This window comes from Mercenaria mercenaria, chromosome 8, assembly GCF_021730395.1.
Source record: "Mercenaria mercenaria strain notata chromosome 8, MADL_Memer_1, whole genome shotgun sequence".
NCBI lineage: Eukaryota > Metazoa > Mollusca > Bivalvia > Venerida > Veneridae > Mercenaria > Mercenaria mercenaria.
The window spans coordinates 39562064-39850421 of NC_069368.1; the positions used below are offsets into that span (position 1 = coordinate 39562064).

A 288358-nucleotide genomic window follows, 5' to 3' on the forward strand; every position below is an offset into this window, starting at 1 on the left:
GACTCTTATCAGCTAACAGAACATAACTCGGACATTTTGGGCAGAGTGGCTAAAATGCAATTTTAGCCGTTTTTAAATGCAAATGGAAGCAAGATGCTATTGAATTACTTTAAATATTTTTATATCATCATTCTCTTTGTTTGTTATACTTTCACGTCATAACAGTGATAAAATTTGTTTCAGAGGAGAAACAGTATTAAATGTCCTTTAAAATTAGCGAAAGACGTGGTTGGCTTGCATTTTATATAGGTTACATAGGGAAATACTATGGTTGATTTCAAATGAAATTGGAAGCAAGAAGAAATAGTTTTACATTAATAAAAAATACACCAGTGGAAAGATAAGAAAATGAATTTTATGGTAGGAACAGTGATAAATTTAAATATCAAAACAGGAAATAAGAATGATCAAAACAAAATTTAATCCTTCTATATTTCAATGTAAATCAGAGGTTTGTCTGATATCAGAAAATCTCTGCGGCGGCTGTTCTCGCACCCCGCTGTGGATAGCTTGATAAGACGCCTAAGAAGAAAAAAGTTGGGTATGTTTTGTCTTACGTCCGTGTCGGTGGTACACCAAAATAAAAATGCATACGTACGAGCGGGTGGAATTTATGAAAAACGTTATTTTCTTGTTTTTTTTCAGGATCCGACCGTGGACAAAAGTCATTTTTATCAATATATAGACTACCATTTCATGTTTCTTCATTGTGTACAGTCATTTTAACATATTTAGGTTTCATACTTGAGGCCTATAGCTATGAATTACAAGAGGGGCGCAGTAGCTGTACAATGAATTAATTGTTTGCTTTAGTGTATAAATTATGACATTAATGCATTGTCACACTATGATACGTCATTTTGATAATGACGCCAACATCTTAAAGTCAGACAGAGATATTTGAATTAAATTTATCTGTATTTGATTTTCAGTCATTTGTCATGTATCTAAGTAAAACCATCAAACTGAACGTGGCTGTGTCGTCCATACTGGACGACATGGAAGGCGTATTCGGTACAGGATGTAAAACATGTACATTTTGATTGCAATTAGATCTACCTAAGAGTGGGGAGGTTGTAGGGGCCCCATCCGTTAGGATGTCCAAATTACAAGTTTTATTTTTAATGTATCATAGACAGTGAACGTTTGTACAAGCATGGACACCGCGTCCTTCTAGAAAATACAAACTGGCAATAAGTAACGTTCATTCGTTTATGAGTGACCCTGTTAAATAGGAGTGACGTCATCATTTTAGTGGTGTTCTTTCTAATGAAATAACATTTAATACATGTATGTATATCAAAATTTTGTAAAATTATAAACGTTTAAAATAGGTCCCCCTTTTTCAGACACCTTTTATCAGATGCAGGACTTCAGTGTATTTGTTTAATTTTGGGTCGTATATATAGTACTTCATTTACTTTTCTCCCAAACGTTGTATTCTTTTCAACCCGGGACTTGGGACGTCAGAGTATTTTAGACACCAGAGATCAGGTATCAGATTCATTAAATCTGAGTCTTCGAACAAGCGATTGGTGAGAGTTACTTGATACTTTGCTTAAATAGGCCGACAGACATCCAAATATGCTTAAAGTTAAAAAAAAAAAAAACGGCAATGCCGTTTTAGAAACGTGCAAACATTTCCGAAATTGAGATATAGTAATATAGTACGTAATACAGTCAATCTAACACGAGCAGAATGCCTGTTTTGGTCAAAACTTGCACAAAAACAGGACAGAAATCCAGAAACAGTCACTTCAAACCAATTTGTCCCTTCAATAGTTTTTGTACTGTCAACTGCACGACCAAAAAACGAATGTGTCGATCTCACCTTACACATGTGGCTATTGGAAGAGTATATCAGCAGTTTGATCAAATGGCAAATAAGCATGTACTTATATGTTGTTTTTTTTTTAAGAAAACCTTCCAGTTTCTTTGTTTACATCGCTATTTCTGCCAAGATGACATTGAATTCTCGCTTAAAAACCCGAGAGACATTATATACGTCCGACCCCCTCTCGACTGAAGATACATGTTGTATCCCAGATAGCAGACATGCGTTGGCCCAACGTTGGGCCAACGGCAGACTTTTCATTGGCCCAACGAAGATTTCCGACGTTGGCCCAACGCCATTTTGCTAATTGGCGCAACGTTGGCCCAACGGTTGGTACACCGTTGGCCCAACGACTGGTATCCTACACTCATCGTTGGCCCTCCATTGGGCCAACAACTGATATCCTACATTCATCGTTGGCCCTCCATTGGGCAACAACATTTTTTCGTCTATCTGTTTCTTTGTTGGCCAAAAATGGATGCCAACGCTAACCCAACGATTACGAAATTGAAAAAAGACTAAAACTAGCATTGTTTAATACATGTTTTATTTTCAAATAGTTGTGATTTTGTTAACATTTAACAAAAAGAAAATCTAACATTTATTTAAAGTTTGTTTGCAATTTTCCTGAAGAAATATAACAGAATATTTCAACACTACAACATGTAAAATATTGTTACCAGTCTTTTATAAATCTAAATATTTTTCTTATTGCAGTCATTAATTAAATCCTACTAAAGTGAATTACTGTCTGTATATTAACTCATTATATATCCAAGTTCTGTTTGTGTTGTTTTCTTTTCTCACTGAAGTTGCAGCTTTTTATATTTTTATTTTTTCCTGTGCACCACAGAGCTAGGCACTCCATTATTACTCCCTTGAACAGCACCCTGTAAAAAACAAAAATCATAATGTTGATTAAACCATCTACGTCAAATTGATAACAATAACTAATGTATGAAATTAATTTTTGTCTGTATTTAACCGAGAAAAATATGTTAGAATTAACAAGAAAATGAGTTATTTTATTTACAGAATTTAATACTCAACACAAATACCATCCGCCAGCTTTAGATATTAGTATTTAATATTTTCAAGTCATATGGATATAACATGCATACAGGACATAAAAAGAAATTCTGTATAAGATGCCATAACTTTATCAAAAACTATTTTTAAAAAAACTTCTACTTACAGTTTATAGCTGGAAGACCGGGTTTTTGTTAAACCTAGACCTATCACATGTATAATAGTTTCCTTTACTTCACATGTCTAAAAAGCTAGAAATCTGGCCTAGAGAGTAAAATTAACCACATTTTCTGGGATTTCTTACATAACTCGGGTTAACGAGAGTTCATGCTCTGGAATATTCAACAGATTTATTGTAAACATTTTATGATTGTATAAAATTAGATATTTGTTAAAGAGTTAGTAAGGGTTTTTTCAATACTTTTTTCACAATTTTTTCAAGGTAGTAGATTTGAAATAGTTCAAAATATCATTACGGCTGCAGATAAGTTTTTAGTTTAATTAGCCCAAATTTAACTGATTACGAATTGGTGCAGAAAAGTTTTTAATAATTAATCAAATATTGCATGTTACAGCTACACAACCTGTGTATACCTGTGGGGGCTTGTGATAAAACAGTGACCTGTAAAATATACAATTATTATATTATTACTTCTAATGGACCAACGTTGGCCCAACGTTGGGCCAACGATGTTTTCTCTATATAAGCCTTTCCCTGAAAATCAATATCGGGCCAATGCAGAGATATCTGTGACTGAAATTTAAAGTTGGTTCAACGTTGGCCCAACAGCTGTATTTACAATACTTATTAATCATTGTTGGGCCAACAGTGGCCCAACAAAGATTATCCTTTGACGGTTTTCCGTCGTTGGCCCAATGACTTCATGTTTACAGGGTAGTTAGTTTATTATCATTTACTTCAAAATATCTACATTACACTTCTTATACACATACATTTCATAAAATGCTATCCAAATGAAATAATTAGACGAGGTCTTATAAAAGTCAAACTATGGTCCTGACAGTATTTTCACATATTAAGCTGCGGTTTAACTGTACTGTAAGTGTACTAATAGTAGATGTAGAATTAATATACATGGACAAACAATAGTCTGGCGTTCGCGAAAGAATACATTACTATTTGGTCATATAAACCTGCTAAATATGTTAAAATGACTGTTTACAATCATGAAAAACATGAAATATTAGTCTATATATTGATAAAAATGACCTTTGTCCACTGTTGGATCCTGAAAAGTCAAGAATATAACGTTTTTCATAAATTCCACCCGCTCGTACGTATGCATTTTTATTTTGGCATACCACCGACTCGGACGTAAGACAAAACCTTCGCCGACGACTGGGTTTTGCCGGGCTAAGTATTTTTGAAACTGCATACAACGGTGACCAATCTGTTAAAGTGGGTATATCGCACAGGTATGATGAAAATACGAGACATTTTAAGAGTAATTTATCCATTTAAAACTAGAAAAACAAAGGGGCGGTAGGCAAATATGTGTTTTTTAGCGAATATTTCTTGAATGTTAGAAAAAAAATACAAATGATATGAAAATTTCGATACATCCCCATCAAAGCGCGTTCATTGTAGGTCATCCTCGGCCAATTCCCAATAACAAAGCTTTAAAAACGAAAAAACTGCGAAGGAAAACGTTAGCTTGACTAGTAAAAACAACCGCAAAAAACGCCCTGCTCGCACGTAATTATACCACCGGTCAACGCTTACGTTGAGACTCGGTGTAGGAGCTATTTATTAGGGACTCCTTTCGATATACCACGGAAGCACATTTTTTGACCGAATTATAGCTATATAACCTAACATAACTTTTATTTGAAGTTGACAAGATGCAACAAAATAAAACCAGAAAAATTGACCATTGCTGCATTGTATTTAAGAAATAATAAATCTGTTCCTATATTTTATCAGTTAATAAAATATGGGCAGGAGTTTGGATGCTTAGTAATTAAATCACGAGTGCGTAGCACGAGTGATTTAATTATTCGCATCCAAACGACTGCCCATGTTTTATTAATTGATAAAATTATTGGAACAGATTTATCATTTCGATTCTAACAACGCAAATAATTCGCATTTTACAGTACTACATTTTCAGCGTAATACGTCATTCGGGTCATATGCTGTTACAATTTACCCCCTATGGTTAGAAAGTGTTGCATAGCCAATGGAACGTATAGATATTTGTTTCTTTTTTATCAGAATTTGGAGAAGTATTTATAAATTAGTAATCTAACAGCTCGCAAACTAATTATGAACAGAATCATCAAATTTGGCGAGTTGACCCTGTGTTACGAATGACGAGCTTAACTTTTATATGACGTCACATCATTATGACGTCATACTTTATGTCATACATTTATGACGTCACCGCTGAATCTTAATTGAGCTAATTGAATTCGCTCGAAGAGATCAGAACGTGTTTTACGGTCCTACACATAAGTCAATATGACTTTTATCATATTTATGTTTTTGAAATACTGTTTTCAACCGTTTGGCCATGAAATAATTCGTATGTAATGGAACTGAAGCAGAATCTCTTATGTCACAATCATAGGGGGTGAAATGTAACAGCCAACCATATTTTATCGTAGATTCATGTATAGGCGATTTCGCTATATGTTTATATAGCAGTTGCTGCGAATCGTGTTAGAATAGAAATTAAACAAGCGTTCAGTTGCATTTTAAATAAATGAAAAAAGAAATATGGACAGAAGGATTTTATGTGGTCTAATTTTCTTTTATTTATAATAAAATCCAGCAATAAAGAGATATCATTGTTCAAATTACACATTATCTATTGTTTATAAAAGGTGCCTGAAAGCATTTTCTTTTATCTTTAATAAAAATCCAGCAATAATGAGATATTATTGAAATAAAACTTGCTTTATAGAAAAATAAAAATACTGTTGTATCTTATCACTTTGTTTGTAAAGTCCTTATTAAATCTGTCTTTCTAAACTCGTTATAAAGGTGTTTGTTTGCTATAAAGGTGAGAAATATCACATGCAATCTTGAGTGTAAGATGTAAAACATGGTAAATATTTCTTTCACAATAGTTGGAAAAATAGACAACGTCATTTACAGAAATAAGTGAATACAGGTATACAATTGCAAATATATCTAGAAATTTAATAAATCCGCCATTTTGTTGAATGTTGCCATGGAAACAAAATGGCCGCCATTTTCATCAAATATTGAAATGTACATAACTTTCTCATTTTAAATTTTGAAATTTTTCACTTCTTCAAGTGATCTAAGAAATCCTAACAGACGTACTTGGCGTAAGACCAGCGTTGCCTAGTCCCTTAAAGAAAATGAGAGAGAACGGCCAGGGGAGGAAAAAGTCTTGGGAGTGGAAAGGAATAGGAGTGAAAGAGCCTCGGAGTGAAAGAACTGATACCCAATGTAATTCTAAAGAAAATTCTCAATTTTCAAGCCAGTTTTCAAAGTTTGTCAGAAGCATTGTTTGTTTGGATACATTTGAGCTACGAAGCTCTGGTGAGCGACATAGGGTCATCATGATCCTCTTGTTTAGCATATTAAGGCGTTTATTGCGAATGTCTCTGGCGCCCTCCTTTATAGGTGAGAATTAGAGGTCAATACACGACAGAGCCGGGCCGGAAGGTGATAATCGGCCCGGAAAATGAATAATGGACCAAGGGCTTGTTAAGGTTATAACACACTAAATAGTTGTTGTTCTTTATTCTATATAAAACTGACCTATTTCCGATGACCGCAGCACACATCAGGACCCATTTTAAATTTCTGTAACTTATATTTTCTTCAAGAATATTGTCAGTGCTAACTAAAAATCAAAAGAAAAGTGGGGGTCATGTTTGATGCAAGAAAAATAATTTCAGTCAAACACACAAACTGCAAAATCAGCTAAAAAATGAGACCCCAAATTATACTGGTGGTGTATGATCTAAGTTTCCATGAAAAATTTTGTCATGTTGTTATTTCATTATGAAAATGCTACCTACATGTCAAGCATACATCTGTCATGTGATTTTAGCAAAAAAAAAATGCAAAGAAAATAAGGAAAATAGCTCTACAGAGCAAAAAAACTAAGGACTATTTGTGTCCGCCATTATTACCATTTTTTTTCGCGCCATTTCTCTATTTAGTGTATGTACGCCTTAAGCCCGGGGGCCATTATGAATTCCGGGCCGATTATCACCTCCCGGCCTGGCTCTGACGTGTATTAGTGTTTTTCGGCGATGCCGTCAAGATTCGTTTTCGTTACCTATGTCACGTGACTTCAGTTTGCAAATCAAACTACTTGATAACGCATTAGAGATAATTTATCAAAATGGAAGATTTATGCAACGCTCTGTCTGATTGGACGAGAGTGTCAATTTCTTTCATTCTGTTGATTGTGCTACGCTGAGTGAAATGTAGCCAAAGCGTTTATCCTAAACGACGCTGATCACAGTTTTAAAGCTATCTTTGGCTCAGTATATTTAGCAAGAATATTGATATATCAAAATGATAAGTAAGTTTAATAAATATGATAAAAACCTGTTCAAATACCAACATATATCAAATTAAAGAAAGAGCTGAATACGGTCTGCGTATCACATGAATAAGGGTGTGATAATAGTCTTTTATGTAGAGAAGTGCTTTTTAAAAGATTTTCCTTGTTACAATTGTCGTCTGTATATGAAAAGGTTTCTTGCTTTTGTGACTTATTCAGATTGCATATTAAAATGAGTACTTGTTTGCTTTGATATATTTGTTATAAATTATTTAACTGATTAATTATATACGAATATTTTTCTTTAGTATGGTATGCAAATATTGAACTCAGTTGAAATCTGTTTTATTATATATATGCTATATAATGACTGAATCTCATTATATTGAAATGAAGGTACGCTGCATACAGTTTATCTATGTGATATGACTACGGTCAAACTTTGCTTATGAAACAGAAATATTGAAATAATAACAATTGTATGTTTTGCTTGACCTTCACATTTTTATAGGTTTGACGTCATTGTCCAAAGATTCATGAATAGCGGATATGCATTTGTTAAAGCGGGATCAGTTGGCCTATTTTAGAAATAAATAAAAATAATAAATAAAAAAATCCTTTAATTGATTTTTTCTCATGTATTCTAATCAAACTTGATTTGTAGCATCTTTATTAGGCCCGCAGCCAACTTCGTTCAGCTAGGACATTTAACCCCTTTTAGGGGCTGCTAGAGCTAAAACTAGAAATGCCTTTATACAGCGTCTCATGAACAGCTTGGTTGATCTTTGTCATACTTGGTCTGGAGCATCATTATAAGGTCCTCTTCCAAATTTATTTATAAAGGAACTTGGGCCCTATTAGGGACCACTATAGCTAAAAGTAGATATGCCTTTCTTCGCATTAACCACTAAAATGTAATGGATTTTTATCAAACTCGATGTGTAACAATATCGTAAGGTCTCCTGCTATTTTGTTACAAATGGGGATAGGGACCAATTTAGCTAAAAATATAAACACGTTTAATGACCTCTTCTCATGAACCGCTTCATGAATCTTCATCAAACTACTGCTGTAATTATTCGTCTAAGGATAAACAAAACAAAATTGCAACCCTACGAAACCTTTGCGAAAAATTAAAAGAGAACCATTTAAATTGTTAAAGTGCGGTGTTTAGTTTTGCAATTTGAAAAATGTTTGATGAAAGATGAATGTTAGATGAAAAATTCATAAACTTCTTTCCTTATTACAATTCGCCGACCATCATTTTTAAAGATATTTCTTGTTATACATATTTTTGGTTGCATTACTCAAGGGGAGTAATTACAACTCCTGACGCTAGTTTTCAGTGGTTAAATAGTTTGGGGGTTACTTTTGTCTCAAAATCTGTGTTTAGGGTCAATATGCGGAAAATATAAGTGAGTGCACTTACTTATTCTTGCACATTTAGACAAATTACAGACGTCCTTGGCGGCAAGGAGCGCAGTAAATTCGTATTTATGTAATGATTCGCCATTCTAAATATGCGGAACAACACATAATTTGAGCCTAATTTGAGCGAATCCATGAAAAAAAACCTGCAGTTTTCTTAGCAATAGATCTATGTTTATGAAAAGCAGTTAATATTTTCACCGAGAAGAAACCTGCAACTTCGTCGAAATTTTTAAATTATAATTATGAGTTTTCGGCCCAGGTCGATAAGTGATAATCAGTGCGTGAAAGCAATAACCTGCTGAAAACACATTTATTTTTTTTAACTATATATAGTAACATATGTATTAATATTTTTTAAACGCTCGCTCAGGAAAAAGAAAAATGGTTGAAAAAAGTGTACATGTTTAACTGTCTGAAAATTCTTGAACAGTTAACAATTTTGCATTCGATTTAAATAAGATAGTTAAGGCATAAGACCCATAGTAGAGTACCTCCTTTTTGAAGAGTATTTAATTCCTGCTATAAACCTACTTTGACTGCAATTTTCAGAGGGCGTAGGTTCAAGCCCCACTGGGACCAAATTTTTTCGCCCTTATTTTCGTTTTTTTAGTAAGTTTTTAGTTCTTTCAGATCTTATTATTGATTTATTGTACAAAAGTGGAAAATTTTCATTTGATAAGCGATTTCTTGCTTTTCAAAGTGAATTTACCTCTGAAACAGAAGGGGTAGAGTTAGAATCTTTAAAAATACTGAGTTACATGCGGTAAAAGTTCTCTTTTTTTGCCTTCACTCTTTAGACCACATATTGTGGAAGAATTGTAGGTAGGTTTTACTTCTGCCCCAAGGTAATTTTTGAATGAAGTGAGCAAAATTCAAAACAGACCTGCAGGATTCGACCTAAAATTTTTCAATGTTGGAGTTAGAATTCTGTCTCATTAAAATCCGTTTACTTGAGGCACCCTAGAAAAAATGATATTGACAGTTTTATTTTGTGTTTTATAATTATTTACCAATAGTTTGATGTTTCTTTTATCAAAATTAATGGTAAAATGAATTCTCTGCAAACGTTTTAGATACTGGCCATCACTTTGAAATTTGTCTCTACTTGAGCTTGAGGAAATACCATAAATTATACAAAATTTATAGAAAACGGCACGGTAAAAGTTGTTTAAAAATTGCAATTCAGTGCGAAACACAGCCAACTTTAAAAACATACCAAGCAAATGCCAGTTTTTAAACATTACTATTAGGGGTCTAATACCTTAATGTCAAAATTGCGTTACATGTAATAACTACAGATACTCCTCAGAACATTTCTACAAAACCTCAACGTTCTTGTCTTTGCTAGCTTTAAATTCCATAATTATGACTAAAGTATAAAATATATATTATACTAAAGACAGTTATTGGCATTTGTCTTGTCAGGTTAATTGTACTATCTCACTATCTAACCTATCTTAATTGTAACTTTATTATTGCAACGAACTGTACAAATCCAATTTCTGGTATTCAATTCATCCTGATCCAAATTCATATTCTTTTGCATGTTTTAAGTACTATAGTTTAATGATTTATTTTTCGATCATCTGAAAAATGTAACATTCGAAAAGATAATGAGACTACATGTCCTAACGTTTACTGATATCCTAGTTCTGTTTCCAGTTTCGACAGGAAATTTATGGTTTCACCTGTGGAATTTCATCATAAACCACAGTAATAACCTTCGGGTGTTGCTTAAATACTTTTCTAGGCCGAATTATTATATAAAAGGTGCTATTGCTGGAAGTTTCAATAAGAAAGTATCGATCATTTATGAATAATCTTTAAGTTTGTATATTACTACCATTTTAAGCCATTCACTATTACTAAATTACGATTTGCTGATCCCAATTTTTTTTAAACAATATTTGGTTAAAATCGACATTTATTCTGTAAAGATTCTTGGTCATTAATCTGTATTGACAATGACCATAATTTTTCATAGACGATGGAAGAAAGTTTATTTGTTGAGTAATAGTAATAATTTTCCTGTTGGCATATTCTTGACTAAAAAGAGATTTTTCTTCAGTATCTATATCACCTCGATGGATTCCATCAGGAATGAGGTGTCGAGAGTGATTAATATAAGCTGTAGAACTTGCTTCAAAACCGACCTAAAATAAATTATGTATAAACTAAAGATATTGACACACAACCTGTCTCACCATAAACCATGTGACTCGTTTAAGTTTTAAAATGTACTTAAGAAAGTTTCACTAAATGTTTTCAATAATGTCATTGTTTCCTGTACCCTATATTTCGGCGTCATATGATAATATCGGCTTAATAGTTTTATTGAAAACGTCAAGTAGAATACCTATCGGTAGGTTTAGACGATTTTGGCTTTCGGATTAGACTATATAAAGCTCTTTGTTGCTTGGGATAAAATATGGGATTTACATTTTAAAAAAGGGACCACTAAATAGGATACCTTTAGAAATATTTGAAATAATTTGTCTGAAGTCATTTACAGAAAAATAATACCTTTGACTTCGAAGTATTATCTGTAAATTTCCACTGGACACAATGTTAAGCATATATATCTAACGCATTTTGTAAACCCGATTTTGCTTCAGATAATATAACAGTATCGTCAGCGTACACCAAAATGAAAATAAAAACGTAACGTAGTTTGTTTGAAAGACCTAGTTTGGAATAACTACAACATTTTCAAACTTTTCTGTATAATAAAGCCATTATGATCATTTAAATGTAGAGAAAATAAAAGAGACGACAAATTCTCTCCCTGTCTATTTCAAATGGTGCTGTTCAGTCAAACAGAGCAAATGGTTGTTACTTTTACCCAATCATAATGCAATTTGGTCATAATGTTTGCCTTAATAGAATCTGATGGATTTTCTGAAGTCCAAAACTTGGACCTTGTGGTATTAGGCCAAATATACTGAACTAAAGTATTTGTCTGAAAAAAAAATTGTAAAAGGTTTTACATTTCAACATTTATATCTCCAAGGTTTGTTTAATAAACGTACTTGTTGGTAAGGCTCTATGGGTAGGGTAGTGTGTGGTATTTATTTCTTAAATAGTACATGATGGCACCATTGACCGGGGGGTTTGAACCTCTATATGCAAGTCGACTGGGAGTACCAGATGCTTTAAGCACTGGTATTGGCAATAGGGGTAAAATGACCTCAAGGGGAGGGGTGCGGTCATGACTGTTTGTTACAATATGTTATTATTGTCATTGTTGATATTGTTGTGATAACTATTATTATTATTATTATTATGTACAACGCCATTGAATATATCGTTGTATAAAAATAGGTTTAATCAAATTATTCAGTTTCAGTTTCAGTTTCTTTTATTTGTGCAATTCTACTTTTTTTCAGAATCAATCGAAAATAGTACAGATTGAAAATATCATCAATATAATAACTGTATATATCTCAGTTAATGATTATAGCCCTAAGGATATCTACATCTATGGCGAAAAATGGCTTTGCTTCGTATTTTGAAATAGATAAAGACACATTAACCTTAATAATTCGATCAGTGTTATTTTTTGAGTTTAGGTGTATGATCAGGATCCTAGTTAAACTTCGGGAAGTTGAATTCACAAAAAATCAACATCTTTCACTGGAATTTATATGACAGAACTAAAGATTCCACTTTAGTTTTATCGTTTGTAGTGTAACGTTATGTTCTTACGGTAAACTAACGTATTTTGAATCGAGAGATATACTATAAGGAACGGAGAGAAACTATCAAGGTACCTGCTTTTTCGTATTATTACATAAACAATATATTATCAGTGCATGAACCACTAGTTGTCATTAACAGCACGAGAGTCATCTGGCATAGGGGATGCTAGATGGGTTTTGTCGGCATGGGTAAAAACACCGGAAACGCCAGTCCGGTGTGCAAGAAAATTTCCAGTTAGAGTATGCTATGTATGTCAGATTCTTTAGTTAAAGGTAAAAGTTAAGCTTTGTTTAAAGACGCATATGATCGACAGCTACGAAGCTCTTGTGTGACAAATATTGTATTCAGTAACAGATTCTTACTTGGACTTATTTTACCTCTTGGTACAACTCTTTAAATACTGATTGCCACGCAAGGGAGCTACCGGCACCATTTTTCACGTCTTTGGTAAAATGCAACCAGGAATCGACCTCCCGCACTCAACGCTGGCACTCTACCACTGAGCTGTTAAGGCAGTGAGATGAAATATAATTGACTTCTAATTTTATCCAAGTAATTTCGCAATCGGTTGAGTTCTGAAACCCTTTGAAATATGTCGATTTTATAAAATAATAGGCCTCAGATATTTAGTGTGTTGGGGCCTTTACATTATTTAGTGTATTTATACCTACGTTTGATTCTCATTATAAGGTGACAATCACGGCTGCACAGGAAGAAACCATAGCGGTTGACAACTCATCGGAATCGATCTATATTTACGTCTAATATTTCTTTGCAACCGGTTTAGAACAAGAAAATTCTAATGGCTGCTAATGGTAGAGGTAACATGCGACCTGCAGGTCGGTCTCCACCCTTCCTTGCTATAGGTTTGTTCGTTGCATTGGTGATTTTAGGCTTCAATTACTGGAGCTTGTCGGCCCGAAATGGCGAACAGTCAAATGAAATCGTTTTACTTGAGAGTGAACTGCGTTTGGTTAATGCAAAGAAAACTTCTGCTGAGAAAAGAAGTGAAGCCATATCAGACAAAGTTACCGAACTTGAAAAGCAGCTGAATGAACAGAAGGAAGTAATTGCCAAAAATCAAGCTGAACTTGCTAATGTTGAGAAAGAAAAGCTAACATTCATAGAGAGAACAAATGAGCTGGAGAATGAAGTGAGAAATATAAGGGACCAACAGCTTGTAAGTATATAGTACGAATTTTATCGTGTTTGTTTAAAACCGCCCCCAGTTTTAACCAGCTGTTTTAACAGGTTAAAACCGCCCCGGTCAATACTCCCTGAAGTGGTCAATACTGGTCGATTGGTCAATACTGGTCAATTATTCAATACTGACTGTTAAGATATTTTGCAACAATTTAAATAATGACTGTTAAGAGCATTTGGGGCTTGATGAAGGTGTTTGCATGCATTATATTTAGTTCAAACAACCAAATGAATACTCCCAAATTAGTTAGAAGTGGTCAATTTGTAACTGAACTTCATTTGTAGAAAGTATTTCATAAACTGTAACAGTTAAGTGTTTGATTCACAAGTGATAAATCTAATTATTTTTACTGGTATATAATTCAATCAAAAATTGCTGCGAACAACTGGACCCATTCATAGAAGTTTAATTGTGTTTTGATAGCAAGTGTCACATTGCCTAACTGACACAATGTCTTACAAATGTCATCGGTAGAGTTAACATCGGTGAAAATTTTAGTGCGAATATAAGACCGATGTTAACTCTACCTATGACATTTGTTTACATTCGCAGGGTTTTTTGTGCCCCCCCCAGATGCGTATTAGCATAATTTACGCTTTGAAATAATTCATATACGCATGTCTGATAATTTTTAAGCGTATAAAAATGTATATGAAATAACAGAAATGCATGCAATTACTTTTTACTTGCGTAAACAAAATCTTATTCATCTTGATGCTTTATGCAACAGAACACGGTAGGCATTCCCCAACATTGAGCGTACACACGCATTGAATTGTATTTGATAGACCAAGGTTAAACTTTATTATACACTTTATGTGTAGTTGGGAATTAATATTGACGGTACAGTATCTAGAGTATTTTAAAGCGGCGTCAATTTAAAATCTCAAGTTCCACTGCGGAGTAAACAACAAAAATGTCTTTTTCTTAGAATGGAAAAGTGAACAAACACTATGAATTCTCTAAACCAACAAAATGATCACAAAAATATAACTAAAGGTAGATCTATATTGAATATTGAACTTTCATATTTTTGGTGAATCAGAAGCCAAAGCAAGCCAAGGGATGGAAAAAGAAGCAAAAACTTGAGTATTGAATTGAAACTGAACTGCAAACAAATTCATGGGTCTTATGTACCCAATAAATATGATAAAAAACTCATTTCTGGTTGTTGTTTTTTTCACATTCATTATAAATTTTCAGTAGTAAAATTACTCTTAGTCATTTTCAGATTTTACAATTTTACTCTTTCACAAAAAATATGATGAGTAAATACTCATTTGCCAAAAAAAATATCTGGAGCCCTGCCCCCGTGAGTGGTGAGAGCATATAGATTTGCTCTTGTCCGTGCGCCTGTGCGTGCATCCGAAGTTTTTGACGCGCCTAGCTCAAAAAGTATTTGATATAAATTGATGAAACCTTGCAGTGTTTATCATGATATGAACTTGCGCACCTCCTATCTTTTGTCTGGCTTCACCCCCTATTTTACGCGCCCGCTTAGCTCAGTAGGTTGAGCATTGGTCTACGGATCACGGGGTCCTGAGTTTGATCCTCGGGCGGGGCGTATGTTCTCCGTGACTATTTGATAAACGACATTGTGTCTGAAATTATTAGTCCTCCACCTCTGATGATTCATGTGGGGAAGTTGGCAGTTACTTGCGGAGAACAGGTTTGTACTGGTTCAGAATCCAGGAACACCTGTTAGGTTAACTGCCTGCCGTAACATGACTGAAATACTGTTGAAAAACGGCGTTAAACCCAAAACAAACAAACAGTCACCCCCTATTTTAAGAGTTTTGGCCCCTGAAATAGTCAAAAATGCACATTTTCAGCTTGTGGCATGCCTAGCTCAAAAGGTATTTGATATAGATTCATGAAACCTTGCATGAGTCTTAATCATGATATGAACTTGTGCACCTCCTATTTTACATCTAGGTTCACCCCTATTTCCAGAGTTATGGCCCCTGAAATAGTCAAAAATGCACATTTTTACCTGGTGATGTGCCTAGCTCACAAAGCATTTAATATAAATTTATTAAACCTTGCAATAGTCTTTATCATGATATGAACTTGCGCACCTCCTATTTTTCGTCTGGCTCGGCCCCCTTTTTTTAGAGTTATGGCCCTTGAAATAGTCAAAAATGCATGTTTTCACCTTGTGACACGCCTAGCTCAAAAAGTATTTGATATAGATTCATGAAACCTTGCATGAGTCTTAATCATGAAATGAACTTGCGCACCTCCTATTTTTCATCTGTGTCCGCCCCCTATTTCCAGAGTTATGGCCCCTGAAATTGTCAACAAATGCACATTTTCACCTGGTGACGTGTCTAGCTCAAAAAGTTAGTATTTAATATAAATTCATAATAATCTACAAAATTGGAACTGCTTTCGAAAAGATTAATAAATAATCAGTTAAATGTATGGATCTGAACAAGTTGATGCAAGAATCAGGCATTATTAAAGCCAGAGAATCGAAACATTTATGAAAATTTTCACGGCGTTACAACTGTGCACCTGATAAATTTATGAGTTTCGGATATGTAAATTTCGGTTATGAATTTAAAGTCTTTAAAGAACTTTTTCAATCGAGAAAATTTTTACTGTATTTAGAATTCATGATGATAATAATGCAATATTCAATTTCCTTTTGTTATGTCAAATAGTTATAAATATGTGTATGAATGCGAAATTTAAAGAAAATAATGACAGGGTTCTCGGAAACGCCGAAATCGGCGTCCCTGTACGCATAATTGGTCCCGGTATACGCGTGTTTATTGCAGCTTGGGAGTCCCCGGACGCACGTTTCTGCAGTAAGACGCAATGAAAATTAATTGATTACGTAAACCTGCGAATACACAAGGTTTGACTCGAAAACAAAATATGTGGGCGGAGTTACTCGCTTGTCACCGATAGCCGCGTATAGCCAATCAGCGTTGCCCGTTTCCACTACACCGCGAGATAGCATGTGTATGATCAACTCGAATATACATGTGATTGTCGGCATGATTGCATAGGTGACAATTTCTAATTGTTTACGACGGATTACGTAGTATTTGAAGTAACTTCGATTGTTTTCTCACGTACTAATTACCAAGCAGTTTTCAAGATGTTTTTTTTTTTTTTAGAAAATGTGATAATTACGCTTAATTATGAATGTCCAAGTAATTTTAAGATGCTGTCGATGTCGGTCTTAGTAACGTGATTATTTTTTTGCAAAATCGCTGATGTTACTGAAGTAGCATTTATCAATATGTTGATCATAGACATACTGTGCATTCTTAATGTATTTTAGACCGAATGTTTTAACGTTATGCTCTTAATAAGCATTAAAATATAAGAATAATTGTTCATATATTTTCTTTTCACTGTATGTTTATATACGTTTCCATTCTGAAATAAAAAGGTTAAGAAAAAGTTATCACGAGGCATTTTGTCCAACTTGATATTTTCACAAGGGGGATTTTGTCCACCTTGATAATTTCACAGGAGGATTTCGTCCAGGAAGACCAAAAACAGCAGGGATGGGGGTGGGGGGGAGGTTGTCCAACATTAATTTTTGACTACATTTTACTTATTTTACCTTTACCTTTTTATCTCATCTTAACAATATTTCGGTGAAGAATTGTGATTACAAAATGTCTGTCGGTCTACATTTAATCTGACAGTACAAATTAGAGGCCTGTGTTTTGACGAAAAGTCTAGTCAGTAGTTGGGACTGCAACTTTTTCAGCTTTGGGAGTCCCAGGACTGCAACTTGAAATTGCTAGTGAAAACCCTGAATGACACTGAATTATTTAATGATTTAGAAAAAAAATGTGACCTTGGTCAGTTTTAGCAAACTTTCTAAATTTAATCTAATTCTTATATTTTCTTCACAACATCACTTTTGTACAATGGAGAAATTTTTTTTTTAGCTCTGTATGAGAATGCATGATATATTTAATAACTTTGGCTTTCATACAAAAATAGTGTTTTTTTTTTTTGTTTTTGAAAATATGTGAATTTTTATCTTGTTTTTATCTATAATTACTGATGGTGAAGAAATTCACAGAAAGGATGAACATACATAAAAAATAGTGAAAAAAATATCAATCCCCACTCTGCTATATAACAAAGGATTTATAGGAGAAATATTTCTTAAAATTGGCCGAGAATTATGATGCTTACAATGCTACATAACTTTTGATTTTGAAAAGATATTTTGATGATTCAGACAGTTCTGAAATATTTCTTCGGTGAAACTTTATTGAAGAAATAACAAAACTTAAGTTTCAAAATATGGTTTGCCTGGGTAATGCTATTTTTACTAACCGATGAAACGCTTTATCAAGTATCCAGTCGTAATGCAGGGTTCTAGCCAGTAGGGCTGTCATCGATAGAAACGATACCGATGTATCAACGATTTTTTTTGTCAATCGATTATTGATTCCCATTTTCAAAAATCGATATTTTACAGGGAGACAAAACTACCCAAATAAACACTCAGACCCTAAAAAACAACTTACGTTCACAAAGTTGTAAATTTGGATGAATGCAAAAAAGGAGTGAAGGCAAAATAAAAATGAAAGATGTTATTAATTTTCATGTATTTCTTTTATTTCATAAATACAAATACAACACAATCAAACAGAAATATGGAAAGTAGGCAATAAAACTTAAAATAGCATTTACAGGAAGGTATATAGTATTATATGAACAAATAGGTCGTTAATCTAACTTAATAATCAATATATCGATGTATCGTCGATATTTGTCTTCTGATATATCGGTATCGTCGATACGCCTAAGACCCAATCAATGACAGCCCTACTAGCCAGGCTATTATCGCCTGTCGCATGCCCCATGCCTTCAGGCTTTGAGTTGTATATTTGACATCCCTTATTTCCCCCGTCATCCCTTAACTGCCAAAGCGACATGTCTTAAACACATTCCAATAAACACCTCGATTAATCTGATAGTGTATTCGAAAGTTTACCACGTGCTCACCCGATAGTTCAGGTAAAGCGATGTTAGTTAAGATATATGATAAACCAATGACAGCTTCCTATGTAGAAACGTGTGACGTAAATTTCATCGTAGCTCCACCTTTAAATCCTTTGACAGAATGTATCTTGGGATGTGTACATGAAAGTGTTTTAAGATTTTTTATGTGATCTGAAATAATGACAGATGACTTTCAACAATTATTGTCCGAATGAACTTTCAACAATTATTGGCCGAATGTTTTTCGCAATCAAGGAAAGACAATGGAAGGTACTAAGTCAAAAAATTTCGCAACACATTAAAGTGATTTTGAACAATTCTCGGTGTAATATTAATGTTTTTCACATGTATGAATTGTGTTTTCTCGGGTGGAATATTGAAAAGACAATGCCAGAATTAATGTTTTCTGTTGTCACTTTCAAAATAGAACTTGTAGAGAAAAGTTTGAAATATTGTGGATCTACATGTATTACTTAATTATTGATGATGCCTGGAAATAAACGTAAATCAGAGAGTGGGACATTGTTAAATATGAACTATTTCAAGAAGCTCCGGAAGGAGAACATGCAGTGTTAGTGACCCAGTAATAGAGGAGACAGTGAGATGTGAAAAGCGAGACGAATCTGTGAATGACATTCTTCCTGGCCTGAGAAAACGGTCACAAATTCAGAATCCCACCCAACCATGCCGGATGGCCAAAGGAAATCAGGCATTGATCCAAAATGGAAACAAGCGTTTCCCTGGATGACAGTCTCAGAGAACGGTAATTTAAATCATTTTTAAGTAATCCCAAAAATACTGAACGGTCTATTGAATGTATCATATCAAATGTATCAAGCGATTGGTGAACGTACTATTTAAAAAAAAGTGCAAACTATCAGTTATTAAACAAATTATAAGAAGATCACATTTTATATTTCAAATCTGATTCCTTTGGGGAAAAAATATTGGACATGCATACTTAGAAAATAAGGAGGAAGAGTTGATGACTAACTAGAAATTAAGTTGTCATGGCTTTACACACAGGGCTATGTTTTATGTGTTTGTCTTTTTTTTACATACAAGTTATTGAAATTCATTAAAAAAACATTCAGATCTCTTATCATAGCAGTGATCCCTTTGGCTATGTAAAAAACAAAATTGTTTTAAATTCTTTACTTCAGGCCAAAGTATGTTGTGTTCAGTATTAGTAAAGCACCAGAGAAGGCCAAAGCAAAGAAGTGTGTTCCTGGTAGAGCCGTGTGGGTACTTCAATAAGGCGATCATCTTTAGTAAATCATAAGGACTCAGACTCACACAAGAAAGCAGTGATATTTGACGTTGCGGAAGCAAAAACAGGTGGTGGGACCGAGGCTTGTTTTGTGAGGGAAGAACATGTGAACCGTGAGGCAATGACAGCATCTATGACACTGCTTTACTTTCCGCGTAAAGAGGAAATTCCCCACACCACCAGACACAAACCTTTTGTTGATGTAGCTAAGATATGAGAAGTGGATGTTCTAAATAGTTTGGAGAAGTGGGGATAACACCAAGTACACAAAATTGATAAGTTTACGTTGTCATTCAGCAGATAAATTCCACAGGAATACAAGACTGAAATTTTAATGTGCAGTGCTAAAATTGTGCTGTTTTATTAGCTCGACTATACGAAGTATAACGAGAGCTATCCTACTCGACCCGGCATCGGCGTCTTTCCGCGTCCCCACCTTGGTTTAAGTTTTTTTTACACTTTCTCTTTTTAGCTCACCTGAGCACAAAGTGCTCAAAGGTGAGCTTTTGTGATCGCCCTGTGTCCGTCGTCCGTCGTCGTCGTCAACAATTTGACTGTTAACACTCTAGAGGTCACATTTTTGGCCCAATCTTAATGAAACTTGGTCAGAATGTTACCCTCAATAAAATCTTGGATGAATTTGATATTGGGTCATCTGGGGTCAAAAACTAGGTCACCAGGTCAAATCAGAGGAAAAGCTTGTTAACACTCTAGAGGTCACAATTTCGGCCCAATCTTAATGAAACTTGGTCAGAATGTTACCCTAAATAAAATCTTGGACGAGTTCGATATTGGGTCATCTGGGGTCAAAAACTAGGTCACCAGGTCAAATCAAAGGAAAAGCTTGTTAACACTCTAGAGGTCACAATTTTGGCCCAATCTTAATGAAACTTGATCAGAGTGTTATTCTTAATAAAGTCTTGGACAAGTTCAATATTGGGTCATCTGGGATCAAAAACTAGGTCACCAGGTCAAATCAAAGGAAAAGCTTGTTAACACTGTAGAGGCCGCATTTATGACTGTATCTTCATGAAACATGGTCAGAATGTTAATATTGATGATCTTCAGGTCCAGTTTGAATCTGGGTCATGTATGATCGAAAACTAGGTCACTATGTCAAATCAAAGGAAAAGCTAGTTTACACTGTAGAGGCCACATTTATGACCATATCTTAATGAAACTTGGTCAAAATGTTAATCTTGATGATCTATAGCTCAAGTTCAAATCTGGGTTAGGTGAGTTTAAAAACAAGGTCACCAGGTCAAATCAAAGGAAAAGCTTGTTAACAATCTAGAGGCCATATTTATGACTATTTCTTCATGAAACTTAGTCAGAATGTTAAACTTGATGATCTTTAGGACAGGTTCAAATCTGGGTCATGTTGGGTCAAAAACTAGGTCACTGGGTCAAATCAAAGGAAAAGCTAGTTAACACTTTAGAGGCCACATTTATGGCCATAACTTAATGAAACTTGGTCAGAATGTTAATCTTGATGATCTTTAGGTCAAGATTAAATCTGGGACAGGTGGGGTCAAAAACTAGGTCACTAGGTCAAATCAAAGGAAAAGCTTGTTAACACTCTAGAGGCCACATTTATGACTGTATCTTCATGAAACTTAGTCAGAATGTTAAACTTGATGATCTTTTGGTCAAGTTCGAATCTGGGTCATGTCGGGTCAAAAACTAGGTCATGGTGTCAAATCAAAGGAATAGCTAGTTAACACTTTAGAGGCCACAATTATGACCATATCTTATGGTCAGAATGTTAATCTTGATGATTTTTAGGTCAATAGGTCAGATGAGCGATACAGGGCCTTCATGGCCCTCTTGTTTCAACTTATCTCTGTAATTATGTCTCCCACCACACAGTGGTGTGGGAGACATATTGATTTACTCCAGTCTGTCTGTGTGCCTGTCACAAAGCTTGTCCGCACTCTAAGTCGAACATTTCTCATCCGATTTTCACCAAACTTGAACAAAATGTGTTTGACCATGAGACCTCGGCCAAGTTCGATAACTAGCCAAATCGGTCCAGGCGTCTTGGAGTTATGGCCCTTGAATTACCAAAAATCGGTCTTTTTACTCTTGTCCGCACTCTAATTGGAGTATTTCTCATCCAATCTTCACCAAACTTAAACAAAACGTGTTTGACCATGAGACCTAGGCCAAGTTCGATAACTAGCCAAATTGGTCCAGGCATTTTGGAGTTATGGCCCTTGAATTATCGAAAAATTGGCCTTTATACTCATGTCAGCACTCTTAGTCAAACATTTCTCAACTGATCTTCACCAAACTTGAACAAAATGTGTTTGACTATGAGACCTCGGCCAAGTTCGATAACTAGCCAAATCGGTCCAGGTGTTTTGTAGTTACGGCCCTTGAATTATCGAAAAATCGGCCTTTTTACTCTTGTCCGCACTCTAGGTCGAACATTTCTCATCCGATCTTGACCATGAGACCTCGGCCAAGCTCGATAACTAGCCAAATCGGTCCAGGGATTTTAGAGTTATGGCCCTTGAATTACCGAAAAAATCCGTCTGTTTACTCTTGTCCGCTCTCTAAGTCGAACATTTCTCATCCGATCTTCACCAAACTTGAACAAAATGTGTTTGGCCATAAGACCTTACCCAGGTTCAATAACTAGCCAAATCCGCCCAGGCACTTTTCATTTATGGCCCTTGAATTACTGATTGGATCCACTCATCTAGACCATCTAATTGGATCCACTCGTCTAAAACATCTAGAGAAACTAACATTTTTCATCATCTAAGGGGCAGTTGTGGGAGACATGCGCTTTTCTCAAAAGCATCTCTAGTTACTTGATGGATTTGATTCAAACTTGAAATAGTTATTCCTCATCATCTGACATAAGGGCCATAACTCTGGTACCAATATCTCATGATTTATCTCCCCTTTTCACTTAGTTTTTAAGGTTAAAGTTTTGATGCACTTTCACTCTATCTCTGTTATTCCTGAATGGATTTGATTCAAACTTAAAATACTTGTTTAACATCATCACCAACATCATATGACACAAGATGCGTAACTCTGGCACACAATTTTAGCTCATCTGATTTTTTGAAAAAAAATGATGAGTTATTGTCATCACTTGAGCGGTTGTCGGCGTCGGCGTCGGCGTTGCCTGGTTAAGTTTTATGTTTAGGTCAGCTTTTCTCCTAAACTATCAAAGCTATTGCTTTGAAACTTGGAAGACTTGTTCACCATCATAAGCTGACCCTGTATAGCAAGAAACATAACTCCATCTTGCTTTTTGCAAGATTTATGGCCCCTTTTGTACTTAGAAAATATCAGATTTCTTGGTTAAGTTTTATGTTTAGGTCAACTTTTCTCCTAAACTATCAAAGCTATTGCTTTGAAACTTGGAATACTTGTTCACCATCATAAGCAGACCCTGTACATCAAGAAACATAACTCCATCTTGCTTTTTGCAAGAATTATTGCCCCTTTTGGACTTAGAAAATCAGATTTCTTGGTTAAGTTTTATGTTTAGGTCAGCTTTTATCCTAAACTATCAAAGCTATTGCTTTAAAACTTGCAACACTTGTTCACCATCATAAGCTGACCCTGTACAGCAAGAAACATAACTCCATCCTGCTTTTTGCAAGATTTATGGCCGCTTATGGACTTAGAAAATATCAGATTTCTTGTTTAAGTTTTATGTTTAGGTCAACTTTTTCTCTTAAACTGTCAAAGCTATTGCTTTGAAACTTGCAACACTTGTTCACCATCATAAGCTGACCCTGTACAGCAAGCAACATAACTCCATCCTGCTTTTTGCAATAATTATTGCCCCTTTTGGACTTAGAAAATCATTTTCTTGGTTGAGTATTATGTTTAAGGCAACTTTTCTCATAAACTATCAAAGCTATTGCTTTAAAACTTGCAACAGTTTTTCACAATCATAAGTGGACACTGTACATCAAGAAACATAACTCTATCCTGCTTTTTGCAAGAATGATGGCCCTTTTTAGACTTAGAAAATCATGGGTAGGACAATATTTCTATTATACAAAAAAAATCAGATGAGCGTCAGCACCCGCAAGGCGGTGCTCTTGTTTATGAATTATTCCCCCTTTTTACTTAGAATTTCAGGTTAAAGTTTTGATGCACTTTCACTCTATCTCAGTTATTACTGAATGGATTTGATTCAGACTTAAAATCTTTGTTCAACATCATCACCGATGCCATATGACACAAGGTGCATAACTCTGGCACCAATATTTCATGAATTATTCCCCCTTTTTACTTAGAATTTCAGGTTAAAGTTTTGATGCACTTTCACTCTATCGGGGCCTCCGTGGCCGAGTGGTTAGAGTCGTTGACTTCAAACCATTTGCCCCTCATCGATGTGGGTTCGAAACCTCATTTGGGGCGTAGAATTCTTCATGTGAGGAAGCCATCCAGCTGGCTTACGGAAGGTCGGTGGTTCTACCCAGGTGCCCGCTCGTGATGAAATTGTGCACGGAGGGGCACCTGGGGTCTTCCTCCACCATTAAAGCTGGAAAGTCGCCATATGACCTAAAATTGTGTCGGTGCGACGTTAAACCCAACAAAATAAATAAAAATAAAACTTTCTCTCTATCACTGTTTTTACTGAATGGATTTGATTCAAACTTAAAATAGTTGTTCAACATCATCACTCACACCATTTGGCACAAGGTGCAAAACTCTGGCACCAATTTTTCATGAATTATTCACCCTTTTTACTAAGAATTTCAGGTTAAAGTTTTGATGCACTTTCACTTTATCTCTGTTATTACTAGATGGATTTGATTCAAACTTAAATTAGTTGTTCAACATCATCACCCACACCATTTAACACAAGGTGCATAACTCTGGCACCAATTTTTCATGAATTATGCCCCCTTTTACTTAGAATTAAAAGTTAATTTTGATGCATTTTTCACTATATCTCATTTATGAAATGCATTTGATTCAAACTTGAAGTAGTTGTTCCACATCATCACCCACATCATATGATACAAGATGCATAACTCTTGCAACAATATTTAATTAATTATGCCCCCTTTTTGCTTAGGCTGTACTTGTATAGTGTTTTGATACACTTTATCTGTACTTCTCTTATTACTTAATATTTTTGACACAGGCTCAGGCTATTGTGCAATATCTTCACCCACCATTGGAGTTAACAAACACTCCAGTGACAGTTCCAGTTTTCTTAGATGTGCCCAGTTTCACTATCCAGCATCGAAATAGTCGAGCACGCTGTCTCCTGTGACAGCTCTTGTGTAAAATAAATAGTGAACATTTTCAGAAACTTAAAATGGATTTATAAGTTTACATTGTCATTCAGCAAATAAACTCCAGAGGAATTTTTTATGACACATTATCTCTACTTCACTCTGAAATGCACCAGAATGCACCAAAATGATTTGTAGTAATACAAAATTTTCTGGGGTGGCCCCCCCCCCCCCCCCATACCCACCCCACAAGCAGGAGTGGGTACCCCTCCTGCACCCACCCCTTTGTAGTCTACACTCTTTTCAAAAATACCCTTCAGCAACATGCCTTCAGAAAATCCTGGCTAGAACCCTGCAATGATCAAAAGTTTTTTGCGGTATGGATTAAAAAACAAGAACACTTCAACAACAATTCAGTTCTGTTCTTTTTAATGATAATATCAAATTCACAGATTTGTATTAATGCATTTACTCATTATATACAAGTACTTTTTGGGGTTGTGAGAAATACAATTTATAACAGTCAGTTCATGCTACAAAAGTGTGGGAGTAAAAACATTGAGCATATCTGAAACCACAAGGGTAATACCATATATAGCATACATGCCATAATTTTTCAGAAAGTTTCCGGGATTCTGAGTTATAATTTCCAGGATTTTTACCTTTTGTCCGGTACATACAACGTGACATTGGTATTCGTTTTTTTTCATGCAAAAATGTCATAATATTACCCGAGATAAACATTGTTCACTCGCTGAGGTGAACAGAATTAGGCTTACTATATACGAAGAATCAACCTATCTAAGGCTACCATATTTGATCTAGATCTTAAATGATTACAACCTTTTAAAATAATTATCGTTTAATTGACCGTTTTCAATAATCTCTTCCATAAAGGCTACATGCAGCTTTACCGCTGACGTGCTAAAAACAAAGAGATTTACGACTTTGTTCCTAATTTAAGTATCATAAATCAGTTATTGATTGCATAATCCTGTCAGTTCTTAATCAGGGTCATCATAATAACTGAGTGTAACTTAATCAGTGTCATCAAAAGATCGTCGCGTGATCAAAGCAGGCTTAATCAACACGTGTCCCGCTCGAGGGCATGAAACTGATTAGGAATAAACAATGTGACACTTCGGACTGTTTATTGTGTAAAAGTCAACAGTTTATAGACAAAAAACAAGTTTTTGGGGGGATTGTTTTTATTTGTTCCTGTATTTTTATTTTTCCGGGACATTTCAACCCTGTCCGGGACACCGGGACGAGTATGTAATTTCCGGGACAATCGCGGACAATCTGGGACGTATCACATGTATGCATATAGATATTTCTGATGGCCTGATTTATTATACCTGTACTGTAGTTCATGAGATGATTTCTTTACAGAAATATATAATATATGTACTAAATCTTAACAAGTTCCAAACATTTATATTTCTATGTGTATCCAAAGTGATAAATCTCTGCCAGAAAAGACTGTCTGCTTTGCAGCGCACAGTTCGGGAAGGGAATTGAACCTTTTTATAGGATTTCTGTTTTATTCTGCTCTTTTTAATTGTCTTTTTATCTTTTATAATATAGTAACACTGAAATAAATTCTACATTCTAAATAAAGTTTAAGAGAGGATATTAACAAGAAACTTCAAGTAGTTTCCACATGGTCTGATGCCCAACCAAAAAAAAAAAGAAAAAAAGTTTGCCTACCTACCTACCCCATTTTTTTCAGAGCCGTTAGCGGAAACAAGTAACTGTTTTTTTTTAGGCCTAAGGATAGTGAAAAGCCTGCAGATGGTTATTCCTACGGTAGTTTTGTATTACAAAACATTCAACTGATATATTTCACCCGATTTCGGAAATGACATGTAATCACATTTTGTCATTGTGTTACAAATATAATGTCAGGTCTGATTTGATGCAAACATGTTAAGCTGATGTGTGACAAACGTCAAGTATTGAATTAATTAAAGGGCAATAAACATGTTTAGTGTGGTAAGAGATTTATACTGTTGTGAAAAATTTGCATGTATATACACGAAACATAGATCAATAATTCTCTAACTGGTTTAGTTGAAAACACTTGGTCAATACTTTTTAGTGTTTCAATATTAATATGTATTTACATCTACATCTGTACAACAAAAAATCGTTTTCCAATTTAAGTATTTAATATATTTTACACCTACGATAACAACTATTCAAAGCTTGGTGTTCGTCCAGGATACCTATTTTTAATATGGGAAAACCGAATGTTTTTCCATCTATAGAGTATAGATAATGTACAGTAATCGAACGATAATTTGATATTTGTAAACAAATGCAGTTGAACGTATTATTTACCAGCTTAGGTAAATCACGTATATACGATATGGATTAGTATCTCAAACTGAGACTCGATAAACGAAGCACTGTAATAGCGCAATGTGTTAGGCCGCTAGGTATCACACCCGAGGTCTGGAGTTCGATACTGAGTTGAAGTAAACTTTTTTTTACCTTTTTTTTTAGCATAGAAACAATACCGGTTTTCCACTGGCTTTGAAAATAATACGGTAATACAGCATACATGGGTTTTTCGTGATTATTCATTTATACAGATGGAATGCAAGTACAGCACCCACACATTATACACTAACATACCATTCCATAGCTCGAAATAAGCTTTTGACGGTGAAAATTCTGTAACGGACACAGCTAACGATTCTATAACAGATACAGCGGACGAGCCGGAAATAAAATAAATTGTATATATATTGATTACATTGATTACTATTTCATATAACAAAAGAAAAAAATAGAAAAAGTAATACACGTAATAAGAAAAAAAATAATAAAAGAGACACAAACTGAGAATCAAACTGAAATAAAAAAAAACGAAGCAGGGCTACATAAAACATTTCCCTAGAAAATAAACTTCTTGCGTGGTTCGAACTCGTGCTATTTTTCGCACTGCATTTGTAAACCGACAGTTTAGCTACCTGAGCTATTTCGCCGTTCAGATAAACACTTATTTTTATTTGACAAGTATCGTAAAAATGCCGTAATTTGTCTTGATAACGGACCAACCTAAAATATCTGTCTTAGACTCGCCTGACATTTTCGCGCCATTTTTATTATCGTTCGCCGACTGTATACATGTATATGTCAGAGTAAAACTATATACTGTTCGACTTGGGAATATTTTCTATACCTTCACCTGTTTGTTGTTGTTTTCTACCTATGATTCCTGGAACTGCTGCTGCAAAGTTCGCAGTAAATAATTTTCAAGACGACATTCTATCAAATAAAATTGCTTACAATCATAAGCAGAGCTACTGGCGCCACATTACTGTTACAGACATGTGAAAAAGAAAACAGATATTGATGTTGAGATCAGTAGGTGAAAGGTCAAGGTCACAGTGACCAGAAACAAACTATTTCCGGATGATAACTTGAGAATGCTTGAGCATTCGATCACGAAACTTGATAGGGATGTTGATTGTGACCAGCAGATGACCCCTATTGATTTTGAGGTCAGTAGGTCAAAGGTCAAGGACATATTGACCCAGAACAGTAGATTTTTTTTTGCCAAATAACTAGAGAATGCTTTTGTCTAAGGTAACATTTGATATAAAGGTCACTTATGACCCATAATGATTGATTTAAGGTCAGTACGTCAAAAGTCCAGTTCAGTGACCAAATAATTTTTTTTCCTTGTGCTGTTACTGCATCAAGGAGGGAGGGGGGCATTTTATGTTCTATGAGCTCTTGTTAATTTTTGAAGACAATTTGAAATCAGATTTTTGTATTTGATATAGATTCATGAAACCTTGCATGAGTCTTAATCATGATATGAACTTGCGCACCTCCTATTTTTCATCTGGCTCCGCCCCCTATTTTCAGAGTTATTGCCCCTGAAATAGTCAAAAATGTACATTTACACCTTGTGACGCACCTAGCTCAAAAAGTATTTAATATAAATGGTTTAAAACTTGCATAAGTCTTTATCATGATATGAACTTGCACACCTCTAATATTTGGCTGGCTCCACTCCCTATTTTTAAAGTTATGGCCCCTGAAATAGTAAAAAAAATGCACTTTTTCACCTAATTATGTGTCAGGCTCAAAAAGTATTAGATGTAAATTCAGGAAACCTTGCTGGAGTCTTTATCGTGATGTGACCTTGTACACTTGGCATTTTTCTTGAGAATCTTAGCTCTTATTATAGAGTTATGGCCCTTGAAATAGCCAAAATAGTGGATTTTTTGTTTGTGATGCTCATTGCTCAAAAAGTATAGTGCCTAGAATAATGAATCCTTTTCATGAAATGTTTGTTGAGGCTACACCCCATTAAGACTGCAAACATTTGAATTATTGCCCCATATTTGTGACAAATGTACCAGTGGGGGCACACCCTGTGTCCTACAGACACATTCTAGTTGATATCTATAATTATGAGTAGAAACTAAAAAGTCACAAAAGTGACGTAAAGCATGGCAATTAAGAAGCTTTATAATAACTGGTCTGATTCATTTGTCATCTGCATTGTTCACACAGAAAATCGTTGGTTATTACATGCCAACAATAGTAAACTGACAGCAGGGTTCCCGCTGTCGGTCGCCAATGGCGCCAAATGCGACAAAATGTAAATTCTGGCGCTAAAAATCTTCAATTGGCGAATTTCATTGGCGCCTACAAGATAATCGTCCATCTTATCTTCTAATCTTTCTCAATGACGCAATAACGGATTATCCGATATTTAACACTACACGAAGACAATACACATCGTGTCAATATCGATTTACACCTCGGGGCATAATTTAAAACTTCACCGAGTCACTAGAGCGTTCCTCCACGCAAGAACGATTATCAGTCAATCTGATTCACCAAATTTAGCCCCGCCTACTTACACGAAAGCAAATGAAACGAAATATTAGCTGCGTGCTTCGTCTAATGCACCACCTTTTTTATGATGCAAAAAACGCGAGATAAATTTACAATTTTTTAATGACAATCCGATTCGCCGAAGTAATTGAGACCGAGAAAATGCCGAAACGTCAAAACGCGATCAAAAGATACATAATTTTATGCTCCGATCGTAAATAGATAATTTCAGTCGCGGTCGTATAAATTCAATCGAAGAATTTTTGAGATACAAATGAACTAAAGCAGTTCTTTTGGTTCTTTTACTGCGCAACATAAAGCATTGATACACGGGATTATTAAAAAGCTCAACCCCAGAGCTTCAAAACAAAGTGCTAATAATACCTGTAGGTGGTATTTTCGCTATACAATAGTATGTATGAATGGAAATCAGTTCAGTTATTTACGTTTAATTACGGTCCATCCGCCCTTTCAGACACAATGAAGCATAGAAATGCCACGTAGAGTATAGACCGCGAACATGCCCCTTATCATGTTCTTAAAGTATGTTTTGGTTCTAATGTAGGGGTATAGATTACCACTCTGCAATTTCCAGAGAGTTTCGGACAGGAAGTATGAATTTAGTAGCCAAATTGAGACTGTAAGTACAGCGGCCAATGAGACCTAATCGTACTCCAGTCAGGATGTTACAGTATGTTTAGGGAATGCAGCTCTCGGACCGGACCGGTCACGCGTTCCTAGCGTAGACAATATAGTAGAAGGAGAAGGCGAAGGCGAGCCGAGCTGTTTTTCGACCAGTGGAGTCTCCCGCAAATCCATGCCACCCATGGAAAAGCAAACGCATCTTGTAGCCACTCCGTGCGTATACGTTGATGGAGCCCTTGTCTTCGGTCTGTGCTGTGTTAACCGGTCTTCACCCTCCCCTCTAAGAGAAGCACGTTGAGCGTACCTTCTCTTTTAAGGCTTGGTCGTTGATTGATGAGGTTCCATCTCTGGCACGGTCTGGAGCGGTTGTTCTTGTCACTTGTAGAAAACACAAAACGTCCCTTCCGGAGCCACTCATTTTTGAATTTTGGAAAATGGTCTAAATTGTATGCCAAATGAGAAAAAGATTTTACTAAAAAAGTTGCCAAAAGTAGAAAGATTTTTTTTTTTTTTTTTTTTTTTTTTTTTTTTTTTTTTTTTTTTAATATATATATGTATATAATTACTTAAAATATGCTAATATGTATTTACAAGATATGAAAAAATCGAAGACAACACAAGTGCTGAGCTTGAAACAAAAATTTAATTGGGTTTGTTTTTGTTCTGAGTCAATAGAGCCTATTTCTAAACTAGCACTGGATGGTAGATTTTCCTTTATTTCATTATGTCATATGTTTTGTAGTGTCAGGGCTATCCCAAATAGTTATAGTGTATAAACCGATTGTAGCACCTGCACTTTTTCTATATTGCCTGTCATTTTTCTTCTTTGCGTTGCAGTTTGGCCAAAAATTTGTAACGACAGGCTGTGTTTGGAAAGCTATATATTTCATAAATGCTGTTATATAGGCTCCATTTTTGATTTTTGTAATACCAGAGTGTTCATCTTACTTAAATTGCTCTTACTATTGTTCTACATTGTTTGGTTTGTTGGTAACAGACATGCATTTTCTTCTTTTTGTTACAAAAATCGTCGAAACATCGTTTCCTGACCTAATTTCTGTAATATTCTACTACTGTCTTTTGATTGGCTGAAAAAATTACTGCCTTAATTTGATTGGTTCTTGCTATTGCTTCAGTACTGTGTGTCTTCTTTGCATTAAATCGTTATTAAATTAAGCTATATACAACATAGGTTTGGCAAGATGATATTCCACTGGGTATTTGTTATGAGTGCCTTTCATTGTATCTTAAAGGGAGCAAACAGTGCACGGTGGGAGCCCAGCTTCATATCATCTATAATGTACAGTCAGTATCCAGCTCATAAGTGGGGTTTTTTAAAGATATGGGCCAGGGTATCACTGTGGCACTTTTCGGATTTGTCCTTCTACTGACTGAACATCTGCTTTACCTGTTTTCTTTTAGTGTAAGAAATATAGTAATTACTCGGTGCAGTCAGACAGGTTAATAGAAATTATATCAAGTTTTCTGGTCGGGAGGTACGCCACATGGTTGGGTTTTGTTGCCATTTTTACTTTATTTGGGTTACCCTGCAGACATATGGAAACCATGTATTGTACCTCCCATCATATGCATCTGGCCTCCAGCTCATAAGGAGACGACCATGGTTCTTTATTTGTTAGGAATTTTTGGTCTGGGCGATATGCTTGGGGTTCTGTGGCATATTAACAGACCTGTCTTTCAGCCAGATGCACACTTGACCTTACTTGGTGTATTACTTATATTATGATAAATATTTGATTTAATCTTTTTGTTCTGTTTTCAGTTTTCTTTTGGATTTCTGAAAATAGTTTAGCTAAGGCCAGAAACCGGCTAGTAATTCTACAAATCGCGACAGAGATGACAAGAGCGCTAAGCCAATCAGCGCTCTTCTCTTATTTGCCGTGTTCGGCTTGAAAATGTAAACAAACTGATAAAATATACTTGTTACTTTGATCGCGTTTTTTGTTGTAGTATATTGATCAATTCCATCAATATTTTATTTCCACAATGTGATAGGACTTTCTTATCGAATAGGTCCTGTAAGTATTATTATCTGTGTTCGGTTATGCCAGACCGATATGCCATTTTCTTCATTTCGTTAGGTGCATTTTTTTTTTTTTTTGTAGACTTACAGTAAGAAGTGAATATTTGTTGTATGGCATCATAACGGTCCATTTTCATGTATTTAAAAACTTTCTGCACCCTTCATATTACTAGACAAATGCATGCTTTCTTATTATTGAATGGTTTTGATGATTAGGCAATCAAAAAATAGGAATTTGGTCGGATGATACTAGGCTAGGTGGGTGTTATTGCCATTATTTGAAGGTGTAGAAGCCTTTAGTCCTTTGGGCCCTTGCTTTGTATCATCCTTGGTATGCATCCAACATCCAGCTCATATATATATTATGATAGGCTAAGGGTATGATAGGCTGTTGGCTATTATGTGGGACCTGTCCTTCAGTTGGATGCATACTTGACCATTCCATCAGTACTATCTTTACTTCTAATTATTAATATTAAAGTTAAGAAAAGAGAATCTAAAATCTATACAGTATGATACTACTGTGTACAGTACACTTATGCGTTGAGCTTAAGCCTAAACTCGGATAGTAAATTTACCAATCACGACATAAGACACTAGAGCTCTCATCCAATGAGAATACTCCGTTCATATGCCGCTTTCGGTTCGATAATGTAAACAATGAATCTAGATTGATATTGTCTAAAATTGGGTATCATTTTGTCGGTCACTATTGGTTTTAGTTTTGCCTTATTCTACTGATAATTCAAATAATCATAGTCTATTTGTTTTTCCACTAGGATCACTTACTAAATAGTGATTCTTACGGCTAATTTAGCCAAACTGATACCTCCTTTTCTTCCTTATGTTCATTATATTGGTATAATCAGAATTAGCCTTTGTCGAAATCCGAAAACACAAAGACTATGTTTCTGCTATACATGTTGCCATATGAGTGCAAAATTTAGCCTTAAAATTATATTAAAGGTATTTGGATGCATATTTTATCATGCCTACAATATTATTTTTACTTCCAATTATTAATATACACATAATTAAGCAAAGAAAAGAGAATTTCAATAATGCATAGTATCGTATGACCCTGCTGTTTAGTGCTTTTAGCTTAAGCTGAAAAACGGATAGTAAATTGACCAATCACGACAGAGGAGACAATAGCTCTCGTCCAATCAGAGAACTGCTTTCATCTGCCGTGTTCGGTATGAAAATGTAAACAATGGAAATGAATCTGGGTATCATTTTATCGGTCATTAATGCTTTTAGTAATTGGTTGATTTCACTAATATTTCAAATATTCGTTGTTTGTATGTTTTTCTACTGGAATCACTTACGAAATAGTGATTCTTAAAGCTAATTTAGCTAAACTGATACCCTTTTTTCTTCGTTATATTCGTTTTTGTGATATATCAGGTGTGAAAAAATTTTTTGCACCTTCATTGTTCTGGTCTAATTGGCAGTAGTTACTCAATTTGTCGGCACGGTATATAATGATATATTTGTTCATGTATTCATTATCTTTTTGATAAACCATGGATCGGGCTCTAGTGAAGTTATTGCGCCATACCGGAAAAGCCGAGGGGTTGATTATTGATACTGAGGGCTTCGTGGCTTTCGACCACATCACTCGTTTACCCCGCTTCAGAGGACTCCAACCATCTGATTTATACAAGATTGTTAGAGACGATAAGAAAGGACGATTGGAGTTACGGGCCCGTCCGTTTCTCCAAGTAAGGGCGGTTCAGGGGCATTCCATGCCGGTTTGCCCCACGATGGAAGTTGTTCACCCCCCCACCATGATTCATGGAACCGACAATCGTGCTTGGTCGATAATCCAACGGGATGGACTTCGCCTTATGGGGAGGCAGCATGTGCACGCTGCCTCTGCACCAACAGCCAGAGCAGGTCTGCGGGCCAGCTCTACCATTTTAGTGTACCTAAATACTCATGCCATGATTTCTTATGGCATGAGGATTGTTAGGTCAGTTAATGGTGTTTTGTTATCACAGGGAGATCATGGACTCATATGTCCATGTTTCTTCCTAAGGGCTGTTGATAGGTATAGTGGCGAAGAACAGAGATTCTGTTGTCGCCATCATGTTGTATAGTGGAATGCCTACAACAAAATAAAACGGCCCTTTTAAGGGCCACCCAAATCGTTCAGAAATAGGGAAATCTTCCTTATATTGTCTTGGTTATAATTGTTGTATTTATTTTTGTGGGGTAATGGCCACTTTGGTCGATCGCATGTTATTACTCGTTAAGAAAAAATAAAAATAAGCATCAGGTTTGGCTGATAAACGGATTGACCTACTTATCACTTTGTTCTGGTCATTCGATTTTCATTGGTTGTTTGTAAAGCAGGTGCGTGCAAGTGCCCCGAGATATATCGGAAAATATAAAATAAGAAGTAATAGGGGTTTTCTGTTTATATCTGATATAACAGTTAATCATGCCTGGTATTGTTATTTTCGGGGACTCGTTTGTTAGACGCTTACGCGATTCACGCTTATCACTGACCGGTCGGTCTGATTTGGCTGAGCATACACCGTTATGGGTTTGCAAAGGCGGGTTACAGATAGCCCAAGTTAACAGCTTCTGGATCGACGCGATTTTACAGCACGGCATTCCCGATATGGTTGTTGTGCATTTAGGTGGTAACGATTTGGACCTTGGAGGGAAGAGCCCTGAAAGAGTATTTGATGACTTGATGCATCTTGTTGGTGTTTTGAAGTCAGCCGGTGTTAGAGACGTTCGAGTCATTGAGCCTCCACTACGCGGTACCACAACTACCACCTATGCACAGGGTCGTAAAGTTTTGATTAAGCTATTGTTGAAAGAAATGAAATCAGATTTCATTTTGTTGCGGTCAGTTAGATATCCGCAGCATTACTTGCGCGATTTAGTGCATTTGAATGCTAAAGGGATGCGGCAATACTATTTTGCCGTATTGCGTTCCTTGCGGATATGATCGCCGATACAAAGGCCCTTTTAAGGGCCATCCATATAACTTCGAAAGAATTTCCAGTGATTGTCTTTATTTTGATTTTCTAGCAGTTGCAATTGTTTATAAATTGGATTGACCTACTTTGAACCTTTTACTCGACGTCTGAATTTCATTGGATGATGAAATTGCAGGTGCGCGCAGGTGCGCGTAAGCGTATTCTTACGTTGTTTCTTAATCAGAAGCCTATTTTTTAACTTAAATATAGTTTCCATTATCTTATGTACATTCAGTTTATTTACGCATTATAATACTGTAGTTTTTGCTATGAAGATAATCCCATATTGTATTGATAGATCCCTCGAAAAGTAGAGATATGATATCCGAATTTCTTGTGTTCGTTAATAGGAGCACCAATTCAGAATTTTGTCTAAAACTGGGTATCATTATATCGATCAATTTAGATTATGTTATTAGATTGATTCCGTCAATATTTCGATTATTTAGTGTTTGTGGGCTTTTCTACTAGTATCACTTACTAAATAGTGATTCTTACGGCTAATTTAGCCAAACTGATACCCTTTTTCCTTCTTTTTGTTCATGTTTCGATGCACAGTTCTAATAAAAGAGTAAGGTTTGGTCGGATAATATTCGGCTAGGTCTGAGTCGTGTTGCCATTATTTGAGAGGTGAGCTGTTCGGGCTTTCGGGGTCCATACCTCATATTATCCATGATATGCATCAAACATCCGGCTCATAAGGGGTATAGGTAGGGATCTTCTTGCTTGTGGGGTTGAGGTGGTTGCTAGATAGTAGACTGTTGGCAGTTTGTATTAGACCTGTCCTTCAGTTTGATGCATACTGACCATTCCTTAAATTATATATTATTATTGCTATGGTTTTATATATATAGTTCCAGGAACAATTTATTCTCTGTACGGTATTAGATGTTTGGAGACCAGAATGACCTACTTTGAATACTTTAATTGACGTTCGATTTTCATTGGTCGCTGGGAAAGCAGGTGCGCGCAAGTGCGCGTTAACTAATAATTCAAGTAAAGTCCTAAATGAAAGCCTAACTTTCAACCCTTATATACTTTTTTTGTGTTCTTAATGCACCCCAACCTTTATTATTCGCTATACTGTAGTTATTTCGGTTCGGAAGAATGGGCGTATGATATTGAGAACGCCTGTGAAAGAATAGATCCTATACCCAAAATTCTTATTTACATTCAGTTGCGCCTGAATGTTCATATTGTCAGTAAGTGAAATTTATCGTGGTCTTTGTTTTTGGCCACTCCCCCATTCCGAAATGTAAGGTTTTCCAGACTAATTTATAAAACACTTGTGCAGATTGACAAGTATGCTTAAAAGAGAAGTAAAAATTGTATGTTTATAATTACAATCTACAAGAGACTCGATTGCTTGTGTTTTGTTCATCTTGGCAGTTGTATGTTAAGTTAAGTATTTCCTATATTGGATTATTATATATCCATATGTAATTTGGGAGGACATTCTCACAAGACCTACACATTGAGATTAGAGTTAATTTTTGTATCATGAGTTATTGTCGTCCTTTATCCTGAGGGTATATTGTTCCTATAGCGTGATATACCAGTGCTGATTGCCTTACATGGTATCCTCCTACTGGGAGGTGCAGATAGGAACTTATCCTTCCTGGTTCTTGACGTTTATCGATAGCTTTTTATAAGAAGTTAAGTTATATTAGGTGGGAGTGAGTTGTGCACGCACCTGCATCATCTCCATCCAGTCCGCGCTTTTGCTGTTATTGCATGTAGGTCAATCCGATTTTGAGCTGAAGCTCCTTTATATACCACCGAAGTAGGTCAATCCGAAAAGTTGCAATTTTTGGGCGCGGACCGGATGGAAACAAGTCAGGTGCTCTTTACAGCTATGATCAGATATATCGTTTTATTTAAGAGTTTCGAAAATTTGAAATTACTGCCCTGAGTTCATTATTGAATATTTTCAAGTGAAATTTTCAACAATGTTTTCTTTGGACCAATATGGTTGTATTGAGATATCAAAGTTTGCCAAAAGTAAAGGGACATCATAGTAATTTGTTTTTATGCGAGGGCTGTTTTTTTTGGACAAATTGATCAAAATAAAGTGTTCTCTAGCGTGTTTTTTTGTTGTTACAAGTAAATGCGAGATCTAGAGCTTTGTATTTCTTTTTGTCATTCTGCTCTATGGTTCAACCTTGTGGAATGTTTACTTAATCTCTTTCCTTCTACTTCTGGTTTTGGTCAGGGCAGTTTTTTTCCTTCAGTGTTGAGTTTGTTTATTTTGTTTGCCGCATTTCCTTATTGGTATGTCCCTATGAGAATTACCTCCCTTTGTTAGGTCGTATATACGGTATTTATATGTAACATATGAGTTATTTATATATGATTTTTTTATATACAACAACATTATATAACAAAACAATGATAACAATAATAGATACTATTTACAACGTATTTGGGAGACTTTCTTGGTGCGGGACTCCTTTTTTAAAGCTATTTGGTGTACTTTGCTCCCATTTATATGAAGGTCCCCACCAATTGTCTTCTCTGTCTGCTATCTCTCCCCTCCTAACTCATTATATGTGTTTTTAAAGAACAGGATTAAGTCAAGATCCGAAACCCAGGCATCTCCGACCAGTGCCAGTAGTTATTCGCATGTTATTACGTATTTGTCAATACCAGCTAACAGGCGATCAAGGCTGAGAGGCAGCCGGACAGCACAGCCTGGCAAAAGGATTCACCCCGTCCTTAAGGGTTCGGGATAGCCATGATTAGCTTTTCCTCCGCCCGACTACACCACCCAACCGCCCCCCCCCCCGTGCGCAGCGCTGCAGTCGGTACATCCGGTAGGATTCACCCCGGTCCTTAAGGGTCCGGGATAGCCAAGATTAGCTTTTCCTCCATCTGATATCGACCCAGTACTACCCATATGCCCCGCTACCCATCAGCTGGTACATTTTTAACCTAACATTTAATTTTCAGTTTACATTTTACTTAAGTACCCAATTCTTTTAATATAATCAAATAGAGCTGTCCTAATCTGACTTGCTTTATCAGTGGGTGGCTCTAATAGAGTGCTTGAGGTAATATTGGTTTGACCTAGCCTTAATAGTTCACTTTCGAGATCGGACCGCTGGGTATTGAATCTGGGACATCGAAATATTACATGTTCGAATGTCTCCGGTGTTAGGCACTGATCACAGTTTTTGTCTATGTTCCACCATAGCTCGCCTTTTAGTCGTGATGAGCTAAGCTTGAGTCTGGTGTACATTTCATCATATTGCCTAATGTGACTGTAAATAGGAAGTTTAGATGGAGGTTTCCTATTGATGTATATATTATTTTCCCTACAATATTCCTGCCATTGATTATGAAATTTCGTTTTGACCCTTTCAGCTATTAAGCTGTTAGTTTCCTGTACACTTAGTTTGATTGGATAGGGCATACCCCTGAGGCTAGCTTCCTTGGCGCACTGATCGGCTGCTTCATTTCCAGGGATTCCTATGTGACTGGGGACCCAGACTATTGTTATGTTAGCTCCCATTTCCTGAATTTTCGTACCGGCTTTAAGAATTTTATCCAAGAGTTCCGGTCTCGATTTTGAGTGACCTGATTGTATTGATTGTATTGAGCTAAGACTATCTGTTAATATTGCAGCTTTAGACAATTTGTGCCGTAATATGATTTCGAGGGAGATTCTAATGGCCGTTAATTCACAAGTATATATGGACAGGTGACCATCTGTTTTGAGTTTATACTCATGAAGTATTGCATTTTGACCTCTGCTCTGATATGCGACCATACCCAGACCAGTGATCTTTTTTTGCGGATCTTTACTGCCATCAGTATAGAACTGCGTGCAATCATAGTAATGCTGTAAAATGTGCAAGTTCGCTGTTATAAGACTGTCTTGCCTGTCATCAGTTTTACTAATTTTCTTTGTAAGACTGATATCTATTGGGATGGGTGTGACCTTTTGTAGTGTGTCGTAGTAGGGTTGTTCAATTTGAATATTGTTCAAATTGTATTCGTTTTTTAACCTTAATATTAGTTGTGCGTATGGTAATTTGAACTTGGGTATTTTATGTGTTCGGTGTTCATAGGCTGGGTCTTCAACCGTATCATTATTGATTGGTAACCTGGTTTTTTGTCTTGATGACCGGACCCAATACTTTAACATGCTTTTTTCCCGTTGTAGATTTAGTGGTAACACCGCTGTTTCTACATGTAGTGGTAATGATGGTGTGCCTTTATAGCATCCTGTGATAAGCCTTAGGGCTGTGTTTTGTATGGTCTGTAATTTTTTTAACCTGGTGTCAGATGCTGAATTGTATATGATACTGCCATAGTTGATTTTACTAAGGATAAGGGCTTGGTAGATTTTTTTTAAACAAGATTTGTCTGTGCCCCAATTTTTACCTCTTATAGCTCTCATTACATTTAGATCCCTTTGACAGCGTGCAATTAAATCTGAAATATGAACCTCCCATGTCAAAAATTTATCAAAAATCATGCCCAGAAACTTGGCTGTTGGTTTATACTGAAGCTGATGGTTGTTAAACGTAAGTTTTGGAAAATCTGCATTGTTTTCAGGTATTACTCTAGATCTTTGTTTGTGTACTAATAGAACCTGCGTTTTTTGCGGATTGACTATAAATCCCCACTCTTTGCTCCATTCACTGATTGCATCAAGAACCAATTGTGTTTTATTAACTGCTTCTTTAGCTGTTCCCGAGATTACCCAAGTGGCGGAATCATCTACGAACTGAGAGATATTAGCATGATTAGTGCTATGTGTGGAATTGAGTTTCTTAATGCAATCATCAAATGTGTTCATCAATAGACTGAAAATTATGGGACTTAATACGCTACCCTGAGGACAGCCGTTAATCGTTTCTACTATTTCTGAAAATGTACCATTAAATTTGACTTTTATTAGTCTGTTTTGTAGGAAGTCCTTAATCCATCTAAGCATTCTACCCCTTATGTTAATTGATTTGAGATATGAGAGGGCCCCTCCATTCCATAATTTATCGAATGCGTTACTTAGATCGAGGAACACTGCTAATAAATATTTGCCTTGAATTTGGGCCCGCTTGCAGTCTGCTTCTAATCTGGTCAAGTTATCTTCACATGAGTGATTGGCCCTGCAACCAGATTGGTAGGGGGAAAGAATGTTTTCTTTTTCTAGGTAGGAACACAGACGTGGTTTTATCATTTTTTGCATTAATTTGGTAAAAGTTGATGTAAGTGATATGGGTCTGTACGAAGCCGGGTCATTTTTATCCTTGTTAGGCTTAAGAAGAGGTATAATGATTGCTTCGCTCCAACTACTGGGTGTTTTACCCTCTTTCCACGATTGGTTAAATAGTTGTAGCAGTGTCACCTTTGATTCCGTTGGGAGATTTTTAAGTATTTTATAGTGAATAAGGTCTTCCCCCGGGGCCCCGGATTTACAGTTAGCTAGTGCTTTTTCTAGTTCAAATAACGTAAAATCAGCATTATAGTGTATCTTTGTAAATTGTGGTTCTTTCTCTATAAGTTTATAGATGACCTTATCTTCAGCTTGTTTTCTATTAATGAAGGTTTGACTATATCCTTCGTTACTACTGGCCTTAGCATATTGCTTGACTAGGGCTTCTGCTTTTTCTTTTGGGTCAGTTATAACCGTGTTATTGATCATGAAAGCAGGGCATGATTTTGGTTCGCTACCTTTGACTTTTCTAATAAAATCCCATAGTTCTTTTGAATTAGTTCTGTGGGTAATTTTACTACAGAATTCTTCCCAAGACTCTCGTTTGGCTATTTTAATAGTATTCTTGGCTTCACGTCGGGCTGTCCTCCATAATTCATATTTAAGGGGGGTTTTGTCTGATTTATAGTTCCGCCTGCATTTTTCCCTATGTTTAATTGCCTGCGTGCAGTCGGGGTTCCACCAAGTTTTCGGTATTTTGGTCTTGAGCGTTTTAGTTTTAGATTTGGGGATAGTTTTGCCTAAGATCTGTTGTAGTTTAGTTAAAAATTCATTAAAATTATCATCTATGGGAATGTCTAGAATGTTATAGCTTAAGTCTGATAAGCAGAGATGCCTGAATTCCGACCATTGGTTGTCCTTCGCCTTATCTACTAGCCATTTTTCAAGTATTATTATATTTTCCGGTTGTACTTTAGCTTTTATTTCAGTAATTATTGGTAGATGGTCACTGCCCAAAGTATTATCTACCACTAGAAATTCAGATTTATGGTGCAAATGCGCTGAAATTATTGATAAATCTAATGCTGAATCTAGTTGATTTGCACTGTCTGTTATTCTTGTTATTTGTCCATCATTTAGGAAGTTTAGATCATTATCATTTATGAAATCTAATAGATCATCCGCCTCAGCATCACTTCTGTAATCACCTTCTGGATTCCAGCAAGTGTGTTTTAAGTTAAAATCTCCCGTTATTATCGTGTTTTCATCTAGATTAGTAAATAGATTTGACATATCGGTATAATTGTTACTTTCACTGTTTTTAGCGTAATAATTGTAAATATGATATTTTTCATTTTTGCCGATAATAGTGATTGCTAGCGTTTCTGCTGATGCTCTATATCTAATAGATTTTTCTTTAAATGAGATACCATTTTTCACGTAAATGCACAGACCTCCTGCTGCTGAGTCTTCTGCGCCCGGACGTAATTTACTAATTGGTTTCTGGTACCCCTTAAAGTTGAAAGGCTTGCTTTTTGTTTTTAATTTTGTTTCCTGGATACATATCACATCTATCGGCGTTTCTAAAGAGTCTAAATAATTTTGTAATTGATTGCATTTCACAGAGTGGTCAGTTTTCATACCCCTAATATTCCAAGACATGATGCTGAGGCGGGATTTGTTGCTTAAGTTTATTTGTCTATTTGCCTCAACATCATTTACCGCCATTATTAATACTTAGTTATAGTGTGCAGTTTATTGATATGAATTTACTATAACAATATTCTAATTATTATTGTAGATTTGTCTTGCCCACTTGCGTTTTTCATTTACCATGAAGGGGTCAGGAAGTAGAATCACCCTGTCTGACTGATAGACAGGTTTAAATCCGTATGGCGGTGGTATAGGTGGAAATTGCTTATTCTTACGCGTATTGTGCCTAACTATCTTTGGTTCAAGTTTGGTTTGTTGTGCCTTATTGGTTGGTTGCGCACTTATTTCAGGCTGATTATCAGATTCATCGACTTGAAGTTCCAAAGATGGTTCATCAGCAGTCACCTGTTGCTGATTGGCCGAATCGGTCGTTTTTGTTATGCTCAAGTTTTTTCTTAAGATGTCTTTGATTTCATTTTCAGATTTGTTTACTAATTTAGGCGCTATTTTGGATATGAAGTCCTCTATGTTGCTATTGGTATTGATCATCCTAGGTGTTGGCTTGTCCTGCTTAATCTTGGACTGGTACTGATCATTTATTTGTGAATTGGTCTTATTAATTTTGAACGTATAATTTCTGTATACTGGACAGTTTTTGCTGTTTGCCCAATGCATTTCTGTACAGTTAACACACTGTTGCATATCCTTATTACATTTTGTGAGATCATGCGGTCCTGAACATTTAACACATTTTGTTTGGTTTTTACATTTACTTTTTATGTGCCCGTGCATTTGGCAGTTTGTGCACCTTACCGGAAATAAGAATGATGGCGATATCTGAATCGATGCCCCACTGATGTTAATTCTGATTGGAGTTTGGGCCTTATGGAAAACTATTGTGACTTGTTTATTGTTTTTATTGTTAATCACAGGTAGAACTTCCTTGACCTCCGAACTAGATAAAAGTAGGGTTTTGAAGTCGAGATATGACATATTTTCTGGTATTTCGGCTCGGCCTCGGGCATTATTGTTAAGTTTAGATTTTGCTTGTTGCCTTTCAGTGATTCTTATTGCGTATTTTCCTGAGTCAAAATTCATGGCCATAAGTTTTCTATTATCTGGGATGGTTACATAAATATTCCCCTTTTCTTCTCTAATGTCCTTGCAAAAAGATTGTCCTAGATGTTTTACAAAAGCCTTCCCTATTTCTTTCATTTTTGTTTTGGCAATGCCCCCACCCATGGCGCTTATTATCATGGTAATCCATACTACCCCCATTACATCTGGTTTATTGGTTCGGTTTCCCGGGCTGACCGGTACTTCCTGTTGTTTACTTTTCCTATTACCCCCCGCTATTTTCCAGTTTCCCGGCTCTTCCGGTACCGCTGGTCCCTTTTCTCCCTCTACTTTCCGGTCCTTGGGCCTCATTTCCGATCTTTTCCATACTTCCGGTAGACTCCCGTCTAGCAAGACAGACTCGTTCACCGTGCCGGTGTGCTGAGTCTCGGTAATTTCATCCTCACTACTAGATACATTAACCAGAGTTGTGGGGTTTTTGTCTAAGGGGGTCTTGTCTAAAGCTATTATTGATATTTCTTGACTCTGTTCAAGAGATATTTCCTCTGAGAGGAAATGGCTCTGCTCCGTTAGCGGACTACCTGTTTTTTTGTTGCCCTTATGTTTTGGTTTTCTACTGGGGCGAGATATTGGCGTGCTCGTTATCGGAGGGTTCATTTTGTATTATAGTCCTAAGAATATTGATTTATATAAAGTACTTTACTGTTAGAGTGATATTTAATCAGTCTATTCCAATATTTAATGAACAATGATGTTTTACTAATGTATTTGTTAAATTAATATAAGAACAGTCTATTTCTCTATTTCCCCATGAACTGATTGTCGCGCACCTGTCAAGTGTATAATTAATTGTATCGGTCCTGTTTTCAGTCGAGATCGGATTGACCTACTTATTTTGTAAACAAAACCTTCAGCCAATCACAGTGAAGCAGTGAAGCAGGTGCGCGTGCCGACAATTCCGAACAGTTTTTATAATCTAAAAGTATTGAAAGGTAGACTATAAATGTCTGTCTATGTATAGACTGATCTTGTGTTAGTAGCTAATCCTATAATTTACCTTGACCTTTTCTTACTTCTTGTCTTGTCTTGTGACCTTTTCCTGTTTTCTTGCACTGACTGCTTTTTAACCTTGTAATCTTAAGTCCTTAACTGTGATAAATTATTAATTAGATACTTCCAAAACACCTTGATTCCTTAGATTTTAAATTAATTAATAATATTCCTATCTCCTTACTCTTAACACTTTGATATATGAATTTAGCATTTAAAATTTCCTATTAATTCCTTTATCTTAATATTAATCTTAAGAGCACGTAAATTTTGGTAGAACCTGCCTATTCAATGAACAAAACACAAGTGAATATGGTATGAATGGAAATAGAAATTTAGTTAAATATATATAATGAAACTTAAGCATTTTAAAAAGCTTTTCAAAAGTTATAAAATAATATAAAACAACACTGTTTTTGATAAATGACCTAAATAAATTTTGAAATAAAAAGTTAAAAGAATAAAGAGATAAATATTCATGTTTTAAAAACATCTATTTAGTGAAAATGACCATTAAAGGGAGATAATTGAAAACAGCAAACTATATAAAGAGATAATTTTATAGATTGAGCAATTACTTTTGTTTAGAAAATGTTCTTGAAAATGGTTGGGAAGATTAAAAACTATTTTTGATTCAATGTGATATTAGGATAAATATTCATGTTTTAAAAACATCTATTTAGTGAAAATATCCTTTAAAGGGAGATAATTAAAAATGGCAAACTAATAAATTAAAGGGATAATTTTATAGATTGAGCAATTACTTTTGTTTAAGAAAATGTTGTTGAAAATGGTTGAGAAGATTAAAAACTATTTTTGATTCAATGTGATATTAGGATAGACTGGTTCAAGAGCAAATTGCATGGTTACTGTAAAGAATCAAATGAAAAAGAGATTGAAAAAGAAAATGGTATGTCGCAAATCACAGACTATTGGCTCCAACTTGAGAGCCACTGGCGCAAACTTTTCCTAATTGGCTAATTTGTTTGCGCAAAGTGAAACTGACCCATTATTGGCATTGTGTATGTTAGATTTCAATATAAATCCAGTACTGGTACAGGGCTCTTCATCTGTTATTGGCCTACTAAATTGAAAAATAATTCATATGTGATTACAGCCTACAGACACTTTTGGAAAAAGTCTGGGATTATATTTCAATTTTAAACTGTGTTTTCAGTTAAGTAATATAACATCTACATAAAATAGAGTTGTCTTTTCTCTGTTTCAGCCAAGTTGTGAAACAGACAAGAAAAATCTTCAACAAGAAGTGGAACAATTACGAGGTAATACTTAAGCTTCATCATTATCATGATGGAAAAAAAACAAGGATAAATATCAAACAGGAAATGCCACATTTGGAAACAAGGCATTAAAGCTTAATGTTATTTTACTATCCCCCGCCGATGAAATCGGGATGGGGTATTGAAATGGCGTTGTCCGTCCGTCACGTCTGTGCGTGTGTCTGTGCGTCTGTCCGCAGCCATTTCTCAGTAACTAGCCTGTAGGATTTCATGTAGTCCTAAATATAAGACCTGACATAACTCATATCACTTTATAAGTTCATTTTAATTGATATTTTACATTTTTTATTTTCCATGTTATGTCAGGTCTTAACGTTGAACTGAAATAACGTACAGCATAAAAATCGCTTCAGATTTGAATTTTGATCTGAAGGTTTTTAAACGACTTTCTGGCAAAAATGACTGAAACTTTCACATTGAGTATGAAGAATAATCATAAATGTGCTTTATGGCAGCAATTAAAAGTTATATTTTACCTTATTTGTTATTAATTAACCGACTAATTAATCCAGTATCCAATCCGTTGAAAGTTTTAAATAGTGGCACTGTAATAAAAGAGAGTGTTCCGAATGTAAACATGATTTGCATATTAGAATCATTTCTTGAACGAAAGTTACCTTTTCTCTTTCTCATACAGAGAAACTATAAATGTCAATAATCTTTCTATTTCCAGAAGAGACATTTAAAATTTATAAGGATAAAAATAGAAAATATACATTTATGATGAAAAAAATCAAAATTATAATGAAAGTATTTGGCGGGAAATATTTTTTCGTCTACCGCCGATCAAATTTAATTGGTACTTATAATTTCGAAACAAGATGTTGGCATGTCAAATATAAACATTCAATGTCAAAAAGATGAAGCGTCGTATCGTGGATAATAATGGATTGTAAATCATTTTAACCTTGCAGAATTGAAGCAAAGGTATTTTTGTTCCTATTTGGTACAAAGTTTACCGACTTTATAATGTTTTAGAAATTGATTTTATGCTACACTTCTTTCATACTTAGCGTTTAGACGTCGAAAAAGGCTTTGATAGTAAAAATGTAAAATGTCAGAATATTGACTGTTGAACATCAAATGACAACTTTTTCACGTCTAATTATGTCTCCCCCAGGAGACATATTGTTTTTGCCCTGTCCGTCCGTCCGTACGTCACACTTCATTTCCGAGCAATAACTGGAGAACCATTTGACCTAGAACCTTTAAACTTCATAGGGTTGTAGGGCTGCTGTAGTAGACGACCCCTATTGATTTTGGGGTCACTCCGTCAAAGGTCAAGGTCACAGGGGCCTGAACATTGAAAACCATTTCCGATCAATTACTAGAGAACCACTTGACCCAGAATGTTGAAACTTCATAGGATGATTGGCCATGAAGAGTAGATGACCCCTTTTGATTTTGGGGTCACTCCGTCAAAGGTCAAGGTCACAGGGGCCTGAACATTGAAAACCATTTCCGATCAATAACTAGAGAACCACTTGACCCAGAATGTTGAAACTTCATAGGATGATTGATCATGAAGAGTAGATGACCCCTATTGATTTTGGGGTCACTCCGTCAAAGGTCAAGGTCACAGGGGCCTGAACATTGAAAACCATTTCCGATCAATTACTAGAGAACCACTTGACCCAGAATGTTGAAACTTCATAGGATGCTTGATAATGAAGAGTAGATGACCCTTATTGATTTTGGGGTCACTCCATCAAAGGTCAAGGTCACAGGGGCCTGAACATGGAAAATCATTTCCGATCAATAACTAGAGAACCACTTAACCCAGAATGTTGAAACTTCATAGGATGATTGTACATGCAAAGTAGATGACCCCTATTGATTTTGGGGGCACTCCATTAAAGGTCAAGGTCACAGGGGCCTGAACATTGAAAACCATTTCCGGTCAGTAACTTGAGAACCACTTGACCCAGAATGTTGAAACTTAATAGGATGATTGCTCATGCAGAGTAGATGACCCCTAACAATTTTGGGGTCACTCTGTGAAAGGTCAAGGTCACAGGGGCCTGAACATTGAAAACCATTTCCGGTCAGTAACTTGAGAACCACTTGACCCAGAATGATGAAACTTCATAGGATGATTGGTCATGCAGAGTAGATGACCCCTACCGATTTAAGGGTGACTCTGTTAAAGGTCAAGGCCACAGGGGCCTGAACATGGAAAACCATTTCCAATCAATAACTTGAGAACCTCTTGACCCAGAATGTTGAAACTTCATAGGATGATTGTTCATGCAGAGTAAATGACCCCTAATGTTTTTGGGGTCACTCCGTTAAAGGTCAAGGTCACAGAGGTCTGAACATTGATAACCAGTTCATATCAATAACTTGAGAACCACTTGACCCAGAATGTTGAAACTTCATAGGATGATTGAACATGCAGAGTAGATGACCCCTATTGATTTTGGGGTCAGTCTATTAAAGGTCAAGGTCACAGTGGCCTGTTCATGTAAAATCATTTTTTTGGAAATAACTTGAGAACCACTTGACCTACAATGTTGAAACTTAATAGGATGATTGGACATGCAGAGTAGATGACCCCTACTTATTTTGAGGTCACTTGATCGAAGGTCAAGGTCACAGGAGCCTGAACAGTGACTTGAGAACCACTAGGCCAAGAGTGTTGAAATTTAGCGGGATGACTGGACATGCCAAGTAGATGATCCCTATTGCAGCCAACCATCAGTGTCTCTTTGACTTTCGCTCCTGACCCCTATTAACTTCTTGCCTATAGGACTTTGCATTGGGGGAGACATGCGCTTTTTTACAAAAGCATTTTCTAGTTATTTGGACTAGATTTCATGAAACTTGAAATAAACATGAACCAACATACTGCAATGATGCCCGTCAAGTCTTTTTTTGATTGGTCAGTTTCCCTTAGAGTTATTATGTCTCCCACCACACACTGGTGTGGGAGACATTGATTTACTCCAGTCTGTGTCTGTGTGTATGTCTGTCACAAAGCTTGTCTGCACTCTAAGTCGAACATTTCTCATCCGATTTTTCACCAAACTTAAACAAAATGTGTTTGACCATAAGACCTCGGCCAAGTTCGATAACTAGCCAAATCGGTCCAGGCATTTTGGAGTTACGGCCCTTGAATTATCGAAAAATTGGCCTTTTTACTCATGTCAGCACTCTTAGTCAAACATTTCTCATCCGATCTTCACCAAACTTGAACAAAATGTGTTTGACCATGAGACCTCGGCCAAGTTTGATAACTAGCCAAATTGGTCCAGGCATTTTGGAGTTACGGCCCTTGAATTATCGAAAAAATTGGCCTTTTTACTCTTGTCCGCACTCTAAGTCGAACATTTCTCATCCGATCTTCACCAAACTTGAACAAAATGTGTTTGACCATGAGACCTCGGCCAAGTTCAATAACTAGCCAAATCGGTCCAGGCATTTTAGAGTTATGGCCCTTGAATTACCGAAAAAATCCGTCTGTTTACTCTTGTCCGCTCTCTAAGTCGAACATTTCTCATCCGATCTTCACCAAACTTGAACAAAATGTGTTTGGCCATAAGACCTTACCCAGGTTCGATAACTAGCCAAATCTGCCCAGGCACTTTTGATTTATGGCCCTTGAATTACTGATTGGATCCACTCATCCAGACCATCTAATTGGATCCACTCGTCTAAAACATCTAGAGAAACTAACTTTTGTCATAGGGGCAGTTGTGGGAGACAGGCGCTTTTCTCAAAAGCATCTCTAGTTGCCCTTGATTTAATGAAAAATGCCCAAAAATGTCTGTCCACAGCCATTTCTCAGTAACTAGCTGGTAGAATTTCATGAAACTTGAAATAAACATGAACCATGAGTTTTTGTTTTTGATTGGTCAATTTCCCTTCAGAGTTATTGCCCTTGATTTAATGAAAAATCCATGTCTGCAGCCATTTCTCAGTAACAAGCCAGTAGAATTTTATGAAACTTGAAATAAATATGAACCAACATACTTAGACGATGCCTGTCATTTTTTTTAATTGGTCAATTTACCTTAGAGTTATTGCCCTTTAATTGTTTTAAGAATCTACAGATTTGTACATAACAAACCAACCAATTGGTAGAATTTCATTAAACTGCTTTCATTATTTTCCATGAACATTCATTATAAACATGTGAAGTTGTGTACCCACATCTGGTCACCACCTTGCCTTGGTCACACCCCCTCTCCCCCCCTCCCAAAAAAAAAATGATTATAATTTTTCATTCCTTTTTATTTTATTTTTTTCAAACCTTCTATGAATATTTATCAACATGCAAAGTTGTACCGTTCCCCCACCTCACTCCTCCACCCAGTCATGCCCACCACCCCGATCATGCATCCCCCCCCCTCCCCCCCACCACCACACACACCTTTTTTTTTTCACATCTTTATTCCCCGCCGATGAAATCGGGAGATGGGTATTGAAATGGCGTAGTCAGTCCGTGCGTCCATCCGTCCACAGCCATTTCTCAGTAACTGGCAGGTAGAATTTCATGAAACTAAAAATAAACATGAACCAACATACTGCGATGATGCACCAACATACTGCGATGATGCCCGTCAAGTTTTTAGTTTTTTTTTGGATTGGTCAATTTCCCTTAGAGTTATTGCCCTTAAAATATTTAATGAAAAATGCCCAAAAATGTCCGTCCGCAGCCATTTCTCAGTAACTAGCTGGTAGAATTTCATGAAATTTGAAATAAAGATGAACCAACATACCGCGATGATGCTTGTTAATTTTTTTTTTGGATTGGTCAATTTCCCTTAGGGTTATTGCCCTTGATTTAATAAAAAATGCCCAAAAATGTCCATCCGCAGCCATTTCTCAGTAACTATCAGGTAGAATTTCATAAAACTTCAAATAAACATGCATCAACATACTGTGATGATTCCCGTTAAGTTTTTTTTTTTTTTGATTGGTCAATTTCCCTTAGGATTATTGCCCTTGATTTAATGAAAAATCCACGTCTGCAGCCATTTCTCAGTAACAAGCTGGTAGAATTTCATGAAACTTGAAATAAATATGAACCATCATACTTCGATGATGTCTGTCTCTTTTTTTTCAATTGGTCAATTTTCCATAGAGTTATTGCCCTTTAATTGTTTAGCTCCCCAACCTCACTCTCCGTTCAGTCTTGCCCACCACCCCAATAATGCATCTCCATTCCCCACCCATTTTTAGCTCACCTGTCACAAAGTGACAAGGTGAGCTTTTGTGATCGCGCGGTGTCCGTCGTCCGTGCGTGCGTGCGTGCGTCAGTCCGTAAACTTTTGCTTGTGACCACTCTAGAAGTCACATTTTTCATGGGATCTTTATGAAAGTTGGTCAGAATGTTCAACTTGATGATATCTAGGTCAAGTTCGAAACTGGGTCACGTGCCGTCAAAAACTAGGTCAGTAGGTCTAAAAATAGAAAAACCTTGTGACCTCTCTAGAGGCCATATATTTCACAAGATCTTCATGAAAATTGGTCAGAACTTTCACCTTGATGATATCTAGGTCAAGTTCGAAACTGGGTCACGTGCCATCAAAAACTAGGTCAGTAGGTCAAATAATAGAAAAACCTTGTGACCTCTCTAAAGGCCATATTTTTCATGGGATCTGTATGAAAGTTGGTCTGAATGTTCATCTTGATGATATCTAGGTCAAGTTCGAAACTGGGTCACGTGCAGTCAAAAACTATGTCAGTAGGTCTAAAAATAGAAAAACCTTGTGACCTCTCTAGAGGCCATATACTTCATGAGATCTTCATGAAAATTGGTCAGAATGTTCACCTTGATGATATCTAGGTCAAGTTCGAAACTGGGTCACGTGCGGTCAAAAACTAGGTCAGTAGGTCTAAAAATAGAAAAACCTTGTGACCTCTCTAGAGGCCATATATATCATGAGATCTTCATGAAAATTAGTCAGAATGTTCACCTTGATGATAGCTAGGTCAAGTTTGAAAGTGGGTCACGTGCCATTAAAAACTAGGTCAGTAGGTCAAATAATAGAAAAACCTTGTGACCTCTCTAAAGGCCATATTTTTCATGGGATCTGTATGAAAGTTGGTCTGAATGTTCATCTTGATGACATCTAGGTCAAGTTCGAAAGTGGGTCACGTGCCTTCAAAAACTAGGTCAGTAGGTCAAATAATAGAAAAACCTTGTGACCTGTCTAAAGGCCATATTTTTCATGGGATCTATATGAAAGTTGGTCTGAATGTTCATCTTGATGATATCTAGGTCAAGTTCGAAACAGGGTCATGTGCGGTCAAAAACTAGGTTAGTAGGTCTAAAAATAGAAAAACCTTGTGACCTCTCTAGAGGCCATACTTGTGAATGGATCTCCATAAAAATTGGTCAGAATGTTCATCTTGATGATATCTAACTTCTAAGTCAAGTTTGAAAGTGGGTCACGTGCCATCAAAAAGTAGGTCAGTAGGTCAAATAATGAAAAAACGTTGTGACCTCTCTAGAGGCCATATTTTTCATGGGATCTGTATGAAAGTTGGTCTGAATGTTTATCTTGATGATATATAGGTCAAGTTTGAAACTGGGTCAACTGCGATCAAAAACTAGGTCAGTAGGTCTTGAAATAGAAAAACCTTGTGACCTCTCTAGAGGCCATACCCTTGAATGGATCTTCATGAAAATTGGTCAGAATGTTCACCTTGATGATATCTAGGTCAAGTTTGAAACTGGGTCACGTGCCGTAAAAAACTAGGTCAGTAGGTCAAATAATGAAAAAACCTTGTGACCTCTCTAGAGGCCATACCTTTCATGGGATCTGTATGAAAGTTGGTCTGAATGTTCATCTTGATGATATCTAGGTCAGGTTTGAAACTGGGTCAACTGCGGTCAAAAGTAGGTCAGTGGGTCTAAAATTAGAAAAATCTTTTGACCTCTCTAGAGGCCATATTTTTCAATGGATCTTCATGAAAATTGATCTGAATGTTCACCTTGATGATATCTAGGTCAGTTTCGAAACTGGGTCACGTGCGGTCAAAAACTAGGCCAGTAGGTATAAAAATAAAAAAAACCTTGTGACCTCTCTAGAGGCCATATTTTTCATGAGATCTTCATGAAAATTAGTGAGAATGTTCACCTTGATATCTAGGTAAAGTTCAAAACAGGGTCACGTACCTTTGAAAACTAGGTCAATAGGTCAAATAATAGAAAAACCTTGTGACCTCTCTAGAGACCATATTTTTCAATGGATCTTCATGAAAATTGGTCAGAATTTTTATCTTGATAATATCTAGGTCAGGTTCAAAACTGGGTCACATGAGCTCAAAAACTAGGTCACTATGTCAAATAATAGAAAAAACGACATCATACTCAAAACTGGGTCATGTGGGAAGAGGTGAGCGATTCAGGACCATCATGGTCCTCTTGTTTTTTTTTAGCTCACCTGTCACAAAGTGACAAGGTGAGCTTTTGTGATTGCGCGGTGTCCGTGCGTGCGTCCGTAAACTTTTACTTGTGACCACTCTAGAGGTCACATTTTTTGTGGGATCTTTATGAAAGTTGGTCAGAGTGTTCATCTTGATGATATCTAGGTCAAGTTCGAAACTGGGTCATGTGCCTTCAAAAACTAGGTCAGTAGGTCTAAAAATAGAAAAACCTTGTGACCTCTCTAGAGGCCATATATTTCACAAGATCTTCATGAAAATTAGTCAGAATGTTCACCGTGATGATATCTAGGTCAAGTTCGAAACTGGGTCACGTGCCTTCAAAAACTAGGTCAATAGGTCTAATAATATAAAAACCTTGTGACCTCTCTAGAGGCCATATGTTTTACAAGATCTTCATGAAAATTGGTCAGAACGTTCACCTTGATGATATCTAGGTCAAGTTCGAAACTGGGTCACGTGCCTTCAAAAACAAAGTCAGTAGGTCAAATAATAGAAAAACCTTGTGACCTCTCTAAAGGCCATATTTTTTATGGGATCTGAATGAAAGTTGGTCAGAATGTTCACCTTGATGATATCTAGGTCAGGTTCGAAACAGGGTCATGTGCGGTCAAAAACTAGGTCAGTAGGTCAAATAATAGAAAAACCTTGTGACCTCTCTAAAGGCCATATTTTTCATGGGATCTGTATGAAAGTTGGTCTGAATGTTCATCTTGATGATATCTAGGTCAGGTTCGAAACAGGGTCATGTGCGGTCAAAAACCAGGTCAGTAGGTCTAAAAATAGAAAAACCTTGTGACCTCTCTAGAGGCCATACTTTTGAATGGATCTCCATAAAAATTGGTCAGAATGTTCATCTTGATGATATCTAGGTCAAGTTTGAAAGTGGGTCATGTGCCATCAAAAAGTAGGTCAGTAGGTCAAATAATGAAAAAACGTTGTGACCTCTCTAGAGGCCATATTTTTCATGGGATCTGTATGAAAGTTGGTCTGAATGTTTATCTTGATGATGTATAGGTCAAGTTTGAAACTGGGTCAACTGTGATCAAAAACTAGGTCAGTAGGTCTTGAAATAGAAAAACCTTGTGACCTCTGTAGAGGCCATACCCTTGAACGGATCTTCATGAAAATTGGTCAGAATGTTCACCTTGATGATATCTAGGTCAAGTTTGAAACTGGGTTACATGCCTTAAAAAACTAGGTCAGTAGGTCTAAAAATAGAAAAACCTTGTGACCTCTCTAGAGGCCATACTTTTCATGGGATCTGTATGAAAGTTGGTCTGAATGTTCATCTTGATGATATCTAGATCAAGTCTGAAACTGGGTCAACTGCGGTCAAAAACTAGGTCAGTAGGTCTAAAATTAGAAAAATCTTTTGACCTTTCTAGAGGCCATATTTTTCAATGGATCTTCATGAAAATTGATCTGAATGTTCACCTTGATGATATCTAGGTCAGTTTCGAAACTGGGTCATGTGCGGTCAAAAACTAGGTCAGTAGGTATAAAAATAGAAAACCCTTGTGACCTCTCTAGAGGCCATATTTTTCATGAGATCTTCATGAAAATTAGTGAGAATGTTCACCTTGATGATATCTAGGTAAAGTTCAAAACAGGGTCACGTCCCTTCGAAAACTAGGTCAATAGGTCAAATAATAGAAAAACCTTGTGACCTCTCTAGAGACCATATTTATCAATGGATCTTCATGAAAATTGGTCAGAATTTTTATCTTGATAATATCTAGGTCAAGTTTAAAACTGGGTCACATGAGCTCAAAAACTAGGTCACTATGTCAAATAATAGAAAAAAATGACGTCATACTCAAAACTGGGTCATGTGGGAAGAGGTGAGCGATTCAGGACCATCATGGTCCTCTTGTTTTTTTTTTCATATTATATTTTCCATCGATATTTATAATCAACATGTGAAATTTTGTACCCTCACCCGGACGCCCCAGCTGCCCCCCCCCCCCCCCCCCCACCCAAAAAAAACCCATTCATTTTCTATTAAAATGATTTTGACTAATGAAATTATTTGCTTCTTAGTAACATCCTTAAATTTTTGCCAGATGAATTTTTTTGCCATTCCTCACCTCAAGCCCTTCCATTTAAAGTAAAGGTCTCTTATCGAGATATAAATTCATTTTACTTTCAAATTCCCGAATAGTGGAGCACACTGTCTTATGGACAGCTCTTGTTGTAGCACTGCTTGACTGAATGTGTATTTCTTTCAGCTGATATAGAAGTTCATGAAAATAAAGAATGTGGCAAAAGGTAAGTTGGACTCTTGCTTATACTGTAATGTTGAGCTTTTATTTGTCTCTTATTATTTGCCTGTTAACTATAAGGAATTTCTAAGACTATAAAATTAAATCTTTTGAGGTTCAAGTCAGTGTCATTATAGAAAAGTAGAAATATCTGTATACAAGGATTTAAAGATGTGAAAAGATGTGATGATCATGAGAAGTCTGATTTACCTCACCAGAGCCCAATGTGGTCAAGTTGAGCACTACATCCATTGTCTGTCTCTCTGTCTGTCCGTCATATATAAGCATTCTCTTTAATTGAATGTCTGAACTGGTTGGAAATCGATACCACTTGGCCTGTAACTTTGGTGATCTTCTTTCAGATTTTTCTAGCAGTTCTGCTTGGTTGCACACATAGGCCAACAGAGCTAGAAATAGAAAAAATCTATACGTTTCCTTCTTAACTGCTGGTACCGTGAGCTATTGTGATCACGCTGTGTCCGTTGTCCATTGTGGTGTGTCTGTTGGACATCAACAATTTTTTAAACTGAATGGATTTTGATGAAACTTGGCCTGGATGTGTCTTGGGTGGTCTTCTACCAAAGTTGTTCAAACGGTTCCGCTTGGTGCTACAAATAGAAAAATCTTCAAATTACATCTAATAGTGCCATCACACCAGAGAGCCGTCCTTGCTGCACTGCAACGTCATCGGAAAATGGGTGCAGAGTGTGTTAAGGTTTCCAGACATGCTGTGGTCGCCATGGTTACCATCGATCGCCGAGTCATGACATTTGTTTTGGACGTGTTCCAAACAAAGGCCGAGGTTCGGAGATCTGTTTTTGACCGCATTGAGAATGTAGTGGCATCGCGAAAGTCGTTAGACAAGCGTTATAACATCTCCACGAATGTATTAAAAGCTCAGTACATGCGTGGCAAAGACGCTGCAAAAACGGTGACATTTGCAATGGCGACTTTATGGCATCATCACCACAACCCTCGGGGTGTCTGACACAACCCCACTATGCATTCAGAGTCCTTATGGCTTTGTCAGGACGATCTTACAATAATTTCACCACTGTTATGCGATTGCACACGTCCTCATGGGACTCCCAGTGCACATGTTCTCATGGGGTTTCTGCATTTATGGAGTTCGTTAATATGAATATGGCAAGGTTAATCAAGCTTGCACTACACTGCTATGCAGGGATCATCCTAGGTCAAAATTTTAGGGAGAAGTGACTTCTCCCTCTGCAGAATTAAGGGAGAAATCGAGGAATTTAAGGAGAAGAATTGGCATACTATTCAGTTTCCAGCCTATAATTATATATATCCACTTTCTGTGGGTCTTGCTATAACTTATAAACAGTAATTATTTAAGGAAATTGATTATTGCATTATTATTTTCATGAATGTATAAATAATGAATTAACTTAGCTATGAAAAAGTCGCCTTAAATTTTTTATCCGGAATTTACACGTCCGAAACTCGTAAGTTTATCAGGTGCACGGTCGAAACGCCGTGAAAATTTTCATTCATGTTTAGATTCTCGTGCTTTAATAATGCCCGATTCTTGCATCAATTGTTCAGATTTATACATTTAATTGATATATTTATTAATCTTTTCGAAAATAGTACCAAACTCGTAGATCTTTTTGCAAAAATTTTGTACGGCAGTTCAGACGTCCACGGAATTGTATTTTTTTTTATCCACAGCGCCTGGGCAATTCATTTATAGAAATTGGCCGTATTTGAAATATTTTTTGAAGTAAGTTTTAATAAAATCAATAAATAATACACCGTTGATGCATAAGATCATGCACTCGTTAAGTTTATCGGCTATTTACACGCCGACTGAAAATTTTCAAAATGGCGGCGGCTTACAATATTATTGATTAACACTGTGGGATATTAACGATACGTTTAGTTAAATTTTCACAGGCGAGTAGGCGGGGCTGACTATGGCTTTATCGGTAATTTAATCTAGAATATGCATCAAGTTTTACAACTTTAAATAAATAAACAGATTACAACACTCAAAAAAACTCTGTGATTCGGATTTCGCCTGGAGGCGATAATTAGGCAAAGTGGCCGACTTTACAGCGATGATATTGCTCAAATCGCCTTATAAGATGATCCCTGCTATGGCAACCATGCTTTTTCATGTGCGACCTGCTATAAAAACTGCTGTTACAAAGTTCATACATCAGTGTGTCTGTTGTCTTCATAACGTGTATGTCATGTTCATCATTATGGCAGAAGATATCCAAACTTGCTTTTACTACAACAGTTGATTATTGTGCAGCAGCAGCAGGCAGACAGTGATGTTGCAGCTGTACACATTAAAAGACGGCTACGAAGGAGGAGGGCAAGGCGAAGAAGATGTTGGATTAGATCATGGCTATGTGAAGTCTGAAGATCTCAGTTTGGGCTCTTCAGGCACCTCATGCCCGAGTGGAGGCACAAAGATCCTCCATCTTTCCACAATTTCCTCAGAACTTCACCAGATATGTTTGATGAGCAGCTCACCAGCCTTGCTCCAAGAGGCCATGGCCTCAGTTAGTTTGTTTCTTCAGCATCGTCTTTCTCAGAAATGAAATTTTCGAAAAACTGACCGCCTTTTATAGTCTCAGTGATCACATCATAAAAACGCGGTGAGGTCACTGTGCAGTTGTGATACCCTTAGAAGACGCCTGGTAAAAACCCCATAAGCGTGGTGAGAGCGCCTTGAGATCTCCTAGGAACGCAGTTACCAAACCGATTGATCTCAATAGAAATGTCATAAGTGCGTATTAGTCGTGGTGGACATGCCGTTAGAACGCGGTTTGATTGCAATGGTCATGGTAAGAGCACGGCTGTTTTAGAGTTTGTATTTTTTGGGGGACTCTTTCTCACGTTTTCTTCAAGTTTGCAGACAAATTTGTACATTTTCTGGTCGCCGTAAGATCACAGATGGTCGCAGTCCAGTGTGACAGCACTATTGAACAGATCCGATTTGAAATAATTTCACACAAATGGTCCTTATGTAACCTTCTACAAAGGTTGTTCAAATTATTCTGATTTATCAAAAAACATGGCCACCAGGGGACCCCGTTATAATGCTGTCATTGGGGTCCAAGGTTGGAGACCCGCGGATGTAGCGGGGTTAAATTTATAACGCGGGTTGGCCGTTTAAGCGGTATATACAATACCCTACCCACCGGTAATGTATTAGATGTATTTTGAACACTGTTTTATGTTGCATAAGAAATTCTAAACGTATAAACGGGACATTTATTTACCTTAAATGCTACTGAAAAATACATTAAAAGAATTATAACGCTGTGTCAGCTTCTCATTTCATCGTGATTCTAAAAGAAAGTTGGAATTGTGTACCCCGGAAGTAAACATATAATGCTTGTGAGGAGTGCGCAGTCGTGAAAATTAAGTATGCAATGCAATTGCAATGAGGGTTTATGTAACTAAAAGAGAAAAAACGCGGACAGTCTTAAAAAATGAATGAAAAATAAGCGATAAATGAAATGAATAAATGAGATAGAAAAATGTAATATAAATCTGGTACAATAAAGATAACACAAATGAGATGATAAAATAAACTAGATCTACGATAATACACGATATTAAAAAGTGAGAACAATTTCAATATGGCTTACAGTGTGTTGAATCTTCGTTAATTCCGATGAACTGAATGTGATGATTACGAAAAAAGGCTGCATTTTATTACAAAACTGGGCCTGTTGTTTGATTTTTGTGCCCCAATGGGGGGGGGGGGGGCATATAGATTTGCTCTTGTCCGTCCTTGCCTCTAAACTGGGATACAGGGGCATTTTAGTAGCCCAGAAGTGACTAAGGGGCCGTTTATAAGCAAGGAGCCATGGCCCTTTGTTTTTTGCTGTTAATGAGTCACAGGGCCTCGGGGGGTGGAGACCCTTAAAGGACCATTTTGGTTGATCAGCAGATTATTTGGGGCCATTGTTGACCCCTTAAAAAATGGCTCTTTGGCTGTTGGCCCACAAACGGAAAGTAGTGGACCGTCCGTTCTTCCGAGAATGTTGTGTTGCGCCTAGCTCCAAAAGTATTTGACGTAGAGTCACAAAACTTTACAGGAATGTTGGTCAGCATGTGTAGTTGTGCACCTAGGGTTTCACGTCCGGATTCATTCGGTCATAAGAGTTATGGCCCCTGACTTTGTAAAAATTGGTCATTTTAGTGTTGTGTCGTGTCTAGCTCCAAAAGTATTTGATGTAGAGTCACGAAACTTTACAGGAATGCTGGTCAGCATTTGTAGTTGTGCACCTGGGGTTTCGCGTACGGATTCATTCAGTCATGTAGGAGTTATGGCCCATGACTTAGTAAAAACTTGGTCATTTTAATGTTTTGTAGAGCGTAGCTCCAAAAGTATTTGACCTAGAGTCACCAAAGTTTACAGGAATGTTGGTCAACATGTGCAGTTGTGCACCTGGAGTTTCGCGTCTGGATTTATTCAGTATTGTAGGAGTTATGGCCCCTGACCTAGGAAAAAATTGTCATTAGCTCACCTGTCACAAAGTGACAAGGTGAGCTTTTGTGATCGCGCGGTGTCCGTCGTCCGTCGTCCGTCCGTGCGTGCGGCGTCGTAAACTTTTGCTGACCACTCTATAGGTCACTTTTCAGGCGAAGTTGCGTTCTTGGATCTGATTGACTGGGACGCAAACTAGAGTATCTAAAATAGAATTGACCCGACATATATTTCAAAAGATCTTCATGAAACTTGATCAGAATGTTCACCTTGATGATATCTAGGTCAAGTTCGAAACGGGGTCACATGCCGTCAAAAACTAGGTCAGTAGATCTAAAAATAGAAAAACCTTGTGACCTCTCTAGAGGCCATATATTTCACAAGATCTTCATGAAAATTGGTCAGAATGTTCACCTTGATAATATCTAGGTCAAGTTCGAAACTGGGTCACGTGCCTTCAAAAACTAGGTCAGTAGATCAAAAATAGAAAAACCTTGTGACCTCTCTAGAGGCCATATTTTCCATGATCTTATGAAAATTGGTCGAATGTTCATCTTGATATACCTAGGTCAAGTTCGAAACTGGGTCACGTGCCTCAAAAACTAGGTCAGTAGGTCTAAATAATAGAAAAACCTTGTGACCTCTCTAGAGGCCATATATTTCATGGATCTTATGAAAATTGGTCGAATGTTCATCTTGATGATATCTAGGCCAGGTTCGAAACTGGGTCAGTGCCATCAAAAACTAGGTCAATAGGTCTAAAAATAGAAAAACCTTGTGACCTCTCTAGAGGCCATATATTTCACAAGATCTTCATGAAAATTGGTCAAAATGTTCATCTTGATGATATCTAGGCCAAGTTCGAAACTGGGTCACGTGCATCAAAAACTAGGTCATAGGTCAAAAATAGAAAAACCTTGTGACCTCTCTAGAGACCATATATTTTCATGGGATCTGTATGAAAATTGGTCTAATGTTCACCTTGATGATATCTAGGTCAATTTGAAACTGGGTCACGTGGCCAAAAACTAGGTCAGTAGGTCAAATAATAGAAAAACCTTGTGACCTCGCTAAGACCATATTTTTCATGGGATCTGTATGAAAATTGGTCTGAATGTTCATCTTGATGATATCTAGGTCAAGTTCGAAACAGGGTCATGTACGGTCAAAAACTAGGTCATTAGGTCTAAAAATAGAAAAACCTTGTGACCTCTCTAGAGACCATACTTGTGAATGGATCTCCATAAAAATTGGTCAGAATGTTCACCTTGATGATATCTAGGTCAAGTTCGAAACTGGGTCACGTGCCATAAAAAACTAGGTCAGTAGGTCAAATAATAAAAAACCTTGTGACCTCTCTAGAGGCCATACTTTTTCATGGGATCTGTATGAAAGTTGGTCTGAATGTTCATCTTGATGATATCTAGGTCAAGTTTGAAACTGGGTCAACTGCGGTCAAAAACTAGGTCAGTAGGTCTAAAATTATTAAAATCTTTTGACCTCTCTAGAGACCATATTTTTCAATGGATCTTCATGAAAATTGGTCCGAATTTTTATCTTGATATTATCTAGGTCAAGTTCAAAACTGGGTCACATGAGCTCAAAAACTAGGTCACTATGTCAAATAATAGAAAAAACGACGTCATACTCAAAACTGGGTCATGCGGAAAGAGGTGAGCGATTCAGAACCATCATGGTCCTCTTGTTTTAATGTTTTGTCGCACGCAGCTTCGAAAATATTTTACCTACAGTCATTATTTCACAACACAAGACCAGACTTCTTGTCCAGACTTACTCAAAAAAAATAAAAATTTGTGAAACAAGTAAGTTAAAATGTACTTGATCTAGAATCATAAAACATTAGAGGATTGTTTTATAGCCTATGGTGTGTTCTCTTTAGGATTTTACTCAGCTAGGCCAGAGTAAGTATGGCCAACTAAGTGAAAAATACACATAAGGTTCTTAAAAGTTTGTGTTGCAAACATCTTAAAAATTGTTTAACCTGAGTCATTAAACCATGTTACAGTGGCAGGAGTGGGGGGCACCTGTGTACTATGGACACACATCCAGTTTATTCACTCAAATGTTCATGTCATCCGCTTAATTGGTGCAGTCTAACAGTTTGATGCCCCATGGGGTTTTGGGACGATCTGTGTATGAAAAGAATTGGAACCACTGCCTTACCCTTGCATGATCGTAAGAGGCGACTAATAGGGTCTTAACACTTGGTTTTGCAGTAACTCTGTGATTCTAGCAGGTAGGCAAATTTTGATTCCATACCTAATGTTTTTATTTCGATGTAAATGAGATGTGGAACCAAAATTTGTAGTCCTGTTTGGCACCATATAACCTATACTGTGTTGGTGCGCCGTAAAACCCAAATAAATAAACAGTTTGTTAATGTACACAGGTACATGTATTTTTAACGCTGGTTTAACGCAAATTAAATAACATCTGTGGACTGGTTTTTAGCTCACCTGAGCACAAAGTGCTCAAAGGTGAGCTTTTGTGATCGCCCTGTGTCCGTCGTCCGTCGTCGTCCGTCCGTCTGTCGTCAACAATTTGACTGTTAACGCTCTAGAGGTCACAATTTTGGCCCAATCTTAATGAAACTTGGTCAGAATGTTACCCTCAGTAAAATCTTAAACGAGTTCGATATGGGTCATCTGGGTCAAAACTAGGTCACAGGTCAATCAAAGGAAAGCTTGTTAACATCTGAGGTCCACATATATGACCTATCTTAATGAAACTAGGTCAGAATGTTACTCTGATATAAGTCGAAGTTCAAATTGGGTCATGGAGGGTTAAAAACTAGGTCACTAGGTCAATCAAAGGAAAAGCTTGTTAGCACTCTAGAGGTCCACATTTTGCCTATCTTCATGAAACTTAGTCAGAATGTTACTCTCTTAATAATTTGGATCAATTGAATTGGGTCATTGGGGCAAAAACTAGGTCACGGGTCAAATAAAGAAAAGCTAGTTAACACTTAGAGGCTACAATTTTGGACCAATCTTAATGAAACTTGGTCAGAATGTTGACTTCTAGTAAATCTAACACGTAAGGTTCATGTCTTGGTTCATCTGATGGGCCAAAATCTTACGATTACCAGGTTCAGATGTAAAGGAAACTTGTAACATGTTAATGCGCCACATTTAAATAATACCAAGTCTTAATGTACGACTATGAGGAATTGTTCAATCTGAGTCTATAAGACAAGTTTTTCACATTGGATAAGTGGTATAAAAAACCTGTTACACTGGTTCAAATAAAGAAAACTTGTTAGCACTCTAAGGCCACATTAATGACTGTTTCTTCATGAAACTTAATCAGAATGTTAATCTTTTTGATATTTAGGTCAAGTTTGAATCTGGGTTATGTGGAGGCAAAAACTAGGTCACTGGGTCAAATCAAAGGAAAAGCTAGTTAACACTTTAGAGGCTACATTTATGACCATATCTTAATGAAACTTGGTCAGAATGTTGATCTTGATGATCTTTAGGTCAATAGGTCAGGTGAGCGATACAGGGCCTTCATGGCCCTCTTGTTTGTTCGTTTTTTGTTCGTTTTTTTTTTTTTTTACTCTCGGGAGCCAAGAGCATACCACTTATAACGAATACCACGGTATTCAAGTGTATATAGTGGAAACTTAAAAATTCTTGATGTGTGAAACTGCAGCCCCAATTTTAAAATAATTTCACACAAATGGTCTTTGTGTGACCCGCTATGAGGATTGTTCAAATTTTTCTGAGTCGTGATAAAACATGGTCACTTTTCCCATTATGTATATAGTGGAAACATAAAAAATCTTCTTGTATTAAACTGCTGGCCCAATTTTAAAATAATTTCACACAAATCCTCCTTGTATGACTTCAGGGTTCTCCACAGGCCAATTAAGCATAGCGTATCTGCTATCCTTTAATAACAGAACCATACAATCCGCTACCCTTTGATCCCCCCACTACCCCTTTAACACAGACGCTACCCATAAAAGTTTACCAATAAGGTAATACACACAATTGATAAAGCCTGTCTAAAATTAGCCTGAAGCTACAGCTGACAGGTGGTTTTTGGGGGAAAATCAATACTGTGTCACTCAGCACCCACAGAAGTGAGAAAATGATGTAATAATTGTACATTGATTGGATTATGGACACATTTGTTGGTAGTCTAAATAATGAGACCTCGGGTAGACCGATTTTACATTTTGATATTACATTTTGATATTTTACGTTGTCTACCTAGAGGTCTCAACCAGAAACAATCAAAACTGTGGTGGAAACTGTGGTCGATTGAAATTACGATTTTTCAGTAGTCACGATTTTTTTTAGCCCTAACAGCTTACCTGTTGTTTTAAATCATAAATAGTAAATAAAAAAACATAAGAACAGGACATATTTATCAAGAATTTCTGTTGTAAAAAATTTAAACCTCTAATGTTTCAGTCGTCTTCATGTAATGGCGGTTGGAGGCGTGACCAATGAAAACGCTTCGTGTAGTAATGTGTTTCCCATTTTCCAATATGTAGTACACGCGATTTAAAGAGAAATAAGCAAATCGGCGAAACATTAAATTGTATTTTCTTGTAGTTTTTGAAATCGAAAGTAGATCGTCTATGTTTGGCTGCTTTCACGAAACGAAACAACTTTTTTATGAAAAGATTTAAATAAGGGTAATTTAACCGTAAACTTCAATGTCAGATACTGCCAATTGCTGCTAAATGTCTTCGTATCATCACAATTTGTAAGATTGTTGAAAATGGAGAAAAGTGTAATCATATCCGGATATAATATTTTGGGTAAATATCGAGCTGTGTTATGAAATTTTAACATTCATGTAACATACATGATAGATATTATTGTAACAGAAATGATTCTAGAATTTATTTTTATTACACCTACATATAATCTATGTCAGACTGGTATTCTAGTCCTGAGGCATGATCTGAAAGTAAAAAGATGAAGTGAAGTCATACTTTGGATATTGTAATACTAGAAAGAAACTAGATCTTAACCTTTCTGGAATTTTGACTGGTTTTGATAATTTGCTTACGATTCTGGTTCGGAAAATAATGAAACCGTCACCCATTCTGCTTTTCATGATGACACATGGCTTGATTTTTGCAGTCAGTAAGCGGATAAATTATCCCGAGAAAGAGCTCTTACTGATTTGTTTAATTACTACTGATTTTAAAAATGATTTTATTTCTTATTCAGTGACTGGGAAACCCATGAGACATGAGCCATAGTCACATAAAAATGAAAAATGTCTCATAAGTTTAAGTGCTGATGAGCCCTGTGTCATATGTCTAAATTGTATTGAATGCAAAAGGATGAAACTATTTAATAGTGCAAATCTTACACAAATGAATGTATTCAGTGTGCAGATTCAAAGTGCTTCCAGTGTTTAAAAACATGTTTTAACATCGTATTTTATTCTAGACTTCCATTTTTTGTCAGTTTTCAATAATTTTCTTTATTGACAAGCTGTTACAGTTTTAGTTACTATATTTGTTTTTTACTGAGAGCTTCTTTAATATGAAATGTGTACATACTACAATGCCAGTTCTTAGTTTACAAGTCGCAATTGTCCCATAGAAATTTCTGAATGTCACATAAAATTTATAAATGTCACATAATTTATTGTGTATGACGAGCCATTGTCCCATGGACAAAATTTCTTTCCCAGTCACTGCTTATTTTTCGAGAAATAAACAAATCGGCGAAACATTAAATTGTATTTTCTTGTAGTTTTTGAAATCGAAAGTAGATCGTCTATGTTAGAGTGCTTTGACGAAACGAAACATTTTTTTTAATGAAATGATTTAAATAATTTCACCGTAAACTTCAATGTCAGAAACTGCCAATTGCTGCTAAACTGTCTTCATATCATCACAATTTGTAAAACATATTGTTGAAACTGGAGATTTTGGCGGTATAAAAGAAAGTGTAATCATATCCGGATATAATATTTTGGGTAAATATCGAGCTGTGTTATGAAATTTAAACATTAAAGTAAAAGACATGATAGATATTATTGTAACAGAAATGATTCTAGAATTTATTTTTATAATACATACATAGAATCAATATCAGACTTATATTCTAGTGCTGAGGCATGACCTGAAAGTAAAAATATGAAGTGACAGTCATTCATACTTTGAATATTGTAATACTAAAAAGAATCTAGAGGTAATATTTAGAAATTGAAACATAAAATTTTCAGTTAGAGATCGCACCAAAGGCTGTCTCAAGGGTCTGCATTTTCAAAATTTCCTTGTGGTGATACCCCAAACCCTAATTGCAGGAGGGGGTATCCTCCCACACCCTCCCCCCATATTGCCACTTTACAGTTTGATACATTTGCCCTTTTACCACCTGCCACAATGCCCATTTCAAAATCTGACTGCAGTTCAAAGCGGGAAGGAACACCCCTCCCAAAACCCACCCTGCTACCGACCACGTAAAAATGGTTCAAACATTTTTTCAGCCCAGTCTGGGCCTGTCTGTCTACATGAATCAAAACGGATAATTGAAAGTACATAGACTTGGGGACTACTGACATGGTTTTGAAGGGGTTAACAGGTCTGAAATAGAATAAATGATGGTTTTAACTAAAAAAGAACTGCATTTATTAATATTGGTTATCTTTTCCGAAATTGGTAGCTAGTCCGAGTAACTTCTCTTAGTTTCGAATGCGCAATTTTCCTGTCAGTGTAAACATTCATGACACTATATATTGACACTCAGCAACATTTACATATCTTTAAACGCAAAAGTAAGTATACTTTAAATTCACATCCCTTATAATATGATTGAACAATACCTAGTGTGTGACAAGGTTATTGCCAGGCCCCTTATCTGTAAAATATCTGAACAGTTCTTTCGTCCATCCGTTACAAATTGTATGTGGCAATCCGCACTATATAAATTTTCATATTCAAATTTTATCATGTGCGAATATATACCAGCCGATAATTGCCTGTTTTGGTAATGCCGGAGGCAAATGTTTACTGGAAAAATATTTATAGTCATGGGCAGTATCTTAGTGTCACCTGTCAAATTGTAGTTTGTACTTTCAACATTTTTATTTTTGCAAACCACTCTTCAATTTTAGAGAAATATATTGGGTTTAAATACTTGTATAATGTCAATCAAAGTTTTACTAGGCATCGATTGAATGTCCATTTCATCTATTATAACAAAATCTCTGTTCAGTTGGGGAAAAAACTAAAACCAAACTGAAACCGGTAGACTATACTACCAGTACATCAATCATTAGCCGACTCTCAGGCCCTTCAGGCCTTTGATAATTATTTTAGAAATAAGTCCTGTTTCTTTGAGTCATATGAAGTCACAATTTATGTGATAGAATTGGAGGTCCACTAAAGTTTGAGGAGGTCTACTAGATTTTAGCAGTTGGTGGACCTGCTGGCAACTGCTGAAAAAAGTTAAGGTCGAGGTCTGGTATCAAATATTATTAATAATCTAGATAATAAAATTTGCTTACTTCCTTTCAACATGGCTTCCGCTCAAAGCACAGTTGTGAATCTCAATTACTAGTATTAAATTTTTGTCAAGAATTTTTGATTACCTTGAAGCTAGTAAATAGACAGACCTAATAGTAATGGACTTTATCAAATCGTTTGACAAAGTCGATCACAATCGTCTGGTCTACAAGCTATTTCAATTAGGTATATATAGAAAAACATCCATGTGGATTAAATCTTTCCTTTAAATACGAACACAAAAGGCCTTCAATCAGATATACCACATTTGGTATTGGGGGTACCGCAAGGGTATTTCTTAGGCCTTGCCTTTTCTTAACATATCAGTCACCTGCCAGGCTCACTTAAAAGCACAGTAATGTTGATGATACAGTAGTTTATCTCACTATAAATATCATGCATGGTTGTGAGACTCTCTAGCAGTACCTCCATAAATTAGAGCTTTGAAAAAAAAAAACGGTCAAAGGAGTTGAATTCCGATAATGCGAAGTGATTAGGGTATATAAAAAGAAATAAAAAAAACATTGCTTTTCGCTATAAGCTACATATCCATGAATTTAAAACTATAAAAATGCTTAATATTTAGGCGAACCAGCAGTGTTAGATCACAAAAAAAAGACAGACAAGACCCTAAAATACATGAAAAGAAATGATCAAACAAATGATAAATGTACAAATTTAAGAAACTCCGTATAAAATATGTTCAAACATAATTGGAATATTGCTCAACTGTTTGGCATTCAACAATCTCTAACATATGGAATTGAAAGAGTACGAAAGCCTGCCGCCAGATATGTTCAAATCAACTATGTCTGTAGATGAAGCATAACAGAAATGTTAACTGTACTGGCAAACGTTAGAAACAAGAAGAAATTTCACATCCCTACATTCCTGATTCTTTTATATAAAATCTGTCATTCCATTGTTTTTTTTGTAGATCACCAGTACCGGCTAGACTCTCAGGACCTTCACTTTTATATTCCCTCCTCTCACACCCATTATCACAAGAACTCAATTTTTTCTCCAAGAACCATTAGACTCTGAAACAACCTACCACATCATGTTAAATCTAATGCTACTCTTAATGAGTTCAGGAGTGGCCTAGATTACTGATGTTCAAACCTGAAATATATGTTTTATCATCTTTTAACCTGTAACTTGTAAATAATAGTGCTGATTTTAATATTGCACACTAATTTGTGTTTTCAATAAAGGCTTAATCATCGAAGTGTCGACCAGACAGTCGCCTCTCAGTCACAGTCTGTCATTGACAATGGGGACTGTCTAGTTCTGGCTAACATAACTTAACTGACACTTTTTATTTTCTGATGGTCGCATTCATTAAGTTATGGCGAAACCCCATTTGTTTAACTAACCAGTATCAAACTGCAACATCTCGCACAGTCTCTCGTGAGAAACACATGATGTCATGCAACAGTTCAGAGCACGTGGTTATTCTTGAAAATCAGTATCAAAATTTTACCTACCGTATTTTCCCGAATTAAGGCCCCCCCTCTAATTAACGCCCCCCACCCATTTTGGAGGGGAAAAAAAGTCAACAAGAACGGGAAAAAATCACCTACCTCATTTTTATAAGTCCACATAATAAGTAATTTACAGTACTAAAGTCCAATGTATTTAAAATTAAACACACTTTTAAACAGTCCATGTACCGTAAGTCCAAAACATTTGTACTAAGTACGGTACGTAACAGAAAACTAAACGGTAAATACATTTTTGATTTGTTTTTACACCACTCACGCACACGCTTCCTGACGACTTTAAACAAACTTGCAGCAATGTGTTTACGATATACCCTTTTCTTCGGCAGTTTTAAGAACTTTTAATTTAAAAGCAGGCACAGCAGCGTGTCAAACCATTGACATTGTGTATTGCGCAATTAGCTACCCGCATGTACTAAGGAAAATGTTATCGGAGTACACAGCTGTTTGGGTCATGACGTAATGTGTAGTGTCGCGAGCGTGTCAAAAAGCCAGACATGGAATACACGAGGTACCGTATTTAAATGCATAAAAGACACACTGCATTAAATTGGATGCCAAATAATTACGTTTTAGGGGGATTAAACAACACAGAAACACTTTACAGCTAGTTTGAACGATGTTTTTAAGTTTTGTAAAAATTTTCATTTTTTATTTTTTTACCTCAAATAAACGCCCCCTCTTTGGAAAATGTAACGCCCCCGGGGGCGTTAATACGGGAAAATACGGTATTTATGAATTTAATTTAATCACATAAAATCTATAAAACAACATACATTTTCTCAGAAAATGTCAATAAATAACGATTCTCTACCGCCTATTGGTTTTTCAAAATGAAGAGTACCCTAATCAGGTGACAACTGCAATGACGGACAAAATATTGCAGACAGGGGTACCAATTTGAAACTTGTGTTCAAATTATGTTGCATGGATTATTTATGCCAGATCAAAAGGAAAATTGATTAGGAATATTGTATAGTAAAAGGTGAGTCAATTGCTTTTATAAAATTATAGCGTGACAGACTTCTGGAACGATTCCTGGTTAGGTGTCAGTACGGGATTCATTTTAGCTCAGATATCCATAACAGCATATTATATAAACATCTCTGAGCTGAATTTTTACCTAGGGACTACTGTGCAGATGTAGACAAATTGATTGTGAAACATACGGGACCGTAATACGAGCCACGCTAAATGATTGTTCGTACAGGACCGTCAAAGAGCCACGCTAATCTATTTTAAGAAACAAAACAACAACATGTCTAGCACATTCGTATCGCATTTTCTGGTAAACTGCCTTTCCTTTTATTTACCAACAGGCTTAATTTTATAACATTAATGTATTATTTGTAGAAATGGCATCAAAAAGCAAAATATTTGTAAATTTCTTCATTTTTCCGCCGTCTTTACACAAAATCCTATCACAGCCGATCAGCCATTGTTGTTTTCAACGTATTTAAATTTTTGTCACGTGACACTCTTTGTTGGTTTGCGGAATTCAGCGAAGCCTGGCGAGTGAATTAGTGACCAGCTGGTCATTAAATACTTCATGGTTTTATATCCATTCGTATCTCAACAATATTTGGCCATCCAAGTCTAACTAACGGGCGAATTTGTTCATTAGACTGTTTTCTGCAAATCTACAAAGTTACTTGCTTTATTTTAACGGTGATTTTTAACAGGATTATAACTTTAACAGATATGATTAAAATCGATCAGATTTGTTGGAATAAAATAGCTGCCAGTTTTTTTTTTCCCCAAAACTACATGTTGTTATTTTAAAACGATTTCAAAGAACTGTTCTTTGAGTGCCTAGCTGCATGGATTGTTTGCTCTATTGTGATTTGACATAAAACAGGTATGTCATATCTAAGAAATAAAAATCTTCAACCTGCCTTCTCCTAAACCACTAGTCAAGTTTTCCATCTGTGCAGTTTGAATTGGATCCATTCTGTTTTATAATTTGAACAATTTTGGTAGAGGACTACTAGATGATGCTACACACCAGATATCAAAGCCCTAGGCCCTGTGACAGGTAAGCTGTTGTGACTGCTTGATGTCCGTCGTCGTCATCAGTCGTGCGTCGTCCATGGTCCGTCAACAATTTCTAAAAAAATCTTCTTCTTGAAAACCACTGGGCAGAATTACACCAAACTTCACAGGAATGATCCTTGGGTGGCCCCCTTTCAAAACTGTTCAAAGAATTGAATTCCATGCAGAACTCTGGTTGCCATGGCAACAGAAAGAAAAAACTTTAAAAATCTTCTTGTCCAAAACCACAGGGCCTAGGGCTTTGATATCTGGTGTGTAGCATCATCTAGTAGTCCTCTACTAAAATTGTTCAAATTATCCCCCTAGGGTCAAATATGGCCCCGCCCCAGGGGTCACATGGTTTATATAGACTTACATAGGGAAAACTTTGAAAATCTTCTTGTACAAAACCACATGGCCTAGGGCTTTGATATTTGGTATGTAGCATCATCTAGTGGTCCTCTACCAAGATTGTTCAAATTAGACCCCTAGGGTCAAATATGGCCCCGCCCCGGGGATCACATGGTTTATATAGAATTACATAAGGAAAACTTTGAAAATCTTTTTGTACAAAACCACATGGCCTAGGGCTTTGATATTTGGTATGTAGCATCATCTAGTGGTCCTCTACCAAGATTATTCAAATTATCCCCCTAGGGTCAAATATGGCCCCGCCCCGGGGGTCCCAAGTTTTACATAGACTTATATAGGAAAAAAAGTTTAAAAATCTTCTTGTTTGAAACCACAACACTTAGACCTTTGATATTTAGTTTGTAGCATTGTCTTATGGTCCTCAACCAAAATTGTTCAAATTGTACCCCTTGGGTGAAAAGAGGCTCTGCCCTGGGGGTCCCAAGTTTTATATAGACTTATATAGAAAAAGCTTTAAAAATCTTCTTGTCTGAAACCATGCAACATAGGCTTTTGATATTTGGTATGATGCATTGTCTAGTAGTCCTCTACTAAAATTGTTCAAATTATGCCCCTGGGGTTAGAAGAGGCCCCACCCTGGGGTCACTTAGTTATTATGTGAGTTATATAAGAAAAATACTTAAAAAATCATCTGATCCTATTTCTAAGACTGTTTAATTATAATTAGCTGATGACCCCAAGTAATATGATGTCACTTGACTGTGACCTTGACCTACAGACCTACTTTCTTGTTTTTATGCCCCCGAAGGGAGGCATATAGTTTTTGAACCGTCTGTCCGTCTGTCGGTCTGTCAGTCTGTCGGTCTGTCAGTCTGTCCGCAATTTTCGTGTCCGGTCCATATCTTTGTCATCTATGGATGGATTTTCAAATAACTTGGCATGGATGTGTACCACAGTAAGACGACGTGTCGCGCGCAAGACCCAGGTCCGTAGCTCAAAGGTCAAGGTCACACTTAGACGTTAAAGGATAGTGCATTGATGGGCGTGTCCGGACCATATCTTTGTCATCGATGGATGGATTTTCAAATAACTTGGCATGAATGTGTAGCACAGTAAGACGACGTGTCGCACACAAGACCCAGGTCCGTAGCTCAAAGGTCAAGGTCACACTTAGACGTTAAAGGATAGTGCATTGATGGGCGTGTCCGGTCCATATCTTTGTCATCGATGGATGGATTTTCAAATAACTTGGCATGAATGTGTACCACAGTAAGACGACGTGTCGCACGCGAGACCCACATCCGTAGCTCAAAGGTCAAGGTCACACTTAGACATTAAAGGTCATTTTTCATGATAGTGCATTGATGAGTGTGTCCGGTCCATATCATTGTCATTCATGCATGGATTTTAAAATAACTTGGCATGAATGTGTGACACAGTAAGACGACGTGTCGTGCGCAAGACCCAGCTCCATAGGTCAAATGTCCTAAACTCTAACATCGGCCATAACTATTCATTCAAAGTGCCATCGGGGGCATGTGTCATCCTATGGAGACAGCTCTTGTTTAAGATACAGCCTTGAAATTTTGATGACTTGCACAGTTTTGCACACAAATCGTAAAACTGAATTTCATTGACCATGAGTCCCTACTGACTTTCTTAATATTTTATCATTTGAAACATGTAGCTCATATTACTCAGGTGAGCAATCTAGGGTCATCATGACCCTCTTGTCTTATAAGTTGCATACAGGTGCTGAAATTGGTAAACAAACAGTATGGATATGAGGAAAAGAGGAAAAGTGAACAGTATGGATGTGCACTGGTTGAAAATCCCTAATGATAATTTTTGCACAGCAACGCTCAAATATAATCATTGTATATATAATCTGGAAATGAATAGTGAAACTTACACAATGTATTTCAGTGACTGTGAAACATTTGTGGCGAGAGAGAGAGATGCCACCCTTGAGGATGTGTACAAAGCTGTTGGGGCCTCCCCGCTTATCAGCATGCATAAAAGCAATGTCAATTTAGGAAGTTACAGAGATCAGATTTCCAAGTTAGCTGCACAAATGGATCAGGAGTAAGTGTTTTTTTTTAAGCAAGTTTAGGGTGAACAATTGTGATGGTTCTTTGTCTGTCCTCTGGTGTCAGTCCTTCTGCTTTAACTTTTTAGCTTACCTGAGCACAAAGTGCTCAGATTGAGCTTTTGTGATCACGCTGTGTCTGTTGTGTGTACATCTGTGTGTGCGTCCGTCAAGTTGTTTATCCATCGTCAACAATTGGGTTTAAACGACCTCTACAAAACAACTGAATGAATTTTGATATAACTTTGCATGGATGTTCCTTGGATGGTCCTCTACCAAAAATTTTCGAACAGTTCCGCTTGGTTGCACATAAGGGGTGCCAGAGCTTAAAATAGAAAAATCTGCAAACAACATCTCATAAACTGATGGTCCAATTTTGAAATAATTTCACACAAATGGTCTGTGTGTGACCCTCTACCAAGATCATTCAGATTATTCCAATTTGTCAAAAAATTGGCTGCCAGAGGGTGTGGCAGGCCTAATCCTGCGTTCCTACTTTTTCCTACATTTTCCTTTTTAGCTCCACTTTTCGGAGAATAGGGGTGCTATTAAACGCACACCGGCGTCAGGGCATGTCACTTTCTTGGTTAAATTTTTTCGGCAACCTTTGTTTTTCTGTCATATCATTGTTACTATTGCTTATATCTTACTGTAACTTCACTTAAACATTGTCCAGCATACAAGCAAAGTATTTGCAGTGTTTTAGCCCATTATACCCAAGGTCAAGGTCATCAAGTTGTTATTATACGCCCGTTTGAAAAATGGGACGTATTATGGGAACGCCCCTGGCGGGCGGGTGGGCGGCATCCACAGACTTTGTCTGGAGCATATCTTTTTCATGCATGGAGGGATTTTGATGAAACTTGGCACAATTGTTCACCATCATGAGATGAAGTGTCTTGTGCAAGAACCAGGTCCCTAGGTCTAAGGTCAAGGTCACACTTAGAGGTCAAAGGATACAAGAATGAAAACTTTGTCCGGAGCATTTCTTCTTCATGCATGGAGGGATTTTGATATAACTTGGCATAAATGTTCACCATCATGAGTTGGAATGTCATGCACAAGAACCAGGTCCCTAGGTCTAAGGTCAAGGTCACACTTAGAGGCCAAAGGTCAGATACAAGAATGACTTTGTCTGGAGCATTTCTTCTTCATGCATGGAGGGATTTTGATGTAACTTGGCACAATTGTACACCATCATGAAACGGAGTGTCATGCACAGGTCCCTTTAGAATTACTTCCCTTTGTTGTTACTATAAATAGCTTATATTGTAATTTTTTCATTACTAGTTGTAGGGAAAAATCGAGACCACTTTTCTGTAATACAACATGCATGTTACATCCAATTTTGAGGTGTATTTTGACCTGTCTCTACCTAGTAAGGATTTTTGTGTGGACTTACCATTTTTAAAAAAAAAAAAATTTGTTTGTTTAAGATTAACTCCCTTAGTTGTTACTATAAATAACTCATATTGTAACTTTTTTATAATTGACCGTAGGGAAAAACCAAGACCACTTTTCTGCGGTACAACGTAGATGTTAATTTCAAATTTTAGGTGTATTTTAAGGTATCTCTTCCTGGTAAGGAGGTTTTTTTTTGGATTTAGAAAAACAAAAGAATTACAATAATTACTACACAACCACAGAATTAAAATTCCATTTGCAAATACAGGTGCTAGTGTAAAGAAATTTGCTATGACGGGCGTATATTGTGACATTCTGGCACTCTTGTTATGTCTCCCACCACACAGTGGTGTGGGAGACATATTGATTTACTCCAGTCTGTCTGTGTGTCTGTCTGTCAGTCACAAAGCTTGTCCGCACTCTAAGTCGAACATTTCTCATCCGATTTTCACCAAACTTAAACAAAATGTGTTTGACCATAGGACCTCGGCCAAGTTCGATAACTAGCCAAATCGGTCCAGGCGTCTTAGAGTTATGGCCCTTGAATTACCAAAAATCGGTCTTTTTACTCTTGTCCGCACTCTAATTCGAATATTTCTCATCCAATCTTCACCAAACTTATACAAAATGTGTTTGACCATGAGACCTCGGCCAAGTTCGATAACTAGCCAAATCGGTCCAGGCATTTTGGAGTTACGGCCCTTGAATTAGCGAAAAATCAGCCTTTTTACTCATTTCTGCACTCTTAGTCAAACATTTCTCATCCGATCTTCACCAAACTTGAACAAAATGTGTTTGACCATGAGACCTCGGCCAAGTTCGATAACTAGCCAAATCGGTTTAGGCATTTTGGAGTTACGGCCCTTGAATTATCGAAAAATCGGCCTTTTTACTCTTGTCCACACTCTAAGTCGAACATTTCTCATCCGATCTTCACCAAACTTGAACAAAATGTGTTTGACCATGAGACCTTGGCCAAGTTCGATAACTAGCCAAGTCGGTCCAGGCATTTTAGAGTTACGGCCCTTGAATTATCGAAAAATCGGCATTTTTACTCTTGTCCGCTCTCTAAGTTGAACTTTTCTCATCCGATGTTCACCAAACTTGAACAAAATGTGTTTGGCCATAAGACCTTACCCAGGTTCGATAACTAGCCAAATCCGCCCAGGCACTTTTCATTTATGGCCCTTGAATTACTGATTGGATCCACTCATCCAGACCATCTAATTGGAACATCTAGAGAAACTAACATTTTTCATAGGGGCAGTTGTGGGAGACATGCGCTTTTCTCAAAAGCATCTCTAGTTGATATTAAATGTGTATTGTACTGGTCGTGAATTGAAAACATGTAAACAACAGTGACATCACATAGAATGAAAATGTCCCTTTGATCCAGCTTGTGTCAGCATATGTTAAAAGAAAAAGTTGTTAAACAGGTTTAACCCAGTTCCTGATGCAGGTGTCAAAACGTGCCTGAATTTCAGTTATAGAGAATATTAGGTGATTGTCTTTCTTAACTGAAGTTTATCCACCGAGTTGAAGGTTTATCCACCCCGAAATTAAAATTCGTATGCCCTTGCTTGATTCAGTTACACAGGATTCCTTACAATAAAACATTATTCCTTACCTTTTGCTTTGCCTTCTGTATATCATAAATCATCGGTGCTAACAGCGCATTCATGTACAAAACAAGCAAAGTGGTTTTGACTTGGATAAAATGCAGCCGAAAACCATGATTGAGATGAATTCAAATGCCCGCATTCAGTCTGTACCTTAAGTTTACTCCATGAGCAAGACAATGTGAGGTTAATGAAATTCCTTCTATCACGAATGGTTTAGATCCAATAATTACAATAAACGACGGCTTAAATCTTATTTTTAGCTCACCTGTCACAAATTGAAAAAGTGAGCTTTTGTGACCGCTTGATGTCCGTCGTCTGTCATGCGTCAACAATTTGTAAAAAAATCTTCTTCTTGAAAACCACTGGGTAGAATTACACTAAACTTCGCAGGAAAGATCCTTGGGTGGCCCCCTTTCACAATTGTTCAAAGAATTGAATTCCATGCAGAACTCTGGTTGCCATGGAAAACCTTTAAAAATCTTCTTCTCAAAAACCAGAAGCCCTTAGATATTTGGTGTGAAGCATTGCCTAGTGGACCTCTACCACATTTGTTCAAATCATGACCCCGGGGTCAAAATTGACCCCGCCCCAGGGGTCACTTGATTTTACATAGGAAAATCTTAAAAAATCTTCTTCTCAAAAACCAGAAGCCCTAGAGCTTAGATATTTGACATGTAGCATTTCCTAGTGGACCTCTACTAAAATTGTTCAAATCATGACCCCGGGGTCAAAATTGACCTCGTCCGAGGGGTCACTTGATTTTACATAGGAAAATCTTCAAAATTTTTCTAAAAATAAACCAGAAGGCCTAGAGCTTAGATATTTCACATGTAGCATTGCCTAGTGGACCTCTACAAGATTTGTTCAAATCCTGACCCCCGGGGTCAAAATTGACCCCACCCCAGGGGTCACTTGATTTTACATAGGAAAATCTTCAAAATTTTTTAAAAAATAAACCAGAAGGCCTAGATCTTAGATATTTGACATGTAGCATTGCCTAGTAGACTTCTACAAAATTTGTTCAAATCATGACCCCCGGGGTCAAATTGACCCCGCCCCATAAGGTTACTTGATTGTACATAGAAAAATCTTCAAAATTTTCTAAAAATAAACCAGAAGGCCTAGAGCTTAGATATTTCATATGTAGCATTGCTTAGTGGACCTCTACAAAATTTGTTCAAATCATGACCCCCGGGGTTAAAATTGACCCCACCCCAGGGGTCACTTGGTTTTAATGTAAGAAAATCTTCAAAAATTTTCTAAAAATAAACCAGAAGGCCTAGAGCTTAGATATTTGACATGTAGCATTGCCTAGTGGACCTCTACAAATTTGTTCAAATCATGACCCCGGGGTCAAAATTGACCCTGCCCCAGGGGTCACTTGATTTTACATAGGAAAATCTTCAAAAATTTTCTAAAAATAAACCAGAAGGCCTAGAGCTTAGATATTTGACATGTAGCATTGCCTAGTGGACCTCTACAAATTTGTTCAAATCATGACCCTGGGGTCAAAATTGACCCTGCCCCAGGGGTCACTTGATTTTACATAGGAAAATCTTCAGAAAATTTCTAAAAATAAACCAGAAGGCCTAGATCTTAGATATTTGACATGTAGCATTGCCTAGTAGACTTCTACAAAATTTGTTCAAATCATGACCTCCGGGGTCAAATTGACCCCACCCCATGGGGTTACTTGATTGTACATAGAAAAATCTTCAAAATTTTCTAAAAATAATTTTTTAATTACTTCCCTTTTATGTTTCTATAAATAGCTTCTTGTCCTTAAGTGCAATGATAACAGGTGAGAGATATAGGGCCATTATGGCTCTCTTGTTCTAAATTCCTAATTAAAAATGTGTAAACACTAGGGATGGCAACGAATATTCGAACATTCGAATATTCGTTCATTTCACAAATATTCGAATACTGTTTCACTATTCGAGTGTTCAGAAAAAATATAAAATCATGAAAAATAGATAAAAGCCTAATGAAATAACCAAAAATGTTCGTTTATCTAATTTACCAAAACCTGCTTTCATTATAAATTCGCGCAAAAATGGCTTCTGTCTATGTCAGATGTGTCATTTTGTATATTAGCGTGGCGAGATTGTACATTGCTATGGTGATGAAAGTATACCCTGTAGTTAAAACGGCTAATTGCTTACCTTCAGAAAATTTTAAGGGTTTCTGATTGATGTGATCCGTTATAAGTCGCCTTGTTTTCCATAGGTGCGAACCACGTGTAATTAAATAAAATCATCAGATAGCACTTCAACTAAAGACTTGGATTTCAATCAAAGTCAATAAAAGATGTATTTGAGTAAAGAAAAATGCTGAAAAGTATAGAAAACAAGTCAAATGTGATGCATATTTTGATGTAAATCTATTTGACATGACAAATAAATCTATTTCATATGGTTAACATTTTATTTTTAGCTCACCTGAGCACGAAGTGCTCAAAGGTGAGCTTTAGTGATCACCCTGTGTCCGGCGTCCGTCGTCGTCCGTCGTCCGTCCGTCCGTCCGTCCGTCGTCAACAATTTGACTGTTAACACTCTAGAGGTCACATTTTTGACCCAATCTTAATGAAACTTGGTCAGAATGTTACCCTCAATAAAATCTTGGACGAGTTCGATATTGGGTCATCTGGGGTCAAAAACTAGGTCATCAGGTCAAATCAAAGGAAAAGCTTGTTAACACTCTAGAGGTCACATTTTTGGCCCAATCTTAATGAAACTTGGTCAGAATGTTACCCTCAATAAAATCTTGGACGAGTTCGATATTAAGTCATCTGGGGTCAAAAACTAGGTCATCAGGTCAAATCAAAGGAAAAGCTTGTTAACACTCTAGAGGTCACAATTTTGGCCCAATCTTAATGAAACTTGGTCAGGATGTTACCCTCAATAAAATCTTGGACGAGTTCGATATTGGGTCATCTGGGGTCAAAAACTAGGTCACCAGGTCAAATCAAAGAAAAAGCTTGTTAACACTCTAGAGGTCACATTTTTGGCCCAATCTTAATGAAACTTGGTCAGAATGTTACCCTTAATAAAATCTTGGACGAGTTCGATATTTGGTTATCTGGGATCATAAACTAGGTCACCAGGTCAAATCAAAGGAAAAGCTTGTTAACACTGTTGAAGCCGCATTTATGACTGTATCTTCATGCAACTTGGTCAAATTGTTAATATTGATGATCGTAAGGTCCAGTTTGAATCTGGGTCATGTAGGATAAAAAACTAGGTCACCAAGCCAAATCAAATGAAAAGCTAGTTTACACTAGAGGCCACATTTATGACCATACCTTAATGAAACTTGGTCAAATCTTGATGATCTATAGCTCAAGTTCAAATCTGGGTTAGGTGGGGTCAAAAACTAGGTCACTAGGTCATATCAAAGGAAAAGCTTGTTAACACTCTAGAGGCCACATTTATGACTATATCTTCATGAAACTTAGTCAGAATGTTACACTTGATGATCTTTAGGGCAATTTTGAATCTGGGTCATGTCGGGTCAAAAACTAGGTCACCGGGTCAAATCAAAGGAAAAGCTAATTAACACTGTAGAGGCCACGTTTATGACCATATCTTAATGAAACTTGGTCAGAATGTTAATCTTGATAATCTTTAGGTCAAGTTTAAATCTGGGTCAGATGGAGTCAAAAACTAGGTCACTAGGTCATATCAAAGGAAAAGCTTGTTAACACTCTAGAGGCCACATTTTTGACTATATCTTCATGAAACTTAGTCAGAATGTTAAACTTGATGGTCTTTAGGTCAAGTTCGAATCTGGGTCATGTCGGGTCAAAAACTAGGTCACGGGGTCAAATAAAAGGAATAGTTAGTTAACACTTTAGAGGCACATTTATGACCATATCTTAATGAAACTTGGTCAAATGTTAATCTTGATGATCTATAGGTCAAGTTTAAATCTGGTCAGGTGTGTTAAAAAACTAGGTCACTAGGTCAAATCAAGGAAAAGCTTGTTAAGACTCTAGAGGCCAGATTTATGACTGTATCTTCATGAAACTTAATCAGAATGTTAAATCTTGATGATCTTAGGTCAAGTTAGAATCTGGGTCATGTGGGGGCAAAAACTAGGTCACCGGGTCAAATCAAAGGAAAAGCTAGTTAACACTTTAGAGGCTACATTTATGACCATATCTTAATGAAACTTGGTCAGAATGTTGATCTTGATGATCTTTAGGTCAATAGGTCAGGTGAGCGATACAGGGCCTTCATGGCCCTCTTGTTTAAATTAGTACTCAATATTTAGACAAATAGTAAAGTTAAGCCAAATACTTTTTTCTTTATAATATCCTTATTAGACTCCTCCAACCCAGCAGTCGAAAACACTTCATTTGATTGAAGATATAGTTCATTCTTATACGTGAATCTACCGTCAAAATGCAAGCAATGCCTCCTGTCGTTTGAAGTATTTCACGTGATCACTCGGATGTCTACTACTTGTAATAGTGCGGAGAGAACCTTAATTACGTGAGGGTTATATCCCTGTAAGAAGTAAATAAATCCTGTATAAATTAGATGTATATGAAGGCAAAGAACGAATACAGTCTACACTGTATTAAAAGACCGCCCAAGGGACTGCTAAATAGTGGTCTCTTAATGGAATGGTCTCTTAATGAATTTCAGTCAGATGAAGGGAAAAGTTATTTTTAACTGTTAATGTACTTCGCCTTTAACTGATGTGGATGCCATGATGGCGAAAAGCTACATGTATGATTTCAAAATCTGTTTTAAGACCGTGAACAAAGCTTTATTGCATTCAGTCAGGTGCAAAACGTACTCGCTGAGTACAAAGATGAAGAAATGTCATGTGGGTATTTGGTACTCGGTTGCTTGATAGATACTTTTGACGAATATTTTACTTGCCTGGACTACATTAATGTGGTCTCTAGTCGTTTAATAAAAAGTTGTTTAATGGATTTAATTTATGTACTGAAAACATTTCGGGAGGGATTCTGACCGGTCGTTTAATAAAAAAATCGCTTAAATGAGGTGGTCGCAAGTACGATGTCAACTGTATTCTATATTCCAAAAGATGAACAAGTGATGGGAACGATTTGTCAGTCTTAATTCGTCAATATCTTAATCACTTCCTTCCAGTGTAAACGAAAGTAGAATTAATGCATGTCGCTGATTAAGGGTATGATTAACTCGTACGAATAGGATTTTGAGTTGATTTGTTGATCATTTTATGAACGAATATTCGTTCGGAAGGTTGACCGAATATTCGAATACCAAAAATGCTATTCGTTGCCATCCCTGGTAAACACCCAGTCTGGCTAAAGTACATCTCCACTTACGCTAAGCTTAGGATCTGAAGACGTGCTATTGATAGCCTCGCTCTGACTACCCTTCCGCTAGCCAGTCAGAGCCTTGCTTACAACATTTTGAATGTGAAAGTAGAAGTTTAAAAAATCTTTATTTAGCCTGGGTTTTTCATATTTACAGTTCTTATGACGACCACATCGCGACTACGCCCTCATGTTTTGAGAGAAATCATATGTTGCGCACAGCTTGTACTGGCATAATATCTTAGTTCCTTTCGAAAACTGGCCAGATCCCATCATGGGTTCCAGAGTTACAGCCCCTTAAAGGGCCAAAAATTGCTATTTTGGCTTTTTCAGTCATACAGAGACTTCATTTATAGTTTGATTTGATACAAACTTGCAAATATCTTTAACAACAATAGATCTTGGATTCCATGATGAATCCAGCAGATCCAGTCATAGGTATTTCGGAGTTTCGGCCCCTGATTGAGCCCTGAAAGAGCCAAAATCTGTTAATTTTACGTTGTGAACATGATAGAAAAACTTGTGACATTTCACACACTTACAATTTAAGTCACAGTAATATATTGGTTCCTTTCAAAAACAGGCTAGATTCCGTCATGGGTTCTATAGTTTCTGCCACTGAATGGGGCAAAATTTTCTTTATTGGCCCTTGTAGCCATATAGAGGTTTCATTTAATCTTTGATTTTATACAAACTTGCACATCTTGATGATCTCTAGGCCAAGATCGAAACTTGGTCATGTGGGATCAGAAACTAGGTCACCAGGTCAGATCAAAGGAAAAGCTTGTTAACACCCTAGAGGCCACATTTATGACCCTGTCTTCATGAAACTTGGTCAGAATGTTCATCTTGGTGATTGCTTCGAAACTGGGTCATGTGGGGTCAAAAACTAGGTCACCCTCTCACTTGTTAACACACTGGAGGCCATATTTATGACCCTATCATCATAAAACTTGGTCAGAGTATTTTTCTTGATGATTCCTATGCCAAGTTCAAAACTGGGTCATATGGGATCAAAAACTAGGTCATCCAGTCAAATGAAAGAAAAAGCTTGTTTACACTCTTGAGGCCACATTTATGACCCTGTCGTCATGAAACTTGGTCAGAATGTTCATCTTGACTGCTAAGCCAGGTTCGAAACTGGGTCATGTGGGGTCAAAAACTAGGTCACTCGCTTAAATCAAAGGTGTTAACACTCTGGAGGCCATATCTTTGACACTATCTTCATGAAACTTGGTAAGAATGTTTATCTTGATGATTCCTTTGCCAAGTCCGAAACTGGGTCATGTGGGGTCACCACTCAAATCAAAGGAACAGCTTGTTAAAACTGTAGAGGCCACATTTATGACCGTGTCTTCATGAAACTTGGTCAGAATGTTCATCTTGATGATTCCAAGGCCAAGTTTAACAGGTGAGCGATATAGGGTCATCATGCCCCTTTTGTATTGTTTTAATGTCCATTATTAGCTCATCTGATTTTTTGAAAAGATGAGTTTTTGTCATCACTTGATTGGCTTCGGAGTCTGAGCTTCCCCAAAGCTAGCAGGAATGTTTCTTGATGTACCTGTTTGAGCTGTGAAACTCTGGAAAGTAAAATAGAGTCCTGATGCTGCTCTGTTAAGTAATATAGAGTCCTGATGCTCCTCTTGTAAGTAATATAGAGGCCTGATGCTCCTCTGGTAAGTAATATATAGTCCTGATGCTCCTCTGGTAAGTAATATAGAGTCCTGATGCTCCTCTGGTAAGTAATATAGAGTCCTGATGATCCTCTGGTAAGTAAAATAGAGTCCTGATGCTCCTCTGGTAAGTAATATAGTCCTGATGCTCCTCTGGTCAGTAATATAGAGTCCTGATGCTCCTCTGGTAAGTAATATAGAGTCCTGATGCTCCTCTGGTAAGTAATATAGAGTCCTGATGCTCCTCTGGTAAGTAATATAGAGTCCTGTTGCTCCTCTGGTAAGTAATATATAGTCCTGATGCTCCTCTGGTAAGTATTATAGAGTCCTGATGCTCCTCAGGTAAGTAATATAGAGACCTGATGCTCCTCTTGTTTTTCATACAGAATTTTTATGATATTCTTTAATCCATTCGCTGCCAAACACCCAGTTACGTTATTTACACTGTATTTGCCATGGAACTTTCTTGGAAATGACGTTAGTTATGACAGAATACTCACAGTATAGAGGCTTTATTGTTCACAGAAAGTATACAAAACCTATAATTTTTAGAAAGAAAAATAAAAAATTGTTACAGTTTAACAGATTTATTCTCAAAAAAATTTTGTTTTAGTTTGAAATACGCTGACTTAGATGTGAGACGGGTATACCCTTCATACATGTAGATAGCGAAGGGGCTAGATGGGGAAAAATCACCATAAACAGCTATAAATTTTTGAAGAATCTGCTTGGCTTGTAAATCTATATTTAGAAAACAAAGCAATATGAAGGATCTAGTTTCCTTTTCGTATCTTCGACGTTTAGAGGGAATATTGCAGTTGTTTTGTCTACTTTGCCCTGCAGTTGAATCGCCGTCCACCATTTTGAAATGTGGAAATTTACCGTTGGTCACTTAGGTCATTATGGGCTTTCCTTTGTAAAGTATTCTAAAAACAGAACAGCAAGCACTGATGGAAAACATTCTTTTAATATGATTGGTTGCTCTGGGATAAATTCATGTGACGTCGTTTGCATTGTTGAGAGGTTGGAATGTTTGGAAATCCCAAACCCATCTTGTTGGCAGGTACGCTGACATAGAAGTGGGGCGGGTATACCCATCTTGTAGGCAGTGAAAGGGTTAGTGTTTGATTTATTAACGTTTTCTTGTTTAGAATAGGTTAGCTATTCTACTCACGTTGGCGTTGGCCCCAAAGGGAGGCATATTAGTTTTCAACTGTCAGTCTGTTCGTTAGTTCGTTCGTTCGTCACAACGTTAACTTTTTGCATGAAGGCACTTTACTCGTGAACCACTGCACCCAGGACCTTCAGACTTCACATGCTGATAGTACTTATTGAGTACACGACCCCTACTGACTTTGGGGTCACCAGGTCAAAGGTCAAGGTCGCCAGGTCAAAGGTCAAGGCACAGCGGGGGCATTTGTCACCATTAGTGACAGCTAGGGATGGGAACGAATACTGAAATCAATATTCGAATATTCGGTTTGCCATATTCGAATATTCGGCATATTTTAATGGAATTTTTAAATCTTTATTAATTGATTGGCATATACACAATATATATTCCGCTGTTTAAAACGTGAATCATCGTACGTAATAAGGCCTAAAAATGTTTGTTTCAGGTAACCTGATCATACCTAGTTAGACACGCCGATCCTAGTGTTTTATTTCACGTCACTCTGTTAGTATAATCATGAACATATTTAACTAATTCAGATTTTAAAAAGAAACATTCAAATCGATTAAAATTTAGACCGTCGCAACGTTATCTTAAAATAGCAGGTCGTCCAATTCAAGCATGTGTCGCGCTGTTGTATTGCCACCGCCATTTTGAAAAATTTCAATCGGCGGGTAAAAAGCCGACAAACTTAACGAAGGCAGACTAAACCTCCTTCAGCATGATCATATATTATTTCTTGATTTTATTATAAACTACTTCAAAATTTATTTCAAATACGGCCGATTGCCCGGGCGCTGTGGATGCAAACCGTTTCAGTGCACGGTATGAAATAATAAACAAAATTTTGCAAAAAGATCGCCAATATCTACAAGTTTGGTATTGTTTTTGAAAAAAAAAATCTAAAATTTGTTACATAAAACAGGCGCCAATATAAAAGGAACAAAAGATAAAAAGATATCACATTTACGCCTGGTGCAAACTGTTAATCCGTAACGATGACCCCTTGCTGTCAATTATGCATTGTAATTTTCTTGTTAATTGGACCATTTTTGACTTTTTGACATGTGTCACATTTACACCTGTTGCAAACTGTTAATTCGTAACGGTAGCCCCTGCCAATTATGCATAGCCTTTTTCTTGTTAATTGGACATCTTTTGATATACGATAAACAAACATGACAGAACAAACGGTTTTATTCTGAAATATTCCAAATAAACTATACTTAATATACACTATTTACGAATATTCAAATTTGATTTTCATATTCGAATATTCGGCCGATTTTCGAATATTCGAATATCCGTTCCCATCCCTAGTGACAGCTCTTGTTCTTTTTCTAGGTCAGTTACCAACCTCACTGGGTCAAATGTCTTTTGGGCAAATTTTGCCCCTTTTTCGACTTAGAAAATTCTGGTAAAAGTTTTGTGTACAAGTTACTATCTGCAAAACAAAATTAATGCAGATATTAAATTGAAACTTCACATGACTGCGTCTTCGGGGTTATAAAACTAGTTGATTGCATCAAGTCCTATGACTTTGACATGCATTTTGGCCAGATCATGTCCCCTTTTGAGCTTAAAACTTCTGGTAAAAGTTTTGCATGCAAAACTAAGACTAACTATCTGCAGATACTGGATTGAAACTCTATAGATATTTAAATATTTAGGGTAATATTCCTGCTTCTGGGACAACGATTAAAATATTTGAGCACTGGCTGTCTTTTGGACAGCTCTTGTTTTATTTATTCATGTACCATCTGACTTTAATCATAGATCTATATTTCAATTGACCGATGCATTAGTAGTAAATTTCTACTTCAGAGCTTTGAAGAAACAAGCAGGGAATCAACAACCAGTAGATACACAACAACACCAACAGCAACAACCGTTTGATACACAACAACAACAACAACAACAGCAGCAGCAGCAACAACAACTAGTTGACACACAACAACAACAACAAGTTGACACACAACAACAACAACAACAAGTTGACACACAACAACAACAACTAGTTGACACACAACAACAACAACCGGTTGACATACAACAACAAATTGATACAAAACAACAAGAACAACTAGCTGACACACAACAAGCACAACCAGTTGATACACAACAAGCACAACCAGTTGATACCCAACAACAACAACCAATAGATACACAACAACAACGGCTTGATACTCAGCAGCAACAGGTAGATGTTCAGCAACAAGAGCAACCTCTAGTTGATACCCAACAAGCAGGTCAGAATGTGGAAACTGGTCATGGAGTTGTGCCTGCACCTGACCTTAACCAGGCTCATGCAGGTGTTGCACAAGAAACCAGTAATTTAAATGAAGACATGGATGGAAGAGCAGTAGATGTAGATAGACAGCTTGATGCTCAGCAGGGAGCAGGTATGTAACAGGAATATTCCAATTGAAATATTTCTTAAAAGGTCAAGTTGATATTCTCTGTTTCATATTATGGAATAATTTAAGAGTACCCATTGCATTGCACCATTATTGCTTAATGCCAAGGTTTTTGTCAAAATTACAAAAAGAATCGAAATTTGCATAAAAAAGTTTGACTGAAATTGGCAAAATGGCAAATAGTGACCTTTTAAGAGATCGTTCAGGCAAAAATTGGTGAATGTTTTTCATAATTGAGTGAGATCCTAAAGATTCTCAAGTGTTCTGTATGCTGAAAAATGTTTCAAAAGTTTTTTACTTGCTAAACTGAAATAGAGTTCTTTTACTGCTTCTGCCACCTTCATGTAACAACCATTTTTAGCCTGAAAATATGAAGAATAAGGAGTACTACTGAACTCTTCCTAATAAAATAATGTTTTAAAGTTGCATTCAGGTTTTATGCAAGCTTCTCAGTTTAATTACTGTCCTAATTGTCACCAAACTTTACATGAAGGTTGAACTTTGCAAGATATTTAAATTGATAGTTCAATGTCATGTTCCCTTAGGATCAAGGTCAGTTTGGTCAAGTATTGTGACAAGCTTCTCAGTTTCACTGTATCTTCTAAACTAGTAAACTAGTGCCCATTAAAAATCAAAGTCACTAAGGTGGTATTTGTAATACTGTTGGTGCAGAGTTTTATATCACACTTCTCAATTTCACTTACATCTAATAATGTTTCATATTACCAGTTTCCCCTCATATTCCCAGTTTTAAGTCATATCCTCATTTGTTCAACCCCTTCCGCATCCATTAATACCCGCCACACCACAGCAACCGACCAATTAGCTTTTTTTTTTTTTAATTTCCTCACAGTAATTTCTATCATATCATATTCTTTGTTAGATTCCCTTATCCCTACTCCACAAAACAGTATGTCATATGTTTTGTTAGTATCCCTCAGATGACACCCCTTTCCTCTCCCCACCTACTCACCTTCCTCCATACCATACCTCCCCCCTTCCCCAGCCTCCCCAGTAGTCCTCTCCCTACCTGCTCATCTTCCTCAATACCCTACCTCCCCACCCCTTCCCCAGCCTCCCCAGTACTCCTCTCCCCACCTGCTCACCTTCCTCCATACCCTACCTCCCCGCCCCTTCCCCAGCCTCCCCAGTACTCCTCTCCCCACCTGCTCACCTTCTTCAATACCCTACCTCCCCATCCCTTCCCCATCCTCCCCAATAGTCTCTCCCCACCTGCACACCTTCCTCCATACCCTACTTCCCCCCTTCCCAAGCCTCCTCCTCAGTACTCCTCTCCCCACCTGCTCACCTTCCTCAATACCCTACCTCCCCTCCCCTTCCCAAGCCTCCCCAGTACTCCTCCCCACCTGCTCACCTTCCTCCATACCCTACCTCCCCCCTTCCCCAGCCTCCCCAGTACTCCTCTCCCCACCTGCACACCTTCCTCCATACCCTACCTCCCAGCCCCATCCCCAGCCTCCCCAGTACTCCTCTCCCCACCTGCACACCTTCCTCCATACCCAACCTCCCCGCCCCTCCCCCAGCCTCCCCAGTACTCCCCTCCCCACCTGCTCACCTTCCTCCATACCCTACCTCCCCCCCCTTCCCCAGCCTTCCCAGTACTCCTCTCCCCACCTGCACACCTTCCTCCATACCCTACCTCCAAGCCCCATCCCCAGCCTCCCCAGTACTCCTCTCCCAACCTGCACACCTTCCTCCATACCCAACCTCCCCGCCCCTCCCCCAGCCTCCCCAGTACTCCTCTCCCCACCTGCTCACCTTCCTCCATACCCTACCTCCCCCCTTCCCCAGCCTCCCCAGTACTCCTCTCCCCACCTGCACACCTTCCTCCATACCCTACCTCCCAGCCCCATCCTCAGCCTCCCCAGTACTCCTCTCCCCACCTGCACACCTTCCTCCATGCCCAACCTCCCCGCCCCTCCCCCAGATCCCCAGTACTCCTCTCCCCACCTGCTCACCTTCCTCAATACCCTACCTCCCCACCCCTTCCCCATCCTCCCCAGTACTCCTCTCCCCACCTGCACACCTTCCTCCATACCCTACCTCCCCCCTTTCCCAGCCTCCCCAGTACTCCTCTCACCACCTGCTCACCTTCCTCCATACCCTATCTCCCCCATTCCCCAGCCTCCCCAGTACTCATGTCACACACAATTTTCTTGTTTTAATTTCTTACACTTATGTCTTGTATTGTCTTAATAAACATTTTCCAATGATAATGTGCACACCATTTCTGGAATAACACATATGTAGGTTTTAGTATAGTGGAACATATTTAAATTATGTTATTAACTAAAAGGAATAATTAATCAACATATACTTCGGTGTGTTAATTTTGTTTGCTTTTTGCTGTATTTCATACTAGTGTAGCTTTATTCTTTTCAGTTGCATTGTCTTCAGTTTGTGTGTTAGTTGTTTGTCTTTCTTAGAAATGTTAATAATGCCTAGACAGTCTGATCTGTACTTTGTCAGTTAACTAATCATCACTTAGTTTTCACTAGAGATTTGGTAATAATGATTTAGGACATGGAGTTGTCAAGCCGTGTTAAACTTATAGACATAAATTTTTAAGACAGCTTATACAGTAACGTAAATGCTTGCAGTGTTATTCTGTAGTTGATGACATAGTGAGTTGTCACACATTTATCTGATACTTACAGTATTATGTCTCCCACACCACTGTGTGGTGGGAGACATATTGATTTACTCCTGTCTGTTTGTGTGTCTGTCCGTCTGTCAGAAATCTTGTCCTCACTCTTAAGTCAAACATTTCTCATCCGATCTTCACCAAACTTAAAGTCCTTGGCCAAGTTCGATAACTGGCCATATCGGCCCAGGCACTTCGGAATTATGGCCCTTGAATTACCAATAGGCCGCTTACTCCACTTATCGGATAGGCCGCTTACTCCAACACTTGCTCCAAAACTATCAAAAGTATATTTTCTATGAGTAAACAGTATATAAAGACAGACTTACTATTCAGATGATTAGGCAGTTGTGGGAGACATGCGCTTTTCTCAAAAGCACCTGTAGTTGTAATAATAACCTCAGACAGCAAATGTTACACAGGCAGTAGGTCCAGATTGACTTTAGTAGCCATCCTTACTTAAAATGAAACTAAAGCTTTTGTATTCGTTCAGATTTTGCCAAGATATCTTACAGTCATACTGTGTGCCAGTTCACTTGCAGTTGCTTGTCTATTATTATTGTATACATTATTTTTGCCTAGTTTTCCCTTCTCAGTTCAAGCAATCCTTATTTAAATACTGCTTTATATTATTTCTCTATGTATAGCATGTATATATTTATAGCTAATTTGACAAAAACAGCAGCAGAGGGTCACGCAAAGGAAGCGCAAACAAACACCATGACAAAGACCACAGAAGCAACAAGCCAGAAACCTGGTATTAAGACTGATATTCCCCTTAATTCTCTGAATGTTGCAGTAACTGGGAACCTGACCAATACTAACACAGCCACTGTTCATCAAAGTATGTCCATCTCACCAGAACCATAGCACTAACTTCCTTTATAGGTTATTGGTATTCCTTAACCAGCCTTGTGTGTTTGATTGCCAGTTTATTTTTCTATGACATTACTTTATCCTTTACCTAACAATTAGAATGTTTCAGTTCATTGCTTGTTAGTTTTATGGTTTAGCTGATGAAACTGAGAATATTTGTTAATTCTTATATAATGTTTTTGCGAGTCAGACTCTCACTTTTTCTTGTCAATTTTATTCCATTTTAGAAGTAGTTTTGCCTATGCTGTCATAATCATGTAGGCTAAGTACCATTAGTTGCAGTTTTCATTACTTCAAGTTTTAACACCTTTGTTTTCCATTGCTTGCTAGTTTCCTTAGTCATAACTAATATAATGAATATGATTTCCTTTGCTCCCTTTTAAAATTACTCAGAAAACTGAGGTATCTCTTTCTAGCCTTTGGGTTTTAGATGATGACATTATTTGAATGTAAAGTTTAGGGAAACCATTACAACAGTTGTAAGATTGTTTAACAGAATAAGAAGATTTTATGCTTAAACAGTATCTTTGTAGACACTTCCAGATATCAGTTTAGTTAAAAGAACTCAGTAAAAAGTGTTCTTAGGTTCAGTTGTGGCGGAAAATACCTAGGTTTTTAGTGTAGATAGAAAAAAATCAATTTAAATATTAATAATTATGAAAAATGCCTTGTAAGCTTAGTGGTGGAATGCCCACTTTGAGTGCAGGAATTTTTTGGTCCCTGGCCGTGTCGTACCATGACTTAAAAAATGGTACTAGTAGCTTCCTCGCTTAGCACTCAGCATTTAAGAGAATAGTACTAGGACTGTATGAACACACACACGCACACACACACGCATGCACGCACACAATAATTTTGATGATTATTCCTGACATGGCAGAAAGCATTTAGGGGCTATATTGGAGTCTTGGATGACTGTCTGTCTGTTCACCCATTGTGTCTGTCTTCATATATCTTCTTAAACACTGGGAAGATTTTCATAAAACTAGCATGAATGGTAACCATATCAAAATGACATGCATAGTACATAACCAAGTCACTAGGTTCAAGATCATAGTCACACTAAGTCAAAGGTCAAATACATTAATGTCATGTCCTCTCCTTATTGTTTAAACTGCTTTGAAGATTATGATAAAAATAACATCAAGTGTTTCCTTACCAAGACAACATGCAGAGTGCACAACCCAAGTCACTAGGTTCAAAAGCTCGATTTCATGTCTGGTTCATGTCTTCTAACCTGCTGAAACTAGCATTAAGTATTTATTTATATAAATCCAAGTTATATACAAGGCACAGCCCAGTCAAGATTACACTGACTTAGAGGTGAAAAATCACATAGCTGAAATTTGTATGCATTCCTAATGTTCTATTCTTCTAGAATGAATGTCATGAATTTAACATTTATTGCTAAAACCTCATCCAGATGACATACAAAGTGCACAACTCTGGTCATTAGGTACAAGGTCAATGTCACACTTAAGAGGTCAGAGATTAAATAGCTTAAATTTGTCATTTTCTTATCTTCATAACCACTAAAACTAGCATCTGTTGTTAACCTTGTTAAGACGACATGCAGAGTGCACAACCCTGGTCATTAGGTCCAAGATCAAGGCCATGCATGAAGGTCAAGGTCATGATCACAATGTTTTACTTTGGTTGTATCAAAGTAGCGTCTGGGGGTATTTAATGACCTAGTTTTTACTTGTTCTGCCTTTTGATTTTTTGACATAACAGGAAGCATGCTGTTTTAATGGTTCATAATTTTTTTAGACAAGCAAACTAGAAGTTGACAGCAGTTTGAACAACACAATATTTATACGTGCAGGTTTTGACGTTAGTTAGATGCTGGTACTTGAAAAACTTTTTATAATTAAATTCAATGTTTACTATGTGTAACTGTTAGATAAAGGTAAATTTTATTTACTGTAATGATCATGAGCTTGCTGGTACCCATTTACAGCTGGGTAGACTGAGGCAGTCATGATAAAGTGCCTTGCCCGAGGACACACCGCAATGGGAGTAGCTAGGAATCGAACCCAGGGCCTTCACCTCTGTAGGAAAGCGTCTTAGCCCTCTCGACCAATGCGTCCAAAAATTGGTATTTTATCTGTCCGTACAGACCAGAAATTTGATAAGTTGTTCTGTGAATTGCATAAATATTCAGTTTTTCAAATGAATGTTAACACTTTAAAATGTGTGTGCACAGCTTTTATTGATTCCAATAAGCCTTAGATTGTCTGTATCTGTATAGGTAAGATATGCAATGCATGGTTAAGCAAGTAAATCGATTCAGTCTCCTTCAGCGTGTCACTTTAATATTTTAACTCAGTGAGCAGACACAATGAACATACACACAAGAATGTACATGTATATTTGGGTTTATTGATTAGTGTTAAGCTACATTTTCAGTAACTTTGAACAACCTTTAAATATCATCATATTTATCATCATTTTATATCTACACTGTACTGATGAAAATCGTTTGTTAAGATTGAAACGATGAAAAAATGTAACTTTATAAAAATTAAGTGTGTTTATCCGAACAAGATTCTTTTCTGATTATTTTAGTTTGATATCATCAGAAGTTTTTTTGAGGTTCTTCTTTTATGTCTCCCTGTGTTGAAGATAATGGGGCATATAGTGTTTGAACTGTCCATTCATCACATTACCTTGTGTACCAAACTCCTCATTAAATTCAAATGAAACCTTAGGCCAGAGTTTTTTTTATCTTTTGTTTTACGGGAGATTTTTGAAAAATGAGCAGGGGGAGGAGGGAATAAAAATAAAAATAAAAAGCTTGAAAGTGAGCATCTCGGAAAAAAATAAAAATAAAATAGAATTTTTCAAGATTTTTTTTATTTTGATGAACTTTCGTTTCAAGTTTTGTTTACTTGTGTTTGTGTCCAGCATTAAATATTGTGATGTATTGCTATGTTTTAAGACTATAAAAGCCATTTATACAGGATGAACATTGAATAAAATTTTGTCAAAATGTACATACCAGACAATTATTTTCATGCATGCTTGTGAATAAACTGCTTCAGGCACTGTAACTCACACTGGCAAGTCTTTAAAATTCAGAAAGCTTGTTTTACTTAATTTAAGTGGAAGACAAAAATTATTTTATCTGTTACAACAGCCACAGTAAATTTCAGTGACAACAAGTAGAGACTAAACACGTCTGGTATAAAGTGGCCTAGTAGTGTAGTTTGGTTTTGGTGGTTTGGTTTTGCTTAATGCATTCTTCTGGGGCTGTGTATAAACCCTGCTTTTTATATATCATTAAATAATTTACTGCTATTGGTATGCTTTCACAAACAATTTATATCATCTTGTAACAGCTAAACTTTACTATGATTTAATTGCTAGCTACTCAAAATATACTGGGTTTTCATTCACCAGAAATTAAAAGTTACATTATATAACTTTGAATAACAGTCACAGTGCAGAGGGCAAGACTTTTTTTTCAGTGATGAAAAACGAAAGATAATCTAGCAAAAAGTAAACTGAAAATTTACCTCATTTAACTCTGTAATTTGCACCTTTTTATATACACTTAGTTCAAGTACTGAAGTTGCATCACTTTTTGTCAAAATATTGTCTCCAATAAAAAGTATTCTTTATTATTCTTTATACACTTATGAATTCTATGAAGTTACAAAAGAAATGGACCATCTGTCTGAGATTTTGCCAACACTACCAGCTGGTTTATGCCAGACAGTCTCAAGCCTGTGTAAAGTGTGAGGGGTCACCATTGAAATAAAAATGTAAAAAAAATCTGCTGTAACAAACATTTATTTGTTCTGCAAACAATTAATGTTTTGAATAAAATTTAATGTCAAAGCACCTTTGATATTGTATTACCTTTCTATGGCAAACTTGTAAGTTGAATCTATTGAAAACAAAATGTGAGTAAGACAATCTTTAGACAATTTAATACTTTTAATACTGTCACTTTTATGAAAGGAGTATTATGTATAATAGTATTATTTCCCGAAAAATATATATTTTGAAAAGTTTTTAAAAAAATTTGGACACAATCATCGTCCATCCACCCGTATAGAAAGAGAGAAAAAACACGTTAAAGATTATCGGTAATTATTCAGTGATAAACTAAGTAATGTTGACCTTGTTTTCATGATCAATTTACACCCCCTCAAAGAGCTAAAAGAAGTGTGTCAGTATCTTGACATCTGAAGCGGAGATCAAAGCGGTATTTTTGCTCGAGATTGTCATGGCATTACGTCATGTTTTCGCGCCATGTTACACATCACTGTCTGATCGTACCGCATCGGTTCTTAAAATTACTGAGAAATAGAAATCAATAAAAAGTTTCTTCTTTAATTTGTTATCAAAAGCGAATGTGCTATATCCCGTATAAAAGGTAAATGTCTCAAACGATAGTTACTATAGTGGATATCCTACCTCTGTGACTTATTTGCCCTCAAGGAATTTACATTATTGTTTGACAAGGAAAAACTTTTAAATTGTTGGTCAAAAAATACATGTACAAAGATTCATTTAAAACTTATTAAAAACCGCAGTGACATCACATTGCTTTATTTTAAAATCGCATTTCTATTTACGTTCACGAGGTCACGTAACCTATTCTGCCGCACTAACAGAAATCGTTTTACTCCATGTATTGTAATTGCTGCCGCTTTTTCATTATTTAAGATTTTTTTATTCTGTTTTTTTGTACTTTCTGGTCAAAAGTCTGAATTTTAAGCCCATAGTATTCATTATTTATTTACTTTTAGAAAGAAATAAGTAACTAAGATCGCGCTGTTTGATTTTTTACAAATGATTATATGAAAATTCGACCGTTTTTATAGAATTTTGCCTACATTTCTGTCGATATCTTATTAAAATCATTATAGAATTCAAAAAGTATTATTTCTCAAGGGGTGTTGAAAACTTGAAGCGAAAATATTAAAAAATGAATGCACTACGCACGGTTTTTGTGTACGTGTCGATGTAAATTAGATGTTACGATAGGTCACACGTGCTTGTGGAATGGAAAATTACCGGCATGACGTTTTGATATTTTTACGATTAGCGGGTAAATTCCAGTCAATCCAGGTAGCGACTGAACCATCTCAAAGTTTGTTGACGTTTTGTAGATGTAATTTCTGAATTTTGGTAAAGTAAGGACGTAAAAAAAACACTCGCCCGATCGGTCGAGTACACAGCGAGGTCCACTCGTCCTACTTAACTCGCCAATGCGAGCGGGCGAGTGGAATTTTACACCCTGTTAATGCCGATAAATGTACCGCAAAACACGATATTTTGCACGCGTAAAACTCCCTTCCTGTGATATTACGTCCAGGTGAAAATACATTAATTTCATTTTCTTTGGGGCTGTAAACAACCGACCGGCGGAAAAAATAAAATAAAACTCGAGAAAATGAATTTTAATTTTATTCCATTTTTGCAATATTTAGGACCGGCGCTTCCGTAAAACGAAAAATAAAAAAACTCTGGCCTTATGTATGAATATTGGAATGGCATAATTACATCTGTACTTTGTGTGCTCAACTCATAGAATTTTCATCCAGTTCAAATGAAACTTGGTATTCTTTATCAATATGAAGTGAACTTTTGCTTGTTGTCATCACCATTATGTCTGTTTACTAATTTTTAGTTATGCCCATTTTTAGCTCATTTGATTTTTAGCTCACATGTCACAAAGTGACAAGGTGAGCTTTTGTGATTGTGCAGCGTCCGTTGTCCGTCTGTGCGTCCGTCCGTAAACTTTTACTTGTGACCATTCTAGAGGTCACATTTTTCATGGGATCTTTATGTAAGTTGGTCAGAATGTTCATCTTGATGATATCTAGGTCAAGTTTGAAACTGGGTCACGTGCGATCCAAAACTAGGTCAATAGGTCTAAAAATAGAAAAACCTTGTGACCTCTCTAGAGACCATACTTTTCAATGGATCTTCATGAAAGTTAGTCAGAATGTTCACCTTGATGATATCTAGATCAAGTTCAAAACTGGGTCACAAGCCTTCAAAAACTAGGTCAGTAGGTCAAATGATAAAAAAAACCTTGTGACCTCTCTAGAGGCCATATTTTCATGGGATCTGTATGAAAGTTGGTCTGAATGTTCATCTTGATGATATCTAGGTCAAGTACAAAACTGGGTCAACTGCGGTCAGAAACTATGTCAGTATGTCTAAAAATAGAAAAACCTTGTGACCTCTTTAGAGGCAATACTTTTGAATGGATCTTCATGAAAACTGGTCAGAATGTTCACCTTGATCATATCTAGATCAGATTTGAAACTGGGTCACGTGCCTTCAATAACTAGGTCAGTAGGTCAAATAATAAAAAAACCTTGTGACCTCTCTAGAGGCCATATTTTTTTTGTGGGATCTGTATGAAAGTTCATCTTAATGATATCTAAGTCAAGTTCGAAACTGGGTCAACTGCGGTCAACTGCGGTCAAAAACTAAGGTCAGTAGGTCTAAAAATAGAAAAACCTTTTGACCTCTCTAGAGGCCATATTTTTCAATGGATCTTCATGAAAATTGGTCAGAATGTTCATCTTGATGATATCTAGGTAAAGTTCGAAACTGGGTCATGTGCGGTCAAAAACTAGGTCAGTAGGTCTAAAAATAGAAAAACCTTGTGACCTCTAAAGTGGCCATATTTTTAGCTCACCTGTCACGAAGTGACAAGGTGAGCTTTTGTGATCGCGCAGCGTCCGTCGTCCATGCGTGCGTAAACTTTTCCTTGTGACATCTCTAGAGGTCACATTTTTCATGGGATCTTTATGAAAATGGGTCAGAATGTTCATCTTGGTAAATTCTAGGTCAAGTTCGAAACTGGGTCACGTGCGGCCAAAAAAGTAGGTCAGTAGGTCTAAAAATAGAAAAACCTTGTGACCTCTCTAGAGGCCATATATTTCATAAGATCTTCATAAAAATTGGTCAGAATGTTCACCTTGATGATATCTAGATCAAGTTCGAAACTGGGTCACGTGCCATCAAAAACTAGGTCAGTAGGTCTAAAAATAGAAAAACATTGTGACCTCTCTAGAGGCCATACATTTCACAAGATCTTCATGAAAATTGGTCAGAACGTTCACCTTGATGATATCTAGGTCAAGTTCGAAACTGGGTCACGTGCCATCAAAAACTAGGTCAGTAGGTCTAAAAATAGAAAAACATTGTGACCTCTCTAGAGGCCATACATTTCACAAGATCTTCATGAAAATTGGTCAGAACGTTCACCTTGATGATATCTAGGTCAAGTTCGAATCTGGGTCACGTGTCCTCAAAAACTAGGTCAGTAGGTCAAATAATAGAAAAACCTTGTGACCTCTCTAAAGGCCATATTTTTCATGGGATCTGTATGAAAGTTGGTCTGAATGTTCATCTTGATGATATCTAGGTCAAGTTTGAAACTGGGTCACGTGCCTTCAAAAACTAGGTCAGTAGGTCTAAAAATAGAAAAACCTTATGACCTCTCTAGAGGCCATATATTTCATGAGATCTTAATAAAATTGGTCAGAATGTTCACCTTGATGATATCTAGGTCAGGTTCGAAAATGGGTCACTTGCCATCAAAAACTAGGTCAGTAGGTCAAATAATAGAAAAACCTTGTGACCTCTCTAGAGGCCATATTTTTCATTGGATCTGTATGAAAGTTGGTCTGAATGTTCATCTTGATGATAACTTGGTCAGGTTTGAAAGTGGGTCACGTGCCTTCAAAAACTAGGTCAGTAGGTCAAATAATAGAAAAACCTTGTGACCTCTCTAAAGGCCATATTTTTCATGGGATCTGTATGAAAGTTGGTCTGAATGTTTATCTTGATGATATATAGGTCAAATTTGAAACTGGGTCAACTGCGATCAAAAACGGTCAGTAGGTCTTGAAATAGAAAAACCTTGTGACCTCTCTAGAGGCCATACCCTTGAATGGATCTTCATGAAAATTGGTCAGAATGTTCACCTTCATGATATCTAGGTCAAGTTTGAAAATGGGTCACGTGCCCTAAAAAACTAGGTCAGTAGGTCAAATAATAAAAAAACCTTGTGACCTCACTAGAGGCCATACTTTTCATGGGATCTGTATGAAAGTTGGCCATATTTTTTCATGAGATATTCATGAAAATTAGTGAGAATGTTCAGCTTGATGATATCTAGGTAAAATTCAAAACAGGGTCACGTACCTTTGAAAACTAGGTCAATAGGTCAAATAATAGAAAACCCTTGTGACCTCTAGAGACCATATTTTTCAATGGATCTTCATGAAAATTGGTCAGAATTTTTATCTTTGATAATATCTAGGTCAAGTTCAAAACTGGGTCACATGAGCTCAAAAACTAGGTCACTATGTCAAATAATAGAAAAAATGACATACTCAGAACTGGATCATGTGGGAAGAGGTGAGCGATTCAGGACCATCATGGTCCTCTTGTTTATGAGATCTTCATGAAAATTGGTGAGAATGTTTACCTTGATGATATCTAGGTCAGGTTCAAAACTGGGTCACGTGCCTTCAAAAAATAGGTCATTAGGTCAAAAATAGAAAAACCTTGTGACCTCTCTAGATGCCATATTTTTCAATGGATCTTCATGAAAATTGGTCAGAATTTTTATCTTGATGATATCTAGGTCAAGTTCAAAACTAGGTCACATGAGCTCAAAAACTAGGTCACAATGTCAAATAATAGAAAAAAACGATGTCATACTCAGTTCAAAACTGGGTCATGTGGGGACAGGTGAGCGATTCAGGACCATCATGGTCCTCTTGTTTGAAAAAAAAATGATGAGTGTTTTCATCACTTGATCGGCGTTGTCGTTGCCTGGTTAAGTTTTATGTTTAGGTCAGCTTTTCTCCTAAGCTGTCTAAGCAATTGCTTTAAAATTTGGAGCAATTATTTACCATTAAAAGCTGACTCTGCACAGCAAGTACCGTAACTGTACATTGCTTTTTGCAAGAATTATGGCCCCTTTTGGACTTAGAAAATCAGATTTTTTGGTCAAATTTGGTATTTAGGTCAGCTGTAAGTTATTGCTTTAAAACTTGCAACACATATTCACCATCAGAAGTTGACTCTGTACAACAAGAGACATAACTCCATCATGCTTTTTGCAAGAATTATGGCCCCTTTTGGACTTAGAAAATATCATTAAAACACACTGGTAGGACAATATTTCTATTATACAGAGACAAATAAATCAGATGAGCGTCTGCACCAGCAAGGCGGTTTTCTTGTTTTAACTTTTACTACTACATCTGTTAATTGTGTACTCAACTCCTACAGTTTCCATCAAATTCAAATTAACCTTAGTATATGTCATCAGCTTTGTTTTGTTCACAGTAGATTATCTCCTGAGGCTATTCAACTTTTGCATAATTATGTCCCTTTTCTTCTCAAAACACTAGATAATCAGAGTCAAGACTGTTGAACAGCACTTCGGGTGTAGTTTGCCCCGCTTGGCGGAGCTCTTGTTGTACTTAGAAAATCAGTAAAGTTGTTTTTGTTTAATTTTTTTTTCTTGAATACTTTCTATAGCTTTAAGTAGGAAGGCCAATAACTATAACTCTTTTATTATATACTGTGAAATCATTAAATTTCGTGGGCATGAAATTTCGTGGTTTTGGTCAAAACGGCATTTTCGTGGGGATATGAATTTGTGGATTTCAACTTTTGAACATAAAAAGGAATGGGAATTTTACTTGTATGGGATTAAATTTCATGGATTGACTCAACCACGAAATCCACGAAAATTAGTCCCCCACAAATATTAATGATTTCACAGTATTGTCCAGCACTTGTAGACGAGCGATGGCACCCACAGGCAGTGCTCTTGTCAAGATTTTATGCAAACAGATCATGTTTCAACAATGATGAAAATAATAGCTATATAAATCTTAGATAGTTCGTGCAAAAAAGATTTGTTTCGGGCAAACTTTGGTATTGAAGGACAATCGTCTAAGAAACAAAGATGTGCAATAAAACGCATAGTTAGCCAGTATTGAAAATAGTTATCTACCCTTGAAATTAGCATTTGCGACAATTTGTCCTCCAGTGTCCAAAGTTTGAAGAAATTCTATTATTGGGAAAAATTTCGCCCGTCTCATATACAGAGACTCTAGTGTACACCTTTTAGAATTAGTTTAAGTTATAATTTCATGTTCTTTTTGAAAGTTTGGCATTTATGTTTGAAAGAAGTTTTCAAATAATGTCATTTTGTTAATGTTTTTAACTCACTTGAGCCAGAGGCTCAGGGTGAGCTATTGTGATCGCTCACCGTCCGTCATCGTCCGTCCACACTTTCCTTTAAACAACATCTCCTCCTAAACCATCAGGCCAATTTTGATGAAACTTCACAGAGATGTTCCTTGGATGGTCTTCTTTTAAAATTTTTTCAAAGAATTGAATTTCATTTAGAACTCTGGTTGCCATGGCAACCGAAAGGAAAATCTTTAAAAATCTTCTTGTCCAAAACCACAGGTCATAGGGCTTTTATATTTGGTATGTAGCATCATCTAGTGGTCCTCTACTAAGGTTGTTCAAATTATTCCCCTAGGGTCAAATATGGCCCCGCCCTGGGGGTCACATAGTTTACATAGACTTATATAGGGAAAACTTTGAAAATCCTCTTGTTCAAAACCACAAGGCATAGAGTCTCAATATTTGGCATGTGACATCATCTAATGGTCCTCTTTAAAGAATGTTCAAATTATGCCCCTGGGGTGAAAAGAGGCCCCATCCTGGGGGTCACAAGTTTTACATAGACTTAAATAGGAAAAAACCATGAAGGTTGCAATTGGTGGAAATAAGTGGAATTTAGTAGTAAAAAAAATTTCCACCATAATGGTGGCGTAATGGTGTAAAACTGTCTAAATACTCCACTAATTGCCACCTAAAGGTGTACGCAAGTGAAAAAAAAGGTGGCATTTAGTGGAAAACAGATTTGCCACTGTCCTGTTCATTTTTTCACCATTTTGGTGGCATTTTAGGTGGCATTTTGGTGGAAAATTGTCTAAATACTCCACCATTGAAAAGGGTGGCATTATAGTGGCAAATCTAGGGATGGGTCTAAGCCTCAGCATCCTAAATTTATATTGCTTTGCCAATGTTGTTTATACGAAAATACATGCTTTTTTCTTTCCACACAAAATGTATTGTGAATCTAAATATTAGTTAGTTTACATTACATGTCCAAAACCTTATGATTACATTTAAGCCAGGCTGGTTAATAATATATAACAGTCTGACTTGGGATTTATGTTTTAATCTTTCTTTCAAACCCCAGTTCAACATTTACACTATCAAGGAATGTAGAGGAAAGATGGACAAATTGCATGATTAGCATAAATGCATGGAAAAACTGCATGTTTTCTTTCAAATGGCATGATAATTTATGTTACTCCATTGTTGTCCACATGTTATAATTTATCCACAAAAAAACACAACAAAAAACCGAGAGAGATTATTATACCCCCACAAAACGAAGTGAGGTATATAGGAGTGAGCTTGGCGGTCGGTTGGTCGGTCCGTTGGTTTTCATGGTTTCAGGATGATAACTCTTGAAAGGCTTGACTGATTTAAATAATTTTTGGTACAAAGGTGCAACATCAGAAAATACAGGTCAAGTTTGAATTTGGGGTCAGTAGGTCAAAGGTCAAGGTCACAGTGACCCTGAACAGTAAAACGGTTTCCGGATGATATCTCATGAAAGGCTTGACCGATTTAAATAATTTTTGGTACACAGGTGTAACATCATAAAATACAGGTCAAGTTCGACTTTGAGGTCTGTAGGTCAAAGGTCAAGGCCACAGTGACTCGGAACAGTTAAATGGTTTCTGGATGATAACTTGAGAACGCTTGGGTCTAGTATCATAAATTTTAGTACACAGATGTAACATAATGAAATACAGGTCAAGTTCTACTTTGAGGTCAGTAGGTCAAAGGTCAAGGTCACTGACTCTGAACAGTTAAACGGTTTCGGGATGATAACTTGAGAACGCTTGGGTCTAGGATCATAAATATTGGTACACAAGTGTAACATGATTGAATACAGGTCACTGAGGCTAGTAGGTCAAAGGTCAAGGTCACACTAATACGAAACAGTTAAACAATTTCCGGATGATAACTTGAAAAAGCTTGGGCCTAGGATCATGAAAATTGATAGGGAGGTTGGTTAGGACCAGCAGATGACCCCTACTGATTTTGAGGTCAGTAGGTCAAAGGTCAAGGTCACAGTGACCTGGAACATTTAAACTGTTTTCGGACAATAACTTCAGAATGCTTGGGACTAGGATCACAAAACTTAATAGGGAGGTTGGTCATGACCAGCAGATGACCTGTAATGATTTTGAGTTCCAAAGGTCAAAGGTCAGAGTGACCTGGAACATTTAAATCTTTTTCGGACAATAACTTGAGAACGCTTATGCCAAGGATCTTGAAACTTCATAGGGAGGTTGATCATGACCAGCAGATGACCTCTATTGATTTTGAGGTCAGTAGGTCAGAGGTCAAGTAAGTTCAGCTTTGACATTGGCTTAGTTCTGTGACAAGGCCATATTGTGGGGGTATAATTCGTCACTCTTGTGACAACTCTAGTTTCAGCTGTTCAGACCCTTTGTAAATTAGTAAATGAGTGAGACAGTTGGATGCTCTCTCCAGCTCAAACAGAGCTTAATTTTTGCATAAAAGACCCATCTGTTCTCTGTAGTTCACCTGAGTTTTGCTCAGGTGAGATTTTATGATCACTTTTTGGCTGGCATTGTTTGTTGTCCATCTGTCTTTTAGTGTGAACTTTTTACTTAAAACATCTTCAGCTCTGAAACTACTTGTCAGAATTACATCAAACTTTGTCTGTTGCATACTTGTATAAAACAAGGGTCTGCCAGAGCTAAAAGATAGAACAACCTTTAAAAAAAACTATTTGTCATGAAACATTGGTTGGATCTTTACCAAACTTAGAAAAAAACTTTACAGAACTTTTTTTATGAGCATCTTGATAGATTTTCACCAATCTTGGTCAGCAGCAACCTTACATGGACCTGTCTCAATTTTCTTCAGAAGATTCCACTTTGTTGCAGTTAATTGGCATAAAAGCTAAAAATTGAAAAAACAAACTTAAAAACAACTTCTCTTTAATCAAAAAACAGACTTTCAACAATGTTTAACAGTTTCTTCATTATACCCCCACAAAATGAAGTTTGGGGGTGTATATCTGAGTGAGCTTGTCGGTCTGTCGGTTGGTTTTCATGGTTTCCAGACAATAACTCATGAAAGGCTTGACCGATTTAAATAATTTTTGGTACACAGCTGTAACATCAGAAAATATAGGTCAAGTTCGACTTTGAGGTCAAAAGGTCAAAGGTCAAGGTCACAGTGACCCTAAACAGTTAAATGGTTTTCGGATGATAACTCGAGAACGATTGGGCCTAGGATCATAAATTTTGATACACAGGTGTAACATCATGAAATACAGGTCAAGTTCTACTTTGAGGTCAGTAGGTCAACGGTCAAGGTCACAGTGACCCGGAACAGTTGAACGGTTTCCGGATGATAACTTGAGAACGCTTGGGCCTAGGATCATAAATTTTTGTACACAGGTGTAATATGATAAAATACAGGTCAAGTTAGACTTTGAGGTTAGTAGGTCAAAGGTCAAGGTCACAATAATACGAAACAGTTAAACGGTTTCCGGATGATAACTTGAGAATGCTTAGGCATAGGATCATGAAAATTGATAGGGAGATTGGTCATGAGCAGCAGATGACCCCTACCGATTTTGAGGTCAGTAGGTCACAGGTCAAGGTCACAGTGACACAAAACAGTTAAACGGTTTCCGGATGTTAACTTGAGAACGCTTGGGCATAGGATCATGAAAATTGATAGGGAGATTGGTCATGACCAGCAGATGACCCCTACTGATTTTGAGGTCAGTAGGTCACAGGTCAAGGTCACAGTGACACGAAACAGTTAAACGGTTTCCAGATGATAACGTTAGAACTCTTGGGTGAAGGATCATGAAAATTGATAGGGAGGTTGGTCATGACGATAGGGAGGTTGGTCATGACCAGCAGATGGCCCCTACTGATTTTGAGGTCAGTAGGTCACAGGTCAAGATCACAGTGACCCGGAACATTTGAACAGTTTTCAGACAATAACTTCAGAACGCTTGGGCCTAGGATCATGAAACTTAATAGGGAGGTTGCTCATGACAGCAGATGACCCAAATCGATTTTGAGTTCAAAAGGTCAGAGTGACCCTGAACATTTAAACCTTTTCCTGACAATAACTTGAGAACGCTTGGGCCGAGGATCATGAAACTTCATAGGGAGGTTGATCATGACAGCAGATGACCCCTATTAATTTGGGGGTCAGTAGGTCAAAGGTCAAGCAAGTTTTACATTGGCTTAGTTCTGTGACAAGGCCATATTGTGGGGGTATAATTCGTCACTCCTGTGACAACTCTAGTTTTGCCAAATTTTATGTTTGTTTTCATCTTTTTGCATTCAGATGCCTTTGTTATTGTTTTGATGCTCAGCTGTTTACATGTCTTTACAATCTTCAAGCCAGTTAACCTTATATATTAACTAGTCCCATTGCTGATGGCATTACTGGCCTGCACTACAACTGATATTTTATGATGTATAGTTCCTCTGTGAACTGTCAAGGTTAATTCAAACATTTTCAGTTTTAAAAGATGGAATATGAATTTTTACAGGTAATTGAAACTATTTTCTTATTCATGTGAGAAAGCCATCCAGCTGGCTAACAGTCCACTCATGATGAAATAATGCGCAGACAAGCACCTGGTGTCTTCCTTCACCATCAATGCTGGAAAGTCACCATATGACCTATATTGTGTCCTTGCAACATTTAAAAAAATCTGAAAATAGGACTTCTAATGAAATTCGCAGAAAATATACTAGCTGATACACTTAACAGTTTACATGCTACTGTGCCAGATTACAGTCAGATTTATTAATTCTTTAATATCTTTTAATCTGGCTGTCTGGATTACTTAAAACTATAGCAGTCATGTGCTTGGCTTGAAATAATTTCACACAATCTCTCTTTAGCAGGTGACCCGCTATCAAATTAGTTAAATCTTAACCGTAGCCCACAAAGAAACATTTTTATATGCCCAAAGGGACGTATTATGTTATTCCCCCGGTATCCGTCCATCTGTCCGTCTGTTAGCAATTTCGTGTCTGCTCTGTAACTCTTGAACCCCTTGAAGGAATTCAAAGAAACTTGACACAAATGTTCCCCACATTGGGACGATGTGTAGAGCGCATGTTCTAGATGGCTCGCTTCAAGGTCAAGGTCACACTTAGGGGTCAATAGTCATATATGACCTGGAGTCTCTTAAAACAGTCTCACTTAACAGGATGACGCTGGTTTCATATATTTTTCCAGTTAAAGTACATGAATATCGGATACTTATATATAGGCCTCTTTTAAGGTAGTAGTGGAAAATGATTAAATACTATTTCTTTAATTGCATATTGATAAAATATAAATTTCAAATAATTTGCATCATTCGTATGATGGTGATAAAACAAATTTAAGCTCATGATCTGGCGAGAAAATAAAGGGGAGCAGTAAAATATAAATGTTCCATTTGAACTATTTACACACTGAGGTTTATGATATTTATATCTTTGTGTACTAATTGTTCATTGACATTTATTCGATTATTGATTGCATCTTTAATCTGTGTTTACCTCGGCGTTTCCTGTTAAATACCACCATATTTTTGTTTCACCAGGAATAATGTTAATTTATGCACCGACTCTGAATTCTTCAGCGACTTTATACGCTGGTTTTCCCTAATCGAGCAATTCAAGTGCCTTAAAACGCTGTTCTAATGTCAAAACAGTTCTTTTTAGCTCACCTGTCACATAGTGACAGGGTGAGCTTTTGTGATCGCCCGTCGTCCGTCTGTCGTCCGTCCGTCGTCCGTCCACAATTTCTTGTCTGCACTATAGAGGTTTCATTTATGATTTTATTTTAACCAAACTTGCACACAACTTGTATCACCATAAGATCTCGGTTCCTTTCTTGAACTGGCCAGATCCCATTATGGGTTCCAGAGTTATGGCCCCTGAAAGGGCCAAAATTAGCTATTTTGACCTTGTCTGCACAATAGCAACTTTATTTATGATTTGATTTTTACCAAACTTGCACACAACTTATATCACCATAAGATCTTGGTTCATTTCTTGAACTGGCCAGATTCCTTTAAGTGTTCCAGAGTTATGGCCCCTGAAAGGGCCAAAATTAGCTATTTTGACCTTGTCTGCACAGTAGCAGCTTTATTTATGATTTGATTTTTACCAAACTGGCACACAACTTGTATCAATATAAGATCTTGGTTCCTTTCTTGAACTGGCCAGATTTCTTCATGGGTTCCAGAGTTATGGCCCCTTAAAGGTCCAAAAATTGGCTATTTTGGCTTTTGCAGCCATATAGAGACTTCATTTATGGTTTTATTTGATACAAACTTCCAAAATAACTTCAACAACAATAACTCTTGGATTCCATGACAAATCAGATCCAAGCGTAGGTTCAGAGTTATTTTATATCTGATTACCTCCCCTGATTGTAATCAAAATGAATTTATATCAGTAAGTACTTATAGTACTTATTTGAAATTTCATTATTGTCATTAGTTGGACTGAGCCAATCAGGGTAGATAACTAAGGACTGATTTTATGTCAAATTACCTCCCTTTATTTCAAATTAAAATGGGTATATCTCTGTAACTAATGAAGATACTGATCTGAAATTTCATTTATGTCAACAGATTTATTTGGCAGATCCTTCTTTTCTTCACTTACAATAAAAAATTTTTTAATTACTTCCCTTTTACGTTACTATAAATAGCTTTTTTAAATTTTTATTATTGGCCGTAGGGAAAAACCGAGACCACTTTTCTGTGGTACAACATTGATGGTACCTCCAATTTGTAGGTGTATTTTGACATATCTGTACCTTGTAAGAATTTTTTTTCTTTTTGGTTAAATTTCTTCCCTTTGTTGTTACTGTCCTTTGGACTTAGATATTTTTTCTGAGGACCTTCTTGTCCTCAAGTGCAATGATAACAGGTGAGTGATATAGGGCCATCATCGCCCTCTTGTTTATGTTTTTCATCAGCCATTTTTTGTAAACAAATAAGTTCTCGTCTCAAACAACTTCACGCGAGATAAAGAACGGTAACTCTATCGTGTAAAATCTTGCGAGGGAGCGTCTCAAAGTCGCTGAAAATGGTCTAAATATCGATTTGGGAGCCTGATTTCACAGTCCCTTGTCGCATAAGGCAGGGGGTTGCTTATTTCAGACTCTTTTAATAGTAAATTGCGTCCGGAGCATAAAATAGGGTTGTATATGACGGAGTCGCTAAATTCAGGGGGTCGTTAAGGCAGTCTCGACTGTATTTCAAAGAAATTTGGCACAAATGTTCACCACATTGAGACGATGTACATAGCGCATGTTCTAGATGGCTAGCTACAAGGTCAAGGTCACCCTTAGGGGTCAAAGGTCATATCTTCGGGCGTATATTGCTCTGCATTGCAGTGCTCTTGTTGATCTATGAAACTTGTGTGAGCGATCTAGGACCATTATGGCCCTCTTGTTGTATGGAAATACTTTAAATTAAATTTCCTTTCACAAGTATCATGCCTTTTGAAATGAGGGATAAAAATGTATTTCTGGTTTTGATTAGATCGGGATGTTAACACTCCAGTAGATGGCAATGATGATGATGATGACGATGATGGTGCACTTGATGATTATAAGGATGAGGACGATGCTGATGATCTAACTGATGTTGACACCTTACGTGTCAATCATGATAATGAGGTAATATATCATGTAACCTGAATGTAGAGCCTCTTTTCAAGCAGCTTGCTGAGGGTTAGATTAGTATCTGTTAACTAAATTATTACCTGTTTCTAGTTAATTAGCTCAACTAAGCACAGAGTGCTTCGGTTGAACTATTGTCGTCACCATCCATCCATCCACAGTTCTGTTCAGTCAACATTTCATCAGAAACCATTTAGAGATAGTTAATAAATCCTGGCCTAGACGTTTCTTGGATGGTCCTTAGCATTATCCCTGTTCAAAAAATCATATTCAGTGCAGGCCTCCCGCTGCTGAGGCAGTAGAAAAGTTAAACTTTAAGAAGTTCCAAAACCAAAAGGGCCAGGGCTGAGATTTGATATTTGGTATATTACAGGTATGAAGCATTGTCTAATTATGCATCTAGAATAAAAATTGACGTGGCCCTAGGGTTCACTTGTTTTAAACAGATTAATATAGGAAAAAGCTATAAAAATATTCTTTTGTCTAGAACTGTTATACCCTGAGCTTAGATATTTGGTTTTGACCATTTATGCCCTGTTCAGTTAACATGGAAAGTTTTAATATCTAAAATAATGCGATACTTATTTAACAAATGTGATCATGGTTATAAAAACTGGGATACATCATTCATTATTACTATTTTCCAAATTATGAATTATTGAACATTAAATTTTTTCGTTCATAAACACAGCCTTACTAAGGCACTTAGATTTAACTTACTTTTAGCGCACAAGAGCTATAGCTAGTGTGAGTATAATGTATCGCTCAATGACCGTTTTTGTCTTACTTGCGCCGTCTGCAACATTATATTTTTAAGTGTTTTATTCACTATCTCACAAGGTGGTCAGAGTTCCATTACAAATCTTGTTAAAAGTTTGTCATCTGTCAATAATAAGCTATCAAATTCAAGCAAAACCTTTTGCGAAACTTATTTTTATCTTCATTTTTATCAAGATTACTATGACCATCTCCACGTATGGGTCATCTGGTCATAAACTGCATGAATGAAATTTGGTATAATAGGCTCTTTTTGGACATAAGAAATCCTGTAAGTTTATCACTGAAAGTCGTACTGCTCCAAAACTAATGGATATGATTTGAAACTTCACATGTGTCTTCGGGGTTATAAAACTAGTTGATAGCATCAGGTCCCATAATTCTGACCTGCATTTTGGCCAAATTATGCCCCCTTTGGACTTAGAAAATCCTGGTTAAATTTTTGCGTTCAAGTAAATACAGCCATTACTTAAAGGCATATAGATTTGAAACTTACTTTTAGCTCACAAGAGCATTGCTCAGGTGAGTTATTGTGATCGCTCAATGTCCGGCGTCTGTTTGTCGTCTGTCATCTGTCTGTCTGTCTGTCTGTCAACATCATAGCTTGTGTATGCGATAGGGGCTGTATTTTTCAACTGATCTTCATCAAATGTGGTCAGAATGGTTGCCTTGATAAAATCTAGTAAAAGTTCAAAATGAGTCATCTGGGGTCAAAAATTAGGTCACTAGGTCAAATCAAAGAAAAACCTTGTATATGCGATAGAGGCTGTATTTTTGAAGTGATCTTCATGAGTTTTATTCAGAATGATTACCTTGATGAAATCTAGGCCAGGTTTGAAAATGGGTCATCTGGGGTCAAAAACTAGGTCACTAGGTCAAATCAAAGAAAAACCTTGTGTATGCAATAGAGGCTGTATTTTTAGCTCGACTATTCGAAGAATAGTCTAGCTATTCTACTCACCCTGGCATCGGCGTCGGCGTCGGCGTCACACCTTGGTTAAGTTTTTGCATGCAAGTACATACAGCCATCAATTAAAGGCATATAGCTTTGAAACTTATTTTATCTTTTTCTAGGTCAATTACCAACCTCTCTGGGTCAAGTCCCATAACTCTGACATGTATTTTGAGCAAATTATGCCCCCTTTTGGACTTAGAAAATTTTGGTTAAAGTTTTACATGCAAGTTTCTATCTCCAAAACTAATGCAGATATTGATTTGAAACTTCACATGTGTCTTCGAGGTTATAAAACTAGTTGATAGCAGCAAGTCCCATAACTCTGACCTTCATTTTGGCCAAATTATGCCCCCTTTTGGACTTAGAAAATTCTGGTTAAAGTTTTGCATGCAAGTACATACAGCTATTTCTAAAAGGCATATAGATTTGAAACTTATTTTTTCTTTTTCTAGATCAATTACCAACCTCACTGGGTCAAGTCCCATAACTCTGACATGTATTTTGAGCAAATTATGCCCCCTTTTGGACTTAGAAAATTTTGGTTAAAGTTTTACATGCAAGTTACTATCTCCAAAACTAATGCAGATATTGATTTGAAACTTCACATGTGTCTTTGGGGTTATAAAACTAGTTGATAGCAGCAAGTCCCGTAACTCTGACCTTCATTTTGGCCAAATTATGCCCCCTTTTGGACTTAGAAAATTCTGGTTAAAGTTTTGCGTGCAAGTACATACAGCTATTTCTAAAAGGCATATAGATTTTAAACTTATTTTTTCTTTTTCTAGATCAATTACCAACCTCACTGGATCAAGTCCCATAACTCTGACATGTATTTTGGGAAAATTATGCCCCCTTTTAGACTTAGAAAATTTTGGTTAAGTTTTACATGCAAGTTACTATCTCCAAAACTAATGCAGATATTGATTTGAAACTTCACATGTGTCTTTGTGGTTATAAAACTAGTTGATAGCAGCAAGTCCCATAACTCTGACCTTCAATTTAGCCAAATTATGCCCCCTTTTGGACTAAGCAAATTCTGGTTAAAGTTTTTGCATGCAAGTACATACAGCTATTACTAAAAGGCATAATTATAGATTTGAAACTTATTTTTTTTCTTTTTCTAGATCAATTACTAACCTCACTGGATCAAGTCCCATAACTCTTACATGTATTTTGAGCAAATTATTCCCCTTTTTGGACTTAGAAAATCCTGGTTAAAGTTTTGCGTGCAAGTACATATAGCAATTACTAAAAGGCATATAGATTTGAAACTTTTTTTTTCTTTTTCTAGATCAATTACCAACCTCACTGGGTCAAGTCCCATAACTCTTACATGTATTTTGGGCAAATTATGCCCCCTTTTGGACTTTGAAAATTCTGGTTAAAGTTTTACATGCGAGTTTCTATCTCCAAAACTAATGCAGATATTGAATTAAAACTTCACATGTGCCTTTGGGGTTATAAAACTAGTTGATAGCAGCAAGTCCCATAACTGATATGCATTTTGGTCAAATTATGCCCCCTTTTGAACTTAAAACTCTTTTAATATTTAACCTTTTTGGGTAATATTTTCCTGCTTCTGGGACAATATTTCGAATAGTCGAGCTTGGCTGTCTAACGGACAGCTCTTGTTCAATTGATCTTCATGAATTTTGGTCAGAATGATTGTCTTGGTGAAATCTAGGTCAGGTTCGAATATGGGTCATCTGGGATCAAAAACTAGGTCATTAGGTCAGATCAAAGAAAAACCTTATGTATGTAATAGGGGCTGCATTTTACACCGGGTCTTCATGAAATTTGATCAGAATGTTTGCCTGGATAAAATCTAGGTCGAGTTTGAATATGGGTCATCTAGGATCAGAAACTAGGTCACTGGGTTAAATTAAAGAAAAACCTTATGTACACAATAGGGGCTTTATTTACACTGGATATTCATAGAAATTAGTCAGAATGATTGCCTAATGATTGCAAGTTAGAATGCGGGTCATCTGTGGTCAAAAACTAGGTCAAATCAAAGTAAAACCTTGTGTATACGATAGAGACTGTATTTTTTAATTGATCTTCATGAAATTTGGTCAGAATGATAGCCTTGATGAAATTAAGGTCAGATTTGATTATGGGTCATCTGGGGTCAAAAACTAGGTCGCTAGGGCAAATCAAAGAAAAACGTTTTGTATGCGATAGAGGCTGTATTTTTCAATTGAGGTTGATGAAATTTGGTCAGAATGATTGCCTTGATCAAATCTAGGTCAAGTTTGAATGTAGGTCATCTTGGCTCAAAGACTAGGTCACTAGGTTAAATTGAAGAAAATACTTGTTTACACTTAAGAGCATTTTTAGTCCAATCTAAATGAAAATTGGTCGGAATATTTGTTTCCATGAAATCACTAGGTCAAACATGTTTACACTGTTGTGTGTTTCTCAGGTGAGCTACCTAGGGCCATCTTGGCCCTCTTGTTTATTTTTCTAGATCAATTACCAACCTGACAGGGTCAAGTCCCATAACTCTGACATGTATTTTGGGCAAATTATGCCCCCTCTTAGACTTAGAAAATTCTGGTTAAAGTTTTGCATGCAAGTTACTTTCTGCAGAACAAATGCAGATATTAAATTGAAACTTCACATGTGTCTTCGGGGTTATAAAACTAGTTGTTTACATCAAGTCCCATAACTCTGACATGCATTTTGGACAAATTATGTCCCCTTTTGAACATAAAACTTCTGGTTAAAGTTTTGCATGCAAGTTACTATCTCCAAAACTAATGCAGATACTAGATTGAAACTCTATGGATATTTTAACATTTAGGGTAATATTTTCCTGCTTTTGGGACATAATTCGAATAGTCGAGCATTGACTGTCTTACGGACAGCTCTTGTTATTCAGCAAATTGCCGTAAACGTGTATTTTACATGTATTTTCAATGGCGACGTCATTTACGCCATATTACCGGCTTTTGTGATGTAGTGCTCCTCTACCAAGTCAGTTCAAATCATGCACCTAGAGTCTAAATTGACTTGGCCTTGGAATTCACTTGTTTAACATAGACTTATAAAGTAATGACTGCAAAAATCTTCTTGACCTGTAATGCCCTGAGTTTAGATATTTGGCTTGTAGCATTGGGTTACAGTGGTCTCTACCAGGTTTGTTCAAATAATGCCCTGTAGTTTTGTTTTACATAGACTTGCATAGAAAAAGCTTTAAAATTGTTCTTCTCTAAAATCTTAATAGCCTTGTTACATATTTGGCATGTGGCTTTGTGGTCCTCTACAAAGTTTTTTCAAATCATATGTCAAAGATCAAAAGTTGCATGCTGGATCACTTGTTTTACATCATGTTATATAAGGAAAACTTTGACAGTACAAAATTAATCATAGTTCATCTTTCAGATATGTTAAAACCCACCATGCAAGTTTGAATCATTTTTGCTTGCTTGAGTCTAATTACCATATTCAAAATAAAGATTTTTCGAAAAGTAAACATTTAAAGGGCATTGAACTGTGATATACTTTCCACTTCAGAAGTACTTAAATACCAGGAGTGCTGACAAATTCTTGCCTTGCATGCAATTTTCAAAGAATTTAGTCTCTATGAAGTCTGTCCATTTCAGAACTAGGTCATCTTGGTCAAATAAGTATTGATAAAATTGATGACAACCTGCATGAATCCTTTTATTAATGATCTAGGAATACTTTGCGCACCTCTATTTTGCTGATATGTGGAGCGTCACTCGCCCCACTATTAGAGTTATGGCCGCTAAATAGTCAAATTATGCACATTTCACCTTGTACATACCTAGGTCTAAAAGTATTTGATCATAAAGTCATTGAAACCTTGTAATCTAAATATTTATGAACTTGTGCCCCATCCCTATTTTGTGCGTCCCCACCCCCATATTCGAGGGTTATGGGCCTGAATGATATTGTCAAAAATGCACTGTTTGCTCCTAGTGGACGCGCCTAACTCAAAAAGTATTTCATATAAATTGATTAAACCTTGCATGAGTCTTTATCATGATATGAAACTTGTGCACCTCCTATTTTTATATGGCACCGCCCCCTATTTTAGAGTTTAATGGCCCCTAAAATATTAAAAATGCACATTTTCACCTTGTGACCACCTAGCTCAAAAGTTTTGATATAAATTGGATGAAACTTGTACATGAGTCTTAATCATGATATGAACTTTCACCTCTATTTGTTCTTGCTGGTCCCCCCTATTTTGAAAGTTATGGCCCCTTAAATAGTAAAAATGCACATTTTTACATAGATATGTGCCTTAGCTCAAAAAGTAATGTACAATTAATTGATAAACCTTGCTCCAGTCTTTATCATAATGTAACCTTTGCACACTTGGCATTTTTCTTGAATCTTAGCTTTTTCAGAGTTTAATGGCCCTTGAAATAGCACAATAGTGATTTTCTTTGTTGTGATGCCATAGCTCAAAAAGTTATGGTATAGAATGATGAAACTTATCATAATTTTTTTTGAACTTTCACACCTCTTATTGTTTTGCTGGCTGCTCCCCCTATTTTTAAAGTTATGGCCCCTTAAATAGTAAAAAAATGCACATTTTTACATAATTATGTGCCTTGCTCAAAAAGTAATGTAAATTCATGAAACCTTGCTCCAGTCTTTATCATAATGTGACCTTGCACACTTGGCATTCTTCTTGAGAATCTTAGTGTTTATTACAGAGTTATGGGCCTTGAAATAGCCACAATAGTGGATTTTTTGTTTGTGATGCTCATAGCTCAAAAAGTATATGGTATAGAATAATGAATCCTTTTCATAAATTTTTTTTTGAGGCTATACCCCATTAAGACTGCAAACATTTGAATTACTATGTCTCCCCCAGGAGACATATTGTTTTTGCCCTGTCCGTCCTTCCGTCCGTCCGTACGTCACACTTCATTTCCGAGCAATAACTGGAGAACCATTTGACCTAGAACCTTCAAACTTCATAGGGTTGTACGGCTGCTGGAGTAGACGACCCCTATTGATTTTGGGGTCACTCCGTCAAAGGTCAAGGCCACAGGGGCCTGAACATTGAAAACCATTTCCGATCAATAACTAGAGAACCACTTGACCCAGAATGTTGAAACTTCATAGGATGATTGGCCATGAGGAGTAGATGTCCCCTATTGATTTTGGGGTCACTCCGTCAAAGGTCAAGGTCACAGGGGCCTGAACATTGAAAACCATTTCCGATCAATAACTAGAGAACCACTTCACCCAGAATGTTGAAACTTCATAGGATGATTGATCATGAAGAGTAGACGACCCGTATTGATTTTGGGGTCACTCCGTCAAAGGTCAAGGCCACAGGGGCCTGAACATTGAAAACCATTTCCGATCAATAACTAGAGAACCACTTGACCCAGAATGTTGAAACTTCATTGGATGATTGGTCATAAAGAGTAGATGACCCCTATTGATTTTGGGGTCACTCCATCAAAGGTCAAGGTCACAGGGGCCTGAATATGGAAAACCATTTCCAGTCAATAACTAGAGAACCACTTGACCCAGAATGTTGAAACTTCATAGGATGATTGTACATGCAAAGTAGATGACCCCCATCGATTTTGGGGTCACTCCATTAAAGGTCAAGGTCACAGGGGCCTGAACATTGAAAACCATTTCCGGTCAGTAACTTGAGAACCACTTGACCCAGAATGTTGAAACTTAAGAGGATGATTGGTCATGCAGAGTAGATGACCCCTAACGATTTTGGCGTCACTCTGTGAAAGGTCAAGGTCACAGGGGCCTGAACATTGAAAACCATTTCCGGTCAGTCACTTGAGAATCACTTGACCCAGAATGATGAAACTTCATAGGATGATTGATCATGCAGAGTAGATGACCCTTAACGATTTTAGGGTCACTCTGTTAAAGGTCAAGGCCACAGGGGCCTGAACATGGAAAACCATTTCCAGTCAATAACTTGAGAACCTCTCGACCCAGAATGTTGAAACTTCATAGGATGATTGTTCATGCAGAGTAAATGACCCCTATTGTTTTTGGGGTCACTCCGTTAAAGGTCATGGTCACAGGGGCCTGAACATTGATAACCAGTTCCGATCAATAACTTGAGAACCACTTGACCCAGAATGTTGAAACTTCATAGGATGATTGAACATGCAGGGTAGATGACCCCTGTTGATTTTGGGGTCAGTCTATTAAAGGTCAAGGTCACAGTGGCCTGTTCATGTAAAATCATTTTTGGAAATAACTTGAGAACCACTTGAGAACCACTGCAGAGTAGATGACCCCTATTTATTTTGAGGTCACTTGATCAAAGGTCAAGGTCACAGGAGCCTGAACAGTGACTTGAGAACCACTAGGCCAGGAGTGTTGAAATTTAGCCGGATGACTGGACATGCCAAGTAGATAATCCCTATTGCAGCCAACCATCAGTGTCTCTTTGACTTTCGCTCCTGACCCCTATTGACTTCTTGCCTGTAGGACTTTGCATTGGGGGAGACATGCGCTTTTTTACAAAAGCATTTTCTAGTTTCCCCTTATTTGTGACAAATATACCAGTGGGGGCACACCCTGTGTTCTACAGACACATTCTAGTTTCAGGTTAAAGTTTTGATGCACTTTCATTTTATCTCAGTTATTACTAAATGGATTTGATTCAAACTTAAAATAGTTGTTCCACCTTATCATATCATTCAAGGTCCATAACCCTGGTACCAATATTTCCTGAATTATGCCCCCCTTCTACTTAGAATTTCAGGTTAAAATTTTGATCCACTTTCACTCTATCTCAGTTATTACTAAATGGATTTGATTCAAATTTAAAATATTTTTTTCAGCATCATCAGTCACATCATATGACACAAGGATCATAACTCTTGCACCAATATTTCATGAATTATCCCCCATTTTACTTAGAATTTCAGGTTTAAGTTTTGATGCACTTTCACTCTATCTCAGTTATTACTTAATGGATTTGATTCAGACTTAAAATAGTTGTTCCACTTTATCACCCACATCATATGACACAAGGTCCATAACTCTGGTACCAATATTTCATGAATTATGCCCCCTTTTACTGAGACTTCGGGTTAATTTTGATTCACTTTCACTATATTTCAGTTATTACTAAATGAATTTAATTGAAACTTGAAGTTGTTAAACCACATCGTCACCCACATCATATGACACAAGGTGCAAAAATCACTCTTGCACTAGTATTTCATGAATTATCCCACTTTTTGCCTAGAATTATACTTATTTAATGTTCTTTATCTCTCCTATTACTTAATACTTTTGACACAGACTCAAGCTATTGTCCAATATCTTCATTCTTATTGGAGTCATTAAACACTGTAGTGACAGCTCCAGCTTCCTCAGATGTGCCCAGTTTCACTATCCAGCGTCGAAATAGTCGAGCACGCTATCTCCTGTGACAGCTCTTGTTAGCTTACCTGAGCAATTTTAATGGTGAGCTATTTATTGTGATCACGCTGTGTCCTTTGTGCGTCCGTGCGTGCATCCATTCTGTCCGTCTTCAACAATTGTGTTTAAAAGACATCTCCTCCAAAACCACTGAATTGATTTTGATGAAACTTGGCATGGATGTTCCTTTGATGGTCCTCTATCAAAGTTGTTCAAACGGTTCCAGTTGGTTGCACATACGAACCGCCAGAGCTAAAAATAGAAAAATCTTCGAACAACATCTCCTAAACCGTTGGTCGGATTTTGAAATAATTTCACACAAATGGTTCTTATGTCACCCTCTACCAAGATTGTTCAAATTTGTCAAAAAACGTGGACGCCAGAGGGCATGGTCACTTTTCCCTATATGTATACTGTATAGTGGAAATTAAAAAAATCTTCTTTTGTGAAACTGCTGGCATGATTTTAAAATGATTTTACACAAATGGTCCTTGAGTGACCCTCTACCAAGATTGTTCAAATTATTTTGATTTGTCAAAAAATTTGGCCGCCAGAGGGCGTGGTCACTTTTTCCTATATGTATATAGTGGAAACTTGAAAGGTACTGACCTCCAGATTTGGCTAAAAATAATCTTTCTTTCAAATTGTAGTTTGGTCATATTATGAACATTGGAATATGAGTTTTTGTTTCTAAGATATTTTAAAAACTCAAATCAAGAAAAAAAGATGACCGCGTTGGGAATCGAAACACGGACCATTGCGGCAATCAAGACATTTTACTGTCATCGTAACCAATAGCGCTATAGCGGAATTAGTGAATTATGACTTCAAAATATAGATATTTATAATTGAGACAGTTTACCTGGAGTAAAGCGTTACAAACGCTTTTCAATTTTCATGGTAAGAAGTAGTAAAAACGGCAAATTCTCGTGTGTTTCCATAACATATAGTTTGTCAGTAATTAAGTTTTAAAGCCTTCTTAAGAAATATAGCATTTATTTCCAGATATATAAAAAAAAATATTTTGTTTTGTTGTCGAATGATCTGGAGGTCAGTCCCTTTAAAAATCTTGTGTGAAACTGCTGGCCCAATTTTAGAATAATTTTACACAAATGGTCCTTGTGTGACAGATTGTTCAAATTATATAGACTTACACAAATGGTCCTTGTGTGACAGATTGTTCAAATTATACCAATTTGTCAAAAAACATGGCCACCAGAGGGCGTGGTCACTTTTCTCTCTCTATATATATGTATATAGTGGATATTAAAAAATCTTCTTGTGTGAAACTGCTATCCAGATTTTAAAATAATTTTACACAGATGGTTCTTGCGTGACCTTCTACAAATAGTGTTCAAATTTCTTTAAACAATGTCTCCTCCAAAACCACTGAATGGATTTTGATGAAACTTTACTCAAATGATCTCTGGGTATCCCTCTTTCAGAGTTGTTCAAATCGTTCCAGTTCATTGCACATACAAGTCTTTTTAGTTAAGAAAATAGGTTTTCAGCTATCAGACTTTAAAAATCCTTTTCTCTAGAGCTTTGATACTTGGCATGTGACAGGGTTTGACCCTCTACCATACCTGTCAAAATTACTGCCCTAAGGTAAAAAAAAAAATGGCCATGCTCCTTTGTCTGACATGTACTATAGGCTTCTATATAAGAAACTTTGAAAATCAATAATAGCTGCTAGAGCCTTGATATTTGTCCTGTAATATAGGATTTGTAATTTCTGCCAAAATTGTTAAAATTATTGCCCTAGGTTCAAAAATATGTATATAATGTAGACTAATATAGAAGAAACCTAACTCTTTACTTATACAAACACACTTGAAGCCTTGTACACAGGTGAGCGCTTTAGGGTCAATGACTCTCTTGTTTTTCTAGTTTGATCTATAAAGTCTGATGAGCAATCTAAGGCATTAAAGCCCTTTGGTTTTATTGGAGTAAATGTGATGAATGAATGCTGTGCTTTTTAATCCAAATTATGGTTTAAAGGAATTTAGCTACTAATTAATCTTCTGTAAAGAAATCCTGTGAAAGGTTCCTTAGGACAGTGGATATTGACGATATGACTAAACACATCGAGACATTATTGCTGGGGTTTGTAGGGAATTGCTATCCTAGGTTGATAGGGAGTTGCCGTTTTACGGACTTCCCATCCTAGGGTTCATAGGGAGTTGCCATCCTAGGGATCGTAGGGAATTGCTATCCTAGGTTGATAGGGAGTTGCCGTTTTATTGACTTCCCATCCTAGGGTTCATAGGGAGTTGCCATCCTAGGGATCATAGGGGGTTGCCATCCTAGGGTTCATAAGGAATTGCCATCCAAGGTGTCACAGGGATTTTAAGGAGTGGCCATCCAAGGTTTTATAGGGAGTGGCCATCCTAGGGATCATAGGGAGTTGCCATCCTAGGGATCATAGGGAGTTGCCATCCTAGGGTTCATAGGGGGTTGCCATCCTAGGGATCATAGGGGGTTGCCATCCTAGAGTTCATAAGGAGTTTGGGGGCCTCCGTGGCCGAGTGGTTAGAGTCGTTGACTTCAAACCATTTGCCCCTCATCGATGTGGGTTCGAAACCTCATTTGGGGCGTAGAATTCTTCACGTGAGGAAGCCATCCAGCTGGCTTACGGAAGGTCGGTGGTTCTACCCAGGTGCCCGCTCGTGATGAAATAGTGCACGGAGGGGCACCTGGGGTCTTCCTCCACCATTAAAGCTGGAAAGTCGCCATATGACCTAAAATTGTGTCGGTGCGACGTTAAACCCAACAAAATAAAATAAATCATAAGGAGTTGCCATCCAAGGTGTCACAGGGATTTAAAGGAGTGGCCATCCAAGGTTTCATAGGGAGTTGCCATCCTAGGGATCATAGAGAGTTGCCATCCTAGGGATCATAGGGGGTTGCCATCCTTGGGATCATAGGGGGTTGCCATCCTAGTGTTAATAAGGAGTTGCCATCCAAGGTGTCACAGGGATATTAAGGAGTGGACATTCAAGGTTTCATAGGGAGTTGCCATCCTAGGGTTCATAGGGAGTTGCCATCCTAGGGATCGTAGGGGGTTGCCATCCTAGAGTTCATAAGGAGTTGCCATCAAAGGTGTCACAGGGATTTTAAGGAGTTGCCATCCAAGGTTTCATAGGGAGTTGCCATCCTAGGGATCGTAGGATTTGTAGGGAATTGCTGTCCTAGGTTTATAGGGAGTTGCCGTTTTAAGGACATCCAATCCTAGGGTGCATAGGGAGTTGCCATCCTAGGGATCATAGGGGGTTGCCATCCTAGGGATCATAGGGGGTTGCCATCCTAGAGTTCATAAGGAGTTGCCATCCAAGGTGTCACAGGGATTTTAAGGAGTGGCCATCCAAGGTTTCATAGGGAGTGGACATCCTAGGGATCATAGGGGGTTGCCATCCTAGAGTTCATAAGGAGTTGCCATCCAAGGTGTCACAGGGATTTTAAGGAGTGGCCATCCAAGGTTTCATAGGGAGTGGACATCCTAGGGATCATAGGGGGTTGCCATCCTAGGGTTCATAGGGAGTTGCCATCCTAGGGATCATAGGGGATTGCCATCCTAAGTTCATAGGGAGTGGCCATCCTAGGGATCATAGGAGGTTGCCATCCTAGAGTTCATAGAGAGTTGCCATCCTAAGGATCAACGGAGGTTGCCATCCTAGAGTTCATAGGGAGTTGCCATCCAAGCTTTCATAGGGACTTGCCATCATGGGAATTTTAAGGAGTGGCCATCCAAGGTTTCATAGGGAGTTGCCATCCTAGGGTTCACAGGGAGTGGCCATCCTGGAGTTCATAGGGAGTTGCCATCCTACAGTTCATAGGGAGTGGCCATCCTAGGGATCATAGGGAGTTGCCATCCTAGGGTTCATAGGGAGTTGCCATCCTAGGGTTCATAGGGAGTGGCCATCCTAGGGTTCATAGGGAGTTGCCATCCTAGGGTTCATAGGGAGTGGCCATCCCAGGGATCATAGGGAGTTGTCATCCTAGGGTTCATAGGGAGTTGCCATCCTAGGGTTCATAGGGTGTTGCCATCCTAGGGTTTTATAGGGAGTTGCCATTATAGGGATAGGCTTTCCTAGGGTTCATAAGGAGTTGCCATCCTAGGGTTCATAGGGAGTTGCCATCCTAGGGTTCTTAGGGAGTGGCCATCATAAGGATTATAGGGAGTGGCCATCCTAGGGTTTATACGGAGTTGCCATCCTAGGGTTCTTAGGGACTGGCCATCATAAGGATTATAGGAAGTGGCCATCCTAGAGTTCATAAGGAGTTGCCATCCTAGGGTTCTTAGGGAGTGGCCAAAATAAGGATTATAGGGAGAGGCCATCCTAGGGTTCTTAGGGAGTTGCCATTATAGGGAGTTGCCATCTTAAGGTTCATATGGAGTTGCCATCCTAGGGTTCATGGGGAGTTGCCATCCTAGGGTCATAGGGAGTTGCCATCCTTGGGTTCATAGGGAGTTCCCATCCTTGGGGTCATAGGGAGTAGCCATCATAGGGTTCATAGGAAGTTTCCATCCTAGGGTTCATAGGGAGTTTCCATCCTAGGGTTCATAGACAGTTGCCATCCTAGGGTTAATAGAAAGTTGCCATTCTAGGGTTCATAGGGAGTTGCCATCCTAGGGAGTAGCCATCCTACAGTTCATAGGGAGTTGCCATCCTAGGGTTCATAGGGAGTTTCCATCCTAGGGTTTATAGGGAGTTGCCATCCTAGGGTTCATAGAGAGTTGCCAATCTAGGGTTCATAGGGAGTGGCCATCCTACAGTTCATAGGGAGTTGCCATCCTAGGGTTTATAGGGAGTTGCCATCCTAGGGTTCATAGAGAGTTGCCAATCGAGGGTTCATAGGGAGTTGCCATCCTACAGTTCATAGGGAATTGCCATCCTAGGGTTCATAGGGAGTTGCCATCCTAGGGTTCATAGGGAGTTTCAATCCTAGAGTTCATAGGGAGTTGCCATCATAGTTTCCATAAGAAACTGTTGGTGATTATTATCCACCTCTGAAGGCGGAGGGATATTCTTTTGATGATGTCTGTGTGGCTGTTCGTCTGTCTGTCCATGTATGCCTATGTCCGGCTGTCTGAAACTGAAAATGCTTATAATTTAGAAAGCTAGAATCACCAAACGTCACATAATGATTAATATGCACAAGACTTTTGCTCACATGTAGTATTATCCCCCTTGACACAGTTAAAGCAGAGTTTCTCCCCTTGATTTGACTGTATCTAAGTAACCTATTGATGGACCTTCATGAAACTTACACTTATATGTAGATCACTATTTGGCTGTGGTGCATGTTCAATTTTGTCAGGATCACTTCATTAACTTAAGATGTATTGCCCTTTAATTTTTTTACAAAGTCTATAAATTTCCATAAGACAACACATTGGTGGATTTTCATGAAACTTTATACACCTTGATTTTGTGAAAATTAGGAACCAGCAGACCATTGCACTGTCATGTTGTACATAACTTGTGTATATCTTGAAATAAAATGTTTTTCAAAATATAGTCTCCTTATTCACAAAACAGGGTTTTTTTTCGGCCATTTTTATAGCCGTTATTCGGCTATATTCCCAATGCCAAAAAGTATGTTTTTTTTCCCCAAAATGAGTGCAAAAATTCCCAATCCACATTCTGAAAAAAATATCATCAAAATTGCACAAAAATTGACCAAATTATGGACAATTTTATAATGGAAGTATGTTAAAGATGTTCTAAAATGTGAAACAAGTGTATGAGAAAGTGTTTAAACACATCCTCACTTTATCCTATGGGACTAAATATTTTCCAGTTTGGAACATTTATGCGTCAAAATTCCCAATTTTGGGGGTATAGGCTATGTTCCCAAATTAGCTAGGAAAAACCCTGAAAACAACCTATTGGGTGGGGGATATAAATTCACTGACTTTGCTTATGTTGACTTTATAGCTGCAGCTCTTAAAGATAATGTAAAAAATTGAATATTTACAATGGTGAAACCTAACTTCATTAGTGGATGGTGGTCCATTGGGAAAACAGGCTGTCAGTCCAGAAGACTTGGCCTGGGCAAATCTACTTTTTAGCTCAGCTATTCAAAGAAAAGATAGAGCTATTGGATGCACCCATGTGTCGTTGTCCACGTCTGCGCAGACATCCTGATTTTGTTAAGTTTTTGTATGTAAGCTGGTATCTCAGAAACCACTTGTAGGAATGGATTAAAACTTCACACACTTATTCACTGTGATAAATGCCTTACATTGCACAGGTTCCGTAACTGTATTTTGCTTTTTTACAAAATTATGTCCCTTTTTCGACTTAGAAATTCTTGGTTAAGGTTTTATATGTAAGCTGGTATCTCAGTATCCACTAATTGGAATGGATTGAAACTTCACACACTCATTCACTGTCATGATTTGACATGCAGTACACAGGTTCCATAACTCTACTTTGCATTTTTACAAAATTATGCCCCTTTTTCAACTTAGCTGTTTTTGGTTAAGTTTTTGTATGCAAGCTTGTGTCTTAGTACCCACAAATGGGAATGGTTTAAAATTTCACACACTAGTTCACTGTGATGATTTGACATGCAGTACACAGGTTCCATAACTCGACCATGTATATTTACAAAATTATGCCCCTTTTTTTGACTTAGCAGATTTATGGTTAAGTTTTTGTATGTAAGCTGGTATCTCAGTACCCACTAATGGGAATAGATTGAAACTTCACACAATTGTCCATTCTATTGTCCTGAGCTGCTTTTTACAGGTTCCATAACCCTGTTTTGCAATTTTACAAAATTATGCCCCTGTATCTATGAACTGCTGTACATAGGTTGCATTTCTCTAGTTTAGCAGTAGCATTTTAACACATATAGTCTCAGTGGTTCCTTGTATACTACCAATTCTTTTAGAAACCTCTGACAGTAAAAGTTCTTGATGCCTGTAAGGTGAGATAACAGACCAAGCTGTCTGAAAGCAGGTTGAAAACCACTGAAGGTCTTAAATATTTTAAAGTAATGCACCTGTACTCCAATGCTGTTACACCTTACATTCTTGTTTAGTTGATTTAGCTTTAACTTTTAGAGAAAGAAATTTCTGGCAGTTAAATATTAGCAAATTGATAGTTGCTTATAAGTAAGGGTTAAAAGACATGAGAGCATACATTTGTAAAGAGATGAAGATATGGTAAGTACTGTTATAACTTACTTTTTACTGTCTTGTTTTTACTAAGGGATTTATTTATTTTTTCCCATTTCGTTTCATTTTTGTATGTCTAGCACAAGGAAGATTACGATTATGATGAAGACGATGATGATGATAATGATGGTAACGATGACTATGACTACGATGAAGTATGTCATCCATGCATTGTCATGTTTAAGCTATGATAACATTTTTGTCCAGGGTTTTAATGCTCTGATATGGCTAAAGTAAAAGCAAATTATAAGTCCCCTTCTGGTTAAAACCAGTTTGGGAGACGTTGGATTGCGCTTTTCTGTCGGTAATGCCTTTCGTCATTCCATCTGTCTACACTGGTGAAACTCTTAAGGTTGAGCTAAGATCAAAATGTCTTTCACTCATGAACACCATATCTTATATTTTCTTGTTCTACTTGTGAAAATATTGCATCTGTTGTTCACTTTGAAAGATATTTCAATCTTACACTGAAAGAAACAAATATCCTCAATAACTGGTACAAACTAGAGGACATGTTGAGAGGAATCTCAGGATCAAACCCTTACCCTTAGGTCAAGGGTCATACTTTGTGGTCGGTGGTCAATTGAAAAATTTGGGTTTGAAAACCTGTCCGCCATTACGCGACTAGACTAGTTGGCTCCAATGCTGGTTCCTTTTCTAAAGTTAGGCCTTAAAGGGCCAAAAATTGCTATTTTGGCTTTTGCAGTCATATAGACTTCATTTATGGTTTGATTTGACACAAACTTAAATATCTAGAACAATAATAGATCTTGGATTCCATGATGAATCTGGCAGATCCAGTCATAGGTTCTAGAGATACGGCCCCTGATTGACCCCTGAAAGAGCCAAAATTTTGTTAATTTTACCTTGTGAACATGATAGAAGTGACATTTTACATTTGATTTTAACTACACTTACAACTTAAGTCACAATAATATCTCTGTTCCTTTCGAAAATCAGGTAGATTCTGCCATGGGTTCTAAAGTTACTGCCCCTAAAAGGGGAAAAATATTTTATATTGAGGTTTCATTTATGCTTTGATTTGAAATCAAAGAATAAAGCTTGTTTACACTCTAGGGGGCACATTTTTGATTCTGTCTTCATAAAACTTGGTCAGAATGTTTATCATAAAGTTTTGGATGATTTCAAATCAGGGCCACGTGGGGTCAAAAATTAGGTCACTAGGTCAAATCAAAGGAAAAGCTTGTATACACTCTGAGAGGCCACTTTTTTTGCTCCAATCTTCCTGAAACTGTCAGAATGTTTGTTTTCATGAAATCTTGGACAAGTTAGAATCTGGATCATGTGGGGTAAAAAATTAGGTCATTAGGTCAAATCAAAGAAAAGGCTTTTGTACACTCAAGAGGCCACATTTTTGGTCCAATCTAGATGAAAATTGGTCAGAATATTTGTCTCCATGAAATCACTAGGTAAAACATGTTTACACTGTTATGGTGTGTTACTCGGGTGAGCAGCATAGGGCCCTCTTGTCTTTATTTTCCCTACATGATTTGAAAATGAGATGTTAATTAATCTTATTTTTGTAGATGTTAAAAGCAATTTTTAAGATAGGCAAACTTTTAAATCCCCAAAAAAATGAAGATAGGCAAACTTTTAAATCCTCAAAAAAATTTATCCTCCCATTTATGTGGGGGGCATATAGCGCTGTTGCTGTCTATACGTCCATCCAAACATCTTGAAATCTTGCATGTCCCCCTCCTCCCATACTATTAGCCTGATTTGCTTCAAACTTTCACAGATCAACAAACTTGATGTGTAGATGAGCATAAAGGAAGGACCTTTCGCTGTAACTATTTTTATGCCCCCACTTTTGGGGGCGGGCATATAGATTTGCTCTTGTCCGTCCATCCGTCTGTCCATCCTTCTGTACGTCTGTCCATCCTTCCGAGAATGTTGTGTCGCGCCTAGCTCCAAAAGTATTTGACGTAGAGTCACAAAACTTTACAGGAATGTTGGTCAGCATGTGTAGTTGTGCACCTGGGGTTTCGCGTCCAGATTCATTCAGTCATGTAGAAGTTATGGCCCCTGACTTTAAAAAAATTGGTCATTTTAGTGTTGTGTCGCGCCTAGCTCCAAAAGTATATGACATAGAGTCACAAAACTTTACAGGAATGTTGGTCAGCATGTGTAGTTGTGCACCTGGGGTTTCGCATCCGGATTAATCCAGTCATGTAGGAGTTATGGCCCCTGACTTAGTAAAAAATTGGTCATTTTAATGTTGTGTCGCGCATAGCTCCAAAAGTATTTGACCTAGAGTCACCAAAGTTTAGAGGAATGTTGGTCAGCATGTGCAGTTGTGCACCTGGGGTTTCGCGTCCGGATTCATTCAGTCTTGTAGGTCTTACATCCCCTGACTTAGTTGAAAATTGGTCATTTTAATGTTGTGTCGTGCGTAGCTCCAAAAGTATTTGACCTAGAGTCACCAAAGTTTACAGGAATGTTGGTCAGCATGTGCAGTTGTGCACCTGGGGTTTCGCGCCCGGATTCATTCAGTCGTATAGGAGTTATGGCCCCTGACCTGGGAAAAAATTGTCATTTTAATGTCATGTAGTGGGGGCATCTGTGTCCCATGGACACATTTCTAGTTTACCACAGTTAAGGCCCTTTGATAGTTTCACTATATAGAATATAGACAAAAATCTTATGTGTAAAACTCCACAGACACTATTGCAAGGATACATTTGAAATTTTTACATATGTAGGACCTTGATTGGAAGATGACCTTGAATAATAGACTTTTTTCTTTGACTGTTTTTAGCTCACCTGAGCAAAGTGCTCATGGTGAGGTATTGTGATCATGCTCTGTCTGTCGTCCCTGCATTCGTCTGTCCATCCATCAAGTTGTCCCTTGTCAACAGTCCTGTTTAAACGACATAAAGTTGTTCAAACAGTTATGCTTGGTTGCACATAGGGGCCACCAGAGCGAAAAATAGAAAAATCTTCAAATGACATCTCCTAAACCAGTGGTCTGATTTTAAAATAATTTCACACAAATGGTTTTTCTGTAACCCTCTACCAAGATTGTTCAGCTTATTCCGATTCGTCGAAAACATGACCACTAGGGGGCATGTTCAGTTTTTCCTATATGTATATATTGGAAACGTCTTGTATAAAACTCCTGGCGGAATTTGGAAATGATTTCACACAAATGTTCCTTGTTTGACCCTTGTTCAAATTGTACCAATTCATCAAAAAACATGGCCACAAGGGGGCGTGGTCAGTTTTCCCTATATGTATATAGTGGAAATTTAAAAGATCTTCTTGTGTGAAACTGCTAGTCCGATTTTAAAATAATTTCACACAAATGGTCCTTGTGTGACCCTCTACCAAGATTGTTCAGATTTTTCTGATTCGTCAAAAAACATGGCCAGCAGAGGGCGTGATCACTTTTCATCAACAGTTTGTTTAAACAACATGATGAGACTCGTCCAAAACCACTGAATGGATTTTGATGAAACTTTACACAAGTGATCTCTGGGTAGCCCTCTTTCAAAGTTGTTCTAATTGTTCCGGTTCCTTGAACATATGGGTCTTATTGGTTAAGATAGGTTTTCAGCTATCACACTTTTAAAATCTTTTTCTCTGAAGCTTTGATATTTGGCATGTGATATAAGGGTTTAACTCTCTAACATAATTGACCAAATTATTGCCCAAAGGTCAAAAATGGTCATGCTCCTGTGTGTGACATGTACTAACTATAGGCTTACAATAAGAAACTTTGAAAATTTTCTTCTCAGAATCAATAATAGCTAGAGTGATATTGGCCTATGATATCACAGTTGTACTGTCTACCGTAAATGTTCAAATTATTGCCCTAGGTCCAAAAAATGTATGTGACATATATATATATAATATAGGCTAACGTAGAAGAAACCTAACTCTGTAATTGTACCATTACATTATACAAACACACTTAAAGCTTTGTAACACAGGTGAGCACTTCTTGTTTCAAGAATTATGGCTCTTTCTTAATTTCACGAAAAAGACCATAGTGAAGAAACTTGGTGTTTTCAACTCCTTGTGGACTTTTTGAAGGAAGGGATTTTAAGTTGCTCAGATGCAAAACCTTATCTGAATACAATTTGCTTTAAACATTTAGTTGAACATCCTTCATGTGAAGATGGTCTGTACTAAAAACTTAGCTATTTAGACGATGCCACAGTATGTGAGACCATCCTTGTCCTATGGATACAATTTTAGTTTCATTTGAATATGAATCTGATATGGTGTGTTTGAAGTGAATGCAGAAGTAAAACATACCTATTTATTTCATATTTGAATAAAAGCTTCTCATGCATGTCATCCAGCAGCATGTTGGAATATGTTCCAGAGCAAGCTTTTTGTCAGAAATAAACAGTCATCTGTCATAGCTATGTGACATGTAAGAAAAAGCTTAACCTACTTATCAATTGCCTTGACCTCAAAAATATTTGTCTGTCAAGTTTTGTGTAATTCAGCTGGCATTGAAATACATTGCCTGGATGGAAATGCACTTTTAATTCTCATAGGCAGTTCTTGCATTACTGCAATAATTTAAGATCTTTATATTTTATACTAGGTAAAGCAATATAGAAAAGAATTTTGATAAATCACAAATACTTGCCACAAAATGACTTTAATGTTATCAAAGTTTAGCTGTGTGTGATCATTTATGATGTGTATGAAACTATGTATTCAGCATCAGTTTAGCTAGCAGTGTGGTTGGAGGTTCTTTATTTTGTAGTACCTATTAAAACCTCTGTATACCTTTAATCTCTTCTGTAGATTGACATTTGAAGCAAAAACCCAGATTTATTTATATGATTCTTTTTTGCTCACATGAGCACAAAGTGCTTAAGGTGAGCTATTGTGATCACCCTATATCTGTCATCTGTTGTCATGTGACATGCAGGGAGCATTGTCAACAATTTAACTATTAGTACACTAGAGGTTACAATTTAAGCCCAACCTTAATGAAACTTGGCAAGAAAATTACCCTCAATAAGATCTGGGACAGTTTTGTTACTGGGCATCTACGATCAGAAACTAGGTCACTAGGTTAGTTAATAGGAAAACATTGTTAACACTTCAGAGGCGACATTTTCTGCCTCATCATTTTGAAACTTTTGTCAGAATGTTTGTCACTGTGAAATCTAGGACAAGTTCAAAACTGGGTTACATGAGATCAGAAACTAAGTCTGATCATAGAAAAATCTTGTTAACAGTCTAGAGGTCGTATTGTCTACTTGATTGTCATAAATGTTTTTGTCAGAATGTTTGACCCAATAAATTTTAGGTCAAGTTCAAAACTGGCTTTCCCTTGTTAGCTCACCTGAGCAATGCTCAGGTGAGTTTTTGTGATCGCTTGATGTCCGGCGTCCGTCTGTCGTCTGTCAACATTTAGCTTGTGTATGCGATAGAGGGTGTATTTTTCAATTGGTCTTCATGAAATTTGGTCAGAATTATTGCCTTGATGATTTCTAGGTCGAGTTCGAATATAGGTCATCTGGGATCAAAAACTAGGTCACAAGGTCAAATCAAAGAAAAACCTTGTGTATGCGATAGAGGCTGTATTTTTCAGTTAATCTTCATGAAATTAAGTCAAAATGATTGCCTTGATGAAATCTAGGTCGATTTTGAATATGGATCATCTTGGGTCAAAAAGTAGGTCACTAGTTCAAATCAAAGAAGAACCTTGTGTATGCAATAGAGGCTGTATTTTTCACTTGAACTTCTTGAAATATGGTCAGAATGACTGCCTTGATGAAATCTAGGTCGAGGTCAAATATGGATCATCTTGGGTCAAAAAGTAGGTCACTAGATCAAATCAAAGAAAAACCTTGTGTATGCAATAGAGGCTGTATTTTTCTCTTGAACTTCTTGAAATATGGTCAGAATGACTGCCTTGATGAAATCTAGGTCGAGTTTGAATATGGGTGATCTGGGGTCAAAAAGTAGGTCACTAGGTCAAATCAAAGAAATACCTTGTGTTTGTGATAGAGGCTGTATTTTTCAGTTGATCTTCATGAAATTTGGTCAGAATGATTGCCTAGATAAAATTTAGGTCCAGTTTGAATATGGGTCAACTGGGTTTAAAAAGTGGGTCACTAGGTCAAATCAAAGAAAAACCTTGTGTATGCCATAGAGGCTGTATTTTTCACTTGAACTTCTTGAAATTTGGTCAGAATGATTGCCTTGATGAAATCATATATGGGTAATCTGGGTTCAAAAAGTAGGTCACTAGGTCATATCAATTGAAAAACTTGTTTAAACTCAAGAGACCACATTTTTTGTCAACTCTTAATGAAAATTGGCCAGAATATTTGTGTCCATGAAATCACTAGGTCAAACATGTTTACACTGTTATGGTACTTTTCTCAGGTGAGCGACCTAGGGCCATCTTGGCCATCTTGTTTGGATTATCTCCCTTTATTAGCTCGACTATTCGAAGAATAAGTAGAGCTATCCTACTCACCACGGCGTCGGCGTCGGTGTCGGCGTCACACCTTGGTTAAGTTTTTCGTACCAGTCCACATTTTGACAAAGTCTTTTGAGATAAAGCTTTGAAACTTTCAACACTTGTTTACCATCATCATGGCCAGTTATAGGCAAGAGCACATAACTCCATCAAGGATTTTGGCTGAATTATGGCCCCTTTTGACTTAGAAATCATGGTTAAGTTTTTCGTACCAGTTCATATTTTGACAAAGTCTTTTAAGATAAAGCTTTTAAACTTTCAACACTTGTTTACCATCACCATGGCCAGTTATAGGCAAGAGTACATAACTCCATCAGGGATTTTGGCTGAATTATGGCCCCTTTCGACTTAGAAATCTTGGTTAAGTTTTTCGTACCAGTTCATATTAAGATAAAGTCTTTCAAGATAAAGCTTTGAAACTTTCAACACTTGTTGACCATCACTATGGCCAGTTATAGGCAAGAGTACATAACTCCATCAGGGATTTTGGCTGAATTATGGCCCCTTTCGACTTAGAAATCTTGGTTAAGTTTTTCGTACCAGTTCATATTTAGACAAAGTCTTTTGAGAAAAAGCTTTGAAACTTTCAACACTTGTTTACCATCACCATGTCCAGTTATACGCAAGAGCACATAACTCCATCAAGGATTTTGGCTGAATTATGGCCCTTTTTGTCTTAGAAATCTGGGTTAATATTTCGTACCAGTTCATATTTTGACAAAGTCTTTTGAGATAAAGCTTTGAAACTTTCAACACCTGTTTACCATCACCATGTTCAGTTATAGGCAAGAGTACATAACTCCATCAAAGATTTTGGCTGAATTATGGCCCCTTTTGACTTAGAAATCTTGGTTAAGTTTTTCGTACCAGTTCATATTTTTTGTAAAGTGTTTGACATATGGCTTTTAAACTTTTATCACTTGTTTAGTATAGTAGTCTCTATCTGTAGAAAAGAGAACATAACTCTGTCATCTATTTTGGCTGAATTATGGCCCTTTTTGGAATTTGAAATTGGTTCTGTTTTCATACAAGTCCATGTTTTGTCAAAGCTATTTGACATATGGCTTTTAAACTTTGAACACTTGTTTATCATTATGATTTCCATCTGTAGGCAAGAGTACATAACTATTTTGGCTGAATTATGGCCCTTTTTGGACTTTGAAATTGGCTCATATATTGCCATTTAGTGCAAGACTTATCGAAATCAAAGTAATACAGGAACATTGTTTGTCTAATCTATTTATTTCTTTTGTCTGAATATCCGTGGAAATATTTTGACCCCATTCTTCAATCAGTTCTTCGAATAGTCGAGCGCGCTGTCATCAGACAGCTCTTGTGTAAAAAGCTTGTCCTGAGCCACTTAGCCAAGGAAAAGATTGACTTGATACTGAACATATAGATAGAGGCCAGTCAGAGGATGTGTAGTGTCAAAGAACCATAACTCAAGCTGACCCCATTTTGAATTATCTCCTCTTATGTGAAAAAGCTTATCCAGAGCATAACTTGAAACCTATATGAGAGATTAACTTAATTCTTTAAATATTGATAGAAATCATTTAGAGGTAGTGCATTGTAAAAGAACAATAACTCTAGCTTACTTTGTTTTTGAATAACCTCCCTTTATGTATGAAAACTTTTCTAGTGTATAACTTGAAAAGTATATACATGGTTGATTCAATACTTCATTCAATTATAGAAGTCAGTGAGAGGAGTGCAATAACCAAGAACCATAACTTTAGTTGGCCTCATTATTAATTACCTCCCTTTGAGTTAAAAACTTAGTCCAGAGCATCTCTCCTCAACTATAAGAGATACTTTCTTCAAACTCTAAATTCTCATAGAACACATTGATGGGGAGTGCAGTAGCTAAGAACCATATTTCTATATGACCCTGTGTTTGAATTGCCCCCGTTTTGGATATTTGCTTCGGGGAACATCCATCGGTGTTACCGACTGCCTTGTTCAGCTTGATGGTCATAAATCTTTGTCAGGATATTTGTCGGTATGCAATCTAGGTCTTGTAGCAAAAGTGGAGTACATGAGGTCAAAAATCTTTTTTCTTGCTCAGTTCATTGAAAAACTTGGTGAATGATCTACCTGATTTACATGTTGTCAAAATGTTTGTCTCTTTGAAATATAGGCCAAATTAGGTGGTAAGAACTAGGTCAGGTGAGGGATACAGGGCCTTCAGGGCCCTCTTGTTTTATGCTATTACTGTTTCCTTCAGATAGGTCATATTCAAAGTAGCTAATGTATTTAGTGTTTGCTATACTTTAAATAGCTTTTCATGATGGGTTTCTATAATGGCTACATTGCACACTGAAGACTTAAACATTTCTTGATGTGTTAGTAATTAGTGAAAGCATGCTGCCTGCCCTGTAACATTTAATTGCAAATTAGAATGAGTTTTATTCTTCTGTATCTATTTGTAAAATATGAATCAAACTGTCTGTCTAGTAACATTGTAAGTGTACATTAAGATGGCTTTTTATGCCTCCGGGCAAATAGTTATCAAACTGTCCCTTTGTCAGTCTGTATGAACCAGGTTGCCCACAGCCCACATTAATGAAGCGATTTAGTTCATACTCATACTCAACAATCCTTGTGGCAAGATCTACAAAATGACTTATATAAAGATGACCTTGACCTTCACATGATCTTCACTTTCAAACCTAAAACCTTAATAAGGGGCCTCCCTGGCCAGGTGGTTAAGGTTGCTGACTTCATATCACTTGCCCCTCGTCAGTATGTGGGTTTGAGTCTCACTCAGGTCATTGAATTCTTTATAAGAGGAAGCCGTCTAGCTGGCTTACAGAAGGTCGGTGGTTCTATCCAGGTGCCCTCTAGTGCTGAAATAATGCACAGATGGGCACTTGGGGTCTTCCTCTACCATCAAACCTTGAAAGTCGCCATATGGTCTATAATAATTATTGCGTCATTGCGACATTAAACCCAACAAAATAAAATAAATAAAAATAAAACCTTAATAAACAACATTTTTGGTCCTGCAGCCCACATAAATGACCAAGTTTAGTTCTTACTCAACAAACCTTCTGGCAAGACCTACAAACTGACCTTTATATAAATGATCTTGACCCTTGTATGACCAACTTAAAACCTAAACTTTAATAAAGAACATTTTTGGTCATACAGCCCTCATAAATGACACAGTTTAGTTCATACTCACTCTCAACAAACCATGGGGCAAGACCTACAAACTGACCTATAAATAGATGACCATGACCTTCTTCTGTCAGTATGAACCCGATTGCCTACAGCCCACATTTAGTTCATAGTCATAATTAACAATCCTTGAGGCAAGAACTGCAAACTGACTGATCAGTACCAACCCTAGTTGTGCATGGTGCTTGTTAGGTTCTTCCAGAAAACAAAATTGCACAGTTATGGGACGTTGGTTTTGTTACTATACTATATACATAGAGTCTGTATATGCAATCTTTTGCACACCTAATCTCCCAAACCTTTGCACACAATTTAATGAAACTTCACACAAGTGATCAGTACCAACCCTACTTGTGCATGATGCATGTTACGTTGTTTTAGATAAATATTCTATAGAGTTATGGGACTTTGTGTTTTGTTACTATGCTATATACATAGAGTCTGCATATGCAATTTTGTGCGCGCCTAATCTCCAGAACTATTGCACATAATGTAATGAAACTTCGCATGATACATGTTAGGTTCTTTTGTCTGCTTAGCCTGCGCTGTATCTGATAAAAAGTGGTTGCGTATCAATGTCACTTATCTCGCATTTTTCATGGAACTTGGCTCCTTGGCCACCATTTTATCTTTGTTACTTACACTTTATTAGTCCTGACTGGTTGAAAACCAGTTTCGGGGACTATAGGAATGCGCTTTTCCATCTGTCATTTCGTCCGTCCGTCCGTCCGTCTGCAATTTCGTGTCCGGTCCATAACTCTGTCATCCATGAAGGGATTTTAATATTACTTGGCACAAATGTTCCCCATAATGAGACGACATGTCATGCACAAAACCCGGTCCCCTAGCGTAAAGGTCAAGGTCACAATTGGAGGTCAAAGGTCAACAGGGCTTTTTTCCTGTCCGGTCCATAACTATGCCATGCATGAAGGGATTTTAATATTACTTGGCACAAATGTATCTCATAATAACACGATGTGTCATGCACAACTTTCAGACCCCTAGCTCAAAGGTCAAGGTCACATTTGGGAGTCAAATGTTTACATAGCACGAACAGGGTCTGTTTCGTGTCTGGTCCATAACTCCGTCATTCATTAAAGAATTTTAATATCACTTAGCACAAATGTTCCCCATGATGAGACGATGTGTCTTGCGCAAATACCGGACCCCTGGCTCAAAGATCAAGGTCACAAATGGAGGTCAAAGGTCAACAGGGCTTTTTTCCTGTCCGGTCCAAAACTCTGCCATCCATGAAGGGATTTTAATATTACTTGGCACAAATGTTTCCCATAATGAGACGACATGTCATGTGCAAAACCCAGACCCCTAGCTCAAAGGTTAAGGTCACAGTTGGAGGTCAAAGGTTAATAGGTTTTTTTTCCTGTCCGGTCCAGAGCTCTGTCATCCATCAATGGATTTTAATATTACTTGGCATAAATGTTCCCCATGATGAGGCAACGTGCCTTGCGCAACACCCAGAACCCTAGCTTAAAGATCAAGGTCACACTTTGAGATCAAAGGTCAGTGGGACTTTTTCCTTTCTGGTCTATAACTTTGTCATGCAAAACAGGATTTTAATATCGGTTTGCACAAATATACCTCTGGATAAGACAATGTGTTGTGCACAACACCCGAGCCCTTAGCTGTAAATTCAAGGTCACACTTGCAAGTCAAAGGCCAAAAGGGCATTTTTCCTGTCCAGTCTCTAACTCAACAATCCTTAAAGGGATTTTAATATTACTTGGCACAAATGTTCACCACCATGAGATGGAGTGTCATGCGCAAGAACCTGGTCCCAAGGTCTAAGGTCAAGGTCACACATAGAGGCCAAAGGTCAGATACAAGAATGATTGTTTGGAGCATTTCTTCTTCATACATGGAGGGATTTTGATGTAACTTGGCACAAATGTTCACCACCGTGAGCAACTCTTGTTTTTAGAATTACGTCCCTTTGTTTTTACTATAAATAGATTATATTGTAACTTACTTATTACTAGCCGTAGGGAAAAAATCCAGACCAGTTTTCTGTGGTACAACATGCATGTTACATTCAATTTTTAGGAGCATTTTGACCTATCTCTACCTGGTAAACAGTTTCTTGTGGACTTATATTATATAGATTTTTTTTCTTTCTTTTTTTTATACGCCCGTTTGAAAAACGGGACGTATTATGGGAACGCCCCTGGCGGGCGGGTGGGTGGGCGGGTGGCGTCCACAGACCTTGTCCGGAGCATATCTTCTACATGCATGAAGGGATTTTGATGAAACTTGGCACAGTTGTTCACCATCATGAGACGGAGTGTCATGCGCAAGAACCAGGTCCCTAGGTCTAAGGTCAAGGTCACACTTAGAGGTCAAAGGTCAAATTCAAGAATGACTTTGTCCGGAGCATATCTTCTTCATGCATAGAGGGATTTTGATGAAAGTTGGCACAATTGTTCATCATCATGAGAAGGAGTGTCATGCGCAAGAACCAGGTCCCTAGGTCTAAGGTCAAGGTCACACTTAGAGGTCAAAGGATACAAGAATGAAAACTTTGTCCGGAGCATTTCTTCTTCATGCATAGAGGGATTTTGATATAACTTTGCACAAATGTTCACCACCATGAGGCGGAGTGTCCTGCGCAAGAACCAGGTCTCTAGGTCTAAGGTCAAGGTCACACTTAGAGGTCAAAGGATACAAGAATGAAAACCTTGTCCGGAGCATGTCTTCTTCATGCATAGAGGGATTTTGATATAACTTGGCACAAATGTTCACCACCATAAGACGAAGTGTCATGCGCAAGAACCAGGTCCCTAGGTCTAAGGTCAAGGTCACACTTAGAGGCCAAAGGTCAGATACAAGAATGACTTTGTCCGAATCATTTCTGCATGCATGGAGGGATTTTGATGTAACTTGACACAATTATACACCATCATGAGACGAAGTGTCATGCGCAGTTCCCTTTTTTCGAATTACTTCCCTTTGTTGTTACTATAAATAGCTTATATTGTAACTTTTTCATTACTAGTCATAGGGAAAAATCGAGACCACTTTTCTGTAGTACAATATGCATGCTACATCCAATTTTGAGGTGTATTTTGACCAGTCTCTACCTGGTAAAGATTTTTGTGAGGACTTACAATTTTTTTTTTGATTTTTTTTTTTTTTTTTTTTTTTTTTTTTAAGATTAACTTCCCTTAGTTGTTACTATAAATAACTTATATTGTAACTTTTTTTTAATTGACTGTAGGGAAAAACCAAGACCACTTTTCTGTGGAACAACATAGATGTTACTTTCCAATTTTAGGTGTATTTTAAGGTATCTCTACCTGGTAAGGAGTTTTTTTGTGGACTTAGAAAAACAAAACACTTAGTTATTACTAAACAACCACACAGTTAAAATTCCATTTGCAAATACAGGTGCTAGAGTAAAGAAATTTGCTGTGACGGGCGTATATTGTGACATTCTTGCACTCTTGTTAAGGATTAATTTCGCTTTGTTGTTACTATAAATAACTTATGACACCTTTTTTGATAATCAGCCAAAAAAATGCCATATGAAAACAACTGTAGGTTTTTATATATATAAATTATTTTAATCAAAGTGTTTTGTTATAACATATTGTATATATAGTACAATATTGTTTATACATCATTGACAGATATCAGTTCATTTTTGAGTCGGCTAAACGCTGTCAAGCGTTTGACGACTCCTTGCTATCGCCCGATTTCTCATTCTTAAATGGCCTCACAACACAGCGAAGTGATGTAGTTCCATTAGATTGTCTCTAATTTCAAAGAGTTCATTGATCGAATGAAGTTCATTTATGTCAATCCTACTTGCTATGACCAATATACGATGTAATCTGTCATATTTATGACTTGTAATTGTGCAATACTCGAATAAAGCCACGTATTTTCTTCCGCGGTAACTCATTAAGCATAAACACGCATAACGATTCTGCGGGATTTGGTAATACATTTGCGCATATGATTATGGTGACGAATTTTATGCCCTTTTGTCACAAAATAGCAAATATGATGTTCACAAATTCAAATAAAAACTGCATATTAACTTATTAGCCAAATTATCCATTTGTTACCCTGTCCGTTTCAAAAAATAATCTTTAAAATCATTGCGCAAATAACAAATTTATTGCGCTGTGCATTTTATGCAGGCCTACCAAGCTTGCGTAACATCCAGCGAAAGACAAAATATAGTTCCAGAACATACTGCTAGTATTTTATTGAGTGGGTACCTCTGAAAGCATTGGAATGTCTCTGATCAAAGAGTTTACCACATCGATGAAATTAAATTATGACAGCTTCATTTTAAATGACCCGAATAAGATATGTGCAGTACGTAAATTCTTCCGCGAGACTTCGCGGATGAATACAAACTACATTCTGGACACTTGTCGGCGAACACGCGTGACCTGTTTATAACAACGCTTCTACGACTTTGCGTGGGTTGAATTTTGCAGTCAGTAAACGGATAAATTATCGGAAGAAGAAGCTCTTACTGGTTTGTTTAGTTACTACTGATATTAAAAATGATTTTATTTCTTATTTTTCGAGAAATAAACAAATCGGCGAAACATTAAATTGTATTTTCTTGTAGTTTTTGAAATCGAAAGTAGATCGTTTATGTTTGGCTGCTTTGACGAAACGAAACAATTTTTTTATGAAAAGATTTAAATAAGAGGTAATTTAACCGTAAACTTCAATGTCAGATACTGCCAATTGCTGCTAAATGTCTTCGTATCATCACAATTTGTAAAACATATTGTTGAAACTGGAGAAAAGTGTAATCGTATCCAGATATGATATTTTGGGTAAATATCGAGCTGTGTTATGAAATTTTAACATTCAAGTAACATACATGATAGATATTGTTGTAACAGAAATGATTCTAGAATTTATTTTTATAACACCTACATATAATCTATATCAGACTCATATTCTAGTCCTGAGGCATGATCTGAAAGTAAAAAGATGAAGTGACAGTCATACTTTGGATATTGTAATACTAGAAAGAATCTAGGTAATATTTAGAAATTGAAACATAAGAATTTCAGTTAAAATCCACCAAAGGCTGTATCAAGGGTCTACATATTCAAAAAATTCTTGTGGTAATACCCCAAACCCTACTTGCAGGAGGGGGTATCCTCCCACACCCTTCCCCCATATTGCCACTTTACAGTTTGATACATTTGCCCTTTTACCACCTGCGCAATGCCCATTTCAAAATCTGACTGCAATTTAAAGCGGAAAGAAACACCCCTCCCCACGCCCACCCTGCTACCGACCACGTAAAAATGGCTCAAACATTTTTCTGCCCAGTCTGGGCCTGTCTGTCTACATGAATCAAAATGGATAATTGAAAGTGCATGGACTTCGGGATTACAGACATGATTTTTAAGGGGTTAACAGGTCTGAAATAGAATAAATGATAGTTTTAAATAAAAAAGAACTGCATTTATTAATATCGGTTACACTATATATTGACACTCAGCAACATTTACATACATGTATCTCTAAACGCAAAAGTAAGTATACTTTAAATTGACATCACTTATGATATGATTGAACAATACCTAACATATGACAAGGCTATCGCCAGGCCCATTACAATATCTGTAAAATATCAGTTCTTTCGTCCATCCGTTACAAACTGTATGTGGTAATCCGCGCTGTAAAATTTTAATATATAAATTGTCATATTCAAATTTTATCATGTGCGAATATATACCAGCCGATAATTGCCTCTTTTGGCAATGATTGAGGCAAATGTTTACTGGAAAAATATATATAGTCATGGGCAGTATCTTAGTGTCAGCTGTCAAATTGTAGTTTGTACTTTCAACATTTTTATTTCTGCGAACCACTCTTCAATTTTAGAGAACTATATTAGGTTTAAATACTTGTATAATGTCAATCAAAGTTTTACTAGGCATCGACCGAATGTTCATTTCATTTATTGTAACAAAATCTCTGTTCAGTTGGGGAAAAAACTAAAAACAAACTGAAACTGGTAGACTATACTGTCAGTACATCAATCATTAGCCGACTCAGGCCCTTCAGGCCTTTGATGTTATACTGCGGTGCCTTCCAGTAGGGGACTTTGTATTGCATGGCAATACTTCATTCACTTGTTATTATTAGCTTTTGTGACCACTCGATGTCCATAGTCTGTTGTGTGTCAACATTTTTAAAAAAAATCTTCTTCTTCAAAACCACTGGTCAGATTTACACCAAATTTTACAGGAATGATCCTTGGGTGGCCCCCTTTCAAAATTGTCCAAAGAATTGAAATCCTTGCAGGACTCTGGTTGCCATGGCAACCGATAGGGAAGTCTTTAAAAATCCTCTTGGCCAAAACTGCAAGGCATGAAGCCTTGATATTTGGCATGAGACATCATCTAATGGTCCTCTATGGAGATTGTTCAAATTGTGCCCCAGGGGTGACAAGTGGCCCAGCTCTGGGGGTCCCAAGTTTTACATAGACTTATATAGGAAAAAAACTTTAAAAATCTTCTTTTCTGAAACCACAAGACCTGAGGCCTTTGATATTTGGTATGTAGCACTGCCTTTTGGTCCTCTAACTAGATTATACAAATTGTGCCCCTGGGGTAAAAAGAAGCCCCACCCCAGGGGTCCCAAGTTTTACGTAGACTTATTTAGGAAAAAACTTTAATTTTTGTTTTGTCTAAAAGCACAGTACATGTATCTAGGCCTTTGATATTTTGTATGTTGCATTGCCTAGTGGTCCTCTACCAAGATTATTCAAATTATGCCCCTGAGTTGAAAAGAGGCCCCACCCAGGGGTCCCAAGTTTTACATAGACTTATATAGGAAATTTATTTAAAAAATCTTCTTGCCTGAAGCTGCAAGGCGTAGGCTTTTGATATTTGGTATGTTGCATTACCTAGTATTCCTCTACCAAAATTATTCAAATTATGCCCCTGGGATGAAAAGAGGCCCTAGGGGTCCAAAAGTTAACATAGACTTATATAGGATTTTTTTTTCAATCTTCTTGTCTGAAAGTTCAAGGCCTAGGCCTCCGATATTTGGTATGTAGCATTGCCTAGTGGATCTCTAATAAGATTGTTCAAATTATGCCTCTGGGGTGAAAAGAGGCCCCACACTAGGGGTCACTTGTTATATGAGTTATATAGGAAAAAGTACTTCAAAAAATTATCAGATCATATTTCCTAGACTGTTTAATTATAATTACCTGATGACCCCAAGTGATTTGGGGTCACCTGACTGTGACCATGACCTACTGACCTACTTTCTTGTTTTTTAAGAGACAGCCTTGAAATTTGGATGACATGTACAGTTTTGCACACCAATCTTAAAACTGACTTTCAGTGACCATGATTGTGACCTACTGACCTACTTTCTTAATATTTTAGCATCAGTTTGACATGAAACATGCAGCTCATATTACTCAGGTGAGCGATCCAGGGTCATCATGACCCTCTTGTTTTAGGTCGTGTGTTCCCCTAGACTGTTTCATACTAAACACATTTGTTACCATTTCATGATTCAGTGTGTCATACTTGTGTATATATATATATCTCTCATTTCTGATGTTGCATGCCACTTCCCTGCTCAGTGTTACCATGTACTAACTGTCCGTAGGGGTGCAATGATATATCAGACTATAGATAAACTGCCATTCTCAAAGTTTTATTTTAAATTCAGATATGATTACAACCAAAGAGTTATAAAAATAAATAGATTAGCAACTTGGAAGGCATAATTATAGAGCAAATCGCGCCAACATCACATGGGGACTGAATATTATCTCATTTTACAGGTGTATGAAACAGACAGCAGAACGATACAGATGTGTCATGAAAAACTTTCTATCAGATCGTTTGTTTATAATGATAATGGTGTCTTTTTTAATGTTCTTAGTATTTTCTACACGAGGAAGGAATGAATTTATGATTGAAAGTCTGATTAATCAAGTGTTGTCGTTTGAAAATTGGACCCAATTCGGTTTATTATATGGCGGCCGTATCGCCAGTGTAATACTTTAAATAAGTGTCTGTTGATTTGATCACAATTGATCAAGTCAGCAAATGCTTTAGTAAGATACCGCGGTGACACTAACTTACGCGAGATTATCTCCTGTTGCCATTCTGTGTTTTTATGCCCCCGAAGGGAGGCATATAGTTTTTGAACCATCTGTCTGTCTGTCGGTCTGTCCGCATTTTTCGTGTCCGGTCCATATCTTTGTCATCGATGGATGGATTTTCAAATAACTTGGCATGAATGTGTACCACAGTAAGACGACATGTTGCGTGCAAGACCCAGGTCGGTAGCTCAAAGGTCAAGGTCACACTAAGACATTAAGGGATAGTGCATTGATGGGCGTGTCCGGTCCATATCTTTATCATCGATGGTCGGATTTTCAAATAACTTGGCATGAATGTGTACCACAGTAAGACGACATGTCGCACGCAAGACCCAGGTCCGTAGCTCAAAGGTCAAGGTCACACTTAGACATTAAGGGATAGTGCATTGATGGGCGTATCCGGTCCATATCTTTGTCATTGATGGATGGATTTTCAAATAACTTGGCATGAATGTGTACCACAGTAAGACGACGTGTCGCGCGCAAGACCCAGGTCCGTACCTCAAAGGTCAAGGTCACCCTTAGACATTAAGGGATAGTGCATTGATGGGCATGTCCGGTCCATATCTTTGTCATCGATGGATGGATTTTCAAATAACTTGGCATGAATGTGTACCACAGTAAGACGACGTGTCGCGCGCAAGACCCAGGTCCGTAGCTCAAAGGTCAAGGTCACACTTAGATGTTAAAGGTCATTTTTCATGATAGTGCATTGATGGGTGGTCCGGTCCATATCTTTGTCATTCATGCATGGATTTTAAAATAACTACGCATGAATGTGTGACACAGTAAGACGACGTGTCACGCGCAAGACCCAGCTCCGTAGGTCAAAGGTCCTAAACTCTAACATCGGCCATAACTATTCATTTAAAGTGCCATCGGGGGCATTTGTCATCCTATGGAGACAGCTCTTGTTTATACTTCTTTGTTACAACACAAGTCATAATATGAATTATTTTTATTTTTTTTTTTTATTACATACACGTTTCTGTTCCCCGTTAAGTTACACTGGTACCGGAAACGTCAATATTTTTCCATACACTGACGCCTGAATTTCATATCGGGTGCGTGACGTAATTCAGTGTGTGTTGTTGCACTATTTTTTTCTATTTAGTTCAGTATTGTCAATCCTATTCAGGCTATTGAACATATATATGATATTTACATGATATTTTTACGTGTACATGCGTATGTAATAAAAAGGTTATTATCTTTGCATCAGGAAATATGCACTCGTTCTTCAGCGGAAGAATATTGCGCTCCTAAAGTCACGCAATATTTCCGCTGAAGAACTCGTGCATATTTCCCGATACAAAGCTAATAACCTATAAATATTTGTTGTGAATTGTTTGTATGCTAACAACATAAGTTATCACTTTGTTTCCTTATTTTGGCACAGTCACCTTATACCAATTAATGTTCAAGATTAAGAAATAAGTCTTGATGAATTTCATTGAAGTGAAATGTTATATATTTACATTTGCTGTATGAAGTTACTGTAAAAATGTATATAGAGGAAGGATTGAATTATATTTTTTTGTGCATTTAAATGGTTATAAGTCACCAAGTCATTGCAATTGTTTAATTTGCCAGAAGTCCCAATGTGATTTATATCTGTATTGGTAAACATAGCCAAGCATTATTATGTACATTAGAAGCTACAGTAAAGCTAACATAGGGTGATACCAATAAAATTGTAATTATTATAATTAAAAATCACCCCTAAACATTGTAACTTTTCTGGTGCTTAATGGTCATTCATCTAATTGTCTTTGTCTCTGCCCTTCCTAAATCTTTTCAAAACTTTACCTTTAACATTGATGCTGTATCAAGTATAAGATAGTGAATTCTCCAAGCTACATAGCTTTAATAATGCTAGCTGCATGTGCTACTTGTAGAGTCTTTACAACTTTTGATTATGTCTGAATACTTGCATTATGAGTCCTTTTGCTTCAAGTTCAAGGCTTAGATGGCATTATAAGTTTATATATTGAAAATGTGTTGAGTACTTTCTGAAGTAAAGCATCAAAGGTATGAAGAAATTTAACTCAAAATCTCTCTTATAATAGGATTATTTAGATGCTTTGTTTTATATTGCCTGTAACCCATGTTATACATAGAGATACAGTTCTACATGTCTTTACCTCTTGACATTTACACATTTCTTTATTCTTCCTTCTATAGGCTTATCACTTTACCATGGAATATATTTGATGAGGTTCTACATCATTATGTCTTTGTAGATATTTATGTGTTTCTATAAGGAAGTATTTAGTGCCTGATAACTCTCTTATTGGTTAAGGCATGCAAATGTGGCACAGGTTTGTTATTAATAAACTTCTTTGTAAAAGAAACTTTTGATTAAGGGAAGAAGTGCCTTTGTAAGAGAACATGTGGTGGTGTATAGATAGTGGTGTGTAGGTTTGACTTGTATAAAAGTATTTGCTGCAACAGATTGCTCACTTTACAATAGAAAGTTTGTCAATGATTCATGTGAAATACATAATACATGCCTGCCAAGTTTGCTTCATATATATGAAAAGAATATAGCAGCTGTTGCTGATTGGATGTCAGACTTTTGCAAAATATATATTTACATATAAGGCATTGATTGGCTTTTTCTCCAGTTTTTTTTTTTTTTTTTTTTACAAAAACTTTCATAACATTCACATAAATATGTAATAGTGACCTCTCAATAGGTTCTTTGTACATACAGATATTTATGCTCATAGACTACAAGTACTGATAATGATTACCCAAGATCTATTCATAGTTAATGTCATTGCATCTGTGTTATGAAAATATTTTTGCATCTAAAATTATCTCTTTAAAATTCTATATTTTTAAGTGGAGACGATATACAGTTGAAAAGTTGGATCTATTTATAAAGGTTCTCTGCAATACCTAATACAATATTAGAACTGGGAGTAAGATATATGTTGAAGGAAAAGAATTTGTATGCTTTTACTATCTGAGATAAGAGTTAAATATTTAAGGTTCATGTAAAAGAGTTTGATTATCTCCCATAAAGTGAAGTTCCGTTTTATACCAAAGACATAATTATACAATCTAACATCTTTCACTTGGACTTGCGGTCAAGGCAATTTATTTGAGCCATTGATAGTTCAAGTATTGTCATATTGATTAGGTTGAACTTACCTGAGAAACAACTTCACTACATATCATAATAAGTAATTAGTCCCCTACCCGTGGAACACTGGCATGGACTATAGGAATACCATCTGTCCGTCTGTCTGTGCGCAAATCTGGATCCTGCAATTACTCAAAAGGTATTCAAGCTAGGTTCATAACATTCGGTATATGAATAGAGAGCAATATGTAGATTATGCACTTACATGGCTTATGCTTGTAGGTCAAGGGCCAAGGTCACTATTGAAAGTTTTCCACTGAAAAGTCGAGTAAAAATTATTTTTGCATAATTTTTATATGCATTGATGGATTATCTTAGTGCTTCACAGAAATGTTCCCGATGTTGAGACAATGTGCCAATACATGACCTATGCTTATCGGTCAAAGGTCAAGGTCACTATTGAAAGGATATATTTGCAAACTCAGCAACTTCTCTAGGAAGTGTTGCGTACTTAATCCGGAATAATTTTGGTATATACGTATGTTGCAGAGCTATAGTCTTTGAAGTATAAAATTCTAGGGGAGATAATGAAACATCTTGTATTATCCTGAAGTAATATAATATAAATGCTCTATTATTATTATTATCAAATAAATTGAATTACGTTCTCATTTAGCTTAACTAGTAGTATAAGGTAAGTAATATATGGCAAGTGTACTGCAAAACCCAGGGGAGTGGTTTACCTAAATAAGTAGAATAATATAAAATTTATGTTTTTAGCTTGACTATTCGAAGAATAGTCTAGCTATTCTACTCACCCTGGCATCAGCGTCGGCGTCACACCTTGGTTAAGTTTTTGCATGCAAGTACATACAGCCATCAATTAAAGGCATATAGCTTTGAAACTTTTTTTTTTTTTTCTAGGTCAATTACCAACCTCACTGGCATGTATTTTGAGCAAATTATGCCCCCTTTTGGACTTAGAAAATTCTGGTTAAAGTTTTACATGCAAGTTACTATCTCCAAAACTAATGCAGATATTGAATTGAAACTTTACATGTGTCTTCGGGGTTATAAAACTAGTTTTTAGCACCAAGTCCCATAACTCTGACCTTCATTTTGGCCAAATTATGCCCCCTTTTGGACTTAGAAAATTCTGGTTAAAGTTTTGCGTGCAAGTACATACAGCTATTTCTAAAAGGCATATAGATTTGAAACTTATTTTTTCTTTTTCTAGATTAATTACCAACCTCACTGGGTCAAGTCCCATAACTCTGACATGTATTTTGAGCAAATTATTCCCCTTTTTGGACTTAGAAAATCCTGGTTAAAGTTTTGCGTGCAAGTACATACACCTATTACTAAAAAGCATAATTATAGATTTGAAACTTATTTTTTCTTTTTCTAGATCAATTACCAACCTCACTGGGTCAAGTCCCATAACTCTGACATGCATTTTGGGCAAATTATGCCCCCTTTTGGACTTAGAAAATTCTGGTTAAAGTTTAACATGCAAGTTACTATCTCCAAAACTAATGCAGATATTGAATTGAAACTTCACATGTTCCTTCGGGGTTTTAAAACTAGTTGATAGCAACAAGTCCCATAACTCTGATATGCATTTTGGTTAAATCATGTCGCCTTTTGAACTTAAAACTCTTTTGATATTTAACCTTTTTGGGTAATATTTTCCTGCTTCTGGGACAATATTTCGAATAGTCGAGCTTGGCTGTCTTACAGACAGCTCTTGTTATTAGTGTTCTTAATACTCTCAGGCAGGATGGTTTGTTAGAGTAGACCTAAAAGTCTGTACTCCTGATTAATCTAGAAAATAGAAAAATGCATTCATTTCCTGTAAATGCACACTTACCATGACTGGTATTTCATTATAAGATATAAGGTATATATCAAATACAATAACTCCTTATTTGTCACCAGCTGTTACAACATAATGGCCAAGACCATTCCTTAATGGGCCTTAGATAAATTCCAAACAAATTGATGCCTTAGATTTGCTCAAAAATATTATATTTTCTTAGCCCTTGATGTCAAATAAAAAGTTATTTGTCCAGCTGTCTCACTGTTCTCCAGCCAATTATTTTGCAAAGAGGATTGATTTTTAAATAACATACCAACCACAGATTTTCTCCATAACAAGAAAATGTGTCACACTTAGTTCAGAGGTCAAGGTCACACTTAGATTGGAGGTGACTAATTGGGTGTCTCATTTGAAATCTATTAAAGGTTGTATTAAAATGGTTTTCCTTTTAAGCTCACCTGAGCCAAAGGTTCATGGTGAGCTGTTGTGAACGCTCAATGTCTGTCGTCCATCATGCATCGTGCATCGTGTGTCCCTCAACATTTTCTAAAAAAATCTTCTTCTTGAAAACCACTGGGCAGAATTACACCAAACTTCACAGGAATGATCCTTGGGTGGCCCCCTTTCAAAATTATTCAAAGAATTGAATTCCATGCAGAACTCTGGTTGCCATGGCAACCGAAAGGAAAAATAAAAATCTTCTTGTCCAAAATCACAGGGCCCGGGTATCACATGGTTTATATAGACTTATATAGGGAAAACTTTGAAAATCTTCTTGTACAAAACCACACGGCCTAGGGTTTTGATATTTGGTATGTAGCATCATCTAGTGGTCCTTTACCAAAATTGTTCAAATTATCCCCCTAGGATCAAATATGGCCCCGCCCCGGGGGTCACATGGTTTATATAGACTTATATAGGGAAAACTTTGAAAATCTTCTTGTACAAAACTACATTGCCTAGGGCTTTGATATTTGGTATGTAGCATCATCTATTGGTCCTCTACCAAGATTGTTCAAATTATCCCCCTAGGGTCAAATATAGCCCCGCCCCGGGGGTCCAAAGTTTTACATAGACTTATATAGGAAAAAAAGTTTAAAAATCTTCTTGTCTGAAACCACAACACTTAGACCTTTGAAATTTGGTTTGTAGCATTGCCTTATGGTCCTCAACCAAAATTGTTCAAATTGTACCCCTTGGGTGAAAAGAGGCCCTGCCCTGGATTTTATATAGACTTGTATAGGAAAAAGCTTGAAAAACTTCTTGTCTGAAACCATACGACCTAGGCTTTTAATATTTGTTATGATGCATTGTCTAGTAGTCCTCTACCAAAATTGTTCAAATTATGCCCCTGGGGTTAAAAGAGGCCCCGCCCTGGGGTTACTTAGTTATTATGTGAGTTATATAAGAAAAATACTTAAAAATTCATCTGATCCTATTTCCAAGACTGTTTAATTATAATTACCTGATGACCCCAAGTAATATGATGTCACTTGACTGTGACCTTGACCTACTGACCTACTTTCTTGTTTTTTAAGATACAGCCTTGAAATTTTGATGACATACACAGTTATTTACACAAATCGTAAAACTGAATTTCATTGACCATGAATGTGACCTACTGACTTTCTTAATATTTTATCATCAGTTTGACATTTGAAACATGTAGCTCATATTACTCAGGTGAGCGATCCAGGGTCATCATGACCCTCTTGTTCTCTCATTTGTCCATAAATAATAGTTGAAAGCATGTTGCTCGTTAATACTTTTTTCATTTGTTTATTCCTGGTAGAGTTAAAGAACAATTTATTTTAATATGATAGAAAATGGTTTCCAGCTAGATACAAGAAATACCTATTTACCTTTATTTGCTGGTACCTTTGTTTTAACGCTGTGTTATGGTCACCTATTTGCTTTTGTTTTGGACTTATGTACTCTTCTGGTAGTATCAAAAGTATATATGGAAATATTGGAATGGGTGGGGTTAGGATGTTAATACTGACTTTAGGTAAACATTGCTTAAATTCTCCAATTCTGGTGTAATGTGTTCAACTTCCATTTTTTCATTATACACATTCTAGTATTAAGTTCTATGAGTATCATTCAATATGTTAAATTTAATTCTGTTACTGAAAAATAAATGTAAAGGGTTTTAGAGAATCTGTGAAATACTCTTAATCTTTTTTTTTTTTTCAGAAAACTGACAGACTGAGGCAGAATGATGATGGTATAGATGAGATGTTCCAGCGTGATAGAGACGTGGCAGCGGCACCTCCTCAGTGATCTACAGTCATCATATTGACACTCTGTGATCTGTTGCTACACATCGATTTCATCATACACCTGTCCATTTATATCTTTCATATCAGCAAAAATCACACAAATAGTTTCTTAAATCATGTGGCATGATTAGTTACCTATGTCATGTAACATGATTTGTTTCATAAATCACACCACATGATTGGTTCCCAATATTGTGTTTCATGATTGGTTATAAGTTGTGTCACAATATTAGTTTTGAAGATTGTGTAACAAATATTTGTGTCATGGATCATGTTATGTACTTTGTCTCAATGAATGTTACTGACTAATGATGTGTTTTGTTTAACAGGTTATGTAGTTTTTAAGATCACATCAGATAATTTCATCTTTTATACCAATGTCACTTTATAGAATAGGTAGTGCTACTTGTTGGAGAACTAACACATGGAAATCTCTCTTTATATCAAGAAATTTGAACTCAGCTCAATTTTTGGGTCCATGACTTTTGTAAATATGGGAGTTAATTAAGATAGTTATGGGTTTTCTCTTGTTTAATGAGAGGTATATGTATTCATAGTCACTCAAAGCCAAAACAGTTGTAATCCTATTTTATCATAGTTTTGCATTACATGATATTTGTCATATCTTTTATAGATCTCTTTAATACCTAACATTGAATTCCAGTGGTGGTAACCATCTAATGTGTATATATTTGTTACATGGTGGCACATTATAAATATTCAGAGGAAATTCCAGTGCATCTAGTTGATGGTATTGCATTTATGTATTTGTATTAATTTTGCAGATGTTGCATTAAGTGTCTAAAATTGTTATATATTAGTGTTTCATTATTCAGATGTTCTGCTATGCATTATTTTGCCTAATATACAACAATGTATGAGATTTTAGGTATGAGAAGGTATAAATCTTCATAGTGGAGGTTGTATTGTTTCCATCAAATCTTCTCTTTTCAATGTGAATTCAATAATAGGGGGAACTGATTTAACATCTGTGCAATCATTTATTAATAAATGTTTCACTGGAGGACAATATTTATATACATGTTTTACATAGTGATTATGCATAACCTAATAAATCCAATATTAGATTTTTTAAAAATACTATAAACACTAGTTTGTATGTTAGTAATAATAGTTATTAAGTTACCTTGAATTATGTTATAGGTGTTGTTTATTATAGAAATTCTTCTGAATTCATCAGTGAACATCATAGTTTAGTCTTAGCTGCAGTTCCTATATAGGTAAAAATGATACAGAGAATATTGCTGTGTGTTGTAGAGAATCCTGTAGTTTCATTCTCATTACTTTTAAGGAGAGACAAAAAGCTTATTTTAGAACAAAGAAATTGAATGATCCAAATTTATCAGTTTTACTTTTCATTTTTAGTTTCTTCAATATGGCAAATTTATGATATTTTAAGATGATATAAACACAAGAAGTTTAAAATATACTTGAAGTATATGTAATATACAAGTGTTTTGAATTAGAAAGTGAAGAATGATCTTTTAGAAGGCTTCACAGAAGTTGCATGTAGCAAAATTTCAACAACTAAGATGAAAATTGATTAATTTTTGGAATATATTTATTGTTTCGCACCTTTATACCATTTTTAGCTCACCTGTCACATAGTGACAGGGTGAGCTTTTGTGATCGCCCTTCGTCCGTTGTCCGTCCGTCGTCCATCCACAATTTCTTGTCTGCACGATAGAGGTTTCATTTATGATTTTATTTAAATCAAACTTGCACACAACTTGTATCACCATAAGATCTCGGTTCCTTTCTTGAACTGGCCAGATCCCATTATGGGTTCCAGAGTTATGGCCCCTGAAAGGGCCAAAACTAGCTATTTTGACCTTGTCTGCACAATAGCAAGTTTATTTATGATTTGATTTTTACCAAACTTGCATACAACTTGTATCACCATAAGATCTCGGTTCCTTTCTTGAACTGGCCAGACTCCATCATGGGTTCCAGAGTTATGGCCCCTGAAAGGGCCAAAATTAGCTATTTTGACCTTGTCTGCACAGTAGCAGCTTTATTTATGATTTGATTTTTACCAAACTGGCACACAACTTGTATCACCATAAGATCTTGGTTCCTTTCTTGAACTGGCAAGATTCCATTATGGGTTCCACAGTTATGGCCCCTGAAAGAGCCAAAATTAGCTATTTTGACCTTGTCTGCACAATAGCAGCTTCATTTATGATTTGATTTTAACCAAACTGGCATACAACTTGTATCACCATAAGATCTTGGTTCCTTTCTTGAACTGGCGAGATTCCATTATGGGTTCCAGAGTTATGGCCCCTGAAAGGGCCAAAATTAGCTATTTTGACCTTGTCTGCACAGTAGCAGCTTTATTTATGATTTGATTTTTACCAAACTGGCACACAACTTGTATCACCATAAGATCTCGGTTCCTTTCTTGAACTGGCCAGATCCCATTATGGGTTCCAAAGTTATGGCCCCTGAAAGGGCCAAAATTAGCTATTTTGACCTTGTCTGCACAATAGCAGCTTCATTTATGATTCGATTTTAACCAAACTTGCACACAACTTGTATCACCATAAGATCTTGGTTCCTTTCTTGAACTGGCCAGATTTCTTCATGGGTTCCAGAGTTATGGCCCCTTAAAGGTCCAAAATTGGCTATTTTTGCTTTTGCAGCCATATAGAGACTTCATTTATGGCTTTATTTGATACAAACTTCCAAAATAACTTCAACGACAATAATTTTTGGATTCCATGACAAATCAGATCCAAGCATAGGTTCAGAGTTATTTTATATCTGATTACCTCCACTGATTGTAATCAAAATGGATTTATATCGGTAAGTACTTATAGGACTTATTTGAAATTTTATTATTGTTATTAGTTGGACTGAGACAATCAGGGTAGATAACTATGAACTGATTTTATGTCAAATTACCTCCCTTTATTTCAAATTAAAATGGGTATATCTCCATAACTTATGAAGATACTGATCTGAAATTTCATTTATGTCAACAGATTTATTTGGCAGATCCTTCTTTTCTTCACTTACAATAATTTTTTTTTCCTTAATTACTTCCCTTTTATGTTACTATAAATAGCTTATATTTAGTAACTTTTTTATTATTGGCCGTAGGGAAAAACCGAGACCACTTTTCTGTGGTACAACATGGATGGTACCCCCAATTTGTAGGTGTATTTTGACATATCTGTACCTTGTAAGAATTTTTTTTTTCTTTTTGGTTAAATTTCTTCCCTTTGTTGTTACTGTCCTTTGGACTTAGATAATTTTTCTGAGGACCTTCTTGTCCTCAAGTGCAATGATAACAGGTGAGCGATATAGGGCCATCATGGCCCTCTTGTTTTCTCTTATTTAGTGATTTAATGAGCATTTTAGAAGTACAAAAAAATGTCCAGTAACATAGGGGAATTTGTCACATGACAATTTTCTAATTATGCCCCTACCAAACATGTTGGGGTGCGGGGGGCTATATAGGAGTCAGTTTTGTCGCGTCATGTCCCGTTGCAACCCGAAACCTATATCTCAGTTATTACTAAATGGATTTGATTCAAACTTAAAATAGATGTTCCACCTTATCACCCACATCATGTGACACAAGGTGCATAACTCTGACACCAATTTTTCATGAATTATGCCCCCTTTTACTTAGAATTTAAGGTTAATTTTGATGCATTTTCACTATATCTCAGTTATTACGAAATGCATTTGTTTCAAACTTGAAGTAGTTGTTCCACATCATCACCCCTATCTTATGACACAAGGCTCATAACTCTTGCACCAATATTTCCCGAATTATGCCCCCTTTTTGCGTAGAATTATACTTGTATAGTGTTTTGATACACTTTATCTGTACCTCTCTTATTTTTTGATATTTTTAACACAGACTCAAACTATTGTGCAATATTCATCCACCATTGGAGTCATTAAACACTCCAATGACAGTTCTTGACAGATTTAAATGTTTTTGGTACACAGGTGTGACATCATAAAATACATGTAAAGTTCGACTTAAGTTTGTCTACAAACCACCAATTTTATATGTAGTTATGGCCCCTTTCCAACTTAAAATTTATCAAACTCATTGTTGCTGGACAATAACTCATGAAAGGCTTGACAGATTTAGATAAATTTTGGTACACAGGTGTAACATCATAAAATGCAGGTCAAGTTCGATTTAAATTGCACCTTTTTATGGCCATGTCTTACGTGGGGGTATTCGTCACTCCAGTGACAGTTCTAGTTTTCTTATTGGATAGGATATTCAGTATATTTGCAGAACATATGGCATTATGAATAGATTCTGAAAGGCTGGAGAAGTTTTTTAAAAAAAAAAAGGGAATATATGGAGTTTTCAACGCCAGTCAGCAAATACATAGGGGTTATAATTCACAAAGTGGACACCAGATGTAATATTTTCACCAAACTTTAGTGACATAGATGCCAGATCTGGTGTTCATAAATGAAAGATAGACAAGTGAACAATTATTTGATGTATATGTTTGCAAAATGTGATTTATACTGTTCAAATGAAAGGCGTTTTGTTTCAGTAACCCAGCAATTAAGGCTACTGCAATATTCTTGATCGTTGTAATGTTTTGTGCCATGGATACTTTTGTAGTATTTTGTTTGTTTTTTTCGGAGGGGAGGGTGGGGGTTGTATATGTATTAATAATATATATCACATTTATTTGAAGTGAAAAAGTTCAAAGTATGTTGAATAAGTAATTTAAGTTTTGTTTGATGACAAAAGAAAAGAATTTTAACGGTTAAGGAGAAATAATGTTATCTTAAACTTGTTCAATGTTAAAAACTTAAATATGCACTGAAGTTTCTGCTAATATATTTATATTTCATACTATATTCACATGTGTTTTTGTATGTATATTTTTACCATGCAATTCAATGCATCAAAAGTTCATTTATGTTGTTATATTTTTTTGGGACATTTTTTGAAGTTTTCTTTTACTTCAGTGGAGAATGTTACAATCTAGGAAGTCTTATATGATGTGATAACTAATTTTTGAAGAGATCTATGTTCAAATCCAGTGAATGAAAACAGTTGTGATATGGTATAGAGTTCTTTTCTAGCTCACCTGAACTTTGTTCATGGTGAGCTATTAGTATAGATGGATGGTTCGGTGTACTGCAGTCCGTCTTCCTGTGAATGGCATCAACATTTTTTACTTAAACATCTTGTCCTCTGAAATTACTGGTCAGAATTGCACCAAACTTGGTCAGTAGCATCCGGGCATGGACCTTCTGACTTCTTCTTATAGAGCTAGAAATAAAAAAACCTTTAGACAACTTCTTCTCATTAACCACTTAACGGATCTTCATGAGACTTGGTCTATAACATCATTATAAGGTCTTCTCCCAATTTTGTTCACAAATGGGGGCACTTGGCCCCATTTAACGACTAGAGCTAAATTTAAAACACATTTAAACATTAGCATCATTGTAGGTCCCTTTCCCAATTTTGTTCAAATGCTTGGCCCCTTTTAGGGGCCAGTAGAGCTAAAGAGAGAAATACCTTTGACTTCACATGAACTGCTTGATTGATCGTCATCAAATTTGGTTTGTAGCATCATTGAAAGGTCCTCTCCCAAATTTGTTCAGAGGTAGTGTTTTGCCCTTTTAGGGGCCACTAGAATTGAAAATAGAAAAAAGCCTTTAAATGACTTATTCTGATGAACCACTGGCTGGATCTTCATCATACTTAGCTTGTGGCATCATTGAAAGGTTCTCTCCCAAGTTTTATTTTCAAATGGGGAGGGGGTGGACTTGGCCTCTTTTATAGGCCCCTAGAGTTTAAAATAGAAAAACCTTTAAATGACTTCTTGGATACTCATCAAGTTTGGTCTGTAGTATCTTTGTTATGGTTCAGCTTGATCCCTTTTTGGGGACACCAGAGTTAAAATTAGACAAAAAAGTCAAACAACTTTGTATTAGGAAGTATGCATTTTTAGGGAATCGCAGCAAGATATAGAAAAGAAACAATTTTTTTTTTTAATGAACTGCTCAAAGGATTTTCACCAGACCTGGTTAGGAGCAAGGTCAGATGGTCAAGGTTCCCTTCAGGTGAGTGACTTGGGCCCATTTGGGCCTCTTGTTGTTGTTTTTTTCTTTGAAATAAGTCTCGATGTCTGTTCAAATGTGTCGGTACATATTATGAAACTTTGTCTCTTACTGTGGAACTTCATAAAATACCAGAGTTTGGTACAAATCATAAAACTTTTTAGGTATATTGTCATGATACTCCCAAAACTACCAAAGTCAGTAATATATGGTACTTCTTAACTTACAAGGGCTAGGTACTTCTCATGGTACCTTTTAAGGTACCAGTGCTAGGTACCGATCATGCTTTCACTTGAGACTTTGTTGTCTTCCAAGGAAACAGGTCTTGAAAAGTTATAAAGGTTAATTAAATATGATTAAAAAAGTTACCACTGAAGAATATTTTTGATCAGATAATGGGATTTATTTGTGGGTTTATTGATTTTTTGTTACGCCTGAAGGGATGTATTATGTTTTGACGCTGTTGTCTGTCTGTCCGTTAGAAATTTGGTGTCCACTCTGTCCCCTTGAAGGATTTCAAAGAAACTTGACACAAATGTTCACCACATCGAGACAACATGCAGAGCACATGTTTTGGATGGCTCGCTTCAAGGTCAAGGTCATATTACTTTGTTTTGTGTCTGCTCTGTAACTCTTGAACTGCTTGAAGGATTTTAAAGAAACTTGGCACAAATGTTCACCACATCAAGACATCGTGCAGAGCGCTTGTTTCGGATGGCTCGCTTCAAGGTCAATGTCACACTTAGGGGTCAAAAGTCATGCCTTCGGGCGTATATTGCTCCACATTGCGGTGCTCTTGTTATATTTTATAAGAATGCTTTTGCAGTTATGCTTGTATAGTTTCATGTAAATATTGAAAATGCTCATTTTATATTGTAAAATTATTTGACATATTGTTATATATATTAACTTTAGTTTCCATGATATTAGTGTTTCTGAACAAATCTTAATAATGAAACTACTTGACTGTTGGAGAAAATGTTATGGGACATTTTTCTTCCAAATCAGAAAATGACAAAATTATCAATTTGAAAAGGTGGAGAAAAGTGCTAAGTGTAATTTTATGTACTCACTTTTTAACTGTGAATGGTTTGTTCAAAATTGAGACAGACAGTGTTGCCTTCGAAGACATTTGTATTTAATGCAGTTTACAAGGAAGTCTGTTTAAAAGATGTTCTGATGAATATTCCAGAAATATTGTCAGATAAACTTGCAGTTGTGATGTGACTATAAGTACTGCTCAAAATGTTATTGTCAACAAAACAAATGCATAGATCATGGGCAAAATGCACATTGGGAGAAGTATAATATATTGCCTAATTACTCTAGATGTTATATAGTTTATTGCATGATGAAAGTTTATCCAACATATTACACTTTTTTTCCTGCACAGAACTGTACTTGCGTACACATTAATTCAGTCCGTGTGTTGGCCAAGGACCAGTAAGGGTTGGTAATCAGGCCCGTAGCCAGAGGTTAAAAATAGGGAGGCACTTTCTAGGGGGTCCGGGGGCATGCTCCCCCTGAATTTTTTTTTGAGGGTGCCATTTTGTGTGTTAATGCATTCCAAACATATTTTTGTTACTTTTAAAATACCAGTTTCGGAAAAAATAAATTACATTTAAAAGATTTGTGTACATTTTAGTTACATATAGATCTGCAGAAAAATAAGAATTTCGAAATAGCCAACGTATTTGCGATTATTGTCACCCTAAAATGCTAATTTAAAGGCATATGGTCATGCTTGCTTGGTTCTTACATCTTCTGTTGAGTAAATGTATTATTATATATGTTCATTTATAATTTGTTTGTTTGTTTTGGGTTTAACGCCATTTTTCAACAGTATTTCAGTTATGTAATGGCGGGCAGTTAACCTAACCAGTGTTCCTGGATTCTGTACCAGTACAAACCTGTTCTACACAAGTAACTGCCAACTTCCCCACCTGAATCAGAAGTGGAGGACGAATGATTTCAGACACAACGTCTTTTATCAAATCATCACGGAGAACATACGCCTCGCCCAAGGCTCGAACTCGCGACCCAGAGATCAGTAGGTCTGCGCTCTCCCTATTGAGCTAAGCTGTTCATTTATAAACTATTTAGCATGTCTGAAGTGAAATGAAAATTTGAAAGAAGCAACGTAGTTTATGCATATACAAATACAATACAGATATGTAATACAAATGTACTTAATACATAATATATTTTGTCAATCTTCTTAAAATAAGTAATATTACATTTTTGAAATTCAGCAACAACAAAAAGTTTATACTTGGATAAATAGTGTGTATGACATGTCATAAAGTTATACTTATAAGTTAATCAAAATAAAAAAATCTGAAATTTTTATAAAAAAAAAAAGTTTAAACGGGAAGATTCCATATACTTACGATAAGGCCACGCCAAATTGATAAGTTGTTCATCGGATTTTTTTCTGAAAAATTTGAGGTGGCGAGCGAAAAAATAATTTAAATATTTTTTTTGGTTTTTGAGAAAATCAGGAGCGAGCGAAGAGCGAAGAAATATATTTGTCTTCATTTGGCTCTCGACTAACTAATAAAGACCTTAAAATAGAATGTATAGCCCTTTTAAATTAAAAAGTAACTCCCCAGGGATTGAGAAAATCTAACCCGCAGACGCACAACAAAGCGAACTCGTGAAAAAAGGTATTAATAACATTGTCATACAGTACACTGTAATCTAATATCGAATCGAATATTTACTGCTATGAAAATGTAGCACTCTTAGCTGACTTTACAAAGTTTTTGATACATCAAATATGTATGTGAGTGTTGCTAGATCTATTAAAGCTTCTGATTTGAAACTTGGAACAGTTATTTACTGTCAAAGTCTACTCCAGGAGAAACAATACTCTTAAGTCTGAATCTAGACAGAGTTATGCCCCTTTTTAACATAGAATATTTTTAATTAAGTTTTATATAATGAACAATAGCTCTGTACTTTAATAGCTTCTGACTATTATGCCCCTTTTACTGGCAAAGCTCTGATTTAGAAAAGTCGAGCATGATATCTTATGTACAGCTCTTTTTTCTAACTTTAAACTTTCATAACATATTAAATTTGTTGAAACAAAGTCTCAATTAAAGTCTGAAATGGAGATTAACGTGCATTAACATTAGTCTACTAAATGATTGGAAAATTTGAAAATCAAAACTGTCCTGAAAACAACTCGTAATGTAAATTCCTTACCCCACCAACTTTCGTATGCAAATGCTGATCATTTGGACAGGAAAAAACAGAAAACAGATAAGTGACATGCATCAATAAGTATTTACCCTTACCAAAATAATGTAGATTGATGTTATCAAACAAATTAGTGTTTTTCTTCATCGAGTTTTCAATGAAATAAATCGATTTTTGTAGTATGTAATTTGGTAAACATTAGAAGAAAATGGCGTAACTGCATAAAGGGAAATAACTTTAATGCAACTAAATATAAGTATGATTTATTATAGACGATGTGTGCGTAGTACGTATTTATTTTGATTAAATTCCATTTGAGAACAATCTGGGACTGGAAGTATAAGCATTTATACACTTTTACGTCCGTAAAAAGTAGCACACCAAAAAATTTTGGATTGATTTTTTTCAATGGGGCGAGCGCAAGCCAAAAACAAAAAAAAAATTATTTTTTTTTTTGTTTCTGAAAATATACGAGTGGTAAATCCGATGAACAACTTTTTAATTTGGTGAGGCCTAAGTTAATAAGTGTTTCTGATATAAGTTCTTGACTATTAAGTGACCGTATATTTTTTAGAGTAACCTGATAACGAAGTTTTGAAGTGCCGTACTTATAATTGTGACTTTTTAGATATTAATCGTAACGCTTCGGTCTTCTCCGAGTTAAGTTAAACTAACGGGCGCATAGCTTGTAAGAAAACTATGCTATAGTGTAATTATTTGTGATATTAAAAACAAATGGGAGAAAATAGTTCAAACAAAATAAAATGAAATAATAGTGCCCAAGCTAGGTTTTGCTTTAAAAGATGGTACCTCAAAATATACTTTTTTTTTTCTCATAATCTTGGCAGGTGTCTCCCTGTGCCTCTGTGTAGCTACGGGCCTGATTTGAAGTTTTACCTGGTGACAATGCCAACCAGGTAGCCCGCCCGCTTAGCTCAGTAGGTAAGAGCGTTGGTCTACGGATCGCGGGGTCGCGAGTTCGATCCTCGGGCGGGGCGTATGTTCTCCGTGACTATTTGATAAACGACATTGTGTCTGAAATCATTAGTCCTCCACCTCTGATAATTCATGTGGGGAAGTTGGCAGTTACTTGCGGAGAACAGGTTTGTACTGGTACAGAATCCAGGAACACTGGTTAGGTTAACTGCCCGCCGTTATATGACTGAAATACTGTTGAAAAACGGCGTTAAACCCAAAACAAACAAACAAAAACAATGCCAACCATGTTGAAATTGATTTTAATGTTACATCAAAATATTTGTTGGTGCTTGCACAGCTACAGTAATAGATCCTCTAAGAACTAATTAATATTTATTGTGAAAGTGCATATTTTATAAAATTGAAATATTTATTGATATAATTTATAATTTTGCTTTGCTTAAACATTCCATGTTTGTCCAAATGGTAGTTGTCATGTAAATATTAATGTAACAGTTAACTGAAAACGTATATTTTTTCCCCAGAGTTTACTCACTCCTGTTTAGCCATCTAATCTAATCAATGTTTTTCAATTACAACTGTATCAATTTTTAATTTGGTTTGAAAAATGACAGCTTGTATGTTAAACTTGCCAATCAAATATATTTCAGTAAAGACCTGCAAAAGAAAAAAATTAAATAATATTTAATTGAAACCTACTACGTGTATAAATAGTGTTTAGTGTTTATCGGGGACAGTCATATCGGATATGTTACTTTGGTTATTACAAACAGTGCATACATGTTGTCTGTTATATGTACAATGTCTGCCTTCAACTCTTTCAGCCTTGGTCATGTTTCTGTTAAATTTCTTGAGTTGAACAAAAGGAGTTTGTGCATACAAAAATAGTTGTGTATTAGTAAAAACTACCATAACATTCTTGTTTAATGAAAATTATTTCCTTCAAAAGTGTTTTTCATCAGCAACTGTTTCTCCTTTTGTTTATTTTTATGCACTTTTGTGTTTATTTTTAATGCATTATAGAACAAATTTGTGGGAATATAAATAAAAACTTACAGGAAAAATATTTGAAGTTTGTTATCTGATTGAAATGGTGGGGCTGAGCAGGACTATGGTTTCTAAATGAAAAGCTTATAAATCTGAATTTTCCTCTGATGGGATTTTATAGAAATAATCACCAGTTGAAATATCTGCCAGAAAAGCCAGAGAACACTAAAGTTGCCAATGATGGCAGTGCGACGAGAAGACCAGAAAATCCTCTTGAAAGGCAATGGGCATAATTATGTCTCCCACACCACTGTGGTGTGAGATATATTGATTTACTCCTGTCGTGTGTGTGTGTGTGTGTGTCAGTCTGTCGCAAATCTTGTCCTCACTCTTTAAGTCGAACATTTCTTACCCGATCTTCACCAAACTTGAACAAAATGTGTTTGCCAATAAGTCCTCGGCCGAATTTGATAACTAGCCAAACAGGCCCAGGCACTTCGGAATTATGGCCCTTGAATTACTGAAAATACTGATGCCAGTGATACAGGTTTTGGTGCATGTTTGACTCGGATACATAATTACAAAAAGAAATTTCAATCTAGATGATTAGGCAGTTGTGGGAGACATAGGTTTTTCTCAAAAGCAGCTCTAGTTTGTTCATAGAGATTACAAAGCACTCAAGTCCCAATATATTGAAAATAAGATGGATGCTTGCAGAGCTCTGGCTATGGCAACAAAGTTGATCGACTATACGAAGTATATGTATTGCTGTCCTACTCAACTCGCATGCACTTTCTCTTTATCTCCATTATCACATGATGGATTTCTTCAGATTTAACAATCATATGTCAGGAGGGCCATAACTCTGGCACCAATATCATTATCTGATGAAAAAGGCCCACTTTTTAGCTCACCTGTCGTAGTGACAAGGTGAGCTTTTGTGATCTCCCTTCGTCCGTCCGTCCTTCCGTCATCTGTCCACAATTTCTTGTGAACACAATGGAGACCACATTTTGCAATCGATTTTAATCAAACTTGCATGCAACTTGTATTGGCATAATATCTCGGTCCATATCGAAAACTGGCCAGATTCCTTCATGGGTTCCAGAGTAATGGGCCCTTAAAGGGCCAAAATTTGCTATTTTTGGCTTGTGAACACATTAGAGTCCACATTTTGCAATCAACTTTATTCAGACTTGCACACAACTTGTATTGGCATAATTTCTAGGTTCCTTTCAAAAACTGGCCAGATCCCATCATGGGTTCCAGAGTTATGTCCCCTTAAAGGGGCAAAATTTGCTATTTTGGCTTTTGCAGCCATATAGAGACTTCATTTATGGTTTGATTTGAAACAAACTTGCAAAATATCTTCAACAACAATAAATCGTGGATTCCATGATGAATATTTGAGATCAAATCATAGGTTCCGGAGTTACGGCCCCTGACTGACCCCTGAAAGAGCCAAAATTTGTTAATTTTTACCTTGTGAACATGATAAAAGTGACATTTTATATTTGATTTTAACCACACCTACACACAACTTGAGTCACAATAAGATCTCGGTTCCATTCGAAAACTGGCTAGATTCCATCATAGGTTCTAGAATTACTGGCCCTGAAAAGGGCAAAATTTTCTATTTTGGCCCTTTCAGCCATATAGAGGTTTCATTTATGCTTTGATTTGATACAAACTTGAACAGAATGATTATCTTGATGATCTCTAAGCTTGGATCGAAACTGGGTCATGTTGGGTCAAAAACTAGGTCATCGGGTCAAATCAAAGGAAAAGCTTGTTAACAACCTAGAGGCCACATTTATGATCCTATCTTCATGAAACTTGGTCAGAATGTTTATTTTGATGATTTCTAGGCCAAGTTCAAAAGTGGGTCATATGGGTCAAAAACTAGGTCACCTGGTCAAACCAAAGGAAAAGCTTGTTAACACCCTTGTTCATTTGAGCTATTCTGATCACTCGCCGTCCGGCGTCTGTTGTCAGTAAACTTTTACTTTAAACGACATCTCCTCATAAACCGCTAGGCCAATTTCATCCAAACTTCACAGGAATGTTCCTTGGGTGAAGCTCTACAAAAGTTGTTCAAAGAATTGAATTCCATGCAGAACTCTGGTTGCCATGGCAACCGAAAGGAAAAACTTTAAAAATCATCTTCTCAAAAACCAGAAGTCCTAGAGCTTAGATATTTGATGTGAAGCATTGCCTAGTGGACCTCGACCAAGTTTGTTCAAATCATGACACCGGGGTCAAAATTGACCCCGCCCTAGGGGTCACTTGATTTTACATAGGAAAATCTTTAAAAAATCTTCTTCTCAAAAACCAGAAGCCCTAGAGCTTAGATATTTGACATGTAGTATTGCCTAATGGACCTCTACTAAAGTTGTTCAATCATGACCCCCGGGGTCAAAATTGACCCCGCCCCAGGGGTCACTTGATTTTACATAGATTTCTATAGGAAAATCTTCAAAAATTTTTAAAAAATAAACCAGAAGGCCTAGAGATAAGATATTTGACATGTAGCATTGCCTAGTAGACGTCTACAAAATTCGTTCAATCATGACCCCCGGGGTCAAAATTGATCCTGCCCCAGGGGTCACTTAACTTTACATAGGGAAATCTTCAAAAAATTTCTAAAAATAAACCAGAAGGCCTAGAGCTTAGATATTTCACATGTAGCATTGCCTAGTGGACCTCTACAAAGTTGGTTCAAATCGTGACCCTCGGGGTCAAATTGACCCCGCCCCATGGGGTTACTTGATTGTACATAGAAAAGTCTTCAAAATTTCCTAAAAATAAACCAGAATGCCTAGAGCTTAGATATTTGACATGTAGCATTGCCTAGTGTACCTCTACAAAATTTGTTCAAATCTTGACCCCCCCCCCCACCCAGGGTCAAATTACTTGATTGTACATAGGAAAATCTTCATAAATTTGCTAAAAATAAACCAGAAGGCCTAGATCTTAGATATTTGATATGTAACATTGCCTAGTAGACTTCTACAAACTTTGTTCAAATCATGACCCCCGGGGTAAAATTGGCCCCTCCCCAGGGGTTACTTGATTGTACATCGGAAAATCTTCCAAAAAATTTCTAAAACTCATCAGTTTGACATTTGAAACAAATAGCTCATATTACGCAGGTGAGCGATCCAGGGTCATCATGACCCTCTTGTTATCTGGGTCATGTGGGTTCAAAAATAGGTCACTAGGTCAAATCAAAGAATAAGCTTGTTTATACCCTAGGGGGCACACTTTTGATTCTATCTTCATAAAACATAGTCAGAATGTTTGTTATGCCCCCCTTCGAAGGAGGGGTATATTGTTTTGCAGATGGTCGGTCGGTCAGTCGGAATGTAGACCAATCCGTTTCTGGATGATAACTCAAGAACGCTTGGGCCTAGAATCATGAAAGTTGATAGGGAGGTTGGTCATCACCAGCAAATGACCCCTATTGATTTTGAGGTCTGCATGTCAAAGGTCAAGGTCACAGTGACCCTGAATAGTAAAACGGTTTCCGGATGATAACTCAAGAACACTTGGACCTAGGATCATGAAAGTTGATAGGGAGGTTGGTAATGACCGGCAGATGACCCTTATTGATTTTGAGGTCAGTATATTAAAGGTCAAGGTCACAGTGACCCTGAACAGTAAAACGGTTTCCGGATGATAACTCAAGAACGCTTAGGCCTAGGGTCACGAAAGTTGATAGGGAGGTTGGTCATGACCTGCAGATGACCCCTACTGATTTTGAGGTCAGTATGTCAAAGGTCAAGGTCACAGTGACCGGGAACAGTAAAGTAGTTTCCAGACAATAACTCAAGAACGCTTTGGCCTAGTGTCAGGAAAATTGATAGTTAGGTTGGCCATGACCAGCAGATGACCCCTATTGATTTTGAGGTCAGTATGTCAAATGTCAAGGTCGCATTGGCCAGGAACAGTTAAACAGTTTCTGATCTTCTTGTCCAAAACCATAGGGCCTAGGACTGATATTTGGTGTGTAGCAAAATCTAGTGATCCTCTACCAACGTTGTTCAGATTATTTCCCTGGAGTCAAATATGGCCCCACTCTGGGGGTCACATGGTTTATATAGACTTATATAAGGAAAGAAAATTGAAAAACCTCCTGTCCAAAACCACAGGGCCTAGGGCTTTGATATTTTGTATATGACATTATCTAGTGGTCCTCTACTAAGAATGTTCAAATTATTCCCCTAGGGTCAAATATGACTCCGCCCTGGGGGTCACATGGTTTACATAGACTTATATAGGGAAAAACTTTGAAAATCTTCTTGTCCAAACCACAAAGACTATGGCTTTGATATTTTGTAATGTAGCATCATTTAGTGGTTCTCTACCAAGTTTGTTCAAATTATCCCTCTAGGGTCAAATATGACCCTGCCCCAGGGGTCATATGGTTCATATAGACTTCTATAGGGAAAAACTTAGAATCTTCATGTCCATAACTTACATCATTCAAATTTGGACCACATGACTATTGTATAGTTTTAAGTGGCAAGATAAACCTTGACATGAGTTGACCTTGATTTTGACCTAGTGACCTACTTTCACATTTTTGAAGGTACAGGCGTCTTTGGACCACATCATAGGCACATGCATAGTTTTTTGTTCCAAAATAAAATTTGACCCTGATTTTGACCTTGTGACCTACTTTCACATTTCTCAAGCTACATCCTTCAAATTTAACCACAAGCATAGTTTTGTATACTGAAATGAATTTTGATCTTGAGATTGACCTAGTGACCTACTTTCACATTTCTGAAGGTACAAGTACAGGCTTCAAATTTGGACCACTTGCATAGCTTTGTGTTCCTAAGTAAAATTTGACCTTGATTTTGACCTAGTGACCTACTTTCACATTTCTCAAGCTACAGCCTTCAAATTTGGACCGCATGCATATTTTTGTGTTCTGAATTGAAATTTGACATTGATTTTTACCTATTACCTACTTTATCATTTCTCAAGCTACAGCCTCCAAATTTGAAGCTTGACCTTGAAACTGATCTAGTGACCTGCTTTCACTTTTCTCAAGCCACAGCTTTCAAATTTAGACCACATACACATTGTTTTGTACCGAAATGAAATTTGACCTTGAGCTAGTCTTGAAATTTGGAACAGTGGATGGCGCCAAGATCACTCTGTAATCTCTTGTTAGGTTAACAGGTTAAAGGTCAAGGTCACATTAAACCAGAATGGTAGAACTTTTGTTTACAGTGAGCATATAATTTCTGTTCCTTGTGCAATTACTGAATGCATCAAGGGGTGCATTTCGTGTTCGACGAGCTCTTGTTATCATGAAGTCTTGGATGTTTTCAAATCTGGGTCACATGGGGTCAAAAATTAGGTCACTAGATCAAATCAGAGGAAAAGCTTATATACACTCTAGAGGCCACTTTTTTGCTCCAATCTTCCCGAAACTTTGTCAGAATGTTTGTTTTCATGAAATTTTGGACAAGTTCGAATCTGGGTCATGCAGGTAAAAAACTAGGTCACTAGGTCAAATCAAAGAAAATGCTTGTTTACACTCAAGAGGCCACGTTTTTTTGTCCAATCTTAATAAAAATTAGAATATTTGTCTCCATGAAATCACTATAGGGTAAAACATGTTTATACTGTTACGGTGTGTTACTCAGGTGTGCGACCTTGGCCCTCTTGTTTACATAAAATATCAGATTAAAGTATGTTGGATGTATCTGTTATTACTTAATGTATTAATGTAACTTCAAGTTGTTTCACACCATCACCCATATTATATGACACACGGTTAGTAAGTCTGGCACCAATATTTTAAGCATTATGACCCCTTTTTACTTACCGGTAGAATTTCAGGTTAAAGTTTTGATGCACTTTAACTCTGTCTCTATTATTTCTCAATGAATTTGATTCAAACTTTTAGTTGTTCATCATCATCATGACTCAAGGACCATAACTCTAGCACCAGTATTTCATGAATTGTGCAACTCTGCAAAAATGTTTTCTGAAAGAACATAACATGCACCATGTACTGGTCACTTTTATGAAGTTTCATTAATTTGTATGTAAGGGCTCAGGAGATTTGGCTTGCACAAGATTGCATAATTATGCAGACTCTATGAATATAGTATAGTAACTAAAAACAAAGTCCTATAACTCTGCAGAATAATTTTCTGAAAGAACCTAATATGCACCATGCACAAGTAAGGTTGGTACTGATCATTTGTGTGAACTTTCATTAAATTTTTTGCAATGGTTCGGGAGATTAGATGTGCAAAATAATGCATATGCAGACTCCATGTATAATTAGCATAGTAGCAAAAACCAAAGTCCCATAGCTCTGCAGAATATTTTTCTGAAAGAACCTAACATGCACCATGCACAGTTACTATGTGTTACTGATCGCTTGTGTGAAGTTTCATTAAATTGTGTCAAGAGGATGAGGAGAGTTTGTGTTCACAAGATTGCATCAACGGACAGACAAACAGACAGACAACCTGAACCAGTATACCCTCCCCCCACAGACAGACAACCTGAACCAGTATACCCTCCCCCCACAGACAGACAACCTGAACCAGTATACCCCCCCCCACCCCACACGCCTTTGTTGTAAGGTAGGTACTATGAAATTTTAAGTAAAGATGGCACAGTTCATGAAATAAATCAGCTGGAGTAAAGGACCTTAGAGTCATTTTATGTGGATATTGAACAACTATTTTAAGTTAGAATCAAATCTATCCAGAAATAACACAAAAGCATATGGCCTCCAAAGGGCCTTGTCACTTTTCTCTGTATGTATATTAGTGGAAACTGCTGAATTTTAAAATAATTTTATGCAGATTGTACAAATTATTTCATTTCATCAAACAGCATGGTCACCAGGGGGCATGGTCACTTTCCCCTATATGTATGTAGTAGAAAGTTTAAAATCTTCTTGTTTGATATGGTCTTTTAATATCCCATGTCATCATTCCCCCAACCTCTTACCAAACACACACACACTTTACCCTCCCATATTGATCTAGTAGAAACTTTTAAAATATTCTTGTCAGAAAACACTGGCACTATTTAAAAATAATTTTACAGACATTTTCCTTGCATAACCTTCTACAAAAACTGTTCAAGCAAGCAGTGTAACTTAGGGAAGTGATCTAGGGCCATCATTGCCCTTTTGTTTCCTAAAGAAAACTAGCCCTAAACCCCTCCGGGTGGCTTTGTTTTTAGACAAATCGGAATAACTTGGAAGAGGATCCCCATGGGAACATTGCTGTGAAATTATTTAACAAGAGGGCCATGATGACCCTATATTGCTCACCAGAGTTTCACATTTCAAACTGGCTTCAACAAGAAACATTTCTGCTAAATAACTTTGAGCTGTAGGTCCAAAAATGTTATTTATTACCAGTAAGGTTTTAAGTTTGAAGGTGAAAGTCATAATTATGAGGGTAAAGGTCATTTTTATATAGGTCAGTTTGTAGGTCTTGCCACCAGAATTGTTGAGTGTGAGTATGAACTAAAGCAGGTCATTAATGTGGGCTGTATAGGTATCGCACAGTATAATGGCATTTTGAATTGTTAACAAAAGAAAAAAATGCGATTAAAAAGATACACAAGTTTTCTGATGCAAATACTAATTCCTCATAAGCAGAGTGGTAACACGCTCTTTATACTTTTTGAAAAAAAAAAAATTAGTAGTAAGTTTGATTCCCAGACTTGTATCTTTATATTTTTAAAACAAAAATTCTAATTTTTCAATAAGGTTCAGTAAGGAAAACTAATTTAGTTCCAACTTTTTCACTAAATGTCATTAGTAATGTGTAATTATGTTTAATTATAATATACTTCACCTTAGAAATAATGTAAGAAGCACTCCTGTAAATTTTTAAAGCAAAACAAGTTATAAATCCTTTTATGACAACCGGTGGTTAAAGAACCAGACTGTTGCAGAGATCTCGAGTTAGGCTAAGTTAGCCGGACAGGCCTGTATCTAAAAGGATTTCTCTATCTGTTCTGGGGGCTTTATCTCACTCTGTCCCTCTGGTCAGATCGCTCTGTGTCTGTACAAGTAGAGGATGAATTTTGCGCCCTGTGGCTGCGTTTGCTATATGTAAGTGCCTTTGAACGTGTTTATCATGAAAAGGGCACTATATAAATCTGGTACAGGTGTAACGGTCAGTTTTTTCCCCAGTCAGTTTTTTCCCCGAGGAAGAACCTGACTGGTCAGTTCTTTCCCCCCCTAGTCAATTTTTCCCCCCAATTACAACTGGTTACTCTTGATCATTCTTATGGGGGGAAAAAACTAACTAGTCAATTTTTTCCCCTGTTAGTGAATTGGAACTGGTTCTTCTTGGTTATTCTTATCAAGCCTGTTTTTATTTCTGATAGTCGGTTTTCATTTAAATTTCATATAAAATAAGAAATATGTTTCATATTTTGTTTTGTTTGTTTGTTTGTTTTGGGTTTAACGCCGTTTTTCAACAGTATTTCAGTCATGTAACGGCGGGCAGTTAACCTAACCAGTGTTCCTGGGTTCTGTACCAGTACAAACCTGTTCTCCGCAAGTAACTGCCAACTTCCCCACATGAATTATCAGAGGTGGAGGACTAATGATTTCAGACACAATGTCATTTATCAAATAGTCACGGAGAACATACGCCCCGCCCGAGGATCGAACTCGCGACCCCGCGATCCGTAGACCAACGCTCTTACCTACTGAGCTAAGCGGGCGGGCTTTCATATTTTGTGTAAATTAAATGTTTTTATTAAAATGGAATTATTTTAATTTCTGTTATATTTTTTCAATTGATGGCCTTTTTCCTGTTTCAATTTCTTCTAAGGTAAAGAAATTACTGCTGGTCAGTTCTTTCCCACCTAGCCAGTACTTGACCAGTAAGGTGGGGGAAGAAATTGACCATTCAGTTCTTTCCCCCCTAGCCAGTACTTGATCTGTCAGGTGGAGAGAAGAAATTGACTAGTCAGTTCTTTCCCACCTAGCCAGTACTTGACCTGTTGAGTGGGGAAATGAAATTGACCAGTCAGTTCTTTTCCCCCTTGCATATACTTGATCTGTCAGGTGGGGGAAGAAATTGACTGGTCAGTTCTTTCCCCTCTAGCCAGTACTTGACCTGTTGATGGGAAGAAGAAATTGACCAGTCAGTTCTTTCCCCACTAGCCAGTACTTGCTCTGTTAGGTGAGGGAAGAAATTGACCAGTCAGTTATTTTCACCCTAGCCAGTACTTGCTCTGTTAGGTGAGGGAAGAAATTGACCAGTCAGTTATTTTCCCCCTAGCCAGTACTTGCTCTGTTAGGTGAGGGAAGAAATTGACCAGTCAGTTCTTTCACCCCTAGCCAGTACTTGCTCTGTTTGGTTGGGGAAGAAATTGACTGGTCAGTTCTTTGCCCCCTATAGCCAGTACTTGACCTGTCAGGTGGGGGAAGAAATTGACCGGTCAGTTCTTTCCCCCCTAGCCAGTACTTGACCTGTCAGGTGGGGAGAAGAAATTGACAGGTCCGTTCTTACCCCCCCCCCCTCCCCCCAGCCAGTACTTGACCTGTCGGGTGGGGAAATGAAATTGACAATTGACCAGTCAGATCTTTCCCCCCTAGCCAGTACTTCCTCTTTTAAGTGGGGGAAGAAATTGACCAGTCAGTTCTTTCCCCCCTAGCCAGTACTTGCTCTGTTAGGTGAGGGAAGAAATTGACCAGTCAGTTCTTTCCCCCCCCCCCCCCCCAGCCAGTACTTGCTCTATTTGGCTGGGGAAGAAATTGACTGGTCAGGTCTTTCCCCCCAGCCAGTACTTGACCTGTCGGGTGGGGGAAGAAATTGACCGGTCAGTTCTTTCCCCCCTAGCCAGTACTTGACCTGTCGGGTGGGGAGAAGAAATTGACCGGTCAGTTCTCCCCCACCCCCAGCCAGTACTTGACCTGTCGGGTGGGGAAATGAAATTGACAAGTCAGTTCTTTCCCCCCTAGCCAGTACTTCCTCTTTTAAGTTGGCGGGGGTGGGGGGGAAAGAAACTGACCGGTCAGTTCTTTCCCCCCTAGCCAGTACTTGCTCTGTTAGGTGAGGGAAGAAATTGACTGGTCAGTTCTTTCCCCCCTAGCCAGTACTTAACCTGTTGGGTCGGGGAAGAAATTGACCGGTCAGTTCTTTCCCCCCTAGCCAGTACTTGACCAGTGTCAGGTGGGCGAAAATATTGACCGGTCAGTTCTATCCCCTCGAGCCAAGACTTGACGTGTCAGGTTGGGAGAAAAAATCGACTGGTCAGTTCATCCCCCCTAGCATGTACTTGACCTATCAGGTGGGGGAAGAAATTGACCAGTCAGTTCTTTCCCCCCTAGCCAGTACTTGACCTGTCAGGTGGGCGAAGAAATTGACCGGGCAGTTCTTTCCCCCCTAGCCAAGACTTGACGTGTCAGGTGGGGAGAAGAAATTGACCAGTAGAAATTGACTAGTCAGTTCTTTCCCCCTAACATATACTTGACCTATCAGGTGGGGAAAGAAATTGACTAGTCAGTTCTTATACCCTCTAGTATAATACTTGACCTGTCGGTTGGGGAGAATAAATTGACCATTCAGTTCTTTCCCCCCTAACATATACTTAACCTGTCAGGTGGGGGAAGAAATTGACCGGTCAGTTCTTTCCTCCCTAGCCAGTACTTGCTCTGTTAGGTGGGGAAGAAATTGACCAGTCAGTTCTTTCCCCCCTAGCATATACATGACATGCCAGGTGGAGGAAGACATTGACCAGTCAGTTCTTTCCCCCCTAGCACATACTTGACATGTCAGGTGGAGGAAGACATTGACCAGTTAGTTCTTTCCCCCCTAGCACATACTTGACATGTCAGGTGGAGGAAGACATTGACCAGTCAGTTCTTTCCCCCGTAGCATATACTTGACATGTCAGGTGGAGGAAGACATTGACCAGTCAGTTCTTTCCTCCCAGCATATACTTGACATGTCAGGTGGACGAAGACATTGACCAGTCAGTTCTTTCCCCCCTAGCATATACTTGACCTTTAAGGTGGGGAAAGAAATGGGCCGGTCAGTTCTTTTCCCCCTAGCCAATATTTGTCGTGTCGTGTGGGGAGAAGAAATTGACCGGTCAGTTCTTTCCCCCCTAGCATATACTTGACCTATCAGGTGGGGGAAGAAATTGACTAGTCAGTTTTTTCCCCCCTAGCCAGTACTTGCTCTGTTAGGTGGGGAAGAAATTGACCAGTCAGCTCTTTCCCCCCTAGCATATACTTGACATGTCAGGTGTAGGAAGACATTGACCAGTCAGTTCTTTCCCCCCAGCATATACATGACATGTCAGGTGGAGGAAGACATTGACCAGTCAGTTCTTTCCCCCCAGCATATACTTGACATGTCAGGTGGAAGAATACATTGACCAGTCAGTTTTTTCCCCCGTAGCATATACTTGACATGTCAGGTGGAGGAAGACATTGACCAGTCAGTTCTTTCCCCCCAGCATATACATGACATGTCAGGTGGAGGAAGACATTGACCAGTCAGTTCTTTCCCCCCAGCATATACTTGACATGTCAGGTGGAAGAATACATTGACCAGTCAGTTCTTTCCCCCCTAGCATATACTTGACCTGTAAGGTGGGGGAAGAAATGGGCCAGTCAGTTCTTTTCCCCCTAGCCAATATTTGTCGTGTCGTGTGGGGAGAAGAAATTGACTGGTCAGTTCTTCCCCCCCTAGCATATACTTGACCTATCAGGTGGGTGAAGAAATTGACTAGTCAGTTCTTTCCCCCCTGGCCAGTACTTGCTCTGTTGGGGAGAGGAAATTGACCATTCAGTTCTTTGCCCCCTAACATATACAGTTTAATACCGTTACCTTGATATTCAAGGGACTGTAAAAATTGCATCAACTTATCCGAAGTTCGACGTAACGATATCGACTACCTGGGACTACTTTGTACTTGTGTCGGACGTCTATATTGTCAGTATATCCAATGCTTTTTTTCAGAGGGTTTGAAAGGGGAAAGAAATAATATAAAACGTAAATACGATTTTAATTTTATTGACAAAGAAACATCTTAATACTAAAATCTTAGTACATACATACATTTAACTTTTAAATTTTTTTAAATATACGTGTAAACACTGGCTTTTTTATTCCTTCCATAAACAAGTCTGAATGCAGCTTAAATGTTCCTAGTTGAATAGTCATTTTGACTGTGCTTCGATAATGAAAATTTGCCTGTTAAATACGCATATTGTTACTCAATCCTAAATGGCAGATACAGAAAAATATTTCATCCAAATTAGTTGTTATATTGGAAAACAAGTTGTCCGCTTGCACGCTGTTTTATAAGACTAATTATTGGGAATTAAATGCAAACTTCCTAACATTTGAATTGGATTCAAGATTAAATAACAAACACACAAACTACAGCTCGTTTAAATGGGTCAACAGTGTTGATGTACTTATAAAATAGACTGGCCCAGTTTATAGGTTGGTTAGGGCTACGATATGTATTGTATTTTGCTATCCAAATATTTCTATAAAAGGCTTCTTCCCCTTCCGATTGGTCTGTCTATGCCCTTACAGAAGCAAGCCTCTGTGGCGTACATGCTGCGTATTTGCTGTGTATATGCCGCGAACACAGTAGTACGCTAGAGGAGTACATTTTACATACACCGCATGCCGCGTACACGCCGCGTACTATTTCGACGAGTACACAGCATGTACGCAGGAGGTCACTAGTACACTTCAAGTACACAGCAAAGACTCTGAAAATTTAAGGAGTACACTGCATGTACGCAGGAGAGACTTGTACAAGAAAATAGTACACTGCATGTACACCGCAGATACTTTGAAATTTGTGCAGTACACTTCATATACGCGGGAAAGACTTGTACAATTTCTTTTGGCATTTATACTTAGTTTTTTTTTTTATAAGTTAAAGTCTGAAGTAAACTTCATATATGCGGGAGGGACTTGTTCATTTTCTTTTGGTGTTTATACTTTGAATTTTTTTAGGTAAAAGTCTGAAGTACACTTCATGCAGGAAGGATTTGTACATGATTTCTGAGCTGCACCTTGCATGCAGTGTAAAAATATATTCTTTTTCATTTTGAATTAATCCTGGAGCTTTCTAACTTGGATAATTGGGTGGACGGATAGCTCAGTGGTTTGCACACTGGCCTTCCAATCCTGAGATCGGGGTTCGATCCCCGGCAGCTACTCGGGAATTTTCAGAAACGCTTTTCAGTGTTTCCCACCCAACTAGAGGTGTACTGGTCAGGAACCCAGGCAATCCTTGCGTGTATCAGTGCTATACACTGGGCACGTTAAAGAACCAGGCTGTCTATTCGAAACGAGCTAGGCTAAGTTAGCCGGATAAGCCTGTATCTGATTTCTGATCTCTCTGTCGTGGGGGCTTTGTCTCACTCTGTCCCTCTGGTCAGATCGCTCTGTGTCTGTACTAGTAGAGGATGAATTATGCACCCTGTGTGGCTGCATTTGAACTATGTAAAGCGCCTTTGGCGCTATATAAATCTGGTATAATTTAATGTACAACGCCGGTGAATATACTATGTGTAAAATTAGGCGTTTAATCAAATAAAGCAGTTTCAGTTTCAGTTTAATTGAAAAGCCTAATTTGAACTTCGTTGCATTACATTTTGTAATACATGAAATAATTACCAAGATAATGCCTCAACAGCGCCCGATTGAGAAGAATTAATAGCTCTCACTGTTATTTGAATACTCTTAAGCAAAACACCATTCTATCATGTTTTATAAAGGCTTTAATGCTCATTATGTTAACTCATTAAGGCCTCACCAAATTAAAAAGTTGTTCATCGGATTTGCCGCTCGTATATTTTCAGAACGTTTTTGGCTAATTGCGCTCGCCCCATTGGAAAAAATCAATACAAAATTTTTTGGTGCGATACTTTTTACGGACGTAAAAGTGTATAAATGCTTATATAATTCCAGTCCTTGATTGTTCTCAGATGGATTTGAATCAAAATAAATACATTCTACGCATACATCGTCTATAATAAATCATAACACTTATATTTAGTTGCATTAAAGTTGTTTCCCCTTGATGCAGTTACGCCATTTTCTTCAAATGTTTACCAAATTACATGCTACAAAAATTGATTTATTTCATTGAAAAGTGGATGAAGAAAAGCATACTAATTTATTTGATAACATCAATCTACATTATTTTGGTAAGGGTAAATACTTATTGATGCATGTCACTTATCTTTTTTCTGTTTTTTTCTGTCCAAATGATCAGCATTTGCATACGAAAGTTGGTGGGGTAAGGAATTTACATTATCACAGCATGTTCGCCACAAGAGTACACAGCATGTATGCAGCAGGAGTACACAGCATGTACGCCGCAGGACTCGGGCCAGGAGTACACAGCATGTACGCCGCAGGAGTACACAGCATGTACACCGCAGGGGTAGTACACTGCAGGCTCATTTGCATGTGAAAAGTGTATGTGCTGCGTACATGCTGCGTACTATTTCCCGCATACTAAATTCCTCCAGCGTACATCCTGTGTACTATGTAATCCACAGCATGTACCCAGCAAGTAGTACGCGGCAGAGCTCATTTGCATGTCAAAAGTGTACTACAAACGTACTATCGGTGTATGTGCGGTGTATATCCTGCGTACTATTTAAAGCCCTTGATTTCAGTACACATCATGTACGCATCATATACGCTGTATGTACACAGCAAGAGTACGCAGCAGGCCTTTTTCTTCTGTAAGGGTGTTTACAAACATGTTTGTTTATTTTATGGACTGTAACTTGATTATGATTAATACATCGCCGGACAACAATAGGTTGCTTTTCACACCTTACAAATAACATGGATATTTTTTGACACGCTGTGATATCGACGAAACTAGGTGTAAAAACATTACAGGTAAGTTGACGGGACTGAAAAATCTCATCGAGCTAAACAAAATATCGACCTAATCATATCGAGGTAATGATGAATAATTACATTAAAATATATAGGGAAAAATCGGGACCGACTAAAACACATCGTGCTAACCCGAGTATCGAGCTAACCGATATCGAGGTAAAGATATTCAACTGTACTTGACCTGTAAGGTGGGGGAAGAAATTGGCCGGTCAGTTCTTTCCCCCCTAGCCAATAATGACGTGTCTTTGGGTAGAAGAAATTGACCGGTCAGTTCTTTCCCCCCTAGCATATACTTGACCTTTCAGGTGGGGGAAGAAATTGACTAGTTAGTTCTTTCCCCTCTAGCCAGTACTTGACCTGTCAGGTGGGCGAAGAAATTGACCGGTCAGTTCTTTCCCCCCAGCCAAGACTTGACCTATCAGGAGGGGGAAGAAATTGGGTGGTCAGTTCTTTTCCTCCTAACCAGTAATTGACCTCTCAGGTGGGGGAAGAAATTGGCTAGGGGGGAACGAACTGACTCGGGTCAATTTCTTCTCCCCAACCGACAGGTCAAGTATATGCTAGGGGGGAAAGAACTGACTGGTCAATTTCTTCTCCCCACCCGACACGTCAAATATTGGCTAGGGGGGAAAGAACTGACTGGCCACTTTCTTCCCCAACCTAACAGAGCAAGTACTGGCTAGGGGGAAAAGAACTGACCAGTCAATTTCTTCCCCCACCTGACAGGTCAAGTATATGTTAGGGGGAAAGAACTGACTAGTCAATTTCTACCCCCACCTGATAGGTCAAGTATATGCTAGGGGGGAAAGAACTCACTGGTCAATTTCTTCTCCCCACCTGACACGTCAAGTCTTGGCTAGGGGGGAAAGAACTGCCCGATCAATTTCTTCGCCCACCTGACAGGTCAAGTACTGGCTAGGGGGGAAAGAACAGATTGGTCAATTTCTTCCCCCACCTGATAGGTCAAGTACATGCTAGGGGGGATGAACTGACCAGTCAATTTCTTCCCTGCACCTGACAAATATTTAATAGTTATGGCAATCAAACAGAAGTTAAAAATTTGATTTGACACAAAAACATTAATTAAAGTTACAAAAAAAGAAACATAATAGGTTTATTCAAATGAAAAATAATACCTATTTCATCTGAAATTTAAATGGAAAATGAATAGAAACTTGTATTCCTAATAACAATACCGAAAGAAACCAGTACTTGAAGGGAAAACTTGACTAGAGGGAAAGAACTGATTAGTCAGTTTTTTCCCCGGGGAAAAATCTGACTAACTAGTCAGTTTCTTCCCCTATCAGAAAACAAATTCCAAGGGGTGGGGGGGAGGAAACTGACCAGGGGGGGAAGAAAATGACTAGTCAGTTTTTTCCCCAGGGGAAAGAATTGACTAGTCAGTTTTTTCCCCGGGGAAAGAACAGACTGGGATAAACACTGGGCTGTTACCGGTATTATAATAATAATAATTATAAATAGCATTGCCTGCATGGCCATAATTTCAGTATTGATTTATTTAAAGATACTGCTGACTTCACACAAAAATAAGAACAATTATGAATTTAAACAATGAATAAGAAACCTAAGAAAAACAAAAAACACAAAGTATGTAATGTAAAATATTAGTTATAAAAAAACTGGACGGATACAAGATTCGAAACGTCAAAAGTATCGCTATAGAGTGATCATATTTCCACCGAGTCATCCCCCGCACCAATATTAAGCCAACTACTGATTTAACTTCTTGTATCTTTTGTTTTAAACGAAATTGCTATCAATTGTTTATTTACATACTGCTAAAAATAAATGCCTTAATTAACTGTGCGATACTTACAAGTGCCACAGTAAAATCTGGTAAACTGAAATGTTTCTTTTTTTTTTTTTTTTTTGAGGTTTAAAGTTTGAAGGTGATGGTTAAATGAAGGTCAAGGTTATCTATATTAGGTAAGTTGTAGGTATTGTCACAAGTTTTAGTGAATGTGATTAAATAAATTGATTCATTTATGTGGGCAGTAGGACCATAAAATGTTTTTTTAAGGTTTTAAGTTTGAAGATGAATGTCATAAGAGGGTCAAGGTCATCTATATATAGGTCAGTTTGTAGGTCTTGCCACAAGGATTGTTGAGTGTGTGTATGAACTAAATCGGATCAATAGTACGGCTGTAGTTGAATAGTAAAATCTGGTTTGTACGGACCACTAGTCAGATTTTGAAAGAATTTCACACAAATTGTCCTTGTGCGACACTGCCGAGAATGTTAAAATTATTTTGACTTGTCAAGGGCTGTGTTCACTTTCCCTATATGTATATAGTTGAATCTTTAAAAATCTTGTATGAAACGGCTGGCCCAATTTAAAAAAAAAATTCACTTAAATGATCCTTAAGTGACCTAGGAGTCTACCGAGTCCAAATTCAAATTTGTCAAAGAACATGGTTGCCACATGGCATGATCACTTTTCTCTGTATGTGCAGAGTGGAAAATGTTAAAAATCAATTACTCTGAAGTTACTAAAGAGATCCTAACAAAATTGAGTGTGCGCTACCACATTATGGTGATCTAAATTCAGTTTAAGTTTCATAGTTCTAGGTCAAATATGTCACAAGTTATGAAGCAGAAATTGCCATATTTATAGTACCCTATAGGAGAGATCGTGTTTGTAAACAAATCCATTGTATTTTCTATTTTTAGAACTGATAAGACAAAGACCGTGTGGGCAGACGCCGAGCGTCCATGTTTTTTTGTAAACAGTGATGTTTTTCTAACGGCTTAAACTTTCTTAAAACACAAATAATATCAATAATTTTTTCATCAATGGAAAGTGTATAAAACAAGCAATTTATTGATTACTTTTGATTATAATTTCGAAATTAAATGGATTAATTATGAAAGCTTAACTTACAGTGTTTTTTCTAAAAGTTTGGAGGATCGCTACGCCGTTATTTAAATGGGAAAATATGAAAATCGTAAGCATTTCAAAACTTTTTGAATTTTTAAAATCCATAAATGAGCAAAAAAGTTATTAAAAATCAAAAATTCAGATCCCATACACAAACGATGTAAAAACATTTGTTTTACCCACCACCAGATAAACAGGTATTTATGCATGACGTCATGGCGATCTCTCCTATATAATTAACACTAGGAAATTGCCATATTTATAGTACCCTATATAATTAACACTAGGAAATTGCCATATTTATAGTACCCTATATAATTAACACTAGGAAATTGCCATATTTATAGTACCCTATATAATTAACACTAGAAACTTCTAAGGGCCATAACTCTGGTGTTACTTGGGCTATCTGACTGAAACTTGACAGGCCCCATTTCCTTGTAGTGGTGAACATGTATAATATAATGAAGTTTTATTTAAATATTCCTAACCACATCCTATATATGGCTCCGGACAGATGGACAAAAGACAAATAGACAACGCCAAACCTATATCCTTCCGCCTTTGGCTGGGGATAACAAACAATATAGTCAGTGTTTATGCCACAGTCAAGTGTTTATGCCACATTTGTTTTACCCACCACCAGATAAACAGGTATTTATGCGTGACGTCATGGCGATCTCTCCTATATAATTAACACTAGGAAATTGCCATATTTATAGTACCCTATATAATTAACACTAGGAAATTGCCATATTTATAGTACCCTATATAATTAACACTAGAAACTTCTAAGGGCCATAACTCTGGTGTTACTTGGGCTATCTGACTGAAACTTGACAGGCCCATATCCTTGTAGTGGTGAACATGTATAATATAATGAAGTTTTATTTAAATATTCCTAACCACATCCTATATATGGCTCCGGACAGATGGACAAAAGACGAATAGACAATGCCAAACCTATATCCTTCCGCCTTTGGCTGGGGATAACAAACAATATAGTCAGTGTTTATGCCACAGTCAGTGTTTAGGCTGCAGTCAGTGTTAATGCTGCAGTCAGTGTTCATGCCACAGTCAGTGTTTATGCCACCGTCAGTGTTTATGCCACAGTCAGTGTTTATGCCATAGCCAGTACTATGTCACAGTCAGTGTTCATGCCGCAGTCAGTGTTTATGCTGCAGTCAGTGTTCATGCCACAGTCAGTGTTTATGCCACAGTCAGTGTTTATGCCATAGTCTGTGTTCATGCTGCAGTCAGTGTTTATGCTGCAGTCAGTGTTTATGCTGCAGTCAGTGTTTATGCCATAGTCTGTGTTCATGCCACAGTCAGTGTTTATGCTGCAGTCAGTGTTTATGCCATAGTCAGTGTTTATGCCATAGTCTGTATTCATGCCACAGTCAGTGTTTAGGCTGCAGTCAGTATTTATGCCATAGTCAGTGTTTATGCCATAGTCTGTGTTCATGCTGCAGTCAGTGTCCATGCCACAGTCAGTGCTTATCCTATAGTCAGTGTTCATGCTGCAGTCAGTGTTTATGCTGCAGTCAGTGTTCATGCCACAGTCAGTGCTTATCCTATAGTCAGTGTTCATGCTGCAGTCAGTGTTTATGCTGCAGTCAGTGTTCATGCCACAGTCAGTGTTTATGCCATAGTCTGTGTTCATGCTGCAGTCAGTGTTTTTGCTGCAGTGTTCATGCCACAGTCAGTGTTTATGCCATAGTCTGTGTTCATGCTGCAGTCAGTGTTTATGCCACAGTCAGTGTTTATGCCATAGTCTGTGTTCATGCTGCAGTCACTGTTTATGCAACAGTCAGTGTTTATGCCATAGTGTTTATGCCACAGGCAGTGTTTATGCCGCAGTCAGTGTTTATGTCACAGTCAGTGTTCATGCTGCAGTCAGTGTTTATGCAACAGTCCGTGTTTATGCTGAAGTCAGTGTCCAGGCTGCAGTGTTTTTGCCACAATCAGTGTTCATGCCACAGTCAGTGTTCATCTGCTGTCAGTGTTTATGCCACAGTCGGGGTTCATACTGAAGTCAATGTTTATGCCACAGTCTGTGGTTATGCTGCAGTCAGTGTTTGCGATGGACGAAAGACGAATAGACAACGCAAAACCTATATCCCTCCGCCTTTGGCTGGGGATAACAAACAACATAGTCAGTGTTTATGCCACAGTCAGTGTTTATGCCATAGCCAGTACTATGCCAGTCAGTGTTCATGCCGCAGTCAGTGTTTATGCTACAGTCAGTGTTCATGCTGCAGTCATTGTTCATGCTGCAGTCTGTGTTTATGCCACAGTCAGTGTTTATGCCATAGTCTGTGTTCATGCTGCAGTCAGTGTTTGGTTATGCCGCAGTCAGTGTTCATGCCACAGTCAGTGTTTATGCCATAGTCAGTGTTCATGCTGAAGTCAGTGTTCATGCCACAGTCAGTGTTTATACCATAGTCAGTTATTATGCCACAGTCAGTGTTTATGCCACAGTCAATGTTTATACCATAGTCAGTGTTCATGCTGCAGTCAGTGTTTATGCCACAGTCAGTGTTTATACCATAGTCAGTTATTATGCCACAGTCAGTGTTCATGCTGCAGTCAGTGTTTATGCAACCGTCAGTGGTGTTTATGTCACAGTCAGTGTTTATGCCATAGTTTTTATGCCACAGGCAGTGTTTATGCCATAGTCAGTGTTCATGCTGCAGTCATTGTTTATGCAACAGTCAGTGGTGTTTATGTCACAGTCAGTGTTTATGCCATAGTTTTTATGCCACAGGCAGTGTTTATGCCGCAGTCAGTGTTTATGTCACAGTCAGTGTTCATGCTGCAGTCAGTGTTTATGCAACAGTCCGTGTCCAGACTTGCAGTGTTTATGCCACAATCAGTGTTCATGCCACTGTCAGTGTTCATCTGCAGTCAGTGTTTATGCCACAGTCAGGGTTCATACTGCAGTCAATGTTTATGCCACAGTCTGTGGTTATGCTCCAGTCAGTGTTTGCGCTGCAAGTCAGTGTTTATGCCACAGTCAGTGTTTATGCTACAGTCAGTGTTCATGCCACAGATGGACGAAAGATGAAGAGACAACGCAAAACTTATATCCCTCCACCTTTGGCTGGGGATAACAAACAACATAGTCAGTGTTTATGCCACAGTCAGTGTTTATGCCATAGCCAGTACTATGCCAGTCAGTGTTCATGCCGCAGTCAGTGTTTGTTTATGCCGCTGTCAGTGTTTATGCTGCAGTCAGTGTTTATGCCACAGTCAGTGTTCATGCCACAGTCAATGTTTATGCCATAGTCTGTGTTCATGCTGCAGTCAGTGTTTGTTTATGCCACAGTCAGTGTTCATGCTGCAGTCAGTGTTTATGCCACAGTCTGTGTTCATGCTGCAGTCAGTGTTTATGCAACAGTCAGTGTTTATGCCACAGGCAGTGTTCATGCTGCAGTCAGTGTTTATGCAACAGTCCATGTTTATGCTGAAGTCATAGTTCAGGCTGCAGTGTTCATGCCATAATCAGTGTTCATGCCACAGTCAGTGTTCATGCTGCAGTCAGTGTTTATGCCACAGTCAGGGTTCATACTGAAGTCAATGTTTATGCCAAAGTCTGTATTTATGCCACAGTCAGTGTTTACCATTTTAAAACAAGCAAATTCGATGAATTGGTATCCCCCGCCGAAAGGGTTTGCGGTGAGGAATGGCAAAAAAATATATCCAGCAAAAAGTTAAGGATGAAAAAAAAAAAAAAAAAAAAATGGGGTGTTGGGGGGTGATGCATGATTGGGGTGGTGGGCATGACTCAGCAGGGTGGAGGAGTGAGGTGGAGGAACAGTACAACTTTGCATGTTGATAAATATTCATTGATGGTTTGAAAAAAAAAATTAATAAAAAGAATTTTTTTTTGGGGGGGGGGGGGGGGGGGGAGGTGTGACCAAGGCAAGATGGTGACCATGTGTGGGTACACAACTTCACATGTTTATAATAAATGTTCATGGAAAAGACTGAAAGAAGTTTAATGAAATTCTGGTTGGTTTGTTATGTACAAATCTATAGATTTTTAAACAATCAAAGGGCAATAATTCTAAGGAAAATTGACCAATTAAAAAAAAAAAATGACAGGCATCATCGAAGTATGCTGGTTCGTATTTATTTCAAGTTTCATAAAATTCTACCAACTTGTTACTGAGAAATGGCTGTAGACGTTGATTTTTCATTAAATCAAGGGCAATAACTCTAAGGGAAATTGACCAATCAAAAAAAAAATTGACGGGCATCATCGCAGTATGTTGGTGCATCTTTAGTTCAAGTTTTATGAAATTCTACCTGCTAGTTACTGAGAAATGGCTGCGGACGGACATTTTTCATTAAATCAAGGGCAATAACTCTAAGGGAAATTGACTAATAAATAAAAAACTTGACGGGCATCATCGCAGTATGTTGGTTCATTTTTATTTCAAGTTTCATGAAATTCTACCTGCTAGTTACGGAAAAATGGCTGTGGACGGACGGACACACAGACTGACCATCATTTCAATACCCCACTCCCGATTTCATCGGCGGGGGATAACATATCTTGTATAATGTTTATCACAGTTTCAAACTTTGATGTGCATGTATATCTGTTTCAATAATTCAAGATATTACTTTTATTTCTGATACACGAGACCATTCTATTAAATGGCCAGATATTTGGTAGTCCCTTTTGTGACCTCTTGAAGCAATGTCTAGAAGTATTCAAAACAGGCAAATATCTTTATCTCAAGCAACTATTACACAAAGTTATATTAAATTTCAAGCCTTTTACACAGGATAAAACATGAAAGAGAGAGGGAACAGAATATACATAAATCAAGAAATATTAAACTGGAAAATTATAGAATAACATAACAATAAGATATACTAGAAACTTGTATTTTCTTTTCCAATATTCATTCTCTAAGTAATCTGTACATGCATACCACACTAAAGGGTGGCATTACCAGTAATTTAATAGGTGAATAAAGTATAGTTGCCTTGAAAAGTACTTGATATATTAAGTCAACTACAGGCACTAACATAATTATGTTTATTCCTTCATATTTGAAAGATTCTATCACAGTAAATGATATATTTGTACATGTTCATATTTAATATCACCATTCTCCAAATTTGCTCATTTGGGTTTCACTGTAGTTCTGCACGTTTGATAAACCAGAAGTAACGGCGTAACGTCACTTATCTGAAAAACATAGAAACCTGGATTTGGCGTAGGGAAATGAAACTCATTTATGTACTAGAAGATGCTTTTGTACAAATGCATAGTAATGCTAGGCAAGAAGTCGATAGGGGGCTGGAGCAAAAATCAAAAAGACACTGATGGTTGGCTTAGTGACTGAAATGCAATAGGAATCATCTACTCGGCATATCCAATCATCCAATTAAGTTTCAACATTCTGGGTCAAGTGGTTCTGAAGTTATTGATCGGAAACGGTTTTTCATGTTCTTGCCCCTGTGACCTTGACCTTTGAGTGACCCCAAAATATATAGGGGTCATCTACTCTCCATGTCCAGTCATCCTATGAAGTTTCAACATTCTGGGTCAAGTGGTTGTCAAGTTATTGATCAGAAACGGTTTTCCATGTTCAGATCCCTTTGACCTTGACCTCTGATGTAATGATTCCAAAATCAATAGGGGTTATCTACTCTGCATGTCCAATCAGCCTATGAAGTTTAAATATTCTGGGTCAAGTGATTCTCAAGTTATTGATCAGAAACGGTTTTCCATGTTCAGGCCCATGTGACCTTGACCTTTGATGGAATGACCCCAAAATCATCATCTACTCCATAAGCCCTATCACCCTATGAAGTTTGAACGTTCCAGATCAAATGGTTCTCCAGTTATTGATCGGAAATGAAGTGTTGATGGACGGATGGATGGATGGATGGATGGACGTACAGGGCAAAAACAATATGGGGGGAGACATACTTAATGGCAACTGGTGAGTAAATTTGTTTCAATGGCAATGTAACTATCTTTCTAAAGTAAATAATATGATATGACATTAAGTTATTCAAAAAAAATGTCTTAAAATCAGCTTGAAATGCACAGATCTCTTTAATCATGGGCAAATATCTCAAAAACAAGCCAAAGGACCTATATATTTTATTTCACAAAATCATCGGCTACATGTTCGAATTATGAATGTTAGAAGTTTCATTAAAGTGTACATTGTAGAGAAAATTCAATTTGCGAAAACGTTAGCAAAATTGTGATTTTCCCATCAACTCCCATTATGAAAACTTGTGTGAGGTCAAAATTTTTCAAATCAGTCTAGCAAAAACTCGAGCAGTCATGACCTTATCTTTTTATTTGCCGAATTTTTTAAGTATATTCAGAAGTTTTGAAAAATCAGGGTTTAATTAAATTCTACCATGATTGTAGAAAATAATTTGATCTGAACATACTGAACTACCTTAAGGCAAACAAACACCTTCCAGGTTATATGGCACTATACAGTACCAAAAGGTTTGGTTTCACAGGTCATTGACATGATGTATGGAATCAAAACTTTTGTACCTGCTAGAATCACAGAGATAAGCAAAACCAAGAGTTCAGGCCTGCAAGTTATCTCTTACAATCATGCATGGATTAGACAGTGGTTCTATTGTTTTCATACTACATATTGTCCCAGAAACACATATCACTCTGTTCATCTAAAAGTTATTGCGCTTGTTACATTATCCTCAAAATTCTCATAAATGCACACATTGTCAAGATTTTTGCCAGTCTGTTGGTTTTGGACCGATTTTTTACTTTCAGACCGATTCGTGAAGTGAAAAAACAAAAATCAGTCTGATAAAAATGGAGAAAAAGTATAAATTTCGGTCTGAAATCTCAATACACGATCACCTGCCAATGTTTATCGCACCCTCAGATAATCAATATATGTGTCAAACGGTCTGATTGTCACCTTGGTAATTGGTTCGTTACTAGCATGTGACATAACAGTGCTCACACGGCACATCCTTTAATGTTTGCAGGCAGCCGACTATTTTTGACTGGTTTCCAAATGCTTCTGATTGGATCCAAATGCTTTTGACAGGGACCCACTTCTTTTATATAGATCATTAGCCGATGGATTGTTTTATTTCAAAAGGCTATGTTTGAAGATGGGTAAAAAGAAACAAATGGTCATTGCATTTAATGAGACATCACACAGGAAACCAATACAAATAATTTCTGTAATTACTTGATCTGTAAAAATTACATGATTCATTTGGCAGTCCAGTTGAAACAAGTACAGAAAATCATCTTTGCAGCCCGTCTGTACAAAAAAATGGGACTGGCAAACCCGAATGATAAAGAAAACTGGAGTGGCGGACCGGCCAGTTTATCAAATTGGTCCTAAAAAACGTTTCAGTATGATTTTTGTTTACATCAGAAGAGAACATATAACTTTATAAAACGTAGCTGCTTATTGAAGTACAATGCCAGTGAAATGAAATATCCGCGTAGATTGATCGATACCATGATTAGGATGGCAGACCCACATGACCATACACATGGGAAATTCGATCTCAGCATTCACATAACATACACATTTGGTCCGTGGCAGAATACTCTAAAAATACTGAAGATGTTTGGCAGAGACTATGTTTCCAGTAAATCACTTTGTCACATTGTACTTTTAAAAGATCCGTCAAATAATGAGGAAACACAAAGTACCTGCCGTGTATGCAGTACCAAAGTCATGTGCATTGGCTTTTAGACTAGTTAGTTACACGGTGCCAAGTAAAAAATGCCTAGGCAATTTTATCCTTGCAAGTATTTTCTCCGAAAAAACATCTAAATTTAAACACAGTAACGATTATATACACACCGTATGACTGTTTTCATTGTATGGTAACTCGTGGTGACTGGAAAATCATTTCTAATGCATGACATACTAATTTCTTTACATCATGTTTTACAAATATAGTGTATGTGGTAATAATGGTGGGTGGGGTAGCACCGATGTCGTGATTTCGTTTCGGACCGATTGAGTTTTCAAAATTTCTGGAAACCTAGTCCCAAGTGACAATGTACTGTTCAGCAAAGTTAATACATCACAGTCATCCTTAACCTCTCAATGATGATTGTTTGATTAACATGGAACATCTCTGAAGTTAACTTAAACCACAAATCAATAGAAAATATGCACATAATAAGTTTTTAGCAGAGATACATGTTTAAACAAATACTGTTGAGATCGGTGTGTATCATTGTTTTCAAGAGGAAAACTACACAAAGCTGTCTTTACTAGGAATGAAGATAACATACTTATAGCAATATAGGTATGGATCTCAACAATTAAGATGAACAATCTTGATTATTAAAACTTCTTTTCTTTGTCTGTCATGTAGTGTACTGCACCTATAATTCATCTATTACTTTTTTACATGCAACTTTTTTTCATTTCACATTATTAGCTAAAAGTAAAATATTCAAAAAAAATAATACTGATCATTAACATAAATGTGATATATCCAATGCAGCAAAATATTTCTACCTGGTATTGTTGTCACCAACAGGACTGACTGAAGCTGAACACTACAGGCAGGTGACCACTTAATGTAAGTTAAATACCATTACATACAATGCATGTCATTTTTTAATACAGTATACACAGTATGCCTAAGACTATATTATGCAATCAAGATATCTCTTATAAATCTGATTTACATGAATAATGAATTCATAAAATTTTATCAGGTTCTTTCTGCATCATTTCCCACATCAGTGTTTATTTCAAGACGTTTCATTTCTGCTTTGGACCGCCATATTTTTATTGTTTTATCATCACTGACAGTGACAAGGTACTCCTGATTACTTGAGCAGAAACCAACAGCATTGACCACACCTTGCTCATGCTCGTACGATGCTAAAAGTGATTGGTAATGTCGATCCCATAGGTACCCTCTTGCATCTTCACTGCCACTAAAACAGTTAGATATAAAACATGACATGATAAACATACTAACAATAACTAAAGCCATTTTTGCCATAATTTCACCATCCAACTTACAATAACTATTTTGAGATAAAGCAATTTTGCCTTAATTTCATGATTCAACTTGAAATAACTGTTTTGAGATAAAGCAATTTTGCCTTAATTTCATGATTCAACTTGAAATAACTGTTTTGAGATAAAGCAATTTTGCCTTAATTTCATGATTCAACTTGAAATAACTATTTTGAGATAAAGCAATTTTGCCTTAATTTCATGATTCAACTTGAAATAACTGTTTTGATATTAATCCATTTTTGCCTTAATTTTACAATTCAACTTAAAGGCGTATGCTAGATAAAATTTTCACGAGGCAGAAATCGCATGACGCACCGATTACGACACCGTTTCCGGTAAAGTTTATTTTCAACGCTTGGGCAAAACTAGTCGAAATGATAGTATATACGTTTCAGGACGGCATGATAACTTTTGACTATCACTGTCCCGTTACTTCCATGCTTATTCTGAGTATTTCTGTAAGGAAATCCGCAATCAAAACGTATGCAAGATAAAATTTTCACGAGGAAGAAATCGCATGGCTCACCGTTTCCGGTAAAGTTGCATGGTTTTGGATATTCGGACAATCGCTGTGTTTATTTCTAATGCGTGATCAAAACAAATCCAAATAAAAGGATGTATGTTTTGGGACAGCGAAATAACGTTTGACTGTCACAGTCCCGTCACGTCCGAGCTTATTGTGCGTATTTATGTAAGGACACCTCCGATGAAGTTTGTTGGGAACGTTTTCTGGTACATGTACATATGAATGTATTTATAAAGATAACAGGTCTGATAAAGAATTTTTGTTGACATTAAAGCATACAATTGTCTCGCTGATATTTGTGAACGTAAGTTTTGTGTTTTTGTTTCTGTCGTTTCAGTGTCATCTGCTGAAACCGGTGTCGAGGTAGATATCTCCTCGCACTTTTTCACATATTTCCAAAGATTTTAGTCTTTATTTAAAGTTATGAGTTACATTTGACCCATTTGACGTTTCTTTATGAATATTTATTGGTAATCGTTTAGAGTCTGACCAGTATTTATGACTACTTTGGATTTATAATGTTTTTTTTATTTCTCTGCATGAAGACCACAAACCAGTATCATAAAGGGGCAATAATTCAAAATGAAAATATGAAAAATCTAATTCGGTGACCACCCTTTTTCTTTTTATATTTCAAAAGTAAACATTATATTCTGCTATTCTTGCAAGTTTAATCAAATTCCTTTATGTAGATTTGGAAATATTAACTGCTAAAGAAAATATACAATGTTTCATAATTATGATGCTTTTTTGACTTAGAAAACAACAACAACACACAAGTGTCATGCAACTATTTCTTGAATTTCATGAAAATTTCTTTTTGTTTTGAAGGGAAATAATCATGTCTTATGAGATTTGACTTGCAGTTATACTTCATGAATCATTTATTTGATTCCTTGATCTTATATGTTATGGCAGACACGCTCTAGATTTCAACATACACTTGTACCATGGTCATGCATTATAATCTGAAATAAAATGAAAACGAAGTCGGTGACCCCCATATTTCTTTTTATTTTTAAGTTACTTATAGAATGAACTAACAATATATGAAATATGAACAAAATCTGTTATTGGGAAAAAAAGGTGAAATTCTAGCATACGCCTTTAAAATATTTATTTTGGATAAAGCCAGATTTCAACTTGTATTAACTATTCTGGGATAAAACCATTTTTGCCTTAATTTCAATATTCAACATACTAAAAACTGTTTTTAGATAATGCCATTTTTGCCTTTATTTCACCATTCAAATTACAATAACTATTTTTAGATAAAGCCATTTTTGCCTTAATTTCACCATTCAGCTTCATTAATAGTTAACGAACTGCTATAATTCAATGACAGTTTTGTATTACAAAACCATGCTCATAGATTTCTATTTAAAACTTAGGTACGAGGTAAAGAAATTTGGAAATAAAAATTAACTAGAATGTGTCTGTAGGACACAGGGTGTGGCCCCACTGGTACATTTGTCATAAATAAAGGGCAATCGTTCAAATGTTTGCAGTCTTACGGGGTATAGCCTCAACAAACATTTTATAACTAGAAATGTGTCCATGGGACACAGATGCCCCCACTATATGACAAAGGACACAAATTTTTTCCTAGGTCAGGGGCCATAATTCCTACACGACTGAATGAATCCGGGCACAAAACCCCAGGTGCACAACTGCACATGCTGACCAACATTCCTGTAAACTTTGGTGACTCTAGGTCAACTAATTTTGGAGCTATGCTCGACACAACATTAAAATGACCAATTTTTAACTAAGTCAGGGGCCATAACTCCTACACGACTGAATGAATCCGGAAGCAAAACCCCAGGTGCACAACTGCACATGCTGATCAACATTCCTGTAAACTTTGGTGACTATAGGTCAAATACTTTCGGAACTATGTGCGACACAACATTAAAATGACCAATTTTTAACTAAGTCAGGGGCCATAACTCCTACACGACTGAATGAATCCGAACGCGAAACCCCAGATGCACATGCTGACCAACATTCCTGTAAAGTTTTGGGACTCTACGTCAAATACTTTTGTAGCTAGGCGCGACACAACACTAAAATGACCAATTTTTACAAAGTCAGGGCCCATAATTCATACACAACTGAATGAATCTGGACGCAAAACCCCAGGTGCACAACTACACATGCTGACCAACATTCCTTTAAAGTTTTGTGACTCTACGTCAAATACTTTTGGAGCTAGGCGCGACACAACATTTTCGGAAGGACGGACGGACGGACGGAGGTTCCTACATATGGATACTTATGTGGCTACTCTTTTGTTCTCTCTATTGTTCTTTTAGCCACGTAAGAGAAAAATAGCCACATAAAAGCCTTACGGAATGAATGACATCAAAGAAAAAGTACAGTTACCTATTGTTCCTATAGCCACCTAAGTATGCAAATGTGAGCTCGGACAGACGGAAGGACGGACGGACAGACAAGGGCAAATCTATATGCCCCCACAAAGTGGGGGCATAAAAATGATTCATTATTCTAGGCCATATACTTTTTGAGCTATGAGCATCACAAACAAAAATCCACAATTCTGGCTATTTGAAAGGGCCATAACTCTGTAATAAGTGCTAAGTTTCTCAAGAAGAATGCCAAGTGTGCAAGGTCACATCATGATAAAGACTCATGCAAGGTTTCATGAATTTACATCAAATACTTTTTGCGCCAAGCATGTGTGCATTTTTGACTATTTCAGGGGCCATAACTTTAAAAATAGGGGGTGGAGCCAGCCAAAAAAAAAACAAGAGCTGTCACTAATGGTGACAAATGCCCCCGCAGCACCTTGACCTTTGACCTGGTGACCCCGAAGTCAGTAGGGGTGGTGTACTCAATAATTACTATCAGCATGTGAAGTTTGAAGGTCCTGGGTGAAGTGGTTCGCGAGTAAAGTGCCTTCATGCAAAAAGTTAACGTTGGCCCGTGACCGTGACCTTTGACCTGGTGACTCCAATGTCAGTAAGGGTGGTGTACACAGTAAGTACTATCAGCATGTGAAGTTTGAAGGTCCTGGGTGCAGTGGTTCGCGAGTAAAGTGCCTTCATGCAAAAAGGTAATGTTGGCCCCTGTGACCTTGACCTTTGACCTGGTGACCCAAAAGTCAGTAGTGGTGGTGTACTCAATAAGTACTATCAGCATGTGATGTTTGAAGGTCCTGGGTGCAGTGCTTCGCGAGTAAAGTGCCTTCATGCAAAAAGTTAACGTTGGCCCCTGTTACCTTTACCTTTGATCTGGTGACCCCAAAGTCAGTAGGGGTGGTGTATTCAATAAGTACTATCAGCATGTGAAGTTTGAAGGTCCTGGGTGAAGTTGTTCGCGAGTAAAGAGCCTTCAGGCAAAAAGTTAACGTTGGCCCCTGTGACCTTGACCTTTGACCTGGTGACCCCAAAGTCAGTAAGGATGGTGTACTCAATAAGTACTATCAGCACGTGAAGTTTGAAGGTCCTGGGTGCAGTGGTTCGTGAGTAAAGTGCCTTCATGCAAAAAGTTAACGTTGTGACGAACTAACAAACTAACGAATGAACGAACGAATGGATGGACAGTTAAAAACTAATATGCCTCCCTTTGGGGGCATAAAAAAAAGTAAGAGGTGCGCAAGTTTATATTATGATAAAGACTCATGCAAGTTTTCATCAATTTATATCAAACAGGTGTGTCACAAGGTGAAAATGTGCATTTTTTACTATTTCAGGGACCATAACTCTGAAAATAGGGGGCGGAGGCAGACAAAAACTAAAAGGTGCGCAAGTTCATATCATGATAAAGACTCATGCAAGGTTTAATCAATTTATATGATAAATTGAAATACTTTTTGAGCTAGGTGCATCACAAGGTGATAATGTGTGCTTTTGACTATTTCAGGGCCATAACTGTAGAAATGGGTGGCGGATCCAGATGAAAAATAGGAGGTGCGCAAATTCATATCATGATAAAGACTCATTCAAGGTTTCATCAATCTATATCAAATACTTTTTGAGCTAGGCACTGGGATTTGACTGGGTGACCTAGTTTTTGATTGCACATGACCCAGATTCGAACCGGACCTAGAGATCATCAAGGCAAACATTCCGACCAAGTTTCATAAATATTGGGTCACAAATGTGGCCTCAAAGTGTTAACAAGGCAAATGTTGAAAAATGCTGGACACTGCACGCTGGACAATGACCAGTCACAATAGCTCATCTTGAGCATTTTGTGCTCAGGTGAGCTAAAAATCAACAAAATAAAGACAAGGACATAAATATTTCACCGAAAAACAATAATCAGCAATGTATCATAGAACACTAAATTTACCTTGCAACAAAGTCCTGACTCACATCCAGAAAAACAAAGCAACACATGTTTGGAGGAGAAAATCCTTTATGTCCCTTATACCGAACCCCTAAATCTTTCAGAGTATAAAGGTCAATTATTCTAACTTCTATATTAGGTGAGAGATCTGGGGTTGCCCAGGGGTCAGTCCTGTCTACATCACCTACCCATGGACGACAGTTGATAAAAAGATATCTGAAAAATAAAATCAAAAGTATTCTAATACATATTTGTTTCTCTTCATCAACACATTTTTTCATTGCTTCCTTGAACTTATTCACACAGTCGTGTTTTGGAAAGATGACAAAAAGTTATGTCATTTCAAAATATGTAACAAACATACACGCTTACCAAGACTTCGTTCTCTGCACACTTAATGTAAACTGATCTAATTTACTTTATTTTATTAGCTAAACTCAAAAAAAACGGTATTTTGTCTTATAAGGTGTGATTGCGAGCCTAGTGGGGTTGAACCCATGACCAGCATGTCACTTTGTTATTTTAACTTCTCTGACATGTTTTCTTTGAAAAAATATTTGATATGGCTAAGCTTATTTACAAAGACTCACAGTTTATGTTTATATGCAGCTAAATTTTAGAACTTCATTGGAGATACACATATCCACTTTCCAAGTAAATAAATTAAAAGTTAAACCTTATACCTTTGATCTGGGGTCAAGCAGAGTCCAGTCACATGACCAAAAAGGTCAATGAGATGATCAGGAGTGTCCAATTTTTGCTGCCTATGTACAATATGTATATCATTATTGCTGTAGTTTACAACCATAAATCCTTCAGGATTATCTGAATCCATTGGAGTTGCCCCACTTGCTAAAACAGACTCTTTAGTGTATGGAGGCACATTTTTGAAACCAATCTGGTGAAGAGCTACTGCAAATTCTCCAGTGACTAATATAAGATTTTTCTCCAACTGTTTCATATCTTTCTCCTTATTAGTCCAATTATCCAATGATTCTGAACAAGAAGCACCCAATTCTAAAACTGCTGGCCTCTGAATCCCCTCAACTTGAGACCCTGCCACATCGTGCCTTTCATATAAACAATCACAAATAGCTTCCCCAAATGATACTGTTTTCTCTGAGTATATTTGCTTTAAGCAATTTCTGCAAACAGGTTCATCAGCTGTAGCAATATTTACTGTTTCAGAATGGTCTTCTTCCATGTTAAGCTCAAGATCCACACAGGAATGTTCCATTTCATCATAACTACCTGTCATAGGTTTATCTGCTTTCCCCTTACATGCTGCAGCTAATAACTCTTCACTGTCACTATTTCCATCTTTAATACAGTCATTCACACCTTTATCACTATTTGAAAGTTCATCTTTTACAGCAGTTTCTTGTTCATTTGTATTTAAATCCTCAAGACATGGACTTGTGGACATAACAACATCTCTGCAATCTTTCTTGACAATGTTTGCAACAGTCAAAAACTTGATTAAACTTGCTGTTTCACTACTGAACGTGAATAAAGATTTACCAGAACTTTCCTCTACATTAAGAGCTGGGGCTGGCAAAGGCAATGGGGAAAATATCTCTGTTACCTGTCAAAAATATATTAAATGCTTTCATACAGTGAGCCAATTCTCTAGAGAATCAAATCAAACTAAAATAAATTATATGGACAATTCTGTTAGTTCAAAATGTATTGCCTTTATTATTATAAGTTATCTTTTCAAAATGTTTCATCATTTAATTAAGAATCAGCAATTTTCATGGAGGAATTCAGTTTGGTTTTGTAGCAAATTCAATAAAGTACAGGTAACTGGACAAGTTGTATATGTTATTTATTTTCATTTTGCTTTTAAATTTTGGATACTTATGATGGAATACCTGACCTATTATTTATCAGACTGTAGCTAACTGTTGTATTTTCAAATTCATGTTCTTGCATACTGAAGACTTGCATAGTATAGTGCATAGTATCTTTTTTTTATTTTGGGTGCAAGCCACTATCAGTGAGTATGGGGAGCTCAAAATCATCTCTGCTTTGATTTTGATAAACATACAATCTTTTTCTTGATTAACAATTTAAATAAAGTTGTCAAATTATTGACAAATTCATTACTGTACAACTTTTTACTTTATGAAATACTTTGGAATAAAATCACTAATTATACTTCGGTTAAAAATTATTTTTTATTTCTTAGTATATTAGAGACGAAACACCACAAAAGTATCTGCTCGCCCAGATCTGTTTCTAAGCTAAACAAGAGGGTCATGATGACCCTACATTGCTCACCTGTTAAACTTGGCCTCGGAATCATCAAGAAACATTCTTACCAAGTTTCATGAAAATAGTGTCATAAATATGACCTCTGGAGTGTAAACAGGCTTTTCCTTTGATTTGAGCAGGTGACCTAGTTTTTGACCCCACATGACCCAGCTTCAGATCTGGCCTAGGAATCATCAAGATAAACATTCTGGTCAAGTTTCATGAAGATAGGGTCATAAATGTGGCCTCAAGAGTGTTAACAAGCTTTTCCTCTGATCTGACTAGGTGACCTAGCTTTTGACCCCATATGACCCAGTATTAATCCTGGCACAGGAATCATCAAGAGAAACGTTCTGACCAAGACTCATGAAGATAGGGTCATAAATGTGGCCTCTAGGGTGTTAACGAGCTTTTCCTTTGATTTGACCTGGTGACCTAATTTTTGACCCCACATGACCCAGTGTCGAACTTGGCCTAAAAATCATCAAGATAAACATTTCTGTGCAAGTCTGTATTAAATCAAAGCATAAATGAAACCTCTATATGACTGAAAGGGCTAAAATAGAAAATTTTGCCCATTTCAGGGGCAATAACTCTAGAACCAATGAAGGAACGTAGCCGATTTTCGAAAGGAACCAAGATCTTATTGTGACTTTGTTGTGTGTAAGTGTGGTTAAAATTGAATGTAAAATGTCACTTCTATCGTTGTCACAAGGTAAAAATTAATAAAATTGGACTCTTTCAGGGGTCAATCAGGGGCCGTAACTCCTGAACCAATGATTGGATCTGAGGAATTCATCATGGAATCCAAGACGTATTGTTGTTGAAGATATTTTGCAAGTTTGTATCAAATCAAACCATAAAAGAAGTCTCTATATGGTTGCAAAAGTCAAAACAAGAGCTTCACAGGAGACAGCGCACTTGACTATTTCGATGCTGGATAGTGAAATTGGGCACATATGAAGAAGCTGAAGCTGTCACTGAAGTGTTTAATGACTCGAATGTGGATGAAGATATTGGACAATAGCTTAAGTCTCAAAACATTAAATCCGTATAAAAGGAACATAATTCATGGAAAACTTTTGCAAAAGTAATGCACTCATAAAATATTTGCACCAGAGTTACTGACCTTGTGTCATATGATGAGAATGATGAGCTGGTAAAACTAATTTAAGTTTTAATCAAATTCATTAAGCAATGCCAATGATACAGTGAAAGTGCACCACAACTAACCTGCAATTCAAACCAAAAAGGGGACATAATTCCTGAAATATACAGAGTTATGGCCCTTGTATCATATGATGTGGGTGATGATGTGGTACAACTATTTTAAGTTTAAATCAAATCCATTTGGTAATAACAGAGATAAAGTGAAAGTGCATCAAAACGTTCACCTGAAACTTTAAGCAAAAAAGGGGGATAATTAAAAAAAATAGTGTGCAAGAGTTATTGTCCTTGTGTCATATGATGTGGATGATGATGTGGTACAGGTGTGACCACTCCTGTCACTGTACATGGTTTCATGACATGGTGAAATATTTTTAAGACATATAAAACACAAACTTTTAAGCACTTTTAATTTTTATATATATTTTCACTAAGTAAAGGACCATAACTCTGGCCTAAGTGAGTGAATCCTGAAGAAAACACCAGGGGCACAACTTCTTATGCTATATATCAATCCTCTCATGTTTTATGACTCTATTTGAAAAACTTTTATTTTTTTACTTAGTCAAGCTGAAATGTGAAATAAAAAAACTAAGATGCTGGATAATATTCTTAATGGTTTCACGACTCTTGGTGCAATATTTTTAAGACATATGCAACACAAATCTTAAGCACTTTGTGTATTTTTCACCTAGTCAAGGACCATAACTGTGGTCTGGCGGAGTGCAGCAAGTGCACAACTTCGCATGCTATGTAACAATCCCCTCATGCTATATAACAATCCCCTAACGTTTTATGACCCTAATTCAAATACTTTTTGAAAAACATGCGACACAATGTTGTATGCCCTTATGCATAATTTTGACAGTCAATGGTCATAAATCTGGTCTGACTGAAAGAAATCTGAAACAAAATCCCATGTGCAAAACTTCACATGCTGAATAATATTCCTAAGATGTGTCATGACCCTAGGTCAAACACTTTTTGAGATACACGTGACACAAACTTTTATGCCCATATATACATATTTTGACTAAGTCAAGGGCCATAACTCTGGTCTGGCTAAGTAAAATCTCTCACAAAACCCTGGCACAAACTCAGGCTCCTTTTAAGCATATTTTTTACTAAGTCAAGCACCATAACTCCGGTCTGGCTATGTGAGATCCAAATTTAAACATCAGGTCACAACTTTCCACGCTGAATAACAATCCTGTGAGGTTTAATGCCTTTGGGTCAAATACTTTTTGAGATGTACGACACAGAGACGGACATACAGACTGATCAATAATACTTTGTTTTAGACTTTTCTACCATTCTTTTTTTCTACCATTTTTTTTTTTTAATAATGAAAGATGTGCATTTCTGGAAAGAGGGGACCATAAAAGGTATATAGGACATCAGATGTAATGAAGCATTACATAAAGTCAGCCTACTATGATAGAAGGAATCAGAAAATGGATTTATAGAAATATACTAGATATAGAAATGTAACCTCATGAGCTTCTATCTGTACTGTGGTAGCAAACCTGTCCAGGCTGATCTCTAGGCTTCCACCAAGAAAAGTAGTATCATCTAACCATGCTCCAAATAGCTGGGAGGGATCCATCGTCACTACACGTAATATCTCAAAATCTGTGAGCAAACAAGGGAATGAGGTATTGCCATGGAGCAAAGTATTCCTTACTGGAAGCAGACTATTTTTCTAACTTGCAGCATTTTTTTTTTTTTTTTTTTTTTTTTTTTTGATTTAGAGTGGGTTCGGGGTTATTCAGCCGTTTAATGAATTCAATACCATATGGGGAACATTCTAGTTTCGATTTCGTATTCTAGTGAGTCTAAATATAGATCAGACTGTCCCGCACATTTTCAGGGGTTAAAACCAGTCAATGCAAGAACTGTCTAGTATCGTCGACCCATGTTGGCCGTTTTCGATGCTGGTCGGCCACACAGTCGGGTTTCACCGGCCGTGACAAAGTTTTTTTAAAAAGACAATGCTGTTTTGATAGAAAACGTAATAATTGTTTAATGAATTAAATCAAGCACTCAAAATTCATTTGAAACATATCTACGACATAAATGCGCAGGAACATGTCACATGCTGTAAATCCTTTAAAAATCAGTGCCGAATCAATTTCAGAATGTAAGAATGTAGACAAAGTAACAGAAGTAGCATGGTCAGTATCCTTAATCATTTAAGATAGTGACCATGCTCTATGTGAAACTTCTGTTACTTTGTCTACATTCCTAAAATCTGAAAAACCTAATCAACAATAGACACACACAAATGATGTTACGTGTTCCTCATTCAATTTCAACACAATTTCACACAAATGCAACACATGCCCAGTAAACTCTGGAACACCGGATTGTTGGGTTAAACGTACGTCACACTGACACAATGGCGACTCGCCTGCTTTTGATAGTGGAAAAAGGCCCCCGGGCAAAGGGCAAGTGGTTCTGTGTCAGCGACCCCAACCACTCGGCCACGGAGGCCCGCAGCCGGCCCTTTGCACACTGGTTACTACCTAAATGCCGACTCATATATAAAAGACAGAAAAATAATGAAATATTTTTTTAGAATTAGAGTTGTCCCAAAGATTAATGTGATCGGCCCTCAATGCCCACAAACGTATTATTAGGCTAAATCTAGGCAACTCATTTGTGTAGATTTACAGATCAAAACACACAAAGTAGAAGTTATAATATGTTCTATTCATATCTGGACAAATATGTAGATCCAGTGCTCCGGAAATTTTGATAACTCAATCGGTCCGAAACGAAAATCCTGACATCGGCGCTACCCCACTCACCCCATTCCCAATATTACATATTTTGTAAAACGTGATAGGGTAAAGAAATAAGCATGTCATGCATTAAAACTGAGTTACCAGTCACCACGCGTTACCATGCAATGAAGACGGTTATTCAGTGTTATGTGTGATCGTTACTTTGTTTAAATTTCGATGTTCTTCCAAGATAATACGAGGCATTGACACCCTGTGCGTAACTAGTCTAAAAGCCAACGCACGTGACTTCGCTACCGTATACACGGCAGATATTTTGTGATGTTTCCTCATTCTTTGACGGAATTCTATAAAATACAATGCGTCAAAGTGAGTTACACAACACATATTCTCTGCTAAACAGCCTCAGTATTTAAAGAATACTCTGCCGCGGACCGAATGTGTACGTTATTTGAACGCTGAGATCGAATTTCCCGCATGTATAGTACCAAAACGTCACGCGGGTTGGCCACAGATATTTCATTTCACTTACGTTGTACTTCAATAAGCAACTACATTTTATTAAGTTATATGCTCTGCTGATGTAAACAAAATTTCATTTTGAAACGTTTTTTAAAAGACCCATTTGATAAACAGTGCCACTCCGGTTTTCTTTATCATTCGTGGTTGCCCATCCATTTTTTTCTTTTTTGTACAGTCGGGTTGCAGAGACGATTTTCTGCATTTGTTTCAACTGGAGCCCCAACAAATGAATCATGTAATTTTTTCAAATCAAGTAATTATAAAAATTATTTTTATCGGTTTTCCGTGTGATGTCTCATTAAATCAAAGACCTATAATGTACAATTATAGCTCTGTGATTAAATGCAGCGACCATTTGTTTGTTACCGTGATCAAACATAGCCTTTTGAAATAAACCATCCGTCGGATTCTAAATAAAAGAAGTGGATCCCCGTCGAAATGATTTGGATCCAGTTAGAAAAGTTAGGAAACCAGTCAAAAATGTTTAATACACCGCAGTCGGCTGTCTGCAAACATTAAAGGATGTGCCGCGCGAGCACTGATTGCGTCACGCGCTAATTACGGACCGATTATCAAAGTGACAATCAGACCGACTGACACGTTTATTGATTATCTGAAGGTGCGACCAACAATTTCCTACTTGGCAGGTGATCGTGTATTGAGATATCAGACCGAAATTTATACTTTTCTCCATTTTTATGGGACCGATTTTTTTTGTTTTTTCACTTCACGAATCAGTCTGAAAAGTCAAAATTCGGTCCAAAACCGACAAACCGGCAAATTTCCGAAGCCCTGTGTAGATCTATATTAGTCATAAGAAAAAATAAATGCAGCAGTTTGGGGTTCGCAACGAGATCGCCAAAATAACAAACAACACTGCTCTTTAAACAACACTGCTCTTGAAAAGCATGTGAATCCAGTCTGAAAATTTCTAGCTTTTTTTCTACCTGCAAATTGACAAATTGATAATCGACAAATGAATTATAAACTCGATGGATGCCAATTAACATTAATTAAAGCAAATTAAGTGGGATCTTCAATACGTGATTTGGGCAGGGCGTATGTTCTCCGTGACTATTTGATAAACGACATTGTGTCTGAAATCATTAGTCCTCCACCTCTGATTCATGTGGGGAAGTTGGCAGTTACTTGCGGAAAACAGGTTTGTACTGGTACAGAATCCAGGAACACTGGTTAGGTAAACTGCCCGCCGTTACATGACTGAAATACTGTTGAAAAACGGCGTTAAACCCAAAACAAACAAAATAATGCGTGATTTCTTCTTATTAAACAATTATTCATACATGTATATCGTTATATAACATTTTATTACATATATCATAATAATATTTGAAGTACTTTTTCTCTTAAATGATTTTTTGTTCAAGTGTCCGAGTTGACAAGAATTGTAAAAATTTCGTCGGCCTTCCTCGGCCACTCTAAAAATAGGTTTGAAACATTTTCAACCTCCATCAAGCGTTTACGAACATAAATTATATGATATTGATTGATAATATTGTAAACTCAATTCCTCGAAACTACATTTTGTTTGACCTTGAAATTTTAATAAATTATACATGTCAAATGTTAAATATAGATAAGTTACTGCTGCTGAAATTAAATCTGTTGCTAAAATACTGAAAACGTACTGAATATCATTGATTTTCAAATTTTAATAAATGGCGGACTGAAAACTTCCGTATTTGCGCAAATTGACTCAACAACGGCATAAATAAAGAGTGTTTCTGCCCAGTGGCCGGTTACTGCCGACGGCCGGCCAGACCCGAACCTGCTCTAACGTCGCACCGACACATGATGGGTCATATGGCGACATTCCAGCTTTAATGGTGGAGGTAGACCCCAGGTGCCCCTCCGTGCATTATTTCATCACCAGCGGGCACCTGGGTAGAACCACTGACCATCCGTAAGCCAGCTGGATGGCTTCCTCACATGAAGAATTCAACGCCCCGAGTGAGGCTTGAACCAACATAGATGAGGGGCAAGTGATTTGAAGTCGGCAACCTTAACCCTCGGCCACGGATGATCCGATATCTACCGTATTTCCTCACTTATCAGACGGGGAAATTAAACAACTATTTCTTGTCCGAAGTCCCCTACCCGTCTAATAAGCGGATCAAAAACATATCCAAGTTTTTTCCTAGTCAAAATCAGGCAGAAATTTGGCGAAAAATGGAGAAATTTCTTACAATAATGGAACGTTAACATTTTTACTTACATTTCTTACAGGAAAATCATATACTCACTCTGAAAATTAATATTCTTGCGAAACAATTAGAAAATTGTATTTTCACGTGATGCATTGTAACAGCGTTTGTCTAAAGTAATTGGATACATTGTGTATGTCTAAACTATTAACAAATCGGATGTAAAAATCATCTTGACAGACCAATGTAGTGTTCTACCGCTAGTATTACATTTACCTGTATACAGTTCATTAAGTCAATATAGCACAAAATGGACATTTAAATATACAAAAACCCATTCGAGAAAAGTTTGAAGGTTCTAGGTCAAATGGTTCTCAAGTTATTGACCAGAAATGGATTTCCATTTTCTGTCCACTGTAACCTTGAGCTTTAATAGAGTGACCCCAAAATCAATAGAGGTCATTAACTCTGTATGTCCAATTATCCTATGAAGTTTCAACATTCTGGGTCAAGTGGTTCTCAAGTTACTGTCCAGAAATGATTTTACATGACCAGGCTCCTGTGACCTTGACCTTTAATAGTGACCCAAAAATCATGTTCAATCATCCTACGAAGTTTAAACATTCTGGGTCAAGCGGTTTTGAAGTTATTGATTGGAAATGGTTTTCCATGTTCAGGCCCTATGACCTTGACCTTTAATAGACTGACCCCAAAATCGATAGGGGTCATTTACTATGCATGACCAATGATCCTATGAAGCTTCAACATTCTGGGTCAAGTGGTTCTCAAGTTACTGACCAGAAACGGTTTTCCATGTTCAGGCCCCTGTGACTTTGACCTTTAATACAGTGACCCCCAAAATCAATTGGAGTCCTTTACTCTGCATATCCAATCATCCTATGCACTTTTAACACTCTTGGTCAAGTGGTTCTCAAGTTATCAGTCGGAAACAGTTTTCCATGTTCAGGCCCCTGTGACCTTGACCTTTAACAGAGTGACCCCAAAATCAATAGTGGTCATCTACTCCGCATGATCAATCATCCTATGAAGTTTCAACATTCTGGGTCAAGTGGTTCTCAAGTTACTGACCGGAAACGGTTTTCCATGTTCAGGCCCCTGTGACCTTGACCTTTAATAGAGTAATCCCAAAATCAATAAGGGCCATCTACTTTGCATGACCAATCATCCTATGAAGTTTCAACATTCTGAGTCAAGTGGTTCTAAAGTTATTGATCGGAAATGGTTTTCAATGTTCAGGCCCCTGTGACCTTGACCTTTAATAGAGTGACCCCAAAATCAATAGGGGTCTATCTACTCTGTATGATCAATTATCCTATGAAGTTTCAACATTCTGGGTCAAGTAGTTCTCAAGTTATTGATCGGAAATGGTTTTCAATGTTCAGGCCCCTGTGACCTTGACCTTTGATGGAGTGACCCCAAAAACAATAGGGGTCGTCTACTCCAGCAGCCCTACCATCCTATGGAGTTCGAAGGTTCTAGGTCAAATGGTTCTCCAGTTATTGATCAGAAATGAAGAGAGACAAAACTATTTGATTAATGGTCTCCAAGTGTGACCTTGACCTTGTACCTAGCCACCTGGGTCATGCCCTCTGTACTTCACCTTGATGAAGTTAAAAACTGATGATACTTCCATGAAAATACTTCCAGCAGTTTAGAAGATATGGAGAAGAAACTGCATAAAGCTGTTAGACCACTGACCTCAGAGTATGACCTTGGACTTAATAACCTGAAGCTGCTATGTCATGCATGCATCTTTTATTATGGTGGTGTACATTTACACCGGTTGTTCGGAAAGTTTTGGAAACTATTTATTCCTATATAACTCATATAAAAAGTGACCTCCTGGGCGGGGCCTCTTTTTACCCTAGGGGCATAATTTGAACAATTTTTGTAGAGGACCACTAGGCAATGCTACATACCAAATATCAAAGGCCTAGGCCTTGAACTTTCAGACAAGAAGATTTTCGTAGTTTTTTCCTATATAAGTCTATTTTAAACTTGGGACCCCCAGGGCAAGGCCTCTTTTCACCCCAGGGATATAATTTGAACAATTTTGGTAGAGGACCACTAGGCAATGCAACATAACAAATATCAAAAGCCTAGGCTGTCCAATTTCAGGCAAGAAGATTTTTAAAGTTTTTTCCTATATAAGTCTATGTAAAACTTGAGACCCTCCCTGCCCTCTGGGCCTCTTATAATTTGAACAATTTTGGTAGAGGACCACAAGGTAATACTACATACCAAATATCTAAGGCCTAGGTCTTGTGGGTTTAGACAAGAAGATTTTTAAAGCTTTTTCCTATATAAGTCTGTGTAAAACTTGTGCCCCCTCCCCCGGTGCGAGGCCTCTTTTCACCCCAGGGGCACAATTTGAACAATCTTCATAGAGGACCACTAGATGATGTCACATGCCAAACATCAAGGCTTTAAGCCTTGCGGTTTTGGACAAGAAGATTTTTCAAGTTTTTCAAGAAAGTAGGTCAGTAGGTCACATTCATGGTCAATGAAAGTCAGTTTTAAAATCGGTGTGCAAAACTGTACATGTCATTCAAATTTCATGGCTGTATCTTAAACAAGAGGACCATGATGGTCCTGAATCGCTCACCTATCCCCACATGACCTAGTGTTGAACTGAGTATGACGTCGTTATTTCTATTATTTGACAAAGTGACCTAGTTTTTCAGCACATGTGACATAGATATCATCAAGATAAAAAATTCTGACCAATTTTCATGAAGATCCATTGAAAAATATGGCCTCTAGAGAGGTCACAAGGTTTTTCTATTATTTGACCTAATGACCTAGTTTTTGAAGGCACGTGACCCACTTTTAAACTTGACCTAGATATCATCAAGGTGAACATTCTCACCAATTTTCATGAAGATCTCGTGAAAAATATGGCCTCTAGAGAGGTCACAAGGTTTTTCTATTTTTCGGCCTACTGACCTAGTTTTTGACGGCACATGACCCAGTTACGAACCTGACCTAGATATCATCAAGCTGAACAGTCTCACCAATTTTCATGAAGATCCATAGAGAAATATGGCCTCTAGAGAGGTCACAAGGTTTTTCTATTATTTGACCTACTGACCTAGTTTTTGATGGCACGTGACCCAGTTTCAAACTTAACCTAGATATTATCAAGATGAACATTCAGACCAACTTTCATACAGATCCCATGGAAAATATGGCCTCTAGTTAGGTCACAAGGTTTTTCTATTATTTGACCTACTGACCTAGTTTTTGATGGCATGTGACCCACTTTCGAACTTGACTTAGATATCATCAAGGTGAACATTCTGACAAATTTTCATGAAGATTTCATGAAATATATGGCCTCTAGAGAGGTCACAAGGTTTTTCTATTTTTAGACCTACTGACCTAGTTTTTGACCGCATGTGACCCAGTTTCCAACTTGACCTAGATATCATCAAGATGAACATTCAGACCAACTTTCACACAGATCCCATGAAAAATATGGCCTTTAGAGAGGTCACAAGGTTTTTCTATTTTTTGACCTACTGACCTAGTTTTTGAAGGCACGTGACCCAGTTTCGAACTTGACCTAGATATCATCAAGGTGAACGTTCTGACCAACTTTCATGAAGATCTTTTGAAATATATGGCCTCTAGAGAGGTCACAAGGTTTTTCTATTTTTAGACCTACTGACCTAGATTTTGACCGCACGTGACCGAGTTTCGAACTTGACCTAGATATCATCAAGATGAACATTCTGACCAATTTTCATGAAGATCCATTGAAAATTATGGCCTCTAGAGAGGTCACAAGGTTTTTCTATTTTTAGACCTACTGACCTAGTTTTTGATGGCACGTGACCCAGTTTCGAACTTGACCTAGATATCATCAAGGTGAACATTCTGACCAACTTTTATAAAGATCCCATGAAAAATGTGACCTCTAGAGTGGTCACAAGCAAAAGTTTACGGACGCACGCACGGACGGACGGACGACGGACACCGCGCGATCACAAAAGCTCACCTTGTCACTTTGTGACAGGTGAGCTAAAAACAACCATAAATATTGATGTTACTGGTCCAAGAAAGTAGATTCTTGCTGTTACAAGCTCCCTGGGCTCATAATTTTACCTACATACATGGTACATGTACCAGTAGTTTACCATGTTGCAAACCCAACCATGATGTAATACCCTTTAAGTTTCAATAAACAGAACTTGCCATGTATGAGAGAGAGTATAGCCATATATCCACGTCTATCAATCACATGAGTGGATTTTACACTCGAGACAAGCACCATGGTATCTGATTCATTGAAGCTTGAAAACTGTGTGAAATCCCATGCCAACAACTCACGGAAATCTTTGCTGTATTTCAGTGCTGTCGGATAACCAACAGCCCAAACCTGAGAATGTACACAAATCAATAAAATGGAAATATTCAGCTAAACAATTGTGTAGTCATATATAGGAGATATATAGGAGAGAGAGCCTTCACAATAACATGCTAAAATACAAACAACATATTTAACTTTTTTTCTTTATACTAGGTATATGTATTTGCATTTTTATATGTTCGCTGTATCAAAGAAGAATTTAAAACTGAGATTTCCAAAACTCTTCATTGGAACCCATAGTAAGCTAAATTATACTAAACAAGAGGGTCATTGTGACCCTGAATCGCTCACCTGAGTAATATGAGCTACATGTTTCAAATGTCAAACTGACGATTTTTAGAAATTTTTTGGAGATTTTCCGATGTACAATCAAGTAACCCCTGGGGCGGGGCGAATTTTATCCTGGGGGTCATGATTTGAACAAAGTTTGTAGAAGTCCACTAGGCAATGCCACATGTGAAATATCTAAGCTCTAGGCCTTCTGGTTTATTTTTGAAGATTTTCCTATGTAAAATCAAGTGACCCCTGGGGCAGGGTCAGTTTTGACCCCGTGGGTCATGATTTGAACAAATTTGTAGAGGTCCACTAGGCAATGCTACATGTGAAATATCTAAGCTCTAGGCCTTCTGGTTTATTTTTAGAAAATTTTGAAGATTTTCCTATGTAAAATCAAGTGACCCCTGGGGAGGGGTCAATTTTGACCCCGGGAGTCACAATTTAAACAAATTTTGTAGAGGTCCACTAGGCAATGCTACAGGTGAAATATCTAAGCTCTAGGCCTTCTGGTTTATTTTTAGAAATTTTTTGAAGATTTTCCTATGTAAAATCAAGTAACCCAATGGGGCGGGGTCAATTTGACCCCGGGGGTCATGATTTGAACAAATTTTGTAGAAGTCTACTAGGCAATGCTACATGTCAAATTTTTGGTTTATTTTTAGAAATTTTTTGAAGATTTTCCTATGTACAATCAAGTAACCCATGGGGCTGGGTCATTTTGACTGGGGGTCATGATTTGAACAAATTTTGTAGAGTCCACTAGGCAATGCTACATGTCAAATATCTAAGTCTGGCCTTCTGGTTTATTTTAGAAATTTTGAAGATTTCTATGTACAATCAAGTGACCTGGGCTGGGTAATTTGACCCGGGGGTCATAATTTGAACAAATTTTGTAGAGTCACTAGCACATGCTACATGCAATATCTAAGATCTAGGTTCGGTATAAATTTTGAGTTTTCTATGTAAATCAAGTGAACCTAGGTGTGGGTAATCTTAATTTGATAATATTTGTAGAGGTCCACTAGGCAATGCTACACGGTCAAATATCAACTTTGCCTCTGGTTTAATTTTTAAATCTTTTGAAGATTTTCTATGTAAATCAAGTGACACCCTGGACAGGGTCACATATTGACCCTGGGGTCATGATTGAACAAATTTGTAGAGCCTAGGCCCTCTTGTTTATTTTCGAAATTTTGAAGTTTTTCTTTGTACAATCAAGTAACTCATGCGGGGGGTCAATTTGAAGTACAATATTAAGTTGAAGGTCATAGCAATGCTACATGTCAAATATCTAAGCACTAAGGCCTTCTGGTTTATTTTTAGAAATTTTTGAAGATTTTCCTATGTAAAATCAAGTAACCCTGGGGCGGCAATTTGACCTGGGGGTCATGATTTGAACAAATTTTGTAGAGTCACTAGGCAATGTACTCATATCTAAGTCTAGGCCTTCTGGTTTTAAATTTATTTTGTACACATACATGTATTAAATTTAGCATGCATGCACTAATATACAGTTGTTTATTTAGAATTTTTGAAATTTCTAGTTTATTAAATCAATGGCTCCTTTGGGGGAGGTCAATTTGAACACTTGGGTCATGATGAATTTGTAATCAAGCATGCTCTGTTTATTTGAAATTTAGTTTTTTATTAAAAATTATTGAGTTCTTTACCGTCAATGAACAAATTGGAAGTACTGGCATGCATGTCAATTTAACAAATTTGTTATTTTTAGCAAATTAGAAGATTTCCTATGTAAAATCAAGTACCCCTGGTGTAATTTTGACCCCGGGTCATGATTAACAAATTTGTGAGGTCCATTAGCAGTCAGTCAAATTTAGCTCTAGCTTCGTTTATTTTAAAATCTTTAGTTTTCTAGAAATAAGTGACACTGGACTCAATTTTGACCCGGGGGTTGTTACAATTTTGTGAGTCTGCTCTTTTTTAGAATTTGAATTTTCTTGTACAATCAAGTAACTCTGCGGCGGGGTCATTTATAAATTTTGTTGAGTCCATAGCAATGCACTGCATATCTTAGCCGGTCTGTATTTAAAATTTTTGAAGATTTTCCTATGTAAAATCAAGACATACGGTCAATTTTGACTGGTCAGATTGAACAATTTTGTAGAGCTCTAGGCTCTGTTATTTCGAAATGAATTTCTTTGTACAATCAATAACATGCGCGTCAATTATAATGTAGGTCCTGGAATTAATTAAATTCTAGTAGTCGTTATAGAAATTTTGAAGTTTCATGTAAAATCAAGTTACCCCTGGTATCAATTTGATCCTGGGGTCAAGTAACAATTGGTAAGCCAGGCAATTAATGTCAATATCTAAGTCAGGCCTCTGTTATTTTTAAATTTTTGGTTTTTTAGAAATTAAGAACCATGCGTAATTACCCTGGGGTCATGATTGACAAATTTATGAATTATAGAAGCACAGTCAATTCAAGATCTAGGCTTGCTTTTTAAATTTTTTTGATTTTTCTATGTAAATCAGTACCCTGGGGCGGGTTTGACCCCGGGGGTCATGTTTGAACAATTTGTAGAGGTCACTAGGCAATGAATTCAAAATCTAGCTCTTTTATTTTAGAAATTTTTTTAAATTTTCTAGTAATCAGTGCCCCTGTGTGGGGTCAATTTTGACCGGGGTAGATTGACAATTTTGTAAGGTCACTAGAACTAAGCAATTCAGTTACTTTTTTATTTTGAAGTCTTTTGAAATTTTCCTATGTAAAATCAATGACACCTGGGGGTCCATTTTGACCCGGTAGATTTTAACAAATTTTGTAATCTAGGCTCTTGTTTTTTCAGAAAATTTGAAGTTTTTTCTTGTAAATCAAGTAACCCCTGGCGGGTCAATTTGACCCCGGGGTCATGATTTGAAACATTTTGTAGAGGTCATAGCAATCTACATGTCAATATCTAATTAGCTTTTTTTATTTTAGAAAATAAGATTTTCATGTAACAGTACCCGGGGCTGAGTCAATTTGATCCTGGCGCAAGATGAACAAATTTAGAGGTCCCTCTGTACTTCAAATCTAAGTTACCTTTGTATTTAGAAATTTTTTGAAGATTTTTCTTGTACATAAGTAACCCATGGGGGCTTACCCGGGGGTCATAGAAAATTTTTGAATCTACTAGCAATGCCTGTCAATATTAAGATACTTTGGTTTATTAGAAATTGAGTTTTCATGTACAATCAAGTAACCCATGGGGGGTCAATTTGACCCGGTCATGTTGACAATTTTGAGAGTCTACTAGCAATGTACAGTCAAAATCTAAGATCAGCATTCTGGTTTATTTTTGAATTAATGAAGATTTTCTATGTAAAATCAGTACCCTGGGGGGGGTCAATTTGACCGGGGTCATGATTTGAACAAATTTTTAGAGGTCACTAGCAATGCTACACGTCAAATATCTAAGTCAGGCCTTCTGGTTTTATTTTTAGAAATCTTTTGAAGATTTTTCCTATGTAAAATCAAGTGACACCTGGACGGGTCAATTTTGACCCCGGGGTCATGATTTGAACAAATTTTGTAGATCTAGCCCTCTTGTTTATTTTCAGAAAATTTTGAAGTTTTTTCTTTGTACAATCAAGTAACTCCATGCGGCGGGGTCAATTTGAATAAATTTTGTAGAGGTCCACTAGGCAATGCTACATGTCAAATATCTAAGCTCTAGGCCTTCTGGTTTATTTTTAGAAATCTTTTGAAGATTTTCCTATGTAAAATCAAGTGACACCTGGGACGGGGTCAATTTTGACCCCTGGGGTCATGATTTGAACAAATTTTGTAGAGCTCTAGGCCCTCTTGTTTATTTTCAGAAAATTTTGAAGTTTTTTCTTTGTACAATCAAGTAACTCCATGCGGCGGGGTCAATTTGAATAAATTTTGTAGAGGTCCACTAGGCAATGCTACATGTCAAATATCTAAGCTCTAGGCCTTCTGGTTTATTTTTAGAAAATTTTTGAAGATTTTCCTATGTAAAATCAAGTTACCCCATGGGGCTGAGTCAATTTGATCCTGGGGGGTCATGATTTGAATAAATTTTGTAGAGGTCCACAAGGCAATGCTACATGTCAAATATCTAAGCTCTAGGCCTTCTGGTTTATTTTTAGAAATTTTTTGAAGATTTTTCTATGTACAATCAAGTAACCCAATGGGGCGGTGTCAATTTTACCTGGGGGTCATGATTTGAACAAATTTTATAGAAGTCTACTAGGCAATGCTACATGTCAAATATCTAAGATCTAGGCCTTCTGCTTTATTTTAAGAAATTTTTTTGAAGATTTTCCTATGTAAAATCAAGTGACCCCTGGGGCGGGGTAAATTTTGACCCCGGGGGTCATGGTTTGAACAAATTTTGTAGAGGTTCACTAGGCAATGCTACATGTCAAATATCTAAGATCTAGGCCTTCTGGTTTATTTTTAGAAATTTTTTGAAGATTTTCCTATGTAAAATCAAGTGACCCCTGGGGTGGGGTCAATTTTGACCCCGGGGGTCATGATTTGAACAAATTTTGTAGAGGTCCACTAGGCAATGCTACACGTCAAATATCTAAGCTCTAGGCCTTCTGGTTTATTTTTAGAAATCTTTTGAAGATTTTCCTATGTAAAATCAAGTGACACCTGGGACAGGGTCCATTTTGACCCGGGGGTCATGATTTTAACAAATTTTGTAGAGCTCTAGGCCCTCTTGTTTATTTTCAGAAAATTTTGAAGTTTTTTCTTTGTACAATCAAGTAACCCCATGCGGCGGGGTCAATTTGACCCCGGGGTCATGATTTGAATACATTTTGTAGAGGTCCACTAGGCAATGCTACATGTCAAATATCTAAGCTCTACAGTTACTGGAACAGACCCGGAGAGAGAGTAGAAACTACTCGCACCCTAGGTGGCTCCAATTACATGGTAATTGAAGTGATGGCCAGTTTACCAGCATGCAGTCAGTAAAAAGCAATAAATCACATGTAGCAGTGTTGATAAGCCTTGATGCAGGAATTAATGAATAACATATATAAAATGATAGTGTGCTGTTTATAGTGAATGCATGTGCATTTAACTGCATGTCTTTTAAACTTGCCCACTTTTTTCAGGAAACTTGATATATGGATATAAGACAAAATTAATCAACATCAATTTTGTGCAAAAAGAGTTAAAAACTATGCCAATAAAATGGGTCTTATTATTAGAATATAATTCAAGGCACAGAATATATTTCATCACAAAATTTTCTAATTAGAAGACAATATTGAAAATATCTATGTTATTTAATTTTCTAGCTGTGTATGACTGTCTGCCTGTCTATATCAGTCAATAAGGTAGATCTTGCTGCGACTTTATAAATCTGTTTTTACATATTAAAACCTGTTTTATAAGAAGATGGCAGTCTGAAGAATATGCTTATCATTATAATACATGTCTGTCTGTCTGTCTGTCTGTCTGTCTGTCACTAAAGATGGAATATGCAATAGCATGTCCTTGAAATGGAAAATTATCCTGTGACGACAAGCAAGAGCTAAAAGAACCATTTTCAGATTGGACCAGATGTTGTTTATTATGCATGCCGATGTACCATGTACAGGTCTTTAATACAATTCTATTCTGTTCTGTTCTGTTATTATTAAATATTTGGACCAACAATGTTCCATGATATACAATTATAAGAAAGTTAAAAAACTTTGCAATTTCAAATGTGTTGCTATGTATATTATCAGAGAATATCCGAATGACCTAACAAGATTGGTAAAAGCCTGCATATTTTGTATATTTTATGTGATTACTTTTAAAGTGTAAATCACCTGTTAATTGAGTATATAGGATTAATTGTTTTACTCTTCCTGTTTGATTTAAAAAAGGTATTCTTCTCCGTGGCCTTTTTGAAAAAAAAATGAACAGAATGAATGTGAACGTAATTTTAAGATGTATATAATTCATTACATTGATTTTTCTTATCGTTTTAATTTGTTAGCATGTACACAGCACTGTGTAGCCATAGCTAGTTCTATCCATTGCTAATCAATCGTAAGCTCAGCAAAGAGGCATTTTGTTTTTAGCTCACCTGTGGATGGGCTTTTGTGATCACCCTTCGTTCGTCGTCTGTCCACAATGTCTTGTGAACACGATAAGAGACCGCACTTTGCAATCAATTTTAATCAAACTTGCACACAACTTGTATTGGCATAACATCTCGATTCCTTTTGAAACTTGGCCAGATCCCATCATGGGTTCAAGGGTTATTACCCCTTAAAAGGCCAAATATATGCTATTTTGGCTTGTGAACACGATAGGGTCCACATTTTGCAATAAACTTTAATCAAACTTGCACACAGCTTGTATGTGCATAATATCTCAGTTCCTTTCGAAAACTGACCAGATCAAAAGCTAAAGGCTAGAATGGTTATCTTCATTCGTGAACCAAATTTAAAATTGGGTCATATGGGGTCAAAAACTAGGCCATCCAGTCAAATCAAAGGGAAAGCTTGTCTCTCCAGGCCACTTTTATGACCCTATCTTCATGAAATTTGGTAAGAATGTTTATCTTGATGATTCCTAGACCAAGTGTGACACTGGCCATGTATGGTCAAAAACTAGGTCACGTGCTCAAATCAAAAGAAAAGCTTGTTAACACTCCAAGAGGCCATATTTATGACCTTATCTTCATGAAATTTGGTAAGAATGTTTATCATGATTATTTCTAGGCCAAGTTCGAAACTGGTTTATGTGGGGTCAAGGCCAAGTTTTATAGGTGAGCGATATAGGGTCATCATCACCCTCTTGTTGTGATGTTTGAATGAAATTTATATTACATCTGAATATGTAAATGAACAATTTTAAGCATGGTTTTTCATATCTTAGTTCTTCACAATTTTATAAACCGAAAGTAATGAAGTAACTTCATTGTTCTTGATAACACAGAATAAAGCCTATGTATGCGTTACTGATGTTCATGTGTTTTCTAATGGCAATGTCACAATCTTGCTAAAATGAAATTCAATAGTTACAATATTTACAATGAAACAATTCCAATAATGTCTTCACAAACTGTGAGACTTTTTAATAAAATCTGCAATGTAGTGCAAAAAATGCGATCTTCCTATAAACTCCAATTACAAAATCTTGCTTAAGGTCCAGCTTCATTCAAATCAGTCTAGTAAAAAATGCAAGCAGGAGAATATATATATTTTGCGACTTTTTCTTAGTATGTCCTGAAATTCTAAAACGGAGTGGTTTTATCAAATTCTTCATAGTGGATTATATTTTACCTTCAATGTGCAGAACTACCGAAATTGAATCCACAAACGTGTGTATTCGTTTTGTTATTTATAAAATATGTTGTTTTTATAAAGTCGCAGCAAGATCTACCTTATTTGACTGATAGACAGGCAAACAGGCATACAAATGTAGAAATTTAAATAGCATATATAGGTATTTTCAAAATAGTCTTCTTACTATCAAATTTCCTGATGGAAGTTATTATATACTAATGACAGGACCCATTATATTTCATAGGTTTTAAATATTTTGCACAAAATTGATTAAAGTGGATGTTGATTAATTTTGTCTAATATCCATATATCAAGTTTTCTGGGGGAAAAATGGGCCAATTTAAAAGACATGCAGTTAAATGCACATGCATGCACTATAAACAGCACATTATCATTTTATACATGTTAATATTCGTTTATTCCTACATCAAGGAAAATCTGGCCTAAGCTTATCAACACTGTTACATGTGATTTATTGCTTTTTGTTGGCTGCATGCCGGTAAACTGGCCATCACTTCAATTGCCATGTAATTGGAGCCTCCTAGGGTGCGAGTAGTTTCTACTCTCTCTCCGGGTCTGTTCCAGTAACTGTCTAGGCCTTCTGGTTTATTTTAGAAAATTTTTGAAGATTTTCCTATGTAAAATCAAGTAACCCCTGGGGCTGAGTCAATTTGATCCTGGGGCGTCAAGATTGAACAAATTTTGTAGAGGTCCACTAGGCAATGCTACATGTCAAATATCTAAGCTCTAGGCCTTCTGGTTTATTTTTAGAAATTTTTTGAAGATTTTTCTATGTACAATCAAGTAACCCCATGGGGCGGGGTCAATTTGACCCCGGGGGTCATGATTTGAACAAATTTTATAGAAGTCTACTAGGCAATGCTACATGTCAAATACCTAAGATCTAGGCCTTCTGCTTTATTTTTAGAAAATTTTTGAAGATTTTCCTATGTAAAATCAAGTGACCCCTGGGGGGGGGGTCAATTTTGACCCCGGGGGTCATGGTTTGAAGAAATTTTGTAGAGGTTCACTAGGCAATGCTACATGTCAAATATCTAAGATCTAGGCCTTCTGGTTTATTTTTAGAAATTTTTTGAAGATTTTCCTATATAAAATCAAGTGACCCCTGGGGCGGGGTCAATTTTGACCCCGGGGGTCATGGTTTGAACAAAGTTTGTAGAGGTCCACTAGGCAATGCTACATGTGAAATATCTAAGCTCTAGGCCTTCTGGTATATTTTTAGAAAATTTTGAAGATTTTTCTATGTACAATCAAGTAACCCCATGGGGGGGGGGGGGGTCAATTTGACCCTGGGGGTCATGATTTGAATAAATTTTGTAGAGGTCCACTAGGCAATGCTACATGTCAAATATCTAAGCTCTAGGCCTTCTGGTTTATTTTTTAAAATAATTTGAAGATTTTCCTATAGAAACCTATGTAAAATCAAGTGACCCCTGGGGCTGGGTAAATTTTGACCCCGGGGGTCATGATTTGAACAATTTTAGTAGAGGTCCACTAGGCAATGCTACATGTCAAATACCTAAGCTCTAGGCCTTCTGGTTTATTTTTTAAAATAATTTGAAGATTTTCCTATAGAAATCTATGTAAAATCAAGTGACCCCTGGGGCTGGGTCAATTTTGACCCCGGGGGTCATGATTTGAACAATTTTAGTAGAGGTCCACTAGGCAATGCTACATGTCAAATATCTAAGCTCTAGACCTTCTGGTTTATGAGAAGAAGATTTTTTAAGATTTTCCTATGTAAAATCAAGTGACCCCTGGGGCGGGGTCAATTTTGACCCCGTGGTCATGATTTGAACAAATTTGGTAGAGGTCCACTAGGCAATGCTTCACACCAAATATCTAAGCTCTAGGGCTTCTGATTTTTGAGAAGAAGATTTTTAAAGTTTTTCCTTTCGGTTGCCATGGCAACCAGAGTTCTGCATGGAATTCAATTATCTGAACACTTTTGTAGAGCTTCACCCAAGGAACACTCCTGTGAAGTTTGGATAAAATTGGCCGAGCGGTTTATGAGGAGATGTCATTTAAAGTAAAAGTTTACGGACAACAGACGCCGGACAGTGAGTGATCCTAATAGCTCACTCTGAGCCTTTGGCTCTGGTGAGCTAAAAAGTAATGCATCATATGTCATATCATGTGGCTAATAATATGGAACAACTATTTGAAGTTTGAATCAAATAAGTTAGATAGAGCAGAAGTGCATCACAATACACCTGACATTCCAGTCAAAAGGGGGCATATCTCATAGCATTTTGGTGCCAGCATCAAGAACATTGTGTCATATGTGGGTGACTGTGTAGAACAACTGTTTTAGGTTTGAATAAAATCCATTTAGTAACAACAGAGATATACTGAAAAAGCATAAAAACTAGAAAATGCTTTTGTAAAAAAGCGCATGTCTCCCCCAATGCAAAGTCCTATAGGCAAGAAGTCAATAGGGGTCAGGAGCGAAAGTCAAAGAGACACTGATGGTTGGCTGCAATAGGGATCATCTACTTGGCATGTCCAGTCATCCTGCTAAATTTCAACACTCTTGGCCTAGTGGTTCTCAAGTCACTGTTCAGGCTCCTGTGACCTTGACCTTTGATCAAGTGACCTCAAAATAAATAGGGGTCATCTACTCTGCATGTCCAATCATCCTTTTAAGTTTCAACATTGTAGGTCAAGTGGTTCTCAAGTTATTTCCAAAAAATGATTTTACATGAACAGGCCACTGTGACCTTGACCTTTACTAGACTGACCCCAAAATCAATAGGGGTCATCTACTCTGCATGTTCAATCATCCTATGAAGTTTTAACATTCTGGGTTAAGTGGTTCTCAAGTTATTGATCGGAAATGGTTATCAATGTTCAGGCCTCTGTGACCTTGACCTTTAACGGAGTGACCCCAAAAACAATAGGGGTCATTTACTCTGCACGAACAATCATCCTATGAAGTTTCAACATTCTGGGTCGAGAGGTTCTCAAGTTATTGATTGGAAATGGTTTTCCATGTTCAGGCCCCTGTGGCCTTGACCTTTAACAGAGTGACCCTTAAATCGTTAGGGGTCATCTACTTTGCATGACCAATCATCCTATGAAGTTTCATCATTCTGGGTCAAGTGGTTCTCAAGTTACTGACTGGAAATGGTTTTCAATGTTCAGACCCCTGTGACCTTGACCTTTCGAAGAGTGACCCCAAAATCGTTAGGGATCATCTACTCTGCATGACCAATCATCCTATTAAGTTTCAACATTCTGGGTCAAGTGGTTCTCAAGTTACTGACTGGAAATGGTTTTCAATGTTCAGGCCCCTGTGACCTTGACCTTTAATGGAGTGACCCCAACATCGATAGGGTCATCTACTTTGCATGTACAATCATCCTATGAAGTTTCAACATTCTGGGTCAAGTGGTTCTCTAGTTATTGATCGGAAATGGTTTTCCATGTTCAGGCCCCTGTGACCTTGACCTTTGACAGAGTGACCCCAAAATCAATAGGGGTCATCTACTCTTTATGATCAATCATCCTATGAAGTTTCAACATTCTGGGTCAAGTGGTTCTCTAGTTATTGACCGGAAATGGTTTTCAATGTTCAGGCCCCTGTGACCTTGACCTTTAATGGAGTGACCCCAACATCGATAGGGGTCATCTACTTTGCATGTACAATCATCCTATGAAGTTTCAACATTCTGGGTCAAGTGGTTCTCTAGTTATTGATCGGAAATGGTTTTCCATGTTCAGGCCCCTGTGACCTTGACCTTTGACGGAGTGACCCCAAAATCAATAGGGGTCATCTACTCTTCATGACCAATCATCCTATGAAGTTTCAACATTCTGGGTCAAGTGGTTCTCTAGTTATTGATCGGAAATGGTTTTCAATGTTCAGGCCCCTGTGACATTGACCTTTGACGGAGTGACCCCAAAAACAATAGGGGTCGTCTACTCCAGCAGCCTACGGCCTCGGGCCAATACGACTACCCTTGGACAAATAACAAGGCCAATATGAAATTGCTTGATTAATAACATTATAGTATCAATAAAATCTAATAACATGAGCTATATGTCATGTTCTCAGGTTGAACATAATAATTATAAGTAAAGTGAAAACATGGTTATCCATGTGATAACTTGGCAAAATCTACCTTCTAAGTCATCATTCAGTATCATGGATTATTAACAATATAAACAGTTTTATTTTCAAGTTATTCTGGGAATATTTATACAGAGTACTGAATAATTTTCAACTGTTACCTTTAAAGTTGCATCTTTAGATGTGGTACTGAATAGTTTCCCATTGTGTGAGAAGCTCACATGAAGTACTTCATCAGTATGTTCTGTTAATGTCTCTGTTAGAACAGTCGGGACATGATACTTTACACGTTTCACTTCTTCTCTCCAGCTTCTCTTTCTTTGTGCTAACTGCCCACATGTCACATGTATTTCTGAATGAAGCAAATCCTTCCATAAACTTTCATCCAGTGATACTCTGTTCCATGTCTACAAAAATGAGAAGTCAATTTTAACTTGAGCTATCACTAAACGTGACTGCAAGGCTTGTTCAACAAGTTCTTGCATCCTCTCTTAGCCATCCATCACTGTATAATGTTCCTTCCAGTTATTGTTGTGACAAAAAAGTAAACAAAGGAAGATAACTTTGTAATTAATCAAGATAAGGTATGCTTCTAGTGCACTTCACTTCCTCCCTTTACAACCAGTTATATTATCAGATTTTATCTGTATGTATATTTATATCAACTTATACAAAATAACATTCAGCTTGGGTTCAGCACATCATCTTGATGAGTTAAACTTCAACCAAAGTTTCTTAGGTAACCTTCATGGGGTTAAGAAACAAAATGGAACAGACGGACAATTAAAAACTAATTTCCAAGAGTAATACTGATTTCATAGTACAACTATTTTACATGTTATGATGATAAACCAGAGCACAAATTTCAAGGCTTTACTTCTTACAGTTTTCAAGAAAAATGGCCCTTAACAAAGGACTTAACCATTATCAGTACCTAAGTTAAGTAACGACAATAACAATGTAACTTGTCGGTGATCTTTTAGAAGTCTGACAATCAAAAGTGTATTTAAAACGTTTCAAACACTTACATCAAAAAGGTTGCAAATTCATATCTGTTCATGAAAGCATAATTATGTGTAGTAAATCCATGTTCATTAAATAAGTGTCTGCTAAAATTTTCTGATAACTGTATTGGAATCATTTGTAGCTGTTTCTTTCAGTGGTACAGTAGAATATTTAAGTATATTTTGTGAATAGCCTGAAATGTTCTCCAATCAAGGCAGGATCTTACATAAACATATTCTAATACAAGCAGAATATCACTACCCCTCTAATATCTCACCTTACATGACTGAGCTACATGTCCTAAATTAGGCACATCTAGGAATGAGAATATATGAAGTAAGATGGAGTCTGGAATATCCTGCCAGATACTGGGGTCCTGAGAAAGTCTATCATCATCTTCTTCATCAGTATCATTATCATCAAGTTCTGTTGGAGATCTGGAAATGATTACAAATACCTTTAATTCTTTATACTTATGGGAGCTGTCACACCTTGCCAGATTGTGTAAACGAACGTCATAGATAGAAAAATTGCAGCAGAAAATTATCCGGTAATGAAAGTTGTCCATGTGCTGCCTGAGGCTCTCGCGAACGGTGTATGGAGTGTATAAAATGTACAATGACTGCCCCCTAAGGGACATATATCAGGGCTTTTCATCCTTATATAACAGAGGCCGATATCTGGCCACTTCCCAATTGAAAATAAAGCCATTTTTTCCCAACTGTGGCAGTGGAACTTCCCAAAATGTAAAAGAAAATTATTTTTTTTGCCAATTATATTTCACATATATGAAGCAATGTAGGAAACCACCAAATTGTGTCCTCTGTTACATACCTCTTTTGCAGAAGGAAAAAAAAAGACACTGTTTCAACAGACTTTAAAAATGCTCTTTTCCCAAAATGAGCAAATATTGCGTATGAATTTCTCAATTTGAAAGGCCAGGGCCTCTTCCCAATTTCCTGATGAAAAGCCCTGTATATAGAACAATGAACGGTTGTTAAACAGAAATCACCACACCAGTAATGGGCAAGTATTGAGTAAAATGAAAGTGCAACACATGAGAAACTCTGAACATATGAAGAACGTTTTTGTCCCAGTCACTTGACTGACAAAACACCGACACTCAGTGAGTATTGGGTCATTGATGTGGGCTGTACGACCAAAAATGTTGTTTATTAAGGTTTTAAGTTTGAAGGTGAAGGTCATATGGGGGTCATGGTCACATATATATATAGAGGTCAGTTTGTAGGTCTTTCTACAAGGATTGTTGAGTGTGAGTATGAACAAAGTAGGGTCACTAATGCGGGCTTTAGGAAATCTGGTTCCTATGAACAAATGCATATCACCATAATCTACATAGGTAAGTTTGTAGGTCTTACCACAAGGTTTGATGAGTGCGAGTATGAACTTAAATGGGTCATTTATGTGGGCTGTAAGACCAAAAATGTTGTTTACTAAGGTTTTAAATGAAGATCATAAATTATGAGGATCATTTATATACAAGTCAGTCTGTAAGTTTTGCCACAAGGATTACTGAGAGCGAGTATGAAATAAATTGGGTCATTAATGTGAGCTGTAGGTTATCTAGTTAGTATTGAAAGATGAAGGTCATTTATGTGAACTGTAAGACAGAAATGTTGCAATCTGACTAAAGTACTTGATCTTCTAAACGAAGATCTGAGAACGACCTATTCACAATCGTCTTCTGTATATTTTGGATTTCCAGTATTGCTATTTTTATTTCATCCAATCAGACGACTTGTTCGAATGTCAAAGAGTAAGAAAAATGTGCAGTCATTCTAGGGCTCGAACCCGGGACCCCTCGCTTACAAAGCAAGTGGCCTACCGACTGAGCTAGCCGGCTATCTGATACCTTACGACAAAAGAATTGTAAATATCAAAAGTCAAGGCTACACGTAGATTTGCAAGATGTTGTAAGTTAGGCTCTGATTGGCTAGCGAATGGGTCGTCAGAACGAGGCTATGAATAGGTCGTTCTCAGATCCTATGCGTAGCGTAACAGGAGATGTACTTCAGTCAGATTGGAAATGTTGTTTATTAAGGTTTGAAGTTTGAAGGGGAAGATCATGAAAGTAAAGGTCCAGAGAAAATAAAATTCCCTGACTTTTTCCTGACCAAATTCCAATTTTTCCTAACTAAAACTTTCCCAACTGGTATCTATAAACATGATCAATAAATGTTGGCCTCCATATCAGCCAAGTATTACCACCTTTTTTGTTATAACGATAACTATATTACATGTATGTACAACAGTAGTATTTTATACATAATTTATTTTAAGTCGATTGTGAAGGAAGTTCTACAACTTACATTAATCACTCTCGACACCTCATTCCTGATGGAATCCATCGCCACGAGGGTATGAGAGAAGAGGCCAGTTTCCCTTTTAATGCTGAGTGCCAAGCAAGGGAGCTACTGGTACCATTTTTCACGTCTTTGGTATGACGCAGTCGGGGATAGAACCAATGACCTCCCGCACTCGAAGCGGACGCTCTACCACTAGGCTATCGAGGCGGTTAAGTATTTTGATTATTTTTTGTTTGATATTCAATTTTTTATTGCTCAACATTAGATGTGAAGATGATATATCCTAACCAATGTGGGGCGGTTAAAACCGGGTTAAAACTGCCCCAGTCAATACTCCATGAAGTGGTCAATACCGGTCAATTGGTCAATTAGTCAATACTGACTGTTAAGATATTTTGCAAAGTTTATGAACAATTAAATAATGACTGTTTAAGAGCATCTGGGGCTTGATTAAGGTGAATGCAGGCATTAATATTTAGTTAAAGCAACCTCATCAGTACTCCCAAATTTGTCAGAAGTGGTCGATTGGTTAATCTGGTTGATACTGGTCATTGAACATTTTCTGTTTGATTAGGTTACAAAGAAATATTATTTTTCTACAAAAATGCTACGTAAATGGTCTTTTATTATTTATAAACAAAATACAAAAATAGATATTCAAATTTATTCAACACTGAATTTTCATATACACATTGTGACCTTTGCACTGTTAACACTATTTGTTATCTGTATTTACTGTTTACTCTTTTATACATACCAAAAATCTGCAGTCTTAAAGCTACTCACACACAGTTTGGGGTAAATTTTTCAACATGTTCATTTCCACCAAGTTTGGCACAGAATGTATGTCGTAAGCCAAACTGGAATCTAGGCAGATCTGGAATGGGTCTAGACCAAACTAGAATTCTAGGCCAAACTAGAATTCTATTTTGGTCTTGACTGATTCCGTATCTGCCTAGACCAAACTAGAATTCTAGTTTGGCTAGACCGATTCTGGATCTGCCTAGGCCAAACTGGAATCTTTCTATATAGATATTGAGAAAACACAATGTAGTGGTTTATTATTAAATGTCATATATTTGTTTATCTGTATTTAATGCTGAAATGAAAGTTTAATATTGGTTTTTGGTTAAAGTATTTTATCAATAAACTATTGTAATCATATATTTATTTTTTTTAATCTAAAACTGAATAATATGGTCTGTTTTCCATCCATTAGGAAAGAATAAACTATATTAATTGCCAAAAGAAACAAAAAATACAAACTATACATCACCAACAAAACTCCTTGTTATATTGGTGCCCCTGTGATGTGAAAACTAGCGTCTATTAATATGTTCATTCTTAAACAAGAAAATTCCAGTTTGGCCTAGGCAGAATTCTAGTTTGGTCTAGGCAGATCCGGAATCGGTCTAGACCAAACTAGAATTCTAGTTTGGCCTTGACCAAACAGGAATTCTAGTTTGGTCTAGACCGATTCCGGATCTGCTTAGATTCCAGTTTGGCCTACGACATATATATCATTATATGACAATGAAAAATAATAAAGTGGGGGAAAATAAAAGTTAGATATTGGTAAAATGCAAGAAGAATGTAATTTTTCTACATTATTTCAAGTTTGCAACAGTTTACAACCTTCTGCACAATATTTTTAGTTATTTATAAGAATATCTTGCAAAAATCTTATGTCAATAAGTTTGTATCATAAGTCACTTTCAGAGTACAGTCAAACCTGTCCTAAGCGACCGCACAGGGGAAGTTGAGATTGTGGTCACTTAAGACAGGAGTCTGGTGGTCTCTTAACTTAGGATAGACTTCTGAGCATGTATTTCGGAAAAGAAGCTGTCATGAAGAAACAATTGCTACTACTATGGAGTTCATCAAGTACATGTATTAAAACAAGAGGACCATGATGGTCCTGAATCGCTCACCTCTTCCCACATGAACCACTTTTGAGTATGACGTCGTTTTTTCTATTATTTGACATAGTGACCTAGTTTTTGAGCCCATGTGACCCAGTTTTGAACTTGACCTAGATATTATCAAGATAAAAATTCTGACCAATTTTCATGAAGATCCATTGAAAAATATGGTCTCTAGGGAGGTCACAAGGTTCTTCTATTATCTGACCTATGGACCTAGTTTTCGAAGGTACCTGACCCTGTTTTAAACTTTACCTAGATATCTTCAAGGTGAACATTCTCACTAATTTTCATGAAGATCTCATGAAAAATATGGCCTCTAGGAGGTCACAAGGTTTTTCTATTTTTTACTACTGACCTAGTTTTTGCCGCACGTGACCCAGTTTCGAAACTGCCCTAGTTCATCAGGTGAAATTCAGATAAATTTTTCTTGAGATCCATTGAAAAATAGGCCTCTAGAGAGGTCAAAAGATTTTAACTTTTTTAGACCTATGACCTAGTTTTTGACCGGTTGACCCAGTTTAAAATTTGGGACCATAGATATCATAAAGGGATGACATTCAGACCAACTTTCTTTACAGCCCCATAAAAAGTTGGCCTCTAGAGAGGTCACAACGTTTTTTCATTATTTGCCCTACTGACCTACTTTTTGAAGGCACGTGACCCACTTTAAAAACCTGACCTAGATATCATCAAGATGAACATTCAGAAAAACTTTCATACAGATCAGTCAGGGTATGGCCTCTAGAGAGGTCACAAGGTTTTTCTATTTTAAGACCTACTGACCTAGTTTTTGATCACAGTTGACCCAGTTTCAACTTGACCTATATATCATAAAGATAAACATTCAGACCAACTTTCATACAGTCCCATGAAAAATATGGCCTCTAGAGAGGTCACAACGTTTTTTCATTATTTGACCTATGGCCTACTTTTTAAAGGCACGTGACCCACTTTCAAACTTGACCTGATATCATAAAGATAACATTCAGCCCAAACTTTCATACAGATCCATGAAAAATATGGCCTCTAGAGAGGTCCAACGTTTTTTCATTATTTGACCTATGACCTATTTTTGAAGGCACGTGACCCACTTTCATACTTGACCTAGATATCATCAAGATGAACATTCAGACCAACTTTCTACAGACCCATGAAAATATGGCCTCTAGAGAGGTCACAATGTTTTTCTTTATTGACCTCTGACCTAGTTTTTGATGGCACGTGACCCACTTCGAACTTGGCCTAGATAACATCAAGGTGAACATTCTGACCAATTTTCATGAGATCTCATGAATATAGGGCCCTCTAGGGAGGTCACAGGTTTTTCTATTTTTAGACCTACTGACCTAGTTTTTGACCGCACGTGACCTAGTTTCGAACTTGACCTAGATATCATCAAGATGAACATTCAGCCCAATTTTTCATACAGATCCCATGAAAATATGGCCTTTAGAGGGGGTCACAGGTTTTTTCTATTATTTGCCCTACGGGACCTAGTTTTTGATGGCACTTGACCCACTTTCGAACTTGACCTTGATTTCATCAAGGTGAACGTTCTGACCAACTTTCATGAAGATCTTATAAAATTTATTAGCCTCTAGAGAGGTCACAAGGTTTTTCTACTTTTAGACCTACTGACCTAGTTTTTGATGGCACGTGACCCAGTTTCGAACTTGACCTAGATATCATCAAGTTGAACATTCCTACCAATTTTCATGAAGATCTTTTGAAATATATGGCCTCTAGAGAGGTCACAAGGTTTTCTATTTTTGACCTACTGACCTAGTTTTTGAAGGCACATGACCCAGTTCGAACTTGACCTAGATATCATCAAGATGAACAATCTGCCCAACTTTCTTTAAAGATCCCATGAAAAATGTGACCTCTAGAGTGGTCACAAGCAAAAGTTTACGGACGGACGCACGCACGGACGGACGACGGACACCGCACGATCACAAAAGCTCACCTTGTCACTTTGTGACAGGTGAGCTAAAAAGGTACCATAGATACTAGTATATAATGCGCAGTTTATTTTTACCCCCGGGACCACCCCAGATTCGTGAGTGGGTATCATACACAGGTATAGACGATTTTCCAGCTTCAACACAAGTTTGTTTACAATTTTCGCCATTCTGGTAAAGGGAAACTACTCTCCGCGCTAATTGTCTAGGCTAAAAACTACGATTGCCGTTACCTGCGAATGATCTGTATACGACGCATGACCACTATTAGGTAATAGTAGTTTATTTTTCCTTAAATGTTAAACAAAATTAATTTTATTTAAAGTTATGTATTTTGAGGAAAGAAATATCAAAAATCGTAAATAATACAATACTAATAAAAGATCGACTATTATCTTTAACCAATATCAAATTGTGAACAACAAAACTGGCACGAGGTGTCACGCTAATTGCCGAAAATTTTTACCGGGCCTTTTTGATTCTTTGAAGTTTAACTTTAAATTTCGTAACAAAGGATGATCACACCTTTTGTAATCGGTTTGAATTGAGAAGTTGATGTCATTTTTTGTCTATTTCATTTTCAAGTTGGTCGCTTGATAACAGGTAAATGTAATGAATGGGAAGTAAAATAAATGGCCGCTGGTCGCGTTTTACCGGAGGTCGCTAGTCTCGGGTACGTTATTGTTGAAATCGCAAGGGAGGAATTTAAAGTGGTCGCTTAGGTCAGGAAGTCGCTTAACTCAGGTGGTCGCAAGGGCAGGTCCGACTGTATTCACTTTTTATGAATTTTTGATCTGTAAAGTATGTCTTTTACATTAGCCTGAGTAGTTATATATATGGGGTTTTTGGCCCGATTTTGACCCAACTTAATTTTAACCCTTGACCTAAACCGACCAATGCTGACCAATTTCAACAAATTTAAAACAAATTTTAACAAATTATTGTTAAATACCTATAGTAAAATATAAATTAAACACTTCCACCAATATATTTGCCAAAATCCTGCCAAGTGGCAGCAATGTGGCATTTGCTCCCAAACTTGACAAACTTTTGGCAGAACGTTGGCAAACACAAATTCAACCAATCAAAGTCTGCCATTTTTCTGCCAAGTGGCAGCAATGTGACAATGTTTTGCCAACTTGGCAACTTTGGCAGATTATTTTTATTGATAAAATGTAACTTATTTGATCTTATTTTCAATTAGTAAGTATATTATTAGGGTTCACATAGTAATTAAAACTTTAATTAAACCTTTAATCCAAAAGTAGGTTACTATTATAGGATACAGGTTCGTCCGATATGTGAATCTGATGTAACTATTTTTTAAAAGCATAATGTTAATTCTGTAGATGCTGGGGTCGTCATAAGGGTAAATATCAAACATGTCCCTTGTTTAGATAATTTTAATTTTTTTTCTTATCATAGATTTTAACTATCAGCGTCAATTTCCTCAACTGCCTCAGCTGTATATTTACATTATCAAATATATCAGTAAATTAAACAGCTTCCTGGGGACTTAAATTCCACCACCTAAATATAAAATGTGATATTGGGCTTTTGTCGGTTTATACGGTTCACCCGGGGAGCTCGCACCCTTAATAAAAATTTAATATCTATTATATAAGTTCCGGTTTTCCGACTATAAACACACCACTCAAAAGCATATCTAGTACATTATTTTTATATCTTGGTTTGTGTTTTTAAAATCTTATAATTTCTACGAAAATTCCAGGTCTTATTTCAAATATATTTAAATAGTTTCAGATCGGCCATTTTTTATATGTTAAATGTATCCAGGCACCACGCGGTCAAAATACTTTTTCTTTTGTATGTAATCAAAAAAATGATCATAATAGTATTAAAGAGAAACACTTCATGTCTCACTTCCTCTACCCTTTTTTCTATTTTCCTGTCTTTCTTTTAAGTTTAAGAATTATTTCAGCAAAAATCTTTCAACTCGTTTTGTTGTGGCAACTTCAGAAGCAAAAAAAATTTGTCAACAGTAGCCTTTGTTCAAAGCTAATTGTGTTTCTTGTTTAAAAAAAAATTTTTAAATTACTTTTTTAATTTTTCGGAAATTAGGGGTTTAATTTCTTCGACATTAGGGGTTTTATTGCTTTAGTTTTTAGCAGAATTACTTGAGTATTTAGCATTTGATTGATTCTCCTTTTTTTATCTGATATTTTAACTACGAGTCCAAATCATTTATTATTTTTTAATTTTATCATTACTTTTTCATTTAATTATCTTTATTGCTTCTTCTTGTTTAGCTGATATTTCAACTCAGAGTCCAATCATTTGTTATTTTTTTAATTTGATCATTAAATTCATTAATATCTTCTTGTAATTTTTTTGTAATATTACTTAATTCTGCATATTTTAAATTGTGACGGTTGTCAACAATACTACCCAAATTTTCGAATTTGTTTTTTAAAGTCATCTATTTAAAATTTAATTTCTTTTTTAAAGTATTAATGCGGGTATGATCATCAACCTCTTTGTGAAGCTGCCTTTTCAATTCAGATTTATATTCTGCAATTTATTTGAAAATTAATTCTAATAAATCTTTATGCTTATTTTCAGTTTCAGTATTTAGTTTATTTATTTCTGGTTCTGATTTCAAACTGATACATATTTTGTAACTTTTTCTCAGCTTCTTTAATCTTGTCTTTTAGTTCTTCATGTTTAATCATACTATCTTTTAAATTCTTGAATTTGGGTGATTAAAATGTTTAAATTAACTCGAAAAAACTCTTTTATGTTGTCATCTGTCAAATAGATTTCTCTTCAAGTTCTTTAATAGAATCAACCATAGCTTTCATTTCTTCTTCAATTTTACCTTGTAATTGATTAATTAATAATGAATTCTTTTTAAAATTTTTCGTTAATTCTTCATTTTTTACTTCTACTTCTAGTTTTTTGTTTTATACTTTTGACATTTTCAAGTTTATAGTCATCTATTACACTTTGAATTTTTTTATACACAAACCGTCTTGAAAACTGCATCGTTGGGTTTATCTGGATTTCCTAGGTTGTTATTTCATTACCTCCCTATCTATGCTCTATTCATTGTTTATCAAGTTCCTTATTTCTGTGAAGATACATTCCGTTTCCTTTTTAAGCTTTTTGAATTGTTTTTTAGTAGCATTAATCCACTTAATCAATATCAAATTTAACTTTACTTATACTGTCAGGCTCACTTATTTGTTTTACATCATTAAAAACTCCCTTTTAATAATTTTATTATTCCAGTAAGTTTTTTCTTAAAAATTTCCCTTTGGGTTTTGGGTCAATATTAAGAAATCATATTTTTGTTTTGGGTTGCATTAGCAAAGTATCCGATCTATATTTTGTTCATCGCAAATCCTATTATTTTCCTTTTACCTGGATTTTTCAATAAAATATATGTGAACAGTTAATTCCGAATATCTTTTGGTGTTTTATAGTAAGACTGACTTAAATAAATAACACAACAGTTTTTGTGACGTCCTTAAATAAAGTATTTTGTTATTTCATTTTAAACTTTTTTATCTTCACATACAAAATCATCAAATATTACTACTTTTTGTTTTTCTGATTCAGTTTTCTCACAAGGTTCAATTTGGTTGGATCATCTGAATATTCCAAGTATTTCATTTGGATCTATTTTAAATTTTTTTTTGCAATTTGGTTTAAATTGTTAATTTTAAATCCTGATATTTAGATTGTTCTAAGTTTTTAGCATACAAGTATAATTTATCTAATATATAAGAGGTTTTCAAAGTATATGCATTTTGTATTTGTTTTTCCAGATCAGAAGATCCACATATTAACATTCTAAAAAAAGAATCTGGCATAAAAGGATAAAATTGTTTAAGTTATTGGATTTATCATTTTTTGTTTTCAAAATTTGGAAATTTCCATTATAAAATTTTACATTTTTTTTACAATTATTTTACAATATCTTACATTATCTTACATTATTTTACATTTTTTACATTTCTTACTTATTATATAAATGCAATCAAAACTTATGAATGATAATAAGAAAAAAATTAGTCGGGCAAAAGATGAGAGATCTTAGAGAAGAAATAATGAGAAAAAAAATTTAAGAAAAGCTACAAATCGGGATATGTATCTGAATTTTTATAAGCCAATTACTGAAAAAATAGAAAGTCAAAAGAACAATTATCAAGTCAGTTAAAAGCTTCCCTGGAATAAACAACAATTAGCATTACTAGGTGATGAAATGAAAGAATACAAATACCAGGGTGTACCACAGTTTTCCCAAGAACCAAAAAAACCCAAATACGATTATTACCCCCAAACCGGCCCCCTATACACCAATAGTTTGGGGAGATAAACCAGCGGGATGGGTTCCTCAAGATGAACTTAAAAGATTAGAAGATTATGGAAAAAAAAAGATGGGAATAACAAAGAACCAGAGAATTTCCTGAAATTGTGTGACAAGGCCGAAAGAAGGAATTACCTACAGTAGATTTAGATGCTGTTCTGGATAATAATGTTTTAAAAGAATATGGTTTATTACAAACCGTCTGAAATGTTTGATTTTTTTATTACAGATGAATCTAACTAAAAAAAAATAGATAAAGACGATTTTAAAGCTACAGTAAATAATGTTACTGTAGATTTAAAAAATTAAATGGTTCAATAACTGGCAAATCAAATTCAAAAGATCCAAATATACAAAAGAAGTAAAAAATTAAACATTGATCGAAATGAACTCAAAAGTACAAAAAGGGTTTGATAAGTACTTTTAATTTAACTCCTACTTTAGACAAGATGGAAAAGGGAATAAGATATCATAACCATATAAGTTTCACCAAATGGGAAATTTTGGTAATTTAAATTATTAATTTATTAAAAACTTTTTGGTCAAAAAAAATTTAATTGCTAAGGATAGAATAACTGGAAAAAAAGTCTTTAAACACTAAAGTAGATGATGATTTAATTGATTTTAATTAATAAAAGTTATAAAAATAAGAAAAAGCATTCAAATATTCAATAAAAATTTTAAAGAATTAACAGAAAAGTCAGGATTCCCTATCAATAAAAGATCTATGAATTTAAAAAAGTAATTAGAGGCAAGGTTATGACGTTTGTCCATGTAATCCAGAAGAATTGGTTAATGAGTTGGAGTTAATTTGTGGTTCATTAATGCTGGATAATAATGAAGAACTAAAATGAAGGTATTAGAATAATTGATGAACTATTAAATGAAACTTTTTTTCCAGAACACATGAAATGTTATATAAAATTATTTTTTTGAATTTTTTTTTAAATTTAAAAAAGATATGTTGATAATTATATAAATGGAACAAAAAAATAGTATTAAGTTCTGAAACAGTTAAAGTAATAAAAATACTCCGAGTGATTTTACATCAGATTTAGCCGTTCTTTAATTTTAGATAAAAATAAACTTATGTTGTTGGTTTGGATGTTTTAACCTAAAAAACCAAATCTTGGCAAATTAGTGATAAATATGACAATAAAAGAATTCGTTATCAAAATGGTAAGGATTGGAAAGATATTATATTTACAAATGGTTCTTACAGTTACCAGATATTATTAATTATATTAGGGAAACATTAATAAAAAATTTGATGATTATGAATTTGATAAATCAAAAATTGCTCCATAAGTTTGGAATTTGATTTAAGTAGTTTAAGATTTTGATTTCAATTACAGATAATTTAAGTTGGATTTTGGAAATATCAAATTTTCATACATTGCTTGGATTTGAAAAAATTAGACAAAAATGAATGGGGAACTAAAACACCAAATATAACTAACTCTGTGGATAAAAATTTTAAACATTATTGTGATCTTATTGATAATTCACTTGTTGATGGTAATTTTAGTGATATTATCTATGCTTTAAGTTACTGCAGATTTAACAAGGTATCCATTTACAAAAGAACACAAAGAGTTGGATTTCTGATTAATAAATATATTATAAATTCAATTAGAATATATATTCCCAGATGTATTTGGTAGAAAAATTTAATTTAATGAGGTTGAAACAAGTTTTACTTTAATATTAAAAGAAATTAATAAAACTAAAGTTTAAAATTTTTTATTATGAATTATAAATTTTAGTTTTATATAATGTACAAAAAAGTTTATGACAAAAATAAAGGAATATTTATTTATGTTGTGCTCACACAGGGAAGAAATCATACACGGGACAGGTATCTTTGACACTTTAACGAAATTGCTTTCAAGCGGAGTTGCATCTTCAATTAGCACAGCTGGAAAAAAGCTTTGGAAAAAAGCAGGAAAAGCTGCGTTAGAAAGTGGAAAAAAAAAAGGTTGGAACAGAAGTTGGAAATTTGCTGAAACAAAGCTTGTGAAAATTTAAAAAAAAACCCTGCTCCGGCAGTTGGTAATTTAATTGCTAAGGAATTACAAGAAAAGAATACAGTAAAAATAAAAATAAAAATAATAATAAAATAATATAAAAATAATGATAATGAGGAGGATATTTTATGAGAATAAATAGAATATTGTCAGGATTGGGACACGAAAACGTATTAACAGATTAATTTATAAAAAATAAAAACAAAAATAAAAACTAAAATAAAAATAAAATAATATATATATATATACATGTTTAGACAAAAGAATATTGCGAAAGATACGAACTAACCCCTATTCAATTAGATACAGTTTAATATCTGTCTGGGAAATAATGTTAAGCAACAAAAAACGGATATCATTTTTACAATTATGATAGAAGTTCATATTTTGTTTGGGTTTTAATGGTTATTTTGAAGTAAGTTTTAAAGTAAATAAGCTTGCTGATGGTGCTGAGTATGATGGGGGCCCAAATCGCTCTAATTAATAATGCAGCTTCATTAATTGATCAGTTAGTGGTTAAACAAAATGGAAAAATTGTTTTATGATTGTAAAAAATTTATACAAAGAAATAAATGTAAAGAGTTTGGTTGAACTATCTGAAGATTATTTTAAAATCAACTGGAACAAATGAATTTATCTATTTAGATACTACTGTACTGTGCTGCTGATAATAATTCGGGGTTTGCTATTAGAAGGATTTAATCAAGAAAAATAATGAGGTAAATGCTAAAATTCCATTAAATAATTATTCATTTTTTCAGGGTTTGAAAACTAATATTTTACCCCCAAGTAAAATTTTCAAATAAAAACTGCAGCTGCAGATGATGATGAATTTAATTTTTAGAGCTAATGCTGTGATCCTGGTAGAGTAAATTTTAACAAAATTAATTCTATGGGTTCCACGTTTTATTTTTAATGAATTTGGGTTTGATCTAATTACTACTGAAAGATTAAAAAAGCAAGATGGTCATACCTTCGGGAAATGATGATGCAATCAACTGTACACAACAGATTAATACAATTTTTTTGAATAACAGCTGGGGTTACAAAACCACAACATGTATTTGTTTATTTAAACGATGTAATAAGTAATATCAGAAATTATCAAATTTATTAGATTACATTTAAGTTATGCAGCGGTGTGCTTTTTACTTTGAGTTCTTGTCGCTGAAGTTGGTAATGGTGTTTTTTATCCAGAAAATATACACAGTTATCAAGTTTTTTGTTGATGTATTATTTATTTTATTTAACAAATAATAAGATACTGAAGTCTGCTAATGATCAAATTTAAAGTTTGTTTGGATTTGTTTTATTTTAAATTGTAATATAAAAAGGAGTTACTCAGGGTGTTTTCCCAAGCAGTTACTTAACAGTAAATTAAATCATTCCGCTGCAAAATACGTATTACGCAATTGTATTTATGGGAAACAGTTGAAATAAATCTATTGGAAATGAACTTGTTATTGTTTAAATAAAAATATAAATTTTAAAAAAATATAGTATATAATGTCTCAATTATATTGATTAAGTTAACCTTCAGTGGACAATGAAATTTTAGCGAGCCTATACAAAAAACTTCATATAAATTTTTGATTTTAAACATGAACAATTACGTGGAAACTTCCCTTACTATTCAAAACACAAATTAATTTAAATTAAAAAGCTGTTGCAAATAATAAGGATTAGAAATTACATTTCAAAGAAATCAGATGTCCGTCAGGTCTAAATGGTGGTTTTTAGGAGTTTGGGTTGTTTTTTAGGAAAAACAATTTTCAAAGGCAGCAAAAATTGTCCAAAAATATTAGCCCTTAGGCTTGGCGCTTGTTTGGATGGCCAGTACTGGGTTAGTAAAATACTTGGAAATGGTATGATTTTCAGTAGCTAATGATAAAGAGGGGAAAAATTGATATCACCATATCTTAACTAATCAAAGAAAAAAAAATTAGTAGGATTGGAGTGATTAAATTAACACAAAAAAAAAATAACAAAACGGTGGGTTTTTAGGTATGTTGGCTGCTAGTTAGGAATACTTTGTTACATCTTTTTTAAGTGGTAAGGTCAAATTATTCCCCCAACGAAGACCTTTTCGACGAAATTTATATAAAAAAAAAAAATTTTAAACAAACTATTTTAACTTGAAATTGAACAATGATTAAACAGTTATTAAATTTAAAACTTTAGGGTGTATTTAGAAATAATTATTAAAAAATTTTAAAGAAAGGCGAGTGTGGAATTTTAATTTTGGTGACTCTGTTGGTCCTGGACACATTGGTTTGTACTTTAATAAATTTACTTGACCATTTGGACTTCTCACCAAAAAAGTAATTTTAAATATATACCAAATGTAATTAACAATGGGTTTAATATCAAGACAAAAACAAATATGCTTTGTGGATATTATTGTTATTTTTCATTAAATGTTACAAAATAAAGTACGTTGTATGATTTATTGTTTAAAAACTAATAAATTTTTAATCAAAGAGTATTTAACAAATATTATAAAAATTTTTTTAATAAAAAAGGACATTTATTAACTGGAATAATTAATATTAATGGGAATATTCATATTTATGAAAATAGTTTAAAAAAAATAGAAAACAAATAGAAGGCAATTTTTTTTAAAAAAACCTCCATTGTTTTAACAAAATTATACCAATACCCATGGTGGAAATTATTTCAAGGAAAATGGGAAATGCTGTCCTGGTTAGTTCAGGGTGGTAATATTGTGGCATTAACAAAATTGCATTTAATTATCTTTGATGAATTTAAAAATTTGATAAAGGAGAAGTAAATTACCAATAAAAATAAAAAAGATGTAATCTTCAAGTTATCATGTAAAAATAATAGAAAAATGAATCTTTTTTCTTTAATTATGCAATGAAAATTTTAAAAAGGATGATGTTTTATATTAATTCTTAAACGTTATGATATTCAGTTAACATTTTTGTTTATATAATTTAAAGGGAACTAATGTATCAAATTTCCATTATCAAGAATTATCTGTTATCATCATAAATGATAAAGATGTTTTATTTATAACATAATGGAAAGATTGTGTTTATCGAACGAATACTTTAAAGGTGTGATTACTTTGAGTTGAATTTTAAAAAAGTTTTCTTTATAATTTTTATGAAACTATTGTTTTCTTAACAACAAGTTTTTTAATTCCTTTACATTTTTTAATTAAATTCATTTTCTAATTAAAATGAATACATTTCTTCTTAATCCGACAAATTCAAAAATTACAAGCAGCTTCATTTTAAATTTCAAATACTTTTTATTATTATCGAAATAAATTTTGAATTACTATCATATCACTATTTCAAATTTAAAACTTGTCCTTATAAAAAATCTCTATGCATTTCGGTTTTATTTCATAACATATTAATCGTGTCAGTAAACAATAATTTACAATTCCCTCGTATTTTCCTTTTTAAATTAATTATATGTAAAATCTTACATTAAATTTGATTAAATTTTAATGACATTCCAACTAAAAGTCGTTAATAACAAATTTCTTTTATTCTATGAATACCCAAAAAAGGGTTTGAGTTAAACATCGTTGCTTAATCCAAATAAAAAAAAATTTGGCTATGTTTTTTAATAAATATTTTCTCATGTTGTTAATTTAATTTTAACCTCTTACGTAAATTCTCCATTCCCTCCCCCCCCTTTTTTTCTAGAATTGTTCATTAATTAAAAAAGTCCTTTTCAATGAATTTTTTGCTTTAGTCTTTTTTGAGTATTAAATCAATTACTTTTTTAACCAAGACTTTCGTCAAAAGTTAATATTTATGTATTTTTGTTACTTTTAACCTAATTGTGTATATAGTTCAAGATTTTTATAATGAACTCATAATTTGTTTTTTTATTTAAAGTTGGAACCAATTTTTACTTTTTTTCCTATTTCAAATTTTGTTTTTAATTTTTTTACTATAATCAGAAGCCCTTTGATCTGGTATTTTAATTTTTTCAGGAGCTAAGGTAATATTGTGGGTTTTATGTAATTTTTTGATTTTCAAAATCACATTCATATAAGTTTTGTTTTAACTTTGCAATTAATTTCTAATTGTTTTCGGATTAAATTTAAGTTTCCAGGGGTAATTGGATACTGCCCAAAACCCTAAGGTTATTTTTGGGGTCAGGACATAATGTATTGCTTTCTTCTTTTGAATTATAATCCTTCATATATTTATTGTTTGCTTTTCTTTCTGTTGAAATATAACTTATTCTCCTCTCAGTCCCTTTCAATAAAAGTACATATCAATTCAGTTTTAAATTTTTCTTAATTCCCGTCATTTTTAATTGCATCCCAAGCTAACCAGGATACTAAAATAATGTCAAGGATCTAATTTGTAGTTCCCAAAAATAATTTTCTAAAATTTTTTCGAATACATCAGCTAAAAGTAATACGAGTTTTTTAATATAGATCCTGATTTCTCCAGTGTTTTTATTTAATTTTTTTTCCAGATTTTTTTGATGTTCGTTTCGTTGTAGATATATGTGTTTCATTTAAATTGAATAAATTTGTTTAGAAGGTATTCTGTTCTTTGAATTTTTAATGAATCCATGTAATCATATGGGTAAACACCTTTGTTTTTTAATTCACACTTTCACAATCAAATTCTGGATAAAATATTTAAATTCTGGAATATTTTTACTAAAATTTCTATGAGACATAAATTGGAAAGATCAATAAGACCAAGTCAGAAATCATTAAATTGCCTATATCTTTCCATATTGTTAGGATAACATTAATTTCTTTTTTGAAATTTTCCCTTTTTTTGCATTATAAATACGTTTAAACTTTAAATTATGAAAAATCAGGAATTTTGTATGTGTTGTTTAAAATTAGTATTACATTTCTGAGTGAGCACTTCTCTAAATTTCTGTTTATGACCTGGTCACGGACAGGTTTTCATTTTCCTTATATTCCCTTTTTTACAATATGACAAATTTTTTTTTAAATTCACTTATCTTTTTTAGAATTCTTAGTTCTTTGTTAAAGTGCTCTTTAAAAATTTCTTTAATATTCCACTTCCCCAAAATTTTTTCATAACTTATAAATTTTATTGGACCTCTTAATCTGGGGGTTTAGTATTTTATCGTAATACAACAAAAATTTATAACGTAACCATCTTATGATTTTGTATGGTTCAGTAAATGAGATTTTGTTGATGGTAAGGAGTTAAATTTTTTAGTTATGATTTTTTAAATCAGCATAAATTTTCAAAGGTTTCTGGTAACCCCTTTTTGTAATTTTTTAAATTGTACTTTACTTCCCTTTTTGCATTTTTACGCTTTGGATACCATTAATAGCTTTAAAAATTTGGAATATGTTTTTTTTAATATTCTTTCTTGTGAAAAATTCTGTAGACATGATTTACAAAATGTTTTTTTCTTTATGTTTGGTTTTTTGAACATTAATCTATTAAGGCTTTTATCAAATAATGTGGACTGGGTCTGGTGATTTACGTCGCCGTTTATTTTCTTAGTAATTTAGCAAAATGTCACAGTGTTCTTCGTATTGTATTTTGATTGTACAATGGTAAATACTATTTTCTTCATATCCTAAAAATATTAAATGATATTTCATTTAAAAATTCTTATTTTAGGTATTTGATTTAATGTAACGAAATTTAATTCCAGTTAAAAAGATCGTTTATAGTTTTTTATAAATTTTAAATATTTGAGGATTTTTTTTCAACAGGAATTTTGTTTAAACTAAATGACACATCTAAAACTTTATTATCATCATTCTTTATATTTATTAATCCTTTCATTGGATGTTGTAATGGTTTTGGTTTAAATTTTAAATGTTTGAAGCAGCAATTTGGGTTTATTTATTATTTATATAATGAGCATCAACTGACTCTATTTCTCAGCCACTTCTTCGAAAATCCAATTACCATTCTATTTATTATTTTATCAAAAGCTTGATGTAAGTTTTTTTATTCATTTGTGTTAATAATTTCTAAAGCCTTGATTGAAAATAAAATGATTTATATTTGTATCAGTTTTATCATTTTGCAAAAGTTATTTTTAAAAAAAAAACGTTTATTTTTATACCTTTTAAAATTTTTAAGTTCAGATTTAAGATTTCATAAGAGTCGTTTATGTTATATAATTGATTTTTTTGATCTTGTCTATATGTAATTTTTTAAATTTTAAATTTCTTATAAAAATTGTTTTGAGTTCTCTAATTTCAAACTATTATTTTATATTTTAAAAAAAAATCTTCAAGCCCAAAAGGATTAAAAAATAATTAAAAAAAATAAATTAAAAAAATTTTTAAATAAATAAAGTTTTTTAAATTTTTTAAGAGAATTAAATATTTAATTTATTTTTTCCATTAACTTTTGATATTCCTCATTTTTCGGTTTGTCCTTACAACACTTTTTATTAACCCAGCATTTTTTACCAATTTCTTTAGTGCTTTTTTAAGTGACTTCTATAAATTTTTTTCATTAAATATCCAGTCGGTTACAATAACTTTTTTGGATTGTTTCGATTATTATTTGGTCTGGGACAATCACATAAACTTTCATCATTTTCTTTTCAGTTAAAAAGAACCACCCGTCCCTTTAAATAAATTATTTTTTTTTAAAGATAAGGATCTATAACCATTTTGTAATTTTCATGACGTTTTTTAATCATGTAACTATTTGATCAGTTTTGATTTAATAACATTTTCTTTTAAGAACTTTTTTTATGGATTTTTGTTTGGATTCATTATTTCTTAAATGGGTAGTTTTTTTGACATAATCATTCTATTACTTTTATTAACCATATTTTATATTTTTTAAAAAAATCTTAAAAAGACTAATGAAATTATATTGATTTTGAGAAATTTGTTTATATTATCTTTTTTTGAATAAGGGTTTAAAGTCATTTTTCTAATTGTTATCAAAGTTAAAATTTTAATCCTTTTGGAACATTCTGTTTAAACCCTTTTCGTTTTAAATTTTTGTAGTTTTTCTAATAATCTAAAAACCCAAATTTGTTTTTCCGTTCTTTTCTTTTTGAAGTCTTTAAAATATTTTCTGGCGGTTTTAACATAAACAAAATCATCAATTGGGTTTTTTCCATTATGGTTTTTAATTGATCAGTATGAAAAGATTTTATTTTTTTTGCCACTCGGGGTTTATAAACCGTTGTCTGATGTGTTTTTTTTAAAACGTTACTGTTAGTTAATAACAACGTTCAAGGACAGAAAACATCAAACTGTTTAGCAGAAGAAAACATTTTTTATGACTATTTAAAAATTTTTAGCTGAAAAGGAAATAATATTTGGAAGGTTCTGAGCAGCAAGTTTAAAAAGATTATATGAATTTTCCGCTTGATCCATAACATTTTGCATTGTGAATTGGTTCTGGAATTATATTAAAATTAGGATTTATTCTTTAATAATATCTAAAAGTATTTTTCCCGATGCAATATTACTTCAATGATATTTTTTCTATTTTATATTAAAATACTTATAGAAAATCTTTAAAAATCTTTAATAATCTTCTTCTTTTTTTACTTTATAACCGTTTAAATTTAAATTCCTTTAATGCATTTCAAGAGGTGTTGAATATTTTTTTCTTTCTGCATTTCTAAATAGTTTTGTTAAAAATATCCTGAATTAAATTTTTTTCTTCTTCTTTATTTACTTTTCCAATTTGTGCTTTTGTTATAAGTTGTTTTATTTTGTGGTGATGTGATTTTAAAAAAAATTTTGTCGTCAAGTTTTAGTCTGTTAGTAATATGGTAATTACTGATGGAACAGCCAGAACTCTACAAATTAGGAAATTTCTGGAACAAGTGCTTTTGCAGCTGAACAAAAAAACACCTGCTGTAATATATATACGTACTTTTTTTCTCCAAAAAAATTTATACTTTTTTTAAGCAGCAGCTAGTTTGTTAGTTAAAAATTAATTGATTATTGTTTCTATTCCATTATTATTAGAAATTAGATTTTTATTGCTTTTTTTAATTAACTTTTTATTCTAAATTAAATTTGTTTTAAGATCGCTAAACGAACCCAATATTAAATTTTTCTTGTAAACCCTTTTCCCTTTTACTAAAGCTTGTTTTTTTATAGTCTCGTCTAATTAACTTTTTCTATTCTAAAAATTCTTGTGTAGTAGGTAAAAGTTCTTGTTCATAAAATGTACTTGAATTATTTCTTCATTTAAATCTTTAAATAGTGTTGTTCTGGATTTGTATTATTAATTTTATAAATTATATATATTCCTCTGTCCAGTTTGGTGTTTATACTTTTTTAAAATGTCTTTTAAGTTTGCTTAACGAAACTCGATCACCAATTTTAAATTTTGCTTTGCTCTTTGGTATCTTTAATCCCATTTAAATTAAAGTAAACAGTACCTTTATTTAAGTTTTTACTAGCTTCGGTTGGTGTCATTTTATATAGAATGTTTTGTTTTGTTTATTTATCAACATATCTGCAAATTTCTAAATAGATAGTATATTTGCTGTAAATATTTCCACATTATTCTTTTTAAACTCTATTAAAACTTTCTTTTACTAAGCCCTTTCCTTCATTAATGTATGATACTATTTTCTTATTTTATTCAAAAATGATTCAAACTTTTTATTATAAAATTCTTTTCCTTCAAATTTCCTATTTACTGGTAATCGTCCTTCGAAATTATTTTTCAATTCTTCAGTAACAGTTCCCAGTTTTATTCTTTAATGAAATAACCAACCTTTTTTATAAAATATTCAATAAAAGGTATAAAGTACTTTACTCCTTTATTATATTTTTAAAAGCTTGCATGTAACTAAATCAGCTGACCAATATCTCAATAATCATTAAATATCACTCTCGTTTCCTAAAATTTTCTTTAATGGTTTGGTGTAATTCTTCTGCAATTCATCTCCAATTTTTTCGGGGTATACTCTACCCCCTTTTCCGTTTTTGGGTTTTTGTTTTTGTCCCAGCCCAAGTGTGGTATTTCGTTTTATTAAAGGTTTCCAAATAAAAGTTTTGCAATCTTTTCTCCAAAGGGTTTTTTATTTAGTTTTTATTTAAATTGTGCATTGTTTATCACATTTTACCCTTTTTACATCATGTCTTGCAAAAATTTGGTCCATACATACTGCATCCAGTTCATTGACAGGGGGTCCATTATCTAGGGGATTTCCTGGCCCACAATAATTATATCCTGGAAGTGTTAAACCTTTCTTAGGTAATAAAGGTAACATTGCTTTGTGAATGTCTAAATTACCCCCTGTACTTTTAACAAACTTTGATTTCATTTTTCCACAAGATGAACAAGTAGCCCTTATCATTTTTCTCCCGTTTTTTGTTGTAACATAATGAGGATTTATATTATCAGTAAATCTTCTTTCTTTCAAACAATATATTTTATTTTGTAAACTCATCTATATCAAATGTATTTAAAATTATTTAAAGACTAATAATGTAGTTATTAATTCAAAATAAGATCAAATAAGTTACATTTTATCAATAAAAATAATCTGCCAAAAGTTTGCCAAAAGTTTGCCAAGTTGGCAGACATTGTCACATTGCTGCCACTTGGCAGAAAAATGGCAGACTTTTGATTGGTTGAATTTGTGTTTGCCAACGTTCTGCCAAAAGTTTGTCAAGTTGGCAGCGACTGCCACATTGCTGCCACTTGGCAGGATTTTGGCAAATATTTGGTGGAAGTGTTTAATCATATTTTACTATAGGTTTTAACAATAATTTGTTAAAATTTGTTTTAAATTTGTTGAAATTGGTCAGCATTGGTCGGTTTAGGTCAAGGGTTAAAATTAAGTTGGGTCAAAATCGGGCCAAAAACCCCATATATATAACTACTAGCCTGTGGGGGATATGACTAAGAGTTAAACCTCTGAGCTAAGGGTCTGGGTTTTGCACATAACAAATTGTCTCATTATGGGGAACACTTGTGTCATGCAATATTAAAATCCCTTATTAAATGGATGACAGAGTTATGGACCAAACATGAAAAAAAACCTGTTGACCTTTGACTGTGACCTTGACCTGAGTTAGGGATATGGGTGTTGCGCATGACAGGTTATCTCATTATGGGGAACATTTGTGTTAAGTAATGGCAAAATCCCTTAATGGATTATTGAGTTACAGACCGGACAGGAAAAAAGCCCTGTTGACCTTTGACCTCCATGTGTGACCTTGACCTTTGAACTAGGGGTCTTGATTTTGCACAGTCCATGTTGTCTCATTACGGGGAACACTTTTGCCAAATAAAATTAAAATCCCTTAATTAATGGCCGAATTATGGACAAGACAGGAAAAAAAACCCTATTAACTTTTGATTTCAAAGTGTGACCTTGACCTTTGAGCTAGGGGTCCGGGTTTTGCACATGACTTATTGTCTGATTATGGAGAACATTTATGCCAAGTAATATTGTAATGCCTTGATGGATGACAGAGTTCTGGACCAGACACGAAACAGACAATGTTCATGTCATATTAACATCTGACTGCCAAGTATGACCTTGACCTTTAAGCTAGGGTTCTGAAAGTTGCACAAGACACATCATCTTATTATGGTGTACATTTGTGCCAAGTAATATCAAAATCCCATCATGAATTATTGAGTTACAGGCCGGACAGGAAGAAAGCCCTGTTGACTTTTGACCTCCATGTGTGACCTTGACCTTTGAGCTAGGAGCCTGGATTTTGCGCATTCCATGTTGTCTCATCATGGGGAACACTTCTGCCATGTAAAATGAAAATCCCTTAATTAATGACAGAGTTATGACAGAGAATGGACCGGACCCTACGGGACAGGAAAAACCTTTGATTTCAATGTGTGATCTTGACCTTTGAGCTAGGGGTCCAGGTTTTGCACATGAGTTATTGTCTGATTATAAAGAAAATTTATGCCAAGTAATATTGTAATGCCTTAATGGATGACAGAGTTCTGGACTGGACACAAAACAGACCATGTTCATGCCAAGTTAACATTTGTTTGCCAAGTATGACCTTGACCTTTAAGCTAGGGATCTGAAAGTTATGCATGACACATCATCTTATTATGGTGTACATTTGTGCCAAGTAATACCAAAATCCCATCATGAATTACTGAGTTACAGACTGGACAGGAAAAAATTATTTAAAAAAGCCTTTCACCTAAAAGTGTGACCTTGAGCTCGGGGTTCGTGTTATGAGTCTGCTACTTATGATACACCTAAATTCATACTCAATTTGTTGCTTAAAGGGAATTCCTATAGTTTTTTATGCGCATCTTTCTGCGCAGCCGACACTTTCTATGGAAGACTGAAGAGAAGTCAACATTTGTTGAAATATGTGACAGACAATCTTAAATATGAGGAATCTTTAATGAAGTAACATTTTTGATAAGTTTTATCAGTAATCAAATGTTGATACTGTTTTATGTTGTATTGACAAGTATCATGCCATTTTTGTGGTTGTGTTTTCACATCGCATTTTAGTACAAAGACAATGTTGTTCATATAATGTAAGACAATTGACTTACTAATATCACCTTTCAGATTATTTAGTATTCAATTATAGGAAGAATTAAGAATTTTTAAAACTTTTTTTTAACCTATAGCAGATATACATGTAATCAATTTGGTCAGGTTCGCGGCATTTTCGTCCAAACAGGTGTTGTATTCAAGCGGTCTTAACATAAAATTTAGCCTGGTGACCCATACATTTTTAGCCATTTTTATGCTCACAATACAATTATTTATACACAAGAAAAACAGGAAAAAATTCTATGAAACAGTTTTCTAAAAATTCAAAAATATATTCTTCACTATGGGTATTTTTCATTGAAAAAAGTTCACAAAAGTGAATTTGAAACAAGATTTTTTTTTCATTTGTACCCATTATTGTAAGGATATAGTATTACAATATGACTATGATATCAAATAAGCATATATGATAAAATCTGTAAAAAGAATAAACCTTATTGTGCTGTCTTGATGTATATTTTGGTTGGTATTTATAACAAGAGGGCCAAGATGGCCCTAGGTCGCTCACCTGAGAAACACACCATAACAGTGTAAACATGTTTGACATAGTGATTTCATGGAAACAAATATTCTGACCAATTTTCATTAAGATTGGACCAAAAATGTGGTCTCTTGAAGTGTAAACAAGTATTTTCTTCAATTTGACATAGTGACCTAGTTTTTAAGCCATGGTAACCTACATTCGAACTTGACCTAGATTTGATCATGGCAATCATTCTGACTAAATTTCATGAACCTCAATTGAAAAATACAGCCTCTATCGCATACAAAACCTTTTTCTTTGATTTGTCCTAGCGACCTTGTTTTTGATCCCAGATGACCCGTATTCAAAATTGACCTTAATTTCATCAAGGCTATCATTCTGACCAAATTTCATGAAGATCAATGAAAAATACAGTCTCTATCGCATACACAAGGTTTTTCTTTGATTTGACCTAGTGACCTAGTTTTTAACCACAGATGACCCATATTCTAACTTGACCTAGATTCCATTAAAGCAATCATTTTGACTAAATTTTATGTACATCCAGTGTAAAATGCAGCCCAAATTGGTTACACAAGGTTTTTCTTTAATTGGACCGGGTGACCTAGTTTTTGATCCTAGATGATCCACATTCATACTCGACCTAGATTTCATCCAGACAAACATTCTGATCAAATTTCATGAAGATCCAGTGTAAAACTCAGCCCCTATTGCATACACAAGGTTTTTCTTTGATTTGACCTAGTGTCCTAGTTTTTGACCCCAGATGACCCATATTCGTAACTGGCCTAGATTTCATCAAGGCAATCATTCTGTCCAAATTTCATGAAGATCAATTGAAAAATACATCCTCTATTGCATACACAAGGTTTTTCTTTGATTTGACCTAGTGACCTAGTTTTTGAACCCACATGACCCATTTTCGAACTTGGCCTAGATTTCATCAAGGTAATCATTCTAACCAAAATTCATGAACCTCAATTGAAAAATACAGCCTCTATCACATACACAAGGTTTTTCTTTGATTTGACCTAGTGACCTAGTTTTTAACCCCAGATGACCCATTTTCAAACTCGGCCTAGATTTTATCAAGGTAATCATTCTGATAAAATTTCATGAATATCAGATGAAAAATACAGCCTCTATCTCATACACAAGGTTTTTCTTTGATTTGACCTAGTGACCTAGTTTTTGAATTTGATCCCAGATGATCCATTTTTGAATTTGGCCTAGATTTCATCAAAGTAATCATTCTGAACAAAATTCATGAAGATCAATTGAAAAATACAGCCTCTATCGCATACACAAGGTTTTTCTTTGATTTGACCTAGTGACCTAGTTTTTGACCCCAGATGACCCATTTTCGAAATCTGCCTAGATGTCATCAAGGTAATCATTCTGACAAAAATTCATGAAGATCAATTGAAAAATACAGCCTCTATATCGCATACGCAAGGTTTTTCCTTGATTTGACCTAGTGACCTAGTTTTTGATCCCAGATGACCCATTTTCAAACTCGGCCTAGATTTCATCAAGGCAATCATTCTGACCAAATTTCATGAAGATCAGTTGAAAAATACAGCCTCTATTGCATACACAAGCTAAATATTGACGGATGACAGACACCGGACATCGAGCGATCAGAAAAACTCACCTGAGCATTGCTCAGGTGAGCTAAAAAAGCAGAAAATTATGAAAATGTTGAAAAATCGCTGGCAGTTTCAGCAACAGTGGGTGTGTTCAAAACAATTTTTCACAAAAACAAGCCTGGTGACAAATTTTCCTATTATACATGTGAATTTGAAAAAATTCAATGAAAGGAAAAAAAACCTATAGGAATTCTCTTTAATAGGATAAAGCTGCAATAAAAACAGTTAAATTCAAAGCTTTCTATAAAAATAAAGGTATCCCAGGGTATTTACACTGTAGCCTTGCTTGTTTGGCTTATCGTGATGACTTATTTTAGTCTTGCTGTTGGGTTAACCCTTTAGCGACATGGTTAGAGTGTCCGCCTACAGATCACGAGGTCTGGGGTTTGATCCTCGGTAAAATCTGTGGTATTTTACTACAATGGCGACGAGGATGTTTGACGGATTCATGCATTTGGATGAGGCTAGAAACTGATAGTAGGTTCAGTTGATGCCTCGGGCTAGAAACTGATAGGAGGTTCAGTTGATGTCTCGGGCTAGAAACTAAAATGAGGTTCAGTTGATGTCTCAGGCTAGAAACTGATAGGAGGTTCAGTTGATGTCTCAGACTAGAAACTGATAGGAGGATCAGTTAATGTCTCGGCTAGAAACTGATAGGCGGTTCAGTTGATGCCTCAGGCTAGAAACTGATAGGAGGTTCAGTTGACGCCTGATCCTTCAATGTTAGATAGGATAGGAGTGTGGTGGTTGTAGGTATATAAGGCCACTTTCAACAGCCTTGCATTTGGATTAACCTTTTAGCAACGTGGTTAGAGTTTCTGCCTACAGATCACAAGGTCCGGGGTTCAATCCTCTGTTGTCTGTGTTATTTTACTACACAATTCTCAGTATTCATATTGATTACCGGACCTCTAGCCTGCCCTGTAGGGGTTGTTTAGAGGTCAGATAACTGGACCTCTAGACTACGGGGTATAGAGGTCTGGTTACCGGACCCTAGCCACTGCCATCAAACAAACTGTATTCATCGGGAAACCCTTATTTCAAACCACAAGCGATTCAAACTACATCCTTGCATACAATACTCTGACTAGATGTTATGGTTAGATTACACACAAGTAAGGGCTATCCGTATGCGTCGGATTAGTTCGACTACTGGCAATTATTGAATACTGCCCCTAGCCACCTCCAAGATAATTTTTGGTTCCTACAGGAACAGATCCCTACCCATTGTCTAGATACTAGCAAAAATAAATCGTCTAGTCATGTATCAACTTAAAAGATTCAATATGTATTTAAATGTAGAGTCTTTCGAATAATTACCTTCTCTTTTCAATGCACAACAGGGGCATATTGATCGTGATAAAGTGTGATTATCATAAATTCCTAAAATTATAGCACCATTACATGCGCAACCATAACTTCCGCCAATGTGGGTTTTGTGAAAAAAAAGTTGTAAAATGTAAATATCGTCAAATCGGAAGGTTTAAGTGTAAAAATATATTTACAGGTAGATTAGATTTTTTATGTTTAATGCTAGAATTCCTTAAATCGGCTGTTAAGTTATTGCGACGTCTAAAATAAAAATTATCCGTTGAAATGTGTGGGTGGGGTAAAAAATTACCTGGATATCAGCAGTGTTCCAGCTAGGATTTGAAAGGGCAGGATGGAGGTAAAAACAGGGCACTTTGAGGCGCAAAGTGGGGGAGGATATGGGAGGGAGTATTATATTAAACAACATTCTATTAATTCAGGGGTGGCTCTAGTCAAAATAATCCGACGTTCAAATTGTTTTAGGCCTAGAAAAAAAAGTTACTTGTTTCCGCTAACCCGACCAACCCTATTTTTTTGCCGCCAACCCTAACACTTTTTTTGACAGTCCAAAAAAAATTCAAATCTCGTAGTTCAAAAAATATTCGTGTTATGATTGCTCAAAGTCCAGCCAATTCTGTAGGAAATCTGTCCATTCGTCAGTATAATCATGTACATATTTAATTAATACAGTGTTTTGGCTTCAAAATAATACCAAAAACATTAAAATCGATTATAATTTAGACCGTCGCATTTTTATTTTTAAATCACAGGTCATCCAATTTAAGCACATGCCGTGCTGTTTTAAGCCGCCGCCATTTTGAAAATTTTCAGTCTGCGAGAAAAATGCCGATTAAACTTCACGGATGTAGACTTAAATCTCCTTCACCATGATCTTATGCATCAATCATATTTTATTTCTTGATTTTATTTTAAAATTACTTCGAAATTTATTTCAAATACAGCCAATTTCAATACAGCAATTTTTTTCCTTCTTTATAAAGTACCCAAAAAAGGACCTTTTCCCAATTCAAAAAATGAAAATTTTCCCCAATTTCCATCAAGGACAAAGAAAAACGGTCAAATTGTTTAGTCACAAATAAGTGGTTTGGTATTTTATTGATTTGTATGCAAAACAGATCTTGATTTTGCAAAAAATAATGATTCCTTGCAATTTTATGACCAGTACAGACCTGCCTGGAGTGTTTATTACTATTGATTACAAAAACAGAACAACACCAAAAATTCCCAAATTGAGAGAAAATGCCGCGATTTTTCCCAATTCTGTAGGTACTGGACCTTTTCCCAAAGTGACAAAAAAATCGCTGCAATAATTTTACTCGCCCCGGTGTTCAGCGTCAGCGTGACCTTTCATTGGCTATTTTTAAGGTTAAAGTTTTTCGGCAACCTTTGTTTTTCTGTCATAGCTTTGTTACTATTGCTTATATCTTACTGTAACTAACATAAACATTGTCCAGTATACAAAGTATGTGCAGGGCCTGGGCCCATTATTCCCAAGGTCAAGGTCACCAACGTGTTATACTTAGGTTATTTTTAAGGTTAAAGTTTTTCGACAACCTTTGTTTTTCTGTCATATCTTTGTTACTATTGCTTATATCTTACTGTAAGTTCACATAAACATTGTTCAGCATACAAACAAAGTATGTGCAGGGGCTGGTCCCATTATACCCAAGGTCACAAAGTTGTTATACTTGGAATTATTTTCATGTTGAATTTTTTCGAAATCTTCGTTTATAGACATATCTTTGGTACTTTAAAAGATAATGACTTGAAATTAAAAATATTTCTTTATAATCATCATCTGCATGTGTGGTTACAAACCCCATAACGGTCACACATTAAACCGGAATCCACTTAAAAAAAACGGAATACACCGGAAATACACTTTCCATAACAGGAATACACCTGCATTTTTTAAGTTAAAGGTATTTTTGAAGGTTTTTGATATAATTCAATCATATAAATCATAAATAATTAACATATGAAATGAAAATAAAATACATTCCCGCAAATTGATTTTATACAAGATTGAAGTTTGGCGACCACGCGGGAAATACACCTGTATTTCATTAATAAATGATATTTTTAGGGTTAATTGCAGAAATCATTCGTGTATAATATAAATTATAAGTTTATAAAAGGAAAATAAAATTCTTTAACGCAAAAAGATTTTATACGAGACTGAAATTCGTCGACCGCGCGGGAAATTTCCGTAACCGAAATACAACCGTATTTCTTCCAAAAATGGTAATTTTGTACAGGTAATTGCAGAAATCATTCGTATATAATATAAATAATTAGTTTACAGAAGGAAAATAAAATACTTTAACGCAAAACGATTTTATACGAGATTGAAATTCGACGAGCTTACAGAAATGTTGGACACTTACGTCGCCATGACTAGATACCGGAATGTTGATTATTGGAAATTATTTGTTTCTTCACATTTCATTTAAAAAATGAAAAAGAAAATAATTTAAGATAAAAATATCAATATTCAATTTATAAATGAATTCTGGACAAAATACGGGTCACGACTTAAACCGCGCTGATCGGAAAGGGCTTAGGCCAGAGTTTTTTAATAACTTGGGTTACGGGAGCGCCGGTCCTAATTCTCCAAAATCCAGAATAAAAATAAAATTCAAAACTGTGATTTTATTTTTATTTTCCCCGACGCTTGCATCTACTTTCCGTGGTGGAAAATAAAATAGTGTCTATTAACCTACAATAAATATCACAGCGCGTACAAAGGTCTTCCGATATTCTCAAAGGACGACACCATCAATACACCGTGACGTAACTTTACTAGAAATGACGTGACTAGCTCCGCCCCATAACTAATCAAAGCGGTTTAACACTTGATGATTGACAGCCTCGTAAAAACTGCCGGCAGTGTTTGAAGTGTGTGACAGTGTGAAAGTATCGTGTCTGATAGAGAACGTCTGTAAATATAAACCCTTATCCAGATCAGCTGACATGTTTAGAAGGCATTCATTGCAGACAACAAAAAGCTTGGATTAAATTGGTGAAACAAGCTCCTAAGTCGGAAGACAAAGTAACTGAATTGTGGAAAATATATCGATAATTTCAGCACAAAAACCTCAGCAAGTAACTATATTTTAGCAAATGACATTTCACATCCAGTTTAAATTAATACATTTTTTCTGACTGGTAATAAATTTGCTACTTACTTTGGATTTTCATCAATGATAAATCCTTTTACAGTATTTTTAGAAGAAAAAAAACATCCAGTTTGTCTCCTGACCTATTAAAAACTGATATCTTTGACACATTTCCACCAGCACATGGCAGCTGACATCAAAAGGAGTGTCGGCAATCCTTTATTGATTTTCTTTGATGTTGGGTATTGCAAGGTGAATGGCGTAATTTGACATAATTCTACTCCAAGTAAAATGTACTTCAGATTTTTTTAAGTGGATTTTCGTTTTGTAGCTGAACAACAGTAAGTCTGGTGATTTTAATAAAATGCTGACTGTTGCTATAAATTTAAAAAACAATAAAATATTTTTTTTTAAATAAGATGTTTTCTAATCAATCTAGTGGTCCTTTTCTCTAAATTCTATTACTTTATGCACTGTTCTGAACCAATTAGTATGGTGATGATAGTAATGATTATGGTGATGATGATGTTGATTGTATTGAAGGTAACTGTACAAAGTGAAAATATGTAGGACTCCAAGAAAATTTAAGAGGGACTCCAAAATCTGAATGTTAGGCAGTCCCGACTCCATGAAATTGAATCATAATGGAAGCCCTGCACGGGTACTGAACTCCATGTATGGACCAATTACTTTTAATATTTTAAAACATTTGAAACTGAGTAATATTACAAAATCTTGAACTATTAAAGAAAAAGTATGTGTAAGTTTGAATGTAGTACCTTTGCTGATTGTTTTTAAAATTTGCAATTTAAATTTTAAAGTCTACCTCAAATTACTTTCAAAGTTGTAGCCAGATATGGAGTTCAGTAACTTTTAAGAGACCCCTCACACTTAACAGGCTTGGGACTGTCTGGCATGTATTGTGTAAAATGGCCCATGTCGGAGCATAAATGAAAAATGGAGAAATCATAAATGAAAAAAGTGAAAAGCTATTTTTGTCTTCCTTAACCCTTACAATGGTACAACCGATTGGTTTTGCCTTTGCGACCAGTGGAGACCTAGATCAGCCTGCGCATCCATGCAGACTGATCATGATCTGCACTGTTCGCTATTCAGTCAGTACATTTTGAGTGAACACCCCTTCGAATGATAAATGGTATTGCCCAAATTGAATGATGGACCTGTCCATTTTAGAAACTTAGCCTGGTAAGGGTTAAAAGGTCAGAAACACAATATGCATAGGATGTGACAACAATACTACACTGCACTATATATAATCACACCAACACCAGAAACAGAATACAATGCCAGGTGTGTTTAGTCTCTATTTATTAGCATTAGTGTAGGCTATAAGCCGAACGATTGTGCAATTTTTAGAAGAGTTTTTGTTTCGTATGATTCTTGCATATTATATCATAATATTACAATTCTGATATAGAACCCACCGCTGCATGAAGTAGTTAACAAAATATAGGCCGATTTTTATGAAACTTTACCAGCGGAGATTTTCATTTTACTTGTCATAACTTTTTTATTTTTTATTTAATTCTAAAAATATTTTGTACAAATATTTGTCTTTTAGCTGCTGACGCGATAGAAATATTTATTTATTGTTTATTGCAAAATTACTGGAGCGTGTCGAACTTTATTGATTTCAGCAATTCTGCATGTAAAACATGTATACATTGACCTACTTTGTAAAATTTCATGTAAAGAAAAGGATTGGAGCCGTGCCAATTAGAATTGATATAAAAGTGGATATAATGTCAATGTATACGAAAGTAGATTGATCTGAAACATCTTTAGTTGACAATTTCATTGCAATTTTCTTATACAATGTTCAGAAGCTTATGATAAAAACCATTGGACCGTGAAAAATTGTATTCATTGCTAGTATGATCGTATTTGTTTGTAAATATTGAAAAATACTTTAAAAACATGCAGATGATAGCCAATAAGACGTTCATATGAAATAAGGCAAAGCGTCAAAGCGAGCTTGACGACTTTGTCACAAAGAAGCTAATTATTACTAAAAGCGGCTCCAGGTTCTTGTGAAAGTATTCAAATAAGGAACGAAGGTAGCTGATTCTGCCTCTGTGGTCACACCGGAAGTAGTCCATGTTAGTTTAGAGTGCTATTTCCCGCCTAGTAAATGTAATTTTCATGCCAATAAGCTGTGTTGATACTTTATAGTAAAGAAGAATGTCTGTGGATGATGTAAAGCTACGTTAAGTTTTATTGTTCCATGTTTGTGTAGAACCTGCTGGGTAGAATGAAAGTGAATGTAGGTACTTGCTGATGTCTTCCTATGCAATATTATCGCTTTATCATGTATTTCAGTCACATGACCATGGTTTCATTGCATTATGGAAAACCAAATAAGTTTTGTTATTTATTGTCTATAGACAGACCTTCAAGACAAAGGCTATCTCGCAAGAAGGCTGGACATGCTGACAAAATGCTATGCATTGTAATTTTACATTGAAAATAGTAGCAGAGACTTTCAGTACATTCTTACCTATAAAGAAAAATTAAACCGTTGCCATTTCTTACAGGTACGAAGGTAGTAATTTGCTAGATATGTCCCTGGAGAGCCGATTACACCGTTACGTTATTTGCCATCCGTCCTGTTTGTGGCATCCTTTTCCAATTTCATTCTAGAATATTTCTTTAAAAATTTTATCATTTTTTTCCATCTAGCTGGAAACTTTGATAAGTAATTGATAAGTAACTTTGAGCAACTGGATGACATTCCAGAGGGACAGAGTGAGAAAAGGCCCCCAGAACAGAGAGAGAGAAATCCCTTTTAGATACAGGCCTGTTGGGCTAACTTAACATAGCTCTTCACTGCAAAGAAAACACTTTCTCGCCAACAGCTGCGCCTCATTATCTTCCAGTGAAAGTTTTAGAATCCTTCAAATGTATGAAAGTTTTTCTGTTACTCGAGCTCTCTGTTAAATACGAATTTAAAGTATCTTTTTGTCGCGTTCTATGTATCTTTATCAGTTTGGTTTTGTCTCGTTGGGCGCATACTAAAACAACACACACACTTTCAAAATTTATTATTGTGTGTTGCCGTGTGTGCCAGGACGACACAAAGAAACGTGTTGCATAAACCACGCGCAAGCCAATGCAATTAAGTTTGCCGAAACGGAGCGCAGCGTAGTGAAGGCAAAACTTAATGCGTTAGAATGTCAATAAGTGGATCTATAACCGACTTGTAGTTAAAATGCCCCTTTGCGTCAACATTTCCGTCTCACATAGGGAACCATTCATTGAAATTACCTTAAATCAGTAGAAAGATATCCTTTTATAGTACAGTAAAATGGTGTAAAAATACTTCAGAAAATGGGAAAAGCATGAAACTTGGTACATAACTACTTTAGGGCAAAATACTAAAAATGAGCATGAGACCCACTCCGAAAAATCCAATATGGCCGAAAAATCCAAGATGGCCACCATATATGTATATATTTTCAGAAAAAAATAATATTATATATAAAATTTCTATTGACAATTACAGTTATCAGTATTATAAGCTAAAACCACCTGCCTGAATAAATCCAAACATATTAACAAAAATACCGCTCTTCCAGCAAAAATGAAAAAAGTTGTTTCCCTTGGTTAAAATGTGCTATTAAGCAGAAGAAAAGTCATAATGCATTTATATGAATCAAAATTAAGTATATAATGGTAACTGGCATATCAAGAATGTTTAAAATGGCAACAGTCCTGTGCAGAACTTTACAACGATTGTAAATTAATTAATTATAAATACATTCAAACTTCGGTAACTGGAACCCATCAGGACCGACTAAATTTATTCGAATTATCGGTAGTATGAGTGATCGAAAAATATATTATAAAGAAATTTGTTTGGGACCTGACGATAGATTAATTGAAGGATGGTGTTCGAATTATCAGAGTTTGAGGAAACGAAGTTTTAGTCTGTAATGTGTTTTAGTGAATAAATGACATGTGTTTCATTTTGTCATTAGATTTCGTGACTCAGAATTTGTAAGTGTTGCTGTATTCATTTCAATTTATTTACACTAAGAGAACTAATGACACTTAATAAAACTATATAATTCATTAATTATGTTAGTGTGATAGACCATGTGAACATCCCTGGCCTGTCAGATCATCATGATTTCTTTGGGAAAAAGTCATTGCCGGTTGATCAGCGTAATCAAATTTACATTTGCATGTCCCTGTAATATTCTGTTTTTGTCAAATTGTAGCACATTGTGCCATAACAATGGTTTTATAGTTTAATGTCATAAGCATAATGTACAGTCACTAAATGAAGATTATACTGCTTCCTGAAAATTTTGACGCGGTGGGGACGGGGATCAAACTCGAAAAATGTGCAGTTCTAAAGTTCATGCTGCGCGCTTTTAACATCCTTGCCAGGTTCTCACGGCGTCGAACACGTTCACACTAATTTTCTTACCACGCGCTTCTTGACGTCCAGTGTGTTCTTTCTACATTCTTAGTACAATCAGTCAGATTGCACCTCTCGCTTACCATGCTTTAACCATATGCTTATCACTTTTTCACTGTATTCGTCGGCTACTTATAAATACTACGCCATGTGCCTCTTTTTTTCCATTCCTTCTGCAAGCTATATTGACATAATTGTGTCCGCATCTACACTTAACAACCATAAATTACAATAAACGACGACCCCCCACCCCACCCCAATGCCCCAATGAAGAAAAAAGAGCAGTCTTATAGAGAGACTGCGGTGGAATAAGCAAAAGCAGTGTGAAGGATATACGGAGGTCCAAAAGTCCACTACAACCTGCCAGTGCTGCTGAGTCCGTGATTATGTGGCAATTCCTGATGATGTTCAATACCCATTGCTGATTGAAAATGAAGTGATTGGGAATTGGATCCAGTATTCATACTTAATTTTCAGAATCCGAACCAATCATGGCGAGAACCTGCTGCAAACGTGACACAGATGTGTTAAGAACAGAAAGAACGTATTAATAACCTTATGCGGTATACCAGGGCTTCGGAAATTTGCCGGTTTGTCGGTTTTGGACCGATTTTTAGCTCGACTATTCGAAGAATAAGTAGAGCTATCCTACTCACCACGGCGTCGGCGTTGGTGTCGGCGTCGGCGTCACACCCTGGTTAAGTTTTTCGTACCAGTCAACATTTTGACAAAGTCTTTTGAGATAAAGCTTTGAAACTTTCAACACTTATTTACCATCACCATGTCCAGTTATAGGCAAGAGTACATAACTCTGTCAAGCATTTTGACTGAATTATGGCCCCTTTTGACTTAGAAATCTTGGTTAAGTTTTTCGTACCAGTTCATATTTTGACAAAGTCTTTTGAGATAAAGCTTTGAAACTTTCAACACTTGTTTACCATCACCATGTTCAGTTGTAAGCAAGAGTACATAACTCCATCAAGCATTTTGGTTGAATTATGGCCCCTTTTTGACTTAGAAATCTTGGTTAAGTTTTTCGTACCAGTCCACATTTTGACAAAGTCTTTTGAGATAAAGCTTTGAAACTTTCAACACTTGTTTACCATCACAATGTCCAGTTGTAGGCAAGAGTACATAACTCCATCAAGCATTTTGACTGAATTATGGCCCCTTTTGACTTAGAAATCTTGGTTAAGTTTTTCGTACCAGTTTATATTTTGTGTAAAGTGTTTGACATATGGCTTTGAAACTTTTATATCTTGTTCAGTATAATAGTCTCTATCAATAGGCAAGAGTATGTAACTCTCTCATCTTTTTTGGCTGAATTATGGCCCTTTTTGAACTTGGAAATTGGTTCTGTTTTGTAAATGTCCATGTTTTGTCAAGACTATTTGACATATGGCTTTTAAACTTTAAACACTTGTTTATCATTATGATTTCCATCTGTAGGCAAGAGTACATAACTCTGACAATTATTTTGACTGAATTATGGCCCTTTTTGGACTTTGAAATTTGTTCAGTTTTTCTTACAAGTCAGCGTTTTGTCAAAACTGTTTGAACTGTGGCTTTGAAACTTTTAACACTAGTTTATCAACATGATTTCCATCTGTAGGCAAGAGTACATAACTCTGTCAACTATTTTGACTGAATTATGGCCCTTTTTGGACATAGAAATTAGTTAAATTTTTCATATAAGTCCATGTTTTGCCTAACATATAACTTAACATATTTGCAATCATGGTCACACATTGCCATTTAGTGCAAGACTAATCAAAATCCACAAATACAGGAACACTTTTTGTTTAATCCATTTTTTTGTTTAGTCTGAAAATCTATGGAAATATTTTGACCCCATTCTTCAATCAATTCTTCGAATAGTCGAGCGCGCTGTCATCCGACAGCTCTTGTTGACTTTTCAGACCGATTCGTGAAGTGAAAAAACGAAAAAAATCGGTCCCGTAAAAATGGAGAAAAGTATAAATTTCGGTGTGATATCTCAATACACGATCACCTGCCAAGTAGGAAATTGTTGGTCGCACCTTCAGATAATCAATAAACGTGTCAATTGGTCTGATTGTCACTTTGATAATCGGTCCGTAATTAGCGCGTGACGCAATCAGTGTTGCGCGGCACATCCTTTAATGTTTGCAGACAGCCGACTGTGGTGTATTAAACATTTTTGACTGGTTTCCTTACGTTTCTGACTGGATCCAAATCATTTCGACGGGGATCCACTTCTTTTATTTAGAATCCGACGGATGGTTTATTTCAAAAGACTATGTTTGATCACGGTAACAAACAAATGGTCGCTGGATTTAGTCAAAGAGCTATAATTGTACATTATAGGTTTTGATTTAATGAGACATCACACGGAAAACCGATAAAAATAATTTTTATAATTACTTGATTTGAAAAAAATTACATGATTCATTTGTTGGGGCTCCAGTTGAAACAAATGCAGAAAATCGTCTTTGCAACCCGACTGTACAAAAAAGAAAAAAAAAATGGACGGGCAACCACGAATGATAAAGAAAACCGGAGTGGCACTGTTTATCAAATCGGTCTTTTAAAAAACGTTTCAAAATGAAATTTTGTTTACATCAGAAGAGAACATATAACTTTATAAAATGTAGCTGCTTACTGAAGTACAACGTAAGTGAAATGAAATATCCGTGGCCAACCCGCGTGACGTTTTGATACTATACATGCGGGAAATTCGATCTCGACGTTCAAATAACGTACACATTCGGTCCGCGGCAGAGTATTCTTTAAATACTGAAGCTGTTTAGCAGAGAATGTGTCGTGTAACTCACTTTGACGCATTGTATTTTATAGAATTCCGTCAAAGAATGAGGAAACATCACAAAGTATCTGCCGTGTATACGGTATCGAAGTCACGTGCGTTGGCTTTTAGACTAGTTACGCACACGGTGTCAATGCCTCGTATTGTCTCGGAAAAACATCGAAATTTAAACAAAGTAACGATCACACAGAACACTGAATAACTGTCTTCATTGAATGGTAACGCGCGGTGACTGGTAACTCAGTTTTAATGCATGACATGCTTATTTCTTTACCCTATCACGTTTTACAAAATTTGTAATATTGGGAATGCAGTGGGTGGGGTAGCGCCGATGTCAGGATTTTCATTTCGGACCGATTGAGTTGTCAAAATTCCGGAGCCCTGCGGTATACTACAATGTGGCATGCACGTAGCATGGTCATAGCACACAAGCGTAGATGAGTTGTAGTAAGAACTCCATTGACGTAGCAAGAACGCAATGACAGCGCAGTGAGCACGCCATGCAACCTTTCCCGTCAGCACCATGCTTGTACTATGTCCTACTAGGTTTTAGTTAATCATTACTACGTCCTTCCTGCTTCCTGATTAGACCGCGTTCTCACTACATTTGTTTTGAACATGTCCAAAATTCGACCGCGTTCTCTACACTCATGGAGACCATAATTATTAATTATCATGTTCTTATCGGAGTCTACTGTATTTCTTCTACATTGTACAAGTTCTTACTGTGTCCTGCTAGTTTTTGCAACGTAGTGGGAATGTGGCTGAATGTAACGGGGGTATAAATTAAGAGCAGAATCTATCATTTCTACAAGAAAAATGTGCTCTAATATCTATTTCTGGACATTTTACTGAAATTAAAATTAAATTAAATATGAGTACTTGAGGATTTATGTCAGTGCATAAACCGCACTGATCGGAAAGGACCGGCCGTTTGTTTCTTATTGGAACTAATTGAATTATTTCTTCATGTTTAACTTGATAATTTAAGAAGAAAATATATTATGAAAAATCAGTTTTCAAAAGAATTATATCATGTTTAATATATAAATATAAAAAACGTTTAATGCATTTATTGCCAAAGCACAATTAATACCCATTGAATATGGGGCAACAAACACATGCCTCTGATTAGTCCTGTCAGATAGAGTTTGATTGGATTATCACACCTATTGATTATATCAATTAATGAGTATATTTGTAAGCACACACAAGTGACATGTGACAAATTATGTCTAACAAGATAAGTGCAGTTATATATGATTAGCTTTTATTTAATTTCATTTAATTGTCAATATTATTGCAAATTGAAAAATTTAAGAAAAACAGGTACATTTGGTATAATTTTTATTTTTAGCTCGACTATTCGAAGAATAGTCTAGCTATTCTACTCACCCTGGCGTCGGCGTCGGTGTCACACCTTGGTTAATTTTGCATGCAAGTACATAGTTACAGCCATCAATTAAAGGCATATAGCTTTGAAACTTATTTTTTCTTTTTCTAGGTCAATTACCAACCTCTCTGGGTCAAGTCCCATAACTCTGACATGTATTTTGAGCAAATTATGCCCCCTTTTGGACTTAGAAAATTTTGGTTAAAGTTTTACATGCAAGTTACTATCTCCAAAACTAATGCAGATATTGATTTGAAACTTCACATGTGTCTTCGGCGTTATAAAACTAGTTGATAGCAGCAAGTCCCATAACTCTGACTTTCATTTTGGCCAAATTATGCCCCCTTTTGGATTTAGAAAATTCTGGTTAAAGTTTTGCGTGCAAGTACATACAGCTATTTCTAAAAGGCATATAGATTTGAAACTTATTTTTTCTTTTTCTAGATCAATTATCAACCTCACTGGGTCAAGACCCATAACTCTGACATGTATTTTGAGCAAATTATGCCCCCTTTTAGACTTAGAAAATTTTGGTTAAAGTTTTACATGCAAGTTACTATCTCTAAAACTAATGCAGATATTGATTTGAAACTTCACATGTGTCTTCGGGGTTATAAATCTAGTTGATAGCAGCAAGTCCTATAACTCTGACCTTCATTTTGGCGAAATTATACCCCCTTTTGGACTTAGCAAATTCTGGTTAAAGTTTTGCGTGCAAGTACATACAGCTATTTCTAAAAGGCATATATATTTGAAACTTATTTTTTCTTTTTCTAGATCAATTACCAACCTCACTGGGTCAAGTCCCATAACTCTGACATGTTTTTTGAGCAAATTATGCCCCCTTTTAGACTTAGAAAATTTTGGTTAAAGTTTTACATGCAAGTTATTATCTCCAAAACTAATGCAGATATTGATTTGAAACTTCACATGTGTCTTCAGGGTTATAAAACTAGTTGATAGCAGCAAGTCCCATAACTCTGACCTTCATTTTGGCCAAATTATGTCCCCTTTTGGACTTAGCAAATTCTGGTTAAAGTTTTGCGTGCAAGTACATATAGCTATTACTAAAAGGCATATAGATTTGAAACTTATTTTTTCTTTTTCTAGATCAATTACCAACCTCACTGGGTCAAGTCCCATAACTCTGGCATGTATTTTGGGCAAATTATGCCCCCTGTTGGACTTTGAAAATTCTGGTTAAAGTTTTACATGCAAGTTTCTATCTCCACACTAATGCAGATATTGAATTGAAACTTCACATGTGCCTTCGGGGTTATAAAACTAGTTGATAGCAGCAAGTCCCATAACTGGTATGCATTTTGGTCAAATTATTTCCCCTTTTGAACTTAAAACTCTTTTGATATTTAACCTTTTTGGGTAATATTTTCCTGCTTCTGGGACAATATTTCGAATAGTCGAGCTTGGCTGTCTTACGGACAGCTCTTGTTTCACATGAAATGCGTTGGCCTGAATTTTTTTACGAGCTGACATTCCCGATACACCACAGAAGGCACATTTATATATTAATGCATTTTGCCCCTGGTATGCCTTTCCAGGCGTGTAACGTAACTGTCACCAAATACAGCATAAGCCATTGTATGAATATTGCATTTCTGAAATGTGTCTATGGTTTATATATCATATTACTGAATGAAGCATTATTTACTTAACGGCAGATTATTTTGACAAAAAGCGGTAAAAACATCCTTAACTTTCTTTAAATATTTTGATTGACATGTATAGCAGTGTCCACTCAACTTGTTGATTGACAGGTAACACTGGAATAAAATGCCTGTTCGTTATTATAAGATACTTTCAACAGAACGATAAGCAATAAGTTTTTAAAGAATAGTTCAAGAATATTGGTTATTATTAAACTTCAATAAATACAGAGCGGTCTGAAAGAGAACAAGAGCTGTCCGTAAGACAGCACGATCGACTTTTCTCAGTGCTTGACTCTGAATTAGAGCTTTGCCAGTAAAAAAAATCCAAGTTAAAAAGGGACATAACTCTGTCAAAATTCAAATCAGAGTTATGGGAATTGTGTCTCCTGGTGTAGACTTTGATAGTAAATAACTATTTTGAGTTTCAAGTCAAAAGCTTTAATAGTAACAGAGATATTTGGCTTTATCAAAAAAATTAACAAAAAAATCTATGTTAAAAAGGGGCATAATTCTGTCAAAATTCAAACCAGAGTTATGAGGAATGTTTCCCCTGGTGTAGACTTTGATAATAAATAACTATTTTAAGTTTCAAGTCAGTAGCTTTGATAGTAAAAGACATATTTGACTTTATCAAAAACTTTAACCAACGGCGACACCGACGCCGGGGCGAGTACAATAGCTCTACTTTTTCTTCGAAAAGTCGAGCTAATAAACGAGGATTTTAACAACTCAGAATTTATGCAAGTATCATTATTTCTTCATTCATGGCGTTAAAATAATTCCTCTGTTACCTGTAATATTTCATAAAGGATTATTTCATTACAGCATAAAAAGACTATTTTGAAATAATTTGAACTAAAAAAATCGAAACTTGAAAGATTTAATTTACCTACCTAAATTGAAAGTTAACAAAATTATGGTGATTGTAGTTCATGCACGAGTGTACAAATTTCCCGTGCACTCAGCAAATTTTCAACCTCGTATAAAATCGTTTTGCGCGTTTTAATTTCCTTTTGTAAATTAAATTAATTTTAGATACGATTGAATTCTGTCATATACCCTAAAAATACGATTTATTAAATAAATACGGGTGTATATTAGAGAATTTTAGGGCATGGAAATTCATTCACGAATGCGCAAATTTCCACTGCGCTCGCCAATTTTCAATCGTGTAGAAGACGTAGTGCGCAAAAGTATTTTAATTTCCTTTTGGAAATTTATTATTTATGATATATATGTTTGAATTCAGTCATAAACCACTTCAAAAATACCATTTGCTGATAAATACGGGTGTATTTCTGTTACGGTAATTTCCCGAGCGATCTTGTATAAAATCGTTTTGCGTTCAAGAATTTTATTTTCCTGAATGATTTCTGAAATTAACCCTAAAAAATACCACTTATTAATAAAATACGGGTGTATTTCGGTTATGGAAATTTCCTGCGCGGTCGCCAAACTTCAATCTTGTATAAAATCATTTTGCGTGAACGTATTTTATTTTCCCTTCGTATGTTGATTATTTATGATATGATTGAATTATATCAAAAACCCTTCAAAAATACCTTTAAGTTAAAAAATACAAGTGTATTCCGGTTATGGAAAGTGTATTCCGGTTTTTAGGTGGATTCCGGTTTAATGTGTGACCCACCCCATAACTCTAATTGTATTTTTGACAGAATTATGCCCCTTATGTTTTTTGCAATCTTCGCTTTCTGGATATAACTTTAATGCAATATAAGATAAAGACTTGAAACTTAAAATGTATCTTTATCATCATTATCTGCATGTGTGGTAACAATCCGCATAACTCTGATTTGTATTTTTGACCAAATTATGCCTATTTCGTACTTAAATTTTTTAACAAATTTCGTTTTCTGGACATAACTTTGGTACTATATAAGATAATGACTTGAACTCAAAATATATCTTTACCATCATCATCTGCATGTGTGGTAACAATCCCAATAACTCTAATTTGTGTTCTTGACAGAATTATGCCCCTTGATGTATTTTCCTTTTAAAGTAGAGGTCTGTTATTGAGACATATATTCATTTTACTGTCAAATCGCCGAATAGTGGAGCGCGCTGTCTTACGGACAGCTCTTGTTCAAAACATAAATCAAGTATGAACGTTTTCAAGAACTAAATAGAAGTGAACCTGATTTTTGCATCTGGATAATAATGGTTAAAAAAACAATCAATTATGCATAAATGTATTGAAATCGGAAAAAAATGGAAAGATCAGAGGCACTAATTATCGAACCAACAAACCTTTCATTATCAGATTATTGTCACCAAACTATCTTTGTATCCCCTCTGTATACTGCTAATTTAACAAGTGGTACAAACACGATAATAGGCTGCTGTTCTATGCATTGTTTATCAATTAACTTTTACACATTGATCAGTTAACACCTTTGATAGTGACAGACATTATTGTACTTAATACAAAAAGCGAGATGACCATGTGTCAGTCGGCACGTGGCGCGAGTGAATCTGTCAGTAGCTAATTAATATACGACGTTCCGCCTACTGCCATACTTCCGTTTGTGGTGGCAAACAATATTGAAATTTACAGGGATTTTGATTGACAAGGTGCAGACCTTTCTAACCTAGAGACGCATCAAAGAAAATTTCTGCGGGTCAAGCCGAGGCAAGGAGTATTTTTTGTGCAGGTTAAATACGAGCTTTTTTCTATTTTCTCGGATCAAAACCTGGAACCTGAGGTCATTCTGAAATCGAGTGATCATCTTTTGTTAACATGGACACGTTTCGCCACGCGTACCTCCCGGTGACATTCTGTTATTGTGTTTACAGACTTTACATAACCAAGACGTATAATCTTGGCGCACTTTATAGCCGATTATGTTTTTCTTTCATCCAATTTTAGGGCAACTGAAACTTTGCTTTTCTGGGTGTGAAGGGCTAAGTGAAATATTTTAAGGCGAAGTTATCTCTCAACTTCGCCCAAAATGCAGTCCCTGACCTCAGGTCTACCTAACGCCCTGGGTATGAACACATGAGAAAAGGTTTGTTTACATTTCTATAAATGCAAGAATCGCCTTGAAAATTCTACCAAAATGTCAAGTATTGGTCCACATTGAAATAAAAACAGGAACTGACTTACATAAAACATGAAAATGCCACATTAGCTAGGAAAAAGATTGATATTTTTTTCTTTCCACCATTATCTAACTAGCCTGGAAGTGCTGATTGATTACCTATTTTGTAGTATTGTTCCATCATGTATCCTGGACATACATATATTCTTGAGCTATTAAGGAAATGACCTGCATATTTTGTATGCCACATAAACTACACTAGTAAACACACACAAGTGTAAACATTGTGTCTGTTGTTTTAAAAATGAAAATAATATGAAATAAGGAAAGTAAGATAAGGAGATATTCAGTTACACAACAACACCTGTAAACCTTGAATTGTCCTCAAGTCTTGAAACTATATAGGTTTATACTATAGTTCATCATGTGGAGTTTTGCACTTTAGGTTTTGTTAGGGATTTCACTCTATAAGACCAGAGTTATAGGCCTTGACTTAGTCAAACATGTGCATTAAGGGCCTAAAACTTTGACTTAGTCAAATATGTATCTCATAAAGTATTTGATCTAAAGTGATGAAATCTTAAAAGAATATTATTTATCATGTGAAGTTGTGTCACAGGATTTTGTTTGGGGTTTTACTCGGCTGGACCAGAGTTACCACCTGTTAAAGGTCATATGAAAGAATTGTTTTGAGTGGGATAAAACAGTATAGCTTGAGATCAAAAGTTATACAGGTTGATTGTAAAGGAAGTTCTACAACTGATATTAATCAGTCTCAACACCTCATTTCTGATGGAATCCATTGCCACGTGTGTATGAGAGAAGAGTCCAGTTTCACTTTTTTAGCGAAGCACGAAGTGCTCAAGGTGAGCTTTTGTGATCGCCCTGTGTCCGTCGTCATTCGTCAACTATTTGAGTGTTAACACTTTAGAGGTCACAATTTTAGCCCAATCTTAATGAAACTTGGTCAGAATGTTACCCTCAATAAAATCTGACGATTTCGATATTGGGTCATCTGGGGTCAAAAACTAGGTCACCAGGTTAGATCAAAGGAAAAGCTTGTTAACACTCTAGAGGTCACAATTTTGGCCCAATCTTAATGAAACTTGGTCAGAATGTTACCCTCAATAAAATCTTGGACAAGTTCGATATAAGGTCATCTGGAATCAAAACTAGGTCACCAGGTCAAATCAAAGGAAAAGCTTGTTAACACTGTCGAGGCCACATTTATGACTGTATCTTCATTAAACTTGGTCAGAATGTTAATCTTGGTGATCTTTATGTTAAGTTCGAATCTGGGTCATCTGGGATCAAGAACTAGGTCCCCAGGTTAAACGAAAGGAAAAGTTAGTTTACACTCTAGAGGTCACATTTGTGACCGTATATTAATGAAACTTTTTCAGAATATTAATTTTGATGATCTTTAGGTCAAGTTCAAATCTGGGTCAGGTGGGGTCAAAAACTAGGTCACCAGGTCAGATCAGAGGAAAAGCTTGTTAACACTCTAGAGGCCACATTTATGGCAATATCTCTATGAAACTTGGTCAGAATGTTAATCCTAATGGTCTTTATGTTAAAATCAAATCTAGGTCAAGTTAATTCAAAAACTAGGTCACCAGGTCAAAAAACCAAAGGAAAAACTTGTTAACACTCTAGAGGTCACATTTATGACTGTATCTTCATGAATCTTCGTCAGAATGTTAACCTTGATGATCTTTCAGAAGTTCCAATCTGGGTCATGTGGGGTCAAAACTAGGCCACTAGGTCATATCAAAGGAAAAGCTAGTTCACTCTCTAGAGGCCACATTTATGACCATATCTTAATGAAACTTGGTCAGAATGTTAATCTTAATGATCTTAAGGTCAAGTTCCAATCTGGGTCAAGTTGGGTCAAAAACTAGGTCACCAGGTAAAATCAAATGTAAAGCTTGTTAGCAATCTAGAGGCCACATTTATGATTGTATCTTCATGAAACTTGGTCAGAATGTTTATATGTGGTATCTTTATGATCTTTAGGTCAAGTTCGAATCTGAATCATGTGGGGTCAAAAACTAGGTCACTAGGTCAGATCAAAGGAAAAGCTAGTTAACACTTTAGAGGCCACATTTATGACCATATCTTAATGAAACTTGGTCAGAATGTTTATATGTGGTATCTTTATGATCTTTAGGAAAAGCTAGTTAACACTTTAGAGGCCACATTTATGACCATATCTTCATGAAACTTGGTCAGAATGTTTATATGTGGTATCTTTATGATCTTTAGGTCAAGTTCGAATCTGAATCATGTGGGGTCAAAAACTAGGTCACTAGGTCAGATCAAAGGAAAAGCTAGTTAACACTTTAGACGCTACATTTATGACCATATCTTAATGAAACTTGGTCAGAATGTTAATCTTGATGATCTGATCTTAAGGTCCATTGGTCAGTTTAGGGATACAGGGCCTTCAGGGCCCTCTTGTTTAATGCTGAGCACTAAGCAAGGGAGCTACTGGTACCATTTTTCACGTCTTTGGTATGATGTGGACGGGGATTGAACCCATGACCTCCCGCACTCAAAGCACACGCTTTACTCCTAGGCTATCGAGATGGTTGATCAAAATTTGTTTCATGTATTCATTTACACAGGTGAAGGATGACAGATGTGCAGGTAAAGATTGAATTAGGTCATAGAGCAAGTCCTCGTCAGAAACCAACAAAGGAGGGATTTACTCATGACTGGACTGTTTATGTACGGGGACCAGAGCAATACAACATTGCTAACTTTGTGGAGAAAGTTGTCTTCCACCTTCATGCTACATTTGATAATCCGAAAAGAGGTAAGATATTAAATTTTATCAAACACGTTGTTTTATCTCTCTTTGTTAATTCAGCCTCAACATTGTAGTCGGTCAGATGTAAGTATTTTCCAGTACATTTTGTAAATAAGTTATGTAAGCATGGTAAGGAATGAAAAATTATTAACAAGATCTGATGCATTAGAAATTATTTATTGTCAAATTGTGTTCTTTATTACAGTCTGTAAGGAAGCACCATACCATGTTTCTGAGCATGGATATGCAGGATTTGAGTTGCCAATTGACATTTATTTCAAGAACAAAGCAGAGCCAAGGAAGATCAGGTTTAAGTACAATCTCTTTCTGCACATGACAGAGCCTGTCAATCACTCACGATGCGAGAAACTCACATTTCAGAACCCAACAGAAGAATTCAAGAAAAAACTGTTGAAAGCTGGAGGGGTGAGGGTTGATTTATTAAAAACAATTTGTGTCGAGAAATTGATTGTTTATAGTGGTAACTCGATATCCAAGTGTCAGTTCCTTTTCTAGCTCTCCTGAGCACTTGGTGCTCAAGGTGAGCTATTGTGACTGTTCATTGTCTGGTGTCTGTCAACATTTGCCTTGTGAACACTGTAGAGGCCACAGTTGTGATCAAATCTTTATGAAACTTGATCAGAATGTTTGTCTTGATTATCCCTAAGTCAACTTTGAAACGGTCATGTGGGGTCAAAAACTAGGCCAGTAGGCCAGATCAAAGGAAAAAGCTTATGAACACTCTAGAGGCCACAGTTGTGACTCAATCTTTATGAAACTTGTTCAGAATGTTTGTCTTGATGATCTCTAGGTCAAGTTTAAAACTGGGTCATATGGGTTCAAAAATTGTGTCAGTAGGCCAAATCAAAGGAAAATCTTGTTAACACTCTAGAGACCACAATTTAAGTTTGAACTCATGAGAACTGGTCAGAATGTTTGTCTTGATGACCTCTACGTCAGGTTTGAATCTTGGTCATATGGGGTCAAGAACTAGGTCACCCAGTCAAATCAAAGGAAAGCTTGTTAACATGCTAGAGGCCATGTTTATGACCTTATCTTCATGAAACATGATCAGAATGTTTATCTTGATGATCTTTAGCCCAAGTTTGAATCTGGGTCATGTCAGGTCAAAAAATTGGTCAGAATGTTTGTCTTGATGAAATATAGATCAAGTTTGAATCTGGGTTATGTAGGGTCAAAAACAAGGTCATCAGGTCAGATCAAAGGAAAAGCTTGATAACACTCTAGAGGCCACGTTTATGACCCTATCTTCATGAAGCTTGGTCAAAATGTTTATCTTGAAGATCTTTAGCCCAAGTTGAATCTGGGTCTTGTGGGTTCACAAACTAGGTCACCTGTTAAAAACAAAGAAAAACCTTGTGTATGCAATAGAGGTTGCATTTTTTCATTTGATGTGCATGAAACTTGGTCAGAATGTCTGTCTGCATGAAATCTCGGAAGAATTTTTATCTGGGTCACCAGTGATAAGTTTAGAAAAAAGAATTATGAGTCCTTCGGGATTCATAACTTTGAAATCTATGGGTCCCAAGACCCATCTTAAGGAAGAAAATTCTGCAACTGGCAAACACTAACAAAATATTCAAGTTCAGTTAAACAAACTGCCTGTTCGGTTATCCTGGATATAGAATATGGTCTATGGACAAGTCTTTCCAGTGACCAGGCAACTTTGTGTGTCTTGCAAGGAACCAGACTAATAATTTTAATTTTTTTACAGGGTGTTCGGTAGGTTCTGAAATTGAATTTCAGCCTAAATTTTCAAGGGTCAAAATCAAATTCTCAAGAGTCAAGATCAGCTTTTCAGGGGTCAAGCTATACTGTTATCAATGCAACTTCAACAGACTTTATCTAAAGTTTTATCATCATATAACCAGAACTGTCAAGCACAAGTCCGAAGTTCATGATGCGCCTAGCTCAAAAAGTATTTGATATAAATTGATGAAACCTTGCATGAGTCTTTATCATGATATGAACTTGCGCACCTCCTATTTTTCGTCTGGCTCCGCCCCCTATTTCCAGAGTTATGGCCCCTGAAATAGTTAATAATGCACATTTTCACCTTGTGACATGCCTAGCTCAAAAAGTATTTGATGTAGATTCATGAAACCTTGCATGAGTCTTAATCATGATATGAACTTGCGCACCTCCTATTTTCAGAGTTATGGCCCCTGAAATAGTCAAAAATGCACATTTTCACCTTGTGACGCGCCTAGCTCAAAAAGTATTTAATATAAATATATTAAACCTTGCATGAGTCTTTATCATGATATGAACTTGCGCACCTCCTATTTTTTATCTGGGTCGGGCCCCTATATCCAGAGTTATGGCCCCTGAAATAGTCAAAAATGCACATTGTTACCTTGTGACGCGCCTAACTCAAAAAGTATTACATATAAATTGATTAAACCTTGCATGAGTCTTTATCATGATATGAACTTGCGCACCTCCTATTTTTTTTCTGCTCCGCCCCCTATTTTCAGAATTATGGCCCCTGAAATAGTCAAAAATGCCCATTTTTACCTTGTGATGCAGCTCAAAAAGTATAGGATATAAATGGATGAAAACTTGCATGAGTCTTTAACATGATATAAACTTGCACACCTCTTATTTTTTGGCTGGCTCCTTTCCCTATTTTTAGCCCACCATCATCAGATGGTGGGCTATTAAAATCACTCTGCGTCCGTGGTATGTCCGTCCGTCATTCCGTGCGTCCGTCCGTTAACAATTTCTCATTATTGCATCTCCTCAGAAACTACTGGGGGGATTTTGACCAAACTTTGTCAGAATGATGTATTGGTACCCTAGTTGTGTCCCCCTGAAAATCAGACTGGTTCAAGAATTTATGAGTGAGTTATGGCCCTTTGTTTATTTCAATATTTTACATAGATTTATATAGGGAAAAGCTTTGAAAACCTTCTTGTCCAAAACCACAGAGCCTAGGGCTTTGATATTTGGTTTGAAGCATCATCTAGTGGTCTTCTACCAAGATGATTCAAATTATTTCTCTAGGGTCAAATATGGCCCCGACCTGGAGGTCACATGGTTTATATAGACTTATATAGGGAAAAACTTTGAATAACCTCTTGTCCAAAACCACAGGGCCTAGGGCTTTGATATTTTGTATGTGACATCATCTAGTGGTCTTCAACTAAGGTTGTTCAAATTATACCCCAAGGGTCAAATATGGCCCTGCCCTGGGGGTCATATGGTTAACATAGACTTATATAAGGAAAAACTTTGAAAATCTTCTTGTCCAAACCACAAAGCCTAGGGCTTTGATACTTGTAATGTAGCATCATCTAGTGGTTCTCTACCAAGTTTGTTCAAATTATCCCCCTAGGGTCAAAAATGACCCCACCCCGGTGGTCACATGGTTCATATAGACTTATATAGGGAAAAGCTTTTAAAATGTTCTTGTCAATAACTACAACATTCAAATTTGGACCACATGTATATTTTTGAGTGGCAAGATGAACCTTGACATGAGTTGACCTTGATTTTGACCTAGTGACCTACTTTCACATTTCTGTAGCTACAGCCTTCAAATTTGGACCACATGTATATTTTTGAGTGGCAAGATGAACCTTGACATGAGTTGACCTTGATTTTGACCTAGTGACCTACTTTCATATTTCTGTAGCTACAACCTTCAAATTTGTACCACATGCATAGTTTTGTGCACTGGAAAAAACTTTGACCTTGATTTTGACCTAGTGACCTACTTTCACATTTTTGAAGGTACAGGCGTCAAATTTGGACCATATGCATAGTTCCGTGTTTCAAAATGAAATTTGACATTGATTTTGACCTAGTGACCTACTTTCACATTTCTCAAGCTACAGCCTTCAAATTTGGACCACATGCATAGTTTTATGTACCGAAAAAAACTTTGACCTTCACATTGACCTAGTGACCTACTTTCACATTTTTGAAGGTACAGGCGTCAAATTTGGACCACATGCATAGTTTTGTATTCCAAAATAAAATTTGACCTTGATTTTGATTAGTGACCTACTTTTACATTTCTCAGGCTACAGCCTTCAAATTTGGACCACATGCATAGTTTTGTGTACTGAAATGCACTTTGACCTTTACATTGACCTAGTGACCTACTTTCACATTTTTAAGGTACAGGCTTCAAATTTGGACCACATGCATTGTTTTGTATTCTGAAATAAAATTTGACCTTGATTTTGACCCAGTGATCTACTTTTACATTTCTCAAGCTATAGCCTTCAAATTTGGACCACATGCATAGTTTTGTGTACCGAAATGAACTTTGACCTTTACATTGACCTAGTGACCTATTTTCACAATTTTGAAGGTACAGGCTTCAAATTTGGACCACATGCATAGTTTTGTATTCTGAAATAGAATTTGATCTTGATTTTGACCTAGTGACCTATTTTTACATTTCTCAAGCTACAGCCTTTAGATTTGGACCACTTGCATAGTTTTGTGTACCGAAATGAACTTTGACCTTAAGATTGACCTAGTGACCTACTTTGACATTTCTGTAGCTACAGGCTTCAAATTTAGACCACATGCATATTATTGTGTACCGAAACAAACTTTGACCTTGACATTGACCTAGTGACCTACTTTCACATTTCTCAAGCTACAGCTTTCGAATTTGGACCACATGCACAGTGTTGTGTATGGAAATGAAATTTGACCTTTAGCTAGTCAGTAAGTCTTGAAATTTGGAACACTCAAAAATGGCACATTGGTGGGCGCCAAGATCACTCTGTGATCTCTTGTTAAAGTTATGGCCCCTGAAAAAGTAAAAAAAATGCACATTTTCACCTAATTATGTGCCTAGCTGAAAAAATATATTATGTAAATTCATGAAACATTGTTTGAGTCTTTATCATAATGTTACCTTGCACACTTGGCATTCTTCTTGAGAATCTTAGCGCTTATTACAGAGGTATGGCCCTTGAAATAGCCAAAATAGTGGATTTTTGTTTGTGATGCTCATAGCTCAAAAAGTATATGGCCTAGAATAATGAATCCTTTTCATAAGATGTTTGTTTAGGCTATACCCCATTAAGACTGCAAGCATTTGAATTATTTCCCCTTATTTGTGACAAATGTACCAGTGGGGGGCACACCCTGTGTCCTACAGACACATTCTAGTTGTATATATTCAATTCATCATACTGTTAAAGAATCGCACTGTTACATATACTGCAGCCACACAAGGTGCGAAATCATCCTCTACTAGTACAGACACAGAGCGATCTGACCAGAGGGACAGAGTAAAATAAAGCCCCCAGAACGGACAGAGAGAACTTTTCAGATACAGACGTGTCCGGCTAACTTAGCCTAGCTCTTTTCGAATAGACACTCGGGTTCTTTAACATGCCCAAAAAATTTCTAAAAATCATCAGTTTGACATTTGAAACATGTAGCTCATATTACTCAGGTGAGCGATCCAGGGTCATCATGACCCTCTTGTCAGCTCATCTGATTTTTTGAAAAAAAATGATGAGTTATTGTCATCACTTGAGTGGTTGTCGGCGTCGGCGTTGCCTGGTTAAGTTTTATGTTTAGGTCAGCTTTTCTCCTAAACTATCAAAGCTATTGCTTTGAAACTTGGAATACTTGTTCACCATCATAAGCTGACTCTGTATAGCAAGAAACATAACTCCGTCTTGCTTTTTGCAAGATTTATGGCCCCTTTTGTACTTAGAAAATATCAGATTTCTTGGTTAAGTTTTATGTTTAGGTCAACTTTTCTCCTAAACTGTCAAAGCTATTGCTTTGAAACTTGGAATACTTGTTCACCATCATAAGCAGACCCTGTACATCAAGAAACATAACTCCATCTTGCTTTTTGCAAGAATTATTGCCCCTTTTGGACTTAGAAAATCAGTTTTCTTGGTTAAGTTTTATGTTTAGGTCAGCTTTTATCCTAAACTATCAAAGCTATTCCTTTAAAACTTGCAACACTTGATCACCATCATAAGCTGACCCTGTACAGCAAGAAACATAACTCCATCCTGCTTTTTGCAAGATTTATGGCCCCTTTTGGACTTAGAAAATATCAGATTTCTTGGTTAAGTTTTATGTTTAGGTCAGCTTTTATCCTAAACTATCAAAGCTATTGCTTTAAAACTTGCAACTCTTGTTCACCATCATAAGCTGACCCTGTACAGCAAGCAACATAACTCCATCCTGCTTTTTGCAATAATTATTGCCCCTTTTGGACTTAGAAAAGTCATTTTCTTGGTTGAATATTATGTTTAAGTCAACTTTTCTCATAAACTATCAAAGCTATTGCTTTAAAACTTGCAACAGTTTTTCACCATCATAAGTGGACACTGTACATCAAGAAACATAACTCTATCCTGCTTTTTGCAAGAGTGATGGCCCTTTTTAGACTTAGAAAATCATGGGTAGGACAATATTTCTATTATACAAAAAAAATCAGATGAGCGTCAGCATCCGCAAGGCGGTGCTCTTGTTTTAACTTTCCATTAATATTTATCAGTATGTGAAGTTGTAACTACATTCTCAGCCCTGCCACCATCCACGTTCCAGTTTTCTTACTTGATTGTGCTCTCTTTAAAGGACATCTGTTCTTTTAGGTTCAAATGTACATGTTAAACAGCAACACTTGGTGCCAAACCAGTCGAATACAATATTCCGTTCTAGTTACACTTCAAGCTGACTTTTTAAATAACTCCATACAATTCTAAAAGCTAAGCTTATTACAGTAAACATATTCCATTCAAAATAATTTCATTAGTCAGGATCAAAACTTAACATTCATTATGTACACTTAAAACATTTGTTTTCTGCTAAATTGATCCCGACTAATGAAATGAAACACTACTTATATTGGCATAATAGCTCAGTTCCTTTCAAAAACTGGCCAGATCCAATTATGAGTTCCAGAGTTATGGCTCCCTAAAGGGCCAAAATTTGCTATTTTGGCTTTTGCAGCCATAAAGAGACTTTATTCATGGTTTGATTTGATACAGACTTGCAAAATATCTTTAACAACAATAGATCTTGGATTCCATGATGAATCCGTCACATCCAGTCATAGGTTCTGGAGTTAAGGCCCCTGATTGACCCCTGAATGTGTCAAAATTTGTTAATTTTTACCTTGTGAACACAATAGAAGTGACATTTTACATTAGATTTTAACCACACTTATACACAACTTAAGTCACAATAAGATCTCCATTCCTTTTGAAAACCGGTGTAACAGCCCAGCTTTTCCCCCAGTCAGTTTTTCCCTGGGGAAAAATCCAACCAGTTGATTTTTTCCTCGGAGAAAAAATCAACCGGTTGGTTTTTCCCCCCCTGGTTGTTTTTTTCCCCCCTAGTTTTTGTGCATAAACAAGGGAGAAAAACCAACCGGTTGGTTTTTTCTCCCCCCTGGTTGGTTTTCCCCCCAGTTTTTGTACTTAAACAAGAGAGAGAAAAACAACCGGTTGGTTTTTTCTCACCCCTGGTTGTTTTTCCCCCCAGTTTTTGTACATAAACAAGGGAGAAAAAAAACAACCAGTTGGTTTTTTCTCACCCCTGGTTGGTTTTTTTCCCCTAATAACTAAGTTTTTGTGCATAAACGCGGGAGAAAAAAACAACTGCAAAAAAAATATTAGGGGGAAAAACTGACCGGTTGGTTTTTTCTCCCCCCTTGTTGGTTTTTTCCACCCTAGTTTTTGTGCATAAACAAGGGAGAAAAAACCAACTGGTTGGTTTTTTCTCCCCCCTGGTTGGTTTTCCCCCCAGTTTGGAAAAATAAACAATATATATCAAATAGTCACGGAGAACATACGCCCCGCCAGAGGATCGAACTCGCGACCCCGAGATCTGTAGACCAACGCTCTTACCTACTAAGCTAAGGCAGTGAAGGGGGAATAAACTGACTGGTTGGTTCTTTCCCCCTTAGTTTGTATGTATGTACATGTGTGAATACTAGGCACTACAGAGGGAAGAAAATGATAGGTTGGTTCTCTCAACCTTAGTATGTATGACTGTATGTACATGTGTGATTGATGTACAGTAAACTGGGAAGAAACTGACTAGTTGGTTCTTTACCCTAGTATGTATGTATCTACATGATTGTGTGAAGTACAAGTGTATGTGCCTTCATGTGTGATTGTCTTTGCTTATTAGATGAAAACTATCCTTTTCAGGGTCAAATGTTTAATAATCAAGGTCACAGCAGACTGTAGACAATTCATTGCCCAGTTACCTCTGACTGACATTAATGGGGGCATATTCTGTTCCATCATGTTTTCAATCAGACTTTAGCAGGCACTTCTTACTTAGTAAAGTTAAATCATATTCTTCAGATAGATACATGTATAACCCCTTGACATTACAGCTAAATATTTTCATCAATAGGAATGTATTTCAAGCATAAGAGTGACTGTTCCTAGTACAGAAAGCAAAACAAATAACTACCAAATATTTTACATTTTAATACAAATAAACCTTCATAAACAAGTTTTTCTTTTCAAATAATAATTACCAAGAACAGTGAAATTATATAGTAGGCTGTTAATATGATTTTTGTTTGTAGAAATGTGTAAAAATTCAAGCTCCTTTGTTATCAAAAATGCTTATTCATGAATGATAAATTACTGTGTAACTGACTTTAACCTTAGCAAAGATTTTAATACATACCATGTATTATTCAGACATGCAGATATACACATACCAGGGGGGAACAACCAACTGGTCAATTTCTTCCCCCTTCACCGTATATTATTCAGACATGCAGATATACACATACCAGGGGGGAAAGAACCAACTAGTCAGTTTCTTCCCCCTTCTCCATGTATTATTCAGACATGCAGATATACAAATACCAGGGGGGAAAGAACCTACTAGTCAGTTTCTTCCCCCCTTCACCATATATTATTCAGATGTGCAGATATACAAATACCAGGGGGGAAAAACCAACTAGTGAATTTCTGTGTATAATTCAGACATGCAGATATACAAACACCAGGGGGGGGAAAGAACCAACTGGTCAATTTCTTCCCTCTTCACTGTGTATTATTCAGACATGCAGATATACACATACCAGGGGGGAAAGAACCAACTAGTCAGTTTCTTCCCCCTTCACCATATATTATTCAGACATGCAGATATACAAATACCATGGTTTCTTCCCCCTTCACCGTGTATTATTCAGACATGCAGATATACACATACCAGGGGGTAAACAACCAACTCTCTTCACTGTGTATTATTCAGACATGAAGATATACAAATACCAGGGGGGAAAGGACCAACTAGTCAGTTTCTTCCCCCTTCACCATGTATTATTCAGACATGCAGATATACAAATACCAGGGGGGAAAAACCAACTGGTCAGTTTCTTCCCCCTTCACCGTGTATTATTCAGACATGCAGATATACACATACCAGGGGAGAAAGAACCAACTAGTCAGTTTCTTCCCTCTTCACCGTATATTATTCAGACAGGCAGATATACAAATACCATGGGGGAAAAGAATCAACTGGTCAATTTCTTCCCACTTCATTGTGTATTATTCAGACATGCAGATATACACATACCAGGGGGGAAAGAACCAACCAGTCAGTTTCTTCCCCCTTCATCGTGTATTATTCAGACATGCAGATATACACATACCAGGGGGGAAAGAACCAACTAGTCAGTTTCTTTCCCCTTCACCGTGTATTATTCAGACATGCAGATATACACATACCAGGGGCGAAAGAACCAACTAGTCAGTTTCTTCCTCCTTCACCGTGTATTATTCAGACATGCAGATATACACATACCAGGGGAGAAAGAACCAACTAGTCAGTTTCTTCCCCCTTCATCGTGTATTATATAGACATGCAGATATACACATACCAGGGGGGAAACAACCAACTAGTCAGTTTCTTCCCTCTTCACTGTATATTATTCAGACAGGCAGATATACAAATTCCATGGGGGGAAAGAATCAACTGGTTAATTTCTTCCCCCTTCACTGTGTATTATTCAGACATGCAGATATACAAATACCAGGGGGGAAAGAACCAACTCGTCAGTTTCTTCCCCCTTCACCGTGTATTATTCAGACATGCAGATATACAAATACCAGGGGGGGGAAAACCAACTGGTCAGTTTCTTCCCCTTCACCGGTATATCAGATATGCAGATTAAATACCAGGGGGAAGAACAAGTAGTTTCTTCCTTCATGGATTATCACACAATATACCCTACCAGGGGGGAAACAACCAACTGGTCAGTTTCTTCCCCCTTCACCGTGTATTATTCAGACATGCAGATATACACATACCAGGGGGGAAACAACCAACTAGTCAGTTTCTTCCCCCTTCACCGTGTATTATTCAGACATGCAGATATACACATACCAGGGGGGAAAGAACCAACTAGTCAGTTTCTTCCCCCTTCATCGTGTATTATTCAGACATGCAGATATACAAATACCAGTTGGGGAGGGGGGGGCGGTGGAAACCAACTGGTCAGTTTCTTCCCCCTTCACCGTGTATTATTCAGACATGCAGATGTGAAACAACCAACTAGTCAGTTTCTTCCCCCTTCACTGTATATTGTTCAGACATGCAGATATACAAATACCATGGGGGGAAAGAATCAACTGGTCAATTTCTTCCCCCTTCACCATGTATTATTCAGACATGCAGATATACAAATACCATGGGGGGGGAAAGAATCAACTGGTCAATTTCTTCCCCCTTCACCATGTATTATTCAGACATGCAGATATACACATACCTGGGGGGGAACAATACACACAAAAAAACAACCAAAGGGGAGAAAAAATTAACCGGTTGTTTTTTTCTCCCTTGTTTATGCTCAAAAACTTAGTTATTAGGGGTGTGTGGGGGAGGGGGGGGGGGGGGGGGAAGCAACCAGGGGGAGAAAAAAATAACTGGTTGTTTTTTTCTCCCTTGTTTATGCACAAAAACTAGGGGGGGAAAATCCAACCAGGGGGGGAAAAACCAACCGGTTGATTTTTTCCCCGGGGAAAGAATCAGCCGGTTGTTTTTTTCCCCGGGGAAGAAATCAACCGGTTGGTTTTTTCCCGGGGGAAAAAACTGACTGGGGAAAAATCTGACTGTTACACTGGCTTGATTCCATCATGGGTTCTAGAGTTAGTGTCCCTAAAAGGGGCAAAATTTTCTATTTTGGCCCTTTTGGCCATAATTTATAGAGGTTTCATTTATTCTTTGATTTGATACAAATTTGCACAGAATGTTTATCTTGATGATCTTTGGGCCAAGTTAGAATCTGGGTCATGAATGTGGGGTCACCAGGCCAAAATAAAAGCTTGTTAACACCCTAGAGGCCACATTTATGACTCTATTTTCATTCAACTTAGGCCAAGTTCAAAACTGGGTCATATGGTGCCAAAAACTAGGGCACCTGCTCAAATCAAAGGAAAAGCTTGTTAACACTTTAGAGGCCACATTTATGATCCTATCTTCATGAAAATTGGTAAAAATGTTTATCTTGATGATTTATAGGCAAGTTCTAAACTGGGTCATGTATGGTCAAAAACTAGGTCACCACTCAAATCAAAGGAAAAGCTTGTAAACACTCTTGATGTCACATTTATGACCCTATCTTCATGAAACTTGGTCAGAATGTTTGTCCTAGGCCAAGTTTGAAACTAGATCATATGGGTTCAAAAACTAGGTCACCCATTCAAATCAAAGGAAAAGCTTGTTATCACTCTATAGGCCATGTTTATGACCCTTTCTTCGAGAAACTTGCTCAGAATGTTTATCTTGATGATTGCAAAACCAAGTTTAACAGGTGAGCGATATAGGGTCATCATGACCCTTTTGTATTGAAAACCTTGTCAAGGGCATAACTAATTTACTGTGTAAGGTATTGACTTAATACTTTACATATTCATAGAGACCAGTGAGAGTTCCTCTCGAGCTGAATATTACCATCTGCACCTACCACCAGTGAAAGAATCTTATAATGTTTTATTGAGACAACTGAAATGAAGGTTGTTGGATTGATAAGAGTGATTAACAGAAATAACCTTGGTGTGAATGTTGTTTTTTTTTTATTTTAATTGAATAAGTACTTCTGAGTTGCAGGTGTTGATGAGACCCCCAGAGGAGACACAGTTTACAAATTTATTTGGACCACCAATAAAAACAACAGAATCTCCAAAGAAATCAAAAGCACCGTCAATTGCATCCAAGGTATGTAAATGAATAACTTTAAATATATTTTAAAAAGTCTGCTTTGACCAGTTATATTTTAGCTAAATGATACCACAAAACTTACTATATCTGTATTTGTAGAAGAAGCTTAATATTTATTATTCAAACAGAACTCCCAAAATAATCACACTGAAATATTTTTGTACCAGTTCCACTTCTAGATTGTATTGTATTGATATTTTCTCACAAAAATAGATCTTACAGTACTTCAGATGAGTTGCTTCTAAACAGTCGGTAATCTGCTGCCATACCCACTTTACTTTGTAGGTAGAGAGCAAGATGAATTAAATCCTTTTGATTCCAGCTCACCTGAGCCAAAGGCTCATGGTGAGATTTTGTGACTGCTCGATGTCCGTCATCTATCGACTGTCGTGGGTCCGTCACCAATTTCTAAAAAAATCTTGAAAACCACTGGCCAGATTTACACCAAACTTCACAGGAATGATCCTTGGGTGCCCCCTTTCAAAATTGTTCAAAGAATTGAATTCCACACAGAACTCTGGTCACCATTGCAACCAGAAGGAAAAACTTAAAAAATCTCAAAAACCGCAAGGCATAGAGCCTCGATATTTGGCATGTGACATCATCTAATGGTCCTCTATGAAGAATGTTCAAATTATGCCGCTTGGATGAAAAGAGGCCCCCTTCTCTTCTTGTCTCAAAGTTCAAGGTTCTCTAACAAGATTGTTCAAATTATGCCCCTGGGGTGAAAAGAGGCCTGCACCAAGGGTCACTTGTTATATGTGCTATTATATTGGAAAAAATATTTAAAAACTCATCTAGTCTTATTTCCTGGACTGTTTAATTAGCCCACCATCATCAGATGGTGGGCTATTAAAATCACTCTGCGTCCGTGGTCCGTCCGTCCGTCATTCCGTCCGTCTGTCCGTCCGTCCGTCCGTTAACAATTTCTCGTTATCGCATCTCCTCAGAAACTACTGGGGGGATTTTGACCAAACTTTGTCAGAATGATGTATTGGTACCCTAGTTGTGTCCCCCTGAAAATCAGACTGGTTCAAGAATTTATGAGTGAGTTATGGCCCTTTGTTTATTTCTATATTTTACATAGATTTATATAGGGAAAAGCTTTGAAAACCTTCTTGTCCAAAACCACAGAGCCTAGGGCTTTGATATTTGGTATGAAGCATCATCTAGTGGTCCTCTACCAAGATGATTCAAATTATTTCTCTAGGGTCAAATATGGCCCCGCCCTGGGGGTCACATGGTTTATATAGACTTATATAGGGAAAAACTTTGAATAACCTCTTGTCCAAAACCACAGGGCCTAGGGCTTTGATATTTTGTATGTGACATCATCTAGTGGTCTTCAACTAAGATTTTTCAAATTATACCCCTAGGGTCAAATATGGCCCCGCCCTGGGGGTCATATGATTAACATAGACTTATATAAGGAAAAACTTTGAAAATCTTCTTGTCCAAACCACAAAGCCTAGGGCTTTGATACTTGTAATGTAGCATCATCTAGTGGTTCTCTACCAAGTTTGTTCAAATTATCCCCCTAGGGTCAAAAATGGCCCCGCCCCGGTGGTCACATGGTTCATATAGACTTAAATAGGGAAAAGCTTTTAAAATGTTCTTGTCAATAACTACAACATTCAAATTTGGACCACATGTATATTTTTGAGTGGCAAGATGAACCTTGACATGAGTTGACCTTGATTTTGACCTAGTGACCTACTTTCACATTTCTGTAGCTACAGCCTTCAAATTTGGACCACATGCATAGTTTTGTGCACTGGAAAAAACTTTGACTTTGATTTTGACCTAATGACCTACTTTCACATTTCTCAAGCTACAGCCTTCAAATTTGGACCACATGCATAGTTTTGTGTACCGAAAAAAACTTTGACCTTTACATTGACCTAGTGACCTACTTTCACATTTTTAAGGTACAGGCTTCAAATTTGGACCACATGCATAGTTTTGTATTCCGAAATAAAATTTGACCTTGATTTTGACCTAGTGACCTACTTTTACATTTCTCAAGCTATAGCCTTCAAATTTGGACCACATGCATAGTTTTGTGTACCGAAATGAACTTTGACCTTTACATTGACCTAGTGACCTATTTTCACATTTTTGAAGGTACAGGCTTCAACTTTGGACCATATGCGTAGTTTTGTATTCTGAAATAGAATTTGACCTTGATTTTGACCTAGTGACCTACTTTTACATTCCTCAAGCTACAGCATTCAAATTTGGACCACTTGCACAGTTTTGTGTACCGAAATGAACTTTGACCTTAAGATTGACCTAGTGACCTACTTTCACATTTCTGTAGCTAGAGGCTTCAAATTTAGACCACATGCATAGGATTGTGTACCGAAACAAACTTTGACCTTGACATTGACCTAGTGACCTACTTTCACATTTCTCAAGCTACAGCTTTCGAATTTGGACCACATGCGCAGTGTTGTGTATGGAAATGAAACTTGACCTTGAGCTAGTCAGTAAGTCTTGAAATTTGGAACACTCAAAAATGGCACATTGGTGGGCGCCAAGATCACTCTGTGATCTCTTGTTATAATTACCTGATGACCCCAAGTAGGGGTCACTTGACTGTGACCTTGACCTACTGACATACTTTCTTGTTTTTAGCTCGACTATTCAAAGAATAATTTAGCTATTCTATTCTCATCGGCATCGGTGTTGGCATTGGCATCACACCTTGGTTAAAGTTTTGCATGCAAGTACATATGGCTATCATTTAAAGGCATTTAGCTTTGAAACTTATTTTTGAGTCGGCTAAACGCTGAAAGCGTTTGATGAGTCCTTGCTATCGCCCGATTTCTCATTCTCATTAAATGGCCTCACAACACAGCGAATAGATGTAGTTCCATTAGATTATCTCTAATTTCAAAGATTTCATTGATCGGATGAAGTTCAGTTATGTCAATCCCATTTGCTATGACCAATATACGATGTAATCTGTCAAATTTATGAAGTGTAATTATGCAATACTCGAATAAAGCCACGTATTTTCTTCCGCGGTAACTCATTAAGCATAAACACGCATAAAGATTCTGCGGGATTTGGTAATACATTTGCGCATATGATTATGGTAACTTATTTTATGCCCTTTTGTCACAAAATAGCAATAATGATATTCACAAATTCAAATAAAATCTGCATATTAACTTATTAGCCAAATTATCCATTTGTTACCCTGTTCGTTTCTAAAAATAATCTTTAAAATCATTGCGCAAATAACAAATTTATTGCGCTGTGCATTTCATGAGTTACGCAGGCTTACCAAGCTTGCGTAACGCCCAGTGAAAGACAAAATATAGTTCCAGAACATACTGCTAGTATTTTATTGAGTCGGGTACCTCTGAAAGCGTTGGAATGTCTCTTATCAGTTAGTTTACCACATCGGTGAAATTAAATTATGACAGCTTCATTTTAACCCTTTATCACACAGAACAGAAGCCAAAGTAACCTCTTTTACATAACACTGATAAGTGATAATCAATAATCAATAATCGGTATATGGCTGATAAAGGTGACTGTCTTATCTGAACAGAGGTGTTGGCATTATTTTGTGATTACACACACTTATGTTAAAAATGTCATTATTTTAATATTTTCTGTAAGTTTGACATTATTTTTGTCAGTATAAAGTTTATAGCAATTTAAATTCTCTTTTTGATGATACAAAATTTATTGTAGTTTCTCTTTGAGTTTCGAAGATATAAAGTGTTAAAGTACGGGAATATATATTTTTAGGCATAAAATTCTGTTTTGGATTACTTTCACATTGAAATTCATATACAATTTCATTTTGATGTTTCAAAGTTTGATTTATAGTTATTAGACTTATCTTCCGAATCGGAATCAGTAAGTATTTATATAAAAAAACAACCATCAAACTGAGTAACACTACAAAAATAACGGATCGTAAAATTCTGAAAGTGCAAAAAGATCGCTGAGATCGAGTGTCGTAACCGACTACAGTATTCTTGTGCTAAAAATTAAAATATTTTTAGGATAATATTACGTAATATTTTGATGATCAAACGTCGGTACATCACGGGTGACTTCCGCTGCAATTAACTCTTGGGGTGTCATAAAATATTTGAAAGCCGCGGTCCTTCTGTTTTGGTTAACACTTCCCGTTATGTAAGGCCATAAATTCCAAGCCATTGTATACACAAATTGTTGTTTAGGGGAAATCTGCATGTATCACGTGTGACCTTCATGACCTAACACATTTAAAAACACTTTGATGTTAAATGGTTGTTATTTTTAGAACGAGGAAAGCCCGCGAACTGGCCAGTTGCAAGCAGTTTTCTCAGTAATTTTCCATGACTTAGTGTCGTGCACATGTAGGAAAAAACCCCGGTGTCTTTCTTTGCAAAGTACTCGATAAATTTAAATAGTAACCACATGATCTTGTACGTAAATAATGATGACGAAATCCCATATTTTGAGTTAGTAAACATCCGGAATTTGTTTCTTTAGGAAAAGAACGAAAATAAAGGGATTGATTATGAGACACGGGATAAAACGATTCTGTTCAAATGGCCGTTAATTGGTATAATACGTTTCTATCGGGGAACCGATAGACACAGGTCAATACGTTTCTGTTTGGTAATCGATAGATACGGTGATAAACGTATCGATGTGGGAAAGGGTTAAATGGCCCGAATAAGATATGTGCAGTACGTTAATTCTTCCTCGAGACTTCGCGGATGAATCCTAATTAAATTCTGGGCACTTGTCGGCAAACACACGTGAGCTGTTTATAACAACGCTTCAATGACTGTGCGCTTGAAAATTCGGACTTCGGTTCACCGAAAAAATACTACGAAGATCAGCCAGATCAAAATGATGCAAAATCGCGAGTGGCGAAAAATGCAAACGTGTCGTCTACATACAACTTCGTTCTAAGTTGTAACCTTTCTGGAATTTTGACTGGTTCGGATAATTTGCTTACGATTCAGGTCGCAAAAAAAAATGAAACCGTCACCCATTCTGCGTTTCATGATGACACATGAGTTGAATTTTGTAGTCAGTAAGCGGATAAATTATCGGGAAAAGAAGCTCTTACTGATTTGTTTAATTACTACTGATTTTAAAAATGATTTTATTTCTTATTTTTCGAGAAATAAACAAAATCGGCGAAACATTAAATTGTATTTTCTTGTAGTTTTGGAAATCGAAAGTAGATCGTCTATGTTAGACTGCTTTGACGAAAGGAAACATTTTTTTTTTTATGAAATGATTTAAATAAGAGGTAATATCACCGTAAACTTCAATGCCAGGTAACTGCCAATTGCTGCTAAACTGTCTTCGTGTCATCACAATTTGTTAAACATATGTTGAAACTGGAGGTTTTGGTGGTATAAAGAAAAGTGTAATCGTATCCAGATATAATATTTTGGGAAAATATCGAGCTGTGTTATGAAATTTTAACAGTAAAATTCAAGTAACAGACACGATAGATATTATTGTAACAGAAATGATTCTAGAATTTATTTTTATAACACATACTTAGAATCTATATCAGACTTATATTCTAGTCCTGAGGCATGACCTGAAAGTAAAAATATGAAGTGACGTACAGTCATTCATACTTTGGATATTGTAATACTAAAAAGAATCTAGGTTAATTTAGAAAGTGAAACATAAAATGTTCAGTTAGAAATCGTACCAAAGGCTGTATCAAGGGTCTATATTTTCAAAATTGTCTTGTGGTGATACCCCAAACACTACTTGCAGGAGTGGGTATTCCCCCCCCCCCCCCCCCCCACCGATATTGCTACTTTACAGTTTGATACATTTGCCCTTTTACCACTTGCCACAATGCCCATTTCAAAATCTGACTGCAGTTCAAAGCAAGAAGCAACACCTCTCCCCGCACCCACCATGCTACCGACCTCCTAAAAATGGCTCAAACATTTTTCAGCCCAGTCTGGGCCTGTCTGTCTGCATGCATCAAAATGGATAATTGAAAGTGCATGTACTTGGGGACTACTGACACGGTTTTGAAGGGGTTAACAGATCTGAAATAGAATAAATGATGGTTTTAACTAAAAAAGAATTGCATTTATTAATGTCGGTTAACTTTTCCGATATTGGTAGCTAGTCCGAGTAACTTCCCTTAGTTTCGAATGCGCAATATTCCTGTCAGTGTAAACATTCATGACACTATATATTGAACATTTACATATCTTTAAACGCAAAAGTAAGTACACTTTAAATTCACATCACTTATAATATGATTGAACAATACCTAGCGTGTGACACGGTTATCGCCAGGCCAGTTATCTATAAAATATCTGAACAGTTCTTTCGTCCATCCGTTACAAATTGTATGTGACAATCCGCGCTATAACTTATGAATTTCAATATATAAATTGTCATATTCAAATTTTATCATGTGCAAATATGTACCCGCCGATAATTGCCTGTTTTGGTAATGCCGGAGGCAAATGTTTACTGGAAAAATATATATAGTCATGGGCAGTATCTTAGTGTCAGTTGTAAAATTGTAGTTTGTACTTTCAACATTTTTATTTTTGCGAACCACTCTTCAATTTTAGAGAAATATATTGGGTTTAAATACTTGTATAATGTCAATCAAAGTTTTACTAGGCATCGACTGAATGTCAATTTCATCTTCTGTAACAAAATCTCAGTTCAGTTGGGAAAAAAACTAAAAACAAACTGAAACTGGTAGACTATACTACCAGTACATTAATCATTAGCCGACTCTCAGGCCCTTCAGGCCTTTGATTTTCTTTTTTCTAAGTCAATTACCAACCTCACTGTGCCAAATCCTATTATTCTGACATGTATTTTGGCCAAATTATGCCCCCTTTTGGACTTGTTAAAGTTTTACATGCAGGTTATTTTCTCCAAAATTTATGCAGATATTGAATTGAAACTTCACATGTCTTTCGGTTTATAAAACTAGGTGATAGCAACAAGTTCAATAACTCTATGCATTTTGGCCAAATTATGTCCCCTTTTGGATTTAGAAAATCCTGGTTAAAGTTTTGCAGGCAAGTACATATAGCTATTACTTTAAGGCATATAGCTTTGAAACTTATTTTTTCTTTTTCTAGGTCAATTACCAACCTCACTGAGTCAAGTCTGATAACTCTGACATGTATTTTGAGCATATTATGCCCCCTTTTGGACTTAGAAAATTCTGGTTAAACTTTTGCGTGCCAGTTACTATCTGCAAAACAAATGCAGATATCAAATTGAAATTCGCATGTGTCTTTGGGGTTATAAAACTAGTTGATTGCATCAAATCCCATAACTCTTGACTTGGGTTTAAAGGCATATAGCTTTGAAACTTATTGTACCCCCCCCCCCCCACACACAACGAGGTTGTAATGGGGGGGGTGTATACTGGTTTCAGGTTGTCTTTCTGTCCGGCTGTAGACACAATCTTGTGCGCAACAACTCTCCTCATCCCCTTGACACAATTTAATGAAACGTCACAAAAGTGATCAGTAACAACAATATTTGTGCATTGTGCATGCTCTGTTCTTTCAGAAAAATAATTTCAGAGTTATGGGACTCTGTTTTTGTTACTATACTATATACATAGAGTTTGCATATGCAGTCTCATGTGTGCCTAATCTCCTAAACCCATGCACACAATTAAATAAAACTTCACACAAGTGATCAGTAATAACCTTACTGCATGGTGCATGTTAGGGTCTTTCAAAAAAAAATCATGCACTGTTATGGGACTTTGTTTTTTTTACAATGCTATATACATAGAGTCTGCATATGCAATCTTGTGCACACCTAATCTCCCAAACCATTGCACACAATTGAATGAAACTTCATAAAGTGATCAGTCAACTTACATGTAGGTTCTTTCAGAAAATATTTGCAGAGTTATGGACTTTGTTATTATTCTACATATACATCAGTCCAGTATTTTGCAAATTTATTGTTGCGTCGTGTAATGGCTGTGTGTCTTGGTGGGGGTTAGACATCATCACTTCAGTGATAGCTTTTTAGCTTGCCTGAGCACAAGTGCTCAGGTGATTTGTCTGATGCTGTGCCGTCGTCGTCATGTCCGTCGTCAACACATTTGACTTTTTAGCACCTAGAGGTCACAATTTGGCCATCAATGAAACTTGGTCGATGTCCCTCATAAAAATCTGGACGAATTCGATATTGGTCATCTGGATCAACTAGGTCACAGTAATCAAGAAAGGTTTGTAACACTCTAGAGGTCACAATTTTGGCCCAATCCTAATGAAACTTGGTCAGAATGTTACCCTAATAAAATCTTGGGTGAAGTTCGATATTGGGTCATCTGGGATCAAAAACTAGGTCACCCGGTCAAATCAAAGGAAAAGCTTATTAACACTCTAGAGGTCACAGTTTTGACCCAATCTTAATGAAACTTGGTCAGAATGTTACCATTAATAAAATCTTGGACAATTTCGATATTGGGTCATCTGGGGTCAAAAACTAGGTCACCAGGTCAAATCAAAGGAAAAGCTAGTTAACACTCTAGAGGCCACATTTATGACCATATCTTAATGAAACTTGGTCAGAATGTTAATCTTGATGATCTATAGGTCTTGTTCAAATCTGGGTCAGATAGGATCAAAGGAAAAGCTTGTTAACACTCTAGAGGCCACATTTATGACTGTATCTACATGAAACTTAGTCAGAATGTTATGCTTGATGATCTCTAGGTCAAGTTTGAATCTGGGTCATGTGGGGTCAAAAACTAGGTCACCAGGTCAAATCAAAGGAAAAGCTTGTTAGCACTCTAGAGGTCACATTTATGACTGTATCTTCATGAAACTTAGTCAGAATGTTAATCTTGATGATCTTTAGGTCAAGTTCGAATCTGAGTCATATGGGGTCAAAAACTAGGTCACCAGGTCAAATCAAAGGAAAAGTTAGTTAACACTTTAGAGGCCACATTTATGACCATATCTTAATGAAACTATCTTGATGATCTTTAGGTCATTAGGTCAGGTGAGCGATACAGGGCCTTCATGGCCCTCTTGTGTTTTTTTTCTAGGTCAATAACCATCCTCACTGGGTCAAGTCCCATAGCTCTGACATGTATTTTTGGCAAATTATGCCCCCTTTTGGACATTGAAAATTCTTGTTGAAGTTTGCATGCAGGTTTCTGTCTCCAAAACTAACGCAGGTATTGAATTGAAACTTCACGTGTCTTCTGGGTTATAAAACTAGTTTATTGCATCAAGTCCCATAACTCTGACTTGCATTTTGGCCAAACTATGTCCCCTTTCGAACTTAAAACATCTAGTTAAAGTTTTATGCAAGTTACTATCTCCAAAACTAATGCAGATACTGGATTGAAACTCTATAGATACTTTAACATTTAGGGTAATATTCCTGATTCTGGGACAACAGTTCAAATAGTCGAGCACTGGCTGTCTTACGGACAGCTGTTGTTTAAGATACACCCTTGAAATTTGGATGACATATACAGTTTTGCACAATGATCTTAACACTGACTTTCAGTAACCATGAATGTGACCTACTGGCCTACTTTCTTAATATTTTAGCATTAGTTTGACATTTAAAGCATGTAGTTACATTACTCAGGTGTGCGATCCAGACCCTCTTTTAATGACTACTTGCCTTGAACCATTCAGTGGATCTTCATCAAACTTAGTCTTTGGCATCAGTTTAAGGTCTTCTCATAAATTTGTTCAGTTTAGGATGTTTGGCCCCTTTCAAGGTCAGATGGTTAAGGTCCTCTTCAGGTTAGCGACTAGTCAAGAGTGAGGTATATGTTCTTGATGATTTCCCTAAAATCAGTGGTTGATTTTTAGCTCAACTATTCAAAGAATAGTCTAGCTGTTCTACTCACCCTGGCGTCGGCATCACACCTTGGTTAAAGTTTTGCATGCAAGTACATACGGCTATCATTTAAAGGCATATGGCTTTGAAACTTATTTTTTCTTTTTCTAGGTCACTTACCAACCTCACTGGATCAAGTCCCATAACTCTGACATATATTTTGGGCAAATTATGCCCCCTTTTGGACTTAGAAAAATCTGGTTAATGTTTTACATGCAAGTTACTATCTCCAAAACAAATGCAGATATTGAAATGAAACTTCACATGTGTCTTCGGGGTTATAAAACTAGTTGATAGCATCAAGTCCAATAACTTTGACATGAATTTTGGCCAAATTATGCCCCCTTTTTGACTTAAAAAATTCTGGTTTAAGTTTTGCATGCAAGTTACTATCTGCAAAAGAAATGCAAATATTAAATTGAAACTTCACATGTGTCTTTGGGGTAATAAAACTAGTTGACTGCATCAAGTCCCATAACTCTGACATGTATTTTGGCAAATTATGCCCCCTTTTGGACTTTTTTGGACTTAGAAAACTTCTGGTTAAAGTTTTGCATTCAAGTTACTATTTCCAAAACTAATGCAGATACTGGATTGAAACTCTGCAGATATTTTAATATTAGGGTAACATTCCTGCTTCTGGGACAACAGTTTGAATAGTCAAGCACTGGCTGTCTTATGGACAGCTCTTGTTAGCTTGACTACTAGAAATTTTTAGCTTGTCTGATTTTTGAAAAAAGATC

At 36.3% G+C, this 288358-nt stretch overlaps 3 protein-coding genes across 11 annotated transcripts in view; 2 read left to right on the forward strand and 1 right to left on the reverse strand.

Annotated features, from left to right (window-relative positions):
• Positions 1-13203: 13203 nt before the first annotated feature.
• LOC123566555 (putative uncharacterized protein DDB_G0271606) lies at positions 13204-161219 on the forward strand. Of its 7 annotated transcripts, XM_045360769.2 has the most exons (10): positions 13204-13687; positions 45907-45961; positions 55606-55645; positions 73448-73606; positions 86628-87205; positions 90550-90729; positions 108475-108611; positions 125020-125094; positions 146499-146516; positions 149838-161219. In XM_045360769.2, exons 1-9 carry the CDS (start codon positions 13310-13312, stop codon positions 146505-146507), a joined length of 1611 nt encoding a protein of 536 aa, XP_045216704.2. In that variant the 5' UTR covers positions 13204-13309; the 3' UTR covers positions 146508-146516; positions 149838-161219. The 7 variants fall into 7 exon arrangements, with proteins under 7 accessions (XP_045216704.2, XP_045216702.2, XP_045216706.2 ...); XM_045360767.2 differs by lacking the exon at positions 146499-146516; XM_045360771.2 differs by lacking the exon at positions 125020-125094.
• A 22615-nt stretch (positions 161220-183834) lies between these two features.
• On the reverse strand, positions 183835-246310 carry LOC123566554 (F-box/WD repeat-containing protein 5-like). Of its 2 annotated transcripts, XM_045360766.2 has the most exons (9): positions 246233-246310; positions 218988-219147; positions 217867-218112; positions 205896-206079; positions 197739-197878; positions 193507-194408; positions 192827-193039; positions 187819-187895; positions 183835-184157 (listed from the first exon to the last, which is right to left on the reverse strand). In XM_045360766.2, the coding sequence occupies exons 1-9, from the start codon at positions 246259-246261 to the stop codon at positions 184150-184152; spliced, it is 1959 nt and encodes a 652-aa protein (XP_045216701.2). In that variant the 5' UTR covers positions 246262-246310; the 3' UTR covers positions 183835-184149. The 2 variants fall into 2 exon arrangements, with proteins under 2 accessions (XP_045216701.2, XP_045216700.2); XM_045360765.2 differs by having other exon boundaries at positions 183835-187895.
• LOC123566553 (protein AF-9-like) overlaps positions 246308-288358 on the forward strand; it is a 59579-nt gene continuing 17528 nt past the window's right edge. The window contains exons 1-4 of one of the 2 annotated variants that reach the window (XM_053549752.1): positions 246308-246419; positions 265360-265550; positions 265750-265970; positions 277644-277751. In XM_053549752.1, the coding sequence (XP_053405727.1) occupies positions 265367-265550; positions 265750-265970; positions 277644-277751 (513 nt within the window). In that variant the 5' untranslated portion in view covers positions 246308-246419; positions 265360-265366. The remainder of the gene's footprint in view (positions 246420-265359; positions 265551-265749; positions 265971-277643; positions 277752-288358) is intronic. The other variant, XM_045360764.2, reaches the window with a different exon arrangement.

Bases quoted from the DNA above. Each gene is read 5' to 3' on its own strand.
- LOC123566555 (XM_045360767.2), top strand. From the start codon at position 13,310: ATGGCTGCTAATGGTAGAGGTAACATGCGACCTGCAGGTCGGTCTCCA. The intron at 87,206-90,549 runs GTATGTAACAGG...ATATATTTATAG, and splicing joins TGATGCTCAGCAGGGAGCAG to CTAATTTGACAAAAACAGCA. The intron at 108,612-125,019 runs GTAATATATCAT...TTGTATGTCTAG, and splicing joins GTGTCAATCATGATAATGAG to CACAAGGAAGATTACGATTA.
- LOC123566554 (XM_045360765.2), bottom strand. From the start codon at position 246,261: ATGCCCCTGTTGTGCATTGAAAAGAGAAG. The intron at 193,040-193,506 runs GTATAAGGTTTA...TTTATTTTTCAG, and splicing joins TGCTTGACCCCAGATCAAAG to ATATCTTTTTATCAACTGTC. The intron at 187,896-192,826 runs GTAAATTTAGTG...TAACTGTTTTAG, and splicing joins AGTCAGGACTTTGTTGCAAG to TGGCAGTGAAGATGCAAGAG.